A 288,358-nucleotide genomic window follows, 5' to 3' on the forward strand; every position below is an offset into this window, starting at 1 on the left:
AAAGACATTTTCCGTTGAATATCTGGATAAAAGCAAGTTAGTTGGTGAGAAATTGTAAATACATTTGCTGTGAGAAAAATGTAAATTCTGACTGTAAAATAGAATGCTAGATTTTGCTGCTTTTTGTCATGTAAAGTCACTTAAAATGAACCCTCCCCTCTTTTTGTGTACACCCAACACTGACAAGGCAGCAGCAAATGTCTGACAAAGGATCTAAACCTTCCCCACTCTTTTCAATACCAAGATAAAAATGGTCTGGCTGGAATTCCAAAATTCAGGAGTTTTTGTTACAGGAAAGTGAAATGGGATTCATGTGTGATATTCAATGTTGTATTACTCTTCTTAGGCTATCTTCACACCCTTGTACAAAACTTGGTGAACAACGGCTATGTAAGAGACGAGACGGTCCGTGCAGCACCCTATGACTGGAGACTTGCTCCCAGTAAGTATTAGTTCATGACACTGTAGGACTTAAGCCCATATACCTAATACCATCCTACCCACACATACCCTCCCTCCAAAAACATCATGGATGACTCAGACTAGTTCTTGGAGTAAAATGCCCTTGCGGCCTATTTATTAAAACGTATAAATTAACATAAATATCATAAATAACTGTACTTTCTTAAATAACTTGTGAGGGTAAATTTACTGTAAGAACGATAACTATAACCCTGGTCACTGGTACAACCTCCTTATTTAAAACCTGCCAGTCGGAAACCCCTGACACGGCATTATCACAACCTACCCCAGTGACCTAGCCTTTTTAAACTCCTGCAGGTTAACCCTTAAGGCCTGAAGGTACCAACTTCAATCCCCATCCTTCCATGTATGGGTACCAGCAAAACTCCCCATCATATGGATGGGTACCATCAAACAACCCCCCATCCTTGGATGGGTAACACATGTTACAACTTGTAACATAACTTATCCTGTTAAAGGAAACCAACAACTGCCAACAATCGGGAGGGTGGGTGGGAATCTCGTCCTCCACCGCTCTTCGACTGACGTCACTTCCCCTTTCACACATCTCCTCACTTTCCTCATTCAGCCCCTCCTCTACTCTAAAAGGGGAACTCTTCCTTTCTTAAACAGGCAGATGTGCAGTCCAGCACTGTCATGCCGTCCCTGTGCTTAGGGTCCCCCTTTGGCTCCGTGACTCTCTGTCTGGGTTTAGAGGAATTGTTCATATTTCTCCTGACCGGGGTACTGGCTACTCTTTGCTATAAGTCCTCTCTATTGTTGTCTCTGAGGAAACATCTCCAAGGTCTAGCTCAGGGGTGTCTAACCTTTTGACCTTCTGGAGTCAGACTGGAAGAAGAGGAATTGTCTTGGCCACACAAAAAATACACTAACGATAAGGATTGTTGATGAGCAGAAAAAGTCAGGCAGATCACACGTTAACAATCACTGATATAGATAATATACCTATCTGAGTAATAAAATGTCATTTTTTTGTAATATTTTTTATTGTAAAAGTGAGGCCCTATTCACACTGATCCAACATGAAAGTCGTGCAACTTTCAATTCGACTTTGCCCTGCAACTTCCATCCAACTTTAATGAACAGGATCCCACTTGAGGTGAGTGTGACTTGGGTCTGGTATGGATTTCCACTTCAAATTTACAAAGCATGCAGCCCGGCAGGCCAGGAAAGAGGGGGGAGATACGAGCGAGCATCCCCCCTCCTGAACCATACCAGGCCACATGCCCTCAGCCCAGCCCAAAGCACCTTGTCCCCATGTTGATGAGGACAATGGTCTCTTCCCCACATCCCTGGGCTGTGGTCATGGGGGTCTGCAGGCAGAGGGCTTAAAGAATCAGGAAGTCCCCTTTAAAAAAGGGGGCCCCTAGATCCCAGCCCCCCCATGTGAATGAGTGTGGGGTACATATTACCCCTAACCACACACCCCAAAAAAACTGTGTAGTGTAACAAAGAACACAAGGCAGTTTTTGACAAGTCCTGTATTAAAAATGTATACTGTCCCCCGATGCAGATCCAACATTAATCATGATATCTTCCTCCCCTGTCATTGACCTGATAAAAACAAAAACAAAAACAAAAAAAATCGCTCCTCCCTCGACGAATGCTCCCGCCATTCTGGCTCCCGTGTCTGACAGTCCTTTTATAGCTATGGGGCGTGGCCATAAGGTAACATAACTCGTCCTGTCACAGACCCATCATTTCTTACAGTGGGCTTCCAGATTCTGATAAGCCCCCTGCCCGCAGACCCCCTGCAACCACAGCCCAGGGTTGTTGGAAAGAGACCTTTGTCCCAAACAACATGGGGACAAGGTGCTGTGAGGTGGGGGGTGGAGCCCCCCTGCCCAAAAGTACCCCCATATATTGAGGGCATGTGGCCTGGTATTGTTTGGGAAGGGGGGGGCGCTCGCTCATCCCCCACCCCTTTCTTGGCCTGTTGGACCGCATGCTCGGATAAGGGTCTGGTACGGATTTGGGGGAGGACCCCACGCCATTTTTTTTTTCCAATACATTTTGCATTACTAACATTGTTAGCATTGCTAACAGTTAAGATGCTGATCCGACTTGGATGCGACTTTCATTCAATTCTATGGGATGAAATCGGACCAAAGTATGACCAAAGTAGTGCAGGAGCCTTTTCCAAAGTCAGACCAGTTAAGACAGCTCTCATAGGGAAAATTGTTTTTTTTACATGTCATGTGACTTGTGCTCTCAAAGTCAGAGCGATTGTTGCACCAGTGTGATCCGGGCCTCAGAATGCAACACAAAACTAGTGCGATATTTGACACTGTTTTTGATAAACTAACACATTGAGATCTGGTTGGATGGATGGAGTAGCAAGATTCAATCAACTCTCAAGATGCTCATCAGATATTTTGGTTCTAATTTTGCGCTTTGTATACTTCACCCTTGAAAACAGTTGCTCACAAATATAGGTGCTGCCGAATACTGATGACATAAATAAAGCGCAACTGTAAAAAAGTGGGATTTTTTTGGGGGGAGATAAAACTCATAAAAAGTCTAGTAAAGAGAAACTGTCAAAGTTTTCTTTGGCCACATTTGTTCACTAAGTGTAAATGCATTTTTACAAAAAAACTAAAAAATCAGCATTTTTAAGTAAGTTTACAATTATGTGTTGGGCAGCATTCGAAGCCATCTCAGGCTGGACACCCCTAGTCTAGCTGGTAGTTGTTAGACATGTTCACCTGGGTTGGTTTTGGATTGTTGAAGGACCTTTTACCATTCACCTAAGAAGCTTCTTTAGCTGCTGTAACATATAATGTGACTAACTAGAACAGTGATGGCGAACCTTGGCAACCCAGATGTTTTGGAACTACATTTCCCATGATGCTCATGTACTCTGCAGTGTAGTGGAGCATTGTGGAAAATGTAGTTCCAAAACATCTGGGGTGCCAAGGTTTGCCATCACTGAACTAGAACAATAAAATTACATGGATAAATGAGAACCTTGACAGACATCTCCAGGGTCTAAACTTTTCTGTTTCCATTCATCCCAATCTCCAGTAATCCCAGGGGGCACAATTTTAGTCTCTAATAATCAAATGGTCTACAATCCCAATCTTTAATAATCCAGGGAGGCTACATTCACTAACTTTTATAAAACTAGCCACAACAAGCATGCCTTTAAGGCCTAATGCACAGAAAACACGCCTGCCAAAAAATACTGATAAGAGCCTATTTGTGCATGTGTGCATGGACACATAGGATAACATGCTGGGGAGTTTACTGGCTGCAGAAAAAAACACCTGAAGCCAAAAAGAGCAGTTGTAAAACTGTCCAGTGTGCATGAGGCCTAATACTTCCAGGGGTCACAAGTACTATCCCCAATACTCACAGGGGCAGCATTCAGGGTCTCTAATAATCCCAGAGACCACAATAAATGTCTTCAATCCCAGGGACCCAGTCTTCAATAATCTCAAGGGCCACAGTTGCAACCTCCAATGGTCCCAAGGGCCACAGTGACAGCCTCCAATAGTCCCAGGAGCCACAGTCAAAGTCTTTAGTAATTCCAGTGGCTTAGTAGAACATCAGCTATCTCCCCAACCCCCCAACAACACGCTGTTGGATAGACATTTCCTTACATTTGGAAAGTTTAACCTACGCCCATAGAGGTAGCTCTCAGGAATTTTGCGAAGATCTGGAATGGATGATTTATTGACCTGACCCTCACACCACCCGCTTTAATAATGAAGAGAATACATGGGGAATATAGTCTTTAGGGTAGACAGATGCTGTGTCTTTTCCTGTTCTATTAGTATACATGGTTGGTGAAATAATGAGAACACAAGCCACTGTCCCTTTACAATCAAATAATGTTTTAGTATCAGAACTTTTATTTCACAGCTGTCATATTCCAATCACTTTATATTACTCAATATGGTTATAATAAAGTTCCTGCTTCTACTGCAGATGGACAGAAAGAATACTTTGAAAAACTGAAGAAGCTCATAGAAGACATGCACAGAGAATATCAGAAACCAGTTTTTCTCACCGGACACAGCCTTGGTAATATGTATATTCTGTACTTCTTGAATCATCAGCCTTCACAGTGGAAAAAGAAATATATTAAAGGATTTATCTCACTTGGAGCACCGTGGGGGGGAGCAGTGAAACCATTACTGGTACTCATGTCAGGTAAGTGCCATCATGACAACGACTCCAATCATGTGTGCAATGTGAGCTTGTACAAGATAAGGCTACTGTACAGTACATTGTATCTCCCAGACAAACACATATCATTTTTGAAAGCACCCATTCTGAGGGTACAGCACATTGTATCTTCCAGATGGTGATGGTCACACTGCATTAGGGATAATTTATGACAGCACCCATTCTGAGAGTAGAGCACATTGTATATCCCAGATGGAGATGAACACCCTATGGGTCATTTATTACAACACCCATTGAAGGTACAGCACATTGTATCTCCCAGATGGAGATGGTCACACTATGGGTCATTTATGACAGCACCCATTCTGAGGGTACAGCATGTTGTATTTTCCAGGTAGAGATGTTCATACTACGGTAATTTATGATAGCACCCATTCTGAGGGTACAGCACATTGTACTTTCCAGATGGAGATGGTCACACTATGGGGCATTTATGACAGCACCCATTCTGAGGGTACAGCACATTGTATCTCGGAGCTGGAGATGGACACCCTATGGGTCATTTATGACAGCACCCATTCTGAGGGTACAGCGCATTTCATCTCCCAGGCGGAGATGGTCACTCACACTACATGTCATTTATGACAGCACCCATTCTGAGGGCACAGCACATTTTATCTCCCAGGTGGTTACACTACAGGCCATATATGACTACCTCCATTTTGAGGGCACTGTACGTATCTCGGAGCTGGACATCCTAAGGGTCATTTATGACAGCACCTGTATCTCCAAGGTGGAGATGGTCATGGTTACACTATGGATCATTTATGACTGCTTCCATTCTAAGGGTACAGCACATTGTATCTCCCAGATGGAGACTGTCACATTACAGGTCATATATGACCACCTTCATTCTGAGAGCAAGGCACATTGTATTTCCCTGATGGAGATGGACACCCTGTGGATAATTTATGACAACTCCCATTTGGCACATTGTATAGCCTAGATGGAGATGGTTACACTATAGGTCATTCATGACAGCACCCATTCTGAGGGTACAGTACATTGTATCTCCCAGATGGATATGGGCACCCTATGGGACATTTATAATTGCCCCCATTCTGGGGTACAATACATTGTATCTCCAAGGTGGAGATGGTCATGGTTACACTATGGATCATTTATGACTGCCTCCATTCTGAGGGTACAGCACATTGTATCTCCTAGATGGAGATGGTCACATTGCAGTTCTCCTTAGCTCTTTCCTACACCAACAGCACAAAATAGTCATTAGTATTAATGGTATGATCCAAGCATCACCAAGTATTCAGTGTAACTGACCCCCTTAGTGTTCACATTTTTACTGCATCTATTTTAAATTCTGTCTCAAGAGTTTATCGGCAGAAACCTTGACTGCTTATTAAGTTTTTCTCCCACGCATCCACAATAAATAATCATTCTTGCTATTCCATGACTGATTTGCTTTAGAACTGCTTATATCATATGATGAAGGTGTCTGGCTCTGATGCTGCAGATAACAACAAACAGAAGCTTATGTGGTCTACTTGCTCCAATAGGATGAGTGTACATACATTACAATGTGGTAGTTTTTGGGACTTTTCTATTGTACTCTGATGTATTCCCATGTTACAGACAAATGTATGTCTATGTTTTCTGGAATGGGCATTCATATTTTACTCTGCATTCACAGGAGACAATCATGGGATTCCAATGGTTTCTAACATTAAAATTCGAGAAGAACAACGAATGACGACCACAAACCCCTGGTTGATACCCACCAACCTGGCTTGGCCCGAATCCCATGTCTTTATTTCCACCCCATCCTATAACTATACGTACAGGGACTACCAGAAGTTTTTCAAAGACATTGAATTTGAGGATGGCTGGTACATGTGGGAAGATACGAAGGGCCTTCTGGATGGGCTTCCACCGCCAGGTGTGGAGATGTACTGCATCTATGGAACAGGTCACCCTACAGCAGAGACCTTCATCTACGGGGATGGCTTTCCTAATGAGCCACCTATAGATATCCACTATACAGATGGGGATGACACTGTGCACAAAAGAAGCCTGGAACTCTGTAAACGCTGGAAGACCCAACAGAACGAAAGCGTTCATGTCATTGAGCTACATGGAATGGATCATCTCAGCATGGTCTTCAGCAACAGAACATTGGATGTTATTAATGAGATCTTGCTGGGGAATGACCACTAAACTCCAAGTTACTCCTCTGAATGCTACAGTGGTCCTTCCTATAGAACAGGGATTTGCAATTAGCAGACCTCCAGCTGTTGTAAAACTACAAGTCCCATCATGCCTCTGCCGCTCAGTGTCATGCTTGTGGCTGTCAGAGTCTTGCTATAACTCATGGGACTTGTAGTTCTGCAACAGCTGGAGGTCCGCTAATTGCATATCCCTGCTATAGAACATAGATGATAGTATGGGGGTGTGAGTGTGTGTGAGTGTCTGTGCAATGTGTGAGACTCCCTCCTATTATAGAAGTTATCATACAATCTCAGGTAACATTGCGTTCTATTCTTAGAATCAAATACATTTGTTTACACTGAATAGGACTGAAACATACAAAGTCCTTTTTTTAAAGTGAATCTGTCATTAGGCCAAATGCAGCAGATGTTTTCTGTCAAAGTATATTGTTACTAGATTAAAAACTTGGAAAAAAAAAAAACGACTCTATAGATACATTTAATGCAGATCACCACAAATCTCTGCTCTTAGAAAAGATCCAGATCCTGAAGAAGATTCCAACAAATTTCCAGGAGTCTGGTCACCGTTGTGGTTCCACCTCCCAGCAGGGACCAGACAGGAAGCACAATGCTGAGTGGGTGAGTAGGCAAGAAGCACAATGCTGAGTGGGTGAGCAGACAAGAAGTGCAATTCTGAATGGTTAAGCAGACAGGAAGCACAGTGCTGAGTGGGGAGAAGTCAGGAAGCATAGGGCTGAGTGGGTATACAGACGGGAAGCATAGGGCTGAGTGGGTGTGCAGACAGGAAGCATAGACCTCTGCCGGGTTAGCCCCCCATATCAAAATTTTTGAAAAAATCGTATGCAGTTTGTTAGATCTTTGTTAGGTCAGGTTAGATCAACCGTTGTTTGCGTTAGATCTCACACAGAAGAAGCAATATTAACAGTTATTTGCTGGGGGGGCTAACCCGTCATCAGCCCCCCCTTATCAAAAAATTGACCAAAAAGTTAGCTATTTTGGAAGCAATTTGTTAGATCCGGTAAGATCAAGTGGTTTTAACGTTAGATCTCACATAATTAGAGACTTACTAAGTGATTAATGAGGGGGGCTGGCCCCCCCTTATCAAATTTTCTGGCCAAAAATCATTCAGGCTAATAGATATTCGTTAGATCCGGTAAGATCAAGTGTTTTTAATGTTAGATCTCACATTATTTCAGAGATATTCCACATCAAAATAGAGATATTAGGTGGTACATATGGTGGTACATATGGACGGGCTGGCCCCCCTTATCAAATTTTCGGGCCAAAAATCATTCAGGCTAATAGATATTCGTTAGATCCGGTAAGATCAAGTGTTTTTAACGTTAGATCTCACATCATTTCCGAGATATTCCACATCAAAATAGAGATATTAGGTGGCACATATGGACGGGCTGGCCCCCCCTTATCAAATTTTCTGGCCAAAAATCATTCAGGCTAATAGATATTCGTTAGATCTGGTAAGAACAAGTGTTTTTAACGTTAGATCTCACATCATTTCCGAGATATTCCACATCAAAATAGAGATATTAGGTGGTACATATGGACAAGATGGCCCCCCCTTATCAAATTTTCTGTCCAAAAATCATTCAGGCTAATAGATATTCGTTAGATCCGGTAAGATCAAGTGTTTTTAACGTTAGATCTCACATCATTTCAGAGATATTCCATGTCAAAATAGAGATATTAGGTGGTACATATGGACGGGTTAGCCCGCCCTTATCAAATTTTCTGGCCAAAAATCATTCAGGCTAATAGATAGTCGTTAGATCTGGTAAGATAAAGTAGTTTTAACGTCAGATCTCACATCATTTCAGAGATATTCCACATCAAAATAGAGATATTAGGTGGTACATATGGACGGGTTAGCCCCCTTATCAGATTTTCTGGCCAAAAATTATTCAGGCTTATAGATATTCGTTAGATCTGGTAAGATCAAGTGGTTTTAATGTTAGATCTCACATAATTAGAGACTTATTAAGTGATTAATGAGGGGGGGCTGGCCCCTCCTTATCAAATATTCTGGCCAAAAATCATTCAGGCTAATAGATATTCGTTAGATCCGGTAAGATCAAGTGGTTTTAACGTTAGATCTCACATCATTTCAGAGATATTCCACATCAAAATAGAAATATTAGGTGGTACATATGGACGGGCTGGCCCCTCCTTATCAAATTTTCTGGCCAAAAAATCACCCCAGCTAATTGATATTCATTAGAACTGATAAGATCAAATGATTTTAATGTTTGATTATCCATAATTACAGGGATATTATGGATATTTGGTAGCGATGCACGTATATCCATACTAGTGTCTATATTGGAGGCGGTGATGAGCATTTTCATGTGTACCAGTGAGGAGTGCCATTGAGCATACCGAGGTATGCTGAAATTATATGGGACATTAATCAACAGGTGTGTCCAAGCCCAGTGAAGCCTGAAGCACAGTGCCAGAAGCCAGAGGGAAACTTCAGAGGGCTCTGGTGAAGGAGCCAACCGGGTGCCCATCTATGACACGAAGAGACAGCAGCAAAAGTCCAAAACTTTACAGAGGGCCCCTCGTTGTTGCCTCCAAGCAACCCAGTGTCCTGTTTCTTTTGACAAATGCTGCCTGGTGTCGGAGAGTCTATGCACACCAGACTCCCAGAACTTAGCGCAGACTTAAGCTCAATCAGAACCTCGCAGAGGGGAGCGCGGATACAAACTACTCGAACAGGCCAGGGCCACCACTTCCTCCATGCTCCCTGACAAGCTAGTGGGACCTTCTCCTGTTGTTCCCATCCAAGTAAAGGGAGTCTACACCAAGACCCTTCTGGATACTTGAGCTTAAGTGACCCTTAAGTGAGTTGCAGATATGGGGCATTGTGACTCAGAACTTCCCTTATGATGGCTATCTACCGGTCAAGCTGACCTTCGATCCCTCCATGGCTGGGAAAGCCGAGACTTTTGAAACTCAGGCAGTGGTCTGTCCTCACCCACCAGGGGCCAGTAAGAGTTCTCTCATCATAGGGACCAATACTGATCTTGTCAGAAGGCTGTTGACACCTCTTGTTCTGGAGCCGGGCACTTCAACTACAAGTTTGCACCCCATGTTGAGACAAGCCTACCAGCACCTGGTACAAAAACAGAAGGGAAAGATCTGGCGCTTGGACAAGTGTGAGAAGGTGTTACAGCCTGGTAAAGTGGCCTATTTACAAGCATCTGTCAAGCTAAATTGGAGGGCAGGTATCATCCGAGAGTCCCAGAGTCTATACGCTTCCCCAATAGTGGTGGTACGGAAGAAGAATGGGTCACTGAGGCTGGGTATTAACTACCGGGCGCTGAACTGAAGGACCATTCCCGACCAATATACCACCCCAAGGATAGAAGATGCCTTGCAGAGCCTGTCAGGAGCGAAGTGGTTCACCATGCTGGATTTGAATAGTGGGTATTACCAAATCCCCATGCACCCTGAGGATCAGGAGAAGACCATTTTCATTACCCCGCAGGGGATGTTTGGATTTGACCGTATGCATCAAGGCCTGTCTGGTGCCCCAGCTACCTTCCAAAGGCTAATGGAGAAGACCGTGGGTGACATGAAACTGATCGAGGTGTTGGTGTACTTAGACGACATCGTCGTTTTCAGCAAGACCCAGGAAGAGCATGAACAGTTTCTGCAGAAGGTACTTAAGAGACTCCATGGTGAGGGGGTTGAAGCTGTCTCTGGAAAAGTGCCAGTTTTATCAACCCTCGGTTAACTACCTTGGTCACATTGTGTCTGCTGATGAAGTGGCCACTGACCTCCTGGCCGAGGCCTACCAACGTGACTGAGCTTAGGTCATTTCTGGGATTCTGCTCTTATTACAGAAGATTTGTCAAGGGATTCGCTAAGAAGCTGACCCTGATCTGGCAAAGCCTGTCAGACCAGCTGGAGGGCCCAGAAAACCCAGAGAGTTCATTCAGGAACAATTGACTCTGAAGTGTGAAGAGGTTTTAGGCAGCTGAAGTGAAGCCTAACAACCGCTCCAGTCGTGGCCTATGAAGATCCAACCAAACCATACGAGCTACACTTTGACGCCAGTCGAGATGGGTTAGGTGGGGTGCTATATCAAGAGCATGACTGCCATCTACGGCCTGTTGCCTACGTGAGTCGGAACTTGGCCCCCGCCGAGAAGAACTATCCCATGCACAAACTTGACTTCCTGGCCTTGAAGTAAGTGGATAAGCAGAGGGATTAACTGTATGGAGCAGAGTTTGTGATCAAGACCGACAACAATGCTCTCACCTACATCCTCACTTCCACCAAGTTGGACACCACGGGTCACAGATGGTTGGCTGCTCTATCAGGGTTTATTTTCAGCCTGAAATATCAACTGGGGTCAGGAAACAAAACGCTGATGCTTTGTCAAGAAGGCCCCATTGTTCCAGAGACCTTACAGAAGAATAGGCCCAACTGACACCTGAAGGGTACGAGCTTTATATCAAAGAGCAGAACATAAACCTGGAGTAGGATCCAGAACCGAAGAGGTTGGAGTGTCAGCCGTTGGTGTCCCCAGATGTTATTGCAATGTCGCCCAAGTCGGGGATGAAGGTCTGCCCAAGCTGTCAAAGACCCGCGCAGGGACCAGTTGGAGGACCCTCCCTGTAACTTGGCATTGAAGGCCTTGGAGAGCCAATGCCCTGACTTGCTCCTCACTGACTGACCGAAGGAAACCCATCTGCTGCACCGAGAGTGGGATCGGTTTCAGGTGCACAGAGGGTTGGTCTATCGACGATTCTAAAGAAAAATGGCAGCTATTCCTACCTTAAAAACATACGGAGACAGTATTAACTGCCCTACTGTCAGGAACCATAAATCAGACCGAGACAGAAGTATAGTTAAATCACACTTGTTTAATAATAATAATAATAATAATAATAATAATAAGGTAAACAGAGTAAGCGTAGTCAAAACAAGCCAGAGTTCAGTAACCGGATAAGGTAGTCAGCCAAGCAAATGTCAGAGAGCCAGAGATAAATGTAGTAGTACAGGAAGCAGGATCAGGAGCCAGAAGGAACGTCAGCCTAGCAAGTCTTCAACAGGAACGCAGGAGAAAGACTCTGTGATGTTGACAAAGGTGAAGGCAGAGATCAAGTGAGCTGGACGACTTGCTGGGTAACTGTGGTGAGAAATGGGAGCTGGCAATTAGCTGACAGCTGAGCGGCCAACTCAGAGAAGGAAGGGCTGAGCCCAGCCCTGACACCTACATGACAACCATGGCCACCTAGGGCCCAAGAGGACGTTTCTCCTGGTGAGGGACCGGTTCTACTGGCCCTGCATGCAGGCTGAAGTTGAGGACTATTGCCACTCCTGCATCAGATGTATCTCCAAAGGAAGACTTTGCCTCACGAGCTGCCCCAATGGACCATCTTCAGAGTCAAGGACCCATGGAGCTGGTGTGCATTGACATTCTGTGCTTGGAGCCTGATCTGAGTGGGCAGGGAAATATCCTGGTAGTGACTGACCATTTCACTCGGTATGCCCAGGCGTTTTCCACGAGGGACCAACAAACATCCATGGTGGCCAAGATCTTCGCGGAGAAATTCTTTGTGCACTATGGTCTGTCCCAACGCATCCACTCTGATCAAGGGAGAGATTTCAAGAGTAGTCTCATCAAGAGACTTTCAGACCTGTTGGGCATCAGGAAGTCTAAAACCACCCCGTATCATCCTCAAGGAGATCCTCAACCAGAGAGATTCAACTGAACCCTCCTGGATATACTTGGAACTTTAAGTTCAGAACAAAAGCAGCACTGGAGCAAGCATATAGTGGCTATTGTGCATGCTTATAACAGCACCACCAATGATGCCACAGGTTACTCTCCCTATAGTTTGATGTTCAGACCATAGGCCCGGCTGCCAGTAGACTTGGCCTTCGGCACATCCCTCGACCATACCTTAGCAACTTTCCACAGAGGGTATGTGGATCGCCTGCAGAGACGTCTGAAAACCACCTTTGATAAGGCTCAAGCTGCCTCATATGGCTGAGGACAGAGAAACAAAATAAACTTTGACCTTAGGGTACGAATGCAGGACCTACAGCCGGATGACAAGGTACTGCTGAGAAACCTGGGTGTCCCTGGAAAGCACAAGTTGGCTAACCGCTGAAAGTCACAGCCCTATGTCGTTTGCAAGCATCTGCCCAGACACCCAGTATATCAAATCCGGCCAGAGGGAAGCACAGGCCTGCTGAAGCATCACAATCATCTGTTGCCTCTGTCAGAAGCAGTTCATGTGCCACCACAGCCAGATTTACAGTCCACACCCACGGCCTCTCAAAGATCCCGGCCAGTGACTAGATCTCACTCTGTACCCCTTGCTGAAGATGAAAACAGCGAGGATGAAGAGAAAGATTGTCTGTGGCCATCTCAAATGCCAGGGCCTGCCACCCACCCCCACCCTCTTTCTTCTCCTCCCAAGGTGACTGAGATGACTCTCAGGCCAGAGGCTCCTGAGTTTGTACCTCAAAGTCCACCTTTTGAAGAGTTGGAAGACCCTCAATCTTCCCTGCTGACAAGAGACCCCTAATGCCGCGTACACGCGGTCTGACTTTTCGTCTACAAAAGTCAGACGGACGCCGACGGACTAAAGCTGGCTGACAATCCGATCGTGTGTGGGCTTCACTGGACTTGCAGCGGAATTTTTAGCTGACTTTTCCAGCCGCAAATCTGATGGACTTTAGATTTGAAACATGCTTCAAATCTTTACGTCATAACTACGCCGGACCCAGAAATCCGCTCGTCTGTGTGCTAGTCCGACGGACAAAAACCCACGCTTGGGCAGCTATTGGCTACTGGCTATCAACTTCCTTATTTTAGTCCGGTGTACGTCATCACGTACGAATCCGTCGGACTTTTGAGTGATCGTATGTAGGCAAGTCCGTTCGTAAGAAAGTCTGCCGCAAGTCCGCCAAAAGCCCGCCAAAAGTCTGACAAAAGTCAGTCGAAAGTCTGTCGGACAGGCTGTCGGAATTTTGTAGCCGAAAAGTCCGACCGTGTGTACGCGGCATAAGACTTTCCATGCTTCATTGAGGAAGCTGAAGCTGATATGCAGGAAGAAGAAGAAACCAGTGTGCCTGTAACCCCAGAACCTAAAGAACAGCGAGATCGAAGAGTTATTCACCCGCCCAAAAGACTAACATATGATACTTTGGGTGAAAGCTCTGAGGAGGTCGTTCTCATTGCAAAAAGGACTCTTGAAGAAGCTGACCCTTCCACCGCAGATTTGGTGATGGACAATCCCAACTCACTGTCAGGGCTGGGCTCAGCCCTTCCTTCTCTGAGCTGGCCACTCAGCTGTCGGATAATTGCCAGCTCCTATCTCTCCACAGTTACTCAGCTGTTGATGATATCCTGCTCATCAGTCCTGCCTACTTAAACCGTCCAGTCCATAGGATCTCTGCCTTCGCCTTGGTCAACATCACAGAAACAATCTCCTGCGATCCTGTCCAAGACTTGCTTTGCTGACATCCCTTCTGGCTCCAGATCCTGCTTGCTGTACCACTACATTGATCCCTGACTTCTGGCTTGGCTGACTATCTGTTCCGGTTACTGAACTTTGGCTATGTTTTGACTACGTTTGTTCTTTTTACTTTTATTATTAAACAAGTGTGATTTAACTGTACTTCTGTCTCGGCCTGATTTCTTGGTTTCTGACACTCAGCCCCTGGCACATCTAGCTGGGCCATTCCAGTTAACCTCCCCTCCTATGCTAATTGGTGGGATGTTCCTCTGCCAGGGTTTTATGCAGATGTAAATTGTATGGTTTCCTGTGCACACTAACCTGTTTTTTTCCCGTGTGTATATCAAAAGCATGTAACAGGTCATAGACTCTTTACCTCCTTTGGCGGACCAAAGGTTCTTTGGTGGGGGTGTGTGTAGCGGGGGCTACTCTATCACCCATGGTCCCGCACCTCCCGCCATTCCTGCCAGCGACCGCCGGACTGAATAGACACTGACACAGGCACTCACTGAGGGAGAGCACGCCTGTCAGTCCCTGTGGGGGATTTCTCCCCCTCCCTCTCCTCTTACTGTGTCCCTATTGGCAGGGAGAGGGAGCCAATCAAGCAGCAGCAGAGGACCACGGTCCACAATACAGACCCATTGATTTCTACAGGGGGTGGAACTACCAAGCCCAGCCTGCTTTGCAAGAAGGGGGGGCTAGCTAAAGACTTAAGCTTGTTGGTCTGAGGAGAGATCACCATGAGGCAGGGAGGTGAACGGAGGTGTGAGGAGAGACTACAGGCACCCACTGAAGAACCATGCAAAGAAGGTTTCAGAGACCATCCAGAGACGGTTGAAGATGGATGTACCTTCTGTACCACCTAATATCTCTATTTTTTATGGAATATCTCTGAAATGATGTGAGTTCTAACGTTAAAACCACTTGATCTTACCGGATCTAACGAATATCTATTAGCCTGAATGATTTCTGACCAGACAATTTGATAAGGGGGGCTAGCCCCCCCTCATTAATCACTTAATAAGTCTCTAATTATGTGAGATCTAACATTAAAACCACTTGATCTTACCGGATCTAACGAATATCTATTAGCCTGAATGATTTTTGACCAGAAAATGTGATAAGGGGGGGCCAGCACGTCCATATGTACCACCTAATATCTCTATTTTGATGTGGAATATCTCTAAAATGATGTGAGATCTAACGTTAAAAACACTTGATCTTACCGGATCTAACGGATATCTATTAGCCTGAATGATTTTTGGCCAGAAAATTTGATAAGGGGGGGCTAACCCGTCCATATGTACCACCTAATATCTCTATTTTGATGTGGAATATCTCTGAAATGATGTGAGATCTAACGTTAAAACCACTTGTTCTTACTGGATCTAATGAATATCTATTAGCCTGAATGATTTTTGACCAGAAAATTTGATACGGGGGGCCAGCCCGTCCATATGTACCACCTAATATCTCTATTTAGATGTGGAATATCTCTGAAATGATGTATGATCTAACATTAAAAACACTTGATCTTAGATATATGTGGGAGAGGGCGATCAAAATGACTGGAGCTGACTTCTTTCATTCGCACACACCCCTGTGGCACAATCCCCTCCTGGGGGAATTGACATCCCTACGCGGGGCCACTAGATGGGCCGCCAAGGGCATAGTGTTCCTGTTTCAGATTATCACTTTATTTGGAGTGAGGAACTTCCAAACGCTCTGTGAGGAATTTGACCTCCCCTCCCATATGCATTTTAGCTATATACAGCTGAGGCACGCGCTTCAAACCCAATTTGTAAATGGCTTTCCTAACCCACAATTGCTCCCATTGGTAGACGTAATTACAGGATCAAACCCAGAAAAACTTATATCCACTCTCTATACCACACTACGCAACAGAGCGGTAGCTAGAATAGTAGACACGGCGAGGGTCAGATGGGAGGCAGACGTAGGCCCAATAGATGACTCTGACTGGGAAGAAATATTAGAAAATGTAAGGAATACCTCACCCAAAGTATCTGAACGTCTGACTCAGTTGTACATAATACATAAATCTTACCTTACGCCTGCCAAAATGGCCAAATTTTCTCCAAACCAGAACCCAAACTGTCCAAGATGCTCAGGTAACCCATGCTCTTTCTTCCACTTAATTTGGTCATGCCCAGTGATACAAGATTACTGGGCACAAGTCATAAAGTTCCTCCATGATCATATGGGCTCGCCAATACAACTAGACCCAAAACCATGCCTACTGGGCTTACTCCCAGACACCATGGATAGGCCTATGGCTACATTTCTCAGTGAAACTTTATTTAGTGCTAGAAAGATAGTTGCCAAATACTGGATGAGAACCACCTCTCCTACTATCCAGGCTTGGTTGGGAGATGTGAACGCATCGTTGCCATACAAAAAAGTGCTATATAGACACAGGGGGTGCCCAACAAAGTACCACAAGATATGGGGTAGACGGTTAGACAACACTAACACTTGTTCCGCATGATTGGCGGATACTGGCTGCATGATTGGGGAGGGAAAAGGAGTCAGCTCACGGAATATACGTCCAAAGAACCAAACCAGTGGGAACATCTAGTTTGGCCGAATACTTTAATGCAAACAGTCCATCCAGATACGGTAATCCAATCTCATTTGAACTAATACCTGCCTATAAATATAGTCATATTGTCAGTCATGTATGCTTGTATACAAACAATGCTCGCTACCTTTTCAGATCATTGTATGATTTGTATTACACTTGTATGATGTTTTCGACAATAATAAATAGGTTCTTTGGTTTAAAAAAAAAAAACAAAACAAAAAAAAACACTTGATCTTACCGGATCTAACGAATATCTATTAGCCTGAATGATTTTTGGCCAGAAAATTTGATAAGGGGGCAGCCCCCCCTCATTAATCACCTAATAAGTCTCTAATTATGTGAGATCTAACGTTAAAACCGCTTGATCTTACCCGATCTAACGAATATCTATTAGCCTGAATGATTTTTGGCCAGAAAATTTGATAAGGGGGCCAGCCCCCCTCATTAATCACTTAATAAGTCTCTAATTATGTGAGATCTAACGTTAAAACCACTTGATCTTACCGGATCTAACAAATTGCTTCCAAAATAGCTAACTTTTTGGTCAATTTTTTGATAAGGGGGGGCTGATGACGGGTTAGCCCCCCCAGCAAATAACTGTTAATATTGCTTATTCTGTGTGAGATCTAACGCAAACAATGGTTGATCTAACCTGATCTAACAAAGATCTAACAAACTGCATAAGATTTTTTCAAAAATTTTGATATGGGGGGGCTAACCCGGCAGAGGTAGTAAAATCGTCTATTTGACTCGTCTACCCTCAGCATTTATATAGTGATTCATCCCATTTCACCATACTTGGTCCACTTAAAGGGGTTGTAAAGATTTGCGTTTTTTCACTTTAATGCATCCTATGCATTAACCACTTGACGACCGCCTCATGCAGATATACGTCTGCAGAATGGCACGGGCAGGCAAAATCACGTACCTGCTATGTGATTGCCTGCCCGTGGGTGGGGGGTCCAATCGGACCCCCCCCCGGTGCCTGAGGCGGTCGCCTTTGGTCTGGGAGCGTTCAGTGATGAGGGGGAGGCCATCCGATCGTGGCCCTCCCTCGCGATCGCTCCCAGCCAATGAGAAGCATCCCCTGCCTATGTGTAGTACACACAGGCAGAGGATGTGATGTCATCTTTCCTCGGCTCGGCAGTTTCCATTCCGGCGCTGAGGAGAGAAGACATCTGAGTGAGTGTAAAACACACACACAGTAGAACATGCCAGGCATACATTACACCCCCCTTTACCCCCCCGATACCCCCCCGATCCCCCCCCCGATCACCCCCCCCCCCGTCACACTGACACCAAGCAGTTTTTTTTTTCTGATTACTGCATGGTGTCAGTTTGTGACAGTTGGAAGTGGTAGGGCAGTTAGTATTAGCCCCCTGTAGGTCTAGGGTACCCCCCTAACCCCCCCTAATAAAGTTTTAACCCCTTGATCACCCCCCGTCTCCAGTGTCGCTAAGCGATCATTTTTCTGATCGCTGTATTAGTGTCGCTGGTGACGCTAGTTAGGGACGTAAATATTTAGGTTCGCCGTCAGCGTTTTATAGCGTCAGGGACCCCCATATACTATCTTATAAATGTTTTAACCCCTTGATTGCCCCCTAGTTAACCCTTTCACCACTGATCACCGTATAACCGTTACGGGTGACGCTGGTTAGTTTGTTTATTTTTTATAGTGTCAGGGCACCCACCGCTTATTACCGAATAAAGGTTTAGCCCCCTGATCGCCCGGCGGTGATATGCGTCGCCCCAGGCAGCGTCAGATTAGCGCCAGTACCGCTAACACCCACGCACGCAGCATACGCCTCTCTTAGTGGTATAGTATCTGAACGGATTAATATCTGATCCGATCAGATCTATACTAGCGTCCCCAGCAGTTTAGGTTTCCCAAAAACGCAGTGTTAGCGGGATCAGCCCAGATACCTGCTAGCACCTGCGTTTTGCCCCTCGGCCCAGCCCAGCCCAGCCCACTCAAGTGCAGTATCGATCGATCACTGTCACTTACAGATCACTAAACACATAACTGCAGCGTTCGCAGAGTCAGGCCTGATCCCTGCGATCGCTAACAGTTTTTTTGGTAGCATTTTGGTGAACTGGCAAGCACCAGCCCCAGGCAGCGTCAGGTTAGCGCCAGTAGCGCTAGGACCCACGCACGCACCGTACACCTTCCTTAGTGGTATAGTATCTGAACGGATCAATATCTGATCCGATCAGATCTATACTAGCGTCCCCAGCAGTTTAGGGTTCCCAAAAACGCAGTGTTAGCGGGATCAGCCCAGATACCTGCTAGCACCTGCGTTTTGCCCCTCCGCCCGGCCCAGCCCAGCCCACCCAAGTGCAGTATCGATCGATCACTGTCACTTACAAAACACTAAACACATAACTGCAGCGCTCGCAGAGTCAGGCCTGATCCCTGCGATCGCTAACAGTTTTTTTGGTAGCATTTTGGTGAACTGGTAAGCACCAGCCCCAAGCAGCGTCAGGCTAGCGCCAGTACCGCTAACACCCACGCACGCAGCATATGCCTCCCTTAGTGGTATAGTATGTGAACGGATCAATATTTGTTCCGATCAGATCTATACTAGCGTCCCCAGCAGTTTAGGGTTCCCAAAAACGCAGTGTTAGCGGGATCAGCCCAGATACCTGCTAGCACCTGCATTTTGCCCCTCCACCTGGCCCAGCCCAGCCCACCAAAGTGCAGTATCGATCGATCTCTGACACTTACAAAACACTAAACGCATAACTGCAGCGTTCGCAGAGTCAGGGCTGATCCCTGCGATCGCTAACAGTTTTTTTGGTAGCATTTTGGTGAACTGGCAAGCACCAGTGGCCTAGTACACCCCGGTCGTACTCAAACCAGCACTCCAGTAACACTTGGTGACGTGGGGAGTCCCATAAGTGCAGTTCAAGCTGGTGAGGTGGCAAGCACAAGTAGTGTCCCGCTGCCACCAAGAAGACAAACACAGGCCCGTCGTGCCCATAATGCCCTTCCTGCTGCATTCGCCAATCCTAATTGGGAACCCACCACTTCTGCAGCGCCCGTACTTCCCCCATTCACATCCCCAACCAAATGCAGTCAGCTGCATAAGAGGCATTTTCTTTATGTCCTCCCGAGTACCCCTACCCAGCGAACCCCCCCAAAAAAGATGTTGTGTCTGCAGCAAGCGCGGATATAGGCGTGACACCCGCTATTATTGTCCCTCCTGTCCTGACAATCCTGGTCTTTGCATTGGTGAATGTTTTGAACGCTACCATTCACTAGTTGAGTATTAGCGTAGGGTGCAGCTTTGCACAGACTAGGCACACTTTCACAGAGTCTCCCAAGATGCCATCGCATTTTGAGAGACCCGAACCTGGAACCGGTTACCTTTATAAAAGTTACAGTTACAAAAACAGTGTAAAAAAAAAGAAAACACAAAAAAAAAATATAAAATAAAAAATAATAGTTGTCGTTTTATTGTTCTCTCTCTCTCTCTATTCTCTCTCTATTGTTCTGCTCTTTTTTACTGTATTCTATTCTGCAATGTTTTATTGTTATTATGTTTTATCATGTTTGCTTTTCAGGTATGCAATTTTTTATACTTTACTGTTTACTGTGCTTTATTGTTAACCATTTTTTTGTCTTCAGGTACGCCATTCACGACTTTGAGTGGTTATACCAGAATTATGCCTACAGGTTTAGGTATCATCTTGGTATCATTCTTTTCAGCCAGCGGTCGGCTTTCATGTAAAAGCAATCCTAGCGGCTAATTAGCCTCTAGACTGCTTTTACAAGCAGTGGGAGGGAATGCCCCCCCCCCACCCACCGTCTTCCATGTTTTTCTCTGGCTCTCCTGTCTCAACAGGGCACCTGAGAATGCAGCCGGTGATTCAGCCAGCTGACCATAGAGCTGATCAGAGACCAGAGTGGCTCCAAACATCTCTATGGCCTAAGAAACCGGAAGCTACGAGCATTTTATGACTTAGATTTCGGCGGATGTAAACAGCGCCATTGGGAAATTGGGAAAGCATTTTATCACACCGATCTTGGTGTGGTCAGATGCTTTGAGGGCAGAGGAGAGATCTAGGGTCTAATAGACCCCAATTTTTTCAAAAAAGAGTACCTGTTACTACCTATTGCTATCATAGGGGATATTTACATTCCCTGAGATAACAATAAAAATGATTTAAAAAAAAAATGAAAGGAACAGTTTAAAAATAAGATAAAAAAGCATTAAAAAATAATAAAGAACAAAAAAAAAAAAAAAAAAAAAAAAAAGCACCCCTGCCCCCCCCTGCTCTCGCGCTAAGGCGAACGCAAGCGTCGGTCTGGCGTCAAATGTAAACAGCAATTGCACCATGCATGTGAGGTATCACCGCGAAGGTCAGATCGAGGGCAGTAAGTTTAGCAGTAGACCTCCTCTGTAAATCTAAAGTGGTAACCTGTAAAGGCTTTTAAAGGCTTTTAAAAATGTATTTATTTTGTTGCCACTGCACGTTTGTGCGCAATTTTAAAGCATGTCATGTTTGGTATCCATGTACTTGGCCTAAGATCATCGTTTTTATTTCATCAAACATTTGGGCAATATAGTGTGTTTTAGTGCATTAAAATTTTAAAAAGTGTGTTTTTTCCCCAAAAAATGCATTTGAAAAATCGCTGTGCAAATACTGTGTGAAAAAAAATGAAACACCCACCATTTTAATCTGTAGGGCATTTGCTTTAAAAAAAATATATAACCCTTAGAAATCCCGAAGGCGGTGATTGGTTTTCAGGGCCCCGTACGTGGCTAGGCTCCCAAAAAGTCCCACACATGTGGTATCCCCGTACTCAGGAGAAGCAGCTGAATATATTTTGGGGTGCAATTCCACATATGCCCATGGCCTGTGTGAGCAATATATCATTTAGTGACAACTTTTTGTAATTTTTTTTTTTTGTCATTATTCAATCACTTGGGACAAAAAAAATGAATATTCAATGGGCTCAACATGCCTCTCAGCAATTTCCTTGAGGTGTCTACTTTCCAAAATGGGGTCATTTGGGGGGGGGTTTGTACCGCCCTGCCATTTTAGCACCTCAAGAAATGACATAGGCAGTCATAAACTAAAAGCTGTGTAAATTCCAGAAAATGTACCCTAGTTTGTAGACGCTATAACTTTTGCGCAAACCAATAAATATACGCTTATTGACTTTTTTTTTACCAAAGACATGTGGCCGAATATATTTTGGCCTAAATGTATGACTAAAATTGAGTTTATTGGATTTTTTTATAACAAAAAGTAGAAAATATCATTTTTTTTCAAAATTTTCGGTCTTTTTCCGTTTATAGCGCAAAAAATAAAAACGGCAGAGGTGATCAAATACCATCAAAAGAAAGCTCTATTTGTGGGAAGAAAAGGACGCAAATTTCGTCACCGATCCGTGATCCGAAGGGGTCAACCTGTTAAGATCGGCACACCACGCGATCCGCTGCCTCGGCTTTAGGAAAGGCCACAGCTTCGGCCTAGCTCCGGGCAGGCGGCCATCTTGGTACACCCGGCGGCGATGGTGGTAGAGATTGTGGATATTACAGTGGGGGAGATCAAGTAATTTAAAAGTGTTAATAAACAAAAAGACAAAGCTTATGTTTATTTGTCTTTTTTTTTTTTTATGCTGATCCGATCCGTGACTCTGATCCAATGAACGATCCGAACCGTGAGTTTTTTGATCCATTGCACCCCTAATGGATACAGATTAAAAACCCATCAATGATAATTGCACATATCTCTCTGAACCAGATGGTTCAGAGAGCGATCTGAATACTTTAAAGTGTATAGGAGGGATTTGGGGTCTTTTAGACCCCCGATCCCTCCATAAAAAGAGTACTTGTCACTGCCTATTACTGTCACAAGGGATGTTTACATTCCTTGTAACAGCAATAAAATCGATCAGAATTTTTTTTTTTTTTAAAGTGACAATGTAAAAAAAAAAAAAAAAAAAAGGGAACAACAAAAAAAAGAAAAAAAAAAGAAAGTTTTTTTAAAGCGCCCCCGTCCCCGCGTGCTCAGACAGCAAAGAAAATGCATGCGTAAGTCGCGTCCGCATATGTAAACAGTGTTCAAACCACACCTGTGAGGTATCGCCGCGATCGTTAGAGCGAGAGCTATAATTCTAGCACCAGACCTTCTCTGTACCTCTAACCTGGTAACCGTTAAATGTTTTTAAAGCGTTGCCTATGGAGACTTTTTAAGTACCGTAGTTTGTCGCCATTCCACGAGTGTGCGCAATTTCAAAAGCGTGACATGTTAGGTATCTATTTACTCCGCGTAACATCCATCTTTCACATTTTACAAAAAGAAAAAAATTGGGCTAACTTTACTGTTTTGTTTTCATGAAAGTCCCCCCCCCCCCAAAAAAAAGTGCATTTGAAAGACCGCTGCGCAAATACCATGTGACATAAAATAATGCAATGATCGCTATTATATTCTCTAGGGTCACTGCTAAAAAATGTTTTATATATATATATATATATATATATATATATATATATATATATATATATATATATATATATATATATATATATATATATATTATATATATATATATATATATATATATATATATATAATTTTTTTTTTTTGGGGGGGGAGGGGGTTCTAATTAATTTTCTAGCAAAAAAAAAAAATATAGATTTTAACTTGTAAGCAACAAGTGTCAGAAATAGCCTTTAGGCATGAAAGGGATATACAGGGGGGGGGGTTAGAACAGGCACAGACCATTCTGTATCGATGTTACAGGCATCTATAGCACCCGCATAGTCCATAGCGCTGTTCAAAGTGAGGAACTACAGGCCCCCCATTATAATATCATTGCTCCTGGTTACCGCTAGCTCCCATGGCACCAACATACACCATAGCGTTGTACAATTAGAGGACATACAGGTCTATGTGAGCTCCCAGTATATCATCGTTCCCCGCCGCCTTCTATAGCGCCGACACTCTTCATAGCGCAGTACAAAGCGAGACCCTACAGAGGCGATGAGATCATTAGAATATCATTGCTTCTGGTTATTACTGACATCTATAGCACCTGCATAGACCACGGCGCTGTACAAAGGGGAGGTCACACAGTAATTGGGCAGTCGCGTTCTTTCTAATGATTAGGCACGCCCCCTATAGCACCTGCACAGTCCATAGCGTTGTGCAAAGTGAGGACATGCAGGTCTATGGAGGCTGCCATTATAAAAGTTTTGCTTTCTATAGCACCAAGACTGTCCGTAACGCCTGTCCTGCCCCTTCCCATCCGGTGAAGCTCACCCCGATGAGGTAGACCTTGTCCAGGCTGAAGTTGGGGTTGACGGTCACCATCTCCTTCTCCGCCAGGAACTCCACCTGGCGTCCATCGCACAAAAAGCTCTTTTTTTTCCCCGCGCTCACCTCTCCAGCCAATCACGGGCCGTGTGCGTTCCAGGGCAGGAGCGGGCTCGGCGAGGCGTGGAACGCAAAAAACACGGAAGCCGGGGTTGTAAAAATTTCTCTGTCACTCACACAGCTGACGGCGGGGCATTAGCGCGCAAGCGCAACTTCACTGGCCTTAATCGCGCATGTGCTGGAGATATTCGCAGTCCAGGAATATTATGGTCACGAGCGTCCGGGCGGAGAGATGGTTAGAACATCAGCACCAGCGCCGCCCACCCCACCCCTCTAACACGCCCCGAATCGCGCATGCGCAAAGTTTATGTTTATGGTCGAGAACATTTATGGACTCAAGTGGGCGGTCAGAGGCGGAGAGTTGGTGGGAGGGGGAGATAAAGCGAAGCTTGGAGAGGGGGGCGGGCCCTCCGTGCATAGCACTGTCTGTATACATTGTTCTGTCATCAAACGCTGCAACTGTGCCCATCTGCCACTGTGCCCTTCAAACGCAACTGTGCCCACCATATGCAGACACTTGTGCCCGTCGTACGCAGCCACTTGTGCCCCTAAAATGCAGCAATTTGTGCCCATCATACCTTACGGGATAAATTTATTTATTTATTTACTAGTTTTTATTACCATTTTCTCAGATGACCAAGGGGCAAGGGGCCTTTTGAACCCACGGTGATATTCCTCAGTGGTAGGACGCCCCAGGGCCGATCCCAGACGGGGTGCAGTGCACCTGGGCGCCAGAGAGGTGGGGGCGCTGCAGCGCCAGAGTGCTCCCCTCCCTCCTCCTCCTCCTCTTTGTGTCCAGAGGCGGCTCCCTCCGCAAGTCACAGCCGCCGCTGTAGTTTTCGAGGCTCAAGCGGCAGCCCGTCCCCCCCTAACTCCTCCTGTCAGAGAAGGAGAGCAGCGCCGGAGATTGGAGCGGCTGGTCTCTGTGTAGAGAGAGACCAGCCGGGCAGTAACATCACTGGGGGGGGGCGGTCCATGCCCGACATGTTCTCCTCCTCTGTCTTTCCCTCCCGCCCAAGCCTGTCTCCATCTGCTCTCCACCCAGGCGGTGCGGCTGCACACTGTCCTCTCCTCTCCAGCTGCCGCCCGGGTGTTTTTATGTACGCTAATGGAGGGGGGGTCTCTACTAATAGAGGGACGTCTGTCCTAAGGGGGTCTTTACTAATGGAGAGGGGGTTTCCTGGGGGGGTGTACTAATGGAGGGGGGGTTTGTCCTGGGGGGGTCTGTACTAATGGAGGGGGGTTTGTCCTGGGGGGGTCTGTACTAATGGTGGGCGGTTTCTCCTGGGGGGTCTGTACTAATGGAGGGGGGGGCTTTGTCCTAGGGGGGTCTGTACTAATGGAGGGGGGGTTGTCCTGGGGGGGTCTGTACTAATGGAGGGGGGCTTTGTCCTGGGGGTCTGTACTAATGGAGGGGGGTCTGTCCTTAGGGGGTCTGTACTAATGGAGGGGGGGTTTGTCCTGGGGGGTCTGTACTAATGGAGGGGGTTTGTCCTGGGGGGGTCTGTACTAATGGAGGGGGGCTTTGTCCTGGGGGCGTCTGTACTAATGGAGGGGGGGTTGTCCTGGGGGGGTCTGTACTAATGGAGGGGGGTTTGTCCTGGGAGGGTCTGTACTAATGGAGGGTGGGCGGTTTGTCCTGGGGGGTCTGTAGTAATGGAGGGGGTTTGTCCTGGGGGTCTGTACTAATGGAGGGGGGGGGGCTTTGTCCTGGGGGGGTCTGTACTAATGGAGGGGGTTTGTCCTGGGGGAGTCTGTACTAATGGAGGGGGGGCTTTGTCCTGGGAGGGTCTGTACTAATGGAGGGGGGTTGTCCTGGGGGGTCTGTACTAATGGAGGGGGTTTGTCCTTGGGGGTCTGTACTAATGGAGGGGGGTTGTCCTGAGGGGGTCTGTACTAATGAAGGGGGGGTTTGTCCTGGGGGGTCTGTACTAATGGAGGGGGTTTGTCCTGGGGGGTCTGTAGTAATGGAGAGGGGTTTGTCCTGGGGGGTCTGTACTAATGGAGGGGGTTTGTCCTGGGGGGGTCTGTACTAATGGAGGGGGTTCGTCCTGGGAGGTCTGTACTAATGAAGGGGGGGTTGCCTTGGGGGGGGTCTTTACTAATGGAGGGGGGGTTGTCTTGGGGGGGTCTGTACTAATGGAGGGGGGTTTGTCCTGGTGGGGGTCTGTACTAATGGAGGGGGGGTGGTTTGTCCTGGGAGGGGTCTACACCCAGGAAAGTACACCCAGGACCCCAGAGGGAGAGGGCAGTCCTGGGAGAACACCATCATAGAGAGAACCCCGCTGCCCTGCGCCACCAGAGGGAAAGCCACACAGCCTAGCGCCATCCCTGGCGGAGAAAGGAATGGAGTCATTGCAGGAATACAGATCTGGGTGCTACCCAGCGGAGTCGCCACGGGCAATTCAAAGTGAGCTGACTCCTGATCAGAGGAACCATTGCTGTATCGCTGGGTCAGGTGAGAGGGCTGATCGGCCATTATCTACTAACGTCTATAGGAACTGCAGTCTCTGACCATCTCCTGTATTATATCTGCAGTCTCTGACCATCTCCTGTACCATGTCTGCAGTCTCTGACCATCTCCTGTATTATGTCTGCAGTCTCTGACCATCTCCTGTATTATGTCTGCAGTCTGTGACCATCTCCTGTACTATGATTGCAGTCTCTGACCATCTCTTGTATCATGTCTGCAGTCTCTGACCATCTCCTGTACCATGTCTGCAGTCTCTGACCATCTCCTGTATTATGTCTGCAGTCTCTGACCATCTCCTGTATCATGTCTACAGTCTCTGTCTCTTGTATCATGTCTACAGTCTCTGACCTTCTCCTACATTATGTCTGCAGTCTCTGACCCACTCTTGTATCATGTCTGTAGTCTCTGACCATCTCCTGTATTATGTCTGCAGTCTCTGACCATCTCCTGTATCATGTCTACAGTCTCTGACTGTCTCTTGTATTATGTCTGCAGTCTCCGACCATCTCCTGTACTATGATTGCAGTCTCTGATCGTCTCTTGTATCATGTCTGCATTCTCTGACCATCTCCTGTATTATGTCTGCAGTCTCTGACCATCTCCTGTATCATGTCTACAGTCTCTGACTGTCCCTTGTATCATGTCTACAGTCTCTGACCTTCTCCTATATTATGTCTGCAGTCTCTGACCATCTCCTGTATCATGTCTACAGTCTCTGACTGTCCCTTGTATCATGTCTACAGTCTCTGACCTTCTCCTATATTATGTCTGCAGTCTCTGACCATCTCCTGTATTATGTCTGCAGTTTCTGACCATCTCCTGTATCATGTCTACAGTCTCTGACTGTCTCTTGTATCATGTCTACAGTCTCTGACCTTCTCCTATATTATGTCTGCAGTCTCTGACCGTCTCTTGTATCATCTGCAGTCTCTGACCGTCTCTTGTATCATGTCTGCAATCTCTGACCATCTCTTGTACCATGTCTGTAGTCTCTTACCATCTCTTGTATCATGTCTGCAATCTCTGACCATCTCTTGTATCATGTCTGTAGTCTCTTACCATCTCTTGTATCATGTTTGCAGTCTCTGACCATCTCCTGTATTATGTCTGCAGTCTCTGACCATCTCTTGTACCATGTCTGCAGTCTTTGACCGTATTATGTCTAGGGGCTCTTTCTAACAGACAGCCCTCTGTGTGTGCATCAGAGAGACTCCCCTCCAGGTCTCATTAGTGTAATCCTCTTTCTGTATTTTCTTTATTGTTAAGAGACCATGGGAGGATCCCAAGGTAACGAAGACTTCTAAGGGGAGCATCTCTGTGTTTGAGTCGTTGCCATAGAAACATTTGTAAAGGGGAGGGGTTGGTAAGATGACCATAAATATTTCTGCACCCAGGCGTCTGTGACCCTAGGTTCGGCCCTGAGACGCCCTTTGTGTTCAGTCCTGTTGTTTATCCTGTGTGTCCCCTGATGCGAAGCTCTGGTCTGTGGATCCGATCTCTGGCAGCAAACTGTTCATTCCCATTTTTCCTAAAGCTGGATGCTACCTTGATGTTGGCTCAAAAGTGATACGGTCAGAATATTTCAAATGTGCTAAACTAGGTTTTTTGCATGTTTAATGTATACGACCATAAAATTGCTCTGTAACAGTTATGTCCGCTTACTCTGTAATTTTTGTAAAATACTTTCATATAAATACATATTTCACCATCATCCCCTGAAGAAGAGGTCTAACTACTTACAACCTTGAAACGCGTCGGGCTTTCTGTCCCAGCCTATTGCTTGGACAGCTGTGTGTGGTGCCTTTTTAGTATTGTTGTATCAGATCTATATACACATCTTGTTTGCTAACATCCGGCTCTACCTGCATCCATCTCTTTTATTATTGTCATGTTTTAACTTTTTGTAATAAATTTATATTTTTGAATTAATTACTGCTTGAAGACTCCTGCCTTTTAAAGTCCCACAAGAGGAAAAAATCTTTGCTGTTTGCAAAAACGCAATAAGAACACGCGTGCAGAAACGCACCCGGAACAGATCTGTAGTGCGTTTTTGTGGCGCGAACACGCCCTAAGTTACAGATATGCCGTATTTATCGGCACCCTAGTTTAGGAGGGAATTTTAAGGAAAAAAACATTTAAATGCCCATCAATGCAGCCTTGCCAGTGTCCATCTGCAGCCTTGTCAGTGTCATTGCAGCCCTGTCAGTGTAGCCTTGTCAGTGTAGCCTTGTCATTGCAGCCTTGTCAGTGTCATTGCAGCCTTGTCAGTGTCATTGCAGCCTTGTCAGTGTAGCCTTGTCAGTGTAGCCTTGTCATTGCAGCCTTGTCGTTGCAGCCTTGTCAGTGTCATTGCAGCCTTGTCATTGCAACCTTGTCAGTGTAGCCTTGTCATTGCAGCCTTGCTCCAGTGTCATTGCAGCCTTGTTATTGCAGCCTTCCAGTTTAAAAATGGCGCCGCCGAGATACAGAGCCGGATGTCCTGTGTATCTCGGCGGCTCTCGGCGGCTCTCGGCTCCTCTCGCAGTCCAATGGCAGGACTGGGAGTGACTGTGAGCGGAGCCGAGAGGAGCCGAGTGCCGCCGAGATACACATAGCCGAGTGTACTCGGCTAGGCTTGGCTCCGCTCACAGTCACGCCCAGCCCCTGTGTAATGTCCATCATAGGGGCGGGACTGGGCGTGACTGTGAGTGGAGCCGAGCCGAACCTAGCCGAGGACACTCGGTTATGTGTATCTCGGCGGCTCGCTCCTCCGCTCACAATCAGCGGGGGATCGGCGTATAACACGCACCCACGATTTTCCCCTGATTTTAAGGGCAAAAAATGCATGTTATACGCCAATAAATACGGGTATATCACTTTATATCACTATATATATATCACTTTAATATACTAGGAGTGGGTTTTATTAGCTCCCCTGTTGCTGGAAAGTCCAGGTTCTGGGGGAGTTTGATATCCTGAGGTCCCCCTCCCATGTAATCCTCCATAGCTAGTTATAAATAGCGCAGTTTGTCATTTTGTTGTGTTTTTTTTCCCCCCTCGGATTCAAACATATCCCGGCTTATTCTCCAACATCACAATCAGAGAGGGAAGAAAAGACACAATGCAACAGTTGTGAGGGGTGCGAGCGCGCCGCCCTCACAGGATAATTCTGTAGGCGCCGTGCACACATAACATTGCACAATGAGAACGCGCAGTCGGAGATGTGATGAGCTCGCCTGCGAGTGACTTGGTGTACAGAGAACGTTTCTGTTGTCTTTTGCCATCTGCTGTTCTCATCATTAAATCTGAACACCTATCTGCTGCGCAATGTCATCTCCCCGCCGCTTCTGAATTCCCAGCGAACGGCGTCACTCGCTGTAATGCGCTTGCTCCATCTCTGCTGTAATTATTATTATAAACAGGGCGCGGCTGCCACCATCTTCACATGCGGCGCATGACGAGTGATCTCTTAGCACTAGAATCCTGAACTACATTAACCTCTTCAGCTCCGGAAGGTTTTAGCCCCCCTTCATAACCAGGCCATTTTTTGTGATACAGCACTGCTAATTGCAACTGACAATTGCGCGGTCGTGCGACGCTGTACCCAAACAAAATTGATGTCCTTTTTTCCCACAAATAGAACTTTCTTTTGGTGGTTTTTGATCACCTCTGCGTTTTTTTATTTTTTGCACTATAAACAAAACAAAAAAACACTATTTTTTTACTTTCTGCTATAAAACACATCCAATAAAAAAATGTAAAAAATCTAATTTCTTCATCAGTTTAGGCCAATATGTATTCTGCTACATATTTTTGGTAATACAAATCCCAATAAATGTGTAGTGATTGGTTTGCGCAAAAGTTATAATGTCTACAAACTATGGGATATATTTATGCAATTTTTATTGATTTTTCTTTTTAGTAATGGCGGCAATCAGCAACTTATACCGCTATAAGTCGCTGATCGCCACCATTACTAAAAAGAAAAATCAATAAAACAATCAATAAAAATTCCATAAATCTATCCCATAGTTTGTAGACGTTATAACTTTTGCGCAAACCGATCAATACACATTTATTGAGATTTGTATTACCAAAAATATGTAGCAGAATACATATTGGCCTAAACTGATGAAGAAATTAGATTTTTTTTACATATTCTTATAATGACTGCGATATTGAGGCGGACAAATCAGACACTAAGTGACACTTTTTTGGGGACCTGTGACACCAATACAGTGATCTGTTCTAAACAATATGCACTGTCACTGTACTAATTACACTGGCAGGGAAGGGGTTAACATCAGGGGGCGATCAAAGGGTTACATTTGTTCCTAGGGAGTGCTTGCTAACTGTGTGGGGGAGGGGCTTGTACTGTAAGAAGACCGTTAGCAGAAACACAGGATCTCTGTCTTCTCCTGTCACACAGCGGCGATCTGCCTGGTTTACATAGGCAAACTTCCGTTCTGTCCGCCTTGGGAACGACGGAGACCAGGTCCAATCACAGCGGGAACGGGTCGGCGGCGAGCGTGCGCGCCCCAGGAAAGGGGTGTTGCTGAACACAGCTATAATATATATGTATATATAGTAGCTGGGCTGCCCACCCTAAGCTGGTCTACTAATGGGAGGGTTGGAAGGTGGGAGGATGGGGGTGCAGCTGGACACAGCTATTATATATATATTTAGTAGCTGAGCTGCCCAACCTGACCTGGTCTTCTAAATGGTGGGGGGGGGGGATGGGGGTGCAGCTGAACATATCTATTTTAGATATAATATACACATAGTAACTGAGCTGGTCTGATAACGGGGGTGCTGCTGGACACAGCTATAATATATATATGTACAGTAGCTGAACCGCCAACCCTGAGCTGGTCTGATAAGGGGGGGGGGGGTGACACCATGATTTTACGCACCAGGTGACACCAAACCTAGTGACGCCACTGGGCTTGTCTCAGCTCAGTGAATGCAAACAAGAAGAAGGATCATTTTAGTTGCCGCACATCCAACAAAATCTATAGGTAGCGATGGTCAGAGCAGCCTCAGACCAGACTCCATCCAGGCCATGCCCCCCCAACTCGTTCGCCTGCCCGCGGGGCTGTGTCATAGAGGTCCTCCAAGGCTGAGTCCAGTGGACAGTGCGAAACATGTCAGGGTGGGCAAGGCCTGGATGGAGTCTGAGCTGAGGCGGTTGTTACCATCACTACCTATGGGTCTTGTTAGATGTGTAGGAATGATCGATCGTTCTCCTTGTTTGCATATTTCAGAGGAAATTGAGATATTCACGCATTTATTTCCTTGGTGAGTCAGTCTATTTCTTGGCCTATTCCTCTTTGTTTTGGCCTCCCATCTTTTTTCTTGCGCAGTTAGCACTTCACGAGCACTTCATTGAGGGTCACAGATCATTCCCATCTATTCTGATTTTCATGGCAATTTCCGTTGGCTTTCGTTCTTTATTTTTCGACCTTAGTATCCTCCTTTTACCTTTATAATCCTCTTGGTACTACCAGCTCCTCCTGAGCCCTCAGGAGTGGAATGGCCCACAGAGTAAAGAGTAATGACTTTCTATTTGCTTGGTGTCCATCCTCTGAGGAAAAGGCTTCTACAACAGCGGCCTGCTATGCAGTGTATTGAAACATCTCCTTTTAGCAGGCCTACATTTACAGCCATGTCTCCTCCTTTCTACGGCTCCCCTCTAAGGATTCAGTCACACAAATCTTCCCAAATTCAGGCTTTGTCTGCTGTGCTGCCTGCCTCTTTAGATAACCCATAGTGCTCTGGGAATTTATTTTCTTGTCATCTGTTTGATGTCTATTGACAACAGAAAAATTGTATATGTATAATATCGATACTATGCATTAAGACTGTCTTTACAAAAAAACAAAAAACCAAGTTTTTTTTTTTTTTTTCAAATATGAGCTTTATTCAACTGTAACGGAGGGAGAGGTCCCAATATAACAGACATTTAGACAATACAGTACATATTACATACACCACAAACATTGTAAAAAAGTATAGGTAATTGTGATATACCGAACCTTAAAATACACAGGAGAAGGTAGTAAATAACCTATGGAGTAATATATAACATTTATTCCATGTGCGTCCCGACGCCAATGGGCCTCTACCCTGCCTTTTCCCTTTTTCCATAAAAAAAGAACTGTTTAGAGAAACAAAAGGGATGAAAAGGAGGTCTAGAAAAGGAAAGTGGGAGAAAGAAAGGGAGGAAAAGAGGCGGGGGGGTATGCCAGAGCGAGGGTAGGCCTAAAGAAACAATCTATGTTCCGGAATATTGGCATAATAAGCTATGAACCCAGGAGAGAGACTCCTTCTTCTGAGTAAATAAAAATATTCCAGATCGTCCAGGTGTCAGAGTATTTCTCACGTTTATGTTGCGCTGTGAGGACGAGGTCTTCGATTTTGTTCAGTTCTTCCACCTTGCGGAGCCATTCCGCAATGGTTGGTGGGCACTGTTGCTTCCAATGAAGCGGTATACATGCCTTGGCGGCATTCAGTAAGTGACGTATCAGAGATTTTCTATATCTTTTAATCGGGATTGTTGAGAGGTGCAGGAGGAAGAACGCCACATCATCAGGGATCACATAATCAGTAAATTTCTGAGTAATGCGACGAACCTCCTTCCAGAAATTCTGTAGGTTAGGACCAAAAGATGTGAAGCATTGAACCCTCTCCCTCCCCACATCACCAGCATCGATCTGAGGTGGCCGGAAAACATTTATGTAATCTGGAGGGGGTGAGGTACTATCTTGTTAGAATTTTATAGTTCGTCTCCTGTATTTTGGTGCACAGTTGATGAACTTTTGTTTTTGTATCTCCGAAAAATTGCGGTTAAGGTCCCTTTCCCATCTAACTAGACAGGGTAGATGTGGTTGTGTAGAGGGCGTGTTGAGTAGCATGTACATTTTGGAGAGAGTCTTCGCTAATGGTTCATTACCTGTGCAGTACTCTTCAAAGGTCGTCAGTTGTCGGGAGAAGTCTAGAGGGTTAGGGATTAAATGTAAGAAGTGATGCACTTTCACCGCTTTCCAAAAAGGAAGTTGGTACATGCCTGACGCGTTCGTTAATTCTGGTAGCGTCGGCCAACGTCCATCCGTCACAAATTTGGCAGCATGGTCAAAGCCCGATCTTCGCAGGGAGTCAAATTCAATGAAATGGATGCCCGGCGCAAAATTTGGGTTTCCCAGGATCGGATATAAAGGAGAGTTGCTCGAGGTAAGGGAGTATTGAATAGACACCTGACTACTGTATCGTAATGTGGTACCCAATAGGGGGTGTGTTTTCAATCCCGAGGGGAGGAGGTCATAACACCAGAATGCACTTTTCAATGGTATGTCAGTTTGAGCTTGTTCTATCCGAACCCAGAGCTTAGTCCTCGCGTTGCGTCTCCAGTCAAGAATACGACCTAACTGGGTAGCCAGGAAGTATTGTCTGATATCTGGGAGCGCTAGGCCTCCATATTGTTTGGGAAGTGAAAGCATTGTCCTACGTATGCAAGGTTTTTTGTTGGCCCAGATAAATCGGGTAAATAGAGCATGTACTTGTTTAAAGAATGAGTGCGATATGTGGACTGGGAGAGCTTGAAGCAGATATATAAATTTAGGTAAAATGCAAATTTTTATGAGGTTACATCTGCCGAACCAGGAATGTAGACCTCTGTTCCAATTCTCTAAAAGGGAGCGAGCTTTAGTCAGAATGGGGGGGAAGTTCAATTCATATGTGCGTTTGATATCAATTGGAATATTCATACCTAAGTATTTTGGAGCCACTGACGTCCATTTAAAACGGAAGCTGGCTTGCATAGATTGCATGGCAAGGGGGGCGATTGCAATGCCAATAGCGGCCGATTTGGTGAAGTTGATTTTTAAATTTGAAAGAGCACCATATGTGTCAAATTCTTTAAGGAGGTTTGGTAGAGAAATCGTGGGGTTAGATAGTGAGAAGAGTAGGTCATCTGCATATGCTGAGATTTTGCATTGGGTATCTCCCATGGGGAGCCCTTGAATGTCTGGATGTTGTCTTATTTTACATAAAAATGGCTCTAGGGAAAGTGCGAAGAGAAGGGGTGACAGATGACACCCCTGCCTCGTTCCATTTGTGATGGGGAAAGGGGACGAGAGTATCCTGTTCGCCTTCACTTGCGCCGTGGGATTGGAGTATATCTTGTTTATCCATCTAATCATCCTGTCTCCTATGCCTATATGGCGAAGTACTGTAAAAGGACAACATCCTTCTACAGAAGTACTGTAAACATGAAGTTCCAATTGACTCTATCAAACGCTTTTTCAGCGTCTGTGCTTAAAAATACACATGGGGAGCCATTAGCGTTCGCTGTATAGAGGAGATTTAATACTTTTAAAGTGTTATCTCGAGCCTCTCTGGTGGGTATAAAGCCCACCTGATCTAAGTGGATTAATGACTGGACATGTTGGTACAAACGGGTTGCTAGAATTTTGGAAAACAATTTTAAGTCAATGTTCAGCAAGGATATGGGTCTGTAGCTCCCACATGAAGTCGGGTCTTTACCTTCTTTGGGGATAAGCGATATGTGGGCCTTTAGCATGTCTCTGGGAAAAGTTGCATCCGCTCCAACTTTATTAAAAAATGCTACCATACGTGGGCCCAAAAGGGGAAGGAAAGTTTTGTAATATTGGGTGGTGTACCCATCGGGTCCCGGGGCTTTTCCTGGTTTCATGGCGCCGATGGCGTTTTGGAGTTCTTCTAGAGTGATTGGTGAATCTAGCTCCTCACTTATTTCGGTGGCGAGAGAGGGAATTTGAGAAGATTGTACGTAATCGTCCATAACAGTTTGGGAGGCTGGGTTGTGTGGTATGTTATATAGTTTGTCATAGAAGTCTCTAAACACATTTGATATCTGTTCTGGCCGTGTAACTTTATGGGAATCCGGCCCTACTATGTGTGGGATGTAGGCTGCTTGTTTCTGTTCCCGAACTGCTCTGGCTAGAATCTTCCCACATTTGTCGCTGGACTCGTAAGTGGTTTGTCGGCAGCATTGCAACGCTGCTTTGGCCTTATAATGTAGTAAGTCTGTAATTTGTTTGCGTAACGTCCCAAGTTCTATCGCTGAGGTCTGAGATGGGGCATGTTTATGGCATGCTTCCACAATAGACAGGGCATCGAGGAGCTTTGTCAACTGTTCATTTCTTTCCCTCTTTATGCGCGCTCCATGTTTAATCAGTAGGCCCCTAAGGACTGCTTTATGGGCCTTCCACAAAACACCGGGGTCACATTCCTGTTGATCGTTTTCCCGAAAGTATGAGGTCAATGTTTGTGTCGCGTCAGCTAGAACTTCGGGAATCTGGAGGAGACTCTCGTTCAGTCGCCAGACCCTTGACCTAGACGCGGATGTCCCGTGAGAGTGTATGTGAGGGTGATAGGAGCATGGTCTGACCATGTGATGAGGCCTATGGATGAGTCTACCACTGAGTGTAGTTGATTATGGGGTATCAAAAAGTAGTCTATTCTGGAGTAGAGTTTGTGGGTTTGCGAATAGAAAGTATAGTCACGCTCTCCCGAGTGTTGGAGTCGCCACACGTCAACCAATTGCGCTTTATGTAGGGAGTTAGCTATGCACTTTCTATGTGTCGGAGGTACTGAGGAGTGTCCAGAGGACGTATCCGAGGATGGGATAAGGGGGATATTAAAGTCCCCACCTAGAATCAGCCAGCCGTAAACTTCCCCAGTTTGTCTAAAATGCTTGTGATAAAGGTGTCCTGATGTTCATTAGGGGCGTAAATCGACGCCAATGTGAGTGGGGTGTCGCCGACTAGCCCTCTTAAGAACACGAAATGTCCCTCCGGGTCTTTGAGCGCTGCTTGGCACTGCCATGGAAGTCTACTCGAAATTAATATAGATACTCCCTTAGTTTTGGCTGCGGGGTTCGTTGAGTGATTTGCCACCGGGAAGAATCTATTTTTAACCGGTTCAATACAGGGCAATTTCACCCCCTTCCTTCCCAGGCCAATTTTTAGTTTTCAGCGCTGTCGCATTTTAAACGTCAATTGCGCAGTCGTGCAACGTTGTACCCAAAAAAAAATGACGTCCTTTTTTCCCCACAAATAGAGCTTTCTTTTGGTGGTATTTGATCGCCTCTGAGGTTTTTATTTTTTGCGCTATAAACAAAAGAAGAGCGACAATTTTGAAAAAAACACAATATTTTTTACTTTTTGCTATAATAAATATCCCAATTTTTTTTTTAAAAAACAAATTTTTTCTTCAGTTTCGGCCGATATGTATTCTTCTACATATTTTTGGTAAAAAAAAAATCGCAATAAGCGTATATTGATTGGTTTGCGCAAAAGTTATAGCGTCTACAAAATACGGGATAGATTTATGGCATTTAAAAAAAAGAAAATATTTATTTATTTTTTTAGCGGCGATCGCGATTTTTTTTCGTGACTGCGACATTATGGCGGACACATCGGACACTTTTGACACATTTTTGGGACCATTCACATTTATACAGCGATCAATGCTATAAAATTGCATTGATTACTGTGTAAATGTGACAGGCAGTGAAGGGGTTAACCACTAGGGGGCGGGGAGGGGTTAATATGTTTCCTAGGGAATGATTCTAACTGAAGGGGGAGGGGACGCTCAAGGGAAGGAGACCGATCAGTGTTCCTCCGTTCTGGGAACACAGATCGCTCTCCTCAGAGCTGACAGGCTGTGGATCTGTGTGTTTACACACACAGATCCACGGTCCGGCCCGGTTAACGGGCAATCGCGGGTGCCCGGCGGACAATGCGGCCGCCGGGCACACGCACCGGGTCCCGAGCAGTGCGGTGGGCGCGCGCGCGCCCCCTAGACGGCCGGGAATCCCAGGACGTCATATGAAGTCCACCCAGGATGGGAGATCCCATCCCAGGACGTCATATGACTATAGGCGGGTAGTGAAGTGGTTAAGCAACGGGAACTTATCGTGCTTAAAATGGGTTTCCTGGATAAAGGCAACATCTGCCCGGGAGTTCCGGAGGTCAGTTAAGAGCATCCGTCTCTTTTCTGGTATATTTAAGCCCTTCACGTTGAGCGAGACTACTTTTATGGAATCCATCGCCCTGGCTGCCAACGGGGTAGGGAAGGGAAAAAAGTAGGGAGTGGAAGAGGGAAGAGGGGAGTAGAAAGAAGAAGTGGATACTGAGGAAGATTAGAAAGAGAAGGTCCACCCAGAAGCGGAGAGAGAGTGTGTCTCGCCCCCTATGTGAGGACAGTAGTACAGAACAGGTCACAACTCAAAGACCTGAATCTACTAAGGTAACAATTAATGACTTGAATATACACGTTACCACCCAAAAGAGCCCTGGGGATGCGTGTGGGCCTAGTTGGGGGAGGAGTTAGATCATGACTGGAAGAGAAAGGTCCCGACTCTCCCACCCACCCAAGTAGGAACTTGGAAGTAATTATAGAAGCAAAATGAATATAAAATGAACAGTGATGACATAGAACATAAAACATTAAATCAAGAACTATCACTGAGGGATCCCAAATACAAGTAAAGGAAACCATTAACATTTTCCCAGCCAATCTGTAACACCCTGTAACTTACTCTCCCACTACTACTCCTGTCCTCAATACATCTCCGTGCCCGAACCTGCTGCAGAGGAACTCCTCTAGCACATCTGGATAAGGGATAAGGGGTGTTCCCGGTGCTTCCTACTCATCCCATCTACCTCTCTTAGGGGACGCCCACCCCCCCTACATTAGGATATCCTTCAGGCTCTTCTCCCCTACTCCCCTACATACAACAGAGCCCCCTCCCGTAGATGGCCCCTGCTTGGGATCTATCTAGACTAAACCGGAACCTCTCTTCTCACTGTCGTATGGCCCTTGCCAATGATCGCCCAGTCTGGCGAAAGGTACGCAAATAACCTTATGTACTCTTCTAAGTTGGGTATTAACATATCGCCTTGCTGGTCTCCCCATGCTTTACCCAGAATACCAGTAAAGTGTTACAGCACATATGTCCCTCCGAGTAGACACCCCACATTATGGAATGATAGGAAGTAATACTACGGATCTATGTAGTAGATTAAACAGTAACCTCAGCTTGTCTCTTCATCTTTTGGGAAGACTAGTGTTTAGCCACAAAAATAAACATCATAGTTTCTAACACCATTAGTAATATATGACCGTTGTCTACACCATATTCAAAATGAGTTCTAGCGACTGTACCAGGAGAGAGTCAACCTTCTCAGGGCATGTAGGTGGTCCGGCATCCACAATTGTCCTCCGGATAACAGTGATTTGTTTTGTGTCTCCTCTGAAGTTTCACTATTCCCACCTCCGAAATCATTCCGACCATAGACAGAAAGATAAGTGTCCAGCGTATTGGTCAAGTTATTGTATTCCCACAAAATAGAAAGCAAGATGCCCGTCGTAAGTCAGGGATGTACCGGGGGAAGAGTTTGGGCGCTGTCAGTCCAAATTTAAATGATGTTTGCATCGGGGGTGGGGGACCGACTAACCATTATGCCAACTGGGCAGTACAAGGTGTAATAAACCCGGTTGCTCGAGGGGGGGGGGTGGGGTGGCTTGTTACAAAACCAGTGTCTAAATGGGCGATCCACATCAAGACCGCGTGTAGGTGAAACCCCATAGCATGTCAGGCATCAGGGGGAGACCAGGGATCCCCGGGGGGCAAAAAGGCTCTCACTCATAGCCAGAAGGGAATTCCAGTCGAGTCCAGCTGAGGCACAGGCGGGAACAAAGGGATCCGTGGAAGGAGATCCTCCTAAACTTTGGATCCCGGGAGCAGGAGCTCGCTATGAAAAAACTAGGCAGTGGGAGAGAAACCAAAAAAAAAAAAAAGGGTGCTATGGCGGGTATGTGTGAAGGGAGAAGATACTCATGCTTCCTGAATGTCCTCTGCTAAATCCGCCGGCCCCGTTGCCTCAGGGAGGCCGCGGAGTCGCAGATTATTCCTGCGACTCCTGTCCTCCATTTCTTCCATGTGCAATTGTAAACCCTGCGACATCTCAGCCTGGGACCTGTGTTGTGCTTCAAGTGCCGTGACTCTACGGTCGATCACCAACGTAGAGGTCTCTCCCGCCGTGAGTCTATCGGACAAGGAATGTACCTCCTGTTTGACCGCGTGGAGCTCTTTGCAGTGCGCCGCATCCACACGACCTATCAGGGTTTCAATGTCAGCCTTCGTTGGTAAGGCCTGAAGAATGGCCCTCAATTCCTCATCTGCTCCAAACATCAGGGGTGGCTGCGGCGACATCCGTGGATCAGTCGATAGGGATGGCGGAAAGTTGGAAAAGATCTCCGGGCTTTGAGATCTTGTAGGTGAGTTTAGTTGAATGTTGTGCATAGGGCTTGAAGAATGGGAGGCATGTGCTGTCACCATCTTGAGTTCCGGAGATCCAGACTGCAGATGTTGAAATATCCTCAGTATTTCCCCCTGTGCCGAGACCGAAGGAGTCGGTTTGTTGGTCTTTTTGTTCTTCTTTGACGTATGTTTCTTAGAAGAGAGCATTATGCAGTCAAAGGAGCTATACTAGCTGGGTGAGATAGGAGAAGGTCGGGAGCTTGACTCAAACGTGTCTCTACTCAGCCATGTCCAGACCACGCCCCCTTTTTTTTTTTTATATATATATATATAATTGTAGTTTGTATTAAAGTTTCATCCAAAAACAGTATACAATACAAGACAACTACCCCACGATTTTTTTTCTATAATTGCAGTTTTTATTAAAGTTTTGTGTAAAAACAGTATACAAAACAGGACAACTACCAGAGTTTTTTTTTATAAATTGTAGTTTTTATTAAAGCTTTATTTAAAAACAGTATACAAAACCGGACAACTAACTCAGTTTTTGTTTTACAAATGTAGTTTTTATTAAAGTTGTATCTAAAAACAGTGTACAAAGCAGGGCAGCTACAGCAGTTTTTAACTAGCTTTTGAAGTGAGGTGCACATGGAAGGGCTTTGCACAGCAAAAAAACAAAAGATTTCCCAGCACACTTACCAGCTAACCTGCAAATAAATCAAAAAGGCACAATCTAACACTTGGCATTAAAAACAGAGGTCTTAGTTGCATACATTTGCATATGGGGAAGCCGCACTTCTTAACCAAGGCTCCTCTGTAAAGTGCGGTCCTAAGGCCTCGTTCACACAAGGCGTATGAATCCGTACCCCGTGTGAGGGCGGTGGGTACAAGCGCTCCGTGCATCCCCCATACAGGCAGTCATATTGCACACATTTGCAAATGTATGTGGAAGCTGCACTGCCTCGTCAAGGCTCCTCTGTACAGTGCAGTTTTTTTTTTGTTTTTTTATTGTATGATTATCCAGACCCCACAGTTGATGTAGAGGAAGGCGAAAAAAACCCTGATGAAGCATGGTGTAATTTGCTCCAACAGGGAAAAAATTCCTTCCTGACCCCCGAAGGCGATCGGATGGCTCCCTGGATTATACATCTGTGGGTGGACATCACAATATCTTTTGATGGTTTTCAGTTTAAAACTGCTTGTTTGATGAATATCAAGAAGTAAAGTCCAAAAATGAGGAATCTTTCTTCATCTGGATCTTCTGAAGATGATATCAATGTCTTTACAGATGAACTGTCCTCTCCAAATTTCTCATGAATATATCGGTATATACGTCCAATACAGGTAGTATGTCACATCAAGAACTATTGTCCAAATATGAGGAATCTTCATCATCATGTCCATCCACCCCTTTAAGGGGACGCAGCGGCTGGACAAACACAGCCCTAATTTGACAGGTGTGCAGGTGCGGGTGAGTGGCCCTGAATGCACACAAATTAGGACCTGTGTTCCCCGGCTGCCCCGCTGCTCCGTCCCCATAGTGTAACATAGGCTGACAGCACCCTGCTGTTGGTGGGCTTGCTGGTTGGCATCCTGCTGTGGGTGGCTTGCTGGTTGGGACCCTGATGTGGGTGGGCTTTTTGGCTGGCACCCTGCTGTGGGTGGCTCCTCTGTACAGGGCAGTTTTTACTTTGTTTTCTCTATAGTCGTTCCAATCCCTTTGGTATTTTTAATTTTTGTATGTTTGATGTCTTTATCAGCTTTAGCTAAAAACTTTTGTCTCTGAGCAGATTTTTCTTTGTATCCTGACGTATCTTTGAATGGACTAAATTTTTCTTTTAATTCAGCTATTTTTGTGGCTATTTTTTGGAGTTGGAGCAGTGTGACCGCATGCAAACGGAGGTGTGCCAGAGTCACAGGGTCTAAGAAGCCACCTGGTCTTCAGGCCTCGCAGTCATAGGGGCCTCGCACAGCTGGCTACTTTCTTTCTTTCCTTCCATCTTTCTTTCTTTCTTTCCTTCCATCCTTCTTTCTTTCTTTCCCGGTGGCCTCAGGCCTCGCAGTCATAGGGGCCTCGCACAGCTGGAAACGGAGGTGTGCCAGAGTCACAGGGTCTAAGAAGCCACCTGGTCTTCAGGCCTCGCAGTCATAGGGGCCTTGCACAGCTGGCTAGTTTCTTTCTTTCCTTCCATCTTTCTTTCTTTCCTTCCAACCTTCTTTCTTTCGCGGTGGCCTCAGGCCTCGCAGCCATAGGGGCCTCGCACAGCTGGCTAGTTTACCTAATTAAGAAAGATGTATATAAATAACACTGCGCTAACCCAATATGCAAAAAGCAGCTACATAGAATATGACCAATATTAAAAACACAAATACAAATAAAAATGTAGCGCTAATGATAATGACCAATGGTGGAAAACACATCAGTGATGGTGGCCATTAGAGAGGGCCCATGAATGAAGCACATGTGACGTGATATCAATTAGTATGTGATGGGAAAAATACAATAAAGTCCCAATATGTAGCCATAAACCAGACAATGAAAAGTCCCAGAATCAAGTTAATTGATCAGTGCTTGCTGAACTGGCCGTGATTCGAGGCAGGGAAGATGGTAACCCATGAAGTGGGGGAGAGGTTTACTAGAACTGGAGCACTCAGAATCTGGTGCAGCTGTGAATGGTAGACAATCAGCACATGTGCTTCATTCATGGGCCCTCTTCAATGGCCACCATCACTGATGTGTTTGTCACCATTGGTCATTATCATTAGCGCTACATTTTTATTTGTATTTTAGTTTACCTAATTACCTTTCTTTCTTTCTTTCTTTCCTTCCATCTTTCTTTCTTTCTTTCTTTCTTTCTTTCTTTCTTTCTTTCGCGGTGGCCTCAAGCCTTGCAGTCATAGGGGCCTCGCACAGCTGGCTAGTTTACCTAATTAAGAAAGATGTATATAAATAACACTGCGCTAACCCAATATGCAAAAAGCAGCTACATAGAATATGACCAATATTAAAAACACAAATACAAATAAAAATGTAGCGCTAATGATAATGACCAATGGTGGAAAACACATCAGTGATGGTGGCCATTAGAGAGGGCCCATGAATGAAGCACATGTGATGTGATATCAATTAGTATGCGATGGGAAAAATACAATAAAGTCCCAATATGTAGCCATAAACCAGACAATGAAAAGTCCCAGAATCAAGTTAATTGATCAGTTCTTGCTGAACTGGCCGTGATTCGAGGCAGGGAAGACGGTAACCCATGAAGTGGGGGAGAGGTTTACTAGAACTGGAGCACTCAGAATCTGGTGCAGCTGTGAATGGTAGACAATCAGCACATGTGCTTCATTCATGGGCCCTCTCTAATGGCCACCATCACTGATGTGTTTTCCACCATTGGTCATTATCATTAGCGCTACATTTTTATTTGTATTTTAGTTTACCTAATTACCTTTCTTTCTTTTTTTCTTTCTTTCTTTCTTTCTTTCTTTCTTTCTTTCTTTCTTTCTTTCTTTCTTTCTTTCTTTCTTTCTTTCTTTCTTTCTTTCTTTCTTTCTTTCTTTCTTTCTATCAGTGGCAAGGCTTTCTTGCTGGCACCCTGATGTGGGTGGCTTGCTGGCTGGCACCCTGATGTGGGTGGCTTGCTGGCTGGCACCCTGATGTGGGTGGGCTTGCTGGCTGGCACCCTGATGTAGGTGGCTTGCTTGCTGTCACCCTGATGTGGGTGGGTTTTCTGGCTGGCACCCTGCTGTGGGTGGACTTTGTGCCTGGCACCCTGCTGTGGGTGGACTTTGTGGCTAGCACTCTGCTGTGGCTGACTTGCTGGCCGGCACCCTGCTGTGGCTGGCTTGCACCATGCTGTGCATGGGCTTGCTGGCTGGCACCCTGCTGTGAGTAGGCTTTCTTGCTGGCACCCTGATGTGGGTGGCTTGCTGGCTGTCACCCTGATGTGGGTGGGCTTGCTGGCTGGCACCCTGATGTAGGTGGCTTGCTTGCTGTCACCCTGATGTGGGTGGGTTTTCTGGCTGGCACCCTGCTGTGGGTGGACTTTGTGGCTCGCACCCTGCCGTGGGTGGACTTTGTGGCTAGCACTCTGCTGTGGCTGGCTTGCTGGCTGGCACCCTGCTGTGGCTGGCTTGCTGGCTTGCACCATGCTGTGCATGGGCTTGCTGGCTGGCACCCTGATGTGGGTGGGCTTGCTGGCTGGCACCCTGATGTAGGTGGCTTGCTTGCTGTCACCCTGATGTGGGTGGGTTTTCTGGCTGGCACCCTGCTGTGGGTGGACTTTGTGGCTGGCACCCTGCCGTGGGTGGACTTTGTGGCTGGCACTCTGCTGTGGCTGGCTTGCTGGCTGGCACCCTGCTGTGGCTGGCTTGCTGGCTTGCACCATGTTGTGCATGGGCTTGCTGGCTGGCACCCTGATGTGGGTGGGCTTGCTGGCTGGCACCCTGCTGTGAGTAGGCTTTCTTGCTGGCACCCTGATGTGGGTGGCTTGCTGGCTGGCACCCTGATGTGGGTGGGCTTGCTGGCTGGCACCCTGATGTAGGTGGCTTGCTTGCTGTCACCCTGATGTGGGTGGGTTTTCTGGCTGGCACCCTGCTGTGGGTGGACTTTGTGGCTGGCACCCTGCCGTGGGTGGACTTTGTGGCTGGCACTCTGCTGTGGCTGGCTTGCTGGCTGGCACCCTGCTGCAGGTGGGCTTGCTGGCTGGCACCCTAATGTGGGTGGCTAGCTGGCTGGCACCCTCATGTGGGTGGACTTTGTGGCTGGCACCCTGCTGTGGGTGGACTTTGTGGCTGGCACCCTGCTGTGGGTGGGCATCTTATGGCTGGCACTCTGCTGTGGCTGGCTTGCTGGCTGGCACTCTGCTGTGGGTGGCTCCTCTGTACAGTGCAGGTTTTTTTTGTTTGATTTTCAATCTTTGTTCATCTAGATTTTCTGAAGATGATATCAATGTCTTTACAGATGAACTGTCCTCTCCAAATTTCTCACGAATATATCGGTATATAGGTCCAATCCAGGTAGTAGGTCACATCAAGAACTATTGTCCAAATATGAGGAATCTTCATCATCATGTCCATCCACCCCTTTAAGGGGACGCAGCGGCTGGACAAACACAGCCCTAATTTGACAGGTGTGCAGGAGTGGGTGAGTGATCCTAATTGCACACAAATTAGGACCTGTGTTCCCCGGCTGCCCGGCTGCTCAGTCCCCATAGCGTAGCATAGGCTGACAGCACCCTGCTGTTGGTGGGCTTGCTGGTTGGCACTCTGCTGTGGGTGGCTCCTCTGTACAGTGCAGTTTTTTTTGTTTGATTTTGAATCTTTGTTCATCTGGATCTTCTGAAGATGATATCAATGTCTTTACAGATGAACTGTCCTCTCCAAATTTCTCATGAATATATCAGTATATAGGTCCAAATCAGGTAGTAGGTCACATCAAGAACTATTGTCCAAATATGAGGAATCTTAATCATCATGTCCATCCACCCCTTTAAGGGGACGCAGCGGCTGGACAAACACAGCCCTAATTTGACAGGTGTGCAGGAGTGGGTGAGTGACCCTGAATGCACACAAATTAGGACCTGTGTTCCCCGGCTGCCCGGCTGCTCCGTCCCCATAGCGTAGCATAGGCTGACAGCACCCTGCTGTTGGTGGGCTTGCTGGTTGGCACTCTGCTGTGGGTGGCTCCTCTGTACAGTGCAGTTTTTTTTGTTTGATTTTGAATCTTTGTTCATCTGGATCTTCTGAAGATGATATCAATGTCCTTACAGATGAACTGTCCTCTCCAAATTTCTCATCACTATATCGGTATATAGGTCAAATCCGGGTATTATGTCACATCAAGAACTATTGTCCAAATATGAGGAATCTTCATCATCATGTCCATCCACCCCTTTAAGGGGACGCAGCGGCTGGACAAACACAGCCCTAATTTGACAGGTGTGCAGGAGTGGGTGAGTGACCCTCAATGCACACAAATTAGGACCTATGTTCCCCGGCTGCCCGGCTGCTCCATCCCCATAGCGTGACATAAGCTGACAGCACCCTGCTGTTGGTGGGCTTGCTGGTTGGCATCCTGCTGTGGGTGGCTTGCTGGTTGGGACCATGATGTGGGTAGGATTTTTGGCTGGCACCCTGCTGTGGGTGGGCTTGCTGGCTGGCACCCTGATGTAAGTGGCTTGCTGGCTGGTACACTGATGTGGGTGGCTTGCTGGCTGGCACCCTGCTGGCACACACTGTCAACTAAACACTAAAGAATACACACAAAACACACACTACACACAACACACTACACACCACACACACTATATGTTGACAGGCGTCCTCAGGACCAGTCGATGTTTAAGAATCCAGGAATGTATATTTTCTTTCCTGGAATGTCCAAAGCCTTTACATCTATCGCTGATGGGGGAAGTCGACAGTTTGTTTCTATGTCCAAGGGCTGCAAAATGAAAAAACAAATATGAGATTCTGTATTCATAGATCTCTGACCTGAGTAAATATCAGAATATTGCTTAAAGCCCAATTCCAGAAACAAGTATAAATTACCCTTGCAGTATTTGTGTGTGTGTGTGTGTGTGTGTGGGGGGGGGGGGGTTGCCTAGGGGTAGAGGAATAAGGCTTAATAATTTATTCCTTGCTTTGGACGGCCTTCATCTATGCAACCGATCCCTCACAGACCCTCTCTAAAGCTTTCCCAGCCACGGTCACATTCTCACCCCCTCACATACAACGTAGGACTGATAGGCCTGTATTGTACATGATGACGCAGAGGGGTTAGGGCTAGGTCCCTCTTTCTCTGCCCCTAGAGTTTACAAGCAATAAAGCATTAGAGTGCAGGGTGGGCTGGGGGTGGTGGTTGCCTACTGCGCAATTTATTTATTTTTTGAGTTGGGCTTTAACATCAAACAACTTCTTGAATACAACCTAAAACCTTCTTCCTCTTTCCATGCAGTGGAGGAGCAGATAGGATACAAATCTAGAAGCAAACAACATGTCTGGTCCCATGCCTTAAACCACATCATGATGGTCGAAGCCAAATGTCCTAGACACCCCAGACGTTGTATTATGAACCATTGCACCTTCTCACTTCAACTATCACTCCCAGCTGTGCATCATTGGGGTTTATTTACTAAAACTGGAGAGTGCAAAACCTGGTGCAGCTCTGCATGGTAACCAATCAGCTGACTTTTTTTTTGCCAAAGCTTTATTGAACAAGCTGAAAGTTAGAAGCTGATTGGCTACCATACACAGCTGCATCAGATTTTTCACTCTCCAGTTTTAGTAAATCATCCCCGTTGTGTCTGATGCATAGAAAGTTTCAATCTTATTTACTTCTCCTGTAGAGAATGAAATATTGACTGATTAATCTGTGAGGTTTTCCTACAGGCTGGGATATGTCTGTACCCCCCTACATTAGCTGGAAGGACACAGCAATGCTCCTTACAGTGTGTAACAATCTTCTTTTTAAATCCTCATCCTATAAAGATTTGTGTACTTACCTGGCATACTGAGAAAGGGGGCTGTCCTTTCCCTTTTTCCAGCGACTTCCAATCAATAAGCCTCATGAATGAATGCCGTCTTATGTCTCTGCCGACTCCAAGCCTCTTGTTCGGACATTTGCATAGCAGCTATAAAAGAGAAATTAAGTTATTTTGAGTTAATTTTGCACTTTTTAGAAAAGAAAAAAAAAACTTTACACTGCGTCTCCTCCTGGGCGGTCCTTTCACCCATTGGAGGATCATAGCATGTGAAGACATATATATAGCCAAATATAGGTGCTGCATGTCTACTGACATGGATGGAATTCAATTTATATACCAGCACAACAAATGAGTACACATTATGATGTGCCACCATTAGATCACTTCTAACTGCCTGAGCGCTTTAGATTGGCAGTGATACTTAAAGTAGAATTACAGCCACAAGCAAAGGGATGAGATTGGATTTTTTTAAAGAACTTTTTTTCTTCTCATTAACATAATTTATCAGCACAGGGCGATAAAAGCAGTTTGATGAATGGAGTTGGAAAGGTATTAGAACCTCTCTGTTAGGTTGTGGTTGCTTTCTGTGCCCTTCCTTGCTGAGATTTCCGTGTCCCCAGGACAGGATATGAAACAAAATGTCCACAACAGGGACACAGACAAGATTAAAATGACGGCAGGTGATCTAATCCTCCCCACTATATTCAAAACAATAATACATGGGGGGGAGTTCTGCTTTAATAACCTCATACAATGTGCACATCAGTGATTGACCCCATGTGGCATCATCTTCTGAGCCCTCAGCCCCAGGGTGAAGTATTCCCATTGGATCTTCACTATGGGATGAAGAAGCCAAACTACCCAACAATCCAGCTGACAACCAGAATTTGCAACACTCCTACATTATACCCCTAAAGCAGCAGTAGTAGGCCTAGAAACCTTCCCTGTGCCTCTTCAAAATTAGAAAATGTCTTGTACTTACTCCGTCTATGAAGTCCTTCAGGTGTGGATCCATGTCCGCGGGGTAAACAGGATCTTCGTAATTCACAGCCTCCCAGAGTACCTCGGTGTTATAGGTACAGAATGGCTTAGTGCCAGTAGCCATCTCGTATATGACAACCCCCAGTGAAAACCAGTCGGGTTCAAACTGGTAAAAGTCGCCATTGATAACCTGCCAATGAGAGAAAAGAAATCAGTTACTTAGTTCCTACAAACTTACCATCCTTTTATAGGGGAAATAATAATATGTATTCATTGAACGTGTATTCTAAGGGAGGCATTTACAAAGCATCAGTATGTCCTTACTGTGGCAATAGCACTATTTTAATAAAAATTACATTTATAAAGCACAGCGGTGGAATTGGGACTTTGAGTGCTATTACAGGGATTGGGTGTAAACATAAAAAAAAAAAACTTGAGCGAGAGCCTAGTCATATGACTCACCCTAATCAAATCAGAGTTCTCTTTGTTATACTAAGTATATAGAACTTCATAGGATACCACAAGCTCTACACAGTGGCATGCATTTAATGAATGGGCCATAAAGAGAAAAAGAGAGCAGGTAGTGATATCCGCTCTCCAGTAGAAATCATTGCAACATTAACCTTGATGTAGCTTTTTACATTTTTATGCTTACTATTTCATATGTCCATTATTATAGATATTGTAGCTAGGCTTGCTTTAAGCAAGAGAAATGGCAAAGAACAACCACTGTGCCCAACAGCTAAACCAGGAGGCAGAGCCGGCATACGCAATGGCTGCCCCCCCATGGACATATATTAACCACTTAAGCCCCAGACCATTTGGCTGGCCAAAGACCAGAGCACTTTTTGCGATTCGGCACTGCGTCACTTTAACTGACTGTTGTGCGACGTGGCTCCCAAACAAAATTGATGTCCTTTTTTCCCCACAAATAGAGCTTTCTTTTGGTGGTATTTGATTACTCTGCGGTTTTTATTTTTTGCGCTATAAACAAAAAAAGAGCGACAATTTTGAAAAAGAAAAGCAATATTTTTCACTTTTTGCTATAATAAATATCCCCCAAAAATATATAAAAGAACAAATTTTTTCCTCAGTTTAGGCCGATATGTATTCTTCTACATATTTTTGGTAAAAAAAAATCGCAATAAGCGTTTATTGATTGGTTTGCGCAAAAGTTATACCGTCTACAAAATAGGGGATAGTTTTATGGCATTTTTATTAATAATTTTGCGACATTATGGCAGACACATCAGACACTTTTGGCGCTATTTTGGGACCATTCACATTTATACAGCGATCAGTGCTATAAAAATGCACTTAAATGTGACTGGCAGTGAAGGGGTTAACCACTAGGGGGCTAGGAAGGGGTTAAGTGTGTCCTAGGATAGTGTTCTAACTGTTAGGGGGCGTGGCTACAAGCGACATGTCACTGATCGCTGCTCCCGATGAGATGGAGCAGACGAACAGTGACATGTCACTAGGAAGAATGGGGAGATGTTGTGTTTACATTGACATCTCCCCGTTCATCAGCTCCGTGACACGATCGCGGGACACCGGCGGACATCGAGTTCGCGGGTCCCGCGGGCACGATCACAGAGCTCGCGCATGACCACACAGCGGCAAATTTTAAAGGGACGTACGCCCATTTGCCTGACCGTGTCATTGTGTCGACGTATATGTTCGTGCGGCAGTCAGCAAGTGGTTAACAAATTATTAAAAAGATTTTAAGAGCTTAATGATTACCAATCAGGTGATTTACATTGCAGTGTTCTGTATGCAGTCTAAAATGTTCTTATTACAAGTATCAGAGGGATAGTGATTGGATTGTGATTTACTGAATAGATGAGGCCTAATGATGGGTAAACAGAGCGTGACTTACTTCTGGCGCCATGTATCCACGTGTTCCAGCTGCACCCGTCACCTTCCTATCACCGAACAGATCCATTACTGCCAGTCCAAAGTCTGCAATACGGACATGACCTTTGTTGTCCATTAGGATGTTGCGTAACTTGATGTCTCTATGGACGATGCCACGCTTGTGAAGGAACTGCAATCCACAGGATATTTCCGCCGCAATAAATCTATAAAAGAGAAAAAAATTAGATTATGAAGGAATTACATTTTACAGTCATTAGACTTAAGTAGAAACATTATCCATGGGCAGGGGGAGGGAGTACCTGGCTCTATCCCATTACCGGTCACACCTTTGAGGTTATTTAGGTGACCGTACGGTCAGAGTTCTGGGTATGGCACCTGCTCACCATTTCTGGTTTTATCAGATCCTAGATTCTGGAGTCTCCTTGGAGAACCCATTGGTAGGATCCAGGCCGTAAACATGCTTGTCACAACAATAGGCATGTGACCGGTATTATAAGACCCCAAGTCTCCCCTCTGCCCTTAAAAGCATTCACAACACCGAGATCTGTGTTTTTGAATTCCTTTTTGATTCCTTAAAAATGTCAGGTCACAATGTCATCACCATCGCCGGGTTACCATAGCGGAGAGCCGATCAAAGCCGATCACAGCTTTGTTCAGCTGTCTGGCCAGCCAGTAGACGTGCCGGCTGGTCGTCTGGGTCTCCCGGTAGGATGAGAGAGCCTGAGAAAGCTGTGGTAGGTGCCGGGAGTGGAGGAAGTCCCCTCCTGCTGCATATAAAATGAATCCAGCGGTTAGTTAGACCACCTCTAAAAAACAGTACCAGGGTAATGAGGTACCGGTACATCACTGGTCCAGAAGTGTTAGCCCCTTCATGCTGGTGGTATGCATATATGTGGCCTCTAGGTGGGTGGGTCTTAACGCTGAGAGGCCGCATATATGGGTACCAGAATGTAAACAGAGCTGTCCTGAGAATGCACTCCTGGCACAGTTACCGGTGGCTAAAGGAAAGCTCCCAACCGCTACATGCGATTAGGAGCTCTCTGACCATGTGACCACTGTGACAGCCAATCATGGCGGTCACATGGTCAGAAACCCCGCTCCGCCTCCCGGCATCAGAAACCTCTTAAAGAACGTTACTAGGTGACTCTGAACTGTCTCCATCTCCTTCCCCACATGGTGCAATCACTGCCCGCTTTGGGGAAACTGGGATTGCAGAATGGCATGTGTATGAACAGTCTACTTTGAACCCCAACCCTACTATGATAATATAGAGTATCTAAGCTTGGGAGAGGTGCGTTGTCCCCAATTTATGGGGGACGGAGTGACATTACTCTAAAGTATCTACGTCAGATCTGGGTGGACTGATGTAGCTACACATTCTAATGGAGTCCAATGTAATTCTAAACTCCTAAAAGCCTGGATTGTAAAACGACATATCTTATAAAGATTTCTTTCTATTCTATTATCATTGTGGTGATGAGACTTACCTTATGACGGAAATTGGAAGAGGGGAATTGTTTCTGGTGAAATGAAACAGATCCCCTCCAGAGATGTACTCCATAACGAAACAGGCAGAATCGCGGGTCTGAAAAGTGGTGTAAAGCTGGGTGAGGAATGGACACCCTGCCGCCATCTTCATGACCTTCAGCTCTGTTTCAATGTCATCCTGTTGATCTGAAGTCTTCACAACTGACTTGATGGCCACGATCTTCTTGGTTGTACAATGGGTTGCCAGAAAGACCTGAATGACAGAAAAGACAAAAATCATTTGTGTGATAGGAAAGAACGGTTTTTCATTATTGGGAAAGGATGTAACTAGCATTGGGGAGGAATCAGAAGTAGTTATTGATGAAGGCTGCGAGGCTCGATGACGGACTGTCTTCTGATATCTATGACAGGGAGAGCTTTAGAGCTGCACAATTAATCGTCAAGAATCGCGATTTTTACTAAAGTGTTTCACAATTCTTTCTATTAAAGTGTTTCACGGTTCTTTCTATGCAAAGAATTCTCTCTGCTCTTCTGAAGCCACAGCCATCAAAAGAAAGGAAGTAACAATTTGTCAATGGAATAGACTGTGTGTGTGTGTAAGTGAAAAAAGTTTAACCACTTAAACACTAAACCTTTTTCTGACATTTGTTGGTTTCAAGTTAAAATCATTTTTTTTTGCTAGAAAATTACTTAGAACCCCAAACATTATATATATATTTTTTAGTAGACACCCTAGAGCAGTGAAGGCGAACCTTGGCCCTCCAGATGTTTCGGAACTACATTTCCCATGATGCTCCACTACACTGCAGAGTGCATGAGCATCAAAGGAATTGTAGTTCCAAAACATCTGGGGTGCCAAGGTTTGACATCACTGCCCTAGAGAATAAAATGGTGGTTGTTGCAATATTTTATGTCACACTGTATTTGCGCAGCAGTCTTTCAAATGCAATGAATTAAAAAAAAAAAAAAAAAAATCTAACCAGTAAAGTTAGCCCATTTTTTTTGTATAATGTGAAAGATCACGAGAATCGTCAGAGAATCGTGATCTTTTTATTCTAAGCAAAAAAATTGTGATTCTCATTTTGGCCAGAATCGTGCAGCTTTAGAGAGCTTTCCTAATTTTGTTTTCCCGGATTCTCCCCTCCATAAGGCAGAGTGACATCATTAATCTACCAGTAGCTCAATCAGTTTTGGGTGGCTGGTACACATTGGCTAGTTACTGGGGAGGGATTTGTTTTGTGGGTGGAGCTACTAATCTAGTTATAGGTGAGAAAATTTGAACTTACCTGTCCGTATCCTCCTTCTCCGAGCACACGGTGTAATATGAAGGTTGACTGGCTGTCACAGCGTAGAGATCCTGCAGTGACAGGTTCTATGCTCTTTCTAGTGTCACAGCTCGGGGGTGTGACAAGAGGTAGAACTTCTGCTGCTGCATTTCTCAGAGGCTTTCTAGCTGGTGCGGCATTTTTTAAGATCTTTCTAATAGCTGCAACATTTTCCCTGCTCTTTCTAGTGTCACAGCTCGGGGGTGTGACAAGAGGTGGGACTTCTGCTGCTGCATTTCTGAGAGGCTTTCTAGCTGGTGCGGCATTTTTCATGATGTTTCTAATAGCTGCAACATTCATGGTGTTTTTAGTGTCACAGCTCGGGGGTGTGACAAGAGGTGGGACTTCTGCTGCTGCATTTCTCAGAGGCTTTCTAGCTGGTGCGGCATTTTTCATGATCTTTCTAATAGCTGCAACATTTACCCTGCTCTTTCTAGTGTCACAGCTCGGGGGAGTGACAAGAGGTGGGACTTCTGCTGCTGCATTCTTCATGGGCTTTCTTGCTGGTACGGCATTTTTCATGATGTTTCTAATAGCTGCAACATTCATGGTGTTTTTAGTGTCACAGCTTGGGGGAGTCACTACAGATGATATTGTGTGGACTGCATCCCTATTTTTTTTCATAAAGCCATTAAATGGCTCAGGTCTTATTTTTGGAATCATATTTTCCATCATCAGTTTTCTCATTTCACTGGTTAAAAACACAGAGAAAATCAGAAACTGCCAGAGAAGAAGAAATCTCAGAGAGCTCAGAACAACAGATCTTCACTCCAAGAGAAGTCAGACTCTTCTGAGCTCCTCACAGGTGACTGATCAGTTTATAGCTCACTAACTGCCGATGACATCATAGGTGAGATTCAAACTGGCCAATCACATCACAGGGCTGGTCACCATGGCATCTCCCCTAAGTTGGCAACAAGCCAGGATTCTATTTATAGCTGCACTGCCCAATCACATCACAGTGCTAGTTACATGACTCCTCCCCTAAGTCTCCCCCAAATTGTAAACAAGTCAGGCTGTATATTCTCATGTCAGAGATGTGAGGCTGCTGGGTCCCATGACCTCAGCCAGTACATTTGTTGATTTCAACTGTCAAATTTCAAATTTTCTCTATTCTGTGGGGGAGGGGAGGGGAGGATGAGATGACTGTTGAGATTTCAATTTCTGGAATAAACCAGTTCATTCCTGTTTTACTTCCCATTGATAAATGTCAAATTCAGATGTGTGGCAAATTACAAGAAACACGACCCCATCCATTAAATGTGCCGTCCTCATATTGACAAATTTCACAAAGATAACACAGCAGGATAAGGATCCTTTTATTTATTTATTTATTTATTTTTTTTACCATGTCAGCTCCAGGAGGTTTTAACCCTTTCATGACCAGAACATTTTTGCTATTTAGCACTGTGCTACTTCAATTGGCAATTGCATCATTATGCAACACTGTAAACACATGACATTTACAGTTTTTTTTCCCACATATTGAGCTTTCTTTTGGTGGTATTTGATATCCACTGGGATTTTTTATTTTTTATTATATAAATAAAAAAACAGAAGATTCAAATAAATGTAAAAAAGACCAAAATTTTTTTTTCAGTTATAAAACATATCTAGTAAAGTATTTAAAAAAAAAATCTTCATAAATTTAGACCAAAATGTATTCTGCTACATGTCCTCGCTAAAAAAAAAAGTGTATATTAATTGTTTTCTTATAGCGTTTACATTCTTTTTGTTAGAAAAAAAATAAAATAAATGAAAAAAGACCAAAAATGAAAAAAAAAAACAATGTTATGTTATAAAATGTTATAAAACATATCCAATAAAATAATTTAAAAAAATCTAACTTCTACATAAATTAATGCTAAAATGTATTCTGGTACATGTCTTTGGTAAAAAAAAAATAAAAAATAAAAATAAGTTTATATTAATTGGTTTCTTTGTTATAGCGTCTAGAACCTTTTTGGTAAAATAAATAAATAAATAAATAAAAACACCGAAAATTTTAAAAATAGGAATATTTTTTATTTTCAGTTATAAAACATATCCAATAAAATAATTTAAAAAATCTAATTTCTACATAAATTTAGGCCAAAATGTATACTGGTACATATTTTTGGTAATAAAATAATCCCAATTAAAAAAAATAATGAAACACCCTGAAAAATTTAAAAAAAGGAATATTTTTTATTTTCAGTTAGAAAACATATCCAATAAAATAATTTAAACAATCTAATGTCTTCATCAATTTAGGTCAATATGTATTCTGCTACATATTTTTGGTAATAAAATAATCCCAATAAGCGTGTATTAATTGATAATTAAAACAATTTAATTAATTCAAATTAATTGGGGCCAAAATGTATTCTGCTACATGTCTTTGGTAAATAAAAAAAAGTACATTAATTGGTTTCTTAGTTATAGCATCTGCAATCTATGGTATGTACTCTATATATTTGAAAATTGATCAGTACTAACAGCCTATTTTATTTTTTGAGGCCCTTAACCACTTTTAACCAGATTTACCCCCCCTAATGACCAGGCCATTTTTGCGATACTGCACTGTGTTACTTTAACTCACAATTGGTGGTACGACGCTGTACCCAAGTAAAACTGATGTCTTTTTTTCCCCCACAAATAGAGCTTTCTTTTGGTGGTATTTGATCACATCTGTGGTTTTTATTTTTTGGACTATAAACATAAAAAGATCACAATTTATTATTTACATAATATACACGTCACAATACACAATATACAAAACAATATTTTTTTACTTTCTGCTATAAATCATATGCAAAAAATAAATTTGACAATAACAAATTGCTTCATTAATTTAGGCCAATATGTATTCTGCTATATATTTTTGGTAAAAAAAAAAATTTATGAAAAAAGACAAAAAATTTGAAAAACAATATTTTTTATTTTCGTTTATAAAACATATCTAGTAAAATTATTTTAAATATCTAATTTCTTCATCAATTTAGGCCAATATGTATTCTGTTACATATTTTTGTCATTATTGTCTGTAGACCTCTGAGACAGGATTGTATGGAGGCACAGATCTGGGGAAGGGTACAGAAAAATTTCCGCAGCATTGAAGGTCCCAATGAGCACAGTGGCTTCCATCATCCGTAAATGGAAGAAGTTTGGAACCACCAGGACTCTTCCTAGAGCGGGCCGCCCGGCAAAGCTGAGTGATCGGGGCAGAAGGGCCTTAGACAGGGAGGTGACCAAGAACCCGATAGTCACTCTGACAGAGCTCCAGTGTTTCTTTGTGGAGAGAGGAGAATAGACATGTGCAATTTGTTTCGTTCCGAATTCGTCTTTTAACGAATTTCGACAAATTCGTTAATTCGGAAATATCCAAATTAATGAAAACCCGTTTAACGAATTTTTCCGAATATTCGTAAATTTAAATATGCAAAAATTTGTCAATTCGTACATTCGTAAATTCGTACATTCGTAAATTAGTACATTTGTAAAATCGGAAATTTGTACATTTGTAAATGCGTTAATCTGAAATAATAACTAACTAATAATAACTTGTAACGAGCCCCTTGCTCTCTCGGTTCCACTCTCCCGACACTCCTCTGCTGCTATAGAATCAGACTGCAGATCCCAACATCTGATTGCTCGGTCATCCGATGCTCCGGGCTTAGAACTACAGCTCTGTGTCGTTCTAACCCAGTTGTGATAGCTCAGAACAAACACCAGGCAGGCTGTATGTAAGTTCAACCAGGAATCTATCTTTATTGACAGGAATACAGTCTTATTTATACAATAAAAGAGGAGGTGCAGACCTCCTGCTCATATTACTCCTACGCCACTCCCGATCACTCCCAAAGTCAGGGTCCCTGGACAGCCTCCAGTACAACAATCCCAGGCCATCGTAGTCAAAGCCTTCCGTGGGGCTGTCATCCGCTGTCCACGGGCACACTTGGGCTACATACCACTGGAGGGCTCTGTAGCTCTCGTCCAACCGTATTTCTGCCCGGATCAGCCTGCTTAACTCAGCTGTCCACTCCTGGTTCGGCTGTTCCCCCAATAACAGCAATCGTACTTCATACTGCGACCAGTACCTCACATGGATGGAGGGGAGAACTTTTCACTGGTGTCGCTGCTCACGGGCTAGCGCTTTAGAGTTCCAGAGTTCATAGCGGATAGAATCAAACCATCCTAGCAGGACCTGCTCTGATACTGGTCCTCTGTGCTGTATCTGCTTCTCTCGCAACCTCCTTCTGAATTCCTCATCCATGGTGGCTGGTATCTCTCCTCTCCTGCCATCTGAACCTTGGATCCAGGTGATGGTTTGGATGTGTTCACGGCAAGGAAGCACAATCCCACCATTCCCTCCACGGCTCTCAAGTAAGTCTTTCAGCGTGGCTCTCCTGCAGGCTGGTTTGGAATGTCCCAGTAACTGGAGAGCAAATCCCACCGCTACCAACCAATGTAACGAGCCCCTTGCTCACTCGGTTCCACTCTCCCGACACTCCTCTGCTGCTATAGAATCAGACTGCAGATCCCAACATCTGATTGCTCAGTCATCTGATGCTCCGGGATTAGAACTACAGCTCTGTGCCGTTCTAACCCAGTTGTGATAGCTCAGAACAAACACCAGGCAGGCTGTATGTAAGTTCAACCAGGAATCTATCTTTATTGACAGGAATACAGTCTTATTTATACAATAAAAGAGGAGGTGCAGACCTCCTGCTCATATTACTCTAACAATACAGCTGTAACCTAATTAACTTAATTAACATGAGCTAATTAACTAATCCCTTTAGACAGCCTAGATGACTCAGACATGACCTTTAGGCCAGACTGGCCATCTTGTAGTTCAGAAAACACAATCAACATAGACTCTTCTTCACACAATAGCAGAGTTAATTAACACAAACGACAATGGGGATCTAATGACTCTTAGATCCCATAGTAGACTTAATTACAATACACATTTTAGCAGACAACAGACAGACAGGTGTTGGAATTTACATCAGCATCTCCTAACAGTATCTGTCCCAGCATTATGAATCAGCCACTATTTCGAATATGGCAAATCCAGGGTCCCCAGAGTCTGTGTGTCCTGGGGGACCAGAACCTGAAATCACAGTAATACCGCCTCAAGGGTCCCCAGGCATACAGCTCACAAAGAGCACTGTTCTCCCAAATGCCAGGGCCCACGATCGATCGGCAAGAGGCTAGCATTCAGTGCCCTCCAAAAGTCTCTCTCCCAGCTAGGTATGTCACATAACTTAACTATTACTAACTATTAAATTATAGGTATTGTGATTTCCTTTCAAATTTGGCTGTTAGTGAGCATAACAAATACAAATTTACCCGAAATAACGAATGCCATATCCAAGCGAATGGAATGTAATGAATTCGTTTCCTTCCATTTGTTTAGATGCGGCATCATTATTTTGAATATTTCATAACTTCAGATAAATTTGTATACGTTCACTAACAGCCAAATTTGAAAGGAAATTACAATACCTATAATTTAATAGTTAGTTACTATTTTAGATTTTCAAATTTTTCTGGTTTTCGAATTTCCAAATTTCCAAATTTTCTAATTTACGAATATACAAATTTTCTAATTTACGAATGTACGAATTTACAAATGTACGAATTTACTAATTGCGATCATAACGAATGACCCGAAAACCAAAAAAAACAAGCAAAAAACGAATGAAACGAAAACAAACAAAACGAAAACGAACAAATTTTTTGGCAGTGCACATGTCTAGAGAAGAACCTTCCAGAAGAACAACCATTTCCACCACTCAGGCCAGACGGAAGCCACTCCTCAGTAAAAAGCACATGACTGGAGTTTGCCAAAAGGCACCTGAAGGACTCTCAGACAATGAGAAACAAAATTCTCTGGTCTGATGAAACAAAGATTGAACTCTTTGGCCTAAATGGCAAGCTTCATGTCTGGAGGAAACCAGGCACCGCTCATCACCTGACCAATACCATCCCTACAGTGAAGCATGGTGGTCGCTTCTGAAAATGCTGATTACCTGGCTGTGACCCAGAACAAGCATGGAGTCAATGAAAGCAGATCTCCTAATCTGTGTACTTGTTCTGGGTCAGTGCAAAAGAAAGGCTCAGAGCCAGAGGATCAGCATGACAGCCAGGCAGCTTGCTTTTCCAGGAGGAGACGTTAGCAGTGGAGGACTGATGGTGATCCTAGTTCCTTGAATGTGTATGTAATCCCCAAATCTATATTTATTATGTCTGGCATCAAATCTCTCTGTATACAGTTTTCTCAAAGTGGAACTAAACCCTTCTCTCCTTTACAGCCAGGGGAGCTGCCATCTTAGCCTCTGTTTGATCTGCAGCTGCCATTATGGTGCACATGTGATCAGTTATGGCACCAGTCATTGGATGCCTTGACAGTTCAGTTGAGAGCACAAGCAACTGTGTCAGTTACCATTATTGAAATGCTTTGAATGTAACTGTTGTGAATCGATTAAATTGATGGGATTAGGCCACTTTAAGCAAATCCTTTTGTGTGAATCTTTTGCAGAGTTTCTTACCTGGAGATCCTGCCGGTAACATCACTTCCTGATGGGGACTTAGAATGCTAAGTCACTGCTTTGCAATTAGCAGCAGTGTTGTAAGTCTGCTGTGTGAACTCTGCCATTTGGCCATTGGGCTGTCTATCATGTATACAACCCAACAGCCAACTGAATTAACTTACATGGCAGGGTGACAATGTTGATGTAAATTGTGGCTTAGGGTTGTCATCCTGCAACAGGAAGTGCTGCTGCTACTGGCAGGGCCTCCAGGTAAGAAACTTTGTAAAATGCAATTTGTTTTTTTATAAACTGTATACAATGAGATATGATGCCAGATATACTCAATAATTGATTTCGGGTTTCCATACACTTAGGGCCCTTTAACACTGATCAGTTTTTGATGCACTTTTGTTGTTTATCTCCTTGGCGCCAACTCCCGCCGGTCCTTTAAAGGGTTTGAACTGCCGGGAGGCGAGGCAAGGCGGGGCTTATGGTCATGTGACCGCCATCCTCTGCTCCTCAAGCCCACCCGTTTTTGAAGCCAATTAGTGCTTAAAAAAACCCCCAAAAAACATTGAAATTCACGCGTCTGGCACCCCGCATTTAAATTAGCATGGATGGGGGGGCGTCGCCCGTGGGGGGGTAATGCCAGATAGTATGTAACTGTACTGCCTTATCAGCAGCCCCGGTGACAGCCTTAGCTGTCAGAGCAGACATGAAGGACAGGCCACTGCTGGAGCATGGGGGGGAGGGACATCCACTGGATGGGAGGATCAGGTAAGTAAAAATGCTTCCCTTTAGACTAAACGAGCAATAAACCCTCGCGGTGTGGACGCAACCCCGCTGCAAGGGATCACTTTCAAATTTCCCAGAGTCGGGCTTTAAAGTAAATGTCACTTTATACAACAAGTGCTCATACCTCTTGAGATGGTAACGAGGGACAACTGTTAGCAAAAGTATTTAGGCATAGGACACACCCCCTGCCACGCCCCCTTAATGGAGAATTATACAAAAAAATATTAGTTAAACCCACAAGTGCTTTTTTTTCCTCCTCTATTATTACTTTATTTTGGCTTCTGAAATGTACAAATGCAGCAATTTTGAAATTGGATGAAAGGTTTAGCACTGGGAAACACGTTTTGAAAGAAAAAAAGGTACCTGTTATATATAACTGCATAGATCAGAGTAAAATGAGGGACAAATGAGGAGGAAAGAGGGACAGAGGGACTTTATTCCAAATCAGGGACAGTCCCTCGAAATCAGGGACAGTTGGGAGCTATGCGAGTGCTGCTGACGGGTATTACATGAAGGCAAAGAGAGGAGTTTATACTTGGGAGCTGCAGAGTCAGTCCCTTCAATCCATTTGAATCCTGGACTTCTCTGATTGTGATGGTGTTATTGAACTAGGTATAGCAGGGTTATATTTAAATAGAAGGTAGGGGGCGCTATTAGTGTGCCAATACAAAGTGCAATGGGGGTGTCCTCTGCTGCCTGAACCCGAGGTGAGCGGCTGTGATAAGTGGGGGGTGGGGGGGAGTTGATATGGTGTCTGTCCACCTGAGCCGCCCAGAGTTGGTGTGCTAACAGGGGAAGAAAAAAAGTCATGTACAGGTACGTGATTTCACGCTAAAGTGCCCCCCTGCCGCAGTATATGTACGTGGGGGCGGTCCTTAAGCGGTTAAAGGAACACTTGGGTCTAGTTTAAAGTGGATCTGTCAGTAACTTCACAAGTCTGTATGAGTAAATTCCTGACATGTCACAATATACAGAAACAGGATCATTGTTCCACCTTTTATCTTTAAAAAGTGTCCTTGAGCTCCAGTCAGTGACTTTGTCTAGTCTGAGATGATGTCATCGGTTTGCTGCAGGCAGGAGGAAGCATTTCCTCAGTCTCCCCTCCCCCAGTGATCAGACTGTACATCCGTGATTGTCAACCTATGAGCTAAAGGGGACCTCAAATGTGGCCCCTGACATTGCCAAAGGGCCGCATGTAATGTTCAATATATGTAATACTTATGAGTACCAACAGAAACTGTACATCAAAGCAGAGCAGAATTAAAAGGAATTGTACTAGTGAAAAAGACTACAAGGAACAGGCTGAACTAATTGGGTCCAGGTTCAGAGAGAAGGGATATGAACCCACTTGGATTAACAAACAAATAGAAGAAGTTAACAACATGGATAGGACCAAAATGTTAGAAAAATACCCCAAAGGAACACTCCATCAAGAAGCACCGAGTCTCATCTTAGATTATAATACACAACACAAACAGGTATCACAAATCATCCAACGACATTGGCACATCCTCAAAAATGACAAAGATCTGAGCAAAATATTACCTGAACAACCGAATATCATATTCAAGAAAGCACCAACCATCAGAAATATGGTAGTCAAATCAGTCATTGAACCCCCACAACAAGTGTCATACTCCTTCTTTTCAGGCAAAGGCTTTTACCCATGTAGAAACTGCTTTGCGTGTAGACACGCTCAGAAGTTTCAGGGTATAAGAAAGGAATTTACCTGCACTACAACACAGGAGACACACAAAATTAAGGATTTTGTAAGCTGTCACACGGAGGGGGTGGTGTACGTTCTCCAGTGTAGTTGCCGACTACAATATGTAGGACGGACCAAGAGAGCCCTTAAAGTAAGGATTAAGGAGCACATTCAAAATATTAAGAAAGGTAATCCCAAGCATAATGTATCAAAACATTTTGCGATAGCACACAATCAAGACCCCTCACAACTACAATTTTGGGGGATCCAGAAATATAAGGGTTCATGGAGGGGGAGTCACAAAATCAGAAATATAAGTCAAAGGGAGTCATTTTGGATACACACTCTACGTACGCTTATGCCCCGTACACACGGTCGGACATTGATCGGACATTCCGACAACAAAATCCATGGATTTTTTCCGACGGATGTTGGCTCAAACTTGTCTTGCATACACACGGTCACACAAAGTTGTCGGAAAATCCGATCATTCTGAACGTGGTGACGTAAAACACGTACGTCGGGACTATAAACGGGGCAGTAGCCAATAGCTTTCATCTCTTTATTTATTCTGAGCATGCGTGGCACTTTGTGTGCCGGATTTGTGTACACATGATCGGAAATTCCGACAACGGATTTTGTTGTCGGAAAATTTTATAGCAAGCTCTCAAACTTTGTGTGTCGGAAAATCCGATGGAAAATGTTTGATGGAGCCCACACACGGTCGGAATTTCCGACAACAAGGTCCTATCACACATTTTCCGTTGGAAAATCCGACCGTGTGTACGGGGCATTACACCCAGAGGACTGAACGTAGAGTTCGACTTAAATTGTTTTTTAAGTAATTTTTAATATTTTTTATATATTTTTTAATATTTTTAATTATTAACTGTCGATAACTTTGGAATTATTATTATCATTATTTTTAATAATTCTTAGTAATTTTTTAAATGTTCAACAATTTACAATGGTTTCTTGATAAGTCTTGATAATTATTCAATATATCTCCTTACTTGTATATTTTTATTAGAAGAAGATATTCACGTTAACTAGTAAACATTGATACATATTCACTTTATTTCTAGTTCAATTTTAACTTCAATTTAATTGTATGAAAGATAACAAAGTTACCAGGAAAAGGATATGCATTATATACCTATAAATATATATGAGATTGTAAAATGAGTGTAGAGACATCTCCTTGGCAACTCAGGTTACGACGGGTGCCCCTGTTGCAATTTACCTCATAGATCATAGAATATATACCTAAAATTTAACACCATTGCGTACAGCAACATGGCGGATCACAAATAATTTTAACCATCCAAAAAAATGGCCGTCATCCATGTAAACCCATTATAATAGAGGTAATCACACGCTGGCAAAATATTAGCAACCACAAGAAAATGGGCGACACATAATGTTGGAAACACTTTCATATTAGGTCCATATACCAATGGAACAGACCCATAGTTTATTAATACTTCCCTTGTGCTAACCTGATTGATCAATACCATATAAGTTTTAGGATAGCACAGTTTTTAATCATACACACTAGCTAGTATTGTCTAGCTTGACCCTCTAAAATATGGTGCCATTCCACACAAATTGCCACCTGCAAGATGGCCGCGATAATAGGAATACATCCGACCACAACAAAAATGGCCGCTAAGACATTTCCAGAAACTCAATATAAATGACATCCCTCTCTGGCCAATCCGGTGTTCTGCCATATAGTGTCCTCGTATCAGATAGTGTCCGCCTCGTACTGCGCAGGCGCAGCGCCTGCGCAGTACGGAGGAGCAGGAGATGCCGAAAATGCCCGAAGTTGATCAGCTGACCATCAGCTGTACACGGCGCTCTGGCACCTGTTAGCGATGGCAGTGTAAGAGGGCCCCTCGCGGGCTCGCTTCGCTCGCCACGCTTCGGGCACGGCCTCGCTGCGCTCGGCAAATATTTATTCTAACTCTATGTCCACTTGGATAGTAGGGAATGATCCTGGACATAGGGTAAGAATAAATGCGCAGGCGCCGTGTACAGCTGACGATCAGCTGTTGAACTTCGGAGACTTTCGGCGTCTCTTTTGTCCTCCGTACTGCGCCTGCGCAGTACAGGGAGGACACTATATGATAGGGGACTGAATTCGATAAGACACCGGTTCCCCAGGTGAAGTCACGAGCGGTGATGTAACGCGTAGGGCGTGGCAGAGAACAGACGTAACCGGAAGTCAGTAAGGAGGCGCCTCGGACCCCGCTCCAGATTTTCTTATGCTGTATATGCTGTTTTAAGATGTTTTTAATGTAAGAGACCACCCTTATTACCTAATAAATAGCACTTTGTTCAATATACTACACCATCGGAGGCCTCTCTCTCTCCCTTCACTGTCTATTCCACTGTATTGGTGAAGCCCGAGGTGGGCAACCCCCCTTCCCCCTCCCCCCTCCTCTCTATTTTTACAGGCAGGTGTACACCGGGAGGATAATCCAACCATTAGAGACACATCACCCGGATTACCGATGAACTACATCACACAGGACCTTCCACAGCAGACATTTGGTGCTTACATTTGCTTTTTAAGGTGAGAGGTTAGAGAGCCCGGGTTCACCGGAGCCCCCCATCAAAAGATCATCATCTGTGTCGTCCCACATACTTGATCCCAGCTACATTTACACACCATTATGAACTTTTCATTTAAGAAGAGATTATTATGAACTTTTTATTTATGAACTTTTTATTTATGAGGAGTATCTGTGTCACTAGCACACTTGGACTATTTTGTTGAATATTGTGTGTGTTTATTCACATTGGTGCTTATTCACAGTTGATGTTTACGTTACCACAGTTACTATAGCTGCACTTTTAAGGTCACATCATCGTCACCTATTTATGTGATAGATTCAAAGCGCGAAGTCCCTTTACTGTCTTTACCCCAGCAATAATAGATCTCCCAGTAGTCAGCAACAATAGACCCCTAATTAAACAGTAGACCCCAGCAACAATTGACCCCCACCAGCAATAATAGATCCCCCAGCAGCAACATTTGACAACCCAGCAATATAAGACCCCACCAGTAACAATAGACTCTACTTTGCAAAGCTAGACCCTCCACAACAACAGATCCACCTCAGCAACATTAGAGCTCTGATGCCCCGTACACACAATCGGACATTCCGACAACAAAATCCTAGGATTTTTTCAGACGGATGTTGGCTCAAACTTGTCTTGCATACACACGGTCACACAAAGTTGTCGGAAAATCCGATCGTTCTAAACGCGGTGACGTAAAACACGTACGTCGGGACTATAAACGGGGCAGTAGCCAATAGCTTTCATCTCATTATTTATTCTGAGCATGCGTGGCACTTTGTGCGTCGGATTTGTGTACACACGATCGGAAATTCCGACAACGGATTTTGTTTTCGGAAAATTTTGTAGCCTGCTCTCAAACTTTGTGTGTCAGAAAATCTGATGGAAAATGTGTGATGGAGCCTATACACGGTCGGAATTTCCAACAACAAGGTCCTATCACACATTTTCTGTCGGAAAATCCGACCGTGTGTACGGGGCATAAGCATTTTTATGCGTGACTTGCGCATTTTTATACAGCATTTTTTTTTATTAGCCAGTAGAGAAAACTGCTATCTGTTGTATCATTTGTTGCTAGGTATTTCAGTGTTTTGAGCTTTTCCGTTAGCTTTTATTTCTTCTTTTTTATGATTATTATTTTTTTTTTTTTTTTCGTTAGGGTAAGGGGTTAGAGTTAGCCTCGGTTCACACTGGGACGACTTGTCAGGCGACCTAGTCGCCTGACAAGTAGCGTCCCGTTCTCTGCAATGGAACCGTTCGCTCCGACTTAGAAAAAGGTTCCTGTACGACTTTGGGGACGACTTGCATTGACTTCTATCCAGAAGTCGTTTTGCAAGTCGCCGCTGAGTCGTGTCCTGGGTCGCCTGAGGCAGTCGCGCTGTAAGTCGTGCTGCCTCAGTGTGAACTGACCCTTAGAGTTAGGTTAGGGTTAGTTTTGTTTATTTATTTTTTTGTTAGGATTAGGGTGTTATTACTACTACTACTACTACTACTTCTACTAATACTAAGAGCCCTTGCACACTGGGGCGGTTTGCAGGCGCTATTGCGCTAATAGCGCCTGCAAACCGCCCCGAAAGTGCCGCTGCTGTTATCCCAGTGTGCAAGCCCCGAGGGCTTGCACACTGGAGCGATGCGCTGGCAGGACGGTAAAAAAAGTCCTGCCAGCAGCATCTTCGGAGCGGTGAAGGAGCGGTGTGTATACCGCTCCTTTACTGCTCCTGCCCATTGAAATCAATGGGACGGCGCGGCTATACCGCTGGCAATGCGCCTCTGCAGAGGCGCTTTGCGGTGGTATTTAACCCTTTCTCGGCCGCTAGCGGGGGGTAAAACCGCCCCGCTAGCGGCCGCATACCGACGGTAAAACGCCGCTAATAATAGCGGCGTTTTACCGCCGACGCCGCCCCCCGCCCCAGTGTGCAAGGGCTCTTAGAATAATAATAATAAACTAATACATAAATGTAAAATAAATACACAAATAAGTAGAAATATTCATAAATAAATAATAAATAAATTCAATATATGAATTCCAAGTAATAATAAAGAAATAATTACCCCTAACCTTAAAGGGGTTGTAAAGGTTCATTTTTAATTTTTTTAAAATAACAAACATGTCATATTTACCTCCACTGTGCAGCTCGTTTTGCACAGAGTGGCCCCGATCCTCTTCTTCTGGGGTCCCTCGGCGGCTCTCGCGGCTCCTCCCCGCATCAGATAACCCCCTAAGAGAAGCGCTCTCTCCCGGGGGGGTTACTTTGCGAGCGTGCTCCCGTCTCATACACTCTGCGTCTATAGACACAGAGTGTATGTCTCGGTCCCGCCCCTCCAGTGGCCACGTCATTGGATTTGATTGACAGCAGCGGGAGCCAATGGCTGCGCTGCTATCAATCTATCCAATCAACGCCGAGACTCCGTGGAGAAGAGGACTCCGGGGAGGAGCCAAGCAGGTAAACGGGCTTAGGTAAGTAAAACGGGGGTCTGGGGGGCCCGTCATTGCCAGGTGTTTTTTCACCTTAATGCATAGGATGCATTAAGGTGAAAAGACACAAACCTTTACAACCCCTTTAACCCCTAACCCTAAAAAAAAATAAAAAATAACTAAACACCCTAACACAAAATAAATAAATAAATAATAATAATTATTTTTTTTTTGTTCGGGTATGGGTGTTATTATTATTCTTATTAATAATAATAATTAATATAATATTTTTACGGTTAGGGGTTACCGTATTTATCGGCGTGTAACACACACTTTTTTCCCCTTAAAATCAGGGGAAAATCGTGGGTGCGTGTTATACTCCAATCCCCGCCGATCTCCGCTGATTGTCAGCGGAGCGAGCGCCGCCGACATACACAAAGCTGAGTGTACTTGGCTAGTCTCGGCTCCTCTCGCAGTCCCGCCCAGTCCTGCCCCTATGATGGACATAGCACAGGTCCAATGGCGGGACTGGGCGTGACTGTGAGCGGAGCGAGCACCGCCGACATACACAAAGCCGAGTGTATTCGGCTAGTCTCGGCTCCGCTCACAGTCACGCCCAGTCCCGCCATTGGACCTGTGTTATGTCCATCATAGGGGCGGGACTGGGCGGGACTGCGAGAGGAGCCGAGACTAGCCGAGTACACTCGGCTTTGTGTATGTCGGCGGCACTCCCTCCACTTAGCGGAGATTGGCGCCAATTTTAAATTCCTGCAATGAGGCTGCAAAGAGACACTGGGCTGCAAAGACACTGGGCAAGGCTGCAGATGGACACCCGGCAAGGCTGCATTGATGGGCATTTAAATGTAAGTTTTTTTTCCCTTAAACTTCCCTCCTAACTACTACTTAATTTTTATGCATTTTTTCATTTGAGCAAAAAATCACACAAAAACGTGCGACAAAACGCGCAAATGTGCACAAAAACTTGCTTCCATTCATTCCTTTGAAAAAAAAAAAGGGGCAGAAAATACAAAAAAAAATCTGACCAATTCAAGTTATAAAAAAAGATCCAGAACTTTTTTGATTTTTTTCTTCTCCATCGTTTTTTGGAGCTTCAAGCTGTGAATGGAGCCTGACTTGCTGCAGCTTCTAATGCACACTGTGAGAAGCTCACAGTGTGCGGTGAAATCAGAGTAAACCATTTCAGTCCAGGAGAGGAGCCGGTACAACTGTGCAAGACTGGAGGGAAGACCGGAGGTCAGATTTAAGTGGTTAAAAAGCATCTAAGACCAACATTTTTTCTAGTTGTGGCTGGAGTGTGTGCAGGTTGGGTATTGCTGAGTCCCCACTTAGGGGATTCACCTGTTCTGTTTATCCTGGTGACCATCCACTCAGAAAGTGATGGAAATCCAAAATGTAACAGTTGCCACCGAAACAGGACCAGAGGGGAAATCCTACAATGGGGACATGTTTTGGTGACAACTGTCAAATTTCCTAACTTTGAAAAGATTTCCTCTCACTTCCTGTTGTGTCTCTGAGACAGGAAGTGAAGGCAAATCTGCCCAAGGGGACACATCATTTACACACAAACATATATATTTTCCTGGAACCATTTGTAATGTACGTGGAATGATGGGGGTCTCTTCTCATACAGTACATGCGTAGAAATGGATGTTTCTGGGTACCGAACTCTAATCATATTTAGATGGAGTACATTTAACCCTGTGAAGCCAGAAGATCTGTGACCTATAGATAATATCAATGAGGTCATCTGTGCGCTCACTACTGGGAAGGATCCAGAATAATTGTTCTTACATTGCACAATTCCACTATAAAATTTAGTATCTGTAATGAAATTGTTCGGCACCATCAGATCTCCCAGGGGGGGAGCAACAATCTGCTGTAATGATAAGGAAATTGATTTTTTTTCTGATTATACATTTTCCTTGTGAAAATTGTCCCTTTATTGAGATAAATAAAAGATAGAGGGATGGGGAGAGGAAGGGCGGGAAGAGAAAGAGAGAAGGGAGGAAAGGAGAGTGAGGAATAGAGAGAGAGAGGTGGAGGAGGAAAGAAAGGGGAGGGGGAGAGAAAGGGGGGGGGGGAGAGAGAGGGATGGGGGGGTGGAAGAAAGAAGGGAGTAAAGAAAGAGAGAGAGAGATTGGAGGAGAAGAAGAGAGGAAAGAGAGAAAGAAGGAAAGAGAAGGAGAGAGAGGGGGATAGAGAGAGATGGGGAGAGAAAGGGAGGAAAGAGAGAGGGAAGGGAGGAGAGGAGGGAGGAAAGGAGGAAGAAAGAGAGAAAGAAAGAGAAGAGGAAGGAAAGGAGGGAGGGGGATAGGGAGAAAAAGAGAGCGGGGGGGTGGAGAAAAAGAGGTAGGCAGGAGAGAGGGAGAAAGAGAAGGAAAGAGAGGAGGAAGGAAATGAGGGAGGGGGATAGAGAGGGAGAGAGAGGGTGGGAGGGAGGAAAGAGAGGGAAGGAAGGAGAAAGAGAGAAGGGAGGAAAGGAGAGAGGGGGACAGAGGGAAGGGGAGAAAGAGAGTGATGGATAGAGAGAGACAGGAGGAAAGAGTGTGGGGGGAGAGAGAATGAGAGAGAGGGGGGATGAGGAAGAGGAAGGGGGGAAAGACAGAGAGGAGGGGGGGAAAGAAGGGGGGGATAGAGAGAAAGAGAGATAGCGAGAGAAAGGGAGGAAAGGGAAAGAAAGAAGGGAGGAAAGGAGAGAGAGAGAGCGAGGCTGGGGGAGAGAAAGCGAGGAATGAAAAAGAGAAGGAAAGAGAGGAGGGATAGAGAGAGAGAGAGAGAGAGAGGGGAAGGATGGAGAGAGAGAGGAAGGTAGGAAAGAGAGAGGGAAGGAAAGAGAAAAATAGAAGGGAGGAAAGGAAAAGGGGGATAGAGAGAGAGAGAGAGACAGATAGAGGGGGCGGGGAAAGAAGGGAGGAAAGAGAGAAGGGGATAGAGAGAGAAGTGGGGGAAAGGAGCGAGAGACGGAAGTAGAGAGAAGGGAGGGAAGGGGAGAGGAGATGGGCGAGAGAGAGAGGAAGGATGTAGAGAGAGAGAGATGGAGGAGAAGAAGGAAGGAAAGAGAAAAAGAGGAGGGAGGTACAGAGAAAGAGTGAGAGAGAGAGAGGGATGGGGAAAAAGAAGGGAGGAAAGGAGAGAGAGAGCGAGGATGGGGGAGAGAAAGGGACGAATGAAAGAGAGAAGGAAAGAGAGGAGGGAGGAAAGGAGGGGGGATAGAGAGAGAGATAGCGAGAGAAAGGGATGGGGGAGAGAAAGGGAGGAAAGGGAAAGAACGAAGGTAGGAAAGGAGAGAGAGAGCGAGGATGGGGGAGAGGAAGGCATGTTGGGGGGGGGGGGAGGTAACTGAAACAGGGGAGGGAAAGAAAGGGAACAGTAAAGAGTGGGGGTGAGGGAGCAAGATAGAGGGAAAGATATTGGGGAGGAAAAAAGAAAAACAATGAAAGAAATAGATAACATTTGATGTCTCATATTTTATTTTGTTGCATTTCCCATCCCCCAATACAGAGATTTTTATTATAGGGAAGTGACATTTGTCATCTTATCTGGGAATCTCATCACATTTCAGATCCCCGGCATCCTTCCACTCTGCCATAAAGTGACATCTAAGATTCAGTGCAGCAATGTCACTTGGGGAAGAGAGTTTGTATGACATCCGTCTTCCCTTCCAGTGTGCCGACTTCTGAACACAGTTCTGACTTCTTATGGGGCGTACACACGGTCGGACTTTTCGTCTACAAAAGTCCAACGGACGCCGACGGACTAAAGCTGGCTGGTAATCCGATCGTGTGTGGGCTTCTCCGGACTTTCAGCAGACTTTTTCAGCCTCAAATCCGACGGACTTTAGATTTGAAACATGCTTCAAATCTTTACGTCGTAACTACGACGGACCCCGAAATCCGCTCGTCTGTATGCTAGTCCGACGGACAAAAACCCATGCTAGGGCAGCTATTGGCTACTGGCTATCAACTTCCTTATTTTAGTCCGGTGTACGTCATCACGTACGAATCCGTCAGACTTTTGTGTGGTCGTGTGTAGGCAAGTCCGTTCGTTAGAAAGTCTGCTGCAAGTCCGCCGAAAGTCCGCCGGAAGTCTGTCGGACAGGCTGTCGGACTTTTGTAGACGAAAAGTCCGACCGTGTGTACGCCCCATTAGTGTTCTTCCTTCCTTGTCAGTCATGTAGGAAAAGTTTTTCAAAAGTTTGATTTCTTGTTGCCTGTAGCAACCAATCAGTCTGTGATATCAGATCTGAACTGTCGCCTTGCACATGGTTGTCACACATCATAATGGTTGTAGTTGTCAGATCAGCAGCAGTTCATGGCGGGGGATGCGGGCCGCGCCTGCTGAGTCGAGGTCCTGGAGTTCATGGTGTCGGTCGGGGTGGGAGGGGTGATGATTATAACCGGGACCTTCAGGTGTCCAGAGGACGTCTCTTCACCTCTGTGACCGATCTGAAGACCTGCAGAGAGGAGACCAGCACAGAGATCAGCTTCTCACAATGTGCATTAGAAGCTGCAGTAAGTCAAATAGAACCCGCCTCATTTCCTGGCTGGAGGACATTCAACATCATCTAGCGCTTTCCTCCCTAGCCTGACTGTCCTTGGCCTGCCCCTTTTCTTCATTTAATTAGACTTCTTTCAATCATGGAGGCTCAGCATCACATATGGGTGATAACATGCAAATGCAATCAGCCTAGGACCAGCCACTCCCCAGACTGACATCCCCCCGTCAAGTCATTTTGATATTTGCATAACTCCTCCCACTGCTTGCAACAGGCTGAGGGCTCTGGAAATGAGTACTGGCCCCTCCCACCAGCCATGATCTCCCTGTACTGCATAGAGTAGTTGTCTCCAAACTGCAGCCCTTTGCTTGTCTTTATCCGGCCCTGGGGTACTTTTCCTCCCACTCCACTGACACCAACAATGGGTCACTATTCCTTCCACTGACACCAACAATGGGTCACTATTCCTCCTACTGACACCAACAATGGGTCACTATTCCTCCCCCTGACACCAACAATGGGGCACTATTCCTCCCACTGACACCAACAATGGGCCACTATTCCTCCCCCTGACACCAACAATGGGGCACTATTCCTCCCACTGACACCAACAATGGGGCACTATTCCTCCCCCTGACACCAACAATGGGGCACTATTCCTCCCACTGACACCAACAATGGGCCACTATTCCTCCCCCTGACACCAACAATGGGGCACTATTCCTCCCCCTGACACCAACAATGGGGCACTATTCCTCCCACTGACACCAACAATGGGGCACTATTCCTCCCACTGACACCAACAATGGGCCACTATTCCTCCCCCTGACACCAACAATGGGGCACTATTCCTCCCCCTGACACCAACAATGGGGCACTATTCCTCCCACTGACACCAACAATGGGCCACTATTCCTCCCCCTGACACCAACAATGGGGCACTATTCCTCCCCCTGACACCAACAATGGGGCACTATTCCTCCCACTGACACCAACAATGGGCCACTATTCCTTCCACTGACACCAACAATGGGTCACTATTCCTCCCACTGACACCAACAATGGGCCGCTATTCCTCCCCCTGACACCAACAATGGGTCACTATTCCTGACACCAACAATGGGCCACTATTCCTCCCACTGACACCAACGATGAGGCACTATTCCTCCCACTGACACCAATGATGGGGAACTATTCCTCCCACTGTAACCAAATATGGGGTATTATTCCTCCCACTGACACCAACAATGGGGCATAATCCCTGTTACTGACATAAACAATGGGGCACTATTCCTCCCACTGACACCACTGATGAAGCATTATTCCCCCCCACTGACACCAATGATGGGGGGCACTATTTTCCCCACTGACACCGATGATGGGGTACTATTCCTCCCACTGACACCAATGATGGGGCACTATTCCTCCCACTGACACCAATGATGGGGCACTATTTCTCCCACTGTAACCAGTGATGGGGTATTATTCCTCCCACTGACACCAACAATGGGGCATAATCCCTGTTACTGACATAAATAATGGGGCACTATTCCTCCCACTGACACCAATGATGGGGTATTATTCCTCCCACTGACACCAATGATGGGGTATTATTCCTCCCACTGACACCAATGATGGGTCATAATTATTATTATTATTATACAGGATTTATATAGTGCCAACAGTTTGCGCAGCGCTTAACATAAGGGAAGACAGTTAACACTTAAAATACAAATCAATACAGGAGGGATCAGAGGGCTCTGCTCGTTAGAGCTTACAATCTAGAAGGGAGGGTCAAGTGGAAACAAATGGTAGTAACTGTGGGGGATGAGCTGATGGAGAAAATTAAAAAACAGTTGTTAGGTGTGGGTAGGGTAGGCTTCTCTGAAGAGGAAGGTTTTCATAATCCTTATTACTGACATAAACAATGGGGCACTATTATTACCACTGACACCAATGATGGGGCACTATTCCCCCCACTGACACCAATGATGGGACCCTGATGTAAGGGGGGGGGGGGGGGGACTGTGATAGGGACCCTGATGTAAGTCAGGACTATCATGGCGACCCTGATGTAAGGGGGGGACTATAATAGGGATACTGATGTAAGAGGAGGAGTATAATGGGGACCCTAATATAAGGGGGACTCTGATGTAAAGTGGGACTCTGATGGGGCCCTGATGTAAGAGGGGGACTTTGATTGAGACCCTGGTGTAAGGGGGAACTTTGATGTAAGGGGGGGAGACTATCATGGGGACCCTGATGTAAGGGGAGACTATGATAGGGACCTTGTTGTAAGAGGGGACTCTGATTGAGACCCAGATGTAAGGGGGGACTCTGATGGGGACCCTGATTTTTTTTTACATACTGTCACCAGTGCAGTGCAGCGTTATCATATAAATGGTGTGGTGGTGATCAGGGACGCTGACTGGTAAAAGTATGTGAACCTCTTCACGCCAACGTCACACAAATAGGCGTCCTCACTGGATTGGGCTGTTTGCCCTGTGGCCGCATATTTGCCTACCTCCCTCTGTGCTGGGAGGGCGCCGCACCGCATCGCACTCCCAGCACAGAGACCAGGGTCTCACCGTGACCCCCGGCCCCGTACTAACGATCTGGACCAGGAGATCGAGTTTTCCGGGTCACCCGATCACTGTGATAGCCTCCGATTGGCTATCTCAGTGATCAGGCACTGTGAAGCCTGCCCCCCGCGTTTTCTTTTTCTGTGAATGAAGGAGACAAATACATTGTATCTCTCCCTGTCCTTACACAGAAAAAAAAAGGAAAAAAAAAGTGTGTGTAAAAAAAAAATAAAAATAAATAGAAAGTAATAGTAATAAAAAAAAAAAAACAAACCTAGATCAAGATTTGATCTAGGTCAGTGTCAGGGTCAGTATTTTTTTTAGGGGGGGACAGAATTTATTTATTTTTTTTAAATTAGTATCAGTGTCAGTGAGTGTGTTTTAGTTTGGATAAATAAAAAAAGCAAAATGCGCATTCTTGCTTCTGGGCTGTACTACGGATACAACTAACATACACATATGTGGTGTCGCTGCGATCGCCAGGAGCAGGAGAATTTATTTTGGGTTGTTCTTTGGTGGTAGGTTATGGTATTACCAAGAAATATACTGCTAAATTTAAAAAAAAAAATGCTTTTTTTGTGTGTTTTGGGACAGTTTTCCTTTTATAATAATGAAAAAAATAATCAAGGAGATATCCATTACCATTTACCACCAAATGAAATCCCAATTTGTCCTGAAAAAAATGTGGTATATAATCCACCTGGATATACAAAGTAGTTGTGATGATATGTACAGTTTTACTAATACATGTCAAAGTCACAAAATTGGGCTTAGGCATTAAGATTTGTTTTAGGCTTAGGCGCAAAGGGGTTAAAAAAAAAATTTTCAATTTCAGTTTTTTACATTTTTTTATTACATACAGTGACCAGAGCAATACAGTGTTACCATAGTAACACTGTACTACTCTTGGGAGGTGAACAGTGTTTTTTTTTTTTTTGTGTTTTTTACACACTATGGTCACTCATCTCTATGGTCAAGGAGGACTGGAGCGATGTCATGATGTCACTTCTGGTTCTGGCCCAATGTAAACAAGGCTATATTTCTTTAATTTAAAACACTAGATCAATGTTTTTTTTTTTTTGTTTTTTTTTTTTCTGTCTCATGCGTTACATTGTAGAGATGTGCGGTCTTATAGAACCCAGATCTCCCTATAAAGAGGACCTGTCACTGCATATTTCTATCGCATATAGATGATAGAAAGTTTACATTTCTAGTGATGGAAATAAAAGTGATCAAAAAACTTTTTTTTTTAAAGGGAGCGTGTAAAAGTAAAAAATATTAACGACGGAAAGTGGAAAAGGAAGGTAGCCACCCTCAGAAAGGAAGTATGACCATAGAGAAGGAAGGTAGTCACCTTCTGACAGGAAGTTGGACCATAGTGAAGGAAGATAGTCATCCTCTGACAGGAAGTGGGACTATGGAAAAGGAAGGTAGTACCCCTCTGACAGAAGGTTGGACCATAGTAAAGGAAAGTAGTCACCCTCTGACAGGAAGTGGGGCTATGGAAAAGGAATGTAGTCACCCTCTGACAGGAAGAGGGATGACGGTCGGAGGGGACAGTGTGCTGTCATTTAATAGGTAATTCCGAAGGGAGTGGCTTGCTTAGGTTTGGACTGCTGAACGCAAATTGCCCGTTTTGACATGCTCGGCAAGTGGAAGTCAATCGACTACGGTAATCCCGCCCTCTGCCACTTGCCAGCCAATCCCCGCCGTTCTGTTCAGACACTAGAGGCTCAGCTGTTCCTCTCTCGGGAACATTGTACAGTTCTCTTTAGGAGGAGGGGCTCCGGGAAAATGGCCGCTCTGCTCCTCTAGTGATCGCCTTTCCCGAATTCCTGGATTAGGCGCCGAGATTCAACGGAGGAAAGGAAAAAGGCGGCTGTGACAGGACAGGTGAGAGAGGAGCCCGGCCTGTCCATGGACCCGATACTCCCCTCTCCTCCATCACCACATATATATATTTATTCAGGGAATCCTACCCCCACCTCCACCTGACCTTCTACCTTCACAATCCGCTCATCCCTCACAGCTATCACCTTCTGTATAGATTGTAAGCTCTCAGGGCCAGGGCCCTCCCAACCCTCTTGTATTAAGTTGCATTATATCTGCACTGCCACCCTTTATATTGTGCTGTGCAAGCTGTTGGCACTAATATATATATATCGCATATAGATGATAGAAAGGGAAGGGTTAACACCCCTGTAACTTTTTTTTTTTTTTTTTTTTGTCTGTGTCCTTGTTCGGAAGATTTCGCCTCACTTTCTGTCCCTGTGACAATTGGATTTTTAAAAATTTTTGGGTTGCCTCATTGCATACAAATTTTAAAAGTGTTTTTAGGTTTGACCTCATATTATATGGTTTTGGTAAATCTAAAGGAAAATTGTATAATGTATGAGAGTCGCTTGTAACCCTGGGACCGCCTGTATATTTATATAGAATTTGTATTCTATTCGACCGTTTAATATCTTGAATATAACCTCTTGCCAACCACGCCCTAGTCGAATGACGGCTACAGCGCGGACGGCTAGTTCCGGGAGGCTGTCATAGGATGGCCTCATGTGATCGCGCCCGCTGCTGGACATGGGTGGCACGCTCTGTAAGCTCGGTGTCCAGAGGACACTGCTGCTGATCACAGATTGAGGTAAAGAGCCAATCGGCAGCTCTTTACCACGTGATCAGCCGTGTCCGATCACAGCTGATTACGGATGTAAATGGATGCCGGTTATCGGCACTCCTTTCCTCATGCTGATAGTGAGAGGAGAGACGATAACTGGCTTCTCTAAAAGGGACATGTACACGGGTAATAAGGGCACTGATGATCAGTGCTGCCCCATCAGTGCCTACTTTATTTGTTAGCAAAAAAATTAAAAAAAACCCCAGTGGTGATTAAATACCACCACCAAAAAAAAAAGCTATTTTTTGTGTGTGAAAAAAAATATAAAAACTATTGTTTGGGTACAGTGTTGCATGACCGTGCAGTTGTCATTCAAAGTACAACAGCTGAAAATTAACCTGGTCAGGAAGGGGGTAAAAGTGCACAGAAGGCAAGCGGTAAATGAATATAAATTTATTGTTGGCCAATATTGGCACCTTTTTTTGAAGCGGTGTTAAAAATCCTGCTTGGTGCATATTTGGTCAGTTAAAAGGAGGGGGGAAAAAAAGCAGAAACGCACCTCCCAAAAACACACCATAAGCAAGGTAAAAATTGTGGGCGTTTTCGGCAGCCATTACCGGCACTTTTTGTTTTTTTTTTTCTTCTTCTTTCGGCATAGCGCTTAAGACCTTATTTTCAGCGCCCGGAATTTCGGTGCAGCACTAATATGTATATACATTGACCTCTCTCTCCCCCCCCCCCCCCCCTCCCGTGTGTGTGTGTATGTGTATGTGTGTGTGTGTGTGTGTGTGTGTGTGTATGTATATATATATATATATATATATATATATATATATATATATATATATATATATATATATATATATATATATATATATATATATATATATACACACACACACACACACACACACACACACACACACACACACACACACACACACACACACACACACACACACACACACACACACACACACACACACCCCCTGATCTGCTGTGTATGGATACCATCATCTGAGGCCAGGACTTCAGCACTGTAAATCTTTTCTATTCCAGAACAGATCAGAAGATGGAGAGCCGACGTCAGCCACTCAAACGGATCTGTGAGTGTATTGTGTCCGTCTGTGTTCTAGGGGCCCATCTTCCTATAGATTATACAGTGAGCGTTCTGCTTGGGGGAGGTATAAAGGGGGGTAAAGCCTTACGAGGAACAGACAGCCCACCTCATCTCCTTTCACATACAATGTTCATGCTGTATGGTGAATTATTGCAGATGATTGTGTGTGTGTGTGTGCATTGTGTCACATGGGGGGCCAGGTCTGGTCCTTAGTCCTGTGTACGCTCTGAAAACAGACACACTGTACATGGATCTTGTGTGTCAGGGATGCATGTTACTCTCTATAGGTATCTGTCCTATACATGGATCAGTGTGTGACTCTCTATCGGTATCTGTACTGTACATGTGAAAACCTATATTGTAAAATACTTATGCGCTGCTATGTTGTTAATTGTACCTCCTCCTATTCTATCAGCGAACTGCTGCAACCATTGATTGGTAAACTCGACCACTTTAAATCAGAATATCAATTGTGTATAAATGGTGCGCTTGTTCATAATATTACAATTGTACATAACGTTTCTTATAAGGATTTTAATAAAAATCAATATTCTAACCCATCCAAAAGAGTGACAATCAACAATAGTCCAAAGAAAGGAATTTTCTAGCGATTCAGTGAATACAAGGCTTGATCCACGAAGATCGCTCCTCTGCTAATAGTTGCGCCAAATTGATCCTCCTTTTGCTGAACAAATAACCACCTCTGTGTGAACTGGCCTCTTACCTTGGGTATGACTATGCGGTCACATAGCGCCTTTTCTTTATAAGGTCTTCAGAACCTGTTTAGTTCCCACTGGCTCGATATGTTCCACCAGAAACTCCCCTGCTGGGTTTCCAGTTAACTCAAATATATAAGGAAGAACTCCTAGGGCAATAATGATATAGTATAAACCTCTTTAATGAAATAAAAGTATGCACTCACAATAATTACGCTTGTAAAAATTTGGTTAATTGCTTCCTCTTCACCGATCTGTGGGTGCCCTGCCCAATGCGTTGCGTCACTTGTCACGTGACTTCCTCAGGGAAATGGCATTCTTTTGGTGGTATTTGATCACCTCTGCAGTTTTTATTTTTTGCAATATAAACACAAAAAAACCCTATTTCTTACTTTCTGCTATAAAACATCCATTAAAAAATCAAATTTCTTCGATTTTAGGCCAAGCTGTATTCTGCGTCATATTTTTGGTAAAAAAAAAATCACAAGCTCATATTGATTTGTGCAAAAGTTATAGTTTCTACAAACTGGCATATTTTCATTAATTTTTTTTTTTTTTTTTTTTACTAGTAATGGCGGCGATCAGCGACTTATAGCAGGACTGCGATATTGTGGCGGACTGACACTTTTGACACTTTTTGGGGACCAGTGACACTAATAGTGCATATTTTTTAGCACTGATCACTATCACTGTACTAATGACACGCTGCAGACCGGGAAGTGTCCGATTAGGTGCGTGATCTGGCACAGAGCGGCCGCCCTGCTGCAGTAAATGTATGGTGGGCGGTCCGCAAATGGCTAAAACTGGAGCGCGCAAATCAGCTTCCAGGTTTTATTGCCAAAGCTTCATTGAACAAGCTGTTAAATGCTGAATAGCTACTATGCCCAGCTGCACCAGTTCTGAGTGCTTCAGTTTTAGTAAATTACCTTGTCTGTGTCGCGTGGGGGGGGTGGGGGCTGTGTTGTGACTGTTTCTGTACGTTACATGGATGTGTGTGACTCTCTATTGGGTATCTGTAGTGTGTGTGTGTGTGTGTGTGTGTGTGAGTGAGTGAGAGAGAGAGAGAGAGACTGTGCCCTGGTTTACATGCATTCATTCTGTGTTGGTTTTCAGGCCCAGATTCGGAGAATGATTTGCCCAGGAAGAAACGATTTAATGCCTCAGAAGAGGAGATGGAAAACCGAGATCCCGGGGTGCTGGAGGGGACATGCAGAGATAGCTGGTCTTCTCTACTACGCATAACTGAACAGGAAATCAAGCCAGACACCCCAGCCATTCCATCCATCATATCGCGCATCCAGATGTTAAAGGACAGCCACGAGAGAGGTGGGTGCTCCCTAGCGGTGGATCACTGAGGGTGTGATGGAATCCTGTTTTGGGTGCTCAGGGGGGACGTCATAGATGGCTGTCATCGGTTAGTCTGCAGCAGGATTCTACAGAGAAAATAAAGACGCCACAAGGTGTTTATGTATTATAGTGTTCATTTGCATTTTCTGTTGCAGATCTATCTCTGGATTTCATGGAGGAGGGTCAATCTGTAGCTGAGGCTGATGACGGGAAGGTCAGTGCACTGTTGGGTGAAATTTTTGGATCATTTACATGTTTGAGATCTGACTGTTGTGATAATTCCACATAGGGTGTGTTCTCTTTTTAAAGGATAAGTCCACCCTAACTCTAAAATCTCTACATCCACGATCTAACACTAACCTATCTAGCCCTGTAAAGAAGAAATCAGTATACATGCGTTTTTATTTCTTTTTATTTTTGAAGCCGCTGAGTTGTCAGCTGCGGCTTTGCTGTAGAGGCTGGTGCAGAGGACACAGCCGACAACGGAAGCCCCATAGTAAGTCTATGGGTGACGTCCCTTCCCATTCATTTCATTGTTGTCAGCTGTGTCCTGCAGAGCTTCCGCTGCTGAAGACCAGATCGGTTTAAAAAAAGGTATGATTTCTTCTTTATAGGGCTAGATCGGTTAGGCTTATATCGTGGCTGTCTCTAGATGCAATTTTAGTGTTAGGATGGACTTCCCCTTTAATATGGTGGCTGCATCATTTGCCATCTTTTTATAATTGCAGGACGACTCGGGACAGCTGCAGCCAGCTCTGAATGAAGAAGGGGCAATACTGATGGGTAATAACCAAATATTATTTTCATGTTAAGCCATTCATGGTGTGTGTTGTGGTGTGTGTGGTTTTTTTTTTTTTTTTTTTTTTTTTTTTTTTTTTTTTTTTTTTTTGCTACTTGAAACACCGACCATATTGAAGAAGAAAAAAAAAAAAATTATAAATAAAAAAAATAAAAGTATGTATGTGTGTATATGTATGTATCGGCGTATAACACGCACTTTTTTTTCCCCTGAAAATCGCGGGTGCGTGTTATACGCCGATCCCCTGCGATCCTGAGCTTCAAAATCGCCGACCGCGATTTGAAAATGCCGGCGCAGAAATACACAGAGCCGGTTCTCGGCCACTTTCGGCTTCACTCGAGCGCCGCCCAAACCTAGCCGAGTGTACTCGGCTAGGTTCGGATAGCTCCGCTCACAGTCACACCCATCCCGGGCGGGACTACGAGTGGAGCCGAAAGTGAACGAGAGCCGCCGAGAAGAGCCGAGGACCGGCTCTGTGTATTTCAGCGGTGCCATTTTCAAATCGCGGTCGGCGATTTTTTGAAGCTCAGGATCGCAGGGGAGCCATTTTCAAACTGCAGTGCCAATGAAAAGTCACTGCAGTTTATCTGCAGCCTGAGCAAGGCTGCAAATGGACACAGAAAGCTGCAGATCAGCACTGACAAGGCTGCAAATGACACCAAGGCTGCTGGCTGCAAATGACACTGGACAAGCATGCAGATGGATGCTGTGCAAGGCTGCATTGATGGGCATTTAAATGTAAGCTTTTTCCTTTTAAAACATATTTTTTTTTCCTTAATATATATAATCTCTCTATCAGTAGTAGTATACACAGGCTAAAAAGACACCAGCCCATTTATTTTAACCAATAAAAGGTGTGTGTGTGTGTGTGTGAGAGAGATCATATACTGTACACACTCATACCCACAGTTGATCCAGAGGAAGGCAGAAAACCACCAGCAAGGCATGATGCAATTTGCTCCAGCAGGGGAAAAAAATTATTTCCTGATAAGAAAGAGGCAATCTGGTATATTCCCTGGATCAACTTTACCTATCATCAATAAATCAGCAAGTTATAGTGGGACTGCAATATTGTGGCGTACAATCAGACACTTTGTGGGAACCGTTGACACTAATACAGTGATCAGTGCTATAAATATTTACTGTACTAATGACACTGGCTGGGAAGGGGTTAAATGTGTGCCTAACCAATGTTTGTGTGAGTGTACTGTTTTTACTTAGGGATGTTGTCCATTTTTGACAAATCACAGCAGAAACTGTGCACACCCCCCTACCTGATAGTGCATAATAGATACATGATACTGGTACAGGGCAGGCGTTCTGTGCAGAAAGTCTACTATGGGGTGGTTAATGGTCTTGCAATGGCTATGTATATGGACCGTCACTTGGTGTAGGGTTGGAATAGTGGAATGCTAACATTCTTTCATATGGCAATCATTGTTTTGCGGTATTTCCTCCTTTTCAGAATGCAGCACTGAGGGTTTGAACAAAAAAACACCTACAAAAGAGCGTCTCCCATTGGCCCAGAGCACTCTAGCTACTCGGCGTCCTCTGCTTTCCTTAGAAGACCACCCTCCCAGTGTGGAGACAGCTAGCCGCCTCCGGAAGGTCAGTTCTTGGGTGTTGAGTGGGATGAAAGGTCAGTTAATTGATGGAGTGGTACAAGATGATTAATAGTGTTGGTATACAAGTTTCACCTTTGCAGCTGCAGACTAAATTCTCAACCCTCTTTACAAGTAATAGACATAATCGGGCCCTGGCAATGCAGTTACTCATATCTGTACATATATTGCTCAAGGAACGGCAGGAGGAGGTGGACATGGTGTGTGCAGTTGTGGATCGCAGTAATCCCTGGAGAGCTGCGTCTATGAGACAGAGGAAGAGACCACTTGAACAAGTCGGCAAGGTAAGGGGTATCTGGGGTGGTATAGAGGGATCTAGTGTGAGGTGTTGACTGTCACCTGAATAGGTGGGGTGGCAGTGGAGAGTCAAATGTAAGGCATGGCACTGGGCAGTAACATAGCAGTGTTCATGCTGGACCAACAGGAAAAAGTTATATATCGGGTGTCACTCTGGACCCGCAGCACAAGGTCACTTTACTGGGTGCCACGCTTTGTCAGCAGAATAATGTCACTTTACTGGGTGCCACGCTTTGTCAGCAGAATAATGTCACTTGGTGCCATGCTGGTCTTCAGGCCAAGAGGTACACACTTTTCTGGGTGTCACTTGTGGTGGAACATAGCTCTTCTGAGTCCTGTCTTGGCTTACTTTGCGACACTGCTCTGCAGAGCGCCAGTAGAGAGAAAAGAAGGCGGCGACGGGTGAGAACAGGACGAGGGCGAGTGAAAATGGGACCCATGTCCGATGACTCCAGCGTAAGTGAACACCATGATGCTTTGTATCAGGCAGTGCTGTATTGTGCTCCCATCTACCAAAGTTGTGATAATAAACTGGGCGGTGCAGTTCATTCTGAGTATCCCCTGCTGACTTCCAGATATACAGTACAAATGCACTACATATCTTGACCTTCACACAATCAGTAATTACCAGTTTTTGATTGTGTTTCCAGGGCTCAGAGTCTACAGAACTGTCTCTGGAAAGCAGCGAAGGGTCTCTTGATGTCTCTGTGGAGCGCTGCGTATCTTCCCTGGAGGTTCGGCTTCAAAGAACTTGCAGCAACGGTAAAGATTAGGCTATCCTAGGTGGAAAATAAGTGTACAGTATGTTTTTGTTCTTGGGATAGGGACATGACCCTGTGAGTTGGCTGGGGGCAAATGGGGCCCATGTTGGTGATCAAGCTTGTACATCAGTTTTATGTCTTTACAGACTCCCTGCCCCCAGAGGAGCTTCCGTCCTCATTTGATGCTGCGGATGAAGACAGGTCCAGGGAAGGTAAGTCTAAGGAAAGGATTGGATGTGCGGCTCTTGCTGGAGAAGAATATATTGCTGGTGTCTGTATATGCGGAGTGAGAACTACCACATTGTATACAGGATCTCCTGTGTCCATCCTAATTATAAAATGCAATTAAAGTAGTTGTACCCTCAGACATTAAAATTTGAACAATGCATATCCCTCTATAGTCTGTACTTGTCTCAATTAAGAGCACTACGTGTCATTTCTATCTGCTGCTTCCCTCCTCTATCTGCATGAATCACTTCTGACAAGTTTTTCCTGTCACTAAGATAAAGTTGATGGAGGAAGATCCAGCTGATTGACAGCCTCAGTTTTGTCCCCTGTGCTATATAGAGGGATGTGTCCCTTCCCTCCAATCAACTCTCAGAGATTTCCTCACTGAGCTCTGCAGAGTGTAAATTCAGCTCTCCACCCCCTTTTTTCTGACAGTTCAGACAAGCTTATATATTCTGGACTTTTAACAGATGCAGAGAAGACTACAGATAAACAGGTACAACATCTGCAGGAGGATTTGTTTAATCTGCGTATCATCTGAAGCCAGTCACTCTCCTGGGTATATGTAAGGGTTTACAACCACTTTAGTGATTATCTGCTTGTGAGGTTTGTCCATAAGTCAAAGTTTAATCTTCAGAAGTGTCTTCCCTGGAATACAGGTGTGTGTGTGTGTGTGTGTGTGTGTGTATGTATGTATGTATGTATGTGTGTGTATATGTATGTATGTATATATATATATATATATATATATATATATATATATATATATATATATATATATATATATATATATATATATATATATATATATATATAAATTATATAGCGTTACAGCTGTCCTATCCTTCTTCTTCCCTTTTTTTTTTTTTTTTTTTTTTTTTTTTTTAAACTTTTATTTAAAAAAAATAAAAAATTCTTGGTGTACAGGGTTGGCCTACATTTGTGGGAACAAAAACACATATGCTGTGCGTTTCTCCAATACATTGACATTGCCCTATATTATTATTTTTTTTTTTTTTTTTGTCTTTTAAAATTTACTGCAAATTTTAAAGCAAAAACCTGTTTGATCCTACCAGAAACCAGTGTGCTTCCAACTTGATTGAGCTGACAACACGGTGCTCCCGCTGCATTGAAATCCCAAGTAGTATTGTCAGCTCTGCCTATTCTCTATTATGAAGATGAGAAGGGCAGAGAGGTAGATGGGGCATGTTCTCTATTCTACAGAGAACTAGGCAGGATTGATAACCCTGTTTGAGATTTCAATGCAGGAAGTTTAAAGCTTACTGGATTTCTGGTAGGATGAATGGGTATTTTTCTATATTTGCACTTCTTCCTTTTTTCTTAAGGAATAAAAAAAAGTGAGATGTGAATGGATCAGATGTACTGAATATATTTTATTTTTTGCCCAGACATACTGCTCTGATTTTCATTGAGTGGAGTCTGAGATCTGATCATAGTAATGATGGATACGGTAACATATGGCTATTCTTTTCTGTCGTGTCTTTTTTTTTTTTTTTTTTTTTTTTTTTTTTTTTTTTGTTCTTGAAGACTTAGCTGTAGACCTTGGTGACCAAAGGCGGGTGACTATGAATAGTTCTGAGCTGATTGACCGCATATTTGAAGGCGTTTTAGATGTTAGTGAACTGTCAGAAGAACATTTGTCGGAAGAAGTGGATCTGGATCTTCCTCCTGTATCTATTCTATCTCCTCTCACTAAGTCAGCGGATCTTCAGGCAGCAATCAGCCCTCTAGTGAGTCTCAAACTTCCAGAATAAAAAAAATTTAAAACAAACTGTACTTCTAGATCCGTAATATGATGCCTATATCTACAGGGCTCAGTGGTGTCCAGTTTACCTGAATTGCTGGAGGAGGAACCCACAGTGAGAAGGGTCACGTCGGCTGAAGAGGAGGTCCATTTGCCCTACAGGTGCTGGGGTTATTAGTCTAGCTCAGATTCATCTACTCTACGGGTGCACAGTTTGGCTTTTCAGCATAGCCAGAGTCCATCTGTCCTACTGAGTACCATCAAAATTTTTGGCTTAGCCAGAGTCTGTTCACCCTACCAACTAACAAGCTTCTCAGTCAGGTCATGCTCTGTCAAACTGGGCTTATTGGTCTTTCCGTAGCCCGTCCACTCTACAAAGTACAAGGCTTCACAGCCTATCCATAGTTCATCCACCCTACTGGGTTTTACCAGCCTTTCCATAATCCATCCCCCTTAGCAGGTACTCAGGTTAGCGGTCTATCTATAATTCATTCACCTACCAGTTACGGGGGTTGACAGTATATCCATATTCAATCCACCCTACTGTATACTGTATTTGGCACTCTGGCAGAGCTGATGTTTAAGGGGGTATATATATATATATATATATATATATATATATATATATATATATATATATATATATATATATATATATATATATATATATATATATATATATATATATATATATATATATATATATATATATATATATATAAATTATAATATATCTCCTATTTATCGGCGTAACACGCACCCCAATTTAGGAGGGAATTTTAAGGAAAAAAAAAAACTTTTAGGAGGGAAGTTGAAGGGAAAAAAACTTACATTTAAATGCCCATCATTGCAGCCTTCTCAGTGCAGCCATGTCAGTGCAGCCTTCCCCAGTGCAGCCTTCGATCCCCTGTCCCTGCCATCCTGGGCTTCAAAATTGCCGACCGCGATTTGAAAATGGCGCCAAAATACACAGAGCCGGTCCTCGGCTCTTTCCAGCGGCTCTCGTTCACTTTCAGCTCCACTCGTAGTCCCGAGCGGAGCTATCCGAACCTAGCCAAGTGGGTTCGGATAGCTCCGCTCGGGACTACGAGTGGAGCCGAAAGTGAACGAGAGCCGCCAGAAAGAGCCGAGGACCGGCTCTGTGTATTTCGGCACCGGCGGCGCCATTTTCAAATCGCGGTTGGCAATTTTGAAGTTGTGACCGCTCGGGATCGCAGGGGATCAGCGTATAACACGCACCTGCGACTTTCCCCTGATTTTAAGGGGAAAAAAAGTGCGTGTTATACGCCGAGATAGATATATATAATATAATATAATATAATATAATATAATTTTCTTTCTTTCAACAAAATCGTGGCTGTTCTTATTCAGAAAGTAAAATAAATCAGCGCGAAGTGGTATATATGTAATGCAGCAGCTGAACACTAGGGTCAAAATTCAAATCCCTTAACAAAAATCAAAACAGCAGATAGTGCAGCGCTAAGACCAATTAAAAAACACAATGAAATCCACCACAGTGTGAAATCAATGAGTTCATAAGAGTAGTCCATGTATCCTCCTCAAGTGCGAGCAGACAACATGCTTGCAGGGAAGTGATTCAGGAAGCCCACCACCAAGGAATAAAATGGCCTCTCACCTGATGGAATGGACCCTTTAATTACAGAGGGTCACAAAGCGCCATATAACCAAGTGGGGTACAGCATACATAGGCATCCGTCAGGGACCCGGTACAGGACACTCTGATATGGCCGTAATATAGAATAAAAATGGCAGGAAAATAGTGCTCTTTGTATACACAGCTTTTATTAAATGCTAAAAATGTGACGCTCACATGCAAAGCACTCGATTAGTACAAGTAAAACAAACAGGAGCGGTGAAAACCTCCGAACAGCAGTGAGGATGCGCAGTGGCCGTGGGTGATGTCACGGCGTATCCTCGTTCTGGACGCGTTGCGTCCCAGTGGGCGGGGACTTCATCAGCAGATGAGGACATGACGTGGGCACCCGCGCTTTATTCCAGGTGAGTAACCATGACAATGGTAAACAAGGCATGATCAACCTCACGCATACCCGGAAGTCAATCCGAACATGACCCCTTAATGTTAAATATGCGATAAACGGAAACAACTGATCCAGCACATATGAAACAAAGCACTAAAAGAGGGTAAAATGAGACTAATAGTATAAAAAATTGCATCAACCCTAAAAAGGAAGTGTGCAAGAGAACTAAATAGAAAAACTTTTAAAAATATTTTGCAGTTATGGCCGCGGATGACTCACATAAATTTTAGAAATCATTTTGGAAATAACTGCAAAGTTATTGCAGTTATTTCCAAAAGTGCTTTGCATGTGAGTGTCACATTTTTAGCATTTAATAAAAGCTGTGTATACAGAGAGCACTATTTTCCTGCCATTTTTATTCTATATTACGGCCATATCAGAGTGTCCTGTACCGGGTCCCTGACGGATGCCTACGTATGCTGTACCCCACTTGGTTATATGAAAAGGCGCTTTGTGACCCTCTGTAATTAAAGGGTCCATTCCATCAGGTGAGAGGCCATTTTATACCTAGGTGGTGGGCTTCCTGAATCAGTTCCCTGCAAGCATGTTGTCTGCTCGCACTTGAGGATGATACATGGACTACTCTTATGGACTCATTGATTTCACACTGTGGTGGATTTCATTGTGTTTTTTTTTAATTGGTCTTAGCGCTGTTCTTATTCAGGGCCATATGCACAACCTATAGTTTTTAGACCTGGCATGAAACTTTCTATATTGCTTCTGTTGCAGTATTGATGCTTATCGAACATTGCGGAGAAATGTACAGCTAGAGTCGGTTAGCCAACTATGTACGCCAACTACCAGCCGTCATCCTGAAAGAAGGCCACTGGAGAAGGGAGATGCAAAGGAGAGGATCAAGGTGAGCCTTTTAGCCTCTAGAAAATTGTGAATTGTTATTAGCAGAGTAACAAGGTCTGTTTCCCCCTCCGGCAGCTCCTCAGTAAGGAGGTCTCATCTCTGCAGCGTATTATTGAGCAGTCGTGTTGTGCCTTGAGCTATTGTGTAGACGTTGACCATGGCAAGGGCACTCGGCAGGAGGCTGAGGCGGAGCGGCTGCTTTTGGTGTCCAGTGAGTGAACGGTATACATATTTCACCATTTCTTTGTGTGCACTGATGTTAGAAGGAACTCACCTCATCTTCCTCCTCTTTAGCTGAGAAGAAGGTGGCTTTATTAAAGGAGCTGGACAGACTCCGAGGAGAACGATCAGAGGAGCCAGAATCTTGTCCTTCAGAAGAGTTAAGGCCTTGCCATGGGTCTGTCACCATCTCTGACATTCAACTGCCTCTCAAGGTGGACTATGTGTGCAAGGCAATCCGTGATTCAGGTACTTGTGAAATGCGCTGGCACACAACCCGTGACTCGAGTAATTAACAGGGTACTTCACACAGGTTGGACTGGTGTTTTTATCCAACCTTGCCAACTATGTAACTTGTGAGTGCACACAACCTGTGTCTAAGGTACTTGTGTGTATGTGCAAGGCAATCCATGACTCGGGTACTTGTGAATGCACTGGTCTTGCTGTCTTCTATGACCACTGTTATTTCTTAATGTGTGTTTTGTTTTCTCTTCAGGATCTCTGGGTCACTATTTCCTCATACTCATCCGCTATGGAAGCTATGATGTTGTAGCCACACCTCTGGCCAGTGCTGCAGATGCCCAGACTGGTGACACCATTATATTTCCTACCTCCGTGACCCTGTAAGTGACTTTCTGTGAAATCTACCTAATCTGTTTTGGTTTCTTCAATGAGGGAGCGCATGCAGCAGGTGTCTTTGCTGGTAAATCCGTGACTGTTTTGCTCTCACTTTGTTTATAATTTAGCACTTCTTCATCTTTTTGCTTTTATATTTTAATGTAAATTTTAGCTTTGATGCATTGTCACACTCATGGGACATCACACACCTATGTGGGGGTAACATGATACTTGACTGTTACAGCAGGTCAGCAGCTAGCCCTTTCCTCTGCTAGTCTTTGTCCCTGTTTTTGGTGCCCTCACAACAGGTCCTGCAATATAGCCCTGCGCTACTACACAAATCTGCACATTTTTCTTTTTACATGATGTGGTATTCAGAAGCACTTTCCAACAGAATCTGGGAGCCTGGTGCCTCAAGAATGAGGATTGTCATGGGAGCATGTTTGGTGTGAGAAGATGAGTCAAGGTGTGTGTGTGTGAAGATGGAGGGTAATCATGGTAGCATGGTGTATGTGGGACGATGGAGGGGCATCATGGCAGCGTTGTTGGAAGATGGAGGGTCATCTTGGTGGAGTTGTGTAAGTGGGAAGCTGGAGGGGCATGGTGTTTTGTGAAGTATGTATGTGTATCTATCTAGTCATTATGGCAGCGTTGTGGGTGTGTGGGAAGATGGAGGGTCATTGCCCGAGCAGGATGTGTGTGGAAAGATGACTCCTTGTGTAAAAGGGGGTCATTGCCTTAACGTGGTGTATGTAAAGATGGAGGGTCATGTACAGATTCATGTGAGCCAGTATCATTTTGGGAGTCTTGCCGTATAGCTTTACAGTGATAATTGGTTGTGATTGATCATCTTCTCTCTTACTCCACAGGAATAAGACCAGTGCAGACTTCAGAATAGAAATTGAGGTTTACAGTCTGGTGAGTTGTCATGAAATTCAGAACATGTATCCAGTGAGGACCGGTTGTTGCAGTCCTCCGAATCTGCGGGAGGACATCTATGGACGCTCTACCAGCAATTTAGGCCCACGCTGTAGCCGTCTTTTGGCTATAGCATGGGCGGCACCTGGTTAATGGGAATTCTGTCCTATCAATGATTGTGGTTCAATACAAATGACTCTGTCCTCCTTTATCAATGGGCATTGGGGGTGATTTACTAAGATGAATGCGCTGTGCCAGTTCACGCTTTAAATGGTTTGCCGAAAAGGTCATTAACCGAACGTGCAAACCGGCGCACTTTGAAGCGCAAAACCATAATAAATATGTAAACTACAACTGGTGCTAGGGTACCTGTGGTTTTCTCATTGATAATAGCGCACACGCCCAATACAATTGGTTAATTTTTATCTCATTGGATGTCTTGTTAGGCAATTAGTAGGTGTTCTCAGTTAATTAACCCTTTTGATGCTAATCTCATTCATATTACTTGTTTTCAATTATTTTTATTAAATTTATTATAGACATATAAAACATTCCATTTCATTCCAAAGACAAATGTACAAAACATTCAAGGAAAATACAATAACACATACATAAAAATGGATCTATCCTATAACCAACACCTCCCGGAAGGCCAAATTTTAAAGGTTCAAAATTTAAAGAAAAATGTAAATATTACACCCTCATCACCCAAATTTCTCCCCCCCCCCCCCCCTAAAAAATAGATCTTTTTTGTGGTATTTGATCACCACTGTTTGTTAATTTTTTGCGCTATAAACAAAGACCTACAACTTTTGAACTTTTTTTTTTTTTTTTTTTTTTTTTTTACTTGGTGTGTGTCTATATGTGTATGTGTATATATATATATATATATATTTCAAATGCCTTCATAAATTTTAGGCCAATATGTATTCTGCTACATATTTTTCGTTTTAAAAAGAATAAAAAAAATCCCAATAAGCGTATATTGATTGGTTTGCGCAAAATTTATAGCGTCTACAAACTAATGGGATATATAATGGAATTTTATTTTCACTAGTAATGGCGCCAATCAACTTGTCATGACACTGCGATATTACGGTGGACATTCTGACACTGACACTTTTTGGGAACCAGTGACAGTGATCAGTGCTAAAAATATGCAGTCACTACACTGGCTTGGAAGGGCTTAAACAGCTAGGGTGAGCAAAGGATTACATTTGTGCCTAGCCAGTGTGGGTTTTTTTTTTTTTTTTTTTTTTTTTTTTTGTGAACTTGTATGTGCTGCTTTCACTAAGGGAAGTGATGGATTTTGTTCCCTTTATGCAGGGAAAAAAAATCCATTGCTTCTCGGCTTTCAAGGTGTGAACCAGGCCTAACTGGGAATTTTGTTCCCATTATTAATGGACATGGTCTGTTACTAATGATTCTGCTTTCGTATCAATGGACATGGTACTTTATTGAGAATGCTGTCCTTGTGCCTATGCACGTGGCTCGTTACTGAGGATTTTATCCTTGTAATAAGTGTGGCCTATTACAGGGATTCTATCCATGTATGTGGATGAGGACTCTGTCTCTGTATCACTGCTGGTTACTAGCAATTCTGTGTAACATCCTTTTAAGTGGTGAGGTTTGTAGCAGTGCTTGGTGTATCCTGTGCCTATCTCAGGCCTCGGTCCATGGTAAACCTTTTGACATCAGCATACGTATAATGCTAATCGTGTTTTCATCCACCCACAGGCACAAAGTGGACCTATTACCACTGTGGACAAAAGGAAGTCTCTCAAGCCTAAGGTACCTTCTTCCTCATTTTCCAGCATGCTACTGGTCTGATGTGGCCATCATTGGACTGTACTTAGTTTGTGTTTTCATTCGCCTCCAGATTACACCAAAAAAGCTCCTAAGTTCTCGGGTAAGTGGTACTCTCCTATTGGCTTAGAGTGGCAATTCCTGGGGTATATGGGGTAAGAGGTCACCTTTTTTCCTGTCTTTCACACAGAAAACCTCCCTGAACTCTCCAGGTAAGCGCCCCCTAATGGTGTGGTGGTGGCAATGCATGCTCAAATGACATCGCTATCGCACTCTCTCTCCTGTGTTTTATATTATTAAAGGGTTGTTATATTCTAACAAGGAATGTTGTAATTTTAACTTTGTATTTTTAGTCTGCAGCCATTATTTAGGCCCCTTTCACACTGGGGCGGTGGGGGCGTTGGCGGTAAAGCGGCGCTATATTTAGCGCCACTTTACCGTCGTTTTAGCAGCGCTATTCGGCCGCTAGTGGGTTGGTTTTAACCCCTGCTAGCGGTCGAAAAAAGGTTAAAAGCGTGGCTGCAGCAGCGCTATGCCAGCGGTATAGCTGCGCTGCCCCTTTGATTTCAATGGGCAGGAGCGGCGTACACACTGCTCCTTCACCGCTCCAAAGATGCTGCTAGCAGGACTTTTTTCAGCATCCTGCCAGCGCACCGCTCCAGTGTGAAAGCTCTTGGGGCTTTCACATTGGAGAGACTGCAGCGGCTGTTTCAGGGCACTTTGCAGGCGCTATTTTTAGCGCTAAAGCGCCCCTGTGTGAAAGGGGTCTTACTGTTTAATCTTATTTCTTGTAGTTTGAAACAATTTTTAAATCCTGTATTCTGCTGCAAATTATAGCCAACTATTGACATAAAATGTATCCTTATCCAGTGCCCTTGGGTTCGCTAGCCAGGGAGTTCTGGTTTTTGGTGAAATGGTAGTATAGGGTGCTAGCCAATAGACTTTTGATCATGTGTTTGTCGTATTTACTATATACACTCGCACATGGCTTCCTAGAAACTATCTGGAGCTAAAAGTGCTCCCACTAGTGATCTAAGTGCAGCCTCTGGCACCCTCTACAATCTCCTCCTCTCACTGTAGCCTTTGGCGCCCTCTACCTTCTCCTCCTCACTGTAGCCTCTGGCGCCCTCTACAATCTTCTCTGGCGCCAACTAACTGTTTCTTCCTCTGTCAATGTAGCTTGTAGTCCAGCAGTGAACTGCCCTCTCAGATCCAGTAGCTTCCTGCTGGTTGGGTCCCTGACGTTGTCTCTAGAATCTCTGGGCAAATTCAAGTTTCCACTGGACAAGGTGGGTAATAAATTGTCTAAGTGTGTTTTGTGCTCGGTACTTATTGCATAATTTTTTTTTTTTTTTTTTTTTTAATTTTAGTTTTTGAATACTCCAATGTGTAATAATAGAGGATTGCCAAAAAAAAAGTTTAGCAGGGTCACTGGTATCAGTCAGCCTTGTTTAAGCACTCAACGGAAATTGGATGCATTAGCTTCATTATGATTATATAAAGCAATTTTGAGTATGTGTCCTGTAATAAGCAGTAAATACGCTTTAAAACAAGTCCTTATTGACCTTTTGTAGATGCAGGCACTGTGGAGCAAATGGGGGGGGGGGGGGGGGGAGGGAATGAAATCCTGTTCGGGTCAGTTTTTACTGGTACAATGAGACAGAAAAACTTATGTGGAATCCTTTTCACGTGTATATGATTCTTAAGAGTTCTGTCAAAGGGCAAAAACGGGGGGGGGGGGGGCGCAAATGTGAGGCCATCTAATAATGGGTGCTCTTTGATGGAGGGTTGGGAAGTCGGAGCTTAATGTGATTTTCCTTTTGGGGGATGTGTGATACAATCAGTGTAGAGAGTAAACAGGAGTTTTGGGGAGGGATTGGGAGATGAAGTTAAAGAGGCCCAAACATCAGAGGAAGATAATGGCCTCCTGTTATGGAGTGCAGAGAAGAGGGAGTGGGTCATGTGGGATGAACGTTAGAAAAGGGAGTGGGATGGTATAAGATGAACAGCACAGGATATTTTAGATGAATGACTGAGGAGGGAGCTAGGGGATGTATAAAATGTGCGGGGGGGGGGGGGGGGGGGGGGGGAGGCTACATATGAACGGCAGAGGACGTGGGACATATGACATGAATGGTAGAGGAGAGAGAGTGGGATATATGAGAGGAACAGTAGAGGAGATCTATTATAGTTATATATAGAGCTATGGAATGAATGTCAGAGAAGGGAGGGGGGAGTATAGGATAGTGTACTTGGTGGTGGGTCCAGATAATGGGTGAGCAATGGGGGAACAAGCTACAGGAGAGCAGGGAATGGAAACCCTTTGTTTCTTTGCTGCGGAACATTTGTCCCACCAGTCAAAAAATAAGGAAAGAGCGGGAAGGCTGGAAAAGGGATTGTATGCAGGAAATCCCCAGTACCCTTGACAAGACACAGGAAGTGCCTCCCTCTTGATATTACTGTGTTCCCTAATTCTGAGAGCACACAGAAAGTGCCTTCTCTTTTATATTACTCGGTGCTCCCCATTAATCACCACATTTAGACATCGCTCAGTGCTAGTGTCTCACGCTATTCTCTCCTGTTTTTTTTTCTGCTCTTGTCTCGTCGTCCTCATCTTTCTCCCTCATCGTCTTTCAAGAGAGCCACCTTAGAGAGAGGCCTTAGTTCCTCCCCTCTCAAGAAAAAGCCACCTTGGCTTGAAGATTTAAGCCACTCTGCCCTGCCGGCCCCTCAGTTCTGGTGTTTCCTCTGGTGGGGAACTGATGCAGAGGCCACGAAATTATTTTGCCTATGTCTTTGAATCCTGTGGGCGAACAGGAACATAATTTTCATAGGTTGGACGTAAGTGTCCTACAGTATAAAGCTGTTTAGGAAGTCTGATTCCCCCTTCTTCCTTCTTCTTCTTTTTTTTTTTTTTTTTTTTTTTTTTTTTTTAAGGGGTGACAGCCTCTAGACGTACAATGGCAAGATGGCTTAGGTTGGCTATTAGTCAGGCTTGTGTAGTAAGGTAGTAAGAGGGATGGAGGGTCTCCGGGCTCACTCCAGTAGAGCTATGGTAGTGTCCCAAGTGGAGAGGGCTGGTGCTACGCCGGAGAAAATCTGTAGGGCTGCAACATGATCCAGCTTTGTCAAGCACTACAGGTTGGGCCTGCTATCTGCTAAGGATCAGGCATTTGGGCGAAACGTCCTTCAAACTGTGGTCCCGCCCCAGGGGTAAGTGCTTGTTTATCCTCTCTAAGGTGGCTGTCCTGAAAGACAATGAAGAGAAAATCAGTTACTTACCGGTAACGTCTTTTCCAGGAGTCCTTCAGGACAGCACCGGTACACACCCGAATAATGTGTTTTGTCAAGGGAAGGTAAGGTTCTGACATAGGACCATCAGGAATGTTAAGGTTAGTATGATCATTTTCTTGTGTCTCCCCAGCTGACTGGAGGTACTTTTGGAGAACTAAGGGGCTGACAGGGCTGAGTGGCTTAAATCTTCAAGCTTAAAATGGTGTTTCCATAGAAGGGTATGAGTTATGGTCCCTCTCTAAGGTGGCTGTTCTGCAGACTCCTGGAAAAGACGTTACCGGTAAGTGTAACTCTCTGATTTTTCTCCACCTGTCTATCTCCTAGATGAAATTGGAAGGGAAGGTCGGTCGTCTGCTTGGAAATCATTTTCAGGATAAGGTGGTTACTGATTTTTCTCGCATTGTTGGAATTGGTGCATGTCTATGTAGTAGAGGCTTCTGATGCTGAGGGTTGTAGTCGTTCACATTGGTCTTATTGTGAGTGACCAAAACAGAGAACCCTCTACAAACTGTTTTCTGGCGGTCTGTGGACTTGGATTTCTCCCCCACACATTAAATGAAGAAAAGGAATGATGTGAGGTTGGGGAAATTTACTTATAAGCTGGTCAGGTGATGATTGATGAATGGAAGCTTGCAGCCAAATAACTACAATTTAAGAATTGTGTAATGTAACATTCTCCAGCTGCTTATGACCAGACCTGCTGACACAGGTGATCCGGAGGACCTACATGCTGGCACCTATGGAAACTGCAACACCTGAGGAGTTTAGTGTGCCTTCTGTGAAATGATATATGCCGTAATATTTGGAACACATGCTTCTAATTTCAAATTGTCGGCACCATTATCTGGTCTAGTGCTGCACCAAGGCTGATCTAGTCAGAGGTGACAGCTGGGTCCACACTGTCAGCCCATCCAATATAGAATCAGTAGACGCTGACACTCTGTGACACCGAATAGACTCCCCGCCCTGCATTCGGGAGTCACTTGTGTACTTGGCAATCACCCTGTTGCTGGGCCTCACTACTTGCGTGAGCAGGTTATCTTCAATCTGCTTTTGACCTGAACTGATTCAGCCAGGCCTTTGCAGGTTCTGTATTGAAAGTGCATGCTGAGACCTCCTTCCTGAACTCTATGGATCAAAGTCCTGATTCAGTCAAACAGATGGCCAATTTAGTTGTGATAAGATCTGATCTGGGCTACAGTTGTCATCATCTCATTGTTTGAGCATATCTTGGGCAGGAACCCAGCTGGGATTCTAATCAAGTATGGGTAGACTGAATGTACCAAGTTGATCAACCAACTTGGGGACAACCAGCCTGCTGGATTCTGCTTGTGATTTTATTGCTAGCAGCTGGTAAAGCCGCTAGCAATAATTACTGTCTTCTGGCCGGGGGCAAAAATTCCCCACCTGGTGATTCTGCCTGGAATACACTTCCTGTCCTAGGTGACACCTCCTACTGTATGGAGAGAGCCAAAGTTGTCAATTAGGCTAAGCTACAAAAAGGTCTTCCGCCATTAAGTGGTTTACAGTAGAGGACAACATTGCTTGAGATTACAGTTCAGCTGACAGGAAGTGACAGCATTTCTGACTGGAATCTATTTCTAAGGAATATGGGGGGGGGGGGGGCAGTTGTGTGGGCATATCTAAAATGGATGGGGGGGGGGGGTGTGCAGGGACATCTAAGGACTGAAAGGTAATGAGGGTGAAAGGGGGGGTGGGGGGGGAGAGTGGACGTGGAGGGCACATATAGGGATTCAATTATGAGGGGTAGGGTTGCAGACACATCTAAGGACTGGTGAGCTGCAGTATATAAAACTGTTCTTGGGTTTTGATCTTTTTATAAACTGCCCTGTGGTCTTGTCTGGTTGACTATCCCGTGAACAGATCATGAGATAGGTGTTGCAGTTTCCATTCCTGCCTCTGTAGATTTTGAGGGTTTGTGATCTGGTAAGAACCAATATACTGTATATTGATCATTAAAGGTTAACTCACAATAACTCCACCCCCAGGAATGGCAGCGAATGGACCTGGGACTTTTTGTACTGCTTTAGTCACACTGTACTGACTGGCGCTAATCTTCTCTACTAACCAGATGCCATTTTTGTTCTATTTGTCCTGATTGTTGTCTTCTCCCAGGTCCCTTTCCTGTCCCCCCTGGAGGGGAACTTGTACCTGAAGATGCAGTGCCAGAGTCATTCTGCTGTACAGCGTAGAGGTTTTCTGGTAAGAGTTTGTTGATGGATGATACCATATCCAGGGGGGTTGATATGTTGTATTTATGAAGCTCTTCCTATTCTCTCTGCAGACAATATTTGATGATGTCAGTGGCCTGGGGGCATGGCGCAGGCGTTGGTGTGTCCTTTCTGGTAACATTCTGTCCTTCTGGGAATATCCTGACCAGGAGGCCTCTAAGGTAAGTACATGTTGACCTGGTGTTCTGGAACTTGCACATCTTTTGTTAGTGCTATCTGTACTGATCATCATTGTGTAGGAACCTCTCGGGCGGATAAACCTGGTAAACTGTACAAGTGCCAAGATTGAGGCTGCCAAAAGAGAGACGTGTGCCCGTCCTCACACCTTGGAACTGATCACTATGAGGCCTCAACAAGAAGATGACCGGGACACACTGGTGACCCAGTGCCGCAACACCTTGTGTTTTACCAAGTGAGTCTGTAATGGTGAATAGTTTAGGGAGAATTCTAGAACCTTTTGCAGCTCTGATGGGACAGCTGTGATCTATATCTTCTATCTGGTATAAAAAAAAAATACATGATGGAGTACCTGTTATGCAAACACAGGTTCACATATTGTCTGCAAATCTCTCCTTCCAGGAACTGGCTGTCTGCAGATACAAAGGAGGAGAAGGACCTCTGGATGGACTGTCTGAATCAGGTTCTGTTAGACCTGCGAACATGGGGAGCCAGCTTAGCAAAACTAACACCAAGCTGAGGCCACTGTCCATGCAGCTGTTGAGATCATCCTGCACACAGGAGTTTTTTTCTGCTTTTGTTATAAAAATGTTTTTACCTGATCTGAAGTCCTGTTCTAGCCCAATCAATATATGAACCTACCAATCGGCAACATGTTCCCTACTTGATCGTCCTGGCACTAGGTGACCAGGTCACTCTTTGGAAACATTGTTACAAATGTTATCTGAGATTCTTTTGTATCGCTGAGAGACCCTGTTATGTTCCCCTGTCTGCAGTTCATAGACGGGGGGCCCAGGAAAGACGTCTGTATTCCAAATGCTGCCAACTTATACTGTGGCACACAAGTGCACTTTCTTACAGTTCTATTTTGTCAGTGTGTTTGTTTTTCTTTATATATGTCCAGAAATTATTCTAATTGTTGTATTGGTCTGTATTCAGTACGGTTTATGTGGTTGCTGCTCTTCCTATATATGGAAATATTTTATTGAATTATTTAGAAATTTGAATAGATCGTATATTAATCTATGTAATAAATCATTTAACAAACCTCTGTCTCTGCAATCTTGGGGGAGGGCTGATTAGTGGTTGAGTGGAAACCCTTCATGTTGGAAGTATGGAGGCACTGGCTTACTTCTGAAAATGTTATTTGATTTGCTCCCTTCAGAGTTATTGTGACGCCACTAGCATATCAGGTTAGCCAGGAAACTAGTATTTTTAAGGAGAGATCTGCACTTTCCTCACTGAAGGTTTCCATACAGTTAAAAAATGTATAGTGTTTTGTAATATTGTTGTGCTGAGGGTATACTATTTTCATCTAGAAGGTGGGGCTATGGCCTCCTTTTTTGTGCATTATTAAGGCTTATCCCTAGCTGCTCTGCTGAAAAACCCTGTTGAGATTTACACCATGCAGCACCAGGATAGTGACCCTAACACCCCCCCCCCCCCCAATCCTCCTCTGTTGGGGGGGTGGTTTGTATATATGTATGTCTGTGGCAGTCTGCTTCTGTTGAGCTCCCTATAATTGTCATGGCTACTGTATATACCTTGCACTAAATGTTTTTTTGTAAAATATAGACTTAACAATGTTCGACTTTAGTGTACCATGTAATAAGGATTGACCTCCAACCATCAGGTAATGTTTGTGTTCTTGGAGTCATCACCCTGACTTTAGCGGTTTAAGGCTGATGGTACTGTATTGTGTATGATGAGAGGCCGATGAGCTCCCCATCTTCTGTGCCTGGGGAAATCCTAAAAGACACCATGTGCAAAAAGTATTGAACCAGGAAAGCTGAATTTTGTTATTGCGCAGGATAAGAAATGCTCACTGGATGAGAGAGGGGATGTCGCTCCAATAGAGACAGGCTAAGGACTAGTAATGTCTGATTTCTTTTAAGTTACTCAATGGCCCCCAAACTACATACCGATTTGTTACTGTAAATTGTTTCCTGTGATCAGAAGGTCTTGCATACAGACTTTCGTTGCTATCCAGTGGAAGTCGCTGAGTGGCCAGAGTCTATCAATGGGCAGTATCGGGCAGAGTGATCTGCCCAACCCTACTGATACCAACCATAAGACCTTTTGTATGGGTCTGTATTGATCGATGTCAAAGACCCTTCTGAGATTCAGAATTAATTGACTGATACAGTGGACCTGCAGTTTGTCTCCTGACTTGCTTCAAATGGGTTTGCAGTCCAATACAAGCCTATTAAGAATGCAAAACTCTCTTAAAGCTAACAAAAGCCCACCAACAGAGATCCTTATTTCCACTGAGGCCTTCCTTTAATCCCACTGACTTAAAACATCAGGGCATTGTTTTGCTCCTTTTGATAGACAGTGAACTGGGCGTTTTTGTAATTCCCCCCCCCCCCCCCCATTTTTTTTTTTTTTTTTTTTTGTTTTTTTTTTTTTTTGTTTGTTTGTTTGTTTACCCCATGACTTCCAGTCGCAGCTGCCTGGACGACTTACATAATCGGCCTGTCCCATTTGACTCCTGGGATATCTGTCATCGATCCCAGGAGTCTTCGGCCAACCAAAGCTTCTATTATCACATTTTTCTTACTGGAAATGATGCGAGGGTTAGGCCCCAAAATTATCAAGTTGCTATAACAACCGGGTAGGAACCTCTGCCGCCGTTGCTATAGCAACCTGATAAATTGTGTCCCGCAGTGTCTACTGCACAGGCACGAGATCCAGGAGGTGCATTCTGGGTAGCCAGCTGCACGAAAACCCAGAAATGAATGCGAGCCACCTACATCTTTCATGGATTTCGGGGAGGACATGAGCAAGTACTTATTTTGTAAGTAAATACTATGTGGGCATGTCCAGCAATATCCAAAGTAGATGGTACTAGTTATACCCATTACAATGATGGGTTTTTATTACAGTTTTGCTTATGAGACTGTAGCGCCTCTTTAACTGCTTGCTGATCGCCGCATGTACATATACATCTGCAGAATGCCACGGCTGCGCAAATGGGCCTACCTGTACGTCCTTTTAAATTTGTGGTCGCGTGTGAGCTCCGTGAGTGTGATCGCGGATTCGATGTCTGCGGGGATACTCGCGATCGTCTCATGGAGCTGAAGAACGTGGAAATGCTAATGTAAACAAGCATTTCCCCGTTCTGCCTAGTGACAGGACACTGATCACAGCTCCCTGTAATCGGGAGTGGTGATCAGTGTTGTGTTATACGTAGCCCCCCCCACAGTATATACCGCTCCTAGAGCGCTGCAAAGATGCTGCTTGCAGGACTTTTTTTTACCATCCTGCAAGCGCACCGCTCCAGTGTGAAAACACTCAGGCTTTCACACTGAAAGGACTCTTTACAGGCGCTATTTTTAGTGCCTCAGTGTGAAAGTGACCTTAGTGTCTCAAGAAATGAGATGGACCTTCAGTACATCAGGTGTGATCAATTTTCAGTGATTGGCACCTTAGCTTGTAGACTCACTTTTTTTTACCAAAGATATGTAGCAGTATAAATTTTGGCCAAAATTTATTGAGAAAAATTACTAATTTGCAAAATTTTATAACAAACGAAGAAAAACAAACTTTTCGGTCTTTCATTTATAGTGCAAAAAAATAAAAAACCCAGTGGTGCTTGAATGCCACCAAAAGAAAGCTCTAAAAAAAAAAAACACAAAAAAAACCCCCCACAAATTTCATATGGGTACAGTGTTGCATGACTGAGTAATTGTCATATGTGGCAGTGCCTAAAGAGAGACAGCATGTGTAGAGTGAGAGTGCATTACTGGATTTTAACCACTTAACTGACATTTGCGCGACGCTGTACCTAAACAAAAATGTATGTCCTTTTTCCCTTAACGTCTTTCAGGACAGCACCTTAAGTGCGTGGCTCCACCCACTTGTCAGGAAACACACCTCCACCAATCTTTAAAAGGAGGCTCCTTCCCACTTATCAGTTTTTGTGTTTCCTCCGGAGGGAACACATGTAGGAGTTAGGAGCTCTCAAGGTGCTGTCCTGAGAGGCCAGGCTCCCTACGCCACTATTTTTTTTTACTTACCTCAGAAAGCCTGTTCCTTCCATCTCCACAGGCTGATGTAGTTCTGGGTGGATGGGCTCCTTCTCCCTCGTCAGTGCTCGGAGAGAGCCAGGAGTCGCCGCTCCCAGGCAGGGGGGGTTAGGCATGTTCAGTCGCTCATTTTTGCTCCAGGACATGTTCCTTTTTCCTGACGCCGCCATCTTGGGAAGGACAGTCAGAGGACTGCATCTGCCATATGTGAGGTAACCGGAAGTGGGGCGGCATCCGACGAGCAGGTGCTGGGTGTCATTTCTGCTGGAAAGCGCAGGGGGTGGAGGGAGGAATAGGTCTGGTGCCTAGATTACCTATATTATTGTTTTCGCCACAAGCATCACGCTAGTGCCTCAGCATGGACTCAGGAACCTCAGCAAGTGGCACAGGCACCAGCAAGGCCCAGGTAAGGAGCAGGCTGGATGTTCTGCTCTATTTTACTGTGGGGTCTCTTTCTAGCTCTCTTCTCCCTAGTTCTTACTGGGGTTTGAGTGTGTTTCCCTCCTAGTGGCGAGGGCCTGTCTGGGCACATGAGTCTGGTGTTTCTCTCACTGTGCAGCTGTGGTGAGCATCTTGAATGGTTTCAGGCTGACTCAGAAGGATGGTTTGTTTTTTTCCCTTATCATGGCAGGCCAAGAGTTCTGACCCAGGGATTAAAAAGAAATGTCCTTCACGCAAAAACTAAGTTACCTGAAGGCTGGAAAAAGGCTTTATGTCAAGCACGCATTGACGCTTTGGTGAAGGAACAAGCTTCTTCCTCATGCAGCGATCTGATCGCATCTGTCAAAAAGGAATTGGATGCTACCATTCAATCCTTTAGATCCTCACTTACAAATCCATCCTCAAGTCGGCTTACTACCTCACAATCATCTCAAGGCTCACTGTTAGTCCTGGCAGTGGAGGCAGAAGTGGGTCCTGAACCAGGAAGGGCTTTCCCCCTCTCATTCTAATGAGGATGGGGACGAGCTGGAGAATATGCCTTCTAAATATAAGTTGTCTTTGGATCAAGTAGATGGCCTCTTGTGGGCAATTTATGCTACTTTGGGCCTAGAGGAAGAGCTTAAAGAATTGTCTTTGCATGACAGGATGTATGCAGGGCTCAGCGAGCCCAAAACGCGTACCTTTCCAGTCCATGCAGTAATTTTTGAGACAATCAAGGAAGAATGGACTGATCCTGAAAGAAAACCCTTCTCAAGGGCTCATAAGAGAAGGTTCCCTTTTGATGAAGACCCAGAGGCTCTCTGGAATAAGGTTCCAAAACTCGATGCAGCCTTTTCTCAAGTGTCAAGATCAACTGATCTAGCATTTGAGGACATGGGGATTTTAAAAGACCCCATGGATAAAAATATGGATCAACAACTAAAGAGGGCTTGGCAATCCATCATGGGCAACCTTAAGCCAGCAATGGCAACTACTTGCGTCTCCAGGAATAGGGAGTATTGGGTGAATCAGCTTATTCCTTTATCAGCTTGATTTTCTTTTCAACACTGTCAGCAGCTGTAGCCTATGTCTCAGATGCATCAGCTGAATCTATTAGAATGACAGCAAAAGCCGCAGCCCTTACTAATTCAGTCAGAAGGGCTCTGTGGTTAAAAACCTGGCCGGGGGACGCATCATCTAAAAACAAACTATGTGGGGCCCCATTCCTAGGGGATTTATTGCTCGGTCCTGATTTGGACTCCGTTCTTGACAGGACTGTAGATAAAAAGAAATCTTTTCCTGTCAAGAAGAAACAGGGAAACGTTTTTTTCATCCTCAAAGGGCTCACGAACAAAACAAGCCTGGTCAGGGCAGAGGGCAAAAGGCAAGGAAATGTCCTTTTCGATCCTCCTGCGTCATCCAGCAAGATGCAATGACAGCCAGTTACAGGTGGGAGGAAGACTTCAGGGTTTTCTCCTCTATTGGGCAAGCATAACAGAAAACCAGTACACTCTGTGCATGCTGGCCCAAGGTTACAGAATAGAATTTTCAGATCTCCCCCCAGAAAGGTACTTTATAACAAACCTTCCAAGAGATGCAACAAAGTCCCTAGCAATGAAGGACCTGTTAAAGGATCTGGTAAATCAGGGGGTTGTGACTCAGGTTCTACAGGGGGAGCATTTTTTCATTGATTTTATTCCCATATATTCCTGATAAAAAAGCCATGCAGAAGTTTTCGATTAATCCTCAACTTGAAACCGCTGAACAGGATCGGTCCTATACAAAAGGTTTCGTATGGACTCCATCTTCACGGTCAGAAACCTATTGACAAAGGAATGCTTTATGACATCGATCAACCTTCGAGATGCCTATCTGCATAGCCCCTCAGTCTCAGAAATTCTTAAGGATTACGATAAACATGGGGAAAGAGGTTCTGCACCTACAATTTAAGGTCCTCCCCTTCGGCCTTTCTTCTGCCCCACGAATATTTACAAAGGTGATGGCAGAAGCTCTCGCACCTCTCCGCCTGCAGGGGATCGCTGTAATTCCGTACCTGGAGGGAGAAATTGGAAAGCCTGCGGTCATCTAGAAGCCTTGGGTTGGATCGTAAACATGCAAAAGTCAAATTTCAATCCAGCCCAAGAAGAACAATTTCTGGGGTATCAAATCAGTTCAGTGGAGCAAAGAGTTTTTCTCCCAGAAGAGAAAAAGGTAAAAGTCCAAAATGTTGGAGCCTCCTTACAGACAAATCAGGAATTATCAATCAGATGGGCAAGGTTACATTTCAGATCTCTTCAGAGTTTCCTCCTGAGAGTATGGAATCACAGGACAGAATCTCTGGAGGCAAAGGTAAAAATCCCCATCATAGTCAAATGATTGCTTTGGTGGTGGGAGAAATCAGGCAAATCTGTCAAAGGGCCTGCTATGGGCTTTCCCAATAGAAAAAGTGGTAACAACGGATGCCAGCGTGTGGGGATGGGGGGGGCGCACCTGGGTCAAAACTTCGCACAAGCAGTTTGGTCTCAGTCAGAGGCGAAAAAGTCCTCAGATTGGAGGGAACTAAGGGCAGTCACCTTAGCATTGGATGCCTTCTCTCCAATCCTTCAAGGTTCCCATGTCCAGGTTTTCTCAGACAATGCCACTACCATAGCCTACCTGAACAAGAAAGGGGGCACAAGAAGCAAAACACTTCAGTTACTGGCTTCAAAGATCCTAGGATGGGCAGAAAATCATGTGCTGTCCTTATCAGCAGTCCACCTCAAAGGCACTCTAAATGTAGTGGCAGATTATCTAAGCAGAAGACGGATTCAAGAGGTAGAATGGAGCTTGAACTTAGAAGTTTTTGCAGTGATCACCAGGGCCTGGGGCCAGCCACAAATAGACCTGTTTGCGTCAGAAGAAAATACGCAACTCCCAGTTTTATTCTCAATTTATAGAAACAACAGTTCCCAGGGGACAGATGCATTAATACAGTTGGGTTGCGCCTTTCCTCCGTTTCAACTAATCCCGTTGGTATTGAGGAGGATACAGAGGGAGAAAGTGGCAGTAATTCTAATTACTGCATTTTGGCCAAAAAGGGCATGGTTTACCACCATTCTACAGATGGCAGTCAAACCATCTTGGCAGCTGCCTCACCGGCAAGACTTGCTTCTACAGGGTCCGATACATCATCCCGAAATGGCCAGTCTAGGCCTCACCGCTTGGTATTTGAGTAGCAGTTAAGAAACAAGGGTCTGTCACAACCTTTGGTAACTACCTTGCTTTCCAGTGGAAAAATAGTAACCAGAAAAATCTATGCTAAATATTGGAAAGTCTACAACTCCTACTGTCGTTCGACAAGTAGAACGGTAGAAAATTTGGTGTCAGTTTTAGAATTCCGTCAAAATGGGGCAGACAAAGGCTTGTCAGTCAGCATGCTTAAAGTGCAGATCACAGGACTGGGAGTTCTTCTGGAAAGACGAGTCTCTTCTGAGCCCTTAGTTATAAGCTTTTTCAAGGCGCTTACTAGATCCAGCCCTGCTCCTGCTAAGCACTTTCCCAATTGGGATCTATCAGTGGTTCTACAAGCCCTCACGAAGGAACCTTTTGAACCACTACGAGAAATTTCACTGAAGAATCTAACTCTTAAGACTTTATTTTTGGTTACAATAACATCAGCAAGGAGAATTAGTGAGCTGCACGCCCTATCTATCTATTAAAAAACCCTTTTTAGCCATCTACACAGATAGGATTATACTCAAAACCGATCCGGGGTTTTTGCCAAAGGTAGCGTCAGCCCACAACAGGTCGCAGGAGATCATCCTACCAACCTTTGCTCGAACCCTTCAGGGTGAAGGGTGAAAGAAAGCCAATTCCACAATTTGGATGTAAGAAGGACTTTATTACATTATCTTGAAGTAACAAAGAACTTTCGGTCTTCGGACTCTTTGTTTATACTTTTTTCTGGAAAAAAGAAGGGCCACCAAGCATCTAAGGGGGCAATAGCTAGATGGCTTAAATCCGCTTTTCTGGCAGTCTACTCTCAGTCGGGGCTATCTCCCCCACTGGGAATTAAAGCACATTCTACCAGGGCTCAGGCCATTACATGGGCAGAAATAGCTGGAGCTACTCCAGATCAAATTTGTAAGGTGGCTATGTGGTCAAGTTACCTAACGTTTGTCCGTCATTACAGACGGGATCTTCTGTCAGCAAGCGAGCAGGCTTTTGGCAGAAAGGTCTTGCAGGCTGTGGTCCCTCCCTAGTGGGTAAGTCTCTTTTATCCTCTCAAGGTGATGTCCTGAAAGTCATTAAGGGAAAAATCAAGTTAGACTTACTGGTAACTTGTTTTCCAGAAGTCTTTCAGGACAGCAGCAACCCGCCCTTATGCTGTGACTAACCATATTCTGATTATGTGTTCCAGCTTGGGCCAGAGGTTCTCTGCTACTACTGATGATAAGTGGGAAGGAGCCTCCTTTTAAAGATTGGTGGAGGTGTGTTTCCTGGCAAGTGGGTGGAGCCACGCTCTCAAGGTGCTGTCCTAAAAGACTGCTGGAAAACAAGTTTCTTTCCCCCCACAAATAGAGTTTTCTTTTGGTGGTATTTGGTATTTGATCATTTCTGCGGTTTTAATTTTTTTGTGCTATAAACAAAAAAAGACCGACAATTTTGAAAAAGAACAATATTTTTTACTTTCAGCTTTAAAACATATCCAATAAAACTTTTTTAAAAAGTCTAATTTCTTCATCAATTTAGGCCAATATGTATTCTATTACATATTTTTGGTTAAAGCAAAAAAAATCCCAATAAGCGTATATTGATTGGTTTGCGCAAAATTTAAAGTGTCTACAAACTATATTTTTACTAGTAATGGTGGAAATCAGTGACTTAGAGCAGGACTGCTGTATTGCGGCAGACAGACGGGACACTAACTGACACTTTTTGAGAACCAGTGACAGTAATACAGTGATCAGTGCTAAAAAAAAAATGCACCATCACTGTACTAATGACACTGGCTGGGAAGGGGATAACATCAGGGCCAATCAATGGGTTAAATGTGTGCATGGCCAGTGCTTTACTGTGGCGGAGGTGCTTATACTAGTTGAAGGCATGGATCGGCCATGTTTATATAGGCAGACTGCCGTTCTGCCTGTGTGCCGGTGGACAAAGAGTCCGCCTTACCCGCCGATCAGCTCCCCCTGTGTCTGATTAGATCTGGAAGTGCAGGATCATGTGCAGCAGAGCCACCGTATATATACAGTATACGGTCGGCAAGTGGTTAAACAGTAAAGGCATTTATTTTTTATGTTTTACATAGCTATACCTGCTAAAGGGGCCAGCCTGCCTGAAGTTATCTAGCAGGACTTAAAGCGGAGTTCCACCTAAAAGTAGAACTTCCGCTTTAAGCACTCCTAACCCCCTGACATGGGGTGGAGTGGGTACCTAGTTTTGATAGGTAGCCATCTCCCACTTCTGCCTGCGCCACCTAGGCGACTCCTCCTCTCCCCTTCCCTCCCTGCAATCTTCTGGGACACGTCACAGGTTCCAGAAGATTGCCTCGGCCATTCAGGATGCACAGCGTGACTCACGCGTGCGCACCCGGCTGTGAAGACCGCAAGCTGTCACAGCCGGGTGCCCACACTAGTGATGCTGGGGAGAGGCGGTGGAGAGAACCGAGGCTTCGGGTGGCCGTAACACTTGACCGTGGGACAGGTGAGTTTGTGTTTTATTAAAAGTCAGCAGCTGCACTTTTATGTAGCTGCTGACTTTTAATAAACAAAAACGAGTGGAACTCCGCTTTCATTTTCTGATTAAAGTTCCACTTAAGTGGTTCCTACAAATGATGGCAGTTTACGGGGAATTCCAGGTCCCCTCTGTGCACAATCTCACATGAAGTTTATACAGCAAAGTGATGCGAGTCTGTCTAGAGGCTGTATGGAGTACGGGCCTGTCCTCGTCTTGTTGGCCAGGTGGCTTGGTAGGGTATCAGATGTTCATGTTGCACACACTTGCCTTGGGAAAGTTTTTACTTTAACAAATGAATAGAAATAAATTGATGTCAACGGGAACATTTCTCTCCTCATCTCTGTGTAAACTTTCTGAAGCGAAGGGAGTCTGACCTCTCTGGAGGAAGACTGGTGAAGAATGGTTGCAGCTCCCCCAGCGTAGACTATTTTATACTTGGAGGCTTACTGTCTGTACCAACACATCTGAGAACTGGTGTAAATGTCCATCAGCCTCTTCTGTACTGAGTATGAGACTTCGGGTGAGTCACCCCATTTCCCACCTGTGCTGCACCCAAGGGTACTTTTTTTTTTTTTTTAGCTATACCGCAGGAAGATGTTTTAAAGTGTCTCCTCCTCCCCTGACACTGTGGAGCTTTTGAAATATCCTAACAATTCAGGACCCTTGAATGGGACCTTTCCACTCTCACTTCTACAATCACTTTATTTACAATCACAGTTTTGGGCATTATAGCCCCCAATATAGGATCGTGGCCCAGCATGCACCAAGCATCGGCAGAGCTCCTGATAGTGACTATGTGCCTCATCACTAAACACATTCATCATCACTTCTGCTTTTCCTTATTCTCTGTTGTCCTGTACGAAGTGTGGATATAGTGCACTCCATCAGCCCCCCTCCCATATCCTGTCTGCTGGGATTCTCACTCTAGGCAGAGGATGTTTGTGCTGGATGTATCCTCCCTTCCCTTACCGGCCAGGGAAGGAGAGACCGACCATGTCTGCGGAGGGTGAGAAAGCAATGGAGAGTCGCTATTTTCTATACATAGGGATATCACAGGGGATGATGTCACTTGTACACAGTTATGTTGTACTGTGGGGGAATGATGTCACTTGTACGCGGTTATGTCGTATTGTGGGGGGATGATGTCACTGGTACACAGTTATGTCGTACTGTGGCTGGATGATGTCACTTGTACGTGGTTATGTCGTACTGTGGGGGGTTGATGTCACTTGTACCTGGTTACATTGTATTATTAGTTTGAGGGGGAGATGATGTCACTTGTACATGATTATGTCATACTGTGGGGGGGAGATGATGTCACTCGTACATGGTTATGTCATACTGTGTGTGTGTGTAGGATGATGTCACTCGTACATGTTACATTGTACTCTAGGGGGCATGATGTCACTCATACCTGGTTACGTTGTACTGTGAGGGGGAGATGATGTCACTTGTACACAGATATGTCATACTGTGGGGGGAATTATGTCACTCATACACAGTTATGTTATACTGTAGGGGAGATTATGTCGCTTGTACACGGTTATGCTGTGCTGTGTGTGTGTGATGATGTCACTTGTACATAGTCACATTGTACTGTAGGAGGGATGATTGATGTCACTCGTACATGGTTATGCTGTGCTGTGGGAGGGATGATGTCACTTGTACACAGTTACGTCATACTGTGGGGAGGGGATGATGTCACTCGTACACGATTACATTTTACTGTTGGGGGGAATGATGCCACTCATGCACAGTTACGTAATACTATGGGGGGATGCTGTAATTCATGCACAGTTATGTCGTACTTTGGGGAGTGATGTCACACAGAAATGTATTGCTTACTATGTTTGTGATGTCATTATAATGTGTTTATATAAATACACTTGGGTTATGTATAAATTCATGATTTTACTGTGTTCTATTCAGATAACACATTATCGCTTTGGTGTTGTTACTGTACGTTAACATAGGGATTAGAGATGCACTAAAATGTTGGTGTTTTCAGCATTTTGCCAATAATGGCGCGGAAAACGCATACGATTTAACCATGATTTTACTGTGCTTATGGTGTGTTTTTCATAGGTCATGTGACTCAAAAGCTGCATCAAAAAACTTAATGGGCGCATTAGTGAGGCATTCTTAATTGATTTCAACGGGGGAGGTGCGCTTTTGGTGGTTTTTTTTTTTTAACTGACCAAAAATGCAGCACACAAGATTTATAACAACAAAAGCGCAACGGACAAGTGTGAAGACATAGAGTTTAAAGGGATGCATTTTTCTTGAGCTTTTCTTGCGCTAAAGGTGCTGACAATAAATTCACATTCATTTAAATTCATGGTTACATAGTTAGGTTGAAAAAAAAGACACAGGCCCATCTAGTTCAACCAATAATCAATCATGATATTAATTAAAGTTGAATATAATACAATTATATATATATATATATATATATATATATATATATATATATTTTTTTTTTTTTTTTTAAACTGTAATTTTCGGTTTCGGACAAATGCATCCTATATTTTCGGTTTCGGCATCAAAATTTCCATTAGGTGCACCTCTAATAGGGATCATTTCTAGTATCTATGTGAAACATAACAAATCAGGTTGCTGCCTTCGGTTAGTAAATGAGACTAAGGCCCCTTTTGCATCAAAGTTGGACCAAAGTAGTGCAGGGACTACTTTGAAGTCGCACAGATATGAGCAGTACTCATTAGGAATCATGGGGTATGATTTGTCATGCAAATTTGCGGTCCCAAGTCGCACATATGTGAAAGGGGCCTAACTCCGAATGGTCCCCAGACCCCCAAAACAGACTGAAGATTATGATAACTCGTTGACTGACGAGATAACTAATGTGGGTGACTTCCACATGCCTGACATTAACTGGAATTCTCAAATTGCAATTACAAGAAAGAGCAGGGATGCAATGGAGGCACTGAATGGGGTTTTTCCTGGAACAGTTAGTAAAAAGCTTAGGCAATCCTATTCTAGACCTAGTACTGATCGATTTTTAGATGTTGAGATGGGGGAAAACTTTGTTCTAGTGATCAATGTCTTTGGTTTGATAAGAAAACAAGAACTGAAAAATTATATACAAAAACAAACATTTTGGATTTCAAAAAGACAAATTTGAAAAAAATGACTCAAATTTCAGCAGAAGTGGGAGCGGGTACCTAGTTTTTGCCGCTTTCCAAAAAGAGTGCCAAAAGAAGAAAAGGAGGGGGAAGAGGGCACAAAGCGAAACTTCCCTTTAAGGTGAAGTTCCACTTTATTATGTACAGTCGAGGAAAGAATGGAAATTCAAGACATGATTGAAACCTTTAAATACATCAGGGTGACAAAAAAGGTTCAGGACAGTGTTTTCAATATGATAAAGAACGCAGGGACATGACCTCAAATTAGCTGGAGGAAAGTTCTAACTAATCTTGGAAAGTATTATTTTACCGAAAGAATAGTTGACGCTTGGAATAGACTTCCAGCTAAAGTAGTGAGCCAATCAACAGTAAGTGGATTCAAACGTGCTTAGGACAATCATAGATCTATACAGTACTTAAAAAAGTTAACAAAAAAAATCCCAAAACACATAAACTAAAGAAAAAACAGGGCAGACTTTATGGACCACTTTTTCTTTTTTCATCCGACACTCTTCTTTGTTTCCACATATCTCACATTGTTATATCTTCAGCAGAGTGTAACGCACTTGAGAAAGCCGACAGTCTAGCACGCGGAGCAGCTCTGAAATGGGCATCTGGTGTATTTTGTCGCCCTGACCAGCTGGCACTTCTTGGTCAGTATCGGAGGCGGGAGACACAGCGCAATAACTCCATCCAGTCTCGGCTAAAGGTAAGTGACACCCCTTACAGATCTATCTAAATATGGCCCATCTTCACTGTTGCACATAGTTGGGGAATTGTCTGCCACATCACCTTTACCTGGCATCCACTGTCACTACCACCAGGACAGGAAGTGCTTGGAATTGTTGGACATGGTTTCTCACCCTTCAATACTCAACATGAGCAGTTGGAAAAGGAATCCTTGGGTGACATATTAAATTATAATGACAAAGGGTGTGGGTGTTAAATCTGAGCATATCTTGTATTGTTTGTGAGTCTGCCTGGCTCTGATCTGGTCAAGGTTATTTCTTTTCTGTGAGGTTGTTAGAGTTTTGTAATGGTTGTAGAATTAGGAACCCCAGCTCACAGTGAAAGCACACCTGGGAAGGCAAGTTGAAGATTTTGTGCAGCTTACTTACCATAGCTGAGCAGATATTTGACTACCCCCTACACCACTAAACTGGTGAAGAGCTCTTATCCATTCAGGAAACCTTACAAGCATGTGTTTTAAGCAACAAATTTGTTGGTAAGAAACTGTACTTGAGTATGACCATGTGGGGAACTGGGTGTTTTCTCATGCATCCTGAGATAAAATTTCCCTGAACTCTGGTCTGGTTGTTGGTTGATATTTTCTCATCTGTGTTCACAGTCAGCACTTCAGTCGTATTTGGAGGGAGTTGATCTTGGCCTCTCTCAGCTTCGAGCAGCACACACCGAAGTTCACCATATCCAAAAGGCCCTCAGTGAGGCTCAGGAGATCTGGCGGGCCACTGAAGGATCGCTAAGCCACCAAGAGACCATTCAGCAATTAGTGATGGAGCACACCCAGCTGTCTGTGGTCATACAAAGTTTGCCTCATGTCTATGCAGGTAAAGGCAACAACAGGGAATTCTATGTCATGTTTTGTTAAGAAAATTAGCTAGACTTTTCCAGAATTGAGAGCTCCAAATTCTCAGGATAAGCTCTAAAAATTCTTCCAGTTTCTGTTAACTGGATAAAGCAATGGTATTTCCTCGATCATCAGTCAGTAAATAGAGATTGAATGAGACGTGAATATTTCATACTCATTTCTGCAGAATCCACAAAATAGTGAATTACATCCATTGTTATTTATCTGTCCACAGTGCCCAAGCTGATTGATCAGACAAAAGAGTTCATTGAAAAGCAGCAACTACTGGAGGCTCATATCAATCTGCGGGATTTGGAGAGCCTGAGAGACAATGTGCTATACAGGCTACAGAAGGCTGGGCCGTTGCTGAGCACCACTGAGGATGGCCAGCAGAATGGGGAAGCTTTGGATCTGGTCAGACAGTTTTTTGCCAGGGTTCAGGATCTGAGTGAGGAATTGGGTGGTGCTATCTTCTCACTGGCTCACTCAGCACTGACTGTGGCACGCTGTGACCCGACAATCCTGGTCTCTGCTGTCCGCATCATTGAGCGAGAGGAACTTCTGGATGTTGAAGAGTCGAGGGGTCCTCCACAGCTCTTGTGGAAACCTCCAGGACGACCCAAGCGATGGAGAGATAAATTCTTCCAGGCCCTGGAGAAGGGTGTCTGTGAGAGACTAATGGAATCCAACATAGAGTCAGAGGAAATAAATCCAACAGACTTGGCCACACATTTAAAGGACATCCAGTGCCGGATGATTGAAGAGCTTCTTGCTGCATCTGCAGTACTAGTGCCGTGTGTTCCTCCACACTATGACCTGTGCCGAAATATTGGTAAAATGTGTCACCAAATCATCTCTCACCACCTGCGTGAGATTCTCAATCACAACCTTTCTCATCCTGCTCTGTACCGTGTCCTTCACTGGATAACTATCGTCTACCCCAGGTAAGACCACGTGATTGCTCAGCCATGATCACAACCCTTAATAAGGCAGTACCCCTGCTCCTATTGGGAGCGCAGGTATATAATCCCGCACCTCATGTTATGCTGCTTAATAGTTTAACCTAATGCTAAAGGCCATAAGGCACAATAAGATGCTAATTAACACTTATTTTTTTTTTTGAGGGGGGGGGGTATACACCTCCACAACCACAGCACTGTATGAACCCCCCCCCACACACACACACACACACACACACTTGAAGGCAAAGCTGCATTTTTTTTGTTTTTATGAATTATTTTTATTAAATCTAAGAAGATGAGGTTACAAAACAAAGCCTGTTGAGCATACCCAGTATTGAAAAGACGAAGAAAGACACAAAACAAGCTCACAAAATTAAGTACTTAGCAACCAAGTCTAATGCCTCGTACACACGAGCGGACTTTTCAACGGACTAGGTCCGACAGTCTTTCCAACGGACTTTGCAGCGTAGGTCCGCCGGACTTTCAAACGAACGGACTTGGACACACACGATCACACCAACGTCCGACGGATTCGTACGTGATGACGTACGACCGGACTAAAATAAGGAAGTTGGTAGCCAATAGCTGCCCTAGCATCGGCTTTAGTCCGTTGGACTAGCATACAGACAAGCGGATTTTTCGACCGGACTCGAGTCCGTCGGAAAGATTTGAAACATGTTTTAATTCTAGGTCCGTCGCACTTTTGGGAAAAAAAAGTCCGCTGGAGCCCACACACGATCGAATTGTCCGATGGAGTCCGATCCGCCAGACCAAGTCTACCAGAAAGTCCGCTCGTGTGTACGCGGCATAAAACATCCTTACTCGAAACTGCTGATGTGCTGTAAGCATAAGTCAGGAGACAACTCTCCCACAGTATACCAAGCTATATAGTATAATATAAGAAAGAGCAAGTCACTACTAATTATAGGGGCATTACCGTTGAGATGGCAGTATCCCCGGACTCAGTCCAGATGGCCCATGCCTTAGAACATTTTTTGGGGCATCCTCTAGATTCATATGTGAGTTTGTACAATGGTATCATTTTGTTTACAACGGACTTCAATACCAGGCCCTTTTTTCCCTCTTCCTGCCCAGGCCAATTTTCAGCTTTCAGCGCTGTCAGACTTTGAATGACAATTGCACGGTCATGCAACACTGTACCCAAATGAATTACATTTTTCACACAAATAGTGCTTTCGTTTGCTGGTATTTAATCACCACTGGGTTTTTTATTATTTGCTAAAAAAACGAAAAAACTTTTGGTCTTTTTTCTTAGCTTCTGTCACAAAATTTTGTAAATAAGTAATTTTTCTCCTTCACTGATGTGCGCTGATGAGGCAGCACTGATAGGCTGCACTGATGAGGCAGCAGTGATTAGGCGACACTGAAGGGCATTGATTAGGTGGCATTAATAAGGGGGCATTAATATGCTGCACTGATAGGTGGCACTGATGGGCACTGAAAGGCAGCACTGACTGGCATCACTGATTGGTGTCACTGATGGGCACTGCTAGGGCTGCACTGATGATAAGGGCACTGATTATCTGTACAGTCTCCCCTGCGAGGATATGTGGCTGATCGGCTCTCCATGCCTCACACTCTGTCAGTGTGAGATGAGGAGACCTGATAAACGGCACTTCCAAATTTACACGTGATCAGCTGGGATTGGACCTAGCCGATTACATGGGTAAAGAGCCGGGTCGGGGGTCATGCCGAGGTAGTTAAAGAGTATAGATTTACGAGCATAAAATAAGAGGCCTATCAAAATTCTCATGGCCCTGGAGGGAGCTAGTAGATGGACCAGACCTAATATACAAACGCCAATGGATAAGGGTACCAAGATGGTAGTAACAGAACAAATGCATTGAAAAAAATGTTAGTCCAAAAGAGTCTAATACCCAAAAATACATGTAAAAACGTGTCAGAGTCTTCCGAACAGCGTCAGCATGTAGATGAGTGTGAGGGGAAAATCTTATGTAATATTTGGGGAGTAAGGTAGACTCTATGAAGAATTTTAAATTGTATTAACCTATCCCTTGCCAAAACCAGGTGCTGCATGGGATATTCTCAAACATCTTCCCAGTCCATCATGTATAGTGGGCTGAAGTGCCTTGTAAATGGTGGAGAGAGGTTTCTCTAGAGTTTCCTCTCGCAAAAGGTACTCAATCCCTGATCATGTAAAATATACTAATTGCGAAATTGTAACTGAAATGCATTGGGCGGCTGGAGGTAACAAGAGCTGCATTTTGTTTTGAGGCAGGGGAGGGGCCAGGGGTGGGGTTGAGGGCAGGGTTGAAGGGGGTCCCGTCAGGTAGGCTGTACCGGGCCCCATGTTGTCTAACAGCGGCCCTGATCACAATGAACAATGAACTGTCTGAAGGCTATATCAGCAACCCTTTTATTTATTTATTTATTGGAATTCAAAAGATCTCGCAAACTTTTATGGACCAGCACAGTATATCCTCGTACAGAAGTCATTATTGTCCACAATCATTTTTACCACCAGCCCTCACAATGTACATCTTAAAATACAGTGTAATAAACTTAACTCTGCAATCGTAACCTGAAACCTAGACGTTGTCATGAACTCCAGACATATTCATACCATCCTTCCTGAATCCTAATATTATCACCTTAACTATAAAACACGAGATCTTGATCGGCGCTATAAGTGATATAGAGCAGTGGTTCTCAACCTCAGTCCTCAAATACTCCCAACAGGCCATGTTTTGGGAATTTCTCTTATGCCGTGTACACACGGGCGGACTTTATGCCATCAAAGGTCCGACGGTCTTTCTGACGGTCTTTTGACGGACTTCCGACGGAATTTCGAACGAACGGACTTGCCTACACATGATCACGCCAAAGTCTGATGGATTCATACGTGATGATGTATGACCGTACTAAAATAAGGAAGTTGATAGCCAGTAGCCAATAGCTGCCCTAGCTTAGGTTTTCGTCCGTCGGACTAGCATACAGACGAGCGGATTTTTCGACCGGACTCGAGTCCGTCGGAAAGATTTGAAATATGTTCCAAATCTAAAGTTCGTCTGATTTTCGACTGAAAAAGTTCTCCAGGTCCGATGAAGCCCACACGCGGTCCGATTGTCCGACGGATTCGTCCCGTCGGACCAGTCCGGTTGAAAAGTCTGCCCGTGTGTACAAGGCATTAGATAAAATAGCTGTCCAAAATACCAAGCCATTGACTCTGATTTAAAGCACCTGTGCAAGATAAAGGAAAACCTGCAGATATGGCCTCTTGGGGTACTTGGGGACTGAGGTTGAGAACCACTGGTATAGGGTATAGCAAACATAAGATCTTTAGTTAGATGTCACCCAACATACAAACACACAATCTGGCATTATAACCTGAAGAAACATTCTTTGCTTCCATCAACATCTACCCAAAATTTTCCTCATCTTTTGCAATGCCCAGTTATGATGGCCGATACAAAATGCTGGGAATATCGTGATCCAGGACCTAATCTGCTATTTATGGAGTCAGGGAGAATCTTATCCCCACATGGCATCATTTATCAATGACACATAAATCAGATTATTGACCAGAGTCTAGGTGACGGTTGTATGAAGAATCTTGGACAGACACTAATTTCGCTCTACAGTCAGACATGGACCCCAAAGGGATGCAGAATGGAGGCGTGGCCGGGGCTCCATTTTGTCCCACCTGAGGGAGGAATGTATGATTAAAGCTGTAGTCTTCTAGTAAATCTGTCTTCAAATTTCATTGCTCAGATGGTAATTCGATCATCCCCAGGAACCTGTAAAAACCTCTGGGGGGAACTCTGATTGGGAATAGTTGTTCTATAGCATCTGGAGAACAGGAAGGATTGTGTGTTTCTAGGTTCCCTGCAGTGTTAGTGACTCTTTAGTGACTCTTTAACATCTGGAGAGTGGGAAGAACTGTGTATGGTCCTAGGTGTGCCACAGTGTTAGCAGAGTGACTCTATAACATCTGGAAATTTGGAAGGACTGTGTGTGTGGTTGGGGGTCTTGGGCTACATGAATATTTTGCAGTCCCTTTTGTATGAATTGTGCTGCTGGGGTCCCTATATTCAGAACTGTCTGTCGGTGGACTGAACCTTGACCTGGACATTCAGTTCTGAGTCTCACTCTTCTCATGGTTGTCTGTTCCAGCGAGGACCTGATGGCACATCCAGAACTGTCTCCAGAGATTGATATATCTGAGCTGGGACCACTTATCCCTACAGAAATGATGGACGAGCAGATGAACCGTTATACGCGCAGTGTGCGGGTGAGACATGGTGACGTATGATGCAGGAGGCGGAGATTTCATGTATAACATGTGATACAGTATTACCCAGCCAATGGGGTGGGGGGTATGCTCTTGATAGGAGGTGATAGGAGGTCCACCTGGCCCCCCCCCCCCCCCCAGAATGTTTCTCAGGACATTGTCTTCTTTTCCAGGCCTGCCTGAGCCAATGGATACACAATGCGCTGGACGTGGAATATTCTGATTGGTTGAGGGATCAGGAGCCAGATAAAGACCACGATGACTTCTACCTGTCTGGTGTGCAGCAGATGGTCATGCAGGTGGGACGCTGGTCACCAATCACATCACAAGTTGTGTCTAGTGATGTGGAATGAAAATGATACCCTTATTGTTCATATAGTTGGTGTTCACAAACACACTTCAGACCTTAGAGAAATCTTCAGGGAAATGATGGGGGGGGGGGGGGGAGTCAGAGACACAAATCTCTGTGGGGAAATCTCACCATTGTGGGAGGGGCAGAGACAAACCACTGCAGGAAATAACGCCATTGTGGGAGGGGCTGAAACACAAACTGATGAGGGTAAAATTTGCTACTGGTTCCTCCCCGATATATGAGGAACTGTCAGTGGGTTATAAATGTCCATATCAAAGTTTTTAGGTCAAATTTCAGTGTATCTTTTTCCTTCATACCTGTACAGCCATGGCCAAAACTTTTGAGAATGACACAGAATCTCTGCATTTCGCCCTGGCATGCTGTCAATCAAATTCTGGGCCACATCCTGACTGATGGCAGCCCATTCTTGCATAATCAGTGCTTGGAGTTTGTCAGAATTTGTGGGGTTTTTTTTGTTCATCTGCCTCTTGAGGATTGACCACAAGTTCTCAATGGGATTAAGGTCAGGGGATTGTCCTGGTCATGGACCCAAAATTTCGATGTTTTGTCTCCCAAGCCACTTAGTTATCACTAATGTCTTATGGCAAGGTGTTCCATCATCCTGGAAAAGGCATTGTTCCTTACCAAACTGTTCTTGGATGGTTGGGAGAAGTTGCTCTCGGACAGGGCCGTAGATAATTTTTTGCTCGGGGGGAATCACATCCTTAATTCTATTTTCTCAGATCCTCTTGAAAATCAGACCGGATTTCAGTTTTGCCTTCTTCCGGTTTTTATGAACATTTCCCAGTGAGGTTGGCTATTATCCAGTCTAAGGCCTGGTACTGGCTGAACAAAAAACGGAAAAAAAACCTGACGGATCAGTGCTCTCTGCCATTGGATTGCCTATAACAAGGTGGTGCATTGTAATAGCCAATCTTACTGGGCAGGTGCAAAGGGCACCATCTTGTGGAAGGCAGCACACTCAATTGATTTTTTGTTACCCAGCATACCAGACAAGAGAAGTGGTACTGTACAGAGTCCATACATACAGAACATACCTATAAACTTTTGAGCTTGAGAATGAGGGGTATGACAGGGAAGCAGTGTCCTGCGGCTCGTGCAGCTCGCCGTTGCAAAAAGTGGGTGTGGCCAAACATGATAGTGGGAGGGTCTTAAGGGACACGGTTAAACAAAACCTGGGCTTCCTTGTACCTATAAAATATGCTGATGCTGAGTCTTCCATAATTGCTGTTGTGTTAGCCTATTAGGACCTGACTGTTCACATGCAGCGATTTGGGATCTTGGGCAGAATCGCTGTAATACTGTCCGCATTCCAAATCACACTGCAATGCTGGCAAAACGCAGCACGTGTTTGTGTTCCATTCATTTTTAGTGGTACCAAAACAGTGTGGCTTCGGATGCTTGTTGTGCAATAAATCGCTCAACAATAAGAGCCCTTGCACACTGGGGCGGTTTGCAGGCGCTATTGCGCTAATAATAGCGCCTGCAAACCGCCCCGAAAGTGCCGCTACTTTCATTCCAGTGTGCAAGCCCCGAGGGCTTGCACACTGGAGCGATGCGCTGGCAGGACGGTAAAAAAAGTCCTGCTAGCAGCATCTTTGGAGCGGTGAAGGAGCGGTGTGTATACCGCTCCTTTACCGCTCCTGCCCATTGAAATCAATGGGACAGCGTGGCTATACCGCCGGCAAAGCGCCTCTGCAGAGGCGCTTTGCGGTGGTATTTAACCCTTTTTCGGCCGCTAGCGGGGGTAAAAACGCCCCGCTAGCGGCCGCATACCGACGGTAAAACACCGCTAATAATAGCGGCGTTTTACCGCCGACGCCGCCCCCCGCCCCAGTGTGCAAGGGCTCTTACAGCAAAAAGACACCACATTGTGGTGCCAGTAACAATGAATTGTCCACAAACACATGGGCTGTGTTTTGCCAGCATTGCAGTGCGATTTCAAATCGGGCGGAGTGGCGGGCAGAATCACAGTAATATTCTGTCCATGATTCCAAATCGCTACATGTCCCTAACAGGCTAACACAACAGTAATTATAGAAGACTCAGTCCAGTGCCTCAATCACCAACTTTGCCAGCAGTTACCACAATCTCAGATACCAGTAGAATGACAGGAAAAAATTCTGCAGCACTGCAGTTCTAAGCTAACCTGACTGAGGAGGACACAAGTGAAAGAGGGACACACCTAGTGACCCAGGAGGGACTGGGTCAACAGACAGCTGCAGCAACACTTCAGAACATCATTCACATCTACGTTCCACGTGGCAGGCCGGTGGCTAACAGCACCCTTAAGGGTCCAGCTCCTCACCCAAGCGGCACTCAAAGGTGGGAAGCGGCACTGCAAGGAGGTGAAGCCAATGGAAATAGCGAGGAGCGGTGGGGGGGTAGGTGCCGGTCGCTCCCACTCTGCTCAGTGCTTCCTACTGTCCTGGTGGCTGCGGCTGGACAAGTCAAGAAGACAAGATCTCATATAAAGGAGGCTGGAGGCACCCAGGTGCGGAGGTGGAGCAGCGAGAGCCAAGACCCTCTTTAAAATGAAATGGACCCTGGACAAACATTTTCAAAATCAGTTTACTGCGGCAGATCAGGCAGTGATTGTGATTGGTTGCCAGAGGTTACAGTGTATCATTACTGCTCACTGACTGGCTACTAGAGGTTACGGCTCACTGATTAGTTGCTAGAGGTTACTGCACATCATTTATGCTTGCTGATGGGTTGCTAGAGGTTACTGCACATCATTACTGCTCACTGATTGGCTGCTAGAGGTTACTGCTCACTGACTGGTTGCTAGAGATTACAGAAGTGTGATAAAATACCAGCCCTCCTAAGATACAGTTAAAAAACAAATTCTGTTGAGCATGCCACAGAGAGTAGTGGGCACGACCAGATTGGGTATAAGAATGGCCTAAGCCCCCGTTAACATTGGAGCAACTTGTGCGATTTGACCTGTCAAATCGCATGACAAGTCACACCCTATTGCTGGCAATGGCCATGTTAAAATGCCGCACTGATTTGAAAAAGTATTTCCTCCACTACTTATGGTGATTTTAGGTGCAAATTGCATAGATATCTGTGCATGAAGCCGCACAGATGTCTTCCAAGTCACACCTGAAGTCGCGCTCACATGCAGCTTTAAAATCATGCGATTTCAGATGAAATTGCACAATTTCAAAGCCGCAGTCAATGTGAACGAGGACTCAAAGGGGATGATTAAACAGAACTACCCCTTGACCACCTACCTCTGAATGAACATAGCAGCTGCATCGTTGACTACACATTGCCGTGACATCAATGCTTAGCTTCACGGTGCTGCCATTAAACTTGCCCATTGATGTCACAGTAGCCACAAGCCAAATGTACAGATAATCAGAGACTGCGACTAGAGGAAATGACCAGAGGCTGCGGCTAGAGGAAATGACAAGAGGCTGTGACTACAGGGAATGACCAGATGCTGCGACTACAGGGAATGACATAGCATAACAGTGAGTCTACTGTCTACAGGCAGTGTATATTGGCAGAAAGACCTACCTGGCCAGCGGGCTTACCTTCCGCTTTCAGAGGTCCAGGAATGGGGCTTTCCACGGTAGGGGGGTGGGGCTTTCTGCGATGGGGGCAGGGCTCTAAGTGGTCCATGATGGGGCTCCCAGACGTACAGGGGAGGCACCTCTCTGCTATTACCCTCCGAGCACATACAGGCTACATGGGGCGGGGTTATAAAAAGAGTACCCCCCAAAAGAGTACTGAGGGACTTTTGAGGCAACTGATCAACAATTGATGAAAAAATATAAAATGTATTATTATAAAGAATGCTAGGTGCATACAACACCAAAAAAGAATTTACATATATAGCATAGACAAAATCATATAACAAATATGAGTATAAAAAAGCAGATCCTTCAATACTGATCCCAACATGTTTCTGGCCCTCTGGAGAGTCCTTTCTTCAGGGGCATGTCGTATGAAGTGGCACTGCTATATTGGTATTCTACAGTGAGACAAAATCACACATAAGATTCACGTTCATGATAAACAGGAATGAGAATGGTTGAGAGCAGGGGCGGACTGATAACTCATGGGGCCCCCGGGCAATCAGAGATTATGGGGCCACACAGTATACACACACACAGTATACAATCACACAGTATACACATACATGTACACACAGTATAAACAGACAGATGTAAAAAAACACAGATTTATTCATACTATCCCTGGTTTTACTGAGGCTGGCAACCCTGATGGGGCCCCCTAGTGGCCCAGGGCCCTCGGGGAGCGGCCGAGTGGCTCAATGGTCAGTCCGCCCCTGGTTGAGAGCAAGTAGAAACATACATACCAGCCAGGAATTAAAAATAAAATAGAGACTGCCAAATATGTAGTCACTCGTGTAAACACATACGACTGGTGTATGGGGATCGAGGAAGATGCGGATCTAGGGTGTGTACATCCTCCAAAAAAGCGGGTTGGACGTTGCAATTAATTGCAGTTCATCTGATCCCTCTTCATAATATTCTGGAGCCTATGCAAATTGCCATCATAAGAACTGAGAACGCAGACTTTGTGAAAATTAATATTTGTGTCATTCTCAAAACTTTTGGCCAGGGCTGTATTTATTTGTGCGTTTCTTTATTTTTGACGAAGGTGTACATTAAAGAAAGCTCAGTAGAATAATTGTCACATCTGTATTGTAGAATGATGTCACATCTGTAGTTTATTATTATTATTATTATCATACAGGATTTATATAGGGCCAACCCTTTGCACAGCGCTTTACAACATGAGGGCAGACATTACAGTTACAATTCAATACAGGAGGAATCAGAGGACCCTGCTTACAATCTAGGAGGGAGGGTCAAGTGATACAAAAGGTAATACAGTTGTTAGGTGAGGGCAGAAGTAGAATGATGTCACATCTGTAGTTGTAGAATGGTGTCACATCTGTACTTGATGTTACACAAAGTACAAATATGAGAGAACACAGATCTCAGAATGGGAATGATTGTCTTGTGATGAGAAGATGACGCTCGCTGATAATTTGCAGATGTTGATGGAGAACATTCAGTTGGCGTCTGTCCTGGGTGAGGGCCTAGAGAGCCGCATGAGAACAGCTGCGCTCTGCGAGATGGAGAACTGCCTGGTATGGTGAGTCAGCACTGATGTAGATGATCAATGTCCATGGAGGTATTGTGCTATTGATACTTTGTTTTCCCTCAACAGGTTACGGGAGACCCTGGTGAAATACGGGATAGAACATATGAAGGAGCGAAGCTTCCCGCCACATTATATCCTCTACCTTCTGGCCATTATAAATGCATGCTCTGCTCTCAGGTAACTGTTCTGGATATATTCCCCAAATCTCTGACCTCTACTGACCCTTCAACCATAAAAGGAAGTCCATTGGGGTAATAAGATATCAAGAGGTGATGGGAGGGTATCCCAATAATGGTTACTGCTGGAATTATATCCGCCACATTATATCTTCTACATTCTGTCCATTATAAATGCATGCCCCGCTCTCAGGTAACTGTTTTGGATAAATTCCCCAAATCTCTGACCTCTACTGACCCTTCAACCATAAAAGGAAGTCCATTGGGGTAATAAGATATCAAGAGGTGAGGGGAGGGTATCCCAATAATGGTTACTGCTGGAACCAAAATCTTCTTTCAGTATAAAATTTCTTTCATTATAAATCTGAGATGAAGAACATGGGGACATGACATCAAACTAGCAGGAGGAATTTTGAAAACTAACCCTGGATAATATTTTTTTACTGAGGGAATAGTTGATGCTTGGAGCAGACTTATATCAGAGTTAGACAGTCAACAGTAAGTAAATATAAATCTACTGTACTTGGGGTATATATAGGCCTGTACTCAGACTCCTTGTTCATGGGATGGAGGACCAGTTTGGTTCCTGATCTTCAGCTCATGTATCATCTAGAGACTCAGGTTCTGTTAATGAGACGTATGTACTAAGCTTCTCTGTCCCAACTGTCCTATTAACAAATTTGCCTGCAGTTCTTCCATTGGACAGTTACAGCCGGAGGAGTCGCATATTCCTGCATTCAGTAAAGCTGCTCCGTGCCTGCAGACATCCCTGGACAAAACCCAGAAGAAAGCCTGCCATCTACTGCTGGATGAGTTGCAGACCGACATTCAGGTACTGAGGATCCGACAACTCCAATCATCCCACCTTCCCTGTCCACTCCTGTCATCTACCTGTATATACCAGTACGTCTCTACATCATCTTGTCCCCTACATCCCTGTATATCTCTGTATTCCCTTATCCCATTCTTTTGGCCTCTATCCCAGAACAACCCTGTATTCCTATGTCCCATCCCACCGGCCTCTATTTTAGCACCACCCTGTATATCTCTGTATTCCCATATCCGATCCCACTGACCTCTATTCTGAGACTTCCCTGTATATCTCTGTATTCCTATATTCTATTTCACTGGTCCCTATTCCGTAACTTCCCTGTATATCACTGTATTCCTACATCGCATTCCATTGGCCTCTATTCTGGAACATCCCTGTATATCTCTGTGTTGCCATATTTCATTCAACTGGCCTCTATTCTGGGACATTCCTGTATATCTCTATATTCCCATATTTTATTCTACTGGCCTTTATTGTGGGACATCCCTGAATACACTATATTACCAAAAGTCTTGAACTAGAGGCTGATGGAATGGGATATAGGAATACAGAGATACACTATATTACCAAAAGTATTGGGACACCCGCCTTTACAGGTACATGAACATCTCTGTAAATATCTATATTCCTATATCCCATTCCACCAGCCTCTGTTCCAGGCCCTCCCTATATATCTCTATATTCTTATATCCCATTCAACTGAGCTCTATTCCATGACATCCCTGTATATCTATGTATTCCTATATTCCTTCCCCACTGGTCTCTATTCCAAAACATCCCTATATATCTCTGTATTCCTATATCATATTCCACCAACCTCTTTTCCAGGACCTCCCTGTATATTTCTATATTCCTATATCCTATTCCGCCAGCCTCTATTCTGAGACATCCCTTTGTCCCTGTATTCCTATATCCCTTCCCTACTGGCCTTTATTACAGGACCTCCCTGTATATCTCTGTATTTTTATTCCCCTTCCCTTCTGGCCTATATTACAGAACATTCCTGTATTTCTATATTTCTTCCCCTCCAGCCTCTATTCTGGGACCTCTCTTTTCTGTATTTTCATTTACCTCCTTCCCTAGCCTCTTTTCCGGAACAGCCCGTCTCGTTCTTGGTTGTCTGCTTCAGACGCTGTACAGATAATCTGTGAGAAGATGGAAAATTTTGGCCAGCACCTTTCCCAAGTACGCTCACCAATAAACCAGGTGAGTGTGTCAAGTGTCTTCCCTGTTGGGGTTTGATGAGCAGTCAGCGTGATTGTCATGTCACTCCATATTGCATGAATGGAGGTATCATACATAGCTAAGTAGAGTTCAGTCAATGATAGAAGTATTGGGGGGGTTGTTCTTGTTGTTGTCTCTACAATTCTGAACAGTTTTGCTCTCTAGTATCTGCTGGCACAGGTGGAAAGAATGGTTACCATCGAGTATGTCAAAGCTCTGCTCCACAGTAAACTGGTGTGCCGGAACTGTGCGGAGCGGCAGCAGCTGGCGCAGAGGATGTCCATGGATGCAGAGGAGCTGAAATCTTCCCTCCACAGGATGGTAAAAAAAGCTTCCCCTGTGTGTGTGTGTGTGTGTGTGTGTGTGTGTGTGTGTGTGTGTGTGTGTGTGTGTGTGTGTGGGGGGGGGGGGGGAAATATATGGATGGGGCTACAGTGCAAAGGACAGAAAAGAGTTGTGTATATTGCTGGAATGTAGAAAACTATTTAATGGATATGATTGGGGTTAAAGTGTTTCTAGGCATGACATAGGGTCTGTGGCTGGGCATGGGACAGGGTCATGTTCTGGGCATGCCGTAGGGTCAGCAGCATAGGGTCAGCAGATGAGCATCGCATAGGGTGCCTGGCTGGGCACGGCGTAGGATTAGTGGCTGGGCACAATGCAGGGACAGCAGCTGGGCACACTGTAGGATTAGCGGTTGAGCACTGAGTAAGGTCAGCAGTGTAGGGTCAGCAGATGAGCCCTGCAAAGGGTGCGTAGCTGGGCACGGCATAGGGTCAGTGGCTGGGCACAGCCTAGGGAAAGCAGCTGGGGGTGGCGTAGTGCCAGCGGCTTGGTGCAGCATAGGGTCCGTGGCTTGGCAGACAGTAAAATACATATACAGCCAGCCTTGTTCATACTGAAGAGCAGCAATGCAGACTGAGATTAAAGGTCTGATTTCTGCATTCTCAGAAGTAATGGGGTGAATGATTGTTTTTCAGCATTAGCAATAATTCCGTGTGTCATTCATCTTGTTTTGCTACCCTCACAGAGCCTAGAAGAGTCAACTCTCTGTGTTCCCCTCATCCTTGCTCTTCAGGAATTCTTTGCCCTGAAGGATCCATCACTGCTGAGTCTGGAAATATCAGGACTGATGAGTGCCTTCCCCGACATCAGGTAATTTCAGAATCTGCCTGTATAATGCCCCCAAAACACAAAGCTGTTATTCTCTCCCCTGCCAGCAGAGGGAGCCAAGATGTCCTGAGTGATCATGATGGTGGGATCACTTCTGTTACTAGTGGTTTTGTCATCTACACATTTCATAAACATTGCAGAGGGTTAAAGCTTTGTCTAGCATTGCTTGGCCCATGATTATTGAACAGCTATACCATGAATAGCTGCCTGCTGTGTTGACATCCATCTCCAACCCAGGACCCCTTCCACTTTCACTTCCCCCCCACCCCCCTCTCTCTTTACTCCCCCCCCCCTCCCCTTTTCACTCCCCCCCCCGTTTTCTCTTTTCTTAGCTATTTTCGGTTATCTTTTCTTCTTTTTGCTTTCTTGCAATTAAGAAAATGGAAAGTGATCCCAGGACTTTTTACAAATGGTTTATCCCTTGGAGACTACACTACATAGATTATCTCTACGCAGATTGTACGCTTGAAATGTTACGTATATTCTAATTTAACCTTCTGATTTATGTTGTTTAATTTCAATGTATTTGTAGTGTTATTGGTTAGACACTGTTAACGTAATAACCTGGACTAGCCATTTGTGGTTTCAATTAAATATTTGAAAAAAAAAAACCTTTGTCTAAACCAGTATGTACTGCGTGGATTAGAACTGACACTGGTCTGCAGGATTTCTCTAATGCCGCGTACACACGGGCGGACTTTTTGACGGACTTTCGAATGAACGGACTTGCCTACACATGATCATCCAAAGTCTGACGGATTCGTACGTGACGTACGACTGGACTAAAATAAGGAAGTTCATAGCCAGTAGGCAATAGCTGCCCTAGCGTCGGTTTTTGTCCGTCGAACTAGCATACAGACGAGCGGACTTTTCGACCAGACTCAAGCCCGTCGGAAAGATTTAAAACATGTTTTATTTCTAGGTCCGTCTGACTTTTGGGAAAAAAAAGTCCGCTGGAGCCCACACATGGTCGAATTGTCCGACGGGGTCTGGTCTGCCGGACCTAGTCCGTCGAAAAGTCTGCTCGTGTGTACGCGGCATTACAGCTTCCTGGAAAGTTTCTTTAATTTTTTGTATCAGCCGGAATGGCTCCTCAGAATAGAGGTTCATAGGGGAAAATATTGCAGTGTGATTGTGCTGGGTCTGGGACCTCAGTGCTATATTCACTGTTATTTTGTTGGGTCTGGGAACACAGTGCTATAAAATTGGGAAATCAGTGCTCTATCCTCTGTGATCCATTTGGGTCTGGGACCACAGTGCTGAATTGACCTTGTTGCGTGGCACTATATTGTCTATGATCCTAGTATGTCTGGGGTTTCAGTACTCTACCCTTGGAGATCATGTTCTATCTGGAATGACGGTACTATATCTTCAGTGTCTGAGTGTTGTCTATGACCATTATCTCTATTCTCAGTGCTCCTGTTGGGTTTGGAAACACTGTGCGATTTCCTTAGTGGTTCAATTTAAAAATAAGACTGCAGTGCTAGCCAGTTGGGTCTGGGACTGCAGTGCTATACCCTCAGTGATCCAATTAAAACCAAGACCGCGGTGCTAAATCCAGTGGGGTCTGGGAGCATGGTTCTCTGTTCTCAGTGATTCATTTGAGACTGGGACTGCAATACTATGTAGCACTACACCCGTAGGGGACGCTGTTGTCCGGGTCCCCACTGCTGCACATCCATTCAGGTAGCATTTCCTTCATTCACCCAATTGCAGTAAACAGTCTTTGGCTTGTTTTTTTTTTTTTATTGTTTTATTAGGGGATGATAACTTGGATGGGGTAGGGAATTATGGGATGTCCAACTTGAAAATGTCCAGAACACAGAACAAAAAGGGGATAACTTCCTCCCTATTTACAAAGGGATCCTCTTCTTCCTTCCTCTTGCACAAACTTGGTTCACTATGCACAGCACCTGCTGATCACTCCAGTTGGAATTAACAGTCTCTTGTCAATTCAGCAGCAGCCCATTACAGGCTAGGAACATCCCATCTCTTTGTGGATAAGTTAGCATATTATGGAGTGAACAGCATCTCCTTCTGCCTTCCTGTAAACACTGAGCCCAGTTTTACCACTGCAGAAAACTACCAGCCCACCTGCCTGCTTGCTTCCCCCAGTCCTCCTGACTGGCAGACACACATGGAGATTCCCCAGGGGAAGGTTAGATGAAGACTTGTCATGCAGCCGTCTTCAAGAGAGCACTGTTACAGCTAACAGTCTATCCCCTAGTCTTACCCCTGCACCGTGCTGATCTACTCACTGTCTCTGCCTGTTCTCTCCTGCTGCCTCTCTATTAGAACATTGTTTTCCTCTGGGGGGACTTTATAAGGCAAGAGTCTTCAAAAAGTATATCAAAAACATATATAGTTTATTTTATATAAAAAAATAAGATCATAACAAAAAAACATGTACATACTAGAATAGGAAGGGAGGATGCTACACAAAAGGTGAGGACAATAGCAATGTGCTTGTAAGGGTACAATGGTAAACATAAAAAACACCATATCAACTGTATTGGCTGAAGTTTTGAGGGCGATGGTGGTGTTTTTTATGTTTACCATTGTACCCTTACAAGCACATTGCTATTGTCCTCACCTTTTGTGTAGCATCCTCCCTTCCTATTCTAGTATCTACATGTTTTTTGTTATGATCTTATTTTTTTATATAAAATAAACTATATATGTTTTTGATATACTTTTTGAAAACTCTTGCCTTATAAAGTCCCACCAGAGGAAAACAATGTTCTAATATATAGTCTCATAGGGATGTGGGCAAGCTGTCTTCTTCCACAAGGTCACCGTCACCACTCCCACTGCTGCCTCTCCAGCATCAATCCCTCCAACTGCCTCCTGTGGTCGGAACCTTCCAGGCCATCTTTCTCAAGCTCCAGCCCAAGGTAAAACCCCTCCCCGGCAGGGGTCCCTCAATGGCCACTGACAGACTCTCCTTAGCACTGCTTCTCCCTCTTCCACCCGACTCCCCAGCTGGCATGGTCCATGTCTATTTAAGGGCTTCTTTAGCTCCCTGCCAGGCCCACTCCTGGGGATTGGCTAAAGGCCCCTCAATATTCAAGACAGTTCCTCCTCACCTCCACCCAATAGTTCCAGAACATTCTTCAATATTCTTGAAATAGGGGGAGGCATCAGAGAGCTGCCAGAATGAGTCATCCAGCCCTGGCCTTTAATAAACCTGACCCAGATTCAGTGACTCAGGTTTATTCCTGAGACAGAAAAATGCTTTTTCCTACACTCACTTCTAGTAGCACACACTAGAAGGTGGTACAACTATGATGCATATTCTCAATAATCTTACTGAAACTGGGAACACGCTGCTATATTCCCCTTAAACCTGTTGGATCTGGGACCATGGTGCCATATCCTCAGTGATCTTGTTGGGTCTGAGACCATGGTTCTATATCCTCTGTGCTCTTGTTAGGTCCTAGAGTGAAGGGAAGGTCTCTCTATGGCCACATATCCATGACATTCCTGAGGTGTGTGTGTGGCAACCTCAGCCTGGAATCTGACCAGGCCACACCCCCCAACGTGTTTCACTCTGCCCCTCGGAGCTTAGTCATGTCTTAGACTGTGGTATTATAATGTACATTGGTACTATATCCTTGGTGATCCTGTTAGGTCTGGGACCATGGTGCAATTTTCTTGTTGATCTTGTTAGGTCTGAGCTCATGAGACTATATCTTCAGTAATCCTGTTAGGTCTGGGACCATGGTACTACAGTATATCTGTGATGATATTGTTAGGTCTGGAACCACAGTACTATAACCATGGTGATTCTGTTGGGTATGGGACTGTAATTCCATATCATCTGTGATCTTGTTGGTAACCCTTATTGTGTTTCTCTCCTACAGTGATGATCATGTCTTGGCATTACTGGAACTGAGGGGTGACGTGAGCCGTGACATCCGCCATACTGTTCTCAACACAATGCAGCGTCAGGCCCTCTCACTTCCGGAAGATTTTCGCCCAATTTTTATCAGTATCCCTGTCCCCGCCCCTCCTCCTCCATTCTGCCTCCACCCCAGTTCCTGTGCCTGAACTTCCAAAATCAGCTGTGGGGCTGAACCAGTGCAGGAACTGCCAGAATGCCCCACCATATTTCTGTGTAAAACAAATAATAATTTTATACTATGTGATGAAATAAAAAAAACAGAAAACATTGGTGTATCTGGGGGTTTGTGCACAAAATGCTCTGCTGAATCCATCTCCGTGACACCTTATCCTCATAAATATTGATCAGCGATGACAGAACCAAGAGACTATCAGGGTGCAGAGGGAGGAATTGTCACGGGAAGATGATGGCGGTGATCATAAAGAGTCCTGCCTCACCCAGCCTATGCACTCTTTTCTATGCCATGTCTCACACATTGTTATATTTTGTGAATTGTAACAAATAAGAATTTCTTCTATTTCTGACATGCATGCTGCATTCTGCAGGGACATGCTTTGGGAATCATTGTTTATTTGTTGCACCACTGATAGTTTATCTTCCCAATGAATCTGTTCCAACTTCCTGTTCCTGCAAGGAAGATATTTACCTCCAAATGCCGACTTCCCTTCCCAGTGGTGAACCCTGCAGTCGGCTCATCATAACAGCCGGGCAATTAGCATTTTCAGGAGAAATTCAGCAATATCAGCCCAGACATTTCTCTTTGTACTGGTTTTCTTTAAAGTGTATTTATAAGCCATTTTATTTCTGGGTGGAGTGGGAACTGATGAAAACCTTGCAGTTATATTTTTGCAGGCAAAGAGATTTCCCTTCACTTCCTGAACCAGAGACACAACAGGAAGTGAGAGGAGACTTCTCCAGAGCGGGGGGAAATCCCTTCTAGGCACTTGTCACATTGATGGATGTCTTCATTGAAGGATTTTCCCTCTAATTGTGCTCTGGTGACAACTGTGAAGCTTTGGATCTATCATTATTTTCTGCCCCCCCCCAGACACACAATACCTTGACCAAGGGTCTACCTTCCCCGCTCCACCCAATGTTGAAACAAAGAGTGTGGGCAATAGATACATTTCCCACACTTCTATCTGTGTGTACAGCACTGAACTCTGCCCAGTCCTTCATCTCCTTCCTATGGTGGGGGCTCAGGATAGAAAATAGCCGTGTTTTGGTTATGGAGGACCCAGGAGATACCATGGTACCAGCAATACAAGCTGAGCCATATAAAGACAACCACGCTGCACGCAGGATGCCAGGACTATACTAGAATCATTCTATATCTCCCAGTAGGGAAGTGCCCTGTGTAACACCTTAACCACTGGACGGGAAGTCCCAGACATTGCACCCGTCCCTAAATAACCCAGCATGATCCAAAATATTTCTTCTTTTATGGTCTTCCATCTATTCCTGTAATCAAAGCTTGAGAGATTCTCCGACAGCTGGAAGATGTCTGCACCGCATAGGCTCGAAGATAATGACAGCTTGGCCCTTCTCTCAGAATGAAGCTGATATAAGTACAGAATTGATAGGGGTTACCTGCCCTAAAGAGAGCAACCACTAGAGAGAGGAAGAGGATCATAGAAAGGATCTGCTATATAAGAACAGAATAGATACAGAATACATGCACTAAAGAGCATGGCCACTAGTGTGAGGAAGATGAGCTCAAAATGGAGCTGATATCAGAATAGACTAGATACAGGATACCTGCACTAAAGGGAGCAGCCACTAGGGGGAGTAAGAGGATCCCAGAATAATGGTCAGGGAAGAGCGGGGGCTGGACTAATAGCAGCACTACTCCCATTATAAAAGTAAAAGTATTTGTCCCTAGTGTTGGTTCACCCAATGGGAAATGCTACATTTAAACATTAACAAAATTAAGTTTCAAACTAGAGACAGCAGAAGGCAGAACACTATTCATCAGTATACTCAATAACAAACATGAATATACAGCCAGACTTCATGTACACAGAAATAACAGCAACAGCAAAAAAAAAAAAATGGCTTGGGGTCCCCCCAGGTCCATACCAGGCCCTTCGGATTCCCCATGCCAATTTTTTTTTCAAAAATGGAATGGGGTCCCCCCTAGAATCCATACCAGACCCTTATGCGAGCATGCAGCCCGGTACATGAGATGTCACAAGGGGGGGCTCTCCGGATGACGTCATCGGATGGCCACGCCCCATGCCTATATAAGAGATGCCAGACAGAGGACGACAACTCAACTGAGGAAGACTTAGAAGGAGAGCGGCCTTTTTTATTTTTAGCGGGTAACCGGCGGCGAGGGAGAACACAGATCGGGGAGAAGACAGCTCGGGGCTTCTTTTTTAATAAAGGACTTGTCAAAAACCGGCTCTTATTTTTCTTTAGACATTTTACTGCTTTTTGGGGTGAATGGGTAGGGGTACGATGTACCCGATACCCATTCACATAGGGGGGCTGGGATCTGGGGGGCCCCCTTGTTAAAGTGGAGTTCCACCCAAAAAAAAAAAATCAATGTGCATGAAAAAAAAATAAAAAAAATTTGGAGAAATTTTTTTTTTTTTTTTTACTCACCTCTTTAATTCCTGTTGCTAGGGGGTCCCTCGTAATCTGCCTCCTTCAGCGCATGGGCTTCTGACATCACTTCCCTCGGCGCAGGAAGTTGGATCAGCTCTCCCCCCTCCCTCTAAGCAATCATCACGGCACGGCTCGCGCATGTGCAGTGGGTGCCTGGCTGTGAAGCCACAGCCGGTCGCCCACAGTTACAATGCCGGCACCGCCGAGCGGAGGGGGGAACATGCGGGGTTCCCCCCCCCCCGCATCGCTGGACCCTGGGACAGGTAAGTGTCCGATTATTGAAAGTCAGCAGCTGCAGTATTTGTAGCTGCTGACTTTTATCTAGTGAAAATACTTTAAAGTGAAATACTGTATTTTGAAATCCGTCACACTGTTTTCATGTTGAAGTCTAAAAGTTCGGTGTTCTGTCAGATTGGCAAACCTGTCAGATCTGCAGGCTTGCCGCTGCTTTTAAAATTCAACATTAAAACACGGACTTTTAAATACTGTTTTGCACTACATAAGCTCAGTTTACGGTTGAAAATAAGTGTTGCATGCAAGACTTAGGTGGGTGTAAAAAGATGTCCGCTGTCGAAACGCTGGCTGAGTGCGGGGTGCACCAAAATGGCCGTGACAAAACGTCACTTCCGTTACAATCTGACGAAACACCCACAAAGGTAGAGGGCGGAAAAGGCACTGCCGCCATCTTGGAAAAGGTGATTTGGCCACACTCCAGAGCCTAGAAAACATATACAGTGTCTGGATGTACATCCAGCCCTCAGTATATCTGACATCACTGCCACTCCCCTCCGGGTGTTCTGTACTGTCAGTCACATGGTATGAGGGGCGGGGATATGATATGTCCCGCCCTTCTATTCTTTTCTCTTCAGATCTGGGCGAGTCACGTGACATCACACCCCGGGGAGACCGAACCGGATAATCACCTCAGGGTGAGTGTCATCCCCGTCCTCCGGTCATGTCTACCCGTGTATTCTTCTATCTAATCCCCATCTCTAGGTTTCCCCAATCCTCTTATCTCCATCATCAAATGCCCCCAGGCCTGTCATCTCTGACTGGTGTCTCCCCTCTCGGGTCCTGTCATCCCCATCCTCCGGTGTCTCGGGTCCTGTCATCCCCATCCTCCGGTGTCTCGGGTCCTGTCATCCCCATCCTCCGGTGTCTCGGGTCCTGTCATCCCCATCCTCCGGTGTCTCGGGTCCTGTCATCTCTGTCCTCCGGTGTCCCGGGTCCTGTCATCCCCATCCTCCGGTGTCCTGGGTCCTGTCATCCCCATCCTCCGGTGTCTCGGGTCCTGTCATCCCCGTCCTCCGGTGTCTCGGGTCCTGTCATCTCTGTCCTCCGGTGTCCCGGGTCCTGTCATCCCCATCCTCCGGTGTCCCGGGTCCTGTCATCCCCATCCTCCGGTGTCCCGGGTCCTGTCATCCCCATCCTCCGGTGTCCCGGGTCCTGTCATCCCCATCCTCCGGTGTCCCGGGTCCTGTCATCCCCATCCTCCGGTGTCTCGGGTCCTGTCATCCCCATCCTCCGGTGTCTCGGGTCCTGTCATCCCCATCCTCCGGTGTCCCGGGTCCTGTCATCCCCATCCTCCGGTGTCCCGGGTCCTGTCATCCCCATCCTCCGGTGTCCCGGGTCCTGTCATCCCCATCCTCCGGTGTCCCGGGTCCTGTCATCCCCATCCTCCGGTGTCCCGGGTCCTGTCATCCCCATCCTCCGGTGTCTCGGGTCCTGTCATCCCCATCCTCCGGTGTCCCGGGTCCTGTCATCCCCATCCTCTGGTGTCCCGGGTCCTGTCATCCCCATCCTCCGGTGTCCCGGGTCCTGTCATCCCCATCCTCCGGTGTCCCGGGTCCTGTCATCCCCATCCTCCGGTGTCTCGGGTCCTGTCATCCCCATCCTCCGGTGTCCCGGGTCCTGTCATCCCCATCCTCCGGTGTCCCGGGTCCTGTCATCCCCATCCTCCGGTGTCTCAGGTCCTGTCATCCCCATCCTCCGGTGTCCCGGGTCCTGTCATCCCCATCCTCCGGTGTCCCGGGTCCTGTCATCCCCATCCTCCGGTGTCCCGGGTCCTGTCATCCCCATCCTCCGGTGTCCCGGGTCCTGTCATCCCCATCCTCCGGTGTCTCGGGTCCTGTCATCCCCATCCTCCGGTGTCCCGGGTCCTGTCATCCCCATCCTCCGGTGTCTCGGGTCCTGTCATCTCTGTCCTCCAGTGTCCCGGGTCCTCTCATCTCCATTCTATCATGTGTCTCGGGTCCTCTCATCCCTATCCTCAGGTGTGCCCGATCCTGTCACCTCTGTTCATGTACTATTCTATATATTGAAAATATGAATCGCCATTCCAAAAAACTGTCTTTTATTTAGGGATGGTGATGATGAGAAGTAATTTATTATCACATAGTTGTTTGGCTCATTTTTAAATCCTAATGATAACAGAAATCCCCCAAATGGCCCTGATCAAACCTTCCCATCCCCCGCAATGTTTGGCCTTGCTACAGACACACAAGGTGACACACACAGGTTACAATGACAATTAAAGGTTAATTTCCTACATTTGTGGCTTTTTAAATCACAATTAGTGTCTGTGTATAAATTATAAATTAGTTTGTTAGCTCTCACGTGGATGCACTAAGCAGGCTAGACTGTCAAAAGACCTGCGGAACAAGGTAATGGAACTTTATTAAGGGGGGGAAAATTATTAAAAAAAAGACAAACGCCTTGAATATGCCAGTCGGTACTGTTCAATCACTTAAAAAGAAGTGGAAAATTTGGGGATTTCTTGATACCAAGCCAAGGTCAGGTAGACCAAGAAAGGACTGCCAGAAGAATTGTTCGGGATACAAAGAAAAACCCACGGGTGTTGTCGGTCATATTGTAACCAGGCTTTTTGTGACATTGGCACAGTAAAGGCTTCTTTCTGGCAACTGGACCATGCAACTAATTTTTGTTCAAGTATCGTCATATTGTGCTTCTTAAAAACAACCCCACCTTTTTTTGGGAGAGCAGCTTGTATTCTCCTGAGGTCACCTGTGGGGCTTTTATTTGTATCACCAAACAATTCTTCTGGCAGTTGTGGCTGAAAATCTTTCTTGGTCTACCTGACCTTGGCTTGGTATCAAGAGATCCCTGAATTTCTCACTTCTTAATAAGTGATTAAAAGTGCTGACTGGCATATTCAAGGCTTTGGAAATCTTTTTATATCCTTTTCCATCTTTATAAAGTTCTATTACCTTGTTACACAGGTCTTTTGACAGTTTTTCTTTTGCTCACCATGGCTCAGCATCTAGCCTGCTCAGTGCATCTACGTGAGAGCTAACAGACTGCTATTTATACACAGACGCTAAGGTCTGGTACCGACTTTGGAGCACTTGTTGCATCAGAAGTCGGACCCCATTGTGTGCAAAAGAACTATTCTAATTGGTGCGACTTGAGTCTCTCTGACTACTTTTGGTCCTACTTGCATTGACTTTTGTTAAAGAAGTCGGATGCAAGTCATGCTGAAGTCGCTCTGGGGGACCGACTTCAATGCGCAGTGTGAACCCAGGCTTATCGCAATTTGAAAAAGCCACAGATGTGGGAAATGAATCTTTAATTGCTACTTTAACCCGTGTGTGTCACCTAGTGTATGTGTAAGGAAAAGTAGAGCCAATCAGAGCAATAGCCACCAAGGAGAAAACTTCTAACGAACGGAATCTACCATGGAAGAAACTTCTGAAGGGGGAAAAAAAATTACAAAGCCCTTCACCCAAAATAACTGACCCTTACCATCAGTGTATGGGCTATACACATTATATGTAATAAGATGATAATTAGAACGATCCTTCCAGATTAAAGAGCGATCCACTGCAAATGCAATCCCAAAGGATCCCTCTCCCAATGGACCAGATGGAAAATCCTAGTTAAGTTGCATTTTGTTATTTAACCACAAGAGGTCGCCGCTTCTTTCGTCCGTCATATGTCCATGTATGCATCCTAAAAGGTGCTTTAATTAAATGCCACATGTATCTTCCCCCTTTATTGATTTCGGCTTACTATTATTATTATGGTCAGCCGATTTATATATAGGAGATTATTGCTCCAGGTTTTTATTTTCTGTCCATGGAACATATTCAATTCTTAGTTCCTCATTAGAGCTTCCTGTGATGGGCTTCTTCCGGTTTTGCATTTATTTACTTCCGGTCTGTGGAACGCATTCAGTTTCCGCCTGTCAGGTCCTCCCACTCCTATAAATAAACATCGTCACACGTCACAACCACGCCCCTGAAGACGCATGTTGATGACGAAACGTTGGGTGACGTCCAAAACGAGTGACGCAGAACGCGGATGGGCGGAGACACAGCGGTCATCTTGATGGTTACAAGAGCTGGTCGCTTCACATTGCTTTTCTAGCTCTCAGTAAATATGAGTTAATTTTATTATATTTTCCCAATAAATACCGCTTATTAAGAAGTCTGCGCAATGAGCGTTCCTCTTCTACTTTTTACATGTATATGATTCTCTAACTAACACTCACCTATTGGAATATACCTGGCATTTTATCCTGCTGAGAGGAAGGGCTCCTAGGATTTTCCATCTGGTCCATTGGGAGAGGGAACCTTTGGGATTGCATGTGCAGTGGATTGCTCTTTAATTTGGAAGGATCGTTTTAATTATCATCTGATTACATACAATGTGTATAGCCCATACACTGATGGTAAGGGTCAGTTATTTTCGGTGAAGGTGACGGGCTTTGAAATTTTTTTTCCCCTTCAGAAGTTTCTTCCATGGTGGATTCCGTTCATTAGAAGTTTTCTCCTCGGTGGCTATTGCTCTGATTGGCTCTACTTTTCCTTACACATAGATGAACTTTCAACTATGAACTTTATATTGTTTTATTTTGTTTAATGTTTTTGAGCGCTACACCTTTTTCTCCACATTATGTCTATTGTATCCAGCAATTTAGTGTTAGCTGATTTTTGTTTATATGTTTTTGTGTATTCAGCGCAACAAATTTTTCATTTTCATTTTCGTGTCACCTCGTGTGTCTGTACCAAGGCCAAACATTTCGGGGGGGCTGGAAACTTTTCATCAGGGCCATTTGGATGATTTCTGTTATTAGGATTTAACCACTTCAAATACCAGACACTTTCACCCCCTTCCTGCCCTGGCCAATTTTCAGCTTTGAAAAGCTCTCACACTTTGAATGACAATTGCGCAGTCATGCAACACTGTACCCATAGAACATTTTTATCATTATTTTGAGACAGATAGAGCTTTCTTTTGGTGATATTTAATCACTGGGTTTTTATTTTTTGCTAAACAAATAAAAAAAGACAGGAAATTTTGAAAAAAAAAAAATTTTTTCTTTGATTCTGTTATAAAATTTTGTAAGTAAGTTTTCTCCTTCACTAATGAGCACTAATAGGCTGCAGTGAAGGGGCACTGATGAGGAGGCATTCATTTGCATCACTGATAGGCGGCACTGATAGACAGGACTGATGTGCACTGATTGGCATCACTGAGCAATGATTAGCATCACTGGTGGGCATCGCTGATAGGACTGCACTGATAATCACTGCACTTAACAGTGCAGACCCCCCTGTCAGGAGCGCCGCTTATGGGCTCTTCTCTACTCACGCGAGGTTGGGCCCCCAAGCTGAGAATGATAACATGCGGTGTGCACAGCGTGCTGTGGCAACAATTGCCGTATTTCAAATTGCAATGAATATTGGGTGTGGCTTAAAGAGGTGTGGTCACACAGCGTCTACATTGACTTACATAGTATAGAATGAGAGAGAGAGCTAAATAGGGCATGTGCAGTACAGTATCCGTAGAGGTACATTGGAGGAGCCGGGGCCCAACATAGCCGTTGGGGCATCTTTTCAGGGGTTATTAGTAGGTGACTTAATTCTGCCCTCTGAACTCTATATCATTTAGTGTTTTATTGTGTACATGGGGTGTTGTGTATATTGTATTATATTGTGTACATAGGGTGTTGTGTATAAGGGTGTTATATTGGGTATTATATTGTGTATAGGGGGTGTTGTGTATATTGGGTATTATATTGTGTACATGGGGTGTTATATTGTGTACATGAGGTGTGTTGTGTAGGGGATGTTGTGTATAAGGGGTATTATATTGTGTATACAAGATATTATATTGTGCACACAGGACATCGGACATCACATTCTGACACTCGGGTGCCACAGTGGCTGAAACACAAACTGTCTGTATTGTGCTGCTGGTCAGATTTTCAGTTTGTTGTGTTGTGGAGATTACATCCAGATTTTGTACTGCCCTCTGTTTTCTGCGTGTGACATTCTCTCTGTCTCTCCTCAGGTTTGGTTCTCCCTGTAATCAGAATGGTTCTGGATTCCGGTCACCAGTCTTGTAGCAGAGGGATGTCATCTACCTCCGTACGCGGTTCTGCCGCCAAACCTAAGAGAACGTCCCCACAGAGCAATGGCCTGTCCTCCCCGGCCACTAATCCCAGCTGCCCTCGTACCACTGTAAATCGGACTAGAACTCTGGTGGTGGAGCCCCCTGCCTCCAGGAGGTTGTCAGGATGTTCCTTGTACATGTCGACGTGTAGCTGGATGCGTCGAAGTGAGAGCACCTGCACCATTAATAGCAGTGGCAGTCCTCGTGGCAGATTACGAAGCTCGGGATCTCTACCTTCTATCAGCAGAGCCACCACCGCAAATCGCACCCTAAAGAAGAGTTCATGCCTCCTGGTCGCTCTTCGACCTACAAATGTGGAACAGGAAAAGGACAAATTCTTTCTCTCCAATTATACCCACAATCCCCAATTCCAGTATGAGGAGCCAGTGCCGGTCACTGTGCTGGAGAAGTATAGCGAGGCATCTGACCAGTTTCTTGTGCAGGTTGGAATGGAAGGTCACCCAGGCTGTAACCAAGACCTGTATATGTAGAACTGATTACAGAATGACCAGTCATTGCTACTAGGCTTGTAGATCCCTAAATCACAGAATGACAAACCATTGTTAGTGATGGTTGATAGCCGAGTTACAGAATGACCAATTATTACTACCAGACTTGTAGATCACTGACCACAGTATGAGCAATCATTGTTACATGGTGTGGAGAAAGGGATTCCCTGCGGACCACTTCTGTGTTTTTTCACTCACTTGCCAAAATCCCGAGGGGTTGGAAACTCAAAAGGGGCAATGCTTGTTGCTCAGGACCTTTTTTTGGGGGTCTCTGGGAGGTCTAGGAGGCATTCATTACCCTGACTGACAGACCAGAGCCTGTGCTGAGGTAGGGCTCTCTCTCTACCCAGGGGCCATGACTTCCATTACCCTGACTATTCAGGTCAACCTTTTGCTAAGAGTACTGCTGTCTATCCTGTCATGTAACGCTGGAAATTGCTGGGACTTGTAGTTCATATATTACTAAGAGCTGCGGGAGCTTTTACTCCTATTTTTGCTGTGAGTTACTACAAGACTGACTGGTCCCTGGTATTGCTGGGAGTCCTCGTTCTCCTGGCGGCAGATCCCCCTGGAACCACAATTGTGTGATCCCCAAATAACCATTCATTGTTACTGGGTTTGTAGATCTGTAATCCCAAAATCAACAACCAGTGTCCCCAGTCTTGTAGATCCTTATTTCCAGAATGACCAGCCAATGTCAATAAACTTGTAGATCCCTAATCACAGATTGACCAATCAATGTCAGTGTCTTTTATAGATCCTCTTTTCATAGAATGACCAACCAATGTCAGTGTCCTTGAAAATCTCCAATTTCAGAATGACTAACCAATGTCACTGAGCTTGTAGACCCCTAATCACAGACTGGCCAACCAATGTCAGTATCCTTGTAGATCCCTAATTCCAGAATGACCAACCAATGTCAGTGTCCTTGTAGATCCCTAATTCCAGAATGACCAACCAATGTCAGTGTCCTTGTAGATCCCTAATTCCAGAATGACCAACCAATGTCAGTGTCCTTGTAGATCCCTGATTATAGAATGACCAACTGTTGACAGCTCAGTTTTGGGTGCCAAATCACAAAAAGGATATCAGGGAGCTGAAGAAAGTGCAGAGAAGGGCAACCAAACTGATAAGAGGCATGGAGGAGCTCAGCTATGAGGAAAGATTAGAGGTACTAAATTTATTTTCTCTTGAGAAGAGGGGATGGGGGGGTATGATCAACATGTACAAATGCATAAGTGGTCCATACTTGGTGTTGAGTTTTTTTTTTTACTTTAAGGTCATCACAGAGTACAAGGGGCCACTACGTCTGGTGGAAAAGAGATTTAATCTCCAAACATGGAAAGGCTTCTTCACAGTAAGAGCTGTGAAAATGTGGAATAGACTCCCTCCAGAGGTGGTTCTGGCCAGCTCAGTAGATTGCTTTAAGAAAGGCCTGGATACTTTCCTAAATGTACATAATATACCTGGGTACTGACTTTAATAGTCGTATGGAATAGTGTATATGGAGGTTTTGTGTGTGTTTTTCCTTCTGTTGATTTAACTGAATAGACTTGTGTCTTTTTTCAACCAGATTAACTATGATCACAGGCTTGTAGATCCCTATATACATTTATTTTATGAAGAAGAAAATGTCTTTCTGCTGACTTGTATGGCTCTGTCTGTGCAGGCTCTGCGGATCCTCAATGCCGTCATCAGTAAATATGGAAACTATGAGAACTTTGAGTCAATAACTGGAGGAAAATTACTCAGCAAGAGTCAGATCTGGTCCTGCTGTCGCCGTTACATGCAGAAAGAGGGCTGCAGCGGGGAGGTGAGACTGTTTGGGTTACACATGTACAGTATGGAGGATGCAGAGTGACAGGAAGAGGGAAGTATATAGAAGGGGGAGGATGCTTTGGTAGAGGGATTTAGGAAGAAGGTGCAATAATAGGAGGGTTGGGGTAGGAGGAGGGTGCCCTGAGGTGGGGGGTTGTAGGAGTAGGGTTCAGTCGGGGGAGGATTTGGTGTTGTCCATCTGTCTCTCTCCTCTCACATATTGGGTGCATTTTCTTTCACTTTCCTCACACATATTTTGTGCTGTCTGACTTTCTCTTTCTCACACATATTGGGTGCTGTCTGTCTCTCTCTCTCTCTGGTGTTTCGGGGGAAACATTGGAAGGTTTCCATGCTGTCTCTTTATCTGGTGCTCTCCAGGTGGTGGTCCAGCTTACAGAAGACCTTCTTTCTCAGGCAGTCATGACGACTGAGAATAGCCGACCCACATTAACCATCAACTTACTAGCTGCTCGGCAATATTGGCTGGAGGGAGTTCTCCGACATGAGATAGGTGTGTGCAAATGGAGCCATCCCAGTTGGCATGTCGGGGTGGTGTTCCCACTGTGCATTCTAATGGAGTTGGGTTTAAGTGTGTATCATGATAGAAGGAGGTGCCAGCCATGTATCAGGATGGGTGAAAATGTCAGTCTATGTATGGGCTGGATATCACGTTGGAGTGGGGTGCTGGTCTGCACGTGGGTTGGAGTGGGGTGCTGGTCTGCACATGGGAAGGAGTGGGGTGCTGGTCTGCACATGGGATGGAGTGGGGTGCTGGTCTGCACATGGGATAAGTTTGGGTGCTGGCCTGCACGGAGTGGGGTGCTGGCCCACACATGGCATAGGGCGGAGTGGGGTGCTGGTCTGCACATGGGATGGAGTGGGGTGCTGGTCTGCACATGGGATAAGTTTGGGTGCTGGCCTGCACGGAGTGGGGTGCTGGCCCGCACATGGCATGGGGTGGAGTGGGGTGCTGGCATTGGGGGGAGTGGGGTGCTGGCATGGGATGGAGTAGGATGCTGGCCTGCCCATGGCATGGGGTGGAGTAGGGTGCTGGCCTGCCCATGGCATGGGGTGGAGTGAGGTGCTGGCCTGCACATGGCATGGGGTGGAATGGGGTGCTGGCCTGCACATGGGATGGAGTGAGGTGCTGGCCTGCACACGGGATGGAGTGAGGTGCTGGCCTGCACACGGGATGGAGTGGGGTGCTGCCCTGCACACGGGATGGAGTGGGGTGCTGCCCTGCACACGGGATGGAGTGGGGTGCTGCCCTGCACACGGGATGGAGTGGGGTGCTGCCCTGCACACGGGATGGAGTGGGGTGCTGGCCTGCACATGGCGTGGGGTGGAGTGTGGTGCTGGCCTGCACATGGCATGGGGTGGAGTGTGGTGCTGGCCTGCACATGGCGTGGGGTGGAGTGTGGTGCTGGCCTGCACATGGCGTGGGGTGGAGTGTGGTGCTGGCCTGCACATGGCGTGGGGTGGAGTGTGGTGCTGGCCTGCACATGGCGTGGGGTGGAGTGTGTTGCTGGCCTGCACATGGCATGGGATGGAGTGGGGTGCTGGTCTGCACATGGGATGGAGTGGGGTGCTGGTCTGCACATGGCGTGGGGTGCTGGCCTGCACATGGCATGGGGTGGAGTGGGGTGCTGGCCTGCACATGGCATGGGGTGGAGTAGGGTGCTGGCCTGCACATGGCATAGAGGGGCGTGGGGTGCTGGTCTGCACATGGCATGGGGTGGAGTGGGGTGCTGGTCTGCACATGGGGTGGAGTGGGGTGCTGGTCTGCACATGGGATAAGATTGGCCTGCACATGGCATGGAGTGGGGTGCTGGTCTGTGTATCAGGATTTCGGATTTTCTTTTATCTGGGTGGAGTGGGGTAGCGGTGTAATGTCCGATGATGACGGTCCATCTAATGCTGCCATTTTTCTCACCCTGGTGCTGCAGGCACACATTACTTGCGTGGGGTGAATGATGCCAAGCAGCCCTGGCACGGTTCAGAAGGACGAAAACAGTTTGGACTGAAGCCCGCGAACCCTACGGAGGAAGGCTTAGCCAGTTTGCACAGTGTCCTCTTCCGAAAACACCCATATCTGTGGCGTGGCGCCTTGCTTTATTACACTGTCAGCCGTGCCGCCACCTGCAGCTTCTCCGAACTCTTCCAGGACTTACAGCAGTTTGTAGAAAATCCGGCTGTACGGTGGGAGTACTGTGTGCGAGCCAAACGAGGACAGAGAGACACCGCCCAACCAGGCAAGAGATCAGAGAACGAGAACCAGCTATTGGCTGAACACCGATACTGTTCTTCCAGTTGTATTGATCCATGAAGTTAATTAATCAGTCTGTGAGGTCCTAAATTGTATACTGTCATAAAGATACTCATAGCAGCCAATCGGATGTCATATCAGTAGTGAATTTTTGATTGGTTGCCATGGGGAGAGTGTATATATGTATCCTACAAGGTAGAGTGAAGTCAGATCTGTGAGCTTTTATATGGGGACTTCTTATAGACCTGTATGGAGATCCACAGCTTGGCACTAACCATTGTGTCATTCTTGTGTTTCCAGGCTGCTTCAGTAAGGACCAGGTCTATTTAGATGGGATTATCCGCATACTGCGGCACAGACGATCCATCGACTTCCGTCTGCTGACCTCCCTGGGGAAGGTAAGAGGGATCTGCAGTCCCAAGGTAGGGAAGACACATTTCACAATTTAGGTTCCTGTCAGGATTGGGACGTCTATGGGTTAAAATTACCCCCACTAATAGACTTGTGTTGGATGAAGGACCACAGCCAGTGGGCAAAAAGAACATGCATGTCTATTATCTAACATCTATAACCCATAAATGACAACCTGACATTATGACTGGAAAGCCCTGTGGGGAGCACAGTATGGATTGACCGATTAAAATCTGAAATTCTAAGCCCTTTCCCCTGTCTCCCCACCTGCTCTTCCTTTCCCTCTGCTTCTCTACCACATGATCTTCCAAGGTACTTCTAGCTCCCAAGTTGGTTAATTGATTGATGTTTCTATTTACAATCACAAATATCCAGGCTATGTACCAGTTAGGCCCCTTTCACATGGGTGGACCATTTGGGTCCGCCTGTCTGTTTTTTAGGCAGACCCTATCAGATCATCCATTGCCTTCTATGGAGCGGTGAATACGTTGACACCCACCGACATCTGATCCTATCCACTAAAAACAGATGGATGAGGGATCTGTTCCCCATTCATCTGATGGATTGGACCGGATGACAGTCGGATGAAAATGGATAGGTGGTCCTTTTACGTCCGACCGCCCATAGAGGAAAGTGGACTGTGTCCATATCCACTCTGCATCAGCGGAGCGGACATGGACCTGTCATCCGCCTGCTCAGTGGGGATCAGCGGAAAGATTCCTCGCTGAGCAGGCAGATCCGCTGGCCGGAGCCAGTGTGAAAGAGCCTTTATACTTATTAGGTCAGGACATCTGTTCAGCATGTCTTTCTTTGCATGAACATAGGCAAGACCTATCAAGGACACATCCTGCTATGCATGTGACTGTTATCCTTTGTGTTTGCATTTCCGTTTATGCCTTTATTGTACCATCTGTTACAGGTTTCCCTGTTTGTCCCCGTTTTTCTGCATGGATGTGACCTGTTTGACATAGATAAAGAGTTAAAAAAAAAATAACTGGGTTTTTGTCTGCAGGTTTCTTTTGAAGATGCTGAAGGGTTGCAGAGATTCGCTGAGCTGGACAATGCTTGTCTGCCACACTTCATGCAGGACATGGAGAGGTATCACCAGCAGCTTAACCACATCATGGAAACCAACCAGTTCAGTGATGAGGAGTTGCAGATGCTGCTGCCAGAGTGACAGAGCCTGGCATTGGCTTGATTCGGCATAGTTCTGAGCTGTGTAGACCACTTGGGGCTCTTTGACCTCCTGCCAGATCTTTGTAGAACGTTTTCTTAATTCTCACCAGTGTCTTACCAACACTTTTTTACCTTTTTATGCATGCATGGTTTTGTTATGAGTGATGAAATCAATTAGACACACCAGTTATTAATATGTCTGCTTCATTTACTCTAAGGATTATCTGGGCAGCAGATCAGCCCTGCCACAATCAGCCGTACTGGCGGCGGGCTCTGTCCCTAGTTGGGTTTATTTATTTCTTGTATTTATAGAGTACATAGATCTGTCTCACATGTCCCTGCTCCAAGGAGATCACAAATCGATTACCCTACTAGGATGTCTCTGCCTTGGGTGGATACCACACACTGATATGGGGCCCATGCCTTCTAATGAACACAGCTTGGCTCACTGAGATGCTACAGATTATCATTATGGATCCTGCTGATAGTTTCCAGCCTTGATCACTTGCCAATTGATGTAATCATCACTGTTGGCTGGTCTTTACCATGAGCTTCGTTTGCTGTCCAGAACAGGCTGACAGATGTCTAAACACGTCTGTGTGGTATGAACTGTATTGTGTGTGTACCAGGCGAGAGAATGATTAGATCAGCAGACTGACAACCTGCCGCTGATCTGTTACAAAGAATGGAGAAGACCGGTGATTGTGTCCTACCTGTGAGTGACGTATGAGATGCGTTCTATTGTATTAAACTGACTTCTGTGGGTTACAGACTGAACCCCCGACCCCATCCTTTATCCCTCATCACTGGTACATTGTATGTCATCTGACCCCTATGTGTTACAGACTGAACCTTGATTTTGTCCTTCATCACTGGTATATTATGTCATCTGACCTCTATGTGTAAGCGTTGGTCTGAACCCTGACCTCACCTTCATAACTCATCACTGGTATATTGTATGTCATCTGACCCCTATGTGTTAGTCTGAACACTAACCCTGGCCCTGAACACTGATATAATGTACGCCATCTGACCCGTCTTCCACACTGAACCCTGACCTCAGCCTTCATCACTGGAATGTTGTATGTCATCTGGCCTCTCTCTTACAAACTGAACAATGAACTCGGTCTTCATCACTCGTTACTGGTAGATGGTACGTCAGCTGAACCCAATGTAATATAGCATACAGGTACCGCCGCACACTGTTTTCAACTCCAGTGTACGGTAAATGAAATACGGCTTCAGCTCAAACTCCTCCCATCGGTCACGCACCTCTGACATGAATACAGTATGCGGCGGTACCTGTATGATATCTTGGAGCGAGATGTGCTCTTATCTGTGTCAGCACCTGAATACAGAGTGTGTAAACCTGGGAGACTGATACTGCAGGCTTGGAGTGGCACTGATCTGTTATGGTATCTGACCTTTATGTGTTGTAGACTGAACCCTGACTTTAGCCTTCATCACTAGTACATTGTACATCATCTGTGTATGTTTTACAGACTGAACCCTGACCTCGGCCTTCATGACTGCTACCGTGTACAGGGACATGATGTTGGCTTTCATAATTTATCATTGGTACACTTTACCTCTTCTGACCACTGTGTGCACATGTTACAGACTGAACCCTGACCTCGACCTTCATCACTGGTATATTGTATCTTATCTGGCCCCTGTGTGTTACAGACTGAACCTTGACCTTCATCACTGGTACATTGTACATCATTAGACCCCTATATGTTATAGACTGAACCCTGACCTTAGCCTTCATCACTCATAACTAGTACATTGTACATCTTCTGACCCCCTGAGTGTTGAAGACTAAACCCTGACCTTGTCCTCCATCACTGGTATATTGTGCGTCATCTGACCCCTATGTGTTACATACTGAACCCTTACCTGTCTCCTGACATTGGTCTTCATCACTGGTGAATTGTATGTCATATGACCCCTATATGCGCATGTTACAGACTAAACCCTGACCTTGGCCTCCATCACTGGTATATTGTACTTAATCTGAGCCATGACCTGTTTCGTGACCTGGGCCTTCATCGCCCATCACTGGTAAATTGTATGTCCTCTGACCCCTATGTGCACGTATTAGACTGAACTCTGATCTCGAACTTCAAAACTAGTATAATGTATGTCTTTGACCCCTGTGTGTTACAGACTGAACCCTGACCTTGGCCTTCATCACTCATCACTGGTACATTGTACATCATTAGACCCCTATATGTTATAGACTGAACCCTGACCTCAGTCTTCATCACTAGTACATTGTACATCTTCTGACCCCTGTGTGTTACAGACCGAACCTTGACCTCGTCCTCCATCACTGATATATTGTACGTCATCTGACCCCTATGTGCACATATTACAGACTGAACCCTGACCTCGGCCTTCATCACTGTTACATTGTACGTCATCTGACCCCTGTGTGTTAACATACTGAATCCTGACCTCAGTTTTTATCACTCGTCATTGGTCTATTGTATGTCATGTGACAACTGAGTGTTATAGACTGAACCCTGACCTCAGCCTTCATCACTCATCCTGCTGACATTTCATTGTCGGGGCAATAAAAGGATTTCTGAATAAACTTTATTTACATTGTCTTATCTTTAACTTTGGTTCAGGAGTCCTACTTCTGTCTCTTGTTGATCAATGCCTTCTTCCTTTGTGTCATCACATGGTGTCATCTCTCCTTCAGTCACTGCCTGCTGTGGGGGGATTTCTCTCACGGTAATCTCTGGTCTTAGCTTCAGCATGTGTTCAGCTCCTACACCCGTTACCAGTGCGAGATCTTCCACTCTGCGGAAGCTGCGAATTTTACGCCGATGTGCTGTGATGCTTTGTGCCAAGGCTCGATTGACACCCGGTAGAGTCATTAGTTCCTCCTCTGTGGCCAGGTTAATGTCCAGGAGACTTTCTGGGGCTACAGATGGCCTAGTTGAGGGCTGCCGTCTATGGTTTCCTGTTCTGCAGCTGACAGTGGCACCCATGCCTGGACAGTGACACGGAATCTATACAGGGGTTTACCAGAGAGAAAATACTGTAGTGAGCACTGATATTTTCCCTTCCACACTCTATTGTCAGACGTACAGTGCCTTGAAAAAGTATTCATACCCCTTGACATTTTGTCATGTTACAACCAAAAACGTAAATGTATTTTATGTGACAGACCAACGCAAAATGGCACATAATTGTGAAGTGGAAGGAAAATGATAAAATTATGGTTTTCAAAATGTTTTACAAATAAATCTGTGAAAAGTGTGGCGTGCATTTGTATTCAGCCCCCCGGAGTCAATACTTTGTAGAACCGCCTTTCACTGCAATTACAGCTGCAAGTCTTCTTGGGGATGTCTCTAGCAGCTTTGCACATCTAGAGAATGACATTTTTTCCCGTTCTTTGAAAAATAGCTCAAGCTCTGTCAGATTGGATGGAGAGCGTCTGTGAACAGCAATTTTCAAGTCTTGCCACAGATTGTCAATTGGATTTAGGTCTAGACTTTGACTGGGCCATTCTAACACATGAATATGCTTTGATCTAAACCATTCCATTGTAGCTCTGGCTGTATGTTTTGCAGACTCCGACAGGTTTTCTTCTTAGATTGCCCTGTATTTGGCTCTATCCATCTTCCCATCAACTCTGACCAGGTTCCCTGTCCCTGCTGAAGAAAAGCATCCCCACAACATGATGCTACCACCACCATGTTTCACAGTGGGGATGGTGTGTTCAGGGAGATGTGCAGTGTTAGTTTTCTGCCACCCATAGTGTTTTGCTTTTAGGCCCAAAAGTTCAATTTTAGTCTCATCTGACCAGAGCACCTTCTTCCACATGTTTGCTGTGTCCCCCACATGGCTTCTCACAAACTGCAAACGGGACTTCTTCTGGCTTTCTTTGAACAATGTCTTTCTTCTTGCCACTCTTCCATAAAGGCCAGATTTGTGGAGAGCACGACTAATAGTTGTCCTGTGGACAGATTCTTCCACCTGAGCTGTGGATCTCTGCAGCTCCTCCAGAGTTACCATGGGCTTCTTGGCTGCTTCTCTGATGAATGCTCTCCTTGCCCGGCCTGTCAGTTTAGATTGGCGGCCATGTCTTGGTAGGTGTGCAGTTCTGCCATACTCTTTCCATTTTCAGATGATAGATTGAACAGTGCTCCGTGGGATGTTCAATGCTTGGGATTTTTTTTTTTATAACGTAACCCTGCTTTAAATTTCTCCACAACTTTATCCCTGACCTTTCTGGTGTGTTCCTTGGCCTTCATGATGCTGTTTGTTCTCTAACAAACCTCTGAGGGCTTTACAGAACAGCTGTATTTATACTGAGATAAAATTATACACAGGTGGACTCTATTTACTAATTAGGTGACTTCTGAAGGCAATTGGCTCAGATAGACTTTAGTTAGGGGTATCAGAGTAAAGGGGGCTGAATACAAATGCATGCCATACTTTTCACATATTTATTTGTAAAAAAATTTTGAAAACCATTTATCATTTTTTCTTCCACTTCACAATTATGTGCCGCTTTGTGTTGGTCTATCACATAAAATCCCAATAAAATACATTTATGTTTTTGGTTGTAACATGTCAAAATGTGGAAAACTTCAAGGGGTATGAATACTTTTTCAAGGCACTGTACATGTAACAACAAGATTGTTTGTTTAATGAAGGAAATGTCTTATCAAAAAAATCAACCATCATCGTGCAATCATTGACCACTGAATAGATGTAAATTTAATTAAAAAGACTGAGCTTGATAATGAATCTGAATAAACTCAGATGAATCTTTATTATGGAAGATTGTTTCAATCGAAAAATTTATTTTAAAAAGTTATGTTTTGTTTTGGCCAACAGCTACTGCTGTGAAATTTTTTAAATCTGCTTTCTGCATTGTGGACACCAGGACAGGAAACCCATATTAATTTTTCGTCCATTGAGGAACACAGGAAGCCACTCACCTTCAGGTAATTTTGCAGCCTACAGGCGAATAAGGCATTGAGGCCAGCTCTGGATAACCTCTCCTACTACCAGCATGCCTCAGTTACTTGCTAGTGCCCTGTGAAGATGAACATCTTTTTTCAGCTTTTTAAAAAAAAAAAAACAATATATTGGAATGTTAACTATACCGTCATATTGTATGTAAGTACATTTCGACAAGTTATTCAAAGTATGTGTACATTTATACACATTAATGTAAATGCTATGTACTCATTTATTTATTACTCTATTCGAGAACACAAATGCTTCTTGCTAACATATACCCCTGAAGAAGGAGACAATCTGTGCTCTGAAACGCGTCAGTGCAAGCAGTATAGATTGTACTTTATATTTAATGACGGTGATATTGTTTTAGACATGTCAAGCATTCCCTGTTTTTATATGTTTTCTATATACTTTTCTAAATAAATACTTTTGAAACTTTACATATAACAAAATCCTTTCTACTATATCGTGCCTTAAAAGTCCACCACAAGGGGATTTTTCTCTTTTCTTCTTTTTTTCTACAAACGTTTTTCCTTTATTCAAAATTTTTATTTTCTTGGCTGCAGTCCGAACACTTCTTTATTTGCCGTACTAAAGCTGGTCTCCTCAATTGCAGCTTGACTTTGGAGGGCTGGGTCCTTTACCCCTCCACTGGACATTGTGGGGCTTGAGCCATTGGCTTCAGCCTCAGAGCTTGCCTGTATTTGAAGTTTTACTCAGCGAGAAGCCTGATCAAGCAGAGAGCTGGGAGCTACCTAATTTACTTGTTCACTGGGCACCTTAGAAAGCTTTGCTTTCCACCAAGGATAGGATCACTGTCATCTGCTGGGTTGAGTGTCACGTTCCCATGCTCCTTTCTGCCATTCAGAGTTGAAGACGCATCTCCCCACTTCTGCTCTTGCTTTGCAAGGAGCCATGTAGAGCTACAAACTTTGCACATGCTTGCTGCAACAGGTGCTCTTATTCTAATAAAGCACACAGAGAAGATGTTTTCCCCCAAGCATTTATTATCCTTGCATCCAGCAAACACCATGCTGGGCTGGGGGAGGATGCACCTGTCTTAAAAGACTCAACCAATAAGCAGTTAAAAATCCTCTTTGGAGTTCTTTTCTAATTTGCAGGTCCTGCTCTTTATCCCATAATATGGTAGCTGTGACCTTGCTTTGCCAAACCAGGGCTGACTCAGCAAAGAGCACTGCAGTTGATCCTGTTATAGAATGTTTAGAACAAGTGGTTGTAAAGGTAAAAGTTCTTTTTTTTTAACCTTGATGCATTCTCTGGATTAAGGTCAACTTTAAAAAAAAAAAAAAAACTGCTCCCCCCTTTAACACTTACCTGAGCCCAATATCGATCCAGCATTGTCTGTCTGCAGTAGCTCTACTCCCCTCCCTCTCTTCTCACAGGGGATTCAGCAGCAGCGAGAGCCATTGGTTCTTGCTGCTGTCAGTCAAAGCCTGTGAGGAGGGAGTGGGGGGCAGGGCTGAGCCATGCTGTGTGTGTCAATGGATGCACACAGCCCGGCTCAGGATTGGGCCCACTCGAGTGCCCCCATAGCAAGCAGTTTGCTTTGGGGGCACTGGTAGAAGAGAAGGAGCCAAGAGCACTGGCAGGGGACGCTAGAAGAGAAGGATCAAGGCTGCTCTGTGCAAAGCCATTGCACAGAGCATGCGAGTATAACATTTTTTTTTTTTTTTTTTTAAAGCCTTTACTATCACTTTAAGCTATAGTTGTGATGGGTTGCTGGACTTTTCCTGTGTCTCCGGTCTCACCTCCTGCATAGATCTCATGCAAAGGACATTTTGGCGAAAGTGTTCCGACTGTAGAACCTGATTATAAAGAATCATATGATCTTCATGGCCCTCAAAAGGGATTACCCCTCCTCAGATCTTCTCTGGATGCTACTGGTGGCAAGATCACCCATCTTTCTCAGCAGAAGCTGCCTAAGCCACAGCCCGGTAAATTTCATTAATTACTGGTGGTTAAGAAAAGTCCCTTTTGTTTCATCCACCAAACTTGGCTCCCAGCCCACTCACATGGCCTGGGCTCCAGGTCCACCAAACCTTCCCCTGCATTAGGTTGCACCACTACTTTCCAAAGTAGGGTGACATTTTTTAAACCTTTGTGGACACTTGGACTACTTGCATCTCAGATGCTTGAGTGCAGGAAGAGGTTTTCACCTTCTCAGTTCAGGAGCCTTGGACCATTGTGCTGGTAGATCATTTGATCTGGATTTACTTGGACAATGCCACAGTAGCGGCGTATATCAAGATTCAGACTTGTTTACATCCTAGGCAGGCAGACTTTCCCAGACAGAAGAGTTTGGACCCAGGTGGGGGTACACTGTATGTAAACCTACTGGGCTCCAGATTCAACAAAAAAACTGGACAGGTAATTCCAACAATGTTAGAAGCTAGGACATCTACTTCTTGTAAGGTCTATCCCCATGCAAGGAATAGAAGATTCTTTGTGGGATGAATCCTTACCTTCCTACAGCTGATTCTGGACAAACGTTTGGATGTCAGCACCATCAAAAGGTTGGGTCTCCATGCTTGCCATATTTTTTCAGAGACCAATGACCTTTTACTCCTTAATGAAGAACCTTGTCTCTCATGTTGCGCCTATTTGGTGTTTCTTGTTGCTATCACCTTTGTAAAGCAAGTGTCTGAACTGGGAGCCATGTCTCAGAAGGAACCTTTCCTAGTCTTGCATAAGGGCAAGATGGTGTTGAGGCTCAGTTTCTTACTTCCTACCCAAGGTAGCGTCTGTCCCTCTGGCTGGCTCCAGTTCACCAAAAGGAAATTTACCGCCGTTGCCTGGATGAGATTCTGGCTATCAGAGTCTCTGAGTGGCTGCTTTAAGAAAGGCTGATATCTATATAGATATATATATTTTTTTGTCATTCTGGCAAGGGCGCTTCAGCGTTCCCGTTCCACCATTTCTGAGTGGTTTAGACAGACCACATACAAGCCTATGGTTTTAAAGCGGGGTTCCACCCAAATTTTGAACAATATCTGTATGTATTCTCTTCCTTGCCTAGATGCTGACATGCCGTTTAAAAAAATTTAAATCGCCGTAATTACCTTTTATTTTTCTATTCTTCTTTGCACTTCCTGGTTCTCCTCCCGTGGGAGTAGGCGTGTTTCTAGCCTCTCCCGGACTCCTGGGAGCTAGTCTCAGGCTTCCCAGGATGCCACTGAGCATGTGCGGGAATGAGCGGTGAATGCTGGGAGCACAGCATTCACCACATCCAGGAAATAAATGCTTGTGGGCTTCAAATGCCCACAATGAAGATGGAAACTGCCTGCAGTGAATAATATAAGTTATTCTTTCTGACGAAATCTGACACAGGCAGACATATTACACACAATATGTGAGTATGTAATGCTGAGAAGAAAAGTTTGTGAATTAACTCAAAAAAAAAAAAAAAAACGATAGATAGGTGGACCCCCGCTTTAATGAACAGGTTCCACCCTTTCCTATTAAGTTGCACTCTTCTAGATATGTGGGCCCCTTTTGGGCTTTTCGGCATCAGACTGCTGTTTCCTAGATTTGTAAGGCTGCCCCTTGGCCTTCTGCTCACACAAGTTTAATCAGGCCTCATCTGATGCCAGCATCGGGTGACAAAAATCCTGCAGGCAGTCTAGTTAGTTGGGCTGCTTTTGGCCACCCCAACAGTCTGTATCCCTCAGTGAATGAGAAAGAGTATAATGTTTTTTGTATTTTCTGCAAGTTACTTTTCTTGTAGTCCATAGAGGGACCATCCCCTGTTATGTATGTGATCATGCTCTTGGTACTGCTTTGCTACAGAACTGAGACATGTAGTAGTGGCAAGGGGGTTGTACTGGGGCTGGCCTACAGCTTTTTTTTGGTGTTAGTCAATGTCCATTTCTCACGTTGGTGGCAAAATAACCCAAAAACAGTGACCTGTGTCTCTCCAGGAAAAAGATTTTACAGTGAATGCACAAGTCCTTTTAATTCCAGCATCCCGCATAGCACCTTAGCTTAAAGCATGTTTACCTTTTGGAACATGTTACACCCATATTTAGGATAGAACATGTTCCAGCTGCTGCAGCCTCTCCATCTATCTCCTCCCCCACTGACAGCAAGCAGGCAGCTTCTCCAGACGCCCGCTGTCACTGTTCGAAAATGTGGTGGGGCTCTGCCCACATCATTCATTCACAATGTTCTGTGAATGGGAAACCACAAGTACCGACAGTCTTTACGGCTGTCGGCTTGTTTCAATGAACTACCAGGGTGCTGTCAAGCACTTTGGTAGTTCATTCTCTCTTCCTGTCAGTGTGTATCTGTCTGCCTATACACGGTACAAGCAGACAGATACACAGCCAAGTCTGCAGGAGTCCTGCATGGCACCCGCAAATCTGCTGAACGTGGGTGCAATGCTTTATAGGCTTCAAGTAAAAAAAAAAAAAAAAAAAATTTTTTTTTACCTGCAAAAAGATGCATTTTTTTTTTATAAAAGTTTGAACTTATTCTTCAATAGTAGCAGGGCATAATGTGACTTGTAGTTGCACATCAGTTGAGATCTACTGCTTGCCTGTTAGTAGATGACCTGTCAGCATCACTACAGTAAAAGGAAAAATAAATAATGGGACATCTCATACAGGGTGTAATCCACCCCCTCAGGCTAGGCAGAAATAGGAATGATCCAGAACTCACCTGGCCCAGATACTGGTCCCTCCATGTAAGATCTCCGTGTGTACTGGGACTGCCTGCTACCAGAGGACTCTGGTACTGAATGAAGGTGTGTCAGGGCCTAATGAGTAACTATATGACCTTTCCACTGCTAGATAACAGGCATGATTACTACACCAACCAATGTAACTGCACTCCGTATGACAGCAGTCCTCGGATTCTGCTTCTGGGTGAGTGGCTTCAACACAGCTGATGAGAGATGATAAAGTATTTCTGGAGAGATAAGAGAACCAGTGACTGGAGAAGAGATTAGAGTCCCCCTGGCTGCAGAAGATAAGGACTGATCTGTGGCGGCTGCCGGTATGTACACAGAATGCAACAGTGTGCTGAAAAAAAGAGGAATATGTCTTCCTGCACATAAACCCTCAGTCATGGAATACCAGCATTGATCCCTGACAATGAATTCTGTAACCCTAACCAATCAATGACCTGCAGATGATCTCTCCCTGCATCCAATCAATACATTGCCCTGACATCACGTGCCAATTTCTCAGCATGAGGAGGAAATGACTGAAGGCACACTATTATGCCATCTCATCAGTGCTGTCACATAACAGGATCATGTGACACATCTGTCACTTTAAATGAAGGCCAGACACAAGAGAGGTGACATTGAATCTTTATTGAACATTATATACACATACACACACAGAGATCGAAAGTCACAATTTGTCTTGGAGCTGGCTGGAATTCAAGAGAATCTTCTCACCCGGTTTGAATGCCGGCATTCCCATATATGGGCAACTGGCACATCGGAATGCGTCTCCGAGATAACACTGGGAAGGAAAACACCTAAAAAATGAGCTACCAATACCCATCATCTGTAAACCACCGACATCTCCTACCCCCAATATATAAACCACCGACATCTCCTACCCCCAATATATAAACCACCGACATCTCCTACCCCCAATACATAAACCACCGACATCTCCTACCCCCAATACATAAACATCTGACATCTCCTACCCCCAATACATAAACATCTGACATCTCCTATCCACTATATACAGTATTTCACAAAAGTGAGTACACCCCTCACATTTTTGTAAATATTTTATTATATCTTTTCATGTGACAACACTGAAGAAATGACACTTTGCTACAATGTAAAGTAGTAAGTGTACAGCTTCTTGTATAACAGTGTAAATTTCCTGTCCCCTCAAAATAACTCAACACACAGCCATTAATGTCTAAACTGCTGGCAACAAAAGTGAGTACACCCCTAAGTGAAAATGTCCAAATTGGGCCCAATTAGCCATTTTCCCTTATTGGTGTCATGTGACTCATTAGTGTTACAAGGTCTCGGGTGTGAATGGGGATCAGGTGTGTTAAATTTGAATTTTATCACTCTCACTCTCTCATACTGGTCACTGGAAGTTCAACATGGCACCTCATGGCAAAGATCTCCCTGAGGATCTGAAAACAAAATTGCTGCTCTACATAAAGATGGCCTAGGCTATAAGAAGATTGCCAAGACCCTGAGCTGCAGCACGGTGGCCAAGACCATACAGCGGTTTAACAGGAGAGGTTCCACTCAGAACAGGCCTCGCAATGGTCAACCAAAGAAGTTGAGTGCATGTGCTCAGCATCATATCCAGAGGTTGTCTTTGGGAAATAGATGTATGAGTGCTGCCAGCATTGCTGCAGAGGTTGAAGGGGTGGGGGGTCAGCCTGTCAGTGCTCAGACCATACGCCACACAATGCATCGGTCTGCATGGCTGTTGTCCCAGAAGGAAGCTTCTTCCAAAGATAATGCACAAGAAAGCCCGCAAACAGCTGAAGACAAGCAGACTAAGGACATGGATTACTGGAACCATGTCCTGTGGTCTGATGACATCAAGATAAACTTATTTGGTTCAGATGGTGTCAAGCGTGTGTGGCGGCAACCAGGTGAGGAGTACAAAGACAAGTGTGTCCTGCCTACATTCAAACATGGTGGTGGGAGTGTCATGGTCTGCCTGGGGCTGCATGAGTGCTGCCAGCACTGGGGAGCTACAGTTCATTGAGGGAACCATAAATGCCAACATGTACTGTGACATACTGAAGCAGAGCATGAACCCCCTCCTTCGGAGACTGGGGAACAGGGCAGTATTCCAACATGATAACGACCCCAAACACATCTCCAAGATGACCACTGCCTTGCTAAAGAAGCAGAGGGTAAAGGTGATGGAATGGCCAAGCATGTCTCTAGACCTAAACACTATTGAGCATCTGTGGGGCATCCTCAAATGGAAGGTGGAGGAGCGCAAGGTCTCTAACTTCCAACAGCTCTGTGATGTCGTCATGGAGGAGTGGAAGAGGACTCCAGTGGCAGCCTGTGAAGCTCTGGTAAACTGCATGCCCAAGAGGGTTAAGGCAGTGCTGGAAAATAATGGTGGCCACATAAAATATTGACACTTTGGGCCCAATTTGGACATTTTCACTTAGGGGCGTACTCACTTTTGTTGCCAGCAGTTTACACATTAATGGCTGTGTGTTCAGTTATTTTGAGGGGACAGCAAATTTACACTGTTATACAAGCTGTACACTCACTACTTTACATTGTAGCAAAGTGTCATTTCTTCAGTGTTGTCACATGAAAAGATATAATAAAATATTTACAAAAATGTGAGGGGTGTACTCACTTTTGTGAAATATTGTATAAACCACTGATGTCAGCTACCAGGGCTTCATCACCTGTCATCTCCTATCCCCCCCCCCCCCATATTGTGTATAGATCCACATTATCTGTCACCTCCTGCTCCTAGCCTTCTAGTAATAAACTTCCCTCCCAAACCTTCTGCCATATACAGTACTGTGCACAAGTTTTAAGCAGGTGTGAAGAAATGCTGTAAAGAATGCTTTCAAAAATAAATCTTAATTTTATAAATTTACAAAATGCAATGTGAGCGCACAGAAAAAAAAAAAATCTAAATCCAATCAATATTTGGTGCGGCTACCCTTTTGCTTTAAGCCAGCATCAATTCCTTTCCTACACATGCACAAAGTGAGGGATTTTGTAGGATTAGTCTCAGGTGTATGAGTAACCAATTATATCAAGCAGGTGCTAATGATCAACAATTTCATATGTGGGTTGAAACAGAAACAGCTGTGTAGGAGGCTTAAACCTGGGTAAGGAACAGCCAAACTCTGCTACCAAAGTGAAGTTGTGGAAGACCGTTTCCTGTCACAGGTTATACACCATGACAAGACTGAGCACAGTACCAAGACGCAAGGTAGTTATGCTGCATCAGCAAGGTTTCTCCTAGGCAAAGATTTCAAAACAGACTAGGGTTTCACAATGTGCTGTTTGAGCTCTTTTGAAGAAGCACAAAGAAAAGGGCAATGTAGAGGATTGTAGACGCAGTGGTCGGCCAAGGAAACAATGCAGCAATAAGGGACTCAAATGTGCACAAAAACATTGGATCTGGGGTGCAGAAAAATGACAGCAGGTGCACTGGACTGATGAATCAAAATGTGAAATATTTGGCTGTAGCAGGAGGCAGTTTGTTGGGGAAGGGCTGAAGAGCGGTACAGTAATAAGTGTCTGAAGGCAACTGTGAAGCATGGTGGAGGTTCCTTGCAAGTTTGGGGCTGCATTTCTGCAAATGGAGTTGGAGTTAGTCAGGATTAATTGTGTCCTCGATGCTGAGAAATACAGGCAGACACTTATCTATCATGTTATACCATCAAGGAGGCATGTGATTGGCCCCAAATTTATTCTGCAGCAGGACAATGACCTCAAACAAACATATAGCCAATGTCATTAAGAACTATCTTCAGCATAAAGAATATCATGGCGTCCTGGAAGTGATGGTTTGGCCCCCCACAGACGCCTGATCTCCACATCATGGAGTCTGTCTGGGATTACATAGAGAGACAGAAGGATTTCCACAGATCTTCTGTGGATGTAGGCAGCCTACATCCACAGAAGATCTGTGGTTAGTTCTCCAAGATGTTTGGAACAAAAGTTCCTTCAAAAACTGTGGAACTATGGAAGTGTACCTAGAAGAATTGATGCTGCTTTGAAGGCAAAAGCTGGTCACCCCAAATATTGATTTGGTTTAGATTTCTCTTCTGTTCATTCACTTTAAATTTTGGTAATTGATGAACATAAACTATTAACACTTCTATTTCTGAAGGCATTCTTCGTTTACAGCATTTTTTTCACAGCTGCCTAAAATGTTTGCAATGAAGTGAGCTGCCAGATCCACATAATCAGTCGTCTCCTATCCCTCTATTAATTACACCCTCCCCCCCAATATAACAATATATATCATACATACACACAAACTCCATCCTCTTGAATAACATCCCAATCATCTTTCAAGAACAACTTCATACTCACATTGCCACATGCTGATGGGGTAGGTGTGGGGGCAGAATTCTTCTTTTTGTCTTCCAGTTCATCTGCTAATCCACATGTGCTGTGTGAGATCAACATCAAATGTTACAAGCTTCGTTACCATCCAATAATCCTAACGAAGGCTGCAACCCCCCCTCAAGACATCAGACCTGGGGGCGGGACCCCTCCTCAACACCCCACACCTGAAGGCGGGACCCCTCCTCAATTCATCAGACATGAGGGTGGGACCTCTCCTCAATTCATCAGACATGAGGGCAGGATCCCTCCTCAACACCTTAGACATAAAGGCAGGATCTGTTATCTACAAATCAATAGGGAAGATTGGGTCTCTGTGGGGGCCCCTGTGCAGAAGGCAGTGTACTTACCAGTTCTTGCAGGCTTTGCGTTTCTTCTCAGCGCCCTCTCCACAGCCCTGGGCTCTCAGTGTGGAGGGGAGGGGCTTCTTCATGTCATCCGGATCCAGAAGATCATCTGAGTCCAAGAGATCCTTAGAGGAGAAGTACCATCATTGCTTGTGTGTCCCATTACAATCTAATCTATGTGTGTCAGTTACAGTTAGTACAGGAGCCTGCTGGGGCTGTATCTTATGTGTGTCAGTTAAAGTTAGTACCAGAGCCTGGTGAGAGTTGTATCTTACGTGTATGAATTAAGTGTATGATTGTAGACAGGACACTCAGTGATACTCACCACTTCTTCATCATTCATATCATTTGCCGACAGCGTCCAGAGTTTCACTGCGGCTGGATCTACAGCCGGCTTCCCTGAGAGAGGAAAGAGAAGAGTCAGACCATCACCTGACATCCACACACAGTCCTCCATGCTGCCTTTATAACACAGAATGAACATGGTGCATGTAAACAGATCGGACTCTGTGGCTCATACATTATCTTCTATCTATGGAATTATGCAGTCCTCTGCAGCCTCCCCTTCTCTCCCCATAATTACAATGCACCATTGCCTGCAGCAAGCCTAGTATAATGTGATTTAATTGTCTGCAGCAAGCCCAGCATAACGTGATCTCATTGCCTGCATGCAAGACTAGCAATGATATGAGTAACCTGTGTGGTTTTCTGTGGCCTCCTCGGGTGTACCCTTTATAATATGATTCCTCTGTGCAGCCTTTTGTTGTCCCCACAGGCATAGTCTTCAAGATAAGAGAGTACCCTGGGCACTGCAGCTTTCTGAGTCCCCCTCTGACAAACCATTCATGATACAATTCCCCTGAGCACTGTGCCCCTCCTTGGATAGACTCTTCATAATAAGACTCCCCAGTGCGGCCTTATGTGACCCCCCGTCAGACAGACCCTTCATGATATGATTCCTCTGTGGCCCCCTTGGATGGGCCTTTCATTATACGATTCCCCTGAGCACTGTGGGCCCCCTCGGACTGAACCTTCATGATACGATTTCCTCATATGGCCCTCTCAGAAGGGCTCTTCATGATATGATTCCCCTGTGGCCCCCTAGGATGGACCCTTCAATTTCTCCCATGTGGTCCCATACCTGTCACAGGGCGTCTGAGAAGTGCCAGTGGTCGGGAAGATCCAACTTCATAATTGGGTTTTGTAGCTCGAATTCTAACGGAGGTCAGGTCAGTCCCAGAGCGGCCGAGCGTTTCCTTCACATGTTGCGTCTGTTCACTTGTCAGGGCTACATTCAGGATCTGCAGAGGAAGTTACATCACTATGGAGGCAGCCAAACACATTCCACACTACAACAATTCCATACCTTGTTGGCCCAGAGAGAGAGAGAAACTAACATTTTTTTATATATCTTTTTATATATAATTAGGATTGTCCCGATACCACTTTTTTAGGACCGAGTACAAGTACCGATACTTTTTTTCAAGTACTCGCCGATACCGATTACCGATACTTTTTTTAAATGTCACGTGACAGTGGGTTTTTTTTTCTTTTTAGGGGGGGGGGGTGAACGGTGTCTGTGTGTTTTTTTTGTTTACATTTTTATTATTTTTTACAATAATATTTTTTTTTTATTATTTATTGCAATATGTGTTGTTTTTTGTTTTTTTTTTAATCAGCCCTGTTGGGGGGCATTGGTGAGATATCAGAGTTCTTAACAGACCCCTGATATCTCCTCCTTGACACAGAGAAAGAGACCGAGGATAGAGATTCCCCAGTCCCTTTCTCTGCAGCCTCAGCTGCACTGAGAATGAATGGAGAGAAGACAGCGGCTCCTCTCCATTCATAAACTGACACATCGTAATCACAGGAGATTACAATGTTTCAGTTATGTAAATGGACAGAGTCAGCTGACTGTCCATTCAAACAGCGTAGAGGGGGGGGACAGAGGAAGAGAGAGGGACAGCAGAACGGAGGGGGACAGAGGAAGAGAGAGGGGGACAGAGGAAGAGAGAGGGGGACAGAGGAAGAGAGAGGGGGACAGAGGAAGAGAGAGGGGGACAGAGGAACGGAGGGGGACAGCGGAATGAAGAGGGACAGCGGAGGGGGACAGAGGAAGAGAGAGGGACGGAGGGGGACAGCGGATCGAAGAGGGACAGCAGAGGGGGACAGAGGAACGAAGAGGGACAGCAGAGGGGGACAGAGGAACGAAGAGGGACAGCGGAACGAAGAGGGACAGCGGAGGGGGACAGAGGAACGAAGAGGGACAGCGGAGGGGGACAGAGGAACGAAGAGGGACAGCGGAGGGGGACAGAGGAACGAAGAGGGACAGCGGAGGGGGACAGAGGAACGAAGAGGGCATGGAGGATGCGGTGAATGTCACTAAGCAGCTGAAAGCCGCGGGGGGGAGAAGCTTGTAACTCCCCCACGCGCCGATCACTGCTGACAGTTTAGGTATCAGCGGAAGCATCAGGAGCATTTGCCCGAGTACAAGTACTTGGGCAAATGCTCGGTATCAGGACAACCCTATATATAAAATTGTATTATATTCAACTTTTTAATATCATGAATTTAAATGAATATGAATTTCCAGCCATTATCGGCTTTCGCACTGAGCAGTTTTTGAAGCGCTTTTGCGGTAAAAAAAAAGCGCAACAAAAAGCTCAAGAAAAACGCATCCCTTTAATTTCTATGCATGTCTTCACACTCATCTGTTGCACTTCCGTTGCATTGCTAAAAACCCCGCTTGCAGCAACCCTTGTGGCGTTTTTTTTAATGCGGTTTTCGAGTCACATGACCTATGAAATATGCACCATAAATGCGGTAAAATTGCATGTGTCTTTCAGCAGCCATTATCGGTAAAAGCTGGTAACCCTGTTTTCTGTCAATAATTCTTGGTGGCCGATATATCGGCGCATCCCTACAACAAACCTCACAAAATGCATTATAAAGTGAATCTGTCTGTTCAGTCCACAGCATGACAGCCTAGCCCCCCCCCCCATCTAACGTGAACACACAGCAGATGCTATGACCACTCCCTCTATGAAGTACCCAGTCAGTGATCACTCCCTCTCTGATCCCTGAATATCAATAACTCGGGCAGAGAAGAACAGCTGTATGTGAATTCTTCTATGCCACTGACCATTTTTGCTCATCTGCATCTCCTTCACAGGATGAATATCTTCCCTTCCAGGCATGTGACTGTCATATTCCCATCTCTTTGGCTAAAATTAAGGATTCTGGTGATGTATGAAGTGTGGACCTTTCTTCACCGGACAGAAATAACCTTTCATACATCATAACGCAGGTGTTGAAAAGGGGTGGAGCTTTGTTACACATAATGGCATTCCACCCCATGGGTAGCAGTGGAAGAATGACACACCATATGTGAGGTTTCAACGTCAATCAGTTATAAAGTATGAGCAACGTACAGTGCCTACCACACAGCCAAGCTCTATACAATGCTAGGTCTACTCCTGGACTCCAGGAAAATTGCCAACCCCATCATCACCTACCTGTGTCACGCTGGTCATTCCAGAAAGGGTGATAGCAGAGGAGAGCTGGGCCGGTGACCGCAGTCGGGCGCCGTGATCTAATGAAGAGACAAAAATCAGCAACACGCATGTATATCGGGGAAGTGACATCACCTGGCCAAAGGAGCAGGCACTCTACTACATGGATGACTCCACTCTACAAATTACAGTGGAAGGAGGCGACAGTGACATCAGGTTTTCATTCTCTCATAAAATTAAAGTAAACTGTGTTGGCTCGAAAACGTCTCCCTTATCATGTCAGAGAGGAAGTGTGCAACGTCAGGCGCAACGTCAGAGAGGAAGTGTGCAACGTCAGGAGCAACGTCAGAGAGGAAGTGTGCAACGTCAGGCGCAACGTCAGAGAGGAAGTGTGCAACGTCAGGAGCAACGTCAGAGAGGAAGTGTGCAACGTCAGGCGCAACGTCAGAGAGGAAGTGTGCAACGTCAGGAGCAACGTCAGAGAGGAAGTGTGCAACGTCAGGCGCAACGTCAGAGAGGAAGTGTGCAACGTCAGGCGCAACGTCAGAGAGGAAGTGTGCAACGTCAGGCGCAACGTCAGAGAGGAAGTGTGCAACGTCAGGCGCAACGTCAGAGAGGAAGTGTGCAACGTCAGGCGCAACGTCAGAGAGGAAGTGTGCAACGTCAGGCGCAACGTCAGAGAGGAAGTGTGCAACGTCAGAGAGGAAGTGTGCAACGTCAGAGAGGAAGTGTGCAACGTCAGAGAGGAAGTGTGCAACGTCAGAGAGGAAGTGTGCAACGTCAGAGAGGAAGTGTGCAACGTCAGAGAGGAAGTGTGCAACGTCAGAGAGGAAGTGTGCAACGTCAGGCGCAACGTCAGAGAGGAAGTGTGCAACGTCAGGCGCAACGTCAGAGAGGAAGTGTGCAACGTCAGGCGCAACGTCAGAGAGGAAGTGTGCAACGTCAGGCGCAACGTCAGAGAGGAAGTGTGCAACGTCAGGCGCAACGTCAGAGAGGAAGTGTGCAACGTCAGGCGCAACGTCAGAGAGGAAGTGTGCAACGTCAGGCGCAACGTCAGAGAGGAAGTGTGCAACGTCAGGCGCAACGTCAGAGAGGAAGTGTGCAACGTCAGGCGCAACGTCAGAGAGGAAGTGTGCAACGTCAGGCGCAACGTCAGAGAGGAAGTGTGCAACGTCAGGCGCAACGTCAGAGAGGAAGTGTGCAACGTCAGGCGCAACGTCAGAGAGGAAGTGTGCAACGTCAGGCGCAACGTCAGAGAGGAAGTGTGCAACGTCAGGCGCAACGTCAGAGAGGAAGTGTGCAACGTCAGGCGCAACGTCAGAGAGGAAGTGTGCAACGTCAGGCGCAACGTCAGAGAGGAAGTGTGCAACGTCAGGCGCAACGTCAGAGAGGAAGTGTGCAACGTCAGGCGCAACGTCAGAGAGGAAGTGTGCACGTCAGGCGCAACGTCAGAGAGGAAGTGTGCACGTCAGGCGCAACGACAGAGAGGAAGTGTGCACGTCAGGCGCAACGACAGAGAGGAAGTGTGCACGTCAGGCGCAACGACAGAGAGGAAGTGTGCAACGTCAGGCGCAACGACAGAGAGGAAGTGTGCAACGTCAGAGAGAAAGTGTGCAACGTCAGGTGCAACGTCAGGCGCAACGTCAGGCGCAACGTCAGAGAGGAAGCGCGCAACGTCAGAGAGGAAGCGCGCAACGTCAGAGAGGAAGCGCGCAACGTCAGAGAGGAAGCGCGCAACGTCAGAGAGGAAGCGCGCAACGTCAGAGAGGAAGCGCGCAACGTCAGAGAGGAAGCGCGCAACGTCAGAGAGGAAGCGCACAACGTCAGGCACAACGTCAGAGAGGAAGCGCGCAATGTCAGAGAGGAAGCGCGCAACTTCAGAGAGGAAGCGCACAACGTCAGGCACAACGTCAGAGAGGAAGCGCGCAACGTCAGAGAGGAAGCGCGCAACGTCAGAGAGGAAGCGCGCAACGTCAGAGAGGAAGCGCGCAACGTCAGGCACAACGTCAGAGAGGAAGCGCGCAATGTCAGAGAGGAAGCGCACAACGTCAGGCGCAACGTCAGAGAGGAAGCGCGCAACGTCAGAGAGGAAGCGCGCAACGTCAGAGAGGAAGCGCGCAACGTCAGAGAGGAAGCGCGCAACGTCAGGCACAACGTCAGAGAGGAAGCGCGCAACGTCAGAGAGGAAGCGCGCAACGTCAGAGAGGAAGCGCGCAACGTCAGAGAGGAAGCGCGCAACGTCAGGCGTGATGTCAGAGAGGCAATGTACAATATGAGGTGAGATGTCAGGCAGGAAGTATGCAGATATTGGAGGGTACAATGACTACACTATGCCTTCTGATATTATCAGGTGACCTGGAAAGTGCACACAACAAGTTATTAGCAAATGGGAGCATCCAACACAACCAACCACAGAGGGAGTAATAATCCCTATACCACAAACCCAAATCTCACCGGCTTGGAGATCCACCGGCTCCTGGATGATCATTGTACCCCCCGGCTTCAGAATTCGAGCTGCTTCCACCAGAATGTCAGAACTGTGAATAGTTGTACTTCCCGGAACTAAACCGAGGAGGATGCCATCAAAGCAGGAATCACGGTGAGCCGCTATAAGGAGAGGATGTGATCAGTACACCGGAGAAGAGGGGACATCTTTTTATCATATGCGAGAGGTACCATCAGAGGAGAGGATTATAGTAAAACTTACACATCAACAGGCGTTCCACATTCTCTACAGAAACCTTCCCATCTGGGGCCACTGCGGTCTGCACTTGTGCTACAAGTTCCTGAAGACTCTCTATGGAGGAGGAGCCATCCCATGTTACTGCCACATGTTGACCAGGTGACACGGAGTCACCTAAACTGCCCATCCTACATCAGATGAGAGAGATGTACATTATTTACTCACACATTGTACATTCTATATACATTATTGAGTACAGAGCCTATCTGGCCAGTGATTCTGAACTGGGCAGTTGGGCTCTGGGCTTGGGACAATGGGCGGGCTCGGGGCTCGGGTCGACGGGCGGGCTCTGGGGCTCGGGTCGACGGGCGGGCTCGGGTCATCGGGCTCGGGTCGACGGCGGGTCATCGGGCTCGGGACGATAGGCAAGCCGTTGGGCTCTGGGCTCGGGTCGACATGCGGGCTCTGCACTCGGGTTGACAGGCGGGCACTGGGCTTGGGTCGACATCGGGCTCGGGACGATAGGCAGGTCGTTGGGCTCTGGTCGACGGGTGGGCACTGGGCTCGGGACGATAGGCGGACCGTTGGGCTCGGGACGATGGGTGGGCTATCGGGCTCGGGACGACGGGCGGACCGTTGGGCTTGGGGTGGTCAGTTGCTCTCAGAATAGAGAGCGAATTTCCCAAAATAGTGAGATATGGAGGAATGCTGATACTAATAATCCCCTCAGTGTATACATACAGATGACTCAGTATATACCTCACAGCTGTGTATGGGGGAGGAGGGGTAGTTATGTGATTGGTTGCTATGGGAAACAACCCCTCTAGTAGTGATCACATGACATACCTTACCCCTTAGGACGCTCTGCGACTCACCTGCAGCTCCTCTCCGAATACTTCCGGTTCCGATCCTTCTCGCTCTCTCTCCCGGAAACGACGTCTTCTCGCTGAATCCTTCAGAAGACACGCCCCCTCCCGGCTACTACCACTATGGCGGCTCTCCGGGCTTTGAGAGCAGCGAGCGGGGCGGGGCTTCTACTGCTGAGGGGCCGCCCAGGAGCGGGTGAGGATAGGGAGAGGGTACGGTGACACGGAGGACGCTCGCCAGGAAGTGTCGGCAATGAATGACGTCACCACTCACCCCTAAATGACCCCCAACTTTACTGAGCCCCCCAACTGACCTCAGTTCTCCTCTCTCACCCTCCTTCTACTGTATATACCCCCATTATACTCCACCAAATATACCCCTATTACCCTTCTCTACCAGATTTATTCCCCCACCCTCTCTGCCTCTACCAGATATACCCCCATTATACTTCACCCTCCTCCTCTACTAAATATACCCCCATTAACTGCCCTCCACCTCTATGATGGGCACAGTGAGGCTGCGTTTGATGGGCACAGTGAGGCTGCAATTGTTTGGGGGGGGTTTCAGTATTTTTCAGTTTGTTTGCGCCCTCCCCAAAAAAAATTTTGAGCACCAGCCACCACTGGTCTGCATTACCCCCGTCCACCTCTACCAAAAGTACCCGCACCCCTCCTCCTCTTCCAAATATACCCCCACTCCCTCCACCTCCACTAAATATCACATCCCCACCCCCATTTTACTCCACCCTCCTCCTGTACCACCTATACCCGCCACCCCCTCAACCTCTACCAAATTTACCCCGCATTACCCCCCTCCACCAAAAATATACCCCATTACCCCCCCCCAATTCAACCTCTACCCCAGATACCACCATTACTCCTCTGCACTTCTACCTAATATACCCCGCCACCCCCCTCCCCCTCTTCCGTCTTATTTTTTCTGATTGGCTGTCTTCTCCTTCCTTTTACCTTCCAGGCCTGGCAGTGTGCTCAGCGCGCCACTTGTGGGTTTCGCCCCTCAGATATGAGGATCAGAAGACGCCTCCGCCATCATTTGATCACACTGACTCCGTTCACAAGGCTGAAGAGGAGAGCTCCCCGCCTCCCAGGTAGGGTCCAATCACCCCTTTCCTGTGTCCAGATAGATTGCTATCTCTTCTGGCTAGGCTTCTTCACTTCTTCTCAGTCTGGTCACATGAGGTCCCCATCCTGTCCTTCTTTAGGTATACAGACCAAGGCGGAGACGAGTCCGAAGGCTACGAGAGCGAGGAGCAGCTGCAGCAACGCATTCTATCTGCAGCGGTGGCTTTTGTACCGCAGTATGGGTGGAGCAATGAGGCCATTGCTGAAGGCGCCAAGGTAATCCGTTGTTTTGTGCTCCGCTCACTTTTCATTTTGTAGTGCCGGAGCTTTGTGTAACCCGAGTTCCCCTCTGCGCAGGCTCTGGACCTATCTGTGGCTGCAGCGGGAATGTTCGAGAACGGCGGGAGTGAGCTTGTCCTGCACTTTGTGTCCGATTGCAACGCCAGACTGGTCCAACTGCTGGAGGAGGAGCACAAACTGGTGCAACTGAACAACGCTGAGTGAGTGCCCCCTACAGGACGTTCACTATATACCGGTCACACCATGTACAGGACACTCGCTATATACAGGTCACACCATGTACAGGACACTCGCTATATACAGGTTACACCACGTACACAACGCTCACTATATACAGGTCACACCACGTACACAACCCTCACTATATACAGGTCACACCACGTACACAACCCTCACTATATACAGGTCACACCACGTACACAACCCTCACTATATACAGGTCACACCACGTACACAACCCCCAATATATACAGGTCACACCACGTACACAACCCTCACTATATTCAGGTCACACCACGTACACAACCCTCACTATATACAGGTCACACCACGTACACAACCCTCACTATATTCAGGTCACACCACGTACACAACCCTCACTATATACAGGTCACACCACGTACACAACCCTCACTATATACAGGTCACACCACGTACACAACCCTCACTATATACAGTTCACACCACATACACAATGCTCACTATATACTGGTCAGACCACGTACACAACCCTCACTATATACAGTTCACACCACGTACACAATGCTCACTATATACAGGTCACACCACGTACACAACCCTCACTATATACAGGTCACACCATGTACACAACCCCCAATATATACAGGTCACACCACGTACACAACCCTCACTATATACAGGTCACACCACGTACACAACCCTCACTATATACAGGTCACACCACGTACACAACCCTCACTATATACAGGTCACACCACGCACACAACCCTCACTATATACAGGTCACACCACGTAAACAACCCTCACTATATACAGGTCACACCACGTACACAACCCTCACTATATACAGGACACACCACGTACACAACCCTCACTATATACAGGTCACACCACGTACACAACCCTCACTATATACAGGTCACACCATGTACACAACCCCCAATATATACAGGTCACACCACGTACACAACCCTTACTATGTACAGGTCACACCACGTACAGGACACTTGCTATATGCAGGTCACACCACATACAGGACGCTCGCTATATACAGGTCTCACTATATACAGGTCACACCATGTACAGGACACTCACTATATAAAGGTCATACCATGTACAGGACACTCACTATATACAGGTCATACCATCTACAGGACACTCGCTATATACAGGTCTCACCATCCCCACGACACTCCCTATATAAAGGTCTCGCCAGCTACAGGACACTCACTATATGCAGGTCACACCATGTACAGAACGCTCGCTATATACAGGTCACACCATGTACAATGGGATGTCGCTGTGTGTTGAGGAAGGAAAATCTACCATTAATGTAGAGTGGAGGGTCGGATGTTTTGTCTCCTGGAGTTTAAAGAATTTTTACATCTTGGTAACTGTCTTCTCATTTCCTTTGTTTCAGGAAGAAACCAAAAGCTGATTTCATAAGAGACGCTTTGGAAGCTCGTCTGAGGATGCTCATCCCCTATATTGGACAATGGCCTCAGGTACAGGGGACAAGTCTGCCCCACTCGGTGGAGGGAGGTGTGGGGGGGGTCCCCTTCAGAGTATGTAGAGCGGGGATCAGCAACCCGTAGATCGTGGTCTACCAGTAGATCGCAGCCAGGTGACTGGTAGATCGCGGTCTGGGCTTGCTGACCCACTATTCCAAAACATCAAAGAGAGTGCAACGCAGAGGGACTACTTGTAAAGTTGGAGCTGTAGTAGGGAGCAAGAGCCGCATAAGCCAGTGCCTCCTCTGTAGTGCTGGCTCCTGTCCCATGCGGAGTGATAGCAAGTGCACTACACCTCTTGTTCCAGATAGCGGTCTCCAGAGTGGTGCCAGCAGCAGGAAAAAGGAGCTCTTCAGGTCAGTGTGAAGGAATACACGGGGAATAATAGTATAGGGTACTTTTACACTGATGTGCTGCAGTTTTCCCACACTGTGAGTCCAGTACAGTGTACCTGCAGCTTTCCTGCAGGTTTGCTGCGCTTAGCCATAGATTTCTATTATATCCTGCGGTTTTGGTCAACTTTCTGAATGCAGGAGTTTTGGTGCGCTTTCAGAAAGTGCACAACACTTGCAGGATATAATAGAAGTCTATAGAGTAGCGCAGGAAAGTTGTAGATGCACTGCGCTGCACCTGGGGTGCAGGTAAACCGCAGCACATTTACATTTGTAGTGTGGTAAAACCCCATAGATAAGATGTGTGTTTTTTTTTTTTTTTTTTTACCACCCCCGCCCTAACAGCACCCCCTTTATCTTTGGTGGCCAGGGGTGTACACATGCCCCTGCAAGAGTTATACGCCCTATCATGGTTGATGCTTGTATCACCTGTCAAGCATGACCCATTCAAATGAATGAGACCACTCTGCAAATGCCCTGCAACCTTGTGCAGTACAGCAAACAAGGGGTTAAAGCATGCAGCATTGTGTTGCTTTCTCACCACCTATTTTAACCCCTTGGACCGAGCAGAAGCATGCAGTTGCTGGGCGCTTGTAGCGTGGCCTTATTTACTTGAATGGGTCACTACTGGCAGGAAGTAGCACCAACCATAAGCAACAGGGGGCTTAATTCCTGCTGCGGCACGTGTACAACTTTGGATGCTGCATCAGCAGGTAAAGGGGGTAGGGATTGGGGGCCGTAAAACTGCGACTCAACCGCAGGGTTTGGCTAGCGGGTGAGAGAGGTCACCTTTGGATAGCGGGTGAGAGGTTGCCTTTGGAGAACATACGAGAGGTTGTTCTTGGATTAACGGGTGAGAAGGCATCTCTAGATAACAGGGCAGAGGATGTCCTTGAATAACGGGTCAGAGGGTGGCTTTGGAAGGGTGTCCTGCTCAGTAGGAGTGACGTTACATGTGGTAATTGCTGAATCTCTCTTCCAGGCATTGGGAATTCTTCTCTTACCACAAAATATTCCTACCAGCTTAAAGCTACTGACCACCATGGTGGATGACATCTGGCATTATGCTGGCGACCAGTCTACAGATGTGAGTGCACCATTGAGTAGTAAAGGGGGAGTTCAGAGATACAGTATTGTTATTTGACTGGCTGGGCGTTTGTTCCATAGGTCAGCTGGTACACACGCAGGGCAGTTCTTGCAGGCATTTATAACACCACAGAGCTGGTCATGATGCAAGACAATTCTCCAGACTTCGAGGATACCTGGAACTTCCTGCAAAACCGCATATCTGATGCCATGACTGCTGGCAATTCTATGAAACAGGTACAGAGAAATCGTCTGCTTTCACAGGCTTTCCATAGATTTGTCTTATAGGCGGTGAGCTAACACAGCCCTCCCACTAACACCCACAGATACCTCGTCCATGTACTGGATGATGCATGTCCTGCTTTAGGCTGGATTCACATCTATGCATTTTTAGTGCTTTTTTGCATATTTGCACTACATAACATGTTCCATAGGAAACCATGTTAAATGGACTGTAGTGCAAATCTGCAAAAAGCACTAAAAATGCATAGATGTGAATCCAGCCTTACTCAGCAGATATTAGCTATATAGAGAATACATCTTATAGAAAGAGAACCAATTTCAGAGGAGAATTGTCATATTTGTAATGTCTTTGTAGGTGTCCTCCACGGGGGAAGCTGTCATTCAGGGGCTGATGGGAGCTGCTGTTACGGTGAGTACTGTCAGGCTTAGAGCGAATACTGGTGAATAATTTGTATTTGGTGAATAAATAACTAAAAATACAAGGGGTCTTCAAAAAGTTTCCACACTTTTTTTTTTTTTTTTATATTTAACCATTTCCAGCCAGCTGTATAGTAAAATGACTGCGGAGCAGTGCGGCTTTTGTTTTGGGACGACGTCATATGAAGGTGCCCGGGTTAGCCGCGATCCTGGGACATGGCACGAGTCTGATCACATGGGTAAAGAGCCAAGGCTCTTTCCCGAGATCGGCTGTGTCCAATCACAGCTGATCACATGTAAACAAGGAAGTGCCGTTTATCGGCCCCCCTCTCTTCACACTGACAGAGTGTGAAGTGAGGAGAGCCGATCACAGGTCTTTTTTCGTTTTTTTTTTTTTTTTTCTTAGCAAGAAATAAAAAGCTCCGCGGCGATTAAATACCACTAAAAGGAAGCTCTATTTGTGTGAAGAAAATGATAAAAAAATTCATTTGGGTACAGTGTTGCATTACCGCGCAATTGTCATTCAAACTGCGACAGCACTGAAAATTGGCCTGGGCAGGAAGGGGGTGAAAGTGCCCAGTACTGAAGTGGTTTATAGAGTTTAAATAAGTGCAGGAACTTTTAGAAGAACCCTCCTCGTATATATGTTTCTTTATTGTACATCATGGGACACAGAGCATCTTCCTATCCACGAAGATAAGATTGATGGGGTGATTGGACACTGGAAACGAAATCCCATCCTGGGCATAGCCCCTCCCCTAGGTCTAGGTTTCAGTTTTGTTTGCTATTCTCTTAGGTGATGATCATGTCTGTGTCAACTCTGGATGAAAAGTAGCTAGCTTCATAATGGTTCTATCTGGGATTAGGAGACTAGCTTTTTCTGGAACCCTTTTGTAATGCTACTGTTCAGCACTCAAAGGAATGATACCTGGACATGCGTGGACAGCCTTTAGCATTTGCAGTTGGCACTGGACCCTGCACAATGATATATTGCCTTGAGGACCAGTAGGGTGTTATGCAGGTCTAAGGCATAGACACCAGCTGGAGAGCTGAGCCCCCGAAGGACTTTAGTGACAGAGCTCACCATGATAGATGAAGTTAGTACCCCCTCGCGTTCCTTTGGCATGGACTGGTTAGTGCCTGGGGTAGTTCCTGCTGATGATTCATCCTTTTAAAGATTTTTTTTTTTTTTTTTTTTTTTTTTTTGAGGTAAGAGCAGGTCTCTAACCCCCTGGCTCATAGACAGGTTCCGGTCCAGGCCACGCGGCAGGCAGAGCAAGCCAGCACAACCTGCACTGCCACCCTCTGACCACCAGAGGGTGTCCACTCCCCTTCTAATAGTAGCACATCTCCCTCCCCTCACTGTGGTTGTGTGTGAGGGAGGAGAGCAGGGCTGGGAACAGAATCTCATATGGAACACTGGCGAGACCCTGTCTACCCCCCCCATGAAGTGACAGGCTGCACCCCGAACACTCCACCACCCCACCCTTGAGATGACAAGTTGCAACGCAACCACCTTCACCACCCCCCTTCCCCTGGGTTGACATCTGTGCATCCAGTCCCTAGTACTGGGGAGGTTGGGGACCACTGTGGTAGAGCACGCTGGACCTTTAGGCACCAAACCTCTGTCGTCCAACTATGTAAGGACACCACTTGGTCTTCAGTTCATACTTTCTCCAAATTTTACTAAGTGGAGGTCCAATCTTCTGTGGATGCAGCTTTCAGCTGCAAGGTTTTTGTAGGGGCACTCTAAACCTGGGGTCTTTTAAAGAGGTTGTATATTTCAAAAAAGAAACAAAAAAAAAAAAACATGTAAGACAAAGGCATAATGAGCTAGGATGCATCGCATCCTAGCTCATTATGAAATACTTACCTTAGGACGAAGCCTTACACCGCTGAAATGGCTGACATCTTTCCTGGAGTTACTTCTGGGTTTGCGAGCTCTGGCACTGTAAGTGGCCGGAGCCACGATGATATCACTCCCGCACATTTGCGAGGGAGACGCCGTTCACGGCACAGGGCTCGGAAGGAACGGCACCAGAGGCCGTTCCTTCAGAGCTCATGTGCCAGTGACGTAGCCAGTAGCATGTATAGTAAATATCTCCTAAACCGTACATGTTTAGGAGAGATTTACACTACCTATAGGTAAGCCTTTATTATAGGCTTACCTATAGGTAAATGTCAGCAGAAAAAGTTTACTTCCTCTTTAACCCCTGTTGTTATTGGACTTGCTTGGGGACTTCCTATGGTGTATAAATAAGTTGCCTGTACGCCTTAAAAGAAAAGTATGGACTCCCCCATTCCACCCCCCGAATCATACTTGCCAAGGTGGATGCAGCACCAGTCTGATGCCGTCTCTTACACTGAGAACTAAGTGATCAAATACTGCGCCGATCGCTCAGTTCTCAGGGCTCCCTGAGCAGAGAGCTGGTGACTGTCAGTCACCACTCTCTGCTCTGACCCATTCCTCCCTTCGCGCTGAGCTGTGAAGGGGGTGGGAGCAGCCGGCTCAGGCTCTCAGCGACTCGCTGAGATGTTGAGCGGAGGGCCGGTCCAGTCATGTTGGCAGATCCCGACTTCATTGTCACGATCTAGCCGAATCCTGGACCGGCTCTGTGACGTCATCTCAGAGTGGGCTTCAGCCCGCCGTTAGCTCAAAACCGGTCACAGGAGTGCAGAACGAACTGTACTCCTGTGATCCACAGGAGGAGTACATTCAAACGAGCTTTGGCTGTACTTCTCTAATTTTAGAGAAATTTTGACCTACCTGTAAGTTCCAAATCTTGAGTACAGCATAGGACATTCTATTCCTGTGTTGCTCTGCATTGCCTAGTACAAAACTTAGGACTTGCGGAGGTTGGTAGGGTTATGGACGCCCAAGAAGGAAAAGGGGGGGGGGGGGGGTTGTAATGTTTTTAAATGCTTGCCAGTGTCCAATCACCTGGAGGTACATGCCTATAACCCAGTGTGTATGAATATTCTGCCGGTGTCCTGTCCTCCAACATATGAAATTTACAGGCAAGTCAGAATTCCTCTATTCTTTTTCTCCTTTGGCCATTGATATTAAAACAACTTCTCTTATTAAAAACTGCCAGCTATCCAATGTAATCCTGCATTGTCTCATTTATATGAAATATCTTTCACATCTGAACCGGTGCCAGCTCTCACGAACTCTTTTTCTTTTCCAGTTGAAGAATCTGACAGGACTGAACCAGCGGCGGTGAATTCTGCGCTCCGCTTACATTAGAATCTGATGGGACTGAACCAGCAGCGGTGAATTCTGCACTCCGCTCACATTAGATCCTGATGGGACTGAACCAGCAGTGTTTTCTGCGCTCTGCTCACCTTAGCAATGTTTGCACCTTACTATTAAATCTTTGTATGCTGCTATCCGGCCAGTGACTGTTTTACTTCTCGGGTGAAGATTCTCTGTCCTCACATGATGGCGCTTCTTGCTAATAGAACATAATTCAGGAAGGAAATGCTGGTAACATACTTCCTGCCCCCTGGGTGGGGACACTCTCTCATCCTACAATATTCATGGTGGTCACCCAGGATGGTTTGCCTTTCCATTCATTTCAATAGTAAGGGGGTTTATGGGATCAGTAGTTTACAGAAGCGATAAGATTGTGTTATCAGACTGCTTGGCTCACAGGAGGTGACACAGACACAGCATTTTTGGCAGGAACAAAGAGTATTTTATGTAGTTGCTTATAATATTCATAGACTGAAAAAATAAAACAAATGCAGCTACCTTTTAAGGAATGGTAATCTGCAATATATGGCATATTGTTTTGGGGTTTAGTTCTGCTTTAATATGTGAAGACTGTACAATAATGGAAAAAAAAATGAAAAAAATCTATTTTCTCAAAGCAAAATGGCTTCTAGAGTTGTGAACATGCTGGGTGCATTAGAGTGTCAGCTTTCTTGGCGAGGGTGTTTGGGGATATTAGCGTGTCAGTTTCTTGGGGGAGAGATTTTGGGGTCATTAGAGTGTCAACCTTCTTGGTGAGAGGGCTTGGGTACATTAGAGTGTCAGTTCCTTCTGAGAAGACTCATGGACACATCTGTGTGGACACTATCCCTAGAGAGGAAGAATTGTGTACAGGTAGGTGGGCTTATTTCTGACAAAGATGTCTTTTAAGGCAAAACACCAGTCTACAAATGGTTACACACACCATTCTGTAATTTAAGGTTAATAAATTGTTGGATCACTGCACCTCTGATTTGATAAATCGTGAATAAAATTAATTTCTTTCTTCTAACTATAGTGCAGAACGCCCCAGAATTCTCATCTTCCTGCTTTTCCTCAGAGTCTGCAAGGAAGTCTACAAATCATTTGAGGTTCATGAGAGCGGCTGTTTAGATCTACAGCTCCGGCTCTATCTTCTCATCCTGCAGGCATCCTGAGTCCAAAATTCTCCCAAGTTTCACTGACCCCTTTTCTAAGGACGGCTGGTACCCGTTCCAGGTATGATGTGAATAAATACAGGCCACCTGTGCCCCAGTCCGCGGCAGAACACCTGGCTCGGTTTAGAAGGCAAGAGGGCACCGATCCCTCAGCCATGCATGAAGCCACGCTGCAGCCCTTTCTCACTTCAGCTCAGCTTTCTGCACAGGGGGTGAGTGACTCTCTGCCTACAGCCTTCCGCACCCAGGCTGACCACCTAACACCCCTACATGCTCAGCGGATTGCAATTCACCTGGCCCCTCTCTAGATGAGCCTACACTGGCAGAAATAATGCTGGCTATAAAAGACTGTAAAGCCTCCCTCACTGTTCAAATGGAAAGCATCCATATTGATTTTTCCCTACTGAAGCAGGATATACAAAACCTGTGGGAAAGGACAGGGGAGGCAGAAGAATGTATCAGCTCCTTAGAGGACACAGTGCACCCCTCAGCTGCTACAGTATGCACGGTTACAGATGAGCTGGTGACCCTCAGAGCCAAGTTGGATGATTTAGAGAACCGTTCTGAAAGGAACAACCTCCGTTTTGGGGGGTTCCCGGAACGCTCTGAAGGATCGCGTCCTGAACGATTCCTCCATACATGGCTGCGGGATGTTCTTGGGGTAGAGGTGCTTTCCCATGCCTTTGAGATTAAACGTGCGCACCGCGCCCCCCTCCAAGATCCCTGATTGCAAAAATCCTCAAGTTTCATGCTATCCTCCGTCTTGCCAGAGAAAAAAAGCCGCTCAAGTTTAACAGCAATAATATCTCCATTTACTCTGAGTCGGTCTTTCGGCGGCGAAAGACCGACTCTGCACTGAAGGACTCCCCTACGCAGTGCTCTTCCCTGCTAAACTGAGGATCATCTATGAAGGTAAAGCTCACTTCTGCTCTAAAGAAGCCATGGCCTGGCTTGACGCTCGCTTTGGAAAACAACCCAGACAACGCCGCAATTGAGGCCACTGTTCTTATAGTTCCCCCTATCTCTCTCCATATCCTACCTGATGTCTGCTGGAACACCTACAGGATTTCTCAATCTGATTAATACCTACATCGCTGATGCTGGGACTACTCTGTGGACTATACTTTTACTGCCCCTTTTCACTAGCTACCCTGCATTACCCCTGCAGAAGGCCTGGCGGATGCCTTAGCCAATTCTGTCACTTGATATTCCTAACGCTTGCGCATGTTGTGCCTTACAAGACTGCTACTGTTTGTACCTTATATTACAGGTGAATCCTATATCCTGCAAGATGGATGGATGCACGCACCTTACTAGAGAGCTTCCTTAGACCTACTGCCCCCCCCATATCTGTAGGTGGTGAGGCCGCAGGTTTTTGTGTTACCTCTCATGACTGTTGCTGAGGGTTTTTTTCTGTTCAGGGAACCAAAGCTCACTGTGTTTTGGGATGGTGGAGCCGGGTGTGGGGATGGAGGGTTATTTTTCACTACGGTCTCTTCTCATGCTCTGGTTGCTGAGAAAGACTGGACAGTCACGTTTTTTTCTATTTTTTATGCTCCTATGGATGCTTATTATTTGATGCTATTACACTTTTACTCCAGTTTATACTATAGGCAACGTCATGTATGTTACATTTCCTTATGACTCTCCCTATGCTACTATGCTAGATATAGTTTCCTATGCCTAATGTGTTAAAACTGATTTCTTGGAATGTTAGGGGTCTGAATTCACCTCAGAAGTGGTCCCTGGTAATCTCCTATTAAAAAATATAAACCCCATATCATCAAGAAACCCACCTTATCAATACCACACTGTGGACCCTTAAACGTCCCTGGTTGGCTACACAATACCACGCCACCCACACTAACTACTCCCGCAGGGTCTCTATCTTGGTAACAAAGCCCCTCCTGGCTGAAATTCTGCTGGTAAAGATAGACCCTGAAGGGAGATTCATTATAATCACTCTCCGTATAGTTTTTACATTAGTAAATGCATATGTCCCACCTCCATTCTCCCCAGATTTACTCTCTCACTTGTCCCTCTTATTACTGTCTAGATCCCATGGTCCCTTTCTGTTCGTAGGAGATTTTAATGCTGTGCTCGACCCTGCCATGGACCGCCTGAGGGGTGGGGGCAGGCCCTATCTCTCATTTGTTGACTGAACTCAAGTGTATAGCCTTACTGAGATATGGTGGTGGAAGCACCCAGATGAGCGTCACTTCTCCTGCCACTCTGACTCCTTCCACACCATGTCTTGTATAGATCTGGCATTTACCCCTGCTGATGTGCTCCCTATGGTCCACAGTCTCCTATCTACCATGGGGAATTTCTGACCAGGCCCCTCTTTCTGTGGATCTCCTCCCCCTGCCAAGTGCAGGCCCCTACATTTGGCGACTAAACTCTCATTGGTTGGAGGATGAGATTGTACAGAATCAATGCCAGAAGAGTATTACCGACTACTGGCGGGCAAATCAGGGTACTACTGGGCCTTCCGCTGCCTGGGAGGCCTCCAAAGCTGTGCTGAGGGGCACCTTTATGTCCATTACAGGTATAATGCCCAACAGCGCACTGAAGAACTAGAAAATGCAATGACAGCCGCAGAGACGGCCTATGCTCAGAACCCTTGTACAGCTACGCTAACCCCGTGGTTGCACAGCCATAGGGAGTATGAGCTCCACTTGCTGGACCTAACTAAAAAACGTATGCTCTATGTCACCCAGAAAACATTTGAACATGGCAATAAGGCGGGTCGCTTACTCACCTACCTAACTAGATCCGACCGTACCCCTATCTCAATTCCTAGGATCCTGATCTCCCAGGATAAGATTAGCGACATCCCTCAGGAAAAAACAGAAGCTTTCCTATCGCGACCTTTACACTACCAGGGCCCACTACTCGAGGAATACTTAACCCAATCAACACTTCCCCAGTTGTCGTACCAAGACCGTGATGATCTAGATGAGCCTCTCTCTCTCTAGAGGAGCTCTCCCTTGCAATTTTGCAGCTACCGACCCATAAGACGCCAGACTTGGATGGTTTTCCAGCTGAATGGTATACACACTTTCGGCACCTCCTGGATCCTATCCTACTCAATACATATAATGAGGCCTTGAATGACGGAGTACTACCTCCCTCAATGAGAAAGGCATTGATTATTTTGACACTAAAACCTCAGAAAGATCCTCTTAAATGCGACTCCTATTGGCCGATATTCCTTATTAATGTAGATGTCAAAATTCTGGCCAAAAGTCTGAACAAAGTGTTTGTGAAATTGGTTGGGAGTGACTACGGGGGCTTCATACCAGGCCGCTCAACCAGAATGCACATTCATAGACTATTTCACAATCTGACTTACCCACATGACTGCTCGCCTACCTGTGTTGTGTGACTGGACACCTGCAAAGCTTTTGACAGTGTGGATGGCCTTATTTGTTTCGGGTGCCACAACTATACGTCTCCTCTGTACTTTACCTCTAGCCCGCATACAAATTAATTCTCATGTCACTGAGACATTCCCAGGCACCAGAAAAGGATGTCCTTTATCACCCCTCTTATTTGCTCTCTTAGGGGCCCCTTTCTGTTCGGATTCGTAACTCTCCATCAATTAAAGGCCTCCTTATAAATGCTATAGAAGAGTGGATATCCCTGTATGCAGATGATACCCTAGTTTACCTAGCAGACCCCAGCAACTCCCTCACCGACCTTTTAGCTGAAATTAATACATTTGGTGACTTATCCAGATTCCAAGTTAATTGGGACAAATCAATTCTTTTTTCCTTAGACCAAGCTACTATGTCGGAGATTCGATCAGACTACTGTCTACTACAAGTCGCCACCTCCTTCAGGTACTTAGGAGTTACAATTCAATTGCCATTATCCCTATATATAACCAATAACCTGTGCCCCTTACTGCTCCAATTACAAACACAAACCAAACAGTGGAAGGATTTACCCCTAGACCTCATGTGAAGAGCTAATATCCTTAAGATGATTTACTTGCCTAAATTACTGTATGTCATGGCTAATTCCCCTTGTAAAATTCCCAAATCTATTTTTAAAAGTATTGACTATTTGTACTGCATTCCTCTGGAACAGACGACCCCCTAGAGTTGCACTGGAGACATTACACCCCCCATCCCACATGGCTGGCTTGGCCTTGCCCAACTTCTACCTTTACTATCTGGCATCCCAGCTGGTTAATATTCATGATTGGCTTCACCCCAACTCTAATAATGCCTGTACCACTACCGAAGGAGCTATAGTCTCCTCATTTGAAACACTCCATAACATTGTATATAGAGGAAGCACACCACTTGGACTAGGTGTGTCTATTGTACGTACCTCTCTATCCCTGTTCCAAACTGTGGTAGCGAAGCTTTCTACTGACTCCTGGATGGCCTCTCCCAATGGTCCACTGTAGTTCAACCCTACTTTTAAAGAATTATATTCCCTGCTGGACCCCAAAAAGATGGACGTCCAAGGGAATTAAGTATTTATGCCACATATACACCCCTCAGGGTTTCAAATCCTTCTCTCAGTTGCGTCTAGACTTTGACCTACCACAAACTTATCTATTTTATTATTAGCAGCTTAGGCATGCAGTACGAACACAGTTTGGTTCCCTGGACAGCCCTATTAGGACATCTGACTTGGAAAAACTTCTGAGATCCCCAGATCAGACAAAACTAATTTCCACCTATTACTCAGCCCTCGTGACAGACACCAAACCTAGATTTAGGACAACACAAAAGAAATGGGATTACCTAGATATCCCTATTACAGAGGAAGACTGGTATGAATTCTGTGACACATTTAAGATCTCTGTTATCTCCTCCAGGGACAGGGTAATCCAAATTAAAATCTTTCACCATTCACACCTCACCCTGGCTAGAATGCATAAAATGGGAATATCCCCTTCTGCTGAATGCTTCCGGGGATGTGGCCAAACAGCTGATTTTCTCCACTGCTATTGGACCTGTCCCACAGTTCAAGATTTCTGGGCGAACATAGGCTCCTTCATCTCTTCAGCACTGGGTCTCCCCAATATAGTCAACCCCCAGAATTATCTACTGGGGATCTTTGGCGACCTCACTATTCCCTCTAAGGCCAAGAGACTGCTTCGTATTCTCTATTTTTATGCAAAGAAGTCCCTTTTACTGACATGGAAGGGATCAGCGACCCCGCCGCAGAGTCTCTGCTTAAAACTGGTTAATGAGTCTCTGCCTCTATACAAGCTTACCTTTGATATCTGAAAGAGGAAAAAAAAACATTCCACAAAATCTGGGGCAGATGGCTCGCTAGCCCTCGACCTTCTCCCCCATACTGCCGTAATTAAAGATCTCACTGGGAATTTATCGCACTACTACACTGAATTCTGCCATGGGTATAATGTTTAGAACTATAGTACTTACCTCCTAAGATTGATACGCGTATTGGACATATTTTGCACTGCCTAGTATTGGGCTTATATAACGCACATTTCCCCTTTGTTCTAAGCCAGAATAGGAGCATTCTGTACTTTGTGTGAGTTTTCTTGTGTATGTATGTCTGTTTATTAAGAAAATGCAATAAAAATATCTTTAAAAAAAAAAAAAAAGTCTGCAAATCTTAGACCTGCTGGTACAATCAGACTGTCAGTCACTCCCTAGACATGAATGGTGAGGAGGAGATGAGTGGCGCTATTTTACTGAGCGACCTGTTACCCATCCCATTCATTTAGTGAAGGAAGGCCCTCCTACTTGTGATCAGGTGAGTGTAGTAAAGGAAGGCTCTCTCAGTTATGATCAGGTTGAGTGTAGTGATGGCAGCTCTTCACATTTATGGTGAGGTGTTTGCAGTAAAGGCAGCCTCTCCAGCTTATTAGTTGTGGCAAGGCTTATTCACCCCTTTTCTATTCTGGTTTGTTGCATTAAAGCGGTCGGAAAATGTGCCAGAACAGACTCAAAGGGCATGCACCATTTTAAGCAACATGACTATTGGGATACACTTGAAATGCATTGCATCACAGCGCACTAACACATGGGTATGAGCCTTGAATGAAACCTGTCCTGGCAGAGACTGACACTGCTTATTTCCAGCCTGTCACAATGGTCCTCTGGATTCAAAACTTTATATCACTGACGTGGAACAAGTATTCTGTGTGACTTTTCTCTGTCTACTTGTTCTGGTACATTGGCTGAGAAGTATGGAGGTCAGCAATGAGACACCTTTTTAGATCTGGGTGCTCAAGTACTTTTTTTTTTTTTTCAGAGAAGGCCTATTTCCGCAGGACAATGCTAAACTGCATACTGCATCTGTGAGAACAGCATGGCTTTTTAGTACAAGAGTCTGCCTGCAGACCAGATCTTTCACCAACTGAAAATATTTGGTGCATCTTTAAAGTGGAGTTCCACCCAAAAGTGGAACTTCCACTCATCAGATTCCTCCCCCCCTCCGGTGTCACAGTTGGCACCTTTCAGGGGGGAGAGGGGTGCAGATACCTGTATATTACAGGTATCTGTACCCACTTCCGGCGTAGATAGCCGCAGAATCTGCGGTTATTTACGCCACATCCTGTTCCCCCCCCACTGTCTGCTGGGAAACACACGGGTCCCAGAGACAGCAGGGACCAGCCGTATTGCGCTGCGCGATTCGCGCATGCGCAGTAGGGAACCGGGAAGTGAAGCCGCACGGCTTCACTTCCCGATTCCCTTCCCGAAGATGGAGGCGGCAGCACCCGAGGACGGAGAGACGGTTCGGCCTCGGGTGCCGACATCGCGGGCGCCCTGGACAGCTAAGTGTCCATGTTTTAAAAGTCAGCAGCTGCAGTATTTGTAGCTGCTGACTTTAAAAAAAAAAAATAAATAAAATTTCGGCGGAGCTCCGCTTTAACCACTTCCGGACCACCCGCTGCAGTTATACTGTGGCAGGTTGGCTCCCCTGCGCAAAACCACGTAGCTGTACGTTGGCTCGCAGGGTCCAGATAACAGGCGCGCTCCTGCTGCACAGCGGGGATGCCGGATGCTCGTGATGACCGCCGGCCACAAGTGATCATGACTAGGAGAGACAGAACAGGGACGCGTGTGTGTAAACACACACTTCCCTGTTCTGACAGCAGAGACAGATCGTGTGTTCCTAATAGCTAGGAACCACGATCCGTCACTTCCTCTAGTTAGTCCCCTCCCCCTTCAGTTAGAATCACCTCCCAGGGAACATAGTTAACCCCCTCACTGCCAGTGACATTTTTACAGCAATCAATTTTTAATCGCACTGATCGCTGTATTAATGCCAATGGTTCCAAAAATGTGTCAAAATTGTCCGATGTGTCCGCCGTAATGTTGCAGTCACGATGAAAAGCGCAGATCGCCGCCATTACTAGTAAAAAAAAGAAAAAATAATAATAATAAATGCTATAAATATATCCCCTATTTTGTAGACGCTATAACTTTTGCGCAAACCAATCAATATACGCTTATTGTGATTTTTTTTTTACCAAAAATATGTAGAAGAATACATATCGCCCTACACTGAGAAAATTTTTTTTTTTTTTTAAAAAGCTAATGGGGATATTTATTATAGCAAAAAGTACAAAATATTGTGTTTTTTTTCAAAATTGTGACTTTTTTGTTTACAGCGCAAAAAATAAAAACCGCAGAGGCGATCAAATACCACCAAAAGAAAGCTCTATTTGTGGGGAAAAAAGGACGTAAAGTTTGAGTACCACGTCACATGACCGCACAATTGTCAGTTAAAGCGACGCAGTACCAAATCGCAAAAAACACTCTGGTCAGGAAGGCGGTAAATTCTTCCGGGGCTGAAGTGGTTAAACGGAAAATACAACAAAGACCCAGGACTGTTGAGCAGTTAGAATCCTATATCGGGGAAGAACGGACAGCATTTGTCTCCTTAGTTCTCAGATGTTTACAGTGTTGTTAATAGAAGGGGGGGGGGGATGCTACAACTTGCTGAACATAGCCCTGTCCCAACTTTGAGAAATGGTGCTGTGCCATCAATTTCAAAATGACCATATTTTTTTTTTTTCTCGAAATGGCACATTTTCTTAGTTTAAACATCTAATATATTTTTAATTTTCTATTGTGAGTAGGGGTTTGAGATTTGCAAAGCATTGCATTGTTTTTATGGTGATTTTACACAACGTCCCAACATTTTTGGAATTAGGGTTGTACTTGTATATCTTCAGGACACAGAGTACTAGCTCTTGGGTAACCCTGATTCTTATTCAGCCTAACACTTATTGCTAATGGGTACTAAATACTTGTTCTGAGTCAGAGGGTATCCCTAACCCTTTATATCTTCTGAACACTGTGTAGTTGTACAGTGACAGAGGGTAACCCTAACCATTAAATGTCCTGGGTGCCAAGTAATTGTTATAGGTCAGAGGATGATCCTACCCTTATTCCTGCTAGGCACTGTGTACTTGCTAGTGGTCAGAGGGTAACCTTAAAAGTGACTGTAAAGTCTGTTATTTTTATAGAAAAATAAAATGAAAGTTACACTTACCCGCTCTGTTGCAGTGGATTTGCACAGAGCAGCCCAGATCCTCCTCTTCTCAGGTCCCTCTTCTGTCCTCCTGGCCCCTCTCTCCACAACAAGAAGCTTACTTATGGGGGCACCGGAGCCGAGTCACAGCTGCCTGTATCCATTCAGACACAGAGCTGCAGCCTGGCCCCATCTCTCCTGATTGGCTGACTGACTGACAGCAGAACGAGCCAATGGTTCCGCTGCTATGTCTCGGACGGCTGAAACACTCGTGGACAGAGTTGGGGCTCAGGTAAGCATTAGGGGGTGCTGGGGTGGCTGCTGTACACAGAATGCTTTTTATCATATTTTATTAATTGCATTGAGATAAAAAAAACCTTCTGACTTTACAACCCCTTTAATATCACCTGAAAATGAGTACTTGGGTGGAGTCAGTGTAACCCCCAAACTTATTCCTCTGGGGTTCTAAGTACTTGTTCAGGGACAGTGGATAACATTAACTCCTTATTCCTCTTGGGTGGTGAGTACTTGTTCTGGGTCTGAGGGTAACCCTTATTCCTGGGTACTGTCTACTTGTTTGGGGTCAAAGGGTAATGCTAACCTGTATTCCTCCTGAGCACTTGTTCAGGATCAGAGGGCAACCCTAACCCTGTGTGTACACGGACAGAGGTTAACCCTAACCTTTTATATCTCCTGCACCAGAGAGTAATCCTAACTCTTCTTCCTCCTGAGTGCTGTGTACTTGTTTGGGGTCAAAGGGTAACCCTATCTCTCATTCTTGCCGAGCGCTTTGTACTTGCTCTGGGTCAGAGAGTAACCCTAACCCTTATTCAACATGAGCACAGCTACATTACAGAAGCAGCTAAAGATGTGCAGTGAGGTTACAAATCCCAGCCACGTGCCAGACGCAGCACACTGCCCCTGGTCCTGCATTTTCCATCACTGCAGTCTGCCACCCAGCCTGGCCAGGGCACCGTGTCCAAATTGTGGAAGACCGCCATGCTCTCACACACTGCTGTGACATTTCTTTGATGAAGATCCAGGATGATCATTTTTATTAGAAAATATTGATCAGAGAGCACAGCGAACAAGACTCAAAACCACCCAGAAAGGCACCATCCGACGTGAAAATGTTCAGCTATAAGTGTCCAGTCTGTAGCAGGGTGTATTTATTTATAAATTGTTCAACGTTCTCCCCCTGCAGCACTTTCATGGCTCTCCAGTGGATGGTACTGCAGTTCTCTGGTTTCCCATCTGAATGGGTTAATTCTTCTTTCATATAAGAAAGCCACAAATCTGGGGGGAAACAGAAAAAAAAAAACTGATAAATTCTGGGGATGGGGTGGGGTGGGGTGGGTCTGACTATCAGATAACATCACATAGGAGCCAATTACGCTCCCCATAATAGAGCCCCTACATATGCTTGGACTTTTAGTTCCTAGGCATTTTACTGGATTGTCCAAGTCCATTCCTAAAGAGGCCACTAATTGGGATCCAAGTAGAGCTGCACGATTCTGGCCAAAATGAGAATCACGATTTTTTTTGCTTAGAATATAAAGATTACAATTCTCACACGGGTAAAATCTTTCACATTATACAAAAAAATTGGGCTAACTTTACTGGTTAGTTTTTTTTAACTCATTAAAGTGTAATTTTTTTCCCCCCAAAAAATTGCATTTGAATGACTTCTGCGCCAAATACAGTGTGATATAAAATAATGCAACAACCACCATTTTATTTTCTAGGGTCTCTACTTAAAAAAAAAATTATATTATATATAGTTTGGGGGTTCTTTTAATCTTTCGCACAAAAAAAAAAAAAATTATTTAACTTGAAAATCATCATTTACACACCAAAGTGTATTGGATCTAAAGGACAAATCGCTACAATGTCTATATTTAAGTTCCACTGCTAAAGAATGTTGCGATTCTTGGCAGACTGCCCGTTTCTCCCCCCCCTTTCTTTAGACAGCTGTTGGCTTTAGCAGAGTGAATTCTCTGCACAGAAAGAAAAATCGGGAAATACTTTGTCAAGATTGCAAGGGGGGGGAAAAAAAAAAAAAAATCACGATAACAATTCTTAACAATTAATTGTGCAGCTCTAGACCCAAGTGTACGGTAGCTCCACCCTGCCATCCCATCAAAATCTTTCATTTTTTTTCTGCATTTTCTCAGATTTAAACAATTTCTCCAAATGTATAAAAGCATTGATTTTTCTTGGGGGACAAATTCATGGACGGACAGACATTGCTTCGGCCTGAATAGTAAAAGTCGGGAACAGCCACTTCCTTTGAGGATATTAAAGGGTCAGTGACAGCGTTCCTCACCAGACCTGACAACCATTTCACAGACTTATTCTCAGGAGAAAAGGTTTAGTTGTTTTTGATAAATAGGCCCATCAAAGATATGTCTGCACCCTGCAGAGTTCCAGCAGCTACAATCTAGTGTCCTCCCCTCCGGTCTGCCATGTCTTGGGTGGAGCTGGATGAACTCATTCATTGTCTGCACTACAATGGAGTGTTACCAGAGCAGGAAAATTGGGCAATATTTCTGAAAAAATTTTCACAGAGAACTCACCGGGGTTTGTAGAGCCAAATTCTCGCAATGCCCGTTCATAACACTCCCGTAAGTTTGCCATCTTGCTTTGTTCCTAAGAGGGAAGAAAAAAGCCTGATCAGTGAGTGGCTGGGTAAGAACAGACCTGAGTAGCTGCACCAATTCCCAGATCACAACACACACCTGCTCTTTCTCAATGTCAATCATCTTCTGGAAAAACTCCTCGGAAAATGGGCGATTCTCATGTAAGCTAGAGAGAGAGAGAGACAGGAGTGAGACACTTCATTGTGATCAGTAGGAATATTATCAGATATCGCACTCCCTTACCTATCCACTATCTAGTTACTGATCCTGCTTAAATATGGTCTCTTACAAATACAGCGTACAAGAAAAAACCTGTGCGCTGCCAAAAATGTGATAAGAGTGGAAAAAAAAAAAAAATTAATTAAAAACTGTGTTAATTGGACAGCGCCGCAATCACTGAACGTGCGTACTTCACATATGATAACAATTAAGACCCCTAATGAAGTCACATTGTTAGTGATGATACGTGTGGGGAGGAGCAACAGCAAGTTGTATTCAGATTATTCCGGATCTATTTTAGTTCATTCGAATGCGATTTTACAAGTATTTAACCTGTGAGTGTAATGTTTGTTTCTTAATAAATTCATTGGGAGTTCTTACATACTACATCATGGCAGTCTTTGTGATCTTGAGCTCTGGCTAGAGATTACTATTGCGATATCTATGGGGCTAATTTAATATAGAAAGAGGAGAAACTGAAGGAGCCGAGTGGTGACTATTCCCTAAAGAGTCTATACATCCGATTACCCCTGACATTGGGGAGCAGGCATTTGTAGACCTATGCTATAGGTCTAGGGGACAGGTATGGGGCCACCCTTATTTATTATTTCACAGATTGGTGGAGCACTGAAGATACAGCAGCACTTGGATTTGGGTCTTAAAACAAACCCATAGGGGGTTATTTACGAAAGGCAAATCCACTTTGCACTGCAAGTACACTTGGAAGTGCAGTCGCTCTAAATCTAAGGGGTAGATCTGAAATGAGTGGAAGCTCTGCTGATTTTATCATCCAATCATGTGCAAGCTAAAATGCTGTTTATTCTTTTCCTTGCATGTCCCCCTCGGATCTACAGCAACTTTACTTTCAAGTGCAATTGCGGTGCAAAGTGGATTTTCCTTTAGTAAAAAACCCCCATAGTGTCTTCCTTTCTTAAATTTTAAAATATCACTTGGTGAAGGACATACCTATAGTGGTTTTCGCACTCAAGGAGATAAAGTGAGTAGATTATTTCACACATTAGAAATACGCCATCATTGAATGGCGATTTGGATGTTCCTGCACTGGATTAAATCGCATTTAAAAAGGAAAACTGGATTAGATTGTATTTATGTAGGAGCACCAGTTATTGAAGCGGAGGTTCCACTCAAAAGTGGAACTTCTGCTTATTTGCTCCCCCCTCCGGTGCCACATTTGGCACCTTTCAGGGGGAGGGAGGAACAGGGACCTGTTTTTGACAGGTCCCCCTTCCGGAGGCGGTGCCGTCCCTCAGAAGTTCGGCCGCCGGTCCAATTAGAGCAGCGCGGTTTCCCTTAGTGGGGATGGCGGCACCTGACAGCTGATCAGCTGGGGTGCCGACATCGCAGGAACCCTGGACAGGTAAGTGTCCATATGTTAAAAGTCAGCAGCTACAGTAGTTGTGGCTGCTGACTTAATTTTTTTTCCCCCAGGCTGGAACACCTCTTAAACTTTTATTCATTGTATGGTCTCACATAGTATCCATTTATTGTGTATATTGATACATATTAGCAACACCACAGCAGCACTGCACTTTCCATTCTTAAAAGGTCTTTTACAAGATGCAGAGAGCATGAGAATCTATATTTACTTATGTCTCCACTCTATATGGCCCAATGCTCTGCTCATCACCTGGCCATACTGTCTGTGGCCCAATGCTCCACTCACCTGGCCATATCACCTATTGTGACCCAGGAGTCAGCTCACCGCCAGGCCATGCCATCTAATGTGACCCAATGCTCTGCTCACCGCCAGGCCATACCAACTAATGGGACCCAATGTTCTGCTCACCGCCTGGTCATACCATCTAATGTGGCCTAATGTTCCGCTTACCTGCTGAAGACTTTCTTGGCTTTCTTGTAACCCTGAGTCCGGTAGGTCCAATCCAAATATTTCACCTTCATGGTCTTGGTGACTATTGGGTTTAAGACCAGTTTCTGCAGGAAACAGGATTATTAAACCCCTAAAACTTGACACCATCCCCCCCACCCCCCATAAAACTTAAATAACCTCTGAACTCAAGGACAGCACATTTTACCTGGTACAAGGCCTCCGTGTCTCCTGCACTCCTCTCCTTCTCACTCCATTCCACCATTATTGTCCAGAGAGGTGGACTGTCCTGTGGAGAACCAAGACACATACTAAGGTCACAAACACTGAGCCATTCCATGTGTCTGCTGAACAATTCCTTCCAAAAGACACCAACCCCATGAACAGAGAGCACATACCTTGGGCTTCACTTCTGTAAATGCCTTCTTAAACACTTGCTCCACATCCCCAACCTTTACAGCGATAAGAACCTCCAATCTTATCCTCCACATGTCCACAGATGAGCCAAACCTGTCAGTGGCCGCAGAGGATACATCTATTGCCAATTCCATCTGCCCAAGCTCCACTAGGTGTGAAATCTAAAATATAAAATCAGACATAAAAATTCCAACTCAAAAGTAAAGATCACAGATTGCCAATCTCATCTATATTAAAAAGGAAATACCCCTCCCCATCCCACAGGCCTCTTTACATTTAACCACTTGCTGCCCCAGTACATCTACTGTGGCAGCTGCAGGTACATTGCTGAGAACATGCGCACTAGTGTGTCCCCCTGGGGGGCACACATCGGTTGCGATCCCTTGACCGCTGTGTCTGGTGGACACAGAGGATTGCAGTGGCAAGGGTATCATGTAAATCGCTATGGGTATAGCGAACACATGATTACAATGTAAACAAAAAACAGAAGCCATTCTTGACTATTTATGACTGTTATTTATCTTACTATTGCGATGCTGTGGGTTGGCCCACAGGCATCATACAGTATCTGGACCAATGACAGAATACTGTACCATGTAATCAGCTGTAGCCAATCACAGATCACAAGCTGTCAAATGAAAACCATTCATGACAGCTAAAACTATTGCTTACAACAATGATCATCAAGCAAAATTAGTATAAAAAAAAAAAAAAAAAAAGAATTTTTCATTTTTGCATACTGTCACCAGTCAACATCCCTGATCATCGCCATGCCAGTCATTTGATGACGCTGTACTGCACAGGTGACAGTATGAAAAAATAAATAAATAAATAAATAAATAACTTTAAATTTATTTAAAAAAAAAAAAAAGGGAAGAAGAAGAATAGAGTCATAATCTATGGGGAAGGGAAGGGGAATTCCCTTTTAATATAAACCACCTTACATATAAAGAATGATACTCAGTTCTTATAAAAAGGGATTCAGTCCTTGCACTCACCCACTCCTTGTATCTCGCTGGTGGCAATAAGGCCGCTTCATGTGCTTTGCTGAAAGCAGACAGTAGTCTCTCCGTCCTCTGAAACCAGAAAAGATATTTATTAAGCCAAAGCTGAAGAGCTGATCTTGGACTTGGGTGTAAAAGGTTCACTTAGCATGACAACAAATCTCTACTTAAGACCCGGAACCATGAGAACATTCTCAGACAATATCACAGGTACAAACGAAATGTGATCCAACTATGAAATACATATAGACAAGAGAAGACCGACAACCTGACAAGGGATATGACAGATGGAGGGACAGAGATATAGAATGTGGTATATGACAGATGAAGGGACAGAGATCTAGAATGTGGGATGATGGATGGAGGAGCAGCGATCTAGAACATGAGATGGCAGAGATCTAGCACATGAGATGGCCTGGGGATTGGCAAAGAGCTAAAAAGTGGGATATGTTCAAGTCTTTACTTACCTGTTGTTTCAGTTGTTTGCTGTTGGTTTGACGTTTGTATCTCTCTAAACAGAAGGCGATGTACAGATCCCACATGGATTCTACAGGAAGAGAGGACATATCTATACACACCAGCCTGCTATACACTCTACAGATCATATAATTCCAGAAGAGATTTCAGACCTTTGTGGAGAGAACTCAGAGCTGTCTCATATACTTGGCTGCATCGCTCCTCTTGTCGTGCGGCTTCCTGGACTTTTGCCTGTTTGGGCGTGGACTCTGCTGATGGTGGAGCTTTGATTAACAGTTCCTGACGTGCCAAGAAGTCCCAAGTGACAGGATCATCCGCATGGAGTGTCTGCAGGCTGAAGAATAAGAATTTCATTCATTACCATTACACAGACCTGACCAACTGTTGTAGATGCGATCAATGTTGTAGACTCCAATCTGACCCAAATGGATCCTACACCCCCCAACACCACCTACAACTTGACCAACTGGAACATACACTCCCAATCACAACTACAAAGACTTGTCCCTACATCCACCATCACCAATTCAGAACTACATAAACCAACTGATCACTATATTAACATACAACAGTACACAGCTTAACCCAACCGGATGGTAAACCTAAAACAACCTGAAAAAAAATTATCACGCTACCCACAATAGCCTGACCAAACTGAACCCTACACCCACCATCATAACTCAGAACAACCTAAGCCAACTGGACGGTACACATGCAGCAACCTGAAACTACTGGTCTCTACATACCTACAACAGCCTTACCCAACTGTATGGTAAGCCTGAACAAACTGATCACACACACACACACACACACACACACACAGCCCACAGCAGGCTGACCCAACTGGACCTTGCACCCCCAACCACACCTAAAACAACCTGACAAGACTGGAACCTGCACTCTCAATTACACCTACTACAACATGAACCAACTAGATCCTACACCCCCAATCACATGTACAACAACCTGACCAGACTGGACCTTGCACCCACCATAACAACCTAAATGAACAGGACGATACTAATACAACAACCTGAAACTATTGGTCCCTATACCCCTAATTGCACCTACAGCAGCCTGACCCAACTGGACCTTGCACCCCCAATCACACCTTAACAACCTGACCCGACTACCACCTACAGCCCCAATCATGCCTACTACAGCCTGACTCAGCTGGATCCTACACCCTCAATCACACCCACTACAGCCTGACCAAACTGGATCGTACACCCTCAATCACACCTACTACACAGCCTGACCAACCTAGGCCCTACACTCTCAATCACACCTACTAAAGCCTGACCAAACTAGGCCCTACACCCTCACTCATACGTACAACAACCTGACCAGACTGGATCCTACATCCACCATAACAACCTACACAAAAACAGTATGATACTAATGCAACAACCTGAAACTATTGGCCCCCATACCCCCAATCACGCCTATAGCAGCCTGACCCAATTGAACTTTTCATCCCAATCACACCTAAAACAACCTAACCGGACTGGAACCTACACCCCCAATCACACCTACTACAGGCTGACCCAACTGGATCCTACATCCCCAATCACACTTACTACAGGCTGACCCAACTGTATCCTACACCCCCAATCACACCTACTACAGGCTGACCCAACTGGACCATACACCCCCAATCACACAACAACCTAACTTAACTCAACCACATAACCACAATTCTGTCCAAGATTACATTTTTACTTTATTTCTGGCAGACCTCTATAGTAAACCTTTTCAGAGAGGAATATGGAGGCTACCACTGAAGACCCCTCTGAAAATTCCAGCTGTCTGGCTGTCAAACTGATCTCGTGGCTTCAACACTACTTAAATCACTGACCAAGTGCAAACATGCAGTTCAGAAGTTCAAGGCTTGTTCAGGATAAGTACTGAGCCCAGAGGTCAGGTGGTTAGCATTTTCAGAAGGTGGTCAGCATTTTCAGAAGGTGGTCAGCATTTTCAGAAGGTGGTCAGCATTTTCAGAAGGTGGTCAGCATTTTCAGAAGGTGGTCAGCATTTTCAGAAGGTGGTTAGCATTTTCAGAAGGTGGTCAGCGCTCCTGCGGCATTTCTGTAAATGCCTCACCCATTGGGGGTTCTATAAAGCTTTCATAAGATGGCAGCCAGGACTGTAAAGGGATCATCTGCTCCGATCAGAACCTACAGCTAGTAAATAGTACCTGAATCACACTTACTCAGACAGAATCTCCTTCTGCAGCTCTTCTAAGAACTGAAACTTCTTCGCAATTGTCAGCAGTGACAGGTGGAACTCAGCCCCTGAGAACACAATGATATTAGTCATCCGACAATGATCTCTTGTCAAATTCATCCAATAAGCCAGTGTTTCTCAAATCCAGTCTTAACAGCGCCCCAACAGGTCGTGTTTTCAGGCTTACCATTATTTTGCACAGGTCATTTGATCAGTTTCACTGTCTTAGTAATTACCACAGCTGTTTCATCCGAGGGAAATCCTGAAAACATGACCTGTTGGGGCTGCTTGAGGACTGGAGTTGAGAAACACTGCAATAAGCCATGCTTACCTTTTATCTTTTCCACTGCAGCTTTATAAACCACCCGGGCCAATTCTCCATTCAAGATGGCGTCCGAGTAACCAGCTTCACCCTGTGACATGACAACACAAATAATGGTTCAAAGACACTCTGCACACACAGTGACATCGCACTCTATGACCCCTCATGACAGCGGGGTCCTTCCTGCACCCTACACAGGGTGCTCCCTGCGTCCTATAGCTACATGAAAAGTTGGTCATCCCTGCACTCCTACAGCTTCGTCACAGCGGGGGTCCTCCCTGCACTCCTATAGCTTCGTCACAGCGGGGGGTCCTCCCTGCACCCCTACAGCTTCGTCACAGCGGGGGGGGGGGTCCTCCCTGCACCCCTACAGCTTCGTCACAGCGGGGGGGGGGTCCTCCCTGCACCCCTACAGCTTCGTCACAGCGGGGGGGGGGGTCCTCCCTGCACCCCTACAGCTTCGTCACAGCGGGGGGGGGGGGGGGTCCTCCCTGCACCCCTACAGCTTCGTCACAGCGTGGGGGGGTCCTCCCTGCACCCCTACAGCTTCGTCACAGCGGGGGGGGTCCTCCCTGCACTCCTACAGCTTCGTCACAGCGGGGGGGGGGGTCCTCCCTGCACTCCTACAGCTTCGTCACAGCGGGGGTCCTCCCTGCACTCCTACAGCTTCGTCACAGCGGGGGTCCTCCCTGCACTCCTACAGCTTCGTCACAGCGGGGGTCCTCCCTGCACTCCTACAGCTTCGTCACAGCGGGGGTCCTCCCTGCACTCCTACAGCTTCGTCACAGCGGGGGTCCTCCCTGCACTCCTACAGCTTCGTCACAGCGGGGGTCCTCCCTGCACTCCTACAGCTTCGTCACAGCGGGGGTCCTCCCTGCACTTCCTAGATGATATGAAGGCGCTATGAACAAATCTCAAAATTGGCAGCCACCACCCACCTCCCCAAATAGTCCCCCTTTCTTTTATACCAGCAGGACTGCTGCGTGAGAAAGGGAAGAAGGTTCACAGTCAGTAACCACTGCTGGGCATTAATAAGGGTAACCCAACACAACTCCCCAACATGTAGAAAAAACATGGCACCGCTCAGCCTTACAACATCCATCTTGGCTTTGTCCAGCATTTCCTTCTCATTCCTCTGTTTCTCAGCGTTCATCAGCTCCATCCGGAAATACTAAAAAATGGACAGAAGACAAGGTACATACCATTTATTGGAAATTGTCTCTCTCTCTCTCTCTCTCTCTCTCTCTCTCTCTCTCTCTCTCTCTCTCTCTCTCTCTCTCTCTCTCTCTATATATATATATATATATATATATATATAGAGAGAGAGAGAGAGAGAAACAAAACTACACACACACACTTTTATATGACACAGACAGAGCAGAGCTGGTGGGAGAACCACCACAGTAAAGGGGTTCCCTGTCCAGCATATGGGTTGTACTCACCTCTTGGTACACCTTGGCGGAGTCCGGGTGGAATCGGAGTGCTCGCAGGAAAAGGTGTCGGGCGCTCTCGGTTGAAAGCTGATCCTCAAACTCCCACTTTGCCGCCATTATCCACAGCGCTGGAGAGAAGGAGAATATGGGGTTAGCATGTACGGTCATACAATTACAGCAACCCTCTATCTCCAATCTCTGCTCCTACCTGGTTTATCTGAGTTGACAGCCAGCAGGGAGGAGAAGATTTTGCTCAGCTGAGGTCGGCAGTTCTGAAAACACCAAAAACAGGAAATTCTGAGACATGAGATCACACCGGGAGTAGACATAACTTGAGGACAAGACAACTCACCCATTTCTTGCAGAATGCAATATGTGACATCCAGAGCTGGAGGTCCTCCTGGAACACAAGAAACACAGAACTGACATGACAGCACTGAAAGGGAGAACTGGAGACCAGCATGACTGCACAGGGGCCCCAACCACCCAACACCTACCTTCCATTTGTTGGTGGCCCGGCCAAACAACTGGTGGATCCTCTGTATAATGACGTATTCAATCTCATCCTTCTTAAAGGAGTAACCAATCCGCTGAGGAGAAGAGGACACGATTCACCATGGCACCCTAAACAAACAATCTCCTCTGCCTGTCCACACCCTGTATATAGTGACACACCAGGCCCCGAATATACAAGGCCACATACAAATCTCTACTGCATACCCACACCCTGTATGTCTCGACACATGAAGCCTCATACAATCTCTCTTGATATGTACACCCTCACATGGGTCAGCTGATGTGTGGGCAGTTCTCATGCAATCACTGACCCCCCCAATCACATCTATAAGGTGAGGTATTGTGGCTCACCTGACGCCTCTTCTTCAGGAGTTCCAGGAAGTTGATCTCATACTGCAGAGAGAGAAATGATCATTAGATTCCTCATACCTCGCTCTGATATACTCTTACAGTAGAAGCCTTGAGATTCATTCAGATTATTATACAGAGCAGTACCTGTACGTAGCCAATGAAATCCTCCTTTTCCACGACCCTCCTCTTCAGTTTGTACTCCAGAGAAGTCCTCTTCTTAATGACAGATCTGAAACATCAAGAATAATGAGGTGATCGCAGGAGATCCAGAAGAAGGACATTTACCCGGTGAAGGGAAGTCCTAGGGAGAGGACACTCTGCCTCTGGTGACAGGGAGGTCCTCCGGAGGGGGGACACGCTCTGCCCCCCAATGACAGGGAGGTCCTCCGGAGGGGACATGCTCTGCCCCCCCCCCCCAATGACTGGGAGGTCCTCCGGAGGGGACACGCTCTGCCCCCCCCCAATGACTGGGAGGTCCTCCGGAGGGGACACGCTCTGCCCCCCCCCCAATGACTGGGAGGTCCTCCGGAGGGGACACGCTCTGCCCCCCCCCCCCAATGACTGGGAGGTCCTCCGGAGGGGACACGCTCTGCCCCCCCCCCCAATGACTGGGAGGTCCTCCGGAGGGGACACGCTCTGCCCCCCCCCAATGACTGGGAGGTCCTCCGGAGGGGACACGCTCTGCCCGCCCCCCCCCCCCAATGACTGGGAGGTCCTCCGGAGGGGACACGCTCTGCCCCCACCAATGACAGGGAGGTCCTCCGGAGGGGACACGCTCTGCCCCCCCCCCAATGACTGGGAGGTCCTCCGGAGGGGACACGCTCTGCCCCCCCCAATGACTGGGAGGTCCTCCGGAGGGGACACGCTCTGCCCCTCCCCAATGACTGGGAGGTCCTCCGGAGGGGACACGCTCTGCCCCCCCCCCCAATGACTGGGAGGTCCTCCAGAAGGGACACGCTCTGCCCCCCCAATGACAGGGAGGTCCTCCGGAGGGGACACGCTCTGCCCCCAGTGATAGTGAGGTCCTCCGGAGGGGACACGCTCTGCCCCCCCCAATGACTAGGAGGTCCTCCAGAGGGGACACGCTCTGCCCCCCCAATGACAGGGAGGTCCTCTGGAGGGGACACGCTCTGCCCCCCAATGACAGGGAGGTCCTCCGGAAGGGACACGCTCTTGCCCCCCCAATGACAGGGAGGTCCTCCGGAGGGGACACGCTCTGCCCCCCCAATGACAGGGAGGTCCTCTGGAGGGGACACGCTCTGCCCCCCCAATGACAGGGAGGTCCTCTGGAGGGGACACGCTCTGCCCCCCCAATGACAGGGAGGTCCTCCGGAGGGGACACGCTCTGCCCCCAGTGATAGTGAGGTCCTCCGGAGGGGACACGCTCTGCCCCCCAATGACAGGGAGGTCCTCCGGAGGGGACACGCTCTGCCCCCAGTGATAGTGAGGTCCTCCGGAGGGGACACGCTCTGCCCCCAGTGATAGTGAGGTCCTCCGGAGGGGACACGCTCTGCCCCCCAATGACAGGGAGGTCCTCCGGAGGGGACACGCTCTGCCCCCAGTGATAGTGAGGTCCTCCGGAGGGGACACGCTCTGCCCCCCCAATGACTGGGAGGTCCTCCAGAGGATTAAATAGAAGGTGTAGAGTTACAAACAGATATATCTAGTGGTGGGTTATGGAGCGGTAGGTAGGTAGGGGTGGGGTGGGGTGGGGTGGGGTGGGGTGGGCTGGGCTGGCCTCTCTCACCTGACCTCCCCCCGGGTAAGCAGGCCCACTCTCTCCAGCTGTTCTAGTTCGGGGATTAAATCCTCTACCCGGCGCTGTACGAACTCAGCCATGCTGCTTCTCTATGGGGGAACATGTGACTCCCCCCTTGTCAACGCCCCTTTGCGCTCTATCACCCTTACTTCCGGTAATTTCTATCTCTAACATGCACTCTATCACTCTGATTTCCTGTTTTCTCTATCCATAACTCTCCATACTCTATCACCGTAACTTCCGGTACTCTGGGGCTGTCTCATGCCTGTTTCCGGTTGGAGGGAAGATGCCGTATGCCAACCAGCCGACCGTCCGCATTACTGAACTGACCGATGAAAATGTCAAATTTATCGTCGAGAACACCGACCTGGCGTAAGAGTGGGACCTGTCTGTACATTCCCCTCCCCCCTCCATGTACAGACCTCTTCTCAGGATCTAGTAGTAGTTATCTGCCTTCTTCCTCTGCTTCCCCTCCATCTCTTCTTTCACAGCCCCCCCCCCCCATCTCTTCTCTGTCCCCCATATTATTATACAGGATTTATATAGCGCCAACAGTTTGCACAGCGCTTTGCAACATGAGGGCAGACTTACAATCTAAGAGATAATCTCTTTGTATATTACAGGATCGCTAACTCCATCCGGCGTGTGTTTATAGCGGAAGTCCCGACGATTGGTGAGTGTCGGCTGTGGTCGGTCTTCCCTTTCTCTGACCTTCTTGAAGGCTGCATTGTATATTAAAGAATGGAGATGTGGGGGCAGGGCCCCTCCACCACCCCACCTTCCCCCCTCCACCACCTCCCCCCCTCTGGTCTCCATGTCATGGCTTCAGCCATAACAATCTCTAGAAGGAGCCCTGTACTCAGTGCAATCTCTGGGCTGCCCAATCTGTGCTGCTTGCCTCCTACTCATCCCCTGCAGGTAGAGTGTCTCCATATTGAGGGAGGTGGCCAGGTAATGGACAGTTTTCAGAGGGATTTTAATAATAAAGATCTGCCAGGATTCCGGTCATAACTGCAGTTAGTGTAAGTACCTGAACGGGACCTGGTATCGGCCCTCTGAATTTCTGTACAGCAGAGCTCAGAGTGGGGGAGGGGGAAGCAGCCCAAGGAACCATTCGGCTGCACCGGCGTGCTCATCTGCGAGCAAGGAACATGCTAATAGGAGAGAGCAGAGTGTCAGAGAGATTAACTCATCACTGTGCTGCTTCTCCTTCCCCTGTTCAATCACAGGCTGTGGAAGGGACAAGACCTGTAAGTGTTATGAACTGCTGCAGAGAAAAATCATGGCTGTGCTGTGTGACAGAGTTTTGTAAATCTCAGAACTGGATGGACAAATAGAACCGTTCCTGTATTTGTTTGCTCAGATCTGAGGAGGATCTCCACCTTATCCCTTCTGCTTATGAGGGAAGAAGAGGACCGATATGTCCTCCTAATGACATGATATCTTTTCTATTCCAGCCATTGACTGGGTGCAGATAGACGCCAATTCCTCCGTTCTCCATGATGAGTTCATAGCGCACAGAGTGGGTGAGTATCAGGTGATTTATATGTCAGGACTCCATTAGAGCTGCACGATTATTCAATAAAGAATCGAGATCGTGATTCTAGCCCCCCCCCCCGATTCAGTGCAGAGAGTTCTCTGCAGCTGAGAGCTGTGAAAAAAAACAAAACAAACCAGGCCGCCAAGTTTATCACAACATCCTTAGACAGAGATGAAGAGAAACGTTGTATCTTCTGTTCTATTTGGATCAAAGGAATGAACTTCTCTCTGCAAATCAGGTCAGTTTAAGACCCCTTTCACACTGGAGCGGTTTGCAGGCGTTATTTCGCTAAAAATACCGCCTGCAAACCGACCCAAAACAGCCGCTGCTGTTTGTTCAGTGTGAAAGCCCGAGGGCTTTCACACTGAAGCGGTGCGCTGGCAGGAGAAGAAAAAATCTTCTGCAAGCCGCATCTTTGGAGCGGTGAAGGAGCGGTGTGTTCACCGCTCCTGCCCATTGAAATCGATGGGACAGCGCGGCTATAGCATGGCTATAGCCGCGCTATACGAGTGGTTTTAACCCTTTTTCGGCTGCCAGCGGGGGGTTAAAACCTCACCGCTAGCGGCCGATTACCGCGGTAAAACAGCGCTAAAAATAGCGCTGTTTTACCGCCAACGCCCCCTACCGCCCCAGTGTGAAAGCAGCCTAACTGCTTGCCTACCAGCCACCATCATTATGCTACGGCAGGTTGGCACAGCTGCGTGAATTGCCGTTGGTGTACGCCGACCACGACGCTGATGCGCTTTGCCGGCGGGCGCGATGTCCACTGGCCACCCACAATCGATCCACAGAGAGCCAGAATGAGGATCTGTCAATGTAAACAAACAGATTCCTGTTCTGTCAGAGGAGGAGAGAGAGATCTGCTGTTCCTAGTAATCAGGAACAGCGATCATGATCTCTCTATTCCCAGTCAGAAATCCCCCCCCCCCCCAGTTAACACCACCTCCCTAGGGCACGCTTAGGCTTCATGTACACGGGACATTGTGTAACCTCTCCTGAAAGATTTAACTTGACAGCTAGAAAACAAAATAATTTTTTTTTTTGTTAAAAAGAAAAACATCTGTAAATGAAATGCTGCTAAACGCGAGTTACCGCGTTTAGCAGCATTTACAAGCTGTTACAGGCATTTGGCGTTTCAAATGCCTCTGAACATCCGTCCTGAACACATTTTTTTGCTTTCCAAAAAATGCTTCTAAACTCAACTGCCTAGCAAGGACTATAAACAACCCTGTGTACAGTACTGGTAAGATAACATAGAGGAGAGTTAGTTCAGGGGCAGCTGAAAAAAATGCCCAACTGCTCCTAAACCTCTGTTTACCAGCAGCAATGTACATGAGGCCTTAACCCCTTGATCGCCCCCTAGTGTTTAACCCCTTCCCTGCTAGTGATATTTATACAGTAATCGGTGGCTATTTTTTAGCACTGATCACTGTATACACGTTACTGGTCCCAAAAAAGTGTCCAATCTGTCCACCGCAATGTCGCAGTCCTGCTAAAAATCGCTGTTTACCACCATTACTAGTAAAGAAAAAAAATGAATAATAAAAATGCCATAAATATGCCATTTTGTAGACGCTATAACTTTTGCGCAAACCAATCAATATATATTTTTGGTAAGAAAAAAAAAAAATGTAGAAGAATACACATCGGCCTAAACTGATGAAGAAATGTTGTTTTTTTGTTTTTGTTTTTTCTTGATATTTATTATAGCAAAAAGTAAAAAATATTATTTTTTTCAGAATTGTCGGTCTTTTTTTGTTATTAACGCAAAAAATAAAAACTGCAGAGGCGATCAAATACCACCAAAAGAGCTCTAATTGTGGGGAAAAAAAGGACATCGATGTTCTTTGTGTACAAAGTCGCATTACCGCGCAAAGAATGGGTTTTAGCAGAGACCCTAGAGACTAAATTGGCAGTTGTCGCAATATTTTATGTCACACTGTATTTGCGCAGCAGTCTTTCAAATGCAATTTTTTGTTTAAAAAAAAAACATTTTCATGAATTAATAAAAACTAAACCGTAATGTTGGCCCAATTTTTATGTATAATGTGAAAGATGATGTTACGTTGCGAGAATCGTGATCTTTATTCTAAGCTAAAAAAATCGTGATTCTCAATTTGGCCAGAATCGTGCAGCTCTAAACTCCACCCATTGCACCCTACTAACTATCTGTTCCCCTCTGCAGGACTCGTCCCCCTCACCAGCGATGACATTGTGGACAAGCTGCAGTATTCCCGGGTATGTCTCCTGTTCCTTATTGCCCCAGCCTGGGGTACATGGGTGTCATCAGTGGGGTAATATCGCCTATTCCTTATAGCATTGCCCCAGCCTGAGCTGCATGGGTGTCCTAATGTCTCCCATTTCAAATCACTGTACCAGCCCAGGGTACATGGGTGTCCTCAGGGGATAAGGTTTCATATATCATTGCCCCAGTTGGGGTACCTAGGTGTCCTCATACGTAATGTCTCCAGTTTTTAGTTTTTGTTTTTTGTTTTTTATATCGATGCCCCAGCCCAGGATACATGGGTGTCTTTTTAGGGGCCTGGAACGTATAAGTCCTGACCTTTTGTCCCCTTGCACAGGATTGCACATGCGAGGAGTTCTGCGCGGAGTGCTCAGTGGAGTTCACGCTGGACGTTCGATGTACTGAAGACCAGACGCGTCATGTGACCTCCCGTGATCTTATTTCAAACAATGCTCGCGTCATCCCGGTAAATGTCACGGTGGTCCATACTAATGGTAACCTGATGGGCGGAGCTAGACGTTCAACACACTAGTGTCGTTTCTCCACCCCATCTCTCATCACTGACTTATTTCTGTAACCAGCACAGCAGAGAGGGGTAGGGGAGCTGCTGTATGATTGGTGTACATGCAGCTTGTTTAGTCTAAGTTTCCTTTCAGAATATTATAGCAAACAATGTAATTCGTAAAGACAGGAAAAAGGTGATTGTTACAGCCAGGCTTCACCTAAACCCAAACCACTGCTACTGTCACCCACCATCACACGGTAGAATTGTGTGTTGTGCTAGCCATTGTTCCCTCTAATAATGAAGAATGTGGTGGAGACCTGGAGGTGAGCCCACTGACAAAGAAAGGGGGAAGAGGTGACATATGTCTGGCGGTAGGGAACCAGGGTTACGAAGCCAGGGTGCCACGTTGCTGTAGAAAGTCAGGGTGAGTGTCGACCTGGGTGCCATGTGGTTGTAGAGCAACCGGAGCGCATTTCGGCCTGGGTGTCATGTGGCTGTAGAGAGAGCCAGGGGTGAGTGTCGGCCTGCATGCCATGTGTCTATAGAGAGCCGGGGTCAGTGCCAGCCCATGTGCTTTGTTTTATCAGTAATTTTGTCTTCCAGGTTACATCACGTAGTAGAGACAGTGATCCCAATGACTACGTAGAACAAGATGGTGAGTATGGCTCTTCATTTGTATAGTAATCTGGCAGCCAGTCAGACTCTGTTGGTGGTCAGGGTGAACATAGGGTATGGATGGGTTGTCAGAGATCAGAACAGACAGTGGAGAGTGTTGTGGACACAGGGTGATGAATTTGTGGACCCCAGGCTCAGGAATAGTGTGGGTTGCGGATTAGAGATCAGGAGGGACAGTGGCTTGGGCACAGCAAGACAGATTGGGTGGGCCCATAGATCAAGGGGGACAGTAGACTTTGAGGTGGACGTGGGATGATGGATTGGTAGGCCTTAGGCTCAGGTATCAGGGTGGACAGTGGATTGTGGTATGGACACATTAAGGAGGATTGGGTGAGCCTAATGGACTAGGTGGATAGTGAAGTATGGCGTGGACACAGGGTGGTGGATCTGTAGGCCCTAGGCATAAAGACCATGGTGGATAGTGAAGTGTGGTGTGGACATGTTAAGATGGATCGAGTTGGCCCTCGGCTTGGGGTGGACACAGGATGATGGATTGGGTGGGCCCTAGGCTCAGGGTGGAAAGTGGAGTATGGTGTTGACAGAGGGGTGGACAGTATCGGTGGCTACCAAGCTCGGGGTGGACAGGATTGGTGGGCCCATGGCTCCGGGTGGAGAGTGGTGTGCTCAGCAGACTATAGGGAAGGTTCCAGACAGTCTGGAGCTGTGGTGTGATCCATATCTATCCTCTTGCTGTAGACATCCTCCTGGTGAAGCTGCGGAAAGGGCAGGAATTGCGTCTCCGAGCTTACGCGAAGAAAGGGTTTGGAAAGGAACACGCTAAGTGGAACCCAACAGCGGGAGTATCTTTTGAATATGACCCAGACAATGCACTGCGGCACACAGTCTACCCCAAACCAGAAGAATGGTATGTTCATGTTCAGTCCCTGCCCACTTCCAGGTCTTGTAAGGGTCTAGATAGGTCTGGAATCTGCTGTGGGGGAGCACTCTCTAGGGAAATGGTCCAATATTGTACCAACACACAGAGTATCTTCATTGTCCTAGGTTGTCCTCCAGCAGCCAACCAGATCCATTCAGCTACCATTTTGGACTTTGAATCTGATTGGAGAAATTATTCTCAAAGGGAGCATGAAAGCAATAAGAGTTTCCATTACTGGCCCCTCCTGAAAGTACAAGTTTTCCATCTCTAATGCCTTCTTGGCTTTTTTGGGGCACTGACCAGAACCAATTATAGACATGAATTCTATCTCCCCATCTCAAGAGTACTGACACCAGGCAGCTGGCATATTCGGGAGTCTGCAATGGCAGCCCTGCACTGCTGTCAAGTTGGATGCACTTTAGGACACGGAAATGGCTGGGCCTGTTAGGTATGGGGGCTCTCAGGCACCTATCTGTGATTGGTTGCCTCACGTGATGTCTGTGTCTCCACCCAGGCCCAAGAGTGAATATTCTGAAATTGATGAAGAGGAGGCGGAGGCTCCTTATGATCCCAATGGGAAGCCAGAGAGGTGAGTGACTGCCAAGCTGTATATGACTCTACCCTCCATATGACCGCAGAGGATTTGTGTTGTCATTTTAAAGGGGTGTGGTCTGAACTTCCTTTGTTGTTCAGTTTTCCTGTCTGTTCACTTCCCCTCCCTTGTCAATTCTTTGGACCATCCCCTTCAATATAAATTATATGGGCTAGTCTTTCTTGTGAATGTGTTCTTGGTTCCCTGTAGGGTTGTATTAACTAAATACTTCTGTCCTGCAGATTTTACTATAACGTGGAGTCCTGCGGCTCTATGCGGCCGGAGAATATTGTCCTGTCTGCACTGTCTGGTCTGAAGAGGAAGCTGAGTGACCTGCAGACACAGCTGAGTCATGAAATTCAGAGTGATGTACTCACTATAAACTGAATAAACTGGCACCATCACCCCCCTCCCCCATTCCAAACACCCGTCTTTTTTTGTAATAAAGCGTTCTCTGTATTTGGTGATGTGTGTAGTGTGATGAGGAGATGTGGGTGAGAGAAAAGTGCTTTCAGTTTAGTTGCACCTCGTGTCCTGCACCTGTAGGTGGCAACATCAAACCCATCTAGCATGAATAAAATATGGCCGTGTCCTCCAGTGAACGAAGGATGGGGAAAAAAAAGGAATGTACTCGCCATAAAATCCTGTTCTTGGAATCTATCGAGGGACACAGGAGATGCAGGTGGGTTATACTGCTGCCTCCAGGCAGACTGGAAGAGCACATGATCATAAACACGGGGGGGGGGGGGGGGGCCCTCTATGGACTTCAGAGGAAAGGATCTCCTTTTCTTTCTCTCTTGTCTATTGAGGGACAAAAGAGTTTGGATACTGTCGGGACATCTAAAAACAGTTTGACTGAGGAGTGGGCAACATTAACCCCTTTGCATATTGGGTAAATCAAATCTAAATGCCTCTGCGCAATTTTGCGACTTTGATATGTGTTAGTAAAACCGTACAGACAGTAGCATCACAACTACTTTGGGGATCCACGTGGATTATCCCTGGTTTTTCCAGGACAAATTGGGCTTGGTTGTAAATGGTATTTTTATTATTATGAAAGGAAAACTGGCCCAAAATATATATATATATTTTTTAATTAGCTGTATATCTCTTGGTACTACCATAAACTTCCACCAAAGAACAACCCAAATTGAATTCTCCTGCTCCTGACGATCGCAGCAATACCACATATGTTAGTTGTTGTATGTACCCCCCAAAAACAATAGTGCACATTTTGTTTTTTTAATCCTACCTAAATCACATTGGTACTAATTAAGAAATTCTGTCCAAAAAAATACTGATATTGACCTTGACCCAAACACCCTGGCCCTGACCTAGATCAAACCTTGATTTTGGTATTTTTTTATACACTTTTTTTTTCTTTTACTCAGCAAGGAGAGAGAAATACAATGCCCCTCTCTCCTCCTTTCACAGAGAAATAAAACAAACCTGATAGGTGAATTGCCTATATAGCCAGAGGGAGGACAAAGAAAATCATCCTGACGTTCAAGACCCAAATAGAAAGGTCCCCACCAGAGGGGAGTTATTCTAAATGTTAGGGAACACTAAAACCTTGCACTAAGTAAAAGGCTGACAAGCCACAACCCACCACCACAGATGGAACTACTGCAAATCCCATGTAGGGAAGAAAAGACCCACGACCTGACTTGGGATCAAATCCCTAGAAGGTAATCAAGAGAAGATCAGCTGGTCTAAGCAGGAAGACCCTAAGCCTAGAATGAAGGATGAGAGCTCCATGTCTATACACCTTGTCTGGACAGACAACTAACCATGCTAAGCAGGACTTGTCTTCTGAATCAGGGGTTTCCTTGAAAACTCCCTACAAGGATTATGAAGCAATGCTTGAAAACTCAAAAATGTCAATCGCATGAAGTCAGCATGCCTGCAAGTGTAGGGTGCATGGAAATCATCCTCACAAGGATAGGCAGAATAAGTTTGGCCTGATGATGAAGCCAATGCCTCCTCAATGGAACACAAGAAGTTCCTCTGGGATAAATCTAAAGAACAATCATGCTTATTTCTGACCTTGAACCATAGGTCTAGGAATGCTCCTGATCTGCTAAATCCAGAGAAGCATCAACATTCATGGAGCAAAGAACAGGAATCTTAGTACAGCGAAGAGCATCTGCCTGATTGAGAGCACAACAGGAAAAGTGTCTGAAGGACCTTCAAGAGGCTGCAAACTAGCCAAGGAAAGAACACCTAACCCCAGGTTGACAGAGCCCAAAATGCTGGTTCATTCCTGTCGAAGGATACCAGCAGCGGGAGACTGGGGTGTTTTGCCTGCTGACAGTTCAGTGAGACATGGGGTCCTCCTCCAGTTTTGCAGGGTCAGAGATGCACTGAAATGTGTGGGCCTCTCCTATATGATCAGAGGTTACTAATGGAGAGGAACTGGATGCTAGGGAATAGCCATTTGGGAGAGCAGTGTGGGTGAGACTGAGACTCACGGTATTGTCCAGCCTCTGAGCCAGGCACTCCTGGTGCAGGAATAGCCCCTTTTACTTCTAAGTGGTGAGGACACAGCAATACTTAGATGATGTCCAACGCCATCTGAACCAGGAGACCTGCACATTGAAGAATCAAATTATGGGGAATGAACCCCTTGTTCTGTAAGGCCAGACTGCAGCCCTTGAGATTATGTTTCTCCAAGGAAAGAAACTCTCTGGCTGGGAGAAGAATCTGTACCAGTCCCATGAAGAAAAGGCTGAGTAATCGCACCAGGGCCTAACAGGTCCATAGAGGCATACATTAGATGTGCAATAGTAGAGAAAGAGGATGACTCAGAGGAAGGTCCTCCAACACCTGATGCTTCTTCGATGGAGGAGAGAGGGGTAACTAAACTCACTGTCTGATAACTGAAGGCAAGCATGCTATGGCTCTTTGCTGTGAGGAACTGTGTTGGATACCCTTGTCTACAGGTGACTGTTACCAATGCTGAAACCTGATCAGGCCAGATTTGATCATATTGTGCAGGTATTAGACCTTTTGGGGGACATTGTCCTTTAGGGTCCATTAAACAAGCTTCTGTGAGGAAAGTAGGCATAAATATCCAACTTTGGGGATGCCAGGAAAAGGCATTAGACCCATAGCACAACACAGGAGTCAACATTTAACAAATTCCAGTGTGGACCAGGACCTTCCAGGGTGCTTCCAGTTTGCATAGGGTAAGATCTCAAAAAGTGGGTGTAGTAGAAAGATCTTTGCAGCTGTAGAAGCCCTTAAGGACCCAAGGCTGGAGATAGCAGGCTATTGCCTATTGCATAAATAAGTGCCACAATAACCTCTTGCAATTCTGAGGTTAGGGCAGGAGATGGTGCCTCAAAAAGAGTCTTTTCAGACTGTAGTGAATCCATGTCTAAGTTAGAGATGGTTAATGCAACCGGTGAGATTTGTGGCATGGCCACAAAGTGTTGAGTGACTGCAGTAGAGGCTCCTAACAGTAGGGTAGAGGACTCGGCCTCACTCAGTGGAGAAAGATAAGACTCAAAAGAGGTACAGCCCTTAACGATAGGGTCACTGGTTTCTAGGTTACAGATGTCAGTGCCCTCATAGTGTACAGGGTAAACGTCCCCAGACGTTAGGAGAGTGAGCTGTGGACTGTGTCCTCGGTGTCTGGGTACATAGTGCAACCTTGTGGCAGTGATGCAAAGAGACCCAAAGTGCGAGACAAGGTCTTGGGAACTTCTGAACCCAGGTGGCTGGAGGTAAATAGGGTCACTGTAAGCGGGTAGTAGGAACAGACCAGAATACCATGTGGTGCTCAGAATGATGCTTCCTTTACACTGAATGTGAGGAAGGAGAGCATGTGACACTCCACCCAGCAGATGCCCCATCCCTCAGCGTTAACCCTTTCTGAGGTAAAACCAGCAGTAACTAAATTTAGGTGCCCAGCCGTGCAAACAAGGATGTAACTCCCAGTGTTCAGCCCAAACAGACTACCCAACATAGTAGATCTTCAGAGACAGAGCAAGTGCTGAGGCAATGCCACAGGTCTGGAAGACGCTCCATGGTTAACAAATGTTCCTGGAAGACCAGTATTTGAAGTTTGGAAAGGGCCACAAGTGAAACCCAATGCCTGAAGGTCACAGTTCAGGCTAGCACTGCCAGTCCAGTGGGGTTATGGACCAGCTCAACAGCAACATAGTGAGTAATCTGGATTGAAGTGGAAAGAAGAAGAATCCAAAAATCAAATCAAAGTAGCAAAGAGTCAGACTTTTCTCAGCAGAGATGGAGAAAATATGTTTACCCTCTTAGGACAGCCTATCTCAACCAGGGTTCCATTAAAATTCCAGAAAATGTCAACAATCTGGCTTCAATAACATCATTGGCTACCAGGTTACAGGTGGTTTAATATTGTAAACAAGCTGACGGGCAGGCACCCAGGGAGATGTCATCAACCAAACATGATCGTGATATCCCTGGCCTCTTTGCTTGCATTGAGCTAATGCAGGAGAAATGTCCATTGTGGTGAGCATCCATTGAGAATGGATCATCTTAGCAGGTCATCGTGTTTTGTTTTTGCTGGGAGCCATTCATCATTATTGATCTACATTGCTGGATGATGTGATTGATGATGGATTCACACCATAAGATTTTTATTTTTTTTTAAAGGACTTTGTCACAGTGCCTGTATGTTTAATCTGTGTTTTTTTTTTATTTTGTGAATGAGTATACAGGGGATTTTGCATACTTTTAATGTGTGTTGTGACAAAAGAAAAGTTGAGAAATGCCATCCTATATGGGCTATACTGAGCTGGCCTACAATTTTTTCATTTGCCTGTGTCCAATCTCCTTGTCGGCAGCAGTATAACCTGCCAGTATTTGATATCCCATGTCCCTGAATGGACGAGATTGAAAATAGTTTGCTTTGAGTAAAGTGCCTTCTCCATCACAAATGATTATTGGCTTTATTTATGACGGAGTAAATGTATCAGTTGAAAGAGATTCCAGCGGAAACTTCTGTGGGTGCATAGGGATAATTAAGGACAAACTGCTTATAAATAGCAACTATAATTGGGCCCCTCTATACTTGGGGCCCGTGCGTGGTTAAGAAACATAGGCAATATAAATGAAGAGACGTGATAGGTCAGAACTTGGTTCTTTTTTTATAGTGCAAAATTGGCTTTATACAGGGTTGTCCCTCCACAAGCTACTCGTCCAATAAGATCCCCTGTGCAGAGAGGGTGGTGCCTTAATGACGGAGTTCTTCATGTTTCCAGAATCCAGATGAGCCAAATCTAGTTCACAGACCATGGTGTCCATCATCCCGGAATCACGGTGACGGGGTCACTGAGAGGCCGATGTGGGCAGTTTCCTCTCAATCATCCGTCTAGTTATAGGGTCCGAGTCTCGGCCGCTGTATGATCCTGGAAGACAAGTCAGAACATGGAATCATTTCACCCAATTGAGAAAAATATTCTAATGTACACAATTCAATCACTACAGCAGAAAAATATCCCCCAGAGCTTACCACAGGTGACCCTCTGCTCAGGTTCTGGAAGAGTAGCACAGACAGCTGCCCCTCTGATCTGATTCTGGAGGAGTAGTACTGACAGGTGCCCCTCTAAACTAGTTTGGGTGGAGTTAGGGGTGGGTGTAGGACAGACAGGTGTCCTTCTAATCTGGTTTGGGTGGAGATAAGAGTGGGTGTAGGACAGACAGGTGCCCCACTGATCTGGTGTGGGGCAGAGAGGAAGGCAGGTGTAGTACAGACAGTTGCCCCTCTGATCTGGTTTATGTGGAGTAGTAATGACAGGTGCCCCTCTGATCTGGTTTTGGTGGAGTAGTATTGACAGGTGGCTCTCTGATCTGTGGGGAGCAACCACTGTGATGGCTGAAGATTGGATAGGGAGGACCCCCTATAAAGTTTGCCCTGTAATGGCTCTGCTCTTATCTGGACAATCTTACATTTTCTTTGTGTCAAGGGAGAAATTTTCTGAGCTGCATGATCAGCTCTCACTGATACAAATATGAGCACTCTCCTTTTCCTCCTCCCCTTTGCAAGAAAATGAGGAAGTTCCCCTGCATGAGAAAGAGGTGGATGCAGTTGAGGAGTAGGAGTCCTCTGTAGGGTGGAGAGAAGGGCTGGTGTGGGACAGACAGGTGCCCCTCTGATATGGTTTGGGTGGAGTTGATGGAGAGCATAGGACAGAGAGGTGTCCTTCTGATCTGGTTTGGGTGGAGATGAGAGTGAGTGTAGGACAGAGAAGTGTCCCTCTGATCTGGTTTAGGAGGAATAGTACTGACAGGTGCCTCTCTGATGTAGTGTGGGGTGGAGAAAAGGGTGGGACAGACAGGTGCCCCTCTGACCTGGTTTGGGTGGAGATGAGGGAGGGTGTAGGACAGACAGGTGCCCCTGACTTGGTTTGGGTGGAGGGGAAAGTGGGAATAGTATTGACTGGTGCTCCTCTGATCTCTTTTAGGTAGAGAGGAGGGCAGGAACAGTACTGACAGGTACACCTCTGTTCTGATTTGAGAGGAGAGCAAGTGTTTGTGCCTGTATGAGGGATCTGTGATATTTTTACCAGCCTGGCTAGTCTCCCATTTTTGTTAATCATCATTACCTCTATCCAATGAGGAGAGAGGTGACCTCGGGCAGTTTTAGAGTGAACTTTCTGGCTTTGCAGTGTGATTATCACCAGATTGGCTGAAAAGAATTATTAAATCCTTAGGTCAATGAAATTTCAGACGATGTGTTTGTGGCTGTTTGGAATTCCACTTTAAATGCATCTCTAGCAATATAAATGTATTTCTTAATTTAACCACACAGGACACATAGGACGTCAGATTCATGACTACCTGGTTATGGTACCACCTTCAGGTGATTGGACACTGGCCAAAAAAATATCATGAATCCCCATCCAGGGATAACCCTTCCCAGCTCAACTAAGCCTCAGTTTTTGGCTAGTATCCTTAAGTCTGGGTTCAGACTAGTGCGAATTGGATGCTGGATTCCCTGCATCCAATTCGCATGACAGGAGAGTGTGCCTGGCTCTCAACGGAGCTGGTTCACACATCTCCTATGCGTCTTTGGCTCTGTTTCAGGTCCGAATTCAGGCCTGATTCGTCCCTGAAATGGAGAACAGGGACACACCAGACCCCTACTGTGAGCCACGGCCCTACTAAGTGTGAACCCAACCTTAGTTATGGATTCCTTTCTATGTCTCTGAAGATTTCCTGTAGTGGGCTTTGTTTCCTCTAATTCCTGGCCTGTTCCTAACACTCCTGATGGGGTACAGGTGGACTCCATCCAGATCGGTTGCTACAGCCTGATAGTCAAGAGGGACTGAACTGGACCCCACAGGCAAGAGCGAAGGCAGCCTGTAATGTCTGCCTGTAGGTGCTGGACCCTGTGAGCAGCAAACCCAGGGGCACAGAGTATCTGGTGACCTCACTGGCAAAATGCTATACAGGGTAGTAATCCCTCTAGAGGTGAGTCAAGCTCCTTAAGGCCCTGCGGGGAGCAACCACTGTGATGGCTGAAGAACGGATAGGGAGGACCCCCTACAAAGTTTGCCCTGCAATGGCTCTGCCCTTATCTGGACAATCTTCCATTTTCTTTATGTCAAGGGAGCAAATTTCTGAGCTGCATGATCAGCTCTCGCTGATACAAATATGAGCACTCTCCTTCCCCTCCTCCCCTTTGCGAGAGGATGAGGTGTCAGAGGAAGTTTCTCTGCATGAGAAAGAGAAGATGCGGTTGAGGAGTAGGAATCCTCTGTAGATGAGTCCTCCTAGGAGGAATCTCAGGGTCCAACAAAGTTGTCTCAGCCATAGAAGACCACGGTAGGCTTCCTGGCAGATGTGGTGCTCAGGAAGAAGGGGACCTGCTCTTGTCTTGGGCAGGATTTCACATTCTAGTCCTCTGTGCTGTGCACATTCCCATGGTGGAAGGTAGGCAGGCAGATTTTCTCAGCCATTAGCAGCTGGGAGAATGGGCCCTTCATCCGGAGGTGTTCACAAAGATTCGTCTGTAGTGGTGGACACCAGATGTCATTCTACTGTGTTCAGATTCCACAACAAACTGAGCAGGTTTGTGTCCCAGGTCAGGTGTTTGTGGTGGATGCTTTTCCTTCTCTGCAGTTTTTTCTTCATCTGATGTGCAGAATAAGGGTGGAGGTTATTCCAGTGACTCTGATCGCATCTGCCTGGCTAAAAACAATGTGGTACATCGACATCATAGATCTCTTGGCAGACAAGTAGAGGGCTCTTCAAGATCAGCCAGATTTAGGCTTCTTTAGCCGTGAATAAGGGGCACAACTGGGTACAGAGTTAACCCTCCCATTGGTTTCAGATATACAGTGTCTGGCAAGGGGGATCTGGCATCATTCTCCAGTTTTGTTGACCATAAGAAAAATTACACCATATAATAAGTTATTGGCGTATATGGATGCCTCATGGTTTACAGGTGTTAGGCCTGGGTGAATCCATTCGACAATCGCTTACTAAATTTTTTCTTAAAGCGGAGGTTTGCTGAAAAAAAAATATTAAAAGCCAGCAGCTACAAATACTGCAGCTGCTGACTTTTAATATATGGACACTTACCTGTCCAAGGAGCCCGCGGTGTCGGCAGCCGAAGCCGATCCGTCCTTCGGCTCTCGGCTGCTGCCGCCGCCATCCTTGGTGACACCGGAGGGGGTGAGGAATCCAAAAAGTGGAAGTTCCATTTTTGGGTGGAACTCCACTTTAAAAATACAGAATCAACGTCTCCACAAATGGTATGGGATACTATGAAGGCTTTTTTAAGAGGGTTAATGATACAAGCTATAAGCAGATTTAAAAAGACAAGTAAGGAATGGGAAACTCTTTTGGCAGTAGAAGTACGACAAAAAGAATATCAATATGTTCAGAACCCTACACCTGGGAATCAAGTTATATGGAAGGACGTACAACTTCTATAAAAAAGGACAGCTATGGAAAAAGCTGAAAGGGAGCAATCTCTTGTAAGGAGTAATGATTTTGAGGAGGGAGAGAAAAATGGGAAAATGTTAGCAGTAATTGTTAAATCCCAGACTAAGTCTAATGCCGCGTACACACGGTCGGACTTTTCGGCTACAAAAGTCCGACAGCCCGTCCGACAGACTTTCGACTGACTTTTGGCGGACTTGCGGCGGACTTGCGGCAGACTTTCTAACGAACGGACTTGCCTACATATGATCAACTAAAAGTCCGACGGATTCGTACGTGATGACGTACGACCGGACTAAAATAAGGAAGTTGATAGCCAGTAGCCAATAGCTGCCCTAGCGTGGGTTTTTGTCCGTCGGACTAGCATGCAGACGAGCGGATTTCTGGGTCCGGCGGAGTTACGACGTAAAGATTTGAAGCATGTTCCAAATCTAAAGTCCATCAGATTTGTGGCTGGAAAAGTCAGTCGAAAGTCCGGGGAAGCCCACACACGATCGGATTGTCAGCCGGCTTTGGTCCGTCAGCGTCCATCGGACTTTTGTAGACGAAAAGTCCGACCGTGTGTACGCGGCATAACTTTATTTCCTATATTTGTATACCAAATGGGAATATTTCTCATAGTCAAGAGGATATATTATCCTCATTTACTACTTTTTACAAGGATTTATACCAGAGTAAGGCCACTTATAATCCGAATGAACTTGGAGATTTTTCGAACCCTTTAAAAATACCATCTATTTCTAGAGAGGAAAGAGAATACCTTGACGCACCTCTAACATTAGATGAACTAACCAGAGCAGTCTTATGCCGCGTACACACGATCGGACATTCCGACAACAAAACCGTGGATTTATTTCCGACGGATGTTGGCTCAAACTTGTCTTGCAAACACACGGTCACGGTAACAATTACGAATGTAGTGATGTACTAGACGTACTGCATGGTTTTTCAGCTCTTTAGCGCCACCCTTTGGGCTCCTTCTAATTTCGTGTTAGTAGAAGTTTGGTGAGTGTTGATTCGAGCTTTTCTTTTTGCGTTTTTTTTATTTTGCGCTATTATTATTATTATTCTTGATATCACTTGAAAAAAAAGCCTTTTTTTTTCAATAACTCCATCAGTATCACCAGCAAAGCAGCTTCATTATTATCCCATTAAAGAAGAAGAGAATTGTGCGCTGCATTTCGAGATTTCATAATTTGCTGAGTCACGAATGTTAATTCTCCATTACGAACACTAGTTTACAAGACCGACCGCTTCTGCTTCAGAGCATGCGTGGACTTTTCTGCGCGGACTTGTGTACACGCGATTGGACTTTCCGACAACAAAGTTTTGTTGACGGAAAATTTGAGAACCTGCTAGCCAACATTTGTTGGCGGAAAGTCCAACAGCAAATGTTCGATGGGGCATACACACGGTCGGACTTTCCGACAATAAGCTCACATCTAACATTTCTCGTCGGAAAATCCGACCGTGTGTACGCGGCATTAGACTCCCCTAATGGGACAGCTCCTGGTTTAGATGGTTTACGGAATGAGAGTTACGGAAATATTTTGCTGCCAGAATTGCTGAAAGTACTGAACCATGCACATACAAAATTTAAGCTTCCAGAATCTATGAATGATGCTTGTATTATAGTATTACCTAAGCCAGATAAGGATCATCTATTGCCAGAATCTTATCATCCAATCTCATTATTAAATTCTGATGCTAACATTCTGGCAAGAGTCTTGGCATGTAGACTAAATAAAGTTATACATAAACTGGTGCACATGGACCAATCAGGTTTTATACCTGGAAGATCCACAACAACAAATTTGAGAAGACTATTTCTAAATTTACAGATACCATCAGACAATGTAGGAAAGAGAGCTATATTATCGCTAGACGCAGCCAAAGCATTTGACTGCGTCAAGTGGATATATTTATGGGAGGTCCTTAAGAAATTTGGGTTGGGTAGAGAATTTGCAAAGTGGATTAAATTATTATACACAGCTCCCCGAGCATGTATACAGATAAATGGTGCATTATCAGAGTATTTTTCTCTGTCCAGTGGTACTAGGCAGGGGTGCCCATTGTCACCGTTATTATTTGCACTGGCTATAGAACCACTGGCAATAGCAATTAGACAAACAACTATTATTAGGGGATTTGAGAGAGGAGGAAAGAGTGGATAAAATCTCCTTATACGCAGATGATGCTTTATTATTCTTGGGAGATACAGATCAATCTCTAACATCTGTGATAGAGTTGATTGAGACCTTTGGCAGATTTTCGGGGTTTGTTATAAATTGGGGAAAAAAAAAATCAGTATTACTTCCGGTTGACGATTTAACACTAGCTTTAGCACAAACAGGCCATAAAATACAAGTTGTCACAACCTTTAAATATCTAGGTATACTGGTTTCTTCTAATATAAAGGAATATATTAATTATAACTCAGTCCCCATATTAGATAAATTTCAGATGAAGAGTAAAGTATGGACCAAATTAACTTTATCAGTGGTAGGGTGTGCAAATTTAATAAAAATGATCTGGGCCCCACAGCTACTTTATGTTTTACACAATTCACTGATTTGGATACCACTTAAATGGTTTAAAAAAATAGACCCCTGTTTCGAACATTGCTATGGAAAGGACAAAATGCTAGAATTAAACTTAACAACTACAACTCCCCAAAAGTAAGGGGGGGACTAGCTGTTCTAAATGCTAAAATGTATTTCTTAGCAGCACAACTCCAGCAGGTTGCAGGATGGGGAGTGTTAGATTGGACAGATCCTATCCAAATCGATAATTTTGAGTAGATCCTCACAATATCATTTGATATCTCAATTAGAATCAGGTAACTTTGGTGATGCGTCATAGGGTTTGACCCTTGGACTCATACATAAAGTCTGGCAGGAAATGAGACGCATTATGCAATATAATTATATCTCAGTTTACTCCCCTTATGGAGAAATAATAATTACGAGGAAATAGGTAAATTAACTACTTCAATACTTCAGGGCACTTACACCCCCCCCCCTTCCTGCCCAGGCCATTTTTCAGCTTTCAGCGCTGTCACGCTGTGAATGACAATTGCTACACTGTAACCATGTGAAATTTTTTATCATTTTCTTCACACAAATAGAGCTTTCTTTTGGTGGTATTTAATCACTTCTGGGTTTTTTATTTTTTCCTAAAAAAAAAAAAGACTGAAAATATTGAAAAAAAATAAGTTTTTCTTAGTTTCTGTCAGTAAATTTTGTAAATAAGTCATTTTTCTCCTTCACTGATGGGCGCTGATGAGGCAGCACTGATGGGTACTGATAGGCTGCACTGATGGGCACCGATGAGGTGGCACTTATGGGCACCGATGAGGTGGCACTGATGAGGAGGCACGAATATGCCGCACTTATGGACACTGATAGGGGGCACTGAAGGGTGGCACTGGTGGGCACAGATAGGGGACACGGATAGGCAGCACTGATGGGCGGCACTGATGGGTGGCATTGATGGGCAACAGTGATAGATATTGATGGGCAGCAGTGATAGCCAACACTGACTGGCATCACTAATGGGCACTGATTGCTGGCACTGGTGGGCACTCACTGCTGGCACTGGTGATCACTCACTGCTGGCACTGTGGGCGCTTTATTGTAATCAGGGCACTGATTATCAGTGCCCTGATTACATGCCTAGATGTCCTCTGTGAGGAGATGCCGCTGATCGGCTCTCCTCTCCTCACACTCTGTCAGTGTGAGGCGAGGAGAGCAGATTACCGGCATCTCCATGTTTACATGTGACTGGCTGTGATTGGACACAGCCGATCACATGGTTGAAGAGCCACAGCTGCGGCTCTTTACAGAGATCGGGGTCACGACATGTCCTACCAACACGGCGCGGCCGTAATCTCTGCTCTGCACCCCCCGAGGGCGTGCGAGAGCGACTGTTCTGAGCGCCGTCATATGACGTCCACCCAGAACGAGAGCCACACCGCCCTGCCGTCATTTGACGATTGGACAAACGGCAAGTGGTTAAAAGGGTTTGGAGTATGGAGAGAAAAGGGGATAAAATACACTGCACAGCTTTATACAGATAATATATTGAAAACATTTCAAGACCTACATAAAAAAATATCTATTGCCCCCTCACGCATTTGACCAATATTTACAATTGCTCCATGCGTTACAGAGTCAGTTTAAAGACGAAAAAGTTAAGATACAAAATATGCCCCTTATGGATGCCTTAGCAAAGTTACAGGTTAAGAGGAGTTTAATCTCTACTCTCTATGGTCGCCTGACTGAGCAGTCACAAAAAACAAATAGTTGTTTAGCTAGAAAAGGATGGGAAAAAGATCTTGGAAAAATGACTTGTACAGTCCGTATCAGTATCTCCACGGCAATGCCTAACCCAATTATACATAATATATAGAGCGTATAGGACACCAGCTAAACTATACCAATGGGGGAGGCGGGATACGTCGGAATGTCCGAGATGTTCAAGAGCATCTGCTGATTTAATGCATATGATTTGGAACTGCCTTAAATTGTTTAGATATTGGCAGAATGTGGTAGAAACCATTAATCAGGCGTATCAAACCCAGTTACAGGTAGACCCAGGAAGATGCCTGCTAGGACAATTAGAAAAAGAACTCGGGCGGCACAGTGGTGCAGTGGTTAGCACTCTCGCCTAGCAGTAAAAAAGGGTTGCTGGTTCGAATCCCAACCACGACACTACCTGCCTGGAGTTTGCATGTTCTCCCTGTGCCTGCGTGGGTTTCCTCCGGGTACTCCGGTTTCCTCCCACACTCCAAAGACATGCTGGTAGGTTAATTGGCTTCTGTCCAAAATTGGCCCTAGTATATGAATGGGGACCTTTGATTGAGGGTAGGGACTGATGTGAGTGTGCGATGTACAGGGTTAGGAACAAGGGTCAGGGTTGTAGACACACACTCACTCAGGTTGAACTGGATGGACTGATGTCTTTATTCAACCTTACTAACTATGTAACTATATACCCCGGTAATTAGGATATCCATTGACAGGATGCTATTTATTGCACGAAAATTGAGAGCAATGAAATGGATATCCTTGAGAAGCCCAACATATGAGGAATAGGGGATACAGGTGAATGATGCATTTCTAAAGGAATGGCAGGTATACAAAAATAGGGGTTCAGTAAATACATTTAGTGAAATGTGGGAACCATGGCTGATGTTACCAGGTTTGACACCATTTATTTTGGGATCAGACAAGAAGTATAGGAGTTAACAGACTACTTACTAGTTATAGAATAGTTAAGGTATGATAACTCAAGAAGGTAGGATGGGTGTGGGGGGCTTTTTGGACGGGAAGAGTTGGGGGTGAGGGAGAGAGAACTTATATACATTAGAGAGGGGTGTATTTTTTTTGGCTGTATAGAATGTAATATGTTATTGTCGTATGTATTTTGGAATTTCTTTTTGCATGTTTGTGATGAAGAAAAATATTAATAAACAGCTATTAAAAAAAAAAAAAAGGGGGCACAAATTTTTGCCAGCCCCGCTCCCCTTAATGCTTCCCTTTGTCCCCTTAATATGACAAAGTATACCCTGCATGTAGTAATCAGCAAGCCTGCCGAATTCTACACTTTCAAGTAAACGGGAAATGCCACAAATACTCAAAGCTCATGTTCCGTGCTTTGTGATATTCCAAGCAGTCATGAATATGAAGTCCTCCATGTCCTGTGATGTATGATTTAGAAATAAGGATTTTTGATTTACCTGTAAAATTCCCTTCTTGAGTCTATTACAGGACACAGAAATCTTTCGCCCTTTGTGTTCATCACTGCTTGCTACAACACTTAGGCTTAGCTAAGATGGGTGAGGTTATACCTGGGACAGGATTCCTGTCTTTTTTGGGTCAATGTCCAACACCTGAAGGTGGCAGCATAACCCGAGTAGCCATGAATATGAAGTCGGTCCATGTCCTGTGATGTATTCCTAAAAAAGGCTTTTACAGGTAAACCAAAACTACTAACATTACTTTTTTTGGGATTTTTTTTACGCCATTTTCCTTACTACAGAGACGTCCGGCCACATTCAGGAACTTACTGTTACTGCAGGAAGACTCGCCGCTGGTTTGGCCACTAGTAATATGATGCCAGTATGCACTGCGGGGCAGCATGGAAGTGCTGGGGCAAGGCTGCGAGAGGCTCTCGTTCTCCTTGTTGAGTCGCTAGAAAGAGATAAATAATCAGGTGAGATGAGGGATTAGTGAAAGGGTAGGATTGTCATCTTTTGGTAGGACATATATAATTAGGTATCCGTGGAAGGGCAGGATTTTCATCTTTCAGGAGATATATAATAAGAGATCAGTGGAGAGGTAGAATCGTCATCTTCTAGAAGGAATTATATAATGTGTAGAGGGATAGGACCAGGGCAGCCATCAGAAATTGTGGGACCGCCCCATGGAATCTGCCCACTAGCCATCCCACCAAGTCCTTCAGTGCCTCAGCCCCCCTCACACCTGTACGCTCTGAGCCCCCCTCACACCTGTACGCTCTGAGCCCCCCCTCACACCTGTACACTCTCAGCCCCCCTCACACCTGTACACTCTCAGCCCCCCCTCACACCTGTACACTCTCAGCCCCCCCTCACACCTCTACGCTCTCAGCCCCCCTCACACCTGTACGCTCTCAGCCCCCTCACATCTGTATGCTATCAGCCCCCCTCACACCTGTACGCTCTCAGCCCCCCCTACACCTGTACGCTCTCAGCCCCCCTCACACTTGTATGCTCTCAGCCCCCCCTCACACCTGTACGCTCTCAGCCCCCCTCACACCTGTACGCTCTCAGCCCCCCTCACACCTGTACGCTCTCAGCCCCCCCTCACACCTGTACGCTCTCAGCCCCCCTCACACCTGTACGCTCTCAGCCCCCTCACATCTGTACGCTATCAGCCCCCCCTCACACCTGTACGCTCTCAGCCCCCCCCTCACACCTGTACGCTCTCAGCCCCCCTACACCTGTACGCTCTCAGCCCCCCTCACACTTGTATGCTCTCAGCCCCCCTCACACCTGTACGCTCTCAGCCCCCCTCACACCTGTACGCTCTCAGCCCCCCCTCACACCTGTACGCTCTCAGCCCCCCCTCACACCTGTACGCTCTCAGCCCCCCTCACACCTGTACGCTCTCAGCCCCCTCACATCTGTACGCTACCAGCCCCCCCTCACACCTGTACGCTCTCAGCCCCCCCCTCACACCTGTACGCTCTCAGCCCCCTCACACCTGTACGCTCTCAGCCCCCCTCACACTTGTAGGCTCTCAGCCCCCCCTCACACCTGTACGCTCTAAGCCTCCCTCACACCTGTACGCTCTAAGCCCCCCCTCACACCTGTACGCTCTCAGCCCCCCTCACACCTGTATGCTCTCAGCCCCCCTCACACCTGTACGCTCTCAGCCCCCCCTCACATCTGTACGCTCTCAGCCCCCCCACACCTGTACGCTCTCAGCCCCCCTCACACTTGTAGGCTCTCAGCCCCCCCTCACACCTGTATGCTCTCAGCCCCCTCACACTTGTAGGCTCTCAGCCCCCTCACACTTGTAGGCTCTTAGCCCCTCTCACACCTGTACGCTCTCAGCCCCCCTCACATCTGTACGCTCTCAGCCCCCCCTCACATCTGTACGCTTTCAGCCCCCCTCACACCTGCACGCTCTCAGCCCCCCTCACACCTGTATGCTCTCAGCCCCCCTCACACCTGTGCGCTCTCAGCCCCCCTCACAACTGTGCACTCTCAGCCCCCCTCACACCTGTACGCTCTCAGCCCCCCCACACCTGTACGCTCTCAACCCCCCCCCTCACCTGTACGCTTTCAGCCCCCCCCCCTCACATTTGTGCGCTCTCAGCCCCCCTCACACTTGTACGAGATTGAGGAAGGATAGGACCATTATTTTCTAGGAGGAGATATGTATTTTGGGATCAGTGGAGGGGTAGGATCATCATCTTCTAGGAGAAGATACATAATTGGGGTTAGGGCAGGACAGGAGAAGATATGTAATGAAGGATGATGAGGCACAAGGCTTGTTACAGCGAAGATATGTGTGTTGTTGATGGGCAGTAGGATGCTCTTTTCTCTTCACTGTTCACTAGGAGGTGGCACTCCATCGCTAAGAGGAGAGATAGAATCGGGCGAGTGGTAGGAATAAGTCATGATGAGGTTAAAAAGGAGTTCCGACCCCCCCTTCCCCCCAGCAAAAAATTCAAAGTTCGCAGCTAGACATAATGTAGCTGCTGACTTTTAATATTAGAACACTTACCTGTCCTGGAAACCAGAGATGTCGGCACCCCAGCCGATGTTTCCATCGGCTCTCAGGTGCTGCCACCGCCATTCGTGGTTAAGGGAAACTAGCAGTGAAGCCTTTCAGCTTCACAGCCAGTTCCCTACTGCGCATGCACGAAGCGCACTGTGCTTTTTGAATGGCCCGGTGGCAGGGGAAGGAGGGGGGCCGAACTTCTGAGTGATCTCGCCGTGGCAGAAGTGGGAATGGGTACCTGTCAAAAACAGGTACCTGCTTCCCCCGAAAGGTGCCAAAGTGGCACCGAAGGGGGAGTGGGGGGTGGGGGGGGGGGCAGATAAGCGGAGCTTCCACTTTTGGGTGGAACTGCGCTTTAATAATGCCGAATAGACTCACCCGGGAGTTCTTCTCCATCTCTAGAAGGAGACTCTTGTGTTGCTCGGCCAATGCCAGCACAGCGCTGTGAACGCGCTCGTAGATCTGCTGCCCCTCTGCAGTCTGGAAGGTGTAGAGCCCCTCGTTAATACCGCACACCCTGAAACACAAAGGTCCACATTGTATGGATATAATACATGGTTGCCACATTGCGCACTATCCACATGAAGGCTCATCCACTGAAGCAAGGCATATTATCTGTTATTTGTCCATTTTTAGAATCTAAGATTTATGTTTAGTTATCTGACAATTTGTAGACATTGAGGCGGTTACATACCCACCCTTCCCCCCCACACCCTAATCCTACTACTGCAGTTGTACATAGGCAATCAGAGCCTGCATCTCCCTAAATTGCAGTGCTCACAGCCAGAGATCTTCCAGCTACTTTGATAACTTTCCTGCATGAAGGTGCACCCCTACTTCCTAAAGTTGGGTCTGTTTGTTCTTTCCACTGGGTCCCTGGGCAATATACAGTATCTTTCTAATGCTTGGAGGCTCAGGCCACCCTGTGCAGCTATCGGGCCAAACCCCTGAGTCTAGCATCTTATTCAGCTACCCCTGACCAATCCTCTGATATGACTGCTCCCAATAGTATGACTGACTAGATCTGTTTTTAGGTCGCCACACTCTGGGATCTCTGATTCCTACCTTAAAGCGCAGTTTCAGACATATTTTTGTTTATTGAAAGTCAGCAGCTACAAAAAGTGTAGCTGCTGACTTTTAATAAACAGACACTCACCTGTCCCATGATCCAGTGGTGCACTCACCCGTGCAGTGTTCTCCCTGTGTCCTCCCTTGGTAGCATCGGCATCTTTACTATCCCTCCTGTGAGGGGTCCCCTGACCTACAAGGTCGATGAGGGTCAGCTCCGGCTATTCTTTTTTTCTGGTGAGGTTCTTTCCATTGAGCGTCAAGCAGAAGTACCTGCTATAGGCATTAGATGTTAGTCCCACCCTTGTATCTTCTCTTGGCATCCGTAACGCTCATGAGACCCTCATTAAGGAGGGTCTGTTTTCTGAACTCTTGCAGTCCAGTTCCTTCTGAGGGACCTGCAGGCCTTGTTTGGAGATGGACTCTCTAGTGTAGGATGCTGGTAATGTGTTCACCAACATGCAAGGTGGCTTGACCTAAACCCTCACTAAAGAGGTTCCCTTCTTCCTGTGGACCTTTGCCTTTCTGCTTACCTGTCAAGGAAATTCCCACCATTTACCCCTTTGGGGCTGGTAGGGAGTATCCTCCTACCTTGCCCCCCCCCCCCCTTCTGTTGTGGGCTCTCAGTCACCATTAGCCTCCCCTTCAGTGCAGGGGTGTCTGAGCCCAGGTAGAGCCATCCAGAAAGTCCCTTTGGACTAAGAATTCCCTGGAATTACTTTTTATTGTCTGGTTGGGGATGGGGGGGGGATAACTTCTCTTCACCCTGAGAGGGCTTATTTTCTCTGGTGTGTCTCCACAAGTGGGTTCTTCATCTGGCACCCCAAAACAGATATTTCCTGCTTTATCAGGCAGAAGAATCGGTATGCTCACTGAATGTTTGTCGGACATCTCCTGAGTGTTGCAGGTTTGGAACTCTCCCTGTGTTGAATTAAGTGACCAGGTCCCTATGCTGGACAGCGCTAATTGTGTCCCTATTGACCACACTGGGTCTGCTGGTGACAAGGCTTTGCCTTCTGGATCTCCTCAGATGGAGCCACCACATCGAGGTGTGAGGGTTCAGCACCTGTGTGCTCCTCTTTTCCTGCATGATAGGATGTATGCATCACTGAATGACCCATCACTGCCCTGGACTGTCAGCAGGAGGAACACGCTAGGATCACCCTTATGAAGGATACTATGAGTCCAGAGGCCTCCTTAGGACCTGTGGCTGTTTTGAAGCCTCCTGAGGATGTTCCTTCTGATACTTTTCTTGTTCCTGTTCCCATTTGGACACATGCTTCTTATAGTGGATCTGAGTTTCTTGACCCTTGCTCCTTGGCAGAGAATGTGGCATAGATGCGAAACAAGCCGATCCCTAGAATATGGCTGCAGAACTAGTCAAGCAGGTATGCAGGATTATCTGTACACTACTACATGTTGGGTGGAAAGATCCGCTCATCCTTCAGGTATGGTATTTCTGCACTGGTTGCCTATCCCCCTTTTTTCTTTATAATGGTCCCACTTGTTCGCTCCTCTTCTCCTTCAAGATGGCTTCAGGGCTGGTTCATTACGGGGAAAGGGGGGGGTCATTGGTCTGTCTATTGGGATGTCATGTTGTGAGGGCTATTCCAACTTTACTATCGTGCCACACAATTGGTTACCTGACAAACCCTTCCTTATCATGGAACTTTTCCTGCACCTAGTGATTAGTGTACAAGGCTTGGCCATTTCTCTCAATTTGACCAGCTGGTCTTTTCTTTTGGAATTATTTGATCTTCAAATATTCCCTATACAGATTTGTTATTTCCTTGGTCTGGGCCCAGCAATTGTTTTCATCCCTTGACCTTATCAATTGTTGTTCTAGTTTACTTCTGTTTTGGTAGTGTGTTTTTTATCACTCTTTTTGGCAAATTGTTGGTTGGCTCACCAGTTTTCACTGGCAGGGGTCCCTTGGCAGTGGTTTGCTTTGTCTTGCTTTGGAACATCAGGATGATCCTCTGTCCTCCCTTTGGTCATAGCAGTTCTAACATCTTGAATTGGGCTTCTCATTTGTTCCCGATTTGGAATTTGGTTCCTGCAGATACCTCTGTCATGCAGTTGGTCCCCAAATTCTAACTGGACCTATCAGTGGCTGCCCACCCTTTACCTGGACTGCGTTTTGGAATTAACGACCATGAAAATTCTGGTGTCCCTCAATGGATGATACATAAGGAAAATTTGATTGTGGTGAAATCTTTTTCTTGAAGTCCATTGAGGGGCAAAGGTCCCATCCCTATGTTTACTTTCTCAATTAACCAAGGCACTCTGGGAAGATGAGGGGTTAAATTAGGTCTGGCTCATAACATATTCAATTTGCCAGTGCCCCAACTTCCTGTAGGCAGCAATACAACCCAACTTTTCTGAACTCCACTGAAGCATACAGAAATTCCAGTACAAAGTTTTTATGGAAAGCACAAAAATCGTATTCTATTCCTGGCTGCTCTGAGCACTTTGTGACTTCCTACCGACCTCTGCTGGTGTGATGACCAATATATTGACACTATCTCGCCTGTATCCCACATTACCAGATCTATGAGACCGCTTGAGGACAGATTAAACCCCATTATGGCTTTCTTACCGTTCTGCTTCAAAAGTAAAGCGTGTGGAGTCATTGCCATATCGTCGCAGGGCGCAGAGTGGCCATGACAGCAGCTTAGTGTGTGGGTTGTGTGCGTCCCAGAGGTAGAGGTTTTCTTCTGTGATTTGCAGCTTGCACTCTCCGTACACGTCCAAATTAGAGGAAGGCAGAAGGAAGACACTGAAACGCTCTGTAAGAAAAATGGGAATTTGTTTTACCTGTTAAATCCTTTTCTTGGACTATATCCCAGGTCACAGGGTATCTTCATATCTATTATGATAGGGATGTCCCAAAGCACTGAATATGAGGGGAGGACAACACGGCAACAACCCAACAGGCCCCAAACAACTAAACTAGAACAGAATAGAACATCACACAGCAGCCTGCAAGGCTCACTGACCAAAGGTAGCAACCTCAGGACATCACCTAAGATACTAGCAAAAAACTGAAGTCTTGCCTGGGAGGGGTTATACCTGGGAGGGGATTCATGTCTATTTTTTTTTTGCCAGTGTTCATTCACCTGAAAGTGGCAGCCTAACCTGATCGTAATGGATAAGAAAATGCTCTATGTCCTGAGATGTACAATAAAGAAGCAATGACATCCTATAAGATCAGCACCATTACAGGTTGATGGGTCTAGGCTGGCCAGAGATCAGCCCAGTCCCACCAAGATTCTACTAAACAAATTAGATGTAGGACAATTATAAACAATGTACCAAGGCTCAAGATAACAACTGATTTCGACCTGAACGTTTTACGAGTTTAGGCTCAGTTCTCATCTATGCCAATTGCATGCGTTTTGAACCACATCCGATTCGCAATGACATGTAAAGTAAAATGTATTGCCATTGAAGCTGTTCCCATATATGCAGTGCATCCTCAGTACTAATTTAAAAAGAGTCCTGTGCATTTTCTGAGCACTGCAGTGCAGTTCAGGTGCAAATTCCAGGCTCATTGATTTCTATAGGAACGCTTCTGAATCGCACATGTGTGCAGGATTTTGGATCAGGATTTCAGCACGGATTGCTCTCCTACTACAGAAGATCTTTTTGCCTTTATTTTTTTATTTATTTTTTTTATTGTTTGCCTTTTTATTGTTTTTCAGGTAGCAAATAGAAAAAAAAAAGCATACAACATCATAAAATATCATGTAATGTCTTTTGGTACAAAAAACTATTATTACTTTCCTTCCCACTCCCTCACCCTACACCCCCCTCACCCGCACCACTCAATCATTAATTGTACATGTACTTCTAATTAATTGCATAGCCACCTGGGGGGGGGGGGGGGAATCCACCTCTAGGGGTAAAAGAAGTATGAAAGAGGAGAACGTCCAGGATCTCATAGGAGAGAAAGGCAAAAGCGAGGGGATGGTGAACAACGAGAGAGAAACTCTCATCCACTCCTCACCATCCCCTCATAGGGGACACCCCATCTCGTCCAGCCAAGGCCTCCACATTCCTTCAAACTTTCCATAGTTGCCTTGCCTAATACATGCCACTCTCTCGCTCCAAATCATTGAATTGATAGTCTCAACCCAATTCTTCACAGTCGGGGGGATCTCTGCCTGCCTTTTCTGTGCTATTAGTTTTCACACCTGAAACAGGCACCTCAATACTACTTTGGTGGCACTAGTTGGGACTCTACCTTCCTCCAAACTTCCTACTACAGAAGTTGACTCCCTTTATCTACTATGTATTGGTCAGCACTGAAATCGCATCTCTCTCGCCGTCTCAAATGCTATCTCAGTTTTTTATTATACATAGAGCTCATTATACTCCAAAAAAACTTTATGCCTGGGGAAAATATATATCACCATTATGTCCGTGATGCTCTCTATTCAATGGTTCCCTTATCCATATGCTCTGGCGATGTCCAAAGCTTTATCGTTATTGAGAAAAAGTATTTAAAACCTTAAACTTAGTAAGCTCAACTGAGATAATAAGGGTGCCCAAACTGGCACTACTGGGTGTAATACCTGATGGAGCATTACCAGTAGAAATGCATATTATGTGGATAAGATCCCTATCTTTAGCACGTAAAGTTATTCTACAAAAATGGACATCCAATGATTCTCAATGGGTTGAGAAACTTAAAGCGGAGTTCCACACAAAAATGGAACTTCCGCTTTTCAGAACCCTCCCCCCCTCCGGTGTCACATTTGGCACCTTTCAGGGGGGAGGGGGGTGCAGATACCTGTCTAAGACAGGTATTTGCACCCACTTCCGGCATAGACTCCCATGGGAGTCTATGCCTCTTCCCGTCCCCACCGCGCTGTCTCCTGGGAAACACACAGGTCCCAGGAGATAGCGGGGACCAGTTACGACGCGCAGCGCCACTCGCGCATGCGCAGTAGGGAACCAGGAAGTGAAGCCGCAACGCTTCACTTCCTGATTCCCTCACCAAGGATGGCGGCGGCAGCTGCCGAGAGTCCAGCGATTCATCGGCGTCAGCTGCCAACATCGCTGGACCCTGGGACAGGTAAGTGGTCATGTATTAAAAGTCAGCAGGCACAGCATTTGTAGCTGCTGGCTTTTAATATTTTTCTTTGGTTGGACTCCATCTATAAAAGAGAAAAATTAACATACAAACATAGAGGTACACCCCAAAGATTTAATAAAATATGGTTACATTGGATAGAACCTACTGATGAATTATATGATGGTTTGTCTAGTAGAGAGGAGTGAAGGTAGAGGAGATAGACGGGAGTAAGGAGTAATAGTAGAAGAGAGGCATAGAAAGAAAGATTACTTGTTGCTGCTTGGAGGAAATGGCTATAACTTGATGATTGACACTGGGGGAATTCAAGTTGATGTGCAGAATGTACTTATAATTTTAGAATGTTCTATTCATTATATGCTAAGTCACACCGAGAGGTGCAAAGTATGCTTAGTTTATGTCTTTGTTTTCTACTTGACTTATTACTTTATGATATGATATGGACTAATGTGTTATATTTGTTCTTGCAACAAAAAATAAAAAAGTATTTGATAAAAAAAAAAAAAAAATTGCAGCTGTGACAAAAATCCATCCTGAGCCTTGCAAATTCACATCAGAAACGCATCAAAAATGCACCTGAACCGCTGAACAAATGCTTTTTTTTATTTGCAAAGAAAATGGTTATACAATTCGCACTGGACACGTGTGAACGCAGCCTTATCGTTCTGATTGAATGTGGAAGTGATTGGGCAAATCTTACACAAAAGTCCACAAGGATTCCACTGCCCGTCTTTCGAAAACATCAACAATACCCAGGCAGGAAACATTTGCTTTTTTTATCGATTGTTTGAGATCATTTTAGGAAAAGTGTGCCGGACGCACAATTGTTGGATCATGTGGTCTATGACCAGGCCTTTATCAGTCCCTTACCTGTCTGTTCACTCTGCACTCCTGGGGTGAGGAGGTCTGGTTCTCCCAGGTTGTACTCATTGGCTCTTGACCCCAGACATTCCGTGGACAGCACCTTGTACCACTCCTCTGCCTCCAGTTCTGGCAAATGAAAAAAGGAGAGTAAATCCCGTCATGCATTGCATAGACTCCAACACTGTCCTCCCCAAAATAACTATCATCCTCAACAGGTCTACTGTACCATCACCCCAATTAACTACTGCACCATCATCCTCAACATCTGCACCGCATCATCATCATTACTGATAGTTCTACTGCACCATCATTATCAATAGTTCTACTGCACCATCATTGTCAATAGCTCTACTGCACCATCATTGCCAATACCTCTAGTACATGATCATCCTCATCATGTCTACTGCACCATCATCCCACAAGCCATGCTGTACCAATATCACTAACAGGTCTGCCATATCATCGCTATTAACACTAACGTACCATTAACTATATCCAATCATGTAAGAAAGCTCTACCACACCGTCACCCCCAATAATGCTACCACACCATCACCATGACAGCTCTACTACACCATCATCCTGGATAGCTCTACCGCATTGTCACCCACAATAGCTGATCTGCAGCATCATCCCAGATGGCACAACTGCAAGGCAACATTGATAACCCCACTGCATTGTTACCCCCAATAATTCTCCAGCACTGTCACCCCCATAACTACGCTGCCATAATCCCCAATGGTTCAACCACCCCATCTTCCCTAATAAGGCTACCTCAACGTTAACCCCAACTCCGCATCCAAAATAGCTCTACCACACCGTCCCACATAACTCTACTGCATTGTCATCCCCAACATAGCTACTGCACTGTCACCCCAATAAAGCTACCACACTATCAGCCCTGATGGTTCTTTTACACCGCCATCCCCCATAGCTCTAACCAGCACCATCTCAAGACTACCGTACTGTCATCCCTGTAAATTCTACCACACTGTTATCCTTAATAATGCTCCCACACCATCATCTCTTATAGCACTACCAGCACCATCACCCCTCATAACTACACATCACCACCAGCCCAAGATAACCCTAATGCACCATCACCCCTGACAACGCTGCTGTACAGTCATCCTTGATGTAACTACAGCACCACCAACCTTGATAACTCTACCACACTGTCACTTCCCCCCAATAATGCAGTGTGTCACCTCAGTTACCTACCACACTACTGCCGCCCAGTGACATCGTCATTGACTGACACCGGTGGTTGGGTGTCTCCAGTGGATCTCCAGCTCACCTGAGTCGCAGGTAAAGGTTCGGGCTAAGTCATCGCAGAATATAATGGCCACTGCTTGCCTCTTAGTCTCCTTTGGGAGCCGCATAATACACTTCACATTACTGATCTCCGTCACCTGCAGAGAGAGACATGGGGTAGAGCGGGCATCATGTTACAGAGAATATACAGATATAACGAGTGTCTACACTTATTAGACCGTGCTCTCCTCTATCCTGTGATCAGAGGCAAGCACGGTCTATGCCAGCCATGGAAGCTCCTTGTGAAGCCTCCTGTTGGGATGGATGAGCAGCATTTGAACCCAGTGGAAACGGAAAGCTTGTATACTAATTCAGAACCAACTACACCAGTGGAGTGCCCCCACACAACTTCTCAACTCTGCTCAGCTTTCTTCACGTGTTACCGCCTGCCAGCTGGTGTCCCTGGGTGTCCAGCCTTACAAAACCATAAAAGACCAACCAAGCTGATTGGGCGATGCTCTGAGCAAGACGCCATCTTGGGGCATGGATATTTATGGTATCATCTATCATAACAGTGCCTATACCAGGGCCGTATGGCAGGATTGTACAATCAGATGTACAGAGAGATGTGATAGGCTGGATTGAGCACTGCGCCCCTAAAATGAAATCCCTCACCTTCGGCGATGTACGCAAGACAACCGACCGCTCGTCCGGATACTTCTCCAGTCTCCAGGGCCCCTTACTGGAAGATTTCCTTAACACCAACCAACAGCGGCGGTATATCTGCAGAGGAAAGGTCACAGGTGAATGAATAACTACAGCCTAGGGGGAGGGTATAAACGACAGTGCTCCGTAATTGGGGAATGGGTGGAGTGGGGGTGCCCAATATAGGTGGAGGGTATGGCCAGTATGGACGGGGGGGGGCAGGTATGGGTGGAACGGAAATGCTCAGTAATGGGGAGATGGGTGGAGTGGGGGTGCTCAGTATCAGGGCTGGACTGGGACAAAAATGTGGCCCTGGACTTCATCCAGACCGGCCCAGGGCACAACACATCAGGGCACGGTACATCAGGCCACATCAGGGTACAGAGCCAGGCACATCAGGGCACAAGGCACATCAGGGCACAGCACAGGTACAGCACATCAGGGTACAGGGCACAGCACATCAGGGTACAGAGCCCAGTACATCAGAGTACAGGGCACAACATATCAGGGTACAGTGCCCAGTACATCAGCGTACAGGGCACAACATATCAGGGTACAGTGCCCAGCACATCAGCATACAGGGCACAACATATCAGGGTACAGTGCCCAGTACATCAGCGTACAGGGCACAACAAATAAGGGTACAGTGCCCAGCACATCAGCGTACAGGGCACAACATATCAGGGTACAGTGCACAGCACATCAGGGTACAGAGCCTAGCACATCAGCTAATAGGGCACAACACATCAGGGCACAGTACATCAGGGTATAGCACATCAGTACACAGCACATCAGGGCACAGAACATCAGAGCACACGACATTGAGGCACAGCACACCGGGGCACAGGACATCAGGGCACATCAGGGCACAGGACATCGGGGCAAAGCACATCGGGGCACAAGGCACATCAGGGCACATAGCACATCAGGGCACGTGGCACATCAGGGCACGGGGCACATTGGGGCACATAGCACATCAGGGCACATGGCACGTCAGGGCACGGGGCACGTCAGGGCACGGGGCACATCAGGGCACATTATGACACATCAGGGCACATGGCACATCAGGGCACATTATCGCACATCAGGGCACATGGCACATCAGGGCACGGGGCACATCAGGCCACATGGCACATCAGGGCACGGGGCACATAAGGGCACATTATGGCACATCAGGGCACATTATGGCACATCAGGGCACATGATGGGGCACATGGCACATTATGGTGCACATCAGGGCATGGGGCACATTAGGCCACATGGTACATCAGGGCACAGGGCACATCAGGGCATGGGGCACATGGCACCTCAGGGCTCGGGGCACATGGCACATCAGGGCACATTATGGGGCACATAGCACATCAGGGCACAGGGCACATCAGGCCACATGGCACATTAGGGCACGGGGCACATGGCACATCAGGGTACATTATGGCACATCAGGGCACATGATGGGGCACATAAGGGCAGATCAGGCTACATGGCACATTAGGGCACGTGGCACATGGCACATCAGGGCACGGGGCACATCAGGGCACATAGCACATTAGGGCACATCAGGCTACATGGCACATTAGGGCACGTGGCACATCAGGGCTCAGGGCACATGATGGGGCACATAGCACATCAGGGGGGGAGGATGGTTGGGGTATGGATAGAGTGGGGGTGCTCTCAGTATAGGGAGGCGGAAAAGGGTGGAATGGTGGTACTCAGTATGGGGGGGGGGATGAGTGGATTGGGGGTGCTCGGTCATGGGTAGGATGGGTGGAATGGGGGTGCTTAGTATGGGGGGTAATGAGTAGAGTGGGGTGCTCAGTATAAAGGGGAATGGGTGGAGTGGTGGTGGGGGAGGGGGGAATAGATGGGTGGAATGTCAGGGCTCAATATTGGGGGTGTATAATGGGTGGAGTGGGGGTGCTCAGTAATAGGTGTATGGTTGGAGTGTGGGTGCTCAGTATAGAGGGGAATGGGTGCAGTGCTGGTGCTCAGTAATGGTGAAATAGGTAGAGTGGTGTGCACGGTATTGAGTGGAAAATTGGTGGTGCTCATTGGGGGGGGGGGGGGGGTGTATAGATGGGTGGAGTGGCAGTGCTTAATATGGCGGGTGGATAATGGATGGTGTGGGGGTGCTCAGTAATAGGTATATGGTTGGAGTGGGGGTGTTCAGTATAGGGGGAAGGTCAGAAATTATTTGTGAAGACCTTTAGCCTAGGGGTAGGGTGTAAGGGGCGGAGACCTGAGGGTTTACAGCATAGGGAATAGGGGTGGCGTTGAAGTGCTCAATATTGAGTTAGAGTGATGGTGCTCAGTAATGCTGGTGATGTGTGGAGTAGGGGTATTCAGTATGGGGAGGGGGGGGGGGGGTAGAGTGGGAGTGCTCAGTAATGGGGGGATAGGTAGAGTGGGGGTACTCAGTATAGGGAGGGATGGGTGGAGAGGTGGAAGGTGGAGGTGAATAGGTGGAGTGGGGAAGTTTAGTAAAGGTGGGGGTATGGGGGGAATTGGGGTGCTCAGTATAGGGAGGAGAAAATGGGTGGAATAGGGGTGCTCAGTATAGGGGGGGGGGGGCAGAATGAGTGGAGTAGGGGTGCTCAGTCATGGTGGCATAGGTGGAGTGGGGTGCTCAGTAGAGAAAGGGAAATGGGTGCAGTGGAGGTGCTCAGTAATGGGGTAGTGGGTGGAGTGTGGTGCTCAGTATGGGGGGGGGGGAATGGGTGGCATTGGGATGCTCAGTATAGGGGGGGGGATGGGTAGAGTGGGGGTGCTAAGTAATGGGTGGAGTAAGGTGCTCAGTATGGGGGGGGGGGATGGGTGGAGTGGGGGTGCTCAGTATGGGGGCAGATGGGTGGAGTGGGGGTGCTCAGAATGGGGGGTGCTCAATATAAGGAAGGGGTGGAGTGGTAGTATGGGGGGGGTAACGGGTGGAGTGGAGGTGCTCAGTAGTAGGGTGATAGGTGAAAAAGGGGTGCTCAGCAATGGACGGATGGGTGGAGTGGCGGTGCTCAGTAGTAGGGGGATAAGTGGAGTGGGGTGCTCAGTAATGGAGAGATAGGTGGAGTGGGGGTGCTCAGTAATGGAGGGATGGGGTGATTCAGTAATGGCGTAATGGGTGGAGTGGGGGTGCTCAGTATAGGTGGGGGAGTTTGAATGAAGTGGGGGTGCTCAGTAGTAGGGGGATGGTTGGAGTGGGGGTGCTCAGTAATGGAGGGATGGGTGGAGTGCGGGCGCTCAGTATGGGGGGTAAATATAGTGGGGGGGTGCTCAGTAGTAGAAGGGATAGGTGGAGTGGGGGTGCTCAGTAATAGAGGGATGGGTGGAATGGGGGTGCTCAGTATGGGGGGGTTGAATAAAGTGGGGTGCTCAGTAGTAGGGGGATAGGTGGAGTGGGGGTGCTCAGTATGGGGGGGGGGATTTGTGGTGTTGGGCTGCTCAGTAATGGAGGGGTGGGTGGTGTGGGGGTGCTCAGTATGGGGGGGGGATTGAATGAAGTGGGGGTGCTCAGTATGAGGGGGTGGAGTGGGGGTGCTCAGTATGGGAGGGGTTGAATGAAGTGGGGGTGCGCAGTAGTAGGGGGATGGTTGGAGTGGGGGTGCTCAGTAATGGAGGGGGATGGGTGGAGTGGGGGTGCTTAGTATGGGGGAGGTGAATGAAGTGGGGGTGCTAAGTAGTAGGAGGATTGGGTGGAGTGGGGATGCTTAGTATGGTAGGGGTAGAATGAAGTGGGGGTGCTCAGTAGTAGGGGGATGGGTGGAGTGGGGGTGCTCAGTATGGTGGGGTTGAATGAAGTGGGGGTGCTCAGTAATGGAGGGATGGGCAGAGTGGGGGTGCTCAGTATGGGGGGGGGGGTGAATGATGTGGGGGTGCTCAGTAGTAGGGGGATGGGTGGAGTGAGGGTGCTCAGTATGGGGGATTGAATAATGTGGGGGTGCTCAATAATGGAGGGATGGGTGGAGTGGGGGTGCATAAAGTGGGGGTGCTCAGTATTAGGGGGATGGGTGGAGTGGGGTGCTTAGTATGGGAGGGTTAGAATAAAGTGGGGGTGCTCAATAGTAGGGGGATGGGTGGAGTGGGGGTGCTCAGTAATGGAGGGATGGGCAGAGTGGGGGTGCTCAGTATGGGGGGGTTGAATAATGTGGGGGTGCTCAATAATGGAGGGATGGGTGGAGTGGAGGGAACTCAGTATAGGGGGGATGAATGAAGTGGGGGTGCTCGGTAGTAAGGGGATGGGTGGAGTGGGGGTGCTCAGTATGGTGGGGTTGAATGAAGTGGGGGTGCTCAGTAATGGAGGGATGGGCAGAGTGGGGGTGCTCAGTATGGGGGGGTTGAATAATGTTTGGGTGCTCAATAATGGAGAGATGGGTGGAGTGGGGATGCTCAGTATTGGGGGATGGGTGGAGTGGGGGTGATTCAGTATTGGGGGATGGGTGGAGTGGGGGTGCTCAGTATTGGGGGATGGATGGAGTGGGGGTGCTCAGTATTGGGGGATGGGTGGAGTGGGGGTGCTCAGTATTGGGGGATGGGTGGAGTGGGGGTGATTCAGTATGGGGGGGGGGATTAGTGGTGTTGGGGTGCTCAGTATGGGAGTGGATGGTTGTAGTGTTGGGGTGCTCAGTGTGTGGGGGGATGGGAGGTGTTGGGGTGATGATGAGACGTTCGGTGGGCGCACTCCTCTCCCCTCACCCCCAGTTTCCGGCTCTTCATCCTCACGTATCCTTGGCGGACGATGTCGGTGGTATTGGAGGCCATGACTCCTCATCTCCGCCCGGCTCCGGTCTGTCACTACCTGCCCCCCCTCTGACAGACGGTGGGCTCTTCCACCGAGAGCGGAGACAGGGGGAGGGAGGAGCGAACCAATCCGGGGAGAGGGGGAAAAGGAGGGGGAGCCTGTCAGCGGACTGCCGCAACTCCGCTGATACATGTGGATCGTTATATGCATCCCATCATTTTCATAGATTTTTATATGCCTCGTATAATACATACAGATCATTACATACATCATATAAGGCATAAAGATCATTATATATATGATATACATAGAGATCAATATACCTCATATATTATACATATAGAAGGATATCGTTATATACATCATCTAATAATATACATAGAGATTGTTATATACATCACATATTATACACAGAGATCATCGTATAGATCATATAATACCTCTGCCGGGTTAGCCCCCCCATATCAAAATTTTTGAAAAAATCGTATGCAGTTTGTTAGATCTTTGTTAGATCAGGTTGGATCAACTGTTGTTTGTGTTAGATCTCACACAGAAGAAGCAATATTAACAGTTATTTGCTGGGGGGGCTAACCCGTCATCAGCCCCCCCCTTATCAAAAAATTGACCAAAAAGTTATCTATTTTGGAAGCAATTTGTTAGATCCGGTAAGATCAAGTGGTTTTAACATTAGATCTCACATAATTAGAGACTTTTTAAAGCAGGAGACCCGCGAAAAAAATTTTTTTTAGATGTCAGCAGCTGCAAATACTGCAGCTGCTGACTTTTAAAATAAGGTCACTCACCTGTCCCGGGGTCCAGCGATGTCGGCACCCGAGACCAAACCGTCCCTCGATCCTCGGGTGCTGCCGCCGCCATTCTCAGTGAGAGAATCAGGAATTGAAGCATTGCGGCTTCACTTCCCGATTCCCTACTGCGCATGCGCGAGTCTCGCTGCGCTTTCTCAATGGTCCCCGCTATCTCCTGAGACCGCTATCTCCCGTGGGAGTCTATTCCCGGAGTGAAATGGTCAGTCACTATCAGGATATTTCCCTGCCCACTCAGATCAAGCTCCAAGCACAAAATGTCAATGCACACCAGCTCCATGGGTCCTTGACTCTGAAGATGGTCCATTGGGGCAGCTCGTGAGGCAAAGTCTTCCTTTGGATACATCTGATGCAGGAGTGGCAATAGTCCTCAACTTCAGCCTGCATGCAGGGCCAGTAGAACTGGTCCCTCACCAGGAGAAAAGTCCTCTTGGGCCCTAGGTGACCATGGTTGTTATGTAGGTGTCAGGGCTGGGCTCAGACCTTCCTTCTCTGAGCTGGCCGCTCAGCTGTCAGCTAATTGCCAGCTCCCATTTCTCTCCACAGTTACCCAGCAAGTCGTCCAGCTCACTTGATCTCTGCCTTCAACTTTGTCAACATCACAGAGACTTTCTCCTGCGTTCCTGTTGAAGACTTGCTAGGCTGACGTTCCTTCTGGCTCCTGATCCTGCTTCCTGTACTGCTACGTTTATCTCTGGCTCTCTGACATTTGCTTGGCTGACTACCCGATCTGGTTACTGAACTCTGGCTTGTTTTGACTACGCTTACTCTGTTTAATAATAATAATAATAATAAGGTAAACAAGTGTGATTTAACTATACTTCTGTCTCAGTCTGATTCATGGTTCCTGACAGTAGGGCAGTTAATACTGTCTCCGTATGTTTTTAAGGTAGGAATAGCTGCCATTTTTCTTTAGAATCGTCAGAGGGGCCCCTTCGATAGACCAACCCTCTGTGCACCTGAAACCGATCCCACTCTCGGTGCAGCAGATGGGTTTCCCTCGGGGAGTCAGTGAGGAGCAAGTCAGGGCATTGGCTCTCCAAGGCCTTCAATGCCAAGTTACAGGGAGGGTCCTCCAACTGGTCCCTCCGCAGGTCTTTGACAGCTTGGGCAGACCTTTATCCCCGACTTGGTCGACATTGCAATAACATCTGGGGACACCAACGGCTGACACTCCAACCTCTTCGGTTCTGGATCCTACTCCAGGTTTATGTTCTGCTCCTTGATATAAGGCTCGTACCCTTCAGGTGTCAGTTGGGCCTATTCTTCTGGAGGGTCTCTGGAACAATGGGGCCTTCTTGACAAAGCATCAGCATTTTGTTTCCTGACCCCAGTTGATACTTCAGGCTGAAAATAAACCCTGATAGAGCAGCCGACCATCTGTGACCCGTGGCGTCCAACTTGGTGGAAGTGAGGATGTAGGTGAGAGCATTGTTGTCGGTCTTGATCACAAACTCTGCTCCATACAGTTAATCCCTCAGCTTATCCACCCACTTCAAGGCCAGGAAGTCAAGTTTGTGCATGGGATAGTTCTTCTCGGCGGGGGCCAAGTTCCGACTCACGTAGGCAACAGGCCGTAGATGGCAGTCATGCTCTTGATATAGCACCCCACCTAACCCATCTCAACTGGCGTCAAAGTGTAGCTCGTATGGCTTGGTTGGATCTTCATAGGCCATGACTGGAGCGGTTGTCAGGCTTCACTTCAGCTGCCTAAAACCTCTTCACACTTCAGAGTCAATTGTTCCTGAATGAACTCTCTGGGTTTTCTGGGCCCTCCAGCTGGTCTGACAGGCTTCGCCAGATCAGGTTTAGCGTCTTAGCGAATCCCTTGGCAAATCTTCTGTAATAATAGCAGAATCCCAGAAATGACCTAAGCTCAGTCACGTTGGTAGGCCTCGGCCAGGAGGTCAGTGGCCACTTCATCAGCAGACACAATGTGACCAAGGTAGTTAACCGAGGGTTGATAAAACTGGCACTTTTCCAGAGACAGCTTCAACCCGCTCACCATGGAGTCTCTTAAGTACCTTCTGCAGAAACTGTTCATGCTCTTCCAGGGTCTTGCTGAAAACGATGATGTCGTCTAAGTACACCAACACCTCGATCAGTTTCATGTCACCCACGGTCTTCTCCATTAGCCTTTGGAAGGTGGCTGGGGCACCAGACAGGCCTTGATGCATACGGTCAAATCCAAACATCCCCTGCGGGGTAATGAAAATGGTCTTCTCCTGATCCTCAGGGTGCATGGGGATTTGGTAATACCCACTATTCAAATCCAGCATGCTAAACCACTTCGCTCCTGACAGGCTCTGCAAGGCATCTTCTATCCTTGGGGTGGTATATTGGTCGGGAATGGTCCTTTAGTTCAGCACCCGGTAGTCAATACCCAGCCTCAGTGATCCATTCTTCTTCCGTACCACCACTATTGGGGAAACGTATAGACTCTGGGACTCTCGGATGATACCTGCCCTCTTCAACTCTGCCAGTTCTTCATGCAGATCCAAGTCCCCTAAAGGAATCCATCAAACTCTTTCCCTGAACGGCTTATGCACTCGAAGAGATGGATCTGTTATTGGGCACTTTTTGTACACCCCACATCAAATTCACTCTTGGAGAATGCAGCCTGCCATCTCAGGAGCTGAGTCTTTGCCCTTTCCTTCCATTCAGGCAAAAGGGGAGTATTTTTCGGATAGAGCTCCTCCACAGAGATCCCATCCTTTGCTCCCCCCACCAAATCAGACGGACTGGGGTGGCCAGATTCACTTGTCCCAGCAACATCTGAGCCGGCATCTTCACTGGCGAGGCTGTTATGTTGCGGACACTAACTAAGATCTTCCCGTGGATTCTTTGCAACCCTTTGGTTGAAACCACCTCGGGAATTATCTCCACTCCCATGTCTGTCTGTCTGATTGAAGGACAATGAAAGGGCCTGCTTGCTTCCAATTTAGCTTGACAGATGCTCGTAAATAGGCCTCTTAACCAGGCTGTAACACCTTCTCACACTTGTCCAAGCGCCAGATCTTTCCCTTCTGTTTTTGTACCAGGTGCTGGTAGGCTTGTCTCAACATGGGGTGCAAACTTGTAGTTGAAGTGCCCGGCTCCAGAACAAGAGGTGTCAATAGCCTTCTGACAAGATCAGTATTGGTCCCTATGATGAGAGAACTCTTACTGGCCCCTGGTGGGCGAGGACAGACCACTGCCTGAGTTTCAAAAGTCTCGGCTTTCCCAGCCATGGAGGGATCGAAGGTCAGCTTGACCGGTAGATAGCCATCATAGGGGAAGTTCTGTGTCACAATGCCCCATATCTGCAACTCACTTAAGGGTCACTTAAGCTCCAGTATCCAGAAGGGCCTTGGTGTAGACTCCCTTTACTTGGATGGGAACAACAGGAGAAGGTCCCACCAGCTTGTCAGGGAGCATGGAGGAAGTGGTGGCCCTGGCCTGTTCAGTGGTTTGTATCCGCGCTCCTCTCTGCGAGGTTCTGATTGGGCTTAAGTCTGCGCTAAGTTCTGGGAGTCTGGTGTGCCTAGACTCTCCTACACCAGGCAGCATTTGTCAAAAGAAACAGGACACTGGGTTGCTTGGAGGCAACAACGGGGGGCCCTCTGCAAAGTTTTGGACTTTCGCTGCTGTCTCTTCGTGTCATTGGTTTTGAGCCAACTATCGTAGATGGGCACCCGGTTGGTTCCTTTACCAGAGCCCTCCGAAGTTTCCCTCTGGCTTCTGGCACTGTGCTTCAGGCTTCACTGGGCTTGGACACACCTGTTGATTAATGTCCCACATAATTTCAGCATATATATTGTTGTATGCTCAATGGCACTCCTCACTGGTACACATGAAAATGCTCATCACCGCCTCCAATATAGACACTAGTATGGATATACGTACATCGCTACCAAATATCCATAATATCCCTGTAATTATGGATAATCAAACATTAAAATCACTTGATCTTATCGGATCTAATGAATATCAATTAGCTGGGGTGATTTTTTGGCAAGAAAATTTGATAAGGAGGGGCCAGCCCATCCATATGTACCACCTAATATCTTTATTTTGATGTGGAATATCTCTGAAATGATGTGAGATCTAACGTTAAAACCACTTGATCTTACCGGATCTAACGAATATCTATTAGCCTGAATAATTTTTGGCCAGAATATTTGATAAGGAGGGGCCAGCCCCCCCGCATTAATCACTTAATAAGTCTCTAATTATGTGAGATCTAACATTAAAACCACTTGATCTTACCAGATCTAACGAATATCTATAAGCCTGAATAATTTTTGGCCATAAAATCTGATAAGGGGGCTAACCCGTCCATATGTACCACCTAATATCTCTATTTTGATGTGGAATATCTCTGAAATGATGTGAGATCTAATGTTAAAACTACTTGATCTTACCGGATCTAATGAATATCTATTAGCTTGAATGATTTTTGGCCAGAAAATTTGATAAGGGGGGCTAACCCGTCCATATGTACCACCTAATATCTCTATTTTGATGTGGAATATCTCTGAAATGATGTGAGATCTAACGTTAAAACCACTTGATCTTACCGGATCTAACGAATATCTATTAGCCTGAATGATTTTTGGCCAGAATATTTGATAAGGAGGGTCCAGCCCCCCCTCATTAATCACTTAATAAGTCTCTAATTATGTGAGATCTAACGTTAAAACCGCTTGATCTTACCGGATCTAACGAATATCTATTAGCCTTGAATGATTTTTGACCAGAAAATTTGATAAGGGGGAGCCAGCCCGTCCATATGTACCACCTAATATCTCTATTTTGATGTGGAATATCTCTGAAATGATGTGAGATCTAACGTTAAAAACACTTGATCTTACCGGATCTAACGAATATCTATTAGCCTGAATGATTTTTGGCCAGAAAATTTGATAAGGGGGGGCCAGCCCCCCCCCTCATTAATCACTTAATAAGTCTCCAATTATGTGAGATCTAACGTTAAAACCACTTGATCTTACCGGATCTAACAAATTGCTTCCAAAATAGCTAACTTTTTGGTCAATTTTTTGATAAGGGGGGGCTGATGACGGGTTAGCCCCCCCAGCAAATAACTGTTAATATTGCTTCTTCTGTGTGAGATCTAACACAAATAACAGTTGATCCAACCTGATCTAACAAAGATCTAACAAACTGCATACGATTTTTTCAAAAATTTTGATATGGGGGGGCTAACCCGGCAGAGGTCAATTTACATCAGCGTTGTCACCCTGCCATGGAAGCTGCTTCAGTTGGCTGTTGGGTTGTATACATGATAGACAGCCCAATGGACAAATGGTGCACACAGCAGGCTGACAACACTGCTGCTAATTGCAAAGCAGTGACTTTGCATTGTAAGCCCCCATCAGGAAGTGATGTTACTGACAGGATCTCCAGGTAAGAAACTCTACAAATATTCACACAAAAGGATTTGCTTAAAGTGACCTAATCCTATCAATTTAACGGATTCCCAACAGAAACATTTAAAGCGTGTCAATAATGGTAACTGACACAGTTGCTTGTGCTCTCAACTGAACTGTTAAGCCATCCAATGGCTGGTGCAATAACTGATCACATGTGCAGCATCATGGCAGCTGCAGATCAAACAGAGGCTAAGATGGCAGCTCCCCTGGCTGTAGAGGAGAGAAGGGTTTAGTTCCACTTTAAGAAAACTGCTGTTACTGGCAGGATCTCCAGGTAAGAAAATCGACAAAAAGATTCACACAAAAGGATTTGCTTAATCCATTGCCGCCCGGCCTATGGCAGAATGACGCCGGGAGGCGGCTATTTTTTGCTCCGGGTGGACATGATATGACGTGGGGCTGTGCTGCGGTGCGATCTGTCACCGACTGTCTCTACCAGACACAGCTGATGACTGATCACTGTACCGGCCCACTGTCAGTACCATGTGACCGATGTAACCAATCACAGCAGGTCACATGACAGTTGATGGATGGCTTCCTTTCAAGCCATACATTGTGTACAATTGTGTTGTTAGCTGTGATTGGTCACAGTGATCACATGGTACAGACTGGGCCAATCGCAGCTAATCACAACAAAACAAACTAAATGAATCCATTTAATTCAGTAAAATAGTTGCTTATAGTAACGAAATTCATTGCTATATGCAAACATAATGTGTAAAAAAATTAAAAAAATAATAATAATGATCACTTCCCCAGAGTAGTACAATGTTAATATGGTACATTATTTTGCTCTGGTCAAAGTGTGTTAAAAAAAAAATTATAATACAATTAATTTTTTTTGTCCTCTTACTAAATACCTCAGACTGTCTACTTTCCAAAAAGGGGTCATTTGGGGGATATTTGGACTGTCCTGGCATTTTAATCGCTTGCCAACCATACACTGTGTATAAACGGCGGCAAGGCAGTTCTGCTGTGCAGGATCACATACCTAATACGTGATCCTGTACTTCCGGGTCTGGGGTGCGTGGGCACCGCTGCCGGCTCGCTCCTGCTGTGATGATTCTGTACACAGGCAGAACGGCGGTCTGTCAGTACAGAAGACATGGATCCTGTGTCTCTGCTAAGCAGGGGCGCCGATCCATGCCTTCCCCTAGTACAAGCACCTCCCCCACAGTAGTAAAACTCTGGTCAGGCACACATTTAACACTTTGATCACCCCTGATGTTTAACCCCTTCTAAGCCAGTGTCATTAGTACGGTGACAGTGCATATTTTTTAGCACTGATCACTGTATTAGTCTCACTAGTCCCCAAAAAGTGTCAGTTAGATGTCCCGAATGTCCACCGCAATATCGCAGATCACCGCCATTACTAGTAAAAATAAATTATTAAATAAAAATATCCCATAGTTTGTAGAAGCTATAACTTTTGCGCAAACCAATCAATATGCGCTTATTGGGATTTTTTTTTTTTACCAAAAATATGTAACAGAATACATATTGGCCTAAATTGATGAAGAAATTAGATATTTAAAATAATTTTACTAGATATGTTTTTTAACCCTTTCATGACTAAGCCTATTTTTGAAATTTGGTGTTTACAAGTTAAAATCCGTATTTTTTGCTAGAAAATTACTTAGAACCCCCAAACATTATATATATTTTTTTAGAAGAGAGTCTAAAGAATAAAATGGCGATTGTTGCAATATTTTTTATCACACGATATTTGTGCAGCGGTGTTTTAAACGCAAATTTTTGGAAAAGTGACACTTTCATGAATTTTAAAAAATCCAAACAGTAAAGTTACCCCAATTTTTTTGTATAATGTGAAAGATGATGTTACGCCGAGTAAATAGATACCAAACATGTCACCCTTTATAATTGCACGCACTCGTGGAATGGCGACGAACTACGGTACCTATGAATTTCCATAGGCGACGCTTTAAAAATTTTTTACGGTTACCAGGTTTGAGCTACAGAGGAGGTCTAGGGCTAGAATTATTGCTCTCGCTCTGACGATCGCGGCGATACCTCACATGTGTGGTTTGAACACCGTTTACATATGCGGGCGCGACTTCCGTATGCGTTTTCTTCGCTGCGCGAGCTCGCGGGGACGGGGGCGCTTTAAAAATTTTTTTTTTATTTATTTATTTATTTTATTTATTTTTGTACTTTTATAAATTGTGTTTAAAAATTTTTTTTTTTTTTTTACTTTTATTGCTGTCACAAGCAATGTAAACATCCCTTGTGACAGTAATATGTGGTGACAGGTACTCTTTATGGAGGGATCGGGGGTCTAAAAGACCCCCGATCCCTCCTTTACACTTCAAAGTATTCAGAGCGCCGAAAACGGCGATTCTGAATACTGTGTACTTTTTTAAATTCGGCGCCATTGGCAGCCGAGTAAACGGGAAGTGACGTCATGACGTCGCTTCCGCGTTTACAATTAGAAGGCTGGAACGAAGCCGCTCACAGCTTCGTTCCAGCCCGCCCCCAGCCGCCGGAGATTCCCGAATGGACACCGGGCCTCCCGATCGCACGGGAGGCCCGGTAACAGCGGCGGGAGGCGGCGGGAGGCGGCGGGAGGGGGGGGATGTCCCCTCCCGCTCCTCCGGTATAACAGCCGAGCGGTTTTTAGCCGCATCGGTTGTTATATTCGGGTAGCCGATCGCCCGCTGAAAACAACGGTACCGGGATGATGCCCGCAGCTGCGGGCATCATCCCGGTATAACCCCGGAAAGCCGAGGACGCATATGTGCGTTTGGTCGGCGGGAAGGGGATAAACGAAAATAAAAAATATTGTTTTTCAATTTTTTTGTCTTTTTTCATAAATTTTTTTTTTTTACCAAAAATATATAGCAGAATACATATTGGCCTAAATTAATGAAGCAATTTGTTATTGTCAAATTTATTTTTTGCAGATGATTTAGGCCTCTTTCTCACGGGGCGGATCAGTGATGATCCGCCCCGTGAACATCCGCTGGCTCAGCGGGGATCGCTCCGCCGATCCCCGCTGAGCAGGAAGATGACAGGTGCATCGCTGCACACTGTGCAGCGACGGACCTGTCAGAGCGCCGCTCTCCCCTATGGGGGGATCGGATGACGACGGACCGTAGTGTCCGTCGTCACCCGATCCGATCCGAAAACGGATGGAAAAGTAGGTTTTTCCTCCGTTACACTTTTCGGATCGGAGCGGGGTCGGATGTCAGCGGACATGTCACCGCTGACATCCGACGCTCCATAGGGATGAATGTATGTCCGTTTTTCATCTGAAAACGGAAGGATGAAAAACGGACATACGGATCGTCCATGTGAAAGAGGCCTTAAAGCAGAAAGTAAAAAAATATTGTTTTGTATATTGTGTATTGTGACGTGTATATTATGTAAATAATAAATTGTGATCTTTTTTATGTTTATAGTCCAAAAAATAAAAACCACAGATGTGATCAAATACCACCAAAAGAAAGCTCTATTTGTGGGGGGAAAAAAAGACATCAATTTTACTTGGATACAGCGTCGTACGACCAATTGTCAGTTAAAGTAACACAGTGCCGTATCGCAAAAATGGCCTGGTCATTAGGGGGGTTAAATCTGGTTAAAAGTGGTTAAGAGCCTCAAAAAATAAAATAGGCTGTTAGTACTGATCAATTTTCAAATATATAGAGTACATACCATAGATTGCAGATGCTATAACTAAGAAACCAATTAATGTACTTTTTTTTATTTACCAAAGACATGTAGCAGAATACATTTTGGCCCCAATTAATTTGAATTAATTAAATTGTTTTAATTATCAATTAATACACGCTTATTGGGATTATTTTATTACCAAAAATATGTAGCAGAATACATATTGACCTAAATTGATGAAGACATTAGATTGTTTAAATTATTTTATTGGATATGTTTTCTAAGTGAAAATAAAAAATATTCCTTTTTTTAAAATTTTCAGGGTGTTTCATTATTTTATTTTTTTATTTTTTACCAAAAAGATTGTAGATGCTATAACAAAAAAAAAACAATTAATATAAACTTTTTTTTTTTTTTTTTTACCAAAGACATGTACCAGTATACATTTTGGCATAAATTTATGTAGAAATTAGATTTTTCAAATTATTTTATTGGATATGTTTTATAACTGAAATTAAAAAATATTCCTTTTTTTTTAAATTTTCGGTGTTTTTATTAATTTTTTTTTTTTTTTTACCAAAAAGATTCTAGACGCTATAACAAAGAAACCAATTAATATAAACTTTTTTTTTTTTTTTTTTTTTTTTTTTTTACCAAAGACATGTACCAGAATACATTTTGGCCTAAATTTATGTAGAAGTTAGATTTTTTAAAATTATTTTATTGGATATGTTTTATAACATTTTATAACATAACATTGTTTTTTTTTTTCATTTTTGGTCTTTTTTCATTTATTTTATTTTTTTTCTAACAAAAAGATTGTAAACGCTATAAGAAAACAATTAATATACACTTTTTTTTTAGCGAGGACATGTAGCAGAATACATTTTGGTCTAAATTTATGAAGATTTTTTTTTTAAATACTTTACTAGATATGTTTTATAACTGAAAAAAAAATTTTGGTCTTTTTTACATTTATTTGAATCTTCTGTTTTTTTATTTATATAATAAAAAATAAAAAATCCCAGTGGATATCAAATACCACCAAAAGAAAGTTCTATTTGTGGGAAAAAAAAATTGTAAATGTCATGTGTATACAGTGTTGCATAATGATGCAATTGCCAATTGAAGTAGCACAGTGCTAAATAGCAAAAATGTTCTGGTCATGAAAGGGTTAAAACCTCCTGGAGCTGACATGGTAAAAAAAAAAATAAATAAATAAATAAAAGGATCCTTATCCTGGTGTGTTATCTTTGTGAAATTTGTCAATATGAGGACGGCACATTTAATGGATGGGGTCGTGTTTCTTGTAATTTGCCACACATCTGAATTTGACATTTATCAATGGGAAGTAAAACAGGAATGAACTGGTTTATTCCAGAAATTGAAATCTCAACAGTCATCTCATCCTCCCCTCCCCTCCCCCACAGAATAGAGAAAATTTGAAATTTGACAGTTGAAATCAACAAATGTACTGGCTGAGGTCATGGGACCCAGCAGCCTCACATCTCTGACATGAGAATATACAGCCTGACTTGTTTACAATTTAGGGGAGACTTAGGGGAGGAGTCATGTAACTAGCACTGTGATGTGATTGGGCAGTGCAGCTATAAATAGAATCCTGGCTTGTTGCCAACTTAGGGGAGTTGCCATGGTGACCAGCCCTGTGATGTGATTGGCCAGTTTGAATCTCACCTATGATGTCATCGGCAGTTAGTGAGCTATAAACTGATCAGTCACCTGTGAGGAGCTCAGAAGAGTCTGACTTCTCTTGGAGTGAAGATCTGTTGTTCTGAGCTCTCTGAGATTTCTTCTTCTCTGGCAGTTTCTGATTTTCTCTGTGTTTTTAACCAGTGAAATGAGAAAACTGATGATGGAAAATATGATTCCAAAAATAAGACCTGAGCCATTTAATGGCTTTATGAAAAAAAATAGGGATGCAGTCCACACAATATCATCTGTAGTGACTCCCCCAAGCTGTGACACTAAAAACACCATGAATGTTGCAGCTATTAGAAACATCATGAAAAATGCCGTACCAGCAAGAAAGCCCATGAAGAATGCAGCAGCAGAAGTCCCACCTCTTGTCACTCCCCCGAGCTGTGACACTAGAAAGAGCAGGGGAAATGTTGCAGCTATTAGAAAGATCATGAAAAATGCCGCACCAGCTAGAAAGCCTCTGAGAAATGCAGCAGCAGAAGTCCCACCTCTTGTCACACCCCCGAGCTGTGACACTAAAAACACCATGAATGTTGCAGCTATTAGAAAGATCATGAAAAATGCCGCACCAGCTAGAAAGCCTCTCAGAAATGCAGCAGCAGATGTCCCACCTCTTGTCACACCCCCGAGCTGTGACACTAGAAAGAGCAGGGAAAATGTTGCAGCTATTAGAAAGATCTTGAAAAATGCCGCACCAGCTAGAAAGCCTATGAGAAATGCAGCAGCAGAAGTTCTACCTCTTGTCACACCCCCGAGCTGTGACACTAGAAAGAGCATAGAACTTGTCACTGCAGGATCTCTACGCTGTGACAGCCAGTCAACCTTCATATTACACCGTGTGCTCGGAGAAGGAGGATACGGACAGGTAAGTTCAAATTTTCTCACCTATAACTAGATTAGTAGCTCCACCCACAAAACAAATCCCTGACCAGTAACTAGCCAATGTGTACCAGCCACCCAAAACTGATTCAGCTACTGGTAGATTAATTATGTCACTCTGCCTTATGGAGGGGAGAATCCGAGAAAACAAAATTAGGAAAGCTCTCTAAAGCTGCACGATTCTGGCCAAAATGAGAATCACAATTTTTTTGCTTAGAATAAAAAGATCACGATTCTCTGACAATTCTCGTGATCTTTCACATTATACAAAAAAAATGGGCTAACTTTACTGGTTAGATTTTTTTTTTTTTTTAAATTTTTTTAATTCATTGCATTTGAAAGACTGCTGCGCAAATACAGTGTGACATAAAATATTGCAACAACCACCATTTTATTCTCTAGGGCAGTGATGTCAAACCTTGGCACCCCAGATGTTTTGGAACTACAATTCCTTTGATGCTCATGCACTCTGCAGTGTAGTGGAGCATCATGGGAAATGTAGTTCCGAAACATCTGGAGGGCCAAGGTTCGCCTTCACTGCTCTAGGGTGTCTACTAAAAAATATATATATAATGTTTGGGGGTTCTAAGTAATTTTCTAGCAAAAAAAAATGATTTTAACTTGAAACCAACAAATGTCAGAAAAAGGTTTAGTGTTTAAGTGGTTAAACTTTTTTCACTTACACACACACACAGTCTATTCCATTGACAAATTGTTACTTCCTTTCTTTTGATGGCTGTGGCTTCAGAAGAGCAGAGAGAATTCTTTGCATAGAAAGAACCGTGAAACACTTTAATAGAAAGAATTGTGAAACACTTTAGTAAAAATCGCGATTCTTGACGATTATTTGTGCAGCTCTAAAGCTCTCCCTGTCATAGATATCAGAAGACAGTCCGTCATCGAGCCTCGCAGCCTTCATCAATAACTACTTCTGATTCCTCCCCAATGCTAGTTACATCCTTTCCCAATAATGAAGAAACGTTCTTTCCTATAACACAAATGATTTTTGTCTTTTCTGTCATTCAGGTCTTTCTGGCAACCCATTGTGCAACCAAGAAGATCGTGGCCATCAAGTCAGTTGTGAAGACTTCAGATCAACAGGATGACATTGAAACAGAGCTGAAGGTCATGAAGATGGCGGCAGGGTGTCCATTCCTCACCCAGCTTTACACCACTTTTCAGACCCGCGATTCTGCCTGTTTCGTTATGGAGTACATCTCTGGAGGGGATCTGTTTCATTTCACCAGAAACAATTCCCCTCTTCCAATTTCCGTCATAAGGTAAGTCTCATCACCATAATGATAATAGAATAGAAAGCAATCTTTATAAGATATGTCGTTTTACAATCCAGGCTTTTAGGAGTTTAGAATTACATTGGACTCCATTAGAATGTGTAGCTACATCAGTCCACCCAGATCTGACGTAGATACTTTAGAGTAATGTCACTCCGTCCCCCATAAATTGGGGACAACGCACCTCTCCCAAGCTTAGATACTCTATATTATCATAGTAGGGTTGGGGTTCAAAGTAGACTGTTCATACACATGCCATTCTGCAATCCCAGTTTCCCCAAAGCGGGCAGTGATTGCACCATGTGGGGAAGGAGATGGAGACAGTTCAGAGTCACCTAGTAACGTTCTTTAAGAGGTTTCTGATGCCGGGAGGCGGAGCGGGGTTTCTGACCATGTGACCGCCATGATTGGCTGTCACAGTGGTCACATGGTCAGAGAGCTCCTAATCGCATGTAGCGGTTGGGAGCTTTCCTTTAGCCACCGGTAACTGTGCCAGGAGTGCATTCTCAGGACAGCTCTGTTTACATTCTGGTACCCATATATGCGGCCTCTCAGCGTTAAGACCCACCCACCTAGAGGCCACATATATGCATACCACCAGCATGAAGGGGCTAACACTTCTGGACCAGTGATGTACCGGTACCTCATTACCCTGGTACTGTTTTTTAGAGGTGGCGGTCTAACTAACCGCTGGATTCATTTTATATGCAGCAGGAGGGGACTTCCTCCACTCCCGGCACCTACCACAGCTTTCTCAGGCTCTCTCATCCTACCGGGAGACCCAGACGACCAGCCGGCACGTCTACTGGCTGGCCAGACAGCTGAACAAAGCTGTGATCGGCTTTGATCGGCTCTCCGCTATGGTAACCCGGCGATGGTGATGACATTGTGACCTGACATTTTTAAGGAATCAAAATCATTCAAAAACACAGATCTCGGTGTTGTGAATGCTTTTAAGGGCAGAGGGGAGACTTGGGGTCTTATAATACCGGTCACATGCCTATTGCTGTGACAAGCATGTTTACGGCCTGGATCCTACCAATGGGTTCTCCAAGGAGACTCCAGAATCTAGGATCTGATAAAACCAGAAATGGTGAGCAGGTGCCATACCCAGAACTCTGACCGTACGGTCACCTAAATAACCTCAAAGGTGTGACCGGTAATGGGATAGAGCCAGGTACTCCCTCCCCCTGCCCATGGATAATGTTTCTACTTAAGTCTAATGACTGTAAAATGTAATTCCTTCATAATCTAATTTTTTTCTCTTTTATAGATTTATTGCGGCGGAAATATCCTGTGGATTGCAGTTCCTTCACAAGCGTGGCATCGTCCATAGAGACATCAAGTTACGCAACATCCTAATGGACAACAAAGGTCATGTCCGTATTGCAGACTTTGGACTGGCAGTAATGGATCTGTTCGGTGATAGGAAGGTGACGGGTGCAGCTGGAACACGTGGATACATGGCGCCAGAAGTAAGTCACGCTCTGTTTACCCATCATTAGGCCTCATCTATTCAGTAGATCACAATCCAATCACTATCCCTCTGATACTTGTAATATAAACATTTTAGACTGCATACAGAACACTGCAATGTAAATCACCTGATTGGTAATCATTAAGCTCTTAAAATCTTTTTAATAATTTGTTAACCACTTGCTGACTGCCGCACGAACATATACGTCGACACAATGACACGGTCAGGCAAATGGGCGTACGTCCCTTTAAAATTTGCCGCTGTGTGGTCACGCGCGAGCTCTGTGATCGTGCCCGCGGGACCCGCGAACTCGATGTCCGCTGGTGTCCCGCGATCGTGTCACGGAGCTGATGAACGGGGAGATGTCAATGTAAACACAACATCTCCCCATTCTTCCTAGTGACATGTCACTGTTCGTCTGCTCCATCTCATCGGGAGCAGCGATCAGTGACATGTCGCTTGTAGCCACGCCCCCTAACAGTTAGAACACTATCCTAGGACACACTTAACCCCTTCCTAGCCCCCTAGTGGTTAACCCCTTCACTGCCAGTCACATTTAAGTGCATTTTTATAGCACTGATCGCTGTATAAATGTGAATGGTCCCAAAATAGCGCCAAAAGTGTCTGATGTGTCTGCCATAATGTCGCAAAATTATTAATAAAAATGCCATAAAACTATCCCCTATTTTGTAGACGGTATAACTTTTGCGCAAACCAATCAATAAACGCTTATTGCGATTTTTTTTTACCAAAAATATGTAGAAGAATACATATCGGCCTAAACTGAGGAAAAAATTTGTTCTTTTATATATTTTTGGGGGATATTTATTATAGCAAAAAGTGAAAAATATTGCTTTTTTTTTTCAAAATTGTCGCTCTTTTTTTGTTTATAGCGCAAAAAATAAAAACCGCAGAGGTGATCAAATACCACCAAAAGAAAGCTCTATTTGTGGGGAAAAAAGGACATCAATTTTGTTTGGGAGCCACGTCGCACAACAGTCAGTTAAAGTGACGCAGTGCCGAATCGCAAAAAGTGCTCTGGTCTTTGGCCAGCCAAATGGTCCGGGGCTTAAGTGGTTAATATATGTCCATGGGAGGGCAGCCATTGCGTATGCCGGCTCTGCCTCCTGGTTTAGCTGTTGGGCACAGTGGTTGTTCTTTGCCATTTCTCTTGCTTAAAGCAAGCCTAGCTACAATATCTATAATAATGGACATATGAAATAGTAAGCATAAAAATGTAAAAAGCTACATCAAGGTTAATGTTGCAATGATTTCTACTGGAGAGCAGATATCACTACCTGCTCTCTTTTTCTCTTTATGGCCCATTCATTAAATGCATGCCACTGTGTAGAGCTTGTGGTATCCTATGAAGTTCTATATACTTAGTATAACAAAGAGAACTCTGATTTGATTAGGGTGAGTCATATGACTAGGCTCTCGCTCAAGTTTTTTTTTTTTTATGTTTACACCCAATCCCTGTAATAGCACTCAAAGTCCCAATTCCACCTCTGTGCTTTATAAATGTAATTTTTATTAAAATAGTGCTATTGCCACAGTAAGGACATACTGATGCTTTGTAAATGCCTCCCTTAGAATACACGTTCAATGAATACATATTATTATTTCCCCTATAAAAGGATGGTAAGTTTGTAGGAACTAAGTAACTGATTTCTTTTCTCTCATTGGCAGGTTATCAATGGCGACTTTTACCAGTTTGAACCCGACTGGTTTTCACTGGGGGTTGTCATATACGAGATGGCTACTGGCACTAAGCCATTCTGTACCTATAACACCGAGGTACTCTGGGAGGCTGTGAATTACGAAGATCCTGTTTACCCCGCGGACATGGATCCACACCTGAAGGACTTCATAGACGGAGTAAGTACAAGACATTTTCTAATTTTGAAGAGGCACAGGGAAGGTTTCTAGGCCTACTACTGCTGCTTTAGGGGTATAATGTAGGAGTGCTGCAAATTCTGGTTGTCAGCTGGATTGTTGGGTAGTTTGGCTTCTTCATCCCATAGTGAAGATCCAATGGGAATACTTCACCCTGGGGCTGAGGGCTCAGAAGATGATGCCACATGGGGTCAATCACTGATGTGCACATTGTATGAGGTTATTAAAGCAGAACTCCCCCCCATGTATTATTGTTTTGAATATAGTGGGGAGGATTAGATCACCTGCCGTCATTTTAATCTTGTCTGTGTCCCTGTTGTGGACATTTTGTTTCATATCCTGTCCTGGGGACACGGAAATCTCAGCAAGGAAGGGCACAGAAAGCAACCACAACCTAACAGAGAGGTTCTAATACCTTTCCAACTCCATTCATCAAACTGCTTTTATCGCCCTGTGCTGATAAATTATGTTAATGAGAAGAAAAAAAGTTCTTTAAAAAAATCCAATCTCATCCCTTTGCTTGTGGCTGTAATTCTACTTTAAGTATCACTGCCAATCTAAAGCGCTCAGGCAGTTAGAAGTGATCTAATGGTGGCACATCATAATGTGTACTCATTTGTTGTGCTGGTATATAAATTGAATTCCATCCATGTCAGTAGACATGCAGCACCTATATTTGGCTATATATATGTCTTCACATGCTATGATCCTCCAATGGGTGAAAGGACCGCCCAGGAGGAGACGCAGTGTAAAGTTTTTTTTTTCTTTTCTAAAAAGTGCAAAATTAACTCAAAATAACTTAATTTCTCTTTTATAGCTGCTATGCAAATGTCCGAACAAGAGGCTTGGAGTCGGCAGAGACATAAGACGGCATTCATTCATGAGGCTTATTGATTGGAAGTCGCTGGAAAAAGGGAAAGGACAGCCCCCTTTCTCAGTATGCCAGGTAAGTACACAAATCTTTATAGGATGAGGATTTAAAAAGAAGATTGTTACACACTGTAAGGAGCATTGCTGTGTCCTTCCAGCTAATGTAGGGGGGTACAGACATATCCCAGCCTGTAGGAAAACCTCACAGATTAATCAGTCAATATTTCATTCTCTACAGAAGAAGTAAATAAGATTGAAACTTTCTATGCATCAGACACAATGGGGATGATTTACTAAAACTGGAGAGTGAAAAATCTGATGCAGCTGTGTATGGTAGCCAATCAGCTTCTAACTTTCAGCTTGTTCAATAAAGCTTTGGCAAAAAAAAATGTCAGCTGATTGGTTACCATGCAGAGCTGCACCAGGTTTTGCACTCTCCAGTTTTAGTAAATAAACCCCAATGATGCACAGCTGGGAGTGATAGTTGAAGTGAGAAGGTGCAATGGTTCATAATACAACGTCTGGGGTGTCTAGGACATTTGGCTTCGACCATCATGATGTGGTTTAAGGCATGGGACCAGACATGTTGTTTGCTTCTAGATTTGTATCCTATCTGCTCCTCCACTGCATGGAAAGAGGAAGAAGGTTTTAGGTTGTATTCAAGAAGTTGTTTGATGTTAAAGCCCAACTCAAAAAATAAATAAATTGCGCAGTAGGCAACCACCACCCCCAGCCCACCCTGCACTCTAATGCTTTATTGCTTGTAAACTCTAGGGGCAGAGAAAGAGGGACCTAGCCCTAACCCCTCTGCGTCATCATGTACAATACAAGCCTATCAGTCTTACGTTGTATGTGAGGGGGTGAGAATGTGACCGTGACTGGGAAAGCTTTAGAGAGGGTCTGTGAGGGATCGGTTGCATAGATGAAGGCCGTCCAAAGCAAGGAATAAATTATTAAGCCTTATTCCTCTACCCCTAGGCAACCCCCCCCCCACACACACACACACACACACAAATACTGCAAGGGTAATTTATACTTGTTTCTGGAATTGGGCTTTAAGCAATATTCTGATATTTACTCAGGTCAGAGATCTATGAATACAGAATCTCATATTTGTTTTTTCATTTTGCAGCCCTTGGACATAGAAACAAGCTGTCGACTTCCCCCATCAGCGATAGATGTAAAGGCTTTGGACATTCCAGGAAAGAAAATATACATTCCTGGATTCTTAAACATCGACTGGTCCTGAGGACGCCTGTCAACATATAGTGTGTGTGGTGTGTAGTGTGTTGTGTGTAGTGTGTGTTTTGTGTGTATTCTTTAGTGTTTAGTTGACAGTGTGTGCCAGCAGGGTGCCAGCCAGCAAGCCACCCACATCAGTGTACCAGCCAGCAAGCCACTTACATCAGGGTGCCAGCCAGCAAGCCCACCCACAGCAGGGTGCCAGCCAAAAATCCTACCCACATCATGGTCCCAACCAGCAAGCCACCCACAGCAGGATGCCAACCAGCAAGCCCACCAACAGCAGGGTGCTGTCAGCTTATGTCACGCTATGGGGATGGAGCAGCCGGGCAGCCGGGGAACATAGGTCCTAATTTGTGTGCATTGAGGGTCACTCACCCACTCCTGCACACCTGTCAAATTAGGGCTGTGTTTGTCCAGCCGCTGCGTCCCCTTAAAGGGGTGGATGGACATGATGATGAAGATTCCTCATATTTGGACAATAGTTCTTGATGTGACATAATACCCGGATTTGACCTATATACCGATATAGTGATGAGAAATTTGGAGAGGACAGTTCATCTGTAAGGACATTGATATCATCTTCAGAAGATCCAGATGAACAAAGATTAAAAAAAAGAAAAAAAAACTGCACTGTACAGAGGAGCCACCCACAGCAGAGTGCCAGACAGCAAGCCCACCAACAGCAGGGTGCTGTCAGCCTATGTTACGCTATGGAGACGGAGCAGCTGGGCAGCCGGGGAACACAGGTCCTAATTTGTGTGCATTCAGGGTCACTCACCCACTCCTGCACACCTATCAAATTAGGGCTATGTTTGTCCAGCCGCTGCGTCCCCTTAAATGGGTGGATGTACATGATGATGAAGATTCCTCAAGTTTGGACATTACTTCTTGATGTGACAAAATACCTGGATTTGACCTATATACCGATATATTCATGAGAAATTTGGAGAGGACAGTTCATCTGTAAAGACATTGATATCATCTTCAGAAGATCCAGATGAACAAAGATTCAAAATCAAACAAAAAAAACTGCACTGTACAGAGGAGCCACCCACAGCAGAGTGCCAACCAGCAAGCCCACCAACAGCAGGGTGCTGTCAGCCTATGCTACGCTATGGGGACGGAGCAGCCGGGCAGCCGGGGAACACAGGTCCTAATTTGTGTGCATTCAGGGTCACTCACCCACTCCTGCACACCTGTCAAATTAGGGCTGTGTTTGTCCAGCCGCTGCGTCCCCTTAAAGGGGTGGATGGACATGATGATGAAGATTCCTCATATTTGGACAATAGTTCTTGATGTGACCTACTACCTGATTTGGGCCTATATACTGATATATTCATGAGAAATTTGGAGAGGACAGTTCATCTGTAAAGACATTGATATCATCTTCAGAAGATCCAGATGAACAAAGATTCAAAATCAAACAAAAAAAACTGCACTGTACAGAGGAGCCACCCACAGCAGAGTGCCAACCAGCAAGCCCACCAACAGCAGGGTGCTGTCAGCCTATGCTACGCTATGGGGACGGAGCAGCCGGGCAGCCGGGGAACACAGGTCCTAATTTGTGTGCAATTAGGGTCACTCACCCACTCCTGCACACCTGTCAAATTAGGGCTGTGTTTGTCCAGCTGCTGCGTCCCCTTAAAGGGGTGGATGGACATGATGATGAAGATTCCTCATATTTGGACAATAGTTCTTGATGTGACCTACTACCTGGATTGGACCTATATACCGATATATTCCTGAGAAATTTGGAGAGGACAGTTCATCTGTAAAGACATTGATATCATCTTCAGAAAATCTAGATGAACAAAGATTGAAAATCAAACAAAAAAAACCTGCACTGTACAGAGGAGCCACCCACAGCAGAGTGCCAGCCAGCAAGCCAGCCACAGCAGAGTGCCAGCCATAAGATGCCCACCCACAGCAGGGTGCCAGCCACAAAGTCCACCCACAGCAGGGTGCCAGCCACAAAGTCCACCCACATGAGGGTGCCAGCCAGCTAGCCACCCACATTAGGGTGCCAGCCAGCAAGACCACCTGCAGCAGGGTGCCAGCCAGCAAGCCAGCCACAGCAGAGTGCCAGCCACAAAGTCCACCCACGGCAGGGTGCCAGCCACAAAGTCCACCCACAGCAGGGTGCCAGCCAGAAAACCCACCCACATCAGGGTGACAGCAAGCAAGCCACCTACATCAGGGTGCCAGCCAGCAAGCCCACCCACATCAGGGTGCCAGCCAGCAAGCCACCCACATAAGGGTGCCAGCAAGAAAGCCTACTCACAGCAGGGTGCCAGCCAGCAAGCCCACCCACATCAGGGTGCCAGCCAGCAAGCCCATGCACAGCATGGTGCAAGCCAGCAAGCCAGCCACAGCAGGGTGCCAGCCAGCAAGCCAGCCACAGCAGAGTGCCAGCCACAAAGTCCACCCACGGCAGGGTGCCAGCCACAAAGTCCACCCACAGCAGGGTGCCAGCCAGAAAACCCACCCACATCAGGGTGACAGCAAGCAAGCCACCTACATCAGGGTGCCAGCCAGCAAGCCCACCCACATCAGGGTGCCAGCCAGCAAGCCCATGCACAGCATGGTGCAAGCCAGCAAGCCAGCCACAGCAGGGTGCCAGCCAGCAAGCCAGCCACAGCAGAGTGCTAGCCACAAAGTCCACCCACGGCAGGGTGCGAGCCACAAAGTCCACTCACAGCAGGGTGCCAGCCAGAAAACCCACCCACATCAGGGTGACAGCAAGCAAGCCACCTACATCAGGGTGCCAGCCAGCAAGCCCACCCACATCAGGGTGACAGCCAGCAAGCCACCCATATCAGGGTGCCAGCAAGAAAGCCTACTCACAGCAGGGTGCCAGCCAGCAAGCCCATGCACAGCATGGTGCAAGCCAGCCACAGCAGGGTGCCGGCCAGCAAGTCAGCCACAGCAGAGTGCTAGCCACAAAGTCCACCCACAGCAGGGTGCCAGGCACAAAGTCCACCCACAGCAGGGTGCCAGCCAGAAAACCCACCCACATCAGGGTGACAGCAAGCAAGCCACCTACATCAGGGTGCCAGCCAGCAAGCCCACCCACATCAGGGTGCCAGCCAGCAAGCCACCCACATCAGGGTGCCAGCCAGCAAGCCACCCACATCAGGGTGCCAGCAAGAAAGCCTTGCCACAGAAAGAAAGAAAGAAAGAAAGAAAGAAAGAAAGAAAGAAAGAAAGAAAGAAAGAAAAAAAGAAAGAAAGGTAATTAGGTAAACTAAAATACAAATAAAAATGTAGCGCTAATGATAATGACCAATGGTGGAAAACACATCAGTGATGGTGGCCATTAGAGAGGGCCCATGAATGAAGCACATGTGATGATTGTCTACCATTCACAGCTGCACCAGATTCTGAGTGCTCCAGTTCTAGTAAACCTCTCCCCCACTTCATGGGTTACCGTCTTCCCTGCCTCGAATCACGGCCAGTTCAGCAAGAACTGATCAATTAACTTGATTCTGGGACTTTTCATTGTCTGGTTTATGGCTACATATTGGGACTTTATTGTATTTTTCCAATCGCATACTAATTGATATCACGTCACATGTGCTTCATTCATGGGCCCTCTCTAATGGCCACCATCACTGATGTGTTTTCCACCATTGGTCATTATCATTAGCGCTACATTTTTATTTGTATTTGTGTTTTTAATATTGGTCATATTCTATGTAGCTGCTTTTTGCATATTGGGTTAGCGCAGTGTTATTTATATACATCTTTCTTAATTAGGTAAACTAGCCAGCTGTGCGAGGCCCCTATGACTGCAAGGCTTGAGGCCACCGCGAAAGAAAGAAAGAAAGAAAGAAAGAAAGAAAGAAAGAAAGAAAGAAAGAAAGAAAAAAAGAAAGAAAGGTAATTAGGTAAACTAAAATACAAATAAAAATGTAGCGCTAATGATAATGACCAATGGTGGAAAACACATCAGTGATGGTGGCCATTAGAGAGGGCCCATGAATGAAGCACATGTGATGATTGTCTACCATTCACAGCTGCACCAGATTCTGAGTGCTCCAGTTCTAGTAAACCTCTCCCCCACTTCATGGGTTACCATCTTCCCTGCCTCGAATCACGGCCAGTTCAGCAAGCACTGATCAATTAACTTGATTCTGGGACTTTTCATTGTCTGGTTTATGGCTACATATTGGGACTTTATTGTATTTTTCCCATCACATACTAATTGATATCATGTCACATGTGCTTCATTCATGGGCCCTCTCTAATGGCCACCATCACTGATGTGTTTTCCACCATTGGTCATTATCATTAGCGCTACATTTTTATTTGTATTTGTGTTTTTAATATTGGTCATATTCTATGTAGCTGCTTTTTGCATATTGGGTTAGCGCAGTGTTATTCATATACATCTTTCTTAATTAGGTAAACTAGCCAGCTGTGCGAGGCCCCTATGGCTGCGAGGCATGAGGCCACCGCGAAAGAAAGAAGGTTGGAAGGAAAGAAAGAAAGATGGAAGGAAAGAAAGAAACTAGCCAGCTGTGCAAGGCCCCTATGACTGCGAGGCCTGAAGACCAGGTGGCTTCTTAGACCCTGTGACTCTGGCACACCTCCGTTTCCAGCTGTGCGAGGCCCCTATGACTGCGAGGCCTGAGGCCACCGGGAAAGAAAGAAAGAAGGATGGAAGGAAAGAAAGAAAGAAAGATGGAAGGAAAGAAAGAAAGTAGCCAGCTGTGCGAGGCCCCTATGACTGCGAGGCCTGAAGACCAGGTGGCTTCTTAGACCCTGTGACTCTGGCACACCTCCGTTTGCATGCGGTCACACTGCTCCAACTCCAAAAAATAGCCACAAAAATAGCTGAATTAAAAGAAAAATTTAGTCCATTCAAAGATACGTCAGGATACAAAGAAAAATCTGCTCAGAGACAAAAGTTTTTAGCTAAAGCTGATAAAGACATCAAACATACAAAAATTAAAAATACCAAAGGGATTGGAACGACTATAGAGAAAACAAAGTAAAAACTGCCCTGTACAGAGGAGCCACCCACAGCAGGGTGCCAGCCAAAAAGCCCACCCACATCAGGGTCCCAACCAGCAAGCCACCCACAGCAGGATGCCAACCAGCAAGCCCACCAACAGCAGGGTGCTGTCAGCCTATGTTACACTATGGGGACGGAGCAGCGGGGCAGCCGGGGAACACAGGTCCTAATTTGTGTGCATTCAGGGCCACTCACCCGCACCTGCACACCTGTCAAATTAGGGCTGTGTTTGTCCAGCCGCTGCGTCCCCTTAAAGGGGTGGATGGACATGATGATGAAGATTCCTCATATTTGGACAATAGTTCTTGATGTGACATACTACCTGTATTGGACGTATATACCGATATATTCATGAGAAATTTGGAGAGGACAGTTCATCTGTAAAGACATTGATATCATCTTCAGAAGATCCAGATGAAGAAAGATTCTTCATTTTTGGACTTTACCTCTTGATATTCATCAAACAAGCAGTTTTAAACTGAAAACCATCAAAAGATATTGTGATGTCCACCCACAGATGTATAATCCAGGGAGCCATCCGATCGCCTTCGGGGGTCAGGAAGGAATTTTTTCCCTGTTGGAGCAAATTACACCATGCTTCATCAGGGTTTTTTTCGCCTTCCTCTACATCAACTGTGGGGTCTGGATAATCATACAATAAAAAACAAAAAACAAAAACTGCACTGTACAGAGGAGCCTTGACGAGGCAGTGCAGCTTCCACATACATTTGCAAATGTGTGCAATATGACTGCCTGTATGGGGGATGCACGGAGCGCTTGTACCCACCGCCCTCACACGGGGTACGGATTCATACGCCTTGTGTGAACGAGGCCTTAGGACCGCACTTTACAGAGGAGCCTTGGTTAAGAAGTGCGGCTTCCCCATATGCAAATGTATGCAACTAAGACCTCTGTTTTTAATGCCAAGGGTTAGATTGTGCCTTTTTGATTTATTTGCAGGTTAGCTGGTAAGTGTGCTGGGAAATCTTTTGTTTTTTTGCTGTGCAAAGCCCTTCCATGTGCACCTCACTTCAAAAGCTAGTTAAAAACTGCTGTAGCTGCCCTGCTTTGTACACTGTTTTTAGATACAACTTTAATAAAAACTACATTTGTAAAACAAAAACTGAGTTAGTTGTCCGGTTTTGTATACTGTTTTTAAATAAAGCTTTAATAAAAACTACAATTTATAAAAAAAAACTCTGGTAGTTGTCCTGTTTTGTATACTGTTTTTACACAAAACTTTAATAAAAACTGCAATTATAGAAAAAAAATCGTGGGGTAGTTGTCTTGTATTGTATACTGTTTTTGGATGAAACTTTAATACAAACTACAATTATATATATATATAAAAAAAAAAAAGGGGCGTGGTCTGGACATGGCTGAGTAGAGACACGTTTGAGTCAAGCTCCCGACCTTCTCCTATCTCACCCAGCTAGTATAGCTCCTTTGACTGCATAATGCTCTCTTCTAAGAAACATACGTCAAAGAAGAACAAAAAGACCAACAAACCGACTCCTTCGGTCTCGGCACAGGGGGAAATACTGAGGATATTTCAACATCTGCAGTCGGGATCTCCGGAACTCAAGATGGTGACAGCACATGCCTCCCATTCTTCAAGCCCTATGCACAACATTCAACTAAACTCACCTACAAGATCTCAAAGCCCGGAGATCTTTTCCAACTTTCCGCCATCCCTATCGACTGATCCACGGATGTCGCCGCAGCCACCCCTGATGTTTGGAGCAGATGAGGAATTGAGGGCCATTCTTCAGGCCTTACCAACGAAGGCTGACATTGAAACCCTGATAGGTCGTGTGGAGGCGGCGCACTGCAAAGAGCTCCACGCGGTCAAACAGGAGGTACATTCCTTGTCCGATAGACTCACGGCGGGAGAGACCTTTACGTTGGTGATCGACCGTAGAGTCACGGCACTTGAAGCACAACACAGGTCCCAGGCTGAGATGTCGCAGGGTTTACAATTGCACATGGAAGAAATGGAGGACAGGAGTCGCAGGAATAATCTGCGACTCCGCGGCCTCCCTGAGGCAACGGGGCCGGCGGATTTAGCAGAGGACATTCAGGAAGCATGAGTATCTTCTCCCTTCACACATACCCGCCATAGCACCCTTTTTTTTTTTTTTGGTTTCTCTCCCACTGCCTAGTTTTTTCATAGCGAGCTCCTGCTCCCGGGATCCAAAGTTTAGGAGGATCTCCTTCCACGGATCCCTTTGTTCCCGCCTGTGCCTCAGCTGGACTCGACTGGAATTCCCTTCTGGCTATGAGTGAGAGCCTTTTTGCCCCCCGGGGATCCCTGGTCTCCCCCTGATGCCTGACATGCTATGGGGTTTCACCTACACGCGGTCTTGATGTGGATCGCCCATTTAGACACTGGTTTTGTAACAAGCCACCCCACCCCCCCCCTCGAGCAACCGGGTTTATTACACCTTGTACTGCCCAGTTGGCATAATGGTTAGTCGGTCCCCCACCCCCGATGCAAACATCATTTAAATTTGGACTGACAGCGCCCAAACTCTTCCCCCGGTACATCCCTGACTTACGACGGGCATCTTGCTTTCTATTTTGTGGGAATACAATAACTTGACCAATACGCTGGACACTTATCTTTCTGTCTATGGTCGGAATGATTTCGGAGGTGGGAATAGTGAAACTTCAGAGGAGACACAAAACAAATCACTGTTATCCGGAGGACAATTGTGGATGCCGGACCACCTACATGCCCTGAGAAGGTTGACTCTCTCCTGGCACAGTCGCTAGAACTCATTTTGAATATGGTGTAGACAACGGTCATATATTACTAATGGTGTTAGAAACTATGATGTTTATTTTTGTGGCTAAACACTAGTCTTCCCAAAAGATGAAGAGACAAGCTGAGGTTACTGTTTAATCTACTACATAGATCCGTAGTATTACTTCCTATCATTCCATAATGTGGGGTGTCTACTCGGAGGGACATATGTGCTGTAACACTTTACTGGTATTCTGGGTAAAGCATGGAGAGACCAGCAAGGCGATATGTTAATACCCAACTTAGAAGAGTACATAAGGTTATTTGCGTACCTTTCGCCAGACTGGGCGATCATTGGCAAGGGCCATACGACAGTGAGAAGAGAGGTTCCGGTTTAGTCTAGATAGATCCCAAGCAGGGGCCATCTACGGGAGGGGGCTCTGTTGTATGTAGGGGAGTAGGGGAGAAGAGCCTGAAGGATATCCTAATGTAGGGGGGGTGGGCGTCCCCTAAGAGAGGTAGATGGGATGAGTAGGAAGCACCGGGAACACCCCTTATCCCTTATCCAGATGTGCTAGAGGAGTTCCTCTGCAGCATGTTCGGGCACGGAGATGTATTGAGGACAGGAGTAGTAGTGGGAGAGTAAGTTACAGGGTGTTACAGATTGGCTGGGAAAATGTTAATGGTTTCCTTTACTTGTATTTGGGATCCCTCAGTGATAGTTCTTGATTTAATGTTTTATGTTCTATGTCATCACTGTTCATTTTATATTCATTTTGCTTCTATAATTACTTCCAAGTTCCTACTTGGGTGGGTGGGAGAGTCGGGACCTTTCTCTTCCAGTCATGATCTAACTCCTCCCCCAACTAGGCCCACACGCATCCCCAGGGCTCTTTTGGGTGGTAACGTGTATATTCAAGTCATTAATTGTTACCTTAGTAGATTCAGGTCTTTGAGTTGTGACCTGTTCTGTACTACTGTCCTCACATAGGGGGCGAGACATACTCTCTCTCCGCTTCTGGGTGGACCTTCTCTTTCTAATCTTCCTCAGTATCCACTTCTTCTTTCTACTCCCCTCTTCCCTCTTCCACTCCCTACTTTTTTCCCTTCCCTACCCCGTTGGCAGCCAGGGCGATGGATTCCATAAAAGTAGTCTCGCTCAACGTGAAGGGCTTAAATATACCAGAAAAGAGACGGATGCTCTTAACTGACCTCCGGAACTCCCGGGCAGATGTTGCCTTTATCCAGGAAACCCATTTTAAGCACGATAAGTTCCCGTTGCTTAACCACTTCACTACCCGCCTATAGTCATATGACGTCCTGGGATGGGATCTCCCATCCTGGGTGGACTTCATATGACGTCCTGGGATTCCCGGCTGTCTAGGGGGCGCGCGCGCGCCCACCGCGCTGCTCGGGACCCGGTGCGTGTGCCCGGCGGCCGCATTGTCCGCCGGGCACCCGCGATTGCCCGTTAACCGGGCCGGACCGTGGATCTGTGTGTGTAAACACACAGATCCACAGCCTGTCAGCTCTGAGGAGAGCGATCTGTGTTCCCAGAACGGAGGAACACTGATCGGTCTCCTTCCCTTGAGCGTCCCCTCCCCCTTCAGTTAGAATCATTCCCTAGGAAACATATTAACCCCTCCCCGCCCCCTAGTGGTTAACCCCTTCACTGCCTGTCACATTTACACAGTAATCAATGCAATTTTATAGCATTGATCGCTGTATAAATGTGAATGGTCCCAAAAATGTGTCAAAAGTGTCCGATGTGTCCGCCATAATGTCGCAGTCACGAAAAAAAATCGCGATCGCCGCTAAAAAAATAAATAAATATTTTCTTTTTTTTAAATGCCATAAATCTATCCTGTATTTTGTAGACGCTATAACTTTTGCGCAAACCAATCAATATACGCTTATTGCGATTTTTTTTTTACCAAAAATATGTAGAAGAATACATATCGGCCGAAACTGAAGAAAAAATTTGTTTTTTAAAAAAAAAATTGGGATATTTATTATAGCAAAAAGTAAAAAATATTGTGTTTTTTTCAAAATTGTCGCTCTTCTTTTGTTTATAGCGCAAAAAATAAAAACCTCAGAGGCGATCAAATACCACCAAAAGAAAGCTCTATTTGTGGGGAAAAAAGGACGTCATTTTTTTTTGGGTACAACGTTGCACGACTGCGCAATTGACGTTTAAAGTGCGACAGCGCTGAAAACTAAAAATTGGCCTGGGAAGGAAGGGGGTGAAATTGCCCTGTATTGAACCGGTTAAAAATAGATTCTTCCCGGTGGCAAATCACTCAACGAACCCCGCAGCCAAAACTAAGGGAGTATCTATATTAATTTCGAGTAGACTTCCATGGCAGTGCCAAGCAGCGCTCAAAGACCCGGAGGGACGTTTCGTGTTCTTAAGAGGGCTAGTCGGCGACACCCCACTCACATTGGCGTCGATTTACGCCCCTAATGAACATCAGGACACCTTTATCACAAGCATTTTAGACAAACTGGGGAAGTTTACTGCTGGCTGATTCTAGGTGGGGACTTTAATATCCCCCTTATCCCATCCTCGGATACGTCCTCTGGACACTCCTCAGTACCTCCGACACATAGAAAGTGCATAGCTAACTCCCTACATAAAGCGCAATTGGTTGACGTGTGGCGACTCCAACACTCGGGAGAGCGTGACTATACTTTCTATTCGCAAACCCACAAACTCTACTCCAGAATAGACTACTTTTTTGATACCCCATAATCAACTACACTCAGTGGTAGACTCATCCATAGGCCTCATCACATGGTCAGACCATGCTCCTATCACCCTCACATACACTCTCACGGGACATCCGCGTCTAGGTCAAGGGTCTGGCGACTGAACGAGAGTCTCCTCCAGATTCCCGAAGTTCTAGCTGACGCGACACAAACATTGACCTCATACTTTCGGGAAAACGATCAACAGGAATGTGACCCCGGTGTTTTGTGGAAGGCCCATAAAGCAGTCCTTAGGGGCCTACTGATTAAACATGGAGCGCGCATAAAGAGGGAAAGAAATGAACAGTTGACAAAGCTCCTCGATGCCCTGTCTATTGTGGAAGCATGCCATAAACATGCCCCATCTCAGACCTCAGCGATAGAACTTGGGACGTTACGCAAACAAATTACAGACTTACTACATTATAAGGCCAAAGCAGCGTTGCAATGCTGCCGACAAACCACTTACGAGTCCAGCGACAAATGTGGGAAGATTCTAGCCAGAGCAGTTCGGGAACAGAAACAAGCAGCCTACATCCCACACATAGTAGGGCCGGATTCCCATAAAGTTACACGGCCAGAACAGATATCAAATGTGTTTAGAGACTTCTATGACAAACTATATAACATACCACACAACCCAGCCTCCCAAACTGTTATGGACGATTACGTACAATCTTCTCAAATTCCCTCTCTTGCCACCGAAATAAGTGAGGAGCTAGATTCACCAATCACTCTAGAAGAACTCCAAAACGCCATCGGCGCCATGAAACCAGGAAAAGCCCCGGGACCCGATGGGTACACCACCCAATATTACAAAACTTTCCTTCCCCTTTTGGGCCCACGTATGGTAGCATTTTTTAATAAAGTTGGAGCGGATGCAACTTTTCCCAGAGACATGCTAAAGGCCCACATATCGCTTATCCCCAAAGAAGGTAAAGACCCGACTTCATGTGGGAGCTACAGACCCATATCCTTGCTGAACATTGACTTAAAATTGTTTTCCAAAATTCTAGCAACCCGTTTGTACCAACATGTCCAGTCATTAATCCACTTAGATCAGGTGGGCTTTATACCCACCAGAGAGGCTCGAGATAACACTTTAAAAGTATTAAATCTCCTCTATACAGCGAACGCTAATGGCTCCCCATGTGTATTTTTAAGCACAGACGCTGAAAAAGCGTTTGATAGAGTCAATTGGAACTTCATGTTTACAGTACTTCTGTAGAAGGATGTTGTCCTTTTACAGTACTTCGCCATATAGGCATAGGAGACAGGATGATTAGATGGATAAACAAGATATACTCCAATCCCACGGCGCAAGTGAAGGCGAACAGGATACTCTCGTCCCCTTTCCCCATCACAAATGGAACGAGGCAGGGGTGTCATCTGTCACCCCTTCTCTTCGCACTTTCCCTAGAGCCATTTTTATGTAAAATAAGACAACATCCAGACATTCAAGGGCTCCCCATGGGAGATACCCAATGCAAAATCTCAGCATATGCAGATGACCTACTCTTCTCACTATCTAACCCCACGATTTCTCTACCAAACCTCCTTAAAGAATTTGACACATATGGTGCTCTTTCAAATTTAAAAATCAACTTCACCAAATCGGCCGCTATTGGCATTGCAATCGCCCCCCTTGCCATGCAATCTATGCAAGCCAGCTTCCGTTTTAAATGGACGTCAGTGGCTCCAAAATACTTAGGTATGAATATTCCAATTGATATCAAACGCACATATGAATTGAACTTCCCCCCATTCTGACTAAAGCTCGCTCCCTTTTAGAGAATTGGAACAGAGGTCTACATTCCTGGTTCGGCAGATGTAACCTCATAAAAATTTGCATTTTACCTAAATTTATATATCTGCTTCAAGCTCTCCCAGTCCACATATCGCACTCATTCTTTAAACAAGTACATGCTCTATTTACCCGATTTATCTGGGCCAACAAAAAACCTTGCATACGTAGGACAATGCTTTCACTTCCCAAACAATATGGAGGCCTAGCGCTCCCAGATATCAGACAATACTTCCTGGCTACCCAGTTAGGTCGTATTCTTGACTGGAGACGCAACGCGAGGACTAAGCTTTGGGTTCGGATAGAACAAGCTCAAACTGACATACCATTGAAAAGTGCATTCTGGTGTTATGACCTCCTCCCCTCGGGATTGAAAACACACCCCCTATTGGGTACCACATTACGATACAGTAGTCAGGTGTCTATTCAATACTCCCTTACCTCGAGCAACTCTCCTTTATATCCGATCCTGGGAAACCCAAATTTTGCGCCGGGCATCCATTTCATTGAATTTGACTCCCTGCGAAGATCGGGCTTTGACCATGCTGTCAAATGGTCAAATGGTCAAATGGGACGTTGGCCGACGCTACCAGAATTAACGAACGCGTCAGGCATGTACCAATTTCCTTTTTGGAAAGCGGTGAAAGTGCATCACTTCTTACATTTAATCCCTAACCCTCTAGACTTCTCCCGACAACTGACGACCTTTGAAGAGTACTGCACAGGTAATGAACCATTAGCGAAGACTCTCTCCAAAATGTACATGCTACTCAACACGCCCTCTACACAACCACATCTACCCTGTCTAGTTAGATGGGAAAGGGACCTTAACCGCAATTTTTCGGAGATACAAAAACAAAAGTTCATCAACTGTGCACCAAAATACAGGAGACGAACTATAAAATTCTAACAAGATAGTACCTCACCCCCTCCAGATTACATAAATGTTTTCCGGCCACCTCAGATCGATGCTGGTGATGTGGGGAGGGAGAGGGTTCAATGCTTCACATCTTTTGGTCCTAACCTACAGAATTTCTGGAAGGAGGTTCGTCGCATTACTCAGAAATTTACTGATTATGTGATCCCTGATGATGTGGCGTTCTTCCTCCTGCACCTCTCAACAATCCCGATTAAAAGATATAGAAAATCTCTGATACGTCACTTACTGAATGCCGCCAAGGCATGTATACCGCTTCATTGGAAGCAACAGTGCCCACCAACCATTGCGGAATGGCTCCGCAAGGTGGAAGAACTGAACAAAATCGAAGACCTCGTCCTCACAGCGCAACATAAACGTGAGAAATACTCTGACACCTGGACGATCTGGAATATTTTTATTTACTCAGAAGAAGGAGTCTCTCTCCTGGGTTCATAGCTTATTATGCCAATATTCCGGAACATAGATTGTTTCTTTAGGCCTACCCTCGCTCTGGCATACCCCCCCGCCTCTTTTCCTCCCTTTCTTTCTCCCACTTTCCTTTTCTAGACCTCCTTTTCATCCCTTTTGTTTCTCTAAACAGTTCTTTTTTTATGGAAAAAGGGAAAAGGCAGGGTAGAGGCCCATTGGCGTCGGGACGCACATGGAATAAATGTTATATATTACTCCATAGGTTATTTACTACCTTCTCCTGTGTATTTTAAGGTTCGGTATATCACAATTACCTATACTTTTTCACAATGTTTGTGGTGTATGTAATATGTACTGTATTGTCTAAATGTCTGTTATATTGGGACCTCTCCCTCCGTTACAGTTGAATAAAGCTCATATTTGAAAAAAAAAAAAAAAACTTGGTTTTTTGTTTTTTTGTAAAGACAGTCTTAATGCATTGTATCGATATTATACATATACAATTTTTCTGTTGTCAATAGACATCAAACAGATGACAAGAAAATAAATTCCCAGAGCACTATGGGTTATCTAAAGAGGCAGGCAGCACAGCAGACAAAGCCTGAATTTGGGAAGATTTGTGTGACTGAATCCTTAGAGGGGAGCCGTAGAAAGGAGGAGACATGGCTGTAAATGTAGGCCTGCTAAAAGGAGATGTTTCAATACACTGCATAGCAGGCCGCTGTTGTAGAAGCCTTTTCCTCAGAGGATGGACACCAAGCAAATAGAAAGTCATTACTCTTTACTCTGTGGGCCATTCCACTCCTGAGGGCTCAGGAGGAGCTGGTAGTACCAAGAGGATTATAAAGGTAAAAGGAGGATACTAAGGTCGAAAAATAAAGAACGAAAGCCAACGGAAATTGCCATGAAAATCAGAATAGATGGGAATGATCTGTGACCCTCAATGAAGTGCTCGTGAAGTGCTAACTGCGCAAGAAAAAAGATGGGAGGCCAAAACAAAGAGGAATAGGCCAAGAAATAGACTGACTCACCAAGGAAATAAATGCGTGAATATCTCAATTTCCTCTGAAATATGCAAACAAGGAGAACGATCGATCATTCCTACACATCCAACAAGACCCATAGGTAGTGATGGTAACAACCGCCTCAGCTCAGACTCCATCCAGGCCTTGCCCACCCTGACATGTTTCGCACTGTCCACTGGACTCAGCCTTGAAGGACCTCTATGACACAGCCCCGCGGGCAGGCGAACGAGTTGGGGGGGGCTTGGCCTGGATGGAGTCTGGTCTGAGGCTGCTCTGACCATCGCTACCTATAGATTTTGTTGGATGTGCGACAACTAAAATGATCCTTCTTCTTGTTTGCATTCACTGAGCTGAGACAAGCCCAGTGGCGTCACTAGGTTTGGTGTCACCTGGTGCGTAAAATCATGGTGTCACCCCCCCCCCCCTTATCAGACCAGCTCAGGGTTGGCGGTTCAGCTACTGTACATATATATATTATAGCTGTGTCCAGCAGCACCCCCGTTATCAGACCAGCTCAGTTACTATGTGTATATTATATCTAAAATAGATATGTTCAGCTGCACCCCCATCCCCCCCCCACCATTTAGAAGACCAGGTCAGGTTGGGCAGCTCAGCTACTAAATATATATATAATAGCTGTGTCCAGCTGCACCCCCATCCTCCCACCTTCCAACCCTCCCATTAGTAGACCAGCTTAGGGTGGGCAGCCCAGCTACTATATATACATATATATTATAGCTGTGTTCAGCAACACCCCTTTCCTGGGGCGCGCACGCTCGCCGCCGACCCGTTCCCGCTGTGATTGGACCTGGTCTCCGTCGTTCCCAAGGCGGACAGAACGGAAGTTTGCCTATGTAAACCAGGCAGATCGCCGCTGTGTGACAGGAGAAGACAGAGATCCTGTGTTTCTGCTAACGGTCTTCTTACAGTACAAGCCCCTCCCCCACACAGTTAGCAAGCACTCCCTAGGAACAAATGTAACCCTTTGATCGCCCCCTGATGTTAACCCCTTCCCTGCCAGTGTAATTAGTACAGTGACAGTGCATATTGTTTAGAACAGATCACTGTATTGGTGTCACAGGTCCCCAAAAAAGTGTCACTTAGTGTCTGATTTGTCCGCCTCAATATCGCAGTCATTATAAGAATATGTAAAAAAAATCTAATTTCTTCATCAGTTTAGGCCAATATGTATTCTGCTACATATTTTTGGTAATACAAATCTCAATAAATGTGTATTGATCGGTTTGCGCAAAAGTTATAACGTCTACAAACTATGGGATAGATTTATGGAATTTTTATTGATTGTTTTATTGATTTTTCTTTTTAGTAATGGTGGCGATCAGCGACTTATAGCGGTATAAGTTGCTGATTGCCGCCATTACTAAAAAGAAAAATCAATAAAAATTGCATAAATATATCCCATAGTTTGTAGACATTATAACTTTTGCGCAAACCAATCACTACACATTTATTGGGATTTGTATTACCAAAAATATGTAGCAGAATACATATTGGCCTAAACTGATGAAGAAATTAGATTTTTTACATTTTTTTATTGGATGTGTTTTATAGTAGAAAGTAAAAAAATAGTGTTTTTTTGTTTTGTTTATAGTGCAAAAAATAAAAAACCGCAGAGGTGATCAAATACCACCAAAAGAAAGTTCTATTTGTGGGAAAAAAGGACATCAATTTTGTTTGGGTACAGCGTCGCACGACCGCGCAATTGTCAGTTGCAATTAGCAGTGCTGTATCACAAAAAATGGCCTGGTTATGAAGGGGGGCTAAAACCTTCTGGAGCTGAAGAGGTTAATGTAGTTCAGGATTCTAGTGCTAAGAGATCACTCGTCATGCGCCGCATGTGAAGATGGTGGCAGCCGCGCCCTGTTTATAATAATAATTACAGCAGAGATGAAGTGAGCGCATTATAGCGAGTGACGCCGTTCGCTGGGAATTCAGAAGCGAGATGAGATTGCGCAGCAGATAGGTGTTCAGATTTAATGATGAGAACAGCAGATGGCAAAAGACAACAGAAACGTTCTCTGTACACCGGGTCACTCGCAGGCGAGCTCATCACATCTCCGACTGCGCATTCTCATTGTGCAATGTTATGTGTGCGCGGCGCCTACGGAATTATCCTGTGAGGGCAGCGTGCTCGCACCCCTCACAACTGTTGCATTGTGTCTTTTCTTCCCTTTCTGATTGCGATGTTGGAGAATCAGCCGGGATATGTTTGAATCCGAGGGGGGAAAAAAAACACAACAAAATGACAAACTGCGCTATTTATAACTAGCTATAGAGGATTACATGGGGGGGGGGGACCTCAGGATATCAAACACAGGATATCAGTGGTGAAAGGGTTAACTAGGGGGCAATCAAGGGGTTAAAAAATTTATAAGATAGTATATGGGGGTCCCTGACGCTATAAAACGCTGACGGCGAACCTAAATATTTACGTCCCTAACTAGCGTCACCAGCGACACTAATACAGCGATCAGAAAAATGATCGCTTAGCGACACTGGCGACGGGGGGGGTGATCAAGGGGTTAAAACTTTATTAGGGGGGTTAAGGGGGTACACTAGACCTAGAGGGGACTAATACTAACTGCTCTACCACTTCTAACTGTCACAAACTGACACCATGCAGTAATCAGAAAAAAAAAACTGCTTGGTGTCAGTGTGACAGGGGGTGATCGGGGGGTGATCGGGGGGGGGGTCGGGGGGTAAAGGGGGGTGTAATGTATGCCTGGCATGTTCTACTGTGTTTATGTGTGTGTTTTACACTCACTCAGATGTCTTCTCTCCTCGGCGCCGGAACGGAAACTGCCGAGCCGAGGAGAGATGACATCACATCCTCTGCCTGTGTGTACTACACACAGGCAGGGGATGCTTCTCATTGGCTGGGAGCGATCGCGAGGGGGGGACCACGATCGGATGGCCTCCCCCTCATCACTGAACGCTCCCAGACCAAAGGCGACTGCCTCAGGCACCGGGGGGGGGTCCGATTGGACCCCCCACCCGCGGGCAGGCAATCACGTACCAGGTACGTGATTTTGCCTGCCCGTGCCATTCTGCAGACGTATATCTGCGTGAGGCGGTCGTCAAGTGGTTAATGCATAGGATGCATTAAAGTGAAAAAACGCAAATCTTTACAACCCCTTTAAGTGGACCAAGTATGGTGAAATGGGATGAATCACTATAAACTTAAATGCTGAGGGTAGATGAGTCAAATAGACGATTTTACTACCTCTGCCGGGTTAGCCCCCCATATCAAAATTTTTGAAAAAATCTTATGCAGTTTGTTAGATCTTTGTTAGATCAGGTTAGATCAACCTTTGTTTGCGTTAGATCTCACACAGAATAAGCAATATTAACAGTTATTTGCTGGGGGGGCTAACCCGTCATCAGCCCCCCCTTATCAAAAAATTGACCAAAAAATTTGCTATTTTGGAAGCAATTTGTTAGATCCGGTAAGATCAAGTGGTTTTAACGTTAGATCTCACATAATTAGAGACTTATTAGGTGATTAATGTGGGGGGGCTGGTCCCCCCTTATCAAATTTTCTGGCCAAAAATCATTCAGGCTAATAGATATTCGTTAGATCCAGTAAGATCAAGTGGTTTTTTTTTGTTTTTGTTTTTTTAAACCAAAGAACCTGTTTATTATTGTCGAAAACATCATACAAGTGTAATACAAATCATACAATGATCTGAAAAGGTAGCGAGCATTGTTTGTATACAAGCATACATGACTGACAATATGACTATATTTATAGGCAGGTATTAGTTCAAATGAGATTGGATTACCGTATCTGGATGGACTGTTTGCATTAAAGTATTCGGCCAAACTAGATGTTCCCACTGGTTTGGTTCTTTGGACGTATATTCCGTGAGCTGACTCCTTTTCCCTCCCCAATCATGCAGCCAGTATCCGCCAATCATGCGGAACAAGTGTTAGTGTTGTCTAACCATCTACCCCATATCTTGTGGTACTTTGTTGGGCACCCCCTGTGTCCTTATAGCACTTTTTTGTATGGCAACGATGCGTTCACATCCCCCAACCAAGCCTGGATAGTAGGAGAGGTGGTTCTAATCCAGTATTTGGCAACTATCTTTCTAGCGCTAAATAAAGTTTCACTGAGAAATGTAGCCATAGGCCTATCCATGGTGTCTGGGAGTAAGCCCAGTAGGCATGGATTTGGGTCTAGTTGTATTGGCGAGCCCATATGATCATGGAGGAACTTTATGACTTGTTCCCAGTAATCTTGTATCACTGGGCATGACCAAATTAAGGGAAAGAAAGAGCATGGGTTACCTGAGCATCTTGGACAGTTTGGGTTCTGGTTTAGAGAAAATTTGGCTATTTTGGCAGGCGTAAGGTAAGATTTATGTATTATGTACAACTGAGTCAGACGTTCAGATACTTTGGGTGAGGTATTCCTTACATTTTCTAATATTTCTTCCCAGTCAGAGTCATCTATTGGGCCTACGTCTGCCTCCCATCTGACCCTCGCCGTGTCTACTATTCTAGCTACCGCTCTGTTGCGTAGTGTGGTGTAGAGAGCGTCTATAAGTTTTTCTGGGTTTGATCCTGTACTTACGTCTACCAATGGGAGCAATTGTGGGTTAGGAAAGCCATTTACAAATTGGGTTTGAAGCGCGTGCCTCAGCTGTATATAGCTAAAATGCATATGGGAGGGGAGGTCAAATTCCTCACAGAGCGTTTGGAAGTTTCTCACTCCAAATAAAGTGATAATCTGAAACAGGAACACTATCCCCTTGGCGGCCCATCTAGTGGCCCCAGGTAGGGATGTCAATTCCCCCAGGAGGGGATTGTGCCACAGGGGTGTGTGCGAATGAAAGAAGTCAGCTCCAGTCATTTTGATCGCCCTCTCCCATATATATCTAAGATCAAGTGTTTTTAACGTTAGATCATACATCATTTCAGAGATATTCCACATCAAAATAGAGATATTACTTATCTGTTGAAAAAAAAATAGAGATATTAGGTGGTACATATGGACGGGCTGGCCCCTCCTTATCAAATTCTTGGGCCAAAAATCATTCAGGCTAATAGATATTCATTAGATCCGGTAAGATCAAGTGTTTTTAACGTTAGATCTCACATCATTTCCGAGATATTCCACATCAAAATAGAGATATTAGGTGGTACATATGGACGGGCTGGCCCCCCTTATCTCATTTTCTGGTCAAAAATCATTCAGGCTAATAGATATTCGTTAGATCCGGTAAGATCAAGTGGTTTTAACGTTAGATCTCACATCATTTCAGAGATATTCCAGAAAAAATAGAGATATTAGGTGGTACAGAAGGTACATCCATCTTCAACCGTCTCTGGATGGTCTCTGGAACCTTCTTTGCATGGTTCTTCAGCGGGTGCCTGTAGTCTCTCCTCACACCTCCGTTCACCTCCCTGCCTCATGGTGATCTCTCCTCAGACCAACAAGCTTAAGTCTTTAGCTAGCCCCCCCTTCTTGCAAAGCAGGCTGGGCTTGGTAGTTCCACCCCCTGTAGAAATCAATGGGTCTGTATTGTGGGCCGTGGTCCTCTGCTGCTGCTTGATTGGCTCCCTCTCCCTGCCAATAGGGACACAGTAAGAGGAGAGGGAGGGGGAGAAATCTGCCACAGGGACTGACAGGCGTGCTCTCCCTCAGTGCGTGCCTGTGTCATTGTCTATTCAATCCGGCGGTCGCTGGCAGGAATGGCGGGAGGTGCGGGACCATGGGTGATAGAGTAGCCCCCGCTACACCCCCCCACCAAAGAACCTTTGGTCCGCCAAAGGAGGTAAAGAGTCTATGACCTGTTACATGCTTTTGATATACACACGGAAAAAAAAACAGGTTAGTGTGCACAGGAAACCATACAATTTACATCTGCATAAAACCCTGGCAGAGGAACATCCCACCAATTAGCATAGGAGGGGAGGTTAACTGGAATGGCCCAGAAACCAATAAATCAGGCCGAGACAGAAGTACAGTTAAATCACACTTGTTTAATAATAAAAGTAAAAAGAACAAACGTATTCAAAACATAGCCAAAGTTTAGTAACCGTAACAGATAATCAGCCAAGCCAGAAGTCAGGGATCAATGTAGTGGAACAGCAAGCTGGATCTGGAGCCAGAAGGGATGTCAGCTAAGCAAGTCTTGGACAGGATCACAGGAGATTGTTTCTGTGATGTTGACCAAGGCGAAGGCAGAGATCCTCTGGACTGGACGGCTTAAGTAGGCAGGACTGACAAGCAGGATATCATCAACAGCTGAGTAACTGTGGAGAGATAGGAGCTGGCAATTATCCGACAGCTGAGTGGCCAGCTCAGAGAAGGAAGGGCTGAGCCCAGCCCTGACAGTGAGTTGGGATTGTCCACCACCAAATCTGCGGTGGAAGGGTCAGTTTCTTCAAGAGTCCTTTTTGCAATGAGAACGACCTCCTTAGAGCTTTCACCCAAAGTATCATATATTAGTCTTTTGGGCGGCTGAATAACCCTTCGATCTCGCTATTCTTTAGGATCTGGGGTTACAGGCACACTGGTCTCTTCTTCTTCCTGCATATCCGCTTCAGCTTCCTCAATGAAGGATGGAAAGTCTTAGGGGTCTCTTGTCAGCAGGGAAGATTGAGGGTCTTCCAACTCTTCAAAAGGTGGACTTTGAGGTACAAACTCAGGAGCCTCTGGCCTGAGAGTCACCTCAGTCACCTTGGGAGGAGAAGAAAGAGGGTGGGGATGGGTGGCAGGCCCTGGCATTTGAGATGGCCACAGACAATCTTTCTCTTCATCCTCGCTGTTTTCATCTTCAACAAGGGGTACAGAGTGAGATCTAGTCACTGGCCGGGATCTTTGAGAGGCCGTGGGTGTGGACAGTAAATCTGGCTGTGGTGGCACATGAACTGCTTCTGACAGAGGCAACAGATGATTGTGATGCTTCAGCAGGCCTGTGCTTCCCTCTGGCCGGATTTGATATACTGGGTGTCTGGGTAGATGCTTGCAAACGACATAGGGCTGTGACTTTCAGTGGTTAGCCAACTTGTGCTTTCCAGGGACACCCAGGTTTCTCAGCAGTACCTTGTCATTCGGCTGTAGGTCCTGCACTCGTACCCTAAGGTCAAAGTTTATTTTGTTTCTCTGTCCTCAGGCATATGAGGCAGCTTGAGCATTATCAAAGGTGGTTTTCAGACGTCTCTGCAGGCGATCCACATACCCTCTGTGGAAAGTTGCTAAGGTACGGTCGAGGGATGTGCCGAAGGCCAAGTCTACTGGCAGCCGGGCCTACGATCCGAACATCAAACTATAGGGAGAGTAACCTGTGGCAGTGCTGTTATAAGCATGCACAATAGCCACTATATGCTTGCTCCAGTGCTACTTTTGTTCTGAACTTAGAGTTCCAAGTATATCCAGGAGGGTTCAATTGAATCTCTCTGGTTGAGGATCTCCTTGAGGATGATACGGGGTGGTTTTAGACTTCCTGATGCCCAACAGGTCTGAAAGTCTCTTGATGAGACTACTCTTGAAATCTCTCCTTGATCAGAGTGGATGCGTTGGGACAGACCATAGTGCACAAAGAATGCACTCTGCGAAGATCTTGGCCACCATGGATGCTTGTTGGTCCCTCGTGGAAAACGCCTGAGCATACCGAGTGAAATGGTCAGTCACTACCAGGATATTTCCCTGCCCACTTAGATCAGGCTCCAAGCACAGAATGTCAATGCACACCAGCTCCATGGGTCCTTGACTCTGAAGATGGTCCATTGGGCAGCTTGTGAGGCAAAGTCTTCCTTTGGAGATACATCTGATGCAGGAGTGGCAATAGTCCTCAACTTCAGCCTGCATGCAGGGAAAGTAGAACCGGCCCCTCACCAGGAGAAAAGTCCTCTTGGGCCCTAGGTGGCCATGGTTGTCATGTAGGTGTCAGGGCTGGGCTCAGCCCTTCCTTCTCTGAGCTGGCCGCTCAGCTGTCAGCTAATTGCCAGCTCCCATTTCTCTCCACAGTTACCCAGCAAGTCGTCCAGCTCACTTGATCTCTGCCTTCACCTTTGTCAACATCACAGAATCTTTCTCCTGCGTTCCTGTTGAAGACTTGCTAGGCTGACATTCCTTCTGGCTCCTGATCCTGCTACCTGTACTACTACGTTTATCTCTGGCTCTCTGACATTTGCTTGGCTGACTACCCGATCTGGTTACTGAACTCTGGCTTGTTTTGACTACGCTTACTCTGTTTACCTTATTATTATTATTATTATTAATAAACAAGTGTGATTTAACTATACTTCTGTCTCGGTCTGATTCATGGTTCCTGACAGTAGGGCAGTTAATACTGTCTCCGTATGTTTTTAAGGTAGGAATAGCTGCCATTTTTCTTTAGAATCGTCAGAGGGGCCCCTTCGATAGACCAACCCTCTGTGCACCTGAAACCGATCCCACTCTCAGTGCAGCAGATGGGTTTCCTTCGGGGAGTCAGCGAGGAGCAAGTCAGGGCATTGGCTCTCCAAGGCCTTCAATGCCAAGTTACAGGGAGGGTCCTCCAACTGGTCCCTCCGCAGGTCTTTGACAGCTTGGGCAGACCTTCATCCCCGACTTGGTCGACATTGCAATAACATCTGGGGACACCAACGGCTGACACTCCAACCTCTTCGGTTCTGGATCCTACTCCAGGTTTATGTTCTGCTCCTTGATATAAGGCTCGTACCCTTCAGGTGTCAGTTGGGCCTATTCTTCTGGAGGGTCTCTGGAACAATGGGGCCTTCTTGACAAAGCATCAGCATTTTGTTTCCTGACCCCAGTTGATACTTCAGGCTGAAAATAAACCCTGATAGAGCAGCCAACCATCTGTGACCCGTGGCGTCCAACTTGGTGGAAGTGAGGATGTAGGTGAGAGCATTGTTGTCGGTCTTGATCACAAACTCTGCTCCATACAGTTAATCCCTCAGCTTATCCACCCACTTCAAGGCCAGGAAGTCAAGTTTGTGCATGGGATAGTTCTTCTCGGCGGGGACCAAGTTCCGACTCACGTAGGCAACAGGCCGTGGATGGCAGTCATGCTCTTGCTATAGCACCCCACCTAACCCATCTCGACTGGCGTCAAAGTGTAGCTCTTATGGCTTGGTTGGATCTTCATAGGCCACGACTGGAGCGGTTGTTAGGCTTCACTTCAGCTGCCTAAAACCTCTTTACACTTCAGAGTCAATTGTTCCTGAATGAACTCTCTAGGTTTTCCCTCCAGCTGGTCTGACAGGCTTCGCCAGATCAGGGTCAGCTTCTTAGTGAATCCCTTGACAAATCTTCTGTAATAAGAGCAGAATCCCAGAAATGACCTAAGCTCAGTCACGTTGGTAGGCCTCGGCCAGGAGGTCAGTGGCCACTTCATCAGCAGACACAATGTGACCAAGGTAGTTAACCGAGGGTTGATAAAACTGGCACTTTTCCAGAGACAGCTTCAACCCCCTCACCATGGAGTCTCTTAAGTACCTTCTGCAGAAACTGTTCATGCTCTTCCAGGGTCTTGCTGAAAACGATGATGTCGTCTAAGTACACCAACACCTCGATCAGTTTCATGTCACCCACGGTCTTCTCCATTAGCCTTTGGAAGGTGGCTGGGGCACCAGACAGGCCTTGATGCATACGGTCAAATCCAAACATCCCCTGCGGGGTAATGAAAATGGTCTTCTCCCGATCCTCAGGGTGCATGGGGATTTGGTAATACCCACTATTCAAATCCAGCATGCTGAACCACTTCGCTCCTGACAGGCTCTGCAAGGCATCTTCTATCCTTGGGGTGGTACATTGGTCGGGAATGGTCCTTCAGTTCAGCGCCCGGTAGTCAATACCCAGCCCCAGTGACCCATTCTTCTTCCGTACCACCACTATTGGGGAAGCGTATAGACTCTGGGACTCTCGGATGATACCTGCCCGCTTCAACTCTGCCAGTTGTTCATGCAGATCCTCCAAGTCCCCTAAAGGAATTATGCACTCGAAGAGATGGATCTGTTATTGGGCACTTTTTGTACACCCCACATCAAATTCACTCTTGGAGAATGCAGCCTGCCATCTCAGGAGCTGAGTCTTGGAGCTTTCCTTCCATTCAGGCAAAACGGGAGTATTTTTCAGATAGAGCTCCTCCACAGAGATCCCATCCTTTGCTCCCCCCACCAAATCAGGAAAGCGGGACTGGGGTGGCCAGATTCACTTGTCCCAGCAACATCTGAGCCGGCATCTTCACTGGCGAGGCTGTTATGTTGCGGACACTAACTAAGATCTTCCCGTGACTTCTTTGCAACCCTTTGGTTGAAATCACCTCGGGAATTATCTCCACTCCCATGTCTGTCTGTCTGATTGAAGGACAATGAAAGGGCCTGCTTCCAATTTAGCTTGACAGATGCTCGTAAATAGGCCACTTTACCAGGCTGTAACACCTTCTCACACTTGTCCAAGCGCCAGATCTTTCCCTTCTGTTTTTGTACCAGGTGCTGGTAGGCTTGTCTCAACATGGGGTGCAAACTTGTAGTTGAAGTGCCAGGCTCCAGAACAAGAGGTGTCAACAGCTTTCTGACAAGATCAGTATTGGTCCCTATGATGAGAGAACTCTTACTGGCCCCTGGTGGGCGAGGACAGACCACTGCCTGAGTTTCAAAAGTCTCGGCTTTCCCAGCCATGGAGGGATCGAAGGTCAGCTTGACCGGTAGATAGCCATCATAGGGGAAGTTCTGAGTCACAATGCCCCATATCTGCAACTCACTTAAGGGTCACTTAAGCTCCAGTATCCAGAAGGGTCTTGGTGTAGACTCCCTTTACTTGGATGGGAACAACAGGAGAAGGTCCCACTAGCTTGTCAGGGAGCATGGAGGAAGTGGTGGCCCTGGCCTGTTCGGTGGTTTGTATCCGCGCTCCTTTCTGCGAGGTTCTGATTGAGCTTAAGTCTGCGCTAAGTTCTGGGAGTCTGGTGTGCATAGACTCTCCGACACCAGGCCGCATTTGTCAAAAGAAACAGGACACTGGGTTGCTTGGAGGCAACAACGGGGGGCCCTCTGCAAAGTTTTGGACTTTCGCTGCTGTCTCTTCGTGTCAGTGGTTTTGAGCCAACTACCGTAGATGGGCACCCGGTTGGCTCCTTCACCAGAGCCCTTCGAAGTTTCCCTCTGGCTTCTGGCACTGTGCTTCAGGCTTCACTGGGCTTGGACACGCCTGTTGATTAATGTCCCACATAATTTCAGCATACCTCGGTATGCTCAATGGCACTCCTCACTGGTACACATGAAAATGCTCATCACCGCCTCCAATATAGACACTAGTATGGATATACGTGCATCGCTACCAAATATCCATAATATCCCTGTAATTATGGATAATCAAACATTAAAATCACTTGATCTTATCGGATCTAATGAATATCAATTAGCTGGGGTGATTTTTTGGCCAGAAAATTTGATAAGGAGGGGCCAGCCCGTCCATATGTACCACCTAATATTTCTATTTTGATGTGGAATATCTCTGAAATGATGTGAGATCTAACGTTAAAACCACTTGATCTTACCGGATCTAACGAATATCTATTAGCCTGAATGATTTTTGGCCAGAATATTTGATAAGGAGGGGCCAGCCCCCCTCATTAATCACTTAATAAGTCTCTAATTATGTGAGATCTAACATTAAAACCACTTGATCTTACCAGATCTAACGAATATCTATAAGCCTGAATAATTTTTGGCTAGAAAATCTGATAAGGGGGGCTAACCCGTCCATATGTACCACCTAATATCTCTATTTTGATGTGGAATATCTCTGAAATGATGTGAGATCTAACGTTAAAACTACTTGATCTTACCGGATCTAACGAATATCTATTAGCCTGAATGATTTTTGGCCAGAAAATTTGATAAGGGGGTCTAACTCGTCCATATGTACCACCTAATATCTCTATTTTGATGTGGAATATCTCTGAAATGATGTGAGATCTAACGTTAAAACCACTTGATCTTACCGGATCTAACGAATATCTATTAGCTTGAATGTTTTTTGGCCAGAAAATTTGATAAGGGGGGCTAACCTGTCCATATGTACCACCTAATATCTCTATTTTGATGTGGAATATCTCTGAAATGATGTGAGATCTAACGTTAAAACCACTTGATCTTACCGTATCTAACGAATATCTATTAGCCTGAATGATTTTTGGCCAGAAAATTTGATAAGGGGGGCCAGCCCCCCCTCATTAATCACTTAATAAGTCTCTAATTATGTGAGATCTAACGTTAAAACCACTTGATCTTACCGGATCTAACAAATTGCTTCCAAAATAGCTAACTTTTTGGTCAATTTTTTGATAAGGGGGGGGCTGATGACGGGTTAGCCCCCCAGCAAATAACTGCTAATATTGCTTCTTCTGTGTGAGATCTAACGCAAACAACAGTTGATCTAACCTGATCTAACAAAGATCTAACAAACGGCATACGATTTTTTCAAAAATTTTGATATGGGGGGGCTGACCCGGCAGAGGTTATATAATAGTCATAGTTGGTGAGGTTGAATGAAGACATTGATCAGTTGTTCACCTGTGAGTGTCATTATTACCATTTCCCATATTTATTATCTTTTGTCTATTATTCCCCTTTATACTAGTAATCTGGTCTGGCTCGCTGCAGCTTGGCTTTGCATGTTATTGCTGGGACTGTCATGTAGGACCCCCAGATCCTTTTCCATCTTTGACCTAGGGTTGCCACCTGTCCGGTCCGGGTTTTGAATCATGTGTCTGGGTTTCAGTCCACCTAATACCTGGACATGCACCTCCCAAATGTCCTAAGATCTGGACTGGAGTCCTGGAGCTGGCACAGAAGCAAGACCCAGCAATGGGCTCCACTCAGTAAGGTTTCCTCAATGAGTGCAACATGTGATCTCACACAGTGCACCGAGGGAGGCTTCCTGTTGGCAGTGTCTGCCTGCGCTCTGGCTTCTCCCCCCCCCCCCCTTATTCACCTTTGCAGTCATTGGTTGCTAGGACCGCCGGCGTTCTAGCAACCAATGACGCACTTTGCCAATGTGCACAGGTGGAAGAAAATATCACTTTGTAGAGCTGCTCCACCTCCCAGCTCCGTCCCCCAACTCCAACTCCCTCTTTTTGGCTTGCAGTGGCTGCCACATGGTAAGGCAATCTAATGGGGGTCCTTAAGGGGCAGGGGTGCTGATATAACAGGGTCTCTGATCTAAAGGGTGGGTTCTAAGGGGAGGGGTGCTGATCTAACATGGGGGGGGTTCTAATATAAGGAACCTCTGATCTAATTGGGGTCTGTAAGGGGGTGGGGTGCTTATATACGGTAACTCTGATATAATAGGGGGTCTCTAAGGCTACATTCACACCAGCAATTAGGGTCAGTGTGAATAGTAGCTAGCTAGGTGCTGTTGTCAGCCCTGTTGACTATGAAGGTAATCGCTGGCTGTGTGGACAGAAGTGAATAGCGGGGGCCGCCGGTGACCTATTATAATGAATAGGGCCACACCTAGATATTGTTCTCACTGGCCCTAATCTCCAGTGTGAATGTAGCAATTGGGGGGTGCTGATATAAGGAGACTCTGATCTAATGGGGGGGTCTCTAAGTGGGGGTGCCTGTATAAAGGAACCCTGATCTAATGGGGGTACTTTAAAGGGGGGGGGCGCAATTTTTTTTGCCATACGTCGATAAAGTGTTCGGGTTTAGCGTAAAGAAAAGGTGGCAACCCTACTTTGACTCCCCCTAACAACTAACTTGCATTCATATTTTTAGCTCCCAAGTGCATTACTTTACATTTACCTACATTGAACCTCATCTGCCATATAATAACTACCCACCCTTCTCATAAAGTTGTTATATCCTGCTGTGAAGTTATTGCCCTGCTTATCTTGGTATCATCAGCAAACACTGAGATCACGCTTTTTAGGGTTGCCACCTTTTTTTCAATCCAAACCTGAACACTTTAGCGGCGCACAGCAATTTATTTTAAGGTGGACTTTGGTGTAAAGGGGAACTCTGATGTAGGGGATTTCTGCTCACCAAAGCTCCCACTTCCTTTAGAGTTCCCAGCATTCCCCCTAAATTAGGGTTTCCAAAGCCCCCCTTACATCAGAGTCCACAGGGCACCCCTTATATCTAAGTCCCCCTTATCTTAGTGTACACACTCGCTCAGAGGCAGGAGAGAGAAGGGGGGAGGAAGGGGGGAGACTTCAGACATTGGATGGTGAGCTCACTCACTCGAGGATGGAGGCTCAAGCATTGACACCTTTCATCCACAATGTATCTGCCAGCTGCTGTGCTTCAAATTTGCACTCCACACATCCCTTTCCCTAAGCACAGAACACTGGGGATTGGAGTGCAGGGTAGGCAGACAGAGGGGTAAGGGCAGGAGGAGCAGGAGGAAATCAAACCCTCTCTCCTCTCCTGTCCATGTATGGGTATGGGACTAGTGCACACACTTATGTACCTGGGGGTTGTGGTACTTGGGGAACCGCGGTCCACTCTCAATAATGTGTCTGGGTTTCAGGAGGTCTGAAGCCCAGACACGTGATTCCAAACAGGGACTCTCCAGGTGAATCTCGGACGGGTGGCAACCCTGAGATATTTTTTGCAACCTCGATATAATTTATAAACAAGTTAAGCAGATTTGGTCCCAGGACAGAGCCCTGGACACAGAGATCACAACTCCAGACCATTCAGAAAAAAAAAGTTTTGTTTACCTTTTTTGAACTGGTTCCCACCTGCCATATAGTGAAATGAGGGACCGGCGGGACCGCTCTAATTCTGGGTGGACATCATAGGACATCCTCCCATTCTTGCCTGCGCATGCGCGCTCTCAGGGGCATGCGGCGTTGTGATCAGTGGTGAGCTGTGTCCCTAGGACCCAGCGCATCACCGATCGGGGTAAAGAGCCAATGACAGTGGCTCTTTACCACATGATTGGCTATGTCTAATCCCAGCTGATCACGATGTACACACACTTACAGGTTATCGGCGTTTCTTTCCTCACAGCGTAAGGAGAGGGGAGAGTCAGTAACTAGCTAGTGTGGAAGGGGACATCCGCACTGATAATCAGGGCACTGATCATCAGGGCACTGATCATCAATGCAGCCCCAACAGTGCCCATCAGTGCTTTCAATCAGTACTGCCTAGTGCCTATCAGTGTCCATCAGTGCCACCTATCAGTGGCCTTCAGTGCTGCCTTTCAGTGCCCCATATCAGTGCAGCCTCATCAGTGCCCACAAGTGCTGCCTTTCAGTGCCATCAGTGCAGCATCATCAGTGCACATCAGTAAAGGAGAAAAATTACCTGTTTGCAAAATGTTATAACAGAAACTAAGATTTTTTTTTCAAATTTTTTTTCGTTTGTTTATCAAAATATAAAAAAAAAAAACAGCAGTGATTAAATGCCACCAACTGAAAGCTCTATTTGTGTGAAAAATAGAAACTGCCTACACCCCACTGCACTCTTCACCAGGAAGATCAGTGTACTGCTCTCCCTCTGCCTCCTGCTGACACTTCCCTGCACAGCTCTCTAGGGGGAAAAAAATCAGTGTACTGCTCTCCCTCTCCCACCTGCTGACACTTCTCTGCACAGCTCTTCACCAGGAATATCAGCATACTGCTCTCCCTCTGCCTCCCATTGACACTTCCCTGCACAGCTCTTCAGTGGGAAGATCAGTGTACTGCTCCCCCTCTGCCTCCTTCTGATACTCCCCCGCACAATTCTTTATTGGGAAGATCAGTGTGCTGCTCTCCCTTTGTCTTCTGCTGACACTTCCCTGCACAACCCTTCACTGGGAAGATCAGTGTACTGCTCTCCCTCCTGCTGATACTCCTCTGGACAGCTCTTTACCGGGAGAATCCGTGTATTGCTCACCCTCTGCCTCCTGCTGATACTCCGCTGCACAGCTCTTCATGGGAAAAAAAATCAGTGTACTGCTATCCCTCTGCATCTTGCTGACACTTCCCTGCACAGCTGTTCAGTGGGAAGATCAGTGTACTGCTCTCCCTCTGCCTTCTGTTGATACTCGCCTGCACAGCTCTTTATCAGGAAGATCAGCGTACTGCTCTCCCTCTACCTCCTGCTGACAATTCCCTGCACAGCTCTTTAGGGGGAAAATCAGTGTACTGCTCTCCTTCTGCCACTTCCCTGCACAACTCTTTACGGAGAAAATCAGTGTACTGCTCTCCCTCTGCTGACACTTCCCTGCACAGCTCTTCAGTGGGAAGATCAGTGTACTGCTTTCCCTCTGCCTCCTGCTCTCCCTCTGCTGACACTTCCCTGCACAGCCCTTCACTGGGAAGATCAGTCTATTGCTCTCCCTCCTGCTGATACTCCCCTACACAGCTCTTTAGGGGGAAAATCAGTGTACTGCTCTCCCTCTGCCTCCTGCTGACACTTCCTTGCACAGCTCTTTACCAAGAAGATCAATGTACTGATCTCCCTCTGCTGACACTTCCCTGCACAGCTCTTCAGTGGGAAGATCAGTGTACTGCTCACCCTCTGCCTCCTGCTGATACTCCCCTGCACAGCTCTTCACAGTAAAAAAAAAAACAAAAAAAAAAAAACAAACAGTGTACTGCTCTCCCTCTCCTGCTGACAATTCCCTCCACAATTCTTCCTTTGGGAAGATCAGTGTATTATTCACCCTCTGCCTCCTGCTGATCTTCCCAATAACTGAAATGTTTTACAAGCTAAGGGATCACATGTACGTATATGTACTATATATCCCGTGCATGCTGGATTGACATGAAAGGAGAGGAATTGTATAAAATCGGTTATTTATTTGTACAATGTGGTAACTGATATGCACATTTATTATATTTACAAACAATAAAAACACAATATATATATAATTTACACATAGAATACGATGGCAGCAGTATGGATTGTCCACAGTATCCCTGTATATACCTCCTAACAAAGTCTTGGTCTACCCTGATCAGTAGGCGGCACTGTACTTTGACGTTTCAGTGAATAAATCTTATACAAAACTTAATTATTTCAAATTGGATTTTTTGTACTTAAAGTTATTTTCTTGGAGCCCAATGAAGGACACAGAAGTCCTTAAAGCGGAACTTCACCCAAAAGTGGGAAGCCGGCTGTGAAGCCGCAAGGAGTCATAGCTGGCTTCCCAAATTAAACATGCCAATGCTGGGGACCCAAAGACCAAGGAAGAACCAGGTGAGGATGGTGCTGGGGGGTGGGGGGGGGGGGACTCATTGCCTCAGGGCAAAGGCCGGGATTTTATACTTATTGCCTCAGGATACAGGCTGGTATTCTATACCCGTTGATACAAGATGGGATTCTACACCCGCTGCTTTAAGATAATGGCAGGAGTTCTATACCCATTGTCCCGGGATACAGGTTGTGATTATACTATATACATACTCATTGCCTCAGGGCAAAGGCTGGAATTCTATACCCATTGCCTCAGGATACAGGCTGGGATTCTATACTCATTGCCTCTGATTAAAATGCTGGGAATCTATACCCATTGTCTCAGGGCACAGACTGGAGTTCTATAATCCTTGTCCCAGGATACAGGCTGGAGTACTATACACATTGCCACAATTCACAGGCTGTAATTTATGGGATCTGAATGGATTTCTCATTGGGGGGGATATACACCAGGACCATGTCTACTTCGATAAATTATAAAAGGGCAATAATATATGTCAGGGAGTGTGAAATGCATGCAATATCATCCTACAGAAGATCTACTGAGAATAATGTTGGAAGTCACACTATCAGACGGAACGTCTCCTGTTTAAACACAGGAGAAGCCACGGCTGGGTGTACTCTGCCCAGAGAACACAGTTTGGGGTCTCAGAAGAGTTATTATGCCACCCCAGGGTAGTGTCAAGACAGAGGTAGTGTGGCCCGCTAACTATAAATATGTAAAGTATATAATAAATGATATAACATATATCATAACATCACATGATATTTAGTGTAAGGCACACAGGAAGGAACAGCCTGGTTGACACTCCAGCGTTAAGCTCCTTCCGTATGGTAGAGTTCATGATTGGGTAATACAGTCCTGCAGCATCTACAGACACCTCCGACTACGGAACTTGAATCTGCAGCTCATCCTCATCGGGGTCACTTCCCATTTCTCCGGTATCATCGTTCCCGAATCGAGATGTGTGGAGCTTCCCAAACAGTGGTGTGTTCTGACGGCGCAGCCTACAGACAGACAGTGAATTAGACAATAAACAATAGGTGCCTC

The 288,358-nt window shown here is 45.6% G+C and overlaps 12 protein-coding genes across 18 annotated transcripts in view; 6 read left to right on the plus strand and 6 right to left on the minus strand.

Annotated features, from left to right (window-relative positions):
• The window catches only part of LCAT (lecithin-cholesterol acyltransferase), a 16,557-nt gene extending 9,233 nt beyond the window's left edge, over positions 1-7,324 (plus strand). Inside the window, exons 3-7 of one of the 2 annotated variants that reach the window (XM_073605586.1) lie at positions 1-44; positions 347-442; positions 4,414-4,638; positions 6,326-6,880; positions 7,033-7,324. The exon at positions 1-44 is cut by the window's left edge and continues 72 nt beyond it. In XM_073605586.1, the coding sequence (XP_073461687.1) occupies positions 1-44; positions 347-442; positions 4,414-4,638; positions 6,326-6,849 (889 nt within the window). In that variant the 3' untranslated portion in view covers positions 6,850-6,880; positions 7,033-7,324. Of the gene's footprint in view, positions 45-346; positions 443-4,413; positions 4,639-6,325 lie in introns of both variants that reach the window. The other variant, XM_073605585.1, reaches the window with a different exon arrangement.
• A 33,429-nt stretch (positions 7,325-40,753) lies between these two features.
• LOC141111773 (uncharacterized) lies at positions 40,754-45,541 on the minus strand. The gene is made up of 2 exons (XM_073603911.1): positions 43,558-45,541; positions 40,754-43,032 (listed from the first exon to the last, which is right to left on the minus strand). The coding sequence occupies exons 1-2, from the start codon at positions 44,503-44,505 to the stop codon at positions 43,024-43,026; spliced, it is 957 nt and encodes a 318-aa protein (XP_073460012.1). The 5' UTR covers positions 44,506-45,541; the 3' UTR covers positions 40,754-43,023.
• Positions 45,542-46,239: 698 nt separating this feature from the next.
• On the minus strand, positions 46,240-48,757 carry LOC141111774 (uncharacterized). The gene is made up of 3 exons (XM_073603912.1): positions 48,575-48,757; positions 47,611-47,739; positions 46,240-46,550 (listed from the first exon to the last, which is right to left on the minus strand). The coding sequence occupies exons 1-3, from the start codon at positions 48,695-48,697 to the stop codon at positions 46,434-46,436; spliced, it is 369 nt and encodes a 122-aa protein (XP_073460013.1). The 5' UTR covers positions 48,698-48,757; the 3' UTR covers positions 46,240-46,433.
• Positions 48,758-76,125: 27,368 nt separating this feature from the next.
• LOC141112624 (anillin-like) lies at positions 76,126-98,882 on the plus strand. 2 transcript variants are annotated; one of them, XM_073605588.1, is made up of 25 exons: positions 76,126-76,278; positions 78,059-78,105; positions 79,949-80,161; positions 80,338-80,396; positions 80,911-80,965; positions 82,447-82,589; positions 82,780-82,887; positions 83,551-83,662; positions 83,808-83,873; positions 85,438-85,640; positions 85,722-85,816; positions 88,444-88,573; positions 88,648-88,783; positions 88,867-89,040; positions 89,288-89,414; positions 90,279-90,327; positions 92,065-92,118; positions 92,207-92,236; positions 92,324-92,345; positions 93,313-93,422; positions 95,752-95,805; positions 97,564-97,650; positions 97,733-97,840; positions 97,919-98,091; positions 98,259-98,882. In XM_073605588.1, exons 2-25 carry the CDS (start codon positions 78,072-78,074, stop codon positions 98,374-98,376), a joined length of 2,460 nt encoding a protein of 819 aa, XP_073461689.1. In that variant the 5' UTR covers positions 76,126-76,278; positions 78,059-78,071; the 3' UTR covers positions 98,377-98,882. The 2 variants fall into 2 exon arrangements, with proteins under 2 accessions (XP_073461689.1, XP_073461690.1); XM_073605589.1 differs by lacking the exon at positions 95,752-95,805 and having other exon boundaries at positions 76,127-76,278; positions 98,259-98,881.
• A 10,046-nt stretch (positions 98,883-108,928) lies between these two features.
• On the plus strand, positions 108,929-131,088 carry EXOC3L1 (exocyst complex component 3 like 1). 2 transcript variants are annotated; one of them, XM_073605591.1, is made up of 13 exons: positions 108,929-109,031; positions 111,723-111,877; positions 112,517-112,736; positions 112,992-113,700; positions 117,874-117,991; positions 118,165-118,290; positions 123,403-123,503; positions 123,579-123,689; positions 124,379-124,520; positions 125,604-125,726; positions 125,910-126,065; positions 126,775-126,899; positions 130,781-131,088. In XM_073605591.1, the coding sequence occupies exons 1-13, from the start codon at positions 108,974-108,976 to the stop codon at positions 130,965-130,967; spliced, it is 2,331 nt and encodes a 776-aa protein (XP_073461692.1). In that variant the 5' UTR covers positions 108,929-108,973; the 3' UTR covers positions 130,968-131,088. The 2 variants fall into 2 exon arrangements, with proteins under 2 accessions (XP_073461692.1, XP_073461691.1); XM_073605590.1 differs by having other exon boundaries at positions 108,944-109,031; positions 111,720-111,877.
• A 3,029-nt stretch (positions 131,089-134,117) lies between these two features.
• On the plus strand, positions 134,118-148,653 carry LOC141112626 (microtubule-associated tyrosine carboxypeptidase 1-like). Of its 2 annotated transcripts, XM_073605592.1 has the most exons (7): positions 134,118-134,360; positions 139,747-140,291; positions 142,027-142,170; positions 142,554-142,686; positions 144,122-144,427; positions 144,742-144,839; positions 145,865-148,653. In XM_073605592.1, the coding sequence occupies exons 2-7, from the start codon at positions 139,770-139,772 to the stop codon at positions 146,027-146,029; spliced, it is 1,368 nt and encodes a 455-aa protein (XP_073461693.1). In that variant the 5' UTR covers positions 134,118-134,360; positions 139,747-139,769; the 3' UTR covers positions 146,030-148,653. The 2 variants fall into 2 exon arrangements, with proteins under 2 accessions (XP_073461693.1, XP_073461694.1); XM_073605593.1 differs by lacking the exons at positions 134,118-134,360; positions 139,747-140,291 and adding an exon at positions 140,298-141,714.
• Positions 148,654-156,337: 7,684 nt separating this feature from the next.
• CIAPIN1 (cytokine induced apoptosis inhibitor 1) lies at positions 156,338-167,668 on the minus strand. Of its 3 annotated transcripts, none has more exons than XM_073605594.1 (9): positions 167,511-167,668; positions 166,660-166,823; positions 166,407-166,559; positions 163,956-164,032; positions 161,582-161,741; positions 160,766-160,839; positions 160,444-160,565; positions 160,061-160,139; positions 156,338-156,506 (listed from the first exon to the last, which is right to left on the minus strand). In XM_073605594.1, exons 2-9 carry the CDS (start codon positions 166,820-166,822, stop codon positions 156,393-156,395), a joined length of 942 nt encoding a protein of 313 aa, XP_073461695.1. In that variant the 5' UTR covers position 166,823; positions 167,511-167,668; the 3' UTR covers positions 156,338-156,392. The 3 variants fall into 3 exon arrangements, with proteins under 3 accessions (XP_073461695.1, XP_073461696.1, XP_073461697.1); XM_073605595.1 differs by having other exon boundaries at positions 167,482-167,586; XM_073605596.1 differs by having other exon boundaries at positions 167,487-167,573.
• On the plus strand, positions 167,545-176,124 carry COQ9 (coenzyme Q9). Its single transcript, XM_073605598.1, has 9 exons — positions 167,545-167,697; positions 168,478-168,610; positions 168,725-168,860; positions 168,942-169,084; positions 170,506-170,590; positions 171,971-172,075; positions 172,156-172,311; positions 172,673-172,726; positions 175,923-176,124. Exons 1-9 carry the CDS (start codon positions 167,625-167,627, stop codon positions 175,956-175,958), a joined length of 921 nt encoding a protein of 306 aa, XP_073461699.1. The 5' UTR covers positions 167,545-167,624; the 3' UTR covers positions 175,959-176,124.
• Positions 176,125-185,991: 9,867 nt separating this feature from the next.
• On the minus strand, positions 185,992-198,991 carry UTP6 (UTP6 small subunit processome component). The gene is made up of 19 exons (XM_073605599.1): positions 198,820-198,991; positions 197,217-197,301; positions 197,073-197,114; positions 196,703-196,795; positions 196,558-196,605; positions 196,414-196,477; positions 196,215-196,333; positions 195,866-195,943; positions 194,782-194,863; positions 194,437-194,518; positions 192,377-192,558; positions 192,215-192,294; positions 191,742-191,819; positions 190,725-190,904; positions 190,535-190,615; positions 190,330-190,433; positions 188,361-188,427; positions 188,199-188,271; positions 185,992-186,918 (listed from the first exon to the last, which is right to left on the minus strand). The coding sequence occupies exons 1-19, from the start codon at positions 198,909-198,911 to the stop codon at positions 186,761-186,763; spliced, it is 1,788 nt and encodes a 595-aa protein (XP_073461700.1). The 5' UTR covers positions 198,912-198,991; the 3' UTR covers positions 185,992-186,760.
• Positions 198,992-199,047: 56 nt separating this feature from the next.
• POLR2C (RNA polymerase II subunit C) lies at positions 199,048-205,724 on the plus strand. Its single transcript, XM_073605601.1, has 9 exons — positions 199,048-199,203; positions 199,455-199,504; positions 200,289-200,357; positions 202,557-202,609; positions 202,954-203,082; positions 203,725-203,776; positions 204,493-204,661; positions 205,188-205,262; positions 205,508-205,724. The coding sequence occupies exons 1-9, from the start codon at positions 199,118-199,120 to the stop codon at positions 205,650-205,652; spliced, it is 828 nt and encodes a 275-aa protein (XP_073461702.1). The 5' UTR covers positions 199,048-199,117; the 3' UTR covers positions 205,653-205,724.
• Positions 205,725-210,280: 4,556 nt separating this feature from the next.
• Positions 210,281-236,326, minus strand: DOK4 (docking protein 4). Its single transcript, XM_073605600.1, has 8 exons — positions 236,138-236,326; positions 231,428-231,535; positions 230,796-230,910; positions 229,506-229,625; positions 226,137-226,326; positions 222,848-222,986; positions 220,267-220,390; positions 210,281-210,655 (listed from the first exon to the last, which is right to left on the minus strand). The coding sequence occupies exons 1-8, from the start codon at positions 236,201-236,203 to the stop codon at positions 210,576-210,578; spliced, it is 942 nt and encodes a 313-aa protein (XP_073461701.1). The 5' UTR covers positions 236,204-236,326; the 3' UTR covers positions 210,281-210,575.
• Positions 236,327-286,890: 50,564 nt separating this feature from the next.
• CCDC102A (coiled-coil domain containing 102A) overlaps positions 286,891-288,358 on the minus strand; it is a gene marked incomplete at its 5' end in the record, with an annotated part of 6,280 nt that continues 4,812 nt past the window's right edge. The window contains 1 exon segment of the mRNA XM_073605602.1: positions 286,891-288,315. Coding sequence (XP_073461703.1) covers positions 288,195-288,315 — 121 coding nt within the window.

Source organism: Aquarana catesbeiana, linkage group LG11 (genome assembly GCF_042186555.1).
Source record: "Aquarana catesbeiana isolate 2022-GZ linkage group LG11, ASM4218655v1, whole genome shotgun sequence".
Classification (NCBI taxonomy): Eukaryota; Metazoa; Chordata; class Amphibia; order Anura; family Ranidae; genus Aquarana; species Aquarana catesbeiana.

Bases quoted from the DNA above. Each gene is read 5' to 3' on its own strand.
- LOC141111773 (XM_073603911.1), bottom strand. From the start codon at position 44,505: ATGCACAACATGGTGCAAGCCAGCAAGCCAGCCACAGCAGGGTGCCAG.
- LOC141111774 (XM_073603912.1), bottom strand. From the start codon at position 48,697: ATGGCTACTGGCACTAAGCCATTCTGTACCTATAACACCGAGGTACTC. The intron at 47,740-48,574 runs GTAAGTACAAGA...TCTCTTTTATAG, and splicing joins TGAAGGACTTCATAGACGGA to CTGCTATGCAAATGTCCGAA. The intron at 46,551-47,610 runs GTAAGTACACAA...TTCATTTTGCAG, and splicing joins CCCCTTTCTCAGTATGCCAG to CCCTTGGACATAGAAACAAA.
- LOC141112624 (XM_073605588.1), top strand. From the start codon at position 78,072: ATGGAGAGCCGACGTCAGCCACTCAAACGGATCT. The intron at 89,415-90,278 runs GTAAGTGACTTT...CTTACTCCACAG, and splicing joins TTTCCTACCTCCGTGACCCT to GAATAAGACCAGTGCAGACT. The intron at 92,119-92,206 runs GTACCTTCTTCC...ATTCGCCTCCAG, and splicing joins GGAAGTCTCTCAAGCCTAAG to ATTACACCAAAAAAGCTCCT.
- EXOC3L1 (XM_073605590.1), top strand. From the start codon at position 108,974: ATGTATCCTCCCTTCCCTTACCGGCCAGGGAAGGAGAGACCGACCATG. The intron at 111,878-112,516 runs GTAAGTGACACC...CTGTGTTCACAG, and splicing joins CCATCCAGTCTCGGCTAAAG to TCAGCACTTCAGTCGTATTT. The intron at 123,504-123,578 runs GTGAGTCAGCAC...TTCCCTCAACAG, and splicing joins ATGGAGAACTGCCTGGTATG to GTTACGGGAGACCCTGGTGA.
- LOC141112626 (XM_073605592.1), top strand. From the start codon at position 139,770: ATGGTTCTGGATTCCGGTCACCAGTCTTGTAGCAGAGGGATGTCATCT. The intron at 142,687-144,121 runs GTGTGTGCAAAT...CTGGTGCTGCAG, and splicing joins AGTTCTCCGACATGAGATAG to GCACACATTACTTGCGTGGG. The intron at 144,840-145,864 runs GTAAGAGGGATC...TTTTGTCTGCAG, and splicing joins TGCTGACCTCCCTGGGGAAG to GTTTCTTTTGAAGATGCTGA.
- CIAPIN1 (XM_073605594.1), bottom strand. From the start codon at position 166,822: ATGGGCAGTTTAGGTGACTCCGTGTCACCTGGTCAACATGTGGCAGTA. The intron at 164,033-166,406 runs GTGAGATTTGGG...TCTCTTCATTAG, and splicing joins GCCGGTGGATCTCCAAGCCG to ATCACGGCGCCCGACTGCGG. The intron at 161,742-163,955 runs GTAGGTGATGAT...CTTCCTCTGCAG, and splicing joins GAATGACCAGCGTGACACAG to ATCCTGAATGTAGCCCTGAC.
- COQ9 (XM_073605598.1), top strand. From the start codon at position 167,625: ATGGCGGCTCTCCGGGCTTTGAGAGCAGCGAGCGGGGCGGGGCTTCTA. The intron at 167,698-168,477 runs GTGAGGATAGGG...TTTACCTTCCAG, and splicing joins GAGGGGCCGCCCAGGAGCGG to GCCTGGCAGTGTGCTCAGCG. The intron at 168,861-168,941 runs GTAATCCGTTGT...CCCTCTGCGCAG, and splicing joins CCATTGCTGAAGGCGCCAAG to GCTCTGGACCTATCTGTGGC.
- UTP6 (XM_073605599.1), bottom strand. From the start codon at position 198,911: ATGGCTGAGTTCGTACAGCGCCGGGTAGAGGATTTAATCCCCGAACTA. The intron at 197,302-198,819 runs GTGAGAGAGGCC...TTGATGTTTCAG, and splicing joins CTTACCCGGGGGGAGGTCAG to ATCTGTCATTAAGAAGAGGA. The intron at 188,272-188,360 runs GTGTGTGTTGTG...CTTCCCTCTTAG, and splicing joins TTGACATTGAGAAAGAGCAG to GAACAAAGCAAGATGGCAAA.
- POLR2C (XM_073605601.1), top strand. From the start codon at position 199,118: ATGCCGTATGCCAACCAGCCGACCGTCCGCATTACTGAACTGACCGAT. The intron at 199,204-199,454 runs GTAAGAGTGGGA...TGTATATTACAG, and splicing joins GTCGAGAACACCGACCTGGC to GATCGCTAACTCCATCCGGC. The intron at 205,263-205,507 runs GTGAGTGACTGC...TCTGTCCTGCAG, and splicing joins CCCAATGGGAAGCCAGAGAG to ATTTTACTATAACGTGGAGT.
- DOK4 (XM_073605600.1), bottom strand. From the start codon at position 236,203: ATGGCCTCCAATACCACCGACATCGTCCGCCAAGGATACGTGAGGATG. The intron at 226,327-229,505 runs GTAAGGGACTGA...TTTTTCTTACAG, and splicing joins AGTGCAGAGTGAACAGACAG to AGCGTTTCAGTGTCTTCCTT. The intron at 222,987-226,136 runs GTAAGAAAGCCA...TTTGTGTTTCAG, and splicing joins TTTACTTTTGAAGCAGAACG to GGTGTGCGGTATTAACGAGG.